General features: G+C 46.2%; 1 non-coding gene across 1 annotated transcript; it reads right to left on the bottom strand.

Annotated features, from left to right (window-relative positions):
- Positions 1–269,060: 269,060 nt before the first annotated feature.
- Positions 269,061–269,132, bottom strand: Trnat-ugu (transfer RNA threonine (anticodon UGU)). Its single transcript has one exon. It is a non-coding gene; the product is annotated as a tRNA-Thr (tRNA).
- Between the last annotated feature and the right edge of the window lie 19,226 nt (positions 269,133–288,358).

A 288,358-nucleotide genomic window follows, 5' to 3' on the forward strand; every position in this document is an offset into this window, starting at 1 on the left:
CTACGATTGCCAATGTTATCCACGCGTTTTTCCAGTCTTTTTATGACCTCTTTTGTCGCCCCGATTTTATTGCCACATCAATCAAGCTTTTGCCCCAAATTAGAGTTTGCTTTCAGCTTTTCGTCGATGTAGGCTAGTCTTGTTTCTTTCATGTCTTTAATCTTTTCCGCTGCGGCTTTACGCTGATCAAAGATTTGTGCCAGATCAATGCCTGGATTAGTCTCGCATCCATGCATAGTAAGAGCAACTTTGTTATGAAGACCATGCAAACACCCGCACACAGAAAAGCCGTGGGTACAGCAGCACCAACAGAAATGGGTTGCTAGATTGGTGGCAAATTCTCTAACGCCGTCTTACCTTTAGAATGAGAGTGAACGGGCTAGTGAGCGACACTGATGGGGGGCAACCGTGCGCACAATTCCGGGAAAGCGTTGCAGTTTATTTGAGTCCCGTACGAGAGCGCAGGTGTCGACGTTGGGTGCCACGGTTTCGTCATCCGAAGGTTCTATTCTGAACCGGTCCGGGTCGTCGAAGGTGCTTGTCTCGAGCAGATGCAGTGGTTGGGTCAGCGCTGGGGATCCTGCGCGCACGCTCTTAGTGGATAGCAGAGGGCTTACGCTAATCTGTCTGATAAAATTGAACAGGTTAGCAACCACCATTGTTCCTATTTAGCAGAGCTCTGTTATTGTAGTTCTTCAATTATTTTTTTGAAATTAGGGCGATTGAGCACATTACGCAGATTGAGCAATTTTAGCATTTTGTTCAGCCGACTTACTCAGCGCGACACTCTCCATACATGCTGTAAACCATTAAACCAGCTCCTTGTTACACTGTCTTTCGGAACAGCAAATTAACACTTTGCTTGGGGAGGGTAATTATGCCCTTGCATTTCTCATATATATCATCTAAGAGTTTTCGGTATGTCCCCTCAATTCCTTGGTGTTTAGGGTGGCAATCACCGCGGCGGTGTAAACCAAATAAAACAATTTTATTGTCTTGGAACGTCACATAAACCGCCCTATTTTCCTGCGCGCATTGTTCTGATACTTTGTTGATGACATAGATTTGATTCATTGTTTATTATCCTGTTGTAAACTCAGCCTGCTCTCTGGGCTGTTGGAAGTCTAGGCTGCCATTTATTTGGGTAATTGTTGGCTTCGTAACCAGCGTGTACACAACATTTAGAATGCTGATGGGGCAGTAGTTATTACAATCTTTGTTATGTCCCGTCTTGTGAAATAAATCTACGCTGCAGTTCTTTTCGCGTTCGTGCAGCCTTGGAATCTTTACATTCTCAAAATGGATTCGTAAGATTTTTCAGTACAATATCTCCACTCTCATGTAGAAGGTCAATAGTTACGCCAACGTCACTGAAAACGTTCGATATTTTCACGGGTTTAGGCGCGTTTTCTACATTTGTTGAGATACTGGGGGAACTAGCAGGCTCTGCAACTAGGCTCAGTAGTTCCCCTCCCCCAACATCTATAACACATAGCATAGTGTAGGATCGTCCCGCTATTTTGATGACTTTGTTCATTTTGGGGGTAAAGTTAACATGTTAATCTTTAGGTGCCTGCGTTCCTTCCCTGCCAATAGCCCGCTTCCTTGTTGTTGTTTTTTGTCTTCATCCTTTTCGCCCCATTTCCTCAATGAGCCCCGTGTTATAAGCACGAATATGATTTGGTTTAGTTTTATTTATCAGTTTTGAGTGATCTGCTGATTAAATTTGATCCACCCTCCGCGACAAGTTTGTTCAGAGGTTTTGCAGTAAGCTCCTTTGTTTGCAGAGCTAGTATTCTTGGATGTATTCAATATGCTGCGTCTCCAAAAGCTTCCGGGGACTCTGCGATTGATGTTGGTAGGTTGTCATTAGGTGTGTCCAAACTAACAGTTAAAAGCAATGTTTTGTTCTGAGGGAACTCTTTTAACTTGTGCGTCATCTCTCCGACTGGTATGGTGCTTACTTTTCTACTTTTTAGGAGTTGCCTTCTTTCCCTTTTCAGATTTGCCATACTTTTCACCTAACCACCCTCTTACCATCGCACCGTATCTTGCATAGAACCCCCACGGCCTGCACAATACCAGGATTCTCCCGGAAATAAATACAATTTTGTCTACAACCCCGTCGGGACATTTCTACGTCTTGTAGCTACCCTCGCGTTAGCGGAATATAGTGTTGGTTATACATAGGGTATTCCTCTGCACAAATCCAACAAGTGTATGTCTAGGACAGATGCGAGTGTGTATTCCAAAATTTTCTACTGATACTTCTTAAATTCTTGTGGCATCTACACTTTCATAACTGCTCCCATAACAATTGTAAACGGCGATATTCCCTTATTATTTGCTCACTCGACGTCTTCGTAGAAGCTCTACGGCCTCGCCCTCGTAGGTAGCTGCCAAGAAAATTTTGACATCCAACTCAGTGCAGAGATACGGCTACAAGAGAAAGCAATGCAGCTTTCTCAGAAACTTCGCAGTTGAAAAAATTCGCCCCCGTCCAAGTTCTGGTCCTGGTTGAGGTGGATGCCAAAGTTTTCTTCACAAAAACTTACTCAACCATTGGGAAATTTTTCTGAATGTGCTCATAGGTAGCTGTTGGTAATACCGTTAAGTGTATAGCTTGGTAAGCTCGATCACAGCGACTCCGACCGTTTCGTTAATAGTGAACAGTTCTGCCACGTTCCATGGTATCTCTTTGCGGACCAAAAATCTCACTCCATGCTCTAGCTTGTCTTGAGTTTCTTGATAGCATAGAATATGCCTCTAATTGGTTACATGAATCTTTGTTTTGTTGTTCTAATCTAACTCACCGAAAGAATATCCCATTTATGTCAGAATGAGCCACTTTAGTAGAGATAAGCTTCCCTTGATAGGTGGAGTTCATGACGAACGTTGACCATTTCAATTTCCAGAGGCGTCCTGTCCGTGTTCAGAGATGCTTACCACAACGTTGCTCGAACAGTTGCCTGACGAGCGCCGTTGTCAGAAATTGTGTAGCTGCTGGACACCGATGCACGAGATTTGGGCTCGGTTCATTGTGAGTGGGCTGGACCAACTAGTACGCGAGGTGGCCAGATTCTTCTCAGGTGGGGGTTTGCGGTTTGTTTCCTAAACAGCCTTTCCACCACGGTTGCCAATGTCTAGTTTAGACTATGATATATCTGTGACTGTGTTCACTTCTGCCGAAGGTAGCCCTCCCTACCTGGAATATTTGACAGAAAAAATAACACGAAAGAAAGAAAAGGGGAAAGCAAGAAAAGAAAAAAAAGGAGAAACAAAGCAGAAAATTTCGCATATGGGTATTTTTAATAAATATAATATTTCTAATACTAATCTAATAATATATAATTTAGAGGACCGGCAAAAAAGCTTCAGACAGTGCATCAAGCTTCTCATACATTAAAATATTATGAATCCATCTATGACAGAAAAGTTTCAATTATTTAGTCACTCTCGTTTTAAAGGTCCTAAGGTGTCTTGAGGAAACAAACCTGAGCGAGTGAGCAAACAATGAGTGGGCAGGGATGTTGTTCAAGCAATAAACAGCCGGAAGTGTAGCGCTTTGATAAAAAAATTCAGAAGATGCTGTGTTCGTTCATTTATGTCAGCTGTAACAAGGCGTACACGAAAAAAAAGAAAAAAAACAGAAGAATTTTTCTTAAAGTGCAAAATACACACAATGTTCGAAAAAAGTGCACAGCCATCCTTGAATTACCCTAAAGTACCACTAGAAAACCAACGTGAGCCATTCCATATGCATTTAACATGACTGCTGTCGTGCTTGTGGAAGTTAGACCTAAATAATCAGCAGTGGCGTTCATTCAGTTCGAGAGATTTCCACCCGCCTTTCCTCGCGGCGCGACACATGTCTGTCTAGCAGAAGAAGGCGAAAGGATGCTACTTCGGTAAACATATCAATCTTTGTTGTCTTGGAAAATATCCGAGCCCGGAATGCGACAGGGTACGCACGTGCGCTCTGGGCACGCGTCAGTGATGACTGGTGGCATGCTGACAAAAGAAAGGCATAAGTATACAGAACCATATCATGGTACAACAGGTATTGTTCAGGTAATATAGCAGATATTACAGCTATATAACAGCAGGTAGATAGCAGGTATAACAGCAGGCATTGCAGCTGCATTACGGATCTGCATTACATATTGCACTAGCCGAGCTTTCGAAAGTGATTAACGGAAGTAAAAATAACGATATTAGTGCATAGAGCATGGCAGTCACAGAGGAGGCGCTACATAGAGGGAGAACCTTCAAAGCAATTAAGTGGGAGCTAGCCATCGGCAAAAACAGAATTTACGCACTGAGAGGCGAGCGGGGTAGCATAACGCAGAACTTGGACGAGGTGTTAAACCTAGCAGAACGACTCTACACCAAGCTGTATATCAATGATGGCAAACAACGGGAAATTTCTGAGGGTACGACCTTAACATGCAATGTCCAAAAAGTAACTAAATAGCGTGTAAGAAAGGATTTGAAAGTCATGAAAAGAGGAAACTTTGCAGTTGATGACGGCATAAAAGTAGATCTCTTGTAGGAGGGAGGAGATATTGCCTTGGAAAAGCTCGCGGTACTACATTCCAAATGCTTGAAGACTCAAAACGTGCTCATAGACTAGAAAAATGCCAACATTATTCTGGTTCTTAAGAAGTCAGATTCCAAGGCCCTGAAGAGTTACAGACTGACCAGCCTACTCTATGTTCTGTACAAGACTTTTACAAAAATTATAGGCGCATAGGTGAAAGTCTGAATTTATTGCTATCCACAGAGCAGGCGAGGTTGAGGAAAGGGTACTAAACCATAAAAAACATTCGTGTTGTCAATCAAGCGACAGAATACCCTAAACCCATATGAACGGCATATACAGACTATGAGAAGCCGTTGGTTTCTGTACTCACCGCAGCCGGGCTAGAAGAACTACAAGACCAGGGAATAGAGGAGACCTGCATAATACTTCTGGAAGACTTTTACACAGACTGGATGGGCAGGAGAACAATATACAAGGAAAGCGATAAATTCCCGATGCGGAAGAGAAGTAAGCCAGGGAAATACCATCTTGCCAAAACTATTCACAGCATGTTTGCATGGGGTGTTTAGAAGGCTTGACTGGGAAAACATTATATTGAAGATAAACTGGGAATAGTTGAGCTATTTTAGGTTTGCAGGAGACATGGTATAACTGAGTGAGACTGCACAATACCTGCAAAGAGTGCTTGAGGAAATAAAATGAGAAAGCATGGCTGTGGGGATGAAAATAAATATGAATCAACCCCTACTAATGAGGAATAAGCACGCAAACAATGTCCTCTTCTGCTTAGGAAACGAAACTCTAGAAGACGTCAATGAATAAATAACCTCGACAGACGGTTAGTGCAGACACCAACAGTGAACGAAAAATCCGGCACCTTATAGGTATGTGTTTGAGAGCACTCGGCAAGTTCTCCCAAACAATCAAGAGTAAGTGACCCCGATCACTCAAAACAAAAATCGACTACCAGTGCATACAGCAGTAATGACGTATGGTGCTGAAACTTCCCGCCTTACTAAACGACTAGAAATGAAACTTAGCTCGGCTTAACGGTCCATGGTACGGATAATGTTACGAGTAACACCAAGGTTCAAGAAACGAGCTACCTGGATGAGAAAAGAAACTAGGGTAGAAGATGACGTAGTTGAATAAATGAAAAAAAAAAGAGGACTTGGGCTGGTCATGTAGAGAGGTCAACTTACAACCGGTGTATAATAAGGGTAACAGAGCGGATGCCAAAAGATGCGTCTAGAAGAAGGGCAAGGCCAGTAATCTATTGGAGGGAAGGAATAAGAAAATTCGTGGATAAACTCTGGACTCGAGCAGCGGACGACAGAAGCAGTTGAAGGTGAATAGGATCGGCCTTCATCCCGTAGTTAACCTGGGTAGGCTGCTGCTGCTGCCTATGATGGTGCTGATATTGCGGCAGTTCGAATAGTTTCCACCAGCCTTTCTGCTAAACAGACCTCTATCTAGCAGAAGGAGGTGAAAGGACGAAACCTTGGTAAACATATCTAATATTAGTTGGCTGGGGATACAGGTGAGCCGGGAATACGACAGAGAACCTGGAAGTGCGTGTAGAATGACTGAAGCTCTACTTGCGGAAGTTAAAAATAAGTATAAAGCAGACAATTACGGCACTTCAGGAGATTTATACCCACCTTTCTTCGCGGCGTGTAACACGTCAGTCCAGCAGAAGAAGACAAAAGAATAAATCCACAGTCAAGATACCCAATTTTTGTTGACTGGCGGAGCAGCCGAGCCCCGCATACGACGGACAACGCACGGACGCCATGGTGACGCAAAAATATTCACTGACAGATCATTACGCGTTGATGATTACTGTTGGCCGGCTTGCAGAAGTAAGAATAAAATCTACACAAATATATTATGGCGGTTCGTGATAACTACACCGAACTTTTGTCGCAGCACGCAGTACGTCTGCCTTGCAGATGAAGGTGAACAGATTAGCCTGGCGTAAACATACCCAACATTTGTTGTTTCGGGAAGGAATGGTGTCAGGAATGGGAGGGGGACGGGTGTGCGCCCTTGGGACGCGTATGTATAAAAACTATAAAACGGAAATGGCGATTCTTTTATTTATTGACAGCAAGGTGTTTTATAAACGCACGAAACACAATTCAAGCAAAAATGTTTGCACTTGTATAATGATAAGTACAGATAAGCACACTGCTTCACAACAAAAGTAATATTTTCTTCAAAATTCATATTTGTATGCTACTTCATATGGGGAGACATGATAATAGTTATTTGAATTGCAGAGAAAAGGGAATTTATTTCTATAGGATAATATAAAGCCTTCTTAATAAAATATAAATGTGCATTTTGAACAAGGGTTCCGTAATAAAACAATTACTAGCGAATAATATTTTAATGGCTGATTCCCTTTTGCTTTTTGACCCTAAACAAAATGTATAGGAACATTGCTTGTGGTAGAACTAAAAACGCAGTCAGGAACTACATGAAGTTTCTGAATTTAATGCTCATTCGTCAATGGCTGAAGGGGAAGCCGACTACGCCGAACAGTTTCAAAAAGGTACACAGGGGAATTCAAAATTCTTGGCACCGTAACGGCGAAATAACTGTAGGCCAGCTGAAGCGTTTTCGAGGGCAAATCAACAACAGTAATACAGTTCAAAATAGAAAAAAATAGTGTTTATATAACGAGATAATCGTCACCTTTGAGAAAGAGCCACAATTACATTGGCTAGAAAGCCAATTCCCGTCTTTGAATAACTGACGGTGTACCCACCATTGAGCTTCTTCATAGTCGGGGGGCAGAGGGGGGATTGGAGATTTCATCATGCCGCTCATGCTTGAAATAGCAGAAGGAAACACAGATCTTTATCATTACATGGCTTCTCCAAAACTCGTTCACCGGCTAATGCGACCATGGCTTGATCAGCTGCTACCCCCCGGTGACAGAGCATCATGCGCTAAAAAAGCGGTGATTTGCCGGGAACATTTTCTTCATGGCTTCGGGCTCCTGATGAAGCGTTGCAAAGCTCTTTTATGAGAGCTGTGATAGCCATGTTTTTCGTGCGACTGTTGTTTGCCTGCCGTTCATTAGGGGTTTGAGTTTGAAGCAATACCAAGTACTCCATACCACTCAGCAGTATCGAATTCAAAATATTCCGTCTGTGATTGCGGCAGTTTAAAATACAACTAAATGATATTCTAGAATTTATATGTTAACAATCGAGTAATTTCGTATTACTGTCGCGTTGTTCAGTGCGTGGACGACGAACTATTGATTTCTAGACACACTGAATGTGCAACAGTTGTGAGGAATTTCTAATACGATTGTGAACAACTAATGGAATGGTTTAAAAAGAAGTTGGTCGAGATCAAAAAAACTAAAGCACAACTCGTATGATTTCACTGTCCTCTGAAACATAACTCACAAGAATTACAAATCTTCCTACAGAGGTAATCTTGTAATAATTGCACTTGTTTTCTGTTTTATGATGTCTCCACTGTTAGGTAGTTGGGAATAGTTTTTGATTCTAATATGTTATGGAACAGCCAGTTGGTCCACATTTGTTCCTATATTCGCAAAAGTGCCTGTTTGTTATTTTCAATTGGCTGAGTATGTCCAGTTTCAGTCCGTAAATCAATCGCGCATGCTCTTGTTTACAGCGTACTACGCTATGGTTGTTACTGCTTTTATTTTCGCTTAAGCTTTTGGCACAACAATGTAGACGGTTAATTGTTACTGGCACTGAAATCGATGTTGTAGGGTACAAATATTGAAGGCAATGTGCATTTTCTCGTGGTCTCAGATAACAAAAATCTTATTTCTGTCTCTAGAAATGGTTGTTGTGAAATACGTTTGGACGAAAGAGTTCTGTATTCCTTACAGTTCTGCGAGGAAACGTGGTCAAGACAGCCGCTTTGCTTGGGTAGTACACGAACTAGGTATCAGAAATGTATTCGCCCTTTTTATATCCCACATATACTGAATCATTTACCCGATAATATTTTCTCCCTCCGTAGCCGAAAATTAGGAAAGGTCTCTTTAAATTTTTAAACGATATTCTCCTCCCTTACAACAGTTTTATGTATTTATTTTTGGTGTGTAATGGCATAGCGATTCGCCTCCGTGCTGCCAACTACCTGGAACTTCCCGTCAATCCTTCTGTTGCTTCGGCAGGCTCGCAAATATACCTTATATATTGGAATAACCATAATAATAATAAAATTAATAAACAACTTTGGCGTGCGACTTCAATTGATTGCTCTAGGGAAGCTGTAGTGCCACTAGTGTATTTTTTGCGTAGTTTGGCCCAATTGCGTCCGAACTCTAAATTATAGTTGATTTTTTGAGGTGCTGCCAGAAGGTAATCGTCCAGCAAACCACTCTTCTTTTTGCCGCGTTGGACCAGCGCCCGTATGACCTTATCCTCAGCCTTGAGTTTCTGTCCTGTCAGTCTACATTGATTGATTTTGCAGTTGGCCTCCTACACCTGGAGCTCCTCATTCTGATACCGGCAATGCTAAAACAACTCCCCGCCAAGATTCTTTTCAACCGATGACATCTACTTGCCCCCCAAGCTGCTAGGTACGTACCTTTGCCGCAGTCCCGTTCTGTCGCCGACGGCGTATACGTGGTTTTGCCGGTTCCAGCTGTTCTTCTGGCTCGTAATATGGTGCTCCCAATAGCCCCTAACAGATATAATTACACCTAACAGATATCTGAGAAAGACGGGTACATGCTGGAGCAGCGAGCAAGGGGAAGCGCGTCGACAGATATTAGACCGCGCATAAGCAATGCGGCTTTATTACAATGAGAAAGCAACTGGCTGCTGACCTGGAATGTTGTAGTCGTCCTTAAAGGAATGCTTTGGCCACATGGGCACTAAGTACATATTTCAGACAGTGGTAAGCCGTAAAAGGTATGTGTGTTGTTGAGCAAACCCGAAGGGTGCCGTCAACAACTCGGCAAAGAAAGTACCGGCTCGGTCTGTTGGAGTTGTCCACACAAACACTGCGCTGTAAAACGACGTCAACGTGAAAAAACCGGTGATGTCAGTGGCATAACAGGTAGAAATGGCCCGAGGGCCATTCAGCAATGATCTAGCACTTACCCAGCACTTCTAAGCTGCGAGGGGCATTATTGGCATGGCATGACAGATATTTTCAACAATATGAGTAAACATAATTATTATAAACCAAGTGGTTCCTAACGGGCGTTTTTTTAGTGCTGAGCGCATGTGTGCAAGACGGTTGAACCTAAATATTTGTATTTTTGTGGCATGCTCAAATAGCAACAAGGTAATAATATTCTTACTGTGTTTTTAGGCTACAAATCTAAGAAAAAGATACTAAATAAAATAGCTGTTTCAAGTAAGGACCTGGCAAAATCATTAAACCGGGATGCAAATAAAGCTGCCCGTCAGGAACAGCTGAGCGCGCTAGGGCACCCAAGGATGCAGCGGCCTACCATCCACCGTTGTAGCATAAGTTGAAAATATTTGTGAAGATGCTCGCAGCTGTAACCCTCCTTTAAAAATGAAGACAGTGTTTATTGTCGTTTACCTTTCTTGAAATCAAGGCAGGTGGACGTCTACAGCCGCATACTGCTGCTCACAGATTCTTGACAAGGCTGTGATCACCACAGCTGGCAGTTGCTTGGGCAGTTCAGGTGACACAAAAGTCCTAGCCTTTTATGCCATTTTAATCAATGTTTTTATTCGCGCCAATCAAAGGTATTGCCATTTCCAAGGAGTAAGGAGGGTTGAAGCACGAACTTCTTCCAGGTTGTGCCACATGTCAGTGCCCCCACCAAACCCAACAGCAAGCGTTGCAGTTCCTGGACCTACAAAGTGAGCACCTTTCTGCTCACTAACAATTCGGCACCATCGAGCCTACTTTTATTTATTGCGGCAAGAGTTTTTTAGTGCAGTGTCACAACAACAACAAACTAAGGAAATCACACCTGGGAGATATGACCAAAAATATTATCTATTGAGATACTCCTGTAGGTTTCTGTTTCTCTGCGGACAAAATCTCGTTCCGCAGACACAAAAGTTGGCCTTTTAAAACGACAAAAAACATAGTACATAGTAATGTGCCGTATCGATTTTTGTGGGTATTGTTCTGCGCACATAAGTGTTCCGACATCCTTGTAAGACAAAAACACTTTTGTTGTCGGTGTGGAGTTGTCACCTATGTGACAGCGTGAGTTTGAAGCATAAACAGCGTATATCTTTTGCATTGTTTCTTCCGTTTGCAGTGAAAAGTACCAGACGCAATGAATGCTTATTCAGCCGCATATGCCGTAAAACAGGCCACACAATCGGAAAAATGCGCAGCTTTAACAAGTTATTAGCAACATCTTCTGGGCGGGCGGCCACATTTTCTGCTAAGAAGCGCAGTAATTAGGATTTCAAAACCAAAATATTTCAACTGCCTAAAGCGCCTTGTTTTGTGTAGATCTCCTTGGCCGTGAGCGAACCATAACTTTATACAGGCAACAGATACAGGCCCTCTCGTCATAAACTACAAGAAGTTGTCGCTAAAGCGACCAGACAGGCACTTGCGCACAGTTTGGCTATGCCAGCAGTTTGGTAAATCTGTTTATATGATAGAAAGATGATCTTTTGCCAAAACCAAGTTCTCAGTGCGCTCCCTCTGTCCTGTCGCTTTAAGTGCGGAACATTTTAGGGGACGCCCATCACGTCTTCGTAGCTCGTTGCGGTCCCGGCGTCACGGACACAAAACAGGGGCTTTGAAGGAAAACCGTTCCTGCTGAACGCGATTGAATCTGGGTTCATTATCGCGTTACAAAGCCAATGTCTATCTCTTTGCGCCAAAGAAATTTTTCAAATAAAAATTCGGTGACTTGGGCATCTTGTTTTCTAAATGTGTACTTAGGATTATGACCAGCTATATTAATCAAACTTCAGCAGCCATACAACGAAGCTGATCGCATCAACATTGCGCAGCTACACACAAAAACCCTGCAGGGTTTCTTTAAGCCTTATTAGTGCTTCAATTCCTATCAGGTTATGTCGAGTCACTGTGCTGACTGCTGATATTTGATTGCTCCCTCAAATATATCAGAAAGCCATGGCAACATCGTGTGCTTAGGCAATACGCCTATCATTTTAAATCGACTTCATACACAAGTTACTCCTTCGTGAAGGCCGCAACGTCTCCATCGAAAAAATGGCGAAAAAGTGCCGCCTCCCGAAGGTATCGAATAAACAAAGCTGGATGTCATCTTCATCGTAGCAGTAAAGCTCAAAGTTTGTTTGTGGTTGGTAATTTAAAAAAATATTATTCCTCAGCTGGCACCACACCTATATCTTTGTTTACCTTCTCTCCTTTTTTGCGGGATATGCACGGGAGCCCACTTTCACTCCACAAGAGCGAGTCACTGCTACTCCCCTTGTGAGAAGTGGCGTGTCAAGCTCGTGTGAAAATTTACACGTCTGTTTGTGGTAGATAGGAAGTACGTGGAAGTACGTGGAAGCAATTTTGTTATGCATCCAGGTGCTTGGAATCCTAATTTCGTCAGTGGGATAGAGTTGCTTGTGAACAGTCCACGTCAATGCTGTCCATCGTTGAAAAACAACAGAAACACGGATTAATCCAGAAGAAGTTGTATTTAACTGTGGGTTACTTTACCGCAAAAAAACATGTGTAGCGTTTTGTCAAAATGAGTGAAAACAACCTCATAAATATTTCAGAAACAAGCAAAACCTTTCCCAGCGTGCCTTCTTGCAACTCTAATCAAGCTAACTTTCTCAAGCTACATTATACAAGATTTGATATAAGCGCTTCGAAAACGTTGCACATAGGCCCTGTCACAAACTTTTGATTGTGACTGCAATTTTGTTCAGCTGAATTTTACTCAATTCCAGAAGAAGCTCTTATATCACAATCTTGAATAGCCGACTCGACTCCTGGTAACTCAACCTATGTATACTTGAGGGACTGCAAGCTCTGTTTGCAAAAACAAGTAACTGGAATTATTATTTTTTGCTTGAAATACTCCTCTTGCTTTACGGCAATGAAGCACGCATACATTCCTTACCGAAGGCACAAATTTTAATTGCTGGTACAGCATCAGTCTACAATGAAACTCCTTGAAGAAGTGGTCAATGGACTGCCAAACGCCCTATGCGAAGAGGTTGCTGCAATTCTGAAGGCCTTACGTCAGGCAGGACGAAAACCTTAGCACTGCTTAGCACTGCTTAGCACTGCCCTTAGCACAGTGCTAATCGTCAGAAGATGCCTTACATGCCTTACATGCTATGTAGGTGTAAGATTATCCAAAAAGATGCAGTTATGCATTCAAACTGCTTTGTTTTTTTTTAAACGTGTGAATGCATGCCGTGATTCTTATGTGCGGCTGAATTAGGCAACACGTACGAGTAATGAACGTTCACTATACTTAAATAAACAAGTGAATATATCTAACCCATTCTTTTCTATATTAGTCCAACACAGTTATAACTTGACAACATAGTTTTTTCTCATCATTCAAAAGAAGCAGAATGTGTCACAAATCACCATTGTGGTCCAGAAAAAACAGAATGAAGGAACTCAAGAGTGAGCGGAAAAAAACATCGGGGTAGCATTGTAAAACTACACCTTGTAACACACGGTTTACCGAACTTACGGAAGTTATTACGGCAAATTGACATGCAATGCGACACGAAAAATGTTTAAAATCCTACGCCAATGTCTGTCCAATCTGCCACTTTTGATGATGCACATTCCTTGATACTACAGAAAATCGGGAGCTAAACGCCCATACCTTAATTATACAGCGTTTCCGTATTTCGCCACAATGCGAAATACAGACTTCGCAAGGGCGGCCAAACCCACTACATAAGTCATACAATTCAACAGCATACATATCAGCGCACACTAAACAACACGAAAACCGGCATCACGCCTATTTTCTAAAACAGCTTTTTTTCTCGAGTCTAGCCAGCTCCAGGTACTCCGCTTCTCAGAGCTCAGCGAGCGTAAAGGCAACAAACGAAAAACGAAAAGAGTTGTTATTGTCGTCGCCCTTCCGATTAGTACATTTTCTGCTGTTTCCCCTCTCACCAAATGAATATTTATAAGTCTAGAACGAAGCCTTACCATAGAAATAAGAGTTGTAGTTTAACTATATGATTTATCTGTAGAAGATGAAGACAGCTGCAGCAATGCCCTTGCACTTCTCTGACAGCCATGGTACGCACGGGCACTACCCCTCAACATTTTTTGGCTCGCAAGAGAGGCAGCTCATCTTGAACAAAATGCGATGCGGTTTTTCGGTCACCCCTGAAGTTTGCACGTAATAACGACGATCTCGGCATGACCACAGCTCCTATTTTTGACCTAGACTAAGATAATCTCGTCAGCCTAAATATTGCACTCTTCCTTGCTACAACAGCGCGAATCAATGCTGGCGTCTATAATCTTACTACGGCATGCAAGCAAAACTGCGGTGGGAGAATTGTTTCGTGACGCCGTTTTGGTTTTTTACTAATGATGCCAGACTACGTCCCAAAACTTGTATTGGCGAGTTGCCTAATCCTTCTGGCTTTCAAATTATTATATTATTTTTTTAAAAACATTTTAACTCACTGTTGTATTATAAACCACTCCTGTTTGGCCGGTCAATGGTCTGCACTATTTCGAAAATTACCAAATATATTAACAAATAAACCTGTTCAGATGAGCCGTCGGTGATTTTTAACACTGCTTTTTATGTTATTGCGATGCCTAAAGTTATTTATATAGTAGGTACTCAATTGTTCTTAAATTTTAACAATTTACATTACCAGCGCACTGTCGCATTTGGATTTTTTCTTTCAATCTCGGTCCCCTCGTGGGAAATATTTTCTATTTTTGTCCCCGTTTGCGGCACGCACACTCCGTCTTTGCCCTTATGTTCCAGGCAACCGCTCCCCGTTGAATTAGACGCCCTGTCTTTACACACCCTGCCTCTCGTACTTTTTGTCCTGACAACTTGATTACTGTAACAAATCACCTGAACTTCCAGGTTACAAGTTACATATAGAGCGCACGGTGCTTTCGGAACACTTTTTCAATCGAACCTCCGCATTCAATCTTTTTTATTGCAATCGGTGTTAGTATCGCACGCAGTCTTAGTTTCTAGATTCCGACGAAGCAACTCCCTTCCCCAATTTAGTTGAGCATTTAACTTTTTGTATCCTGCCTATAGTGTCTGTTAAAGGGAACCTGTTTAGTCTTCAGGTTTGTCTGTTTGGATGATAACACAAAACTTCGTTTGCAGAAGTAGGTAAGGAGAATGTTGTAGTCCAAGATCAGTGACGTAAAGTAGCGAGCAGAGAAATGGCCACCAAACAAGGTTTTGCAATTTAATCCTCAATATACTAACACACTGCCCATGGCCTTAATCAAACCTCGGTCCGTCACTTTAAATCAGAAATTGGCGTTTATCTCATTGCGATATCACCACTGCTACGTCGCAAAGCCTTTCATTTGCTTTCGTTGCAAGGGCGTTGGTACTTTGGCTGAATGTCAATGAACTTTGGCTTCCAATTTCGGCATTTGGCATTTTGAACTTCTGCAGGGTGAACTGTGGACTTTGGTTAACTTACCTTGGAAATGGGAAGCTTTGAATTTTAACCGTCTTTATAATAAGGAAGGAGCTGACGTAAGAAAAGGAAATTGATAGCTTGTGATGACAACCCCCATGGGTGTTTTCTCAGTCTTCGCATTCCATTTAGGGAGGCTACGTAGGTTTTTATGCTGCAGTTACGGTGGCAAAGAGCGCCAAAGCGCTGAATATATGTGAGAGATGAAAACGTAAGCACTAAAATTGGTCAGGGGGAACATAAATAAAGTCAGCCAAGAGAGGGCTTCTGCAGAAAGCCAGGCTGTGGTTTGTCATGGTGTCAAACTTTGTAAAAAACCTCACGTTTGGTATATAGCTAAAGACGCCCTTTACAGTAAACATGGCATCGTCAGAAGGAAAAATCTCTAGTTGTTTTGGCATATGTTGTCTGTAGCATTTAGGCGAAATGTTTGTGTCGTTCATGTTCAATGCACAGGGACGAGGCAATGCACAGGGACGAGGCGCAAACTGGCAAGTGTTTATTTAAAAAGACGAGGGAAACAGGGGACATCTAAATATACACACACGGGCGGCACTTTCCGGTTGGGCCGTAAAACCGATAAAACATAAAGCCGATAAATTCCTAAACAAAAACATGAAGGGGCCGTATTATATATACCCATCCGACAACAATACATGCGAGCATGAGCAGGAAAATGTGGGAGCGACTGCTTGCCGTATGCTATCTTTCTTATCATGGTGCTTCCCTTTGGAAGAATCTTCGCTCCTCAGCAGTAAGCAGCATTGACGGAGTGCTAACGCACCCTTCCTCTTCTGTGAACATGTGAAATGCTTCTATGAACTCACGCGTGATCCTGTCTTTAGCGGGTGCCAGGATATGCGTGTTTTGAAACTGCGGTGTACACTCGCGCGGTTTGCAAGTTTTCAAATACAGTTACAGGTTGCTCGTTGCCTGTGTTTGCTGAGCTGCGTATCGTTGTTCTCTGAGGCGTTCATTGACGCACCTTCCGCTTCGTCGGATATAAGCTTTCCCACACGCCAGAGCGATCTTGTATACTACACGCGTCTTACAATCAACAAATTTCTGCCTGTGCTTCACACCGCATTGTTCTTTGCTTCCCTCTCTCTCCCGTTCACTTTTCCGAACATGCCTTTTTGCTGTGACGGCACAGAGAAAACCATCCTGACATAATTATTTTCTGCAAACTTCTTTACCCTGTACGATATTCTATGCTTATAAGGGATCGCTACTGGAGTCTTTTTCTCGGTTGCATCCCTTTCTTTGTTTCGAGTTCATCGTGTGATAGACTGGATCAGATTTTCACTGACTGATGCCAGCAGGCTTTCTGGGTTTCCCTGATTCCTGAACCTAGAAGTTTGTAAGGACGATTCATTCAGAGAGCGCCACAATGATAACAAAAGTACGTTACGGAAAGCAGTCACCTACACATTTTCCTGTCAGTGTTCGGGTGTATTGTTGTCGGCCGGGTAGATATGTTTATGCACCTACGTGGTTTGGTTTTAGGTTTAACGGTTTTAGGTTTTATCGGTTTTACTGCGCAACCGCAAAGTGCCGCCCATGTGTGTTTATTTAGGTGTTCCCTGCTTCTGTCGTATTTTTAAATAAACAGTTGCAAGTTTGCGCCTAGTTCCTGTGCGTCAGTGTCGGTTCTTATGTATACTTTAAGCGATTGAACATGAAGAACCACCAACTAGCCTCATTCTAGGTCCTTTGGTGTCGTTTTGTGGTGAGTTCCTTCAGGTGAATATGATGTGAACTACAAATAGGCACTTCCCGCATCTCACAATGACCATATTTATAATATTGACTTTATTTTTCCTTAGACCCCAGAGCACAGCATTATAAAAAGCTTGACTAGATCTCGGGCCCTTGATGATTTGATCGCAGCATCGGCCACGGAAAAAGAATCGGCTACATCTCTACTTACAGACGAAAGGAGACCCTTAGTTTCAAATCATAGCAATCCAGAATGAAATACAGTTATACGCAGAGTAGTACAGCATCTGCAAGACATCACTAAGCTCTTTGAGATATACTGATAAACATATTGAAACGACAACAGCTTAAATTAGCAGAGAATAATGTCGGTCATCACATGATACACAAAGCGCACAAAGAGGAAGCATTTACTGTGCAACAAAACTAAGGTTGCATTGTAACGAAACAAAGAGTGTGGATATTGTTGGGTCGCTAAGTTTGTTATTAGGTGTCAAATAAAATAAAGAGTTCCACTGAACTGAATGCAGAGTTATTTAAACCTTTGTAAGATATATAGTTTAGGACGCTGGGCACGTTATTTTGTAATCTTTGTAGTTCGTAGTTTCTACGTGGGGTAAGAATAAAAAAATTTTTTACGTAGCGCAGAGGGTATGTACTTACATATTTTTAGGCGAGCTATTTTGCGACAATGTTGAAATGTTGTGACTGACTTCATTTTTGTAGTATGATGCTAGCCGTATATGGTAAAGATTGGATGCCTTCCACACTTTGACGCATGGAAGAGTTTGAAAGTAGGATATTCCATCGGACGGATGTAAACCACTCTGAGACATTTTTTTGCAGTAGATAAAGTTCTGAATTCTTTTGTAGCTGTACCCCGCACTAGGTGACAGTATCGAAGCTACGACATAAATAATGATTGAAAAGAAGTATTTGATGTTTATAGGAACAATATGGCTCCAACAAGTTAAAATACCCACAGTACCGGCCAGTTTCACACTCACGTAGTCAATATGTTTATCCATTAATATTATGTCTCTAAACCATACACCCATACACGTAAATTAAGTTACAATCTTAATATTGTTGGAGTTTTAAATATTTTTTGAGAAAGCCTTGGGGTACCCTTGGGGCAAAAGAACATACCCTTGATTTTGGCTACATTATTCTGGAGTGCGTTAGCTTTCGCCCGCTATGCAAGGTGCGCAAGCGAGTAATTTTCGTTTTGAATTAGCTCATCTTGGTTTGATCCACTAAAAACTGGTTAGTATAATCTGCATAAACCGAGTAAAAGACGTGTGTGTTATTATTGGTTATGTCATTTATATACACCTTGAATAAAAACGGCCCCAAAGCGCTTCCTTGTGGTACTCCGCTTACAATATGCGATGTTCGTGACAAGTAGCCATTGACGTCAACATATTGTAGTCGATGTGATGGGTACAACCTTATGATTGACAGTATGTTACCTCGCGTACCACATTTTTCAGCTTTATCTTCTAGAATAACATGATTTTGCAGTAAAATGCCTTTTTTGAAATCTATGAAGAGAGCTAGCACTAGGTTTTTGTTTGTGTATTTCCCGAAGAATGAATTTCTTTTGTCCAAGAAGCGCGGTTTCTGTAGAAAAATGCTTCTAAGAACCATGTTGACAGCGGGGAATTGTGGTATGACAGTCAGTGATTCGCACGAGGCGGTTCGGTACCTTTTCCAGACCATTAGACAAAATAGGAAGTAGCGATGTGGGTCTGCAATTGGTGTAGTCATTGTTGTTTCCTTTTTTTTTTGAAACAATCCTACCAAATCGTATTTGAGATCAAAATCTGGCAGATTCAGAACAGTAATGACTTCATGCTCAGTACGGGAGCCAAAAAAGTACTTCATCATCATCATCATCATCATCATCCTAATTTCTACGTGCCACCCACAGCCAATGGCCTTAAGCGGTTGTGCAAAGGATGAAACACAAAATTTGATGCAAACTTGAGTAGTAATCAACACGAATGCAGTCAACCCCCATCCAGTCATGCTGGGAATGGTTGCGTAAAAAAAGGACTGAATGACTACATTCGCTAGAGCGACACCCTCCACCTGAGCCCCCTGCACAAACCGCATATCTGGAGACAGCGTCTGCATAAAGAAGTAGAATTGTGCATAAAGAACTAGAGTCTGAATAAACAACTACAATTTAAAATGTTTGAAAGGTGCTTCTATGAATAGGACTATTACATTCGTTTCACGCAATTATATCTTCATATAACTGACGTTTGGCCACTCCTATGTTATGGTTTATTTTATTGCAGTGCATTTTATAATTGGCTAAAGCTAACAAAAATTTGCCATATATATATTTTTAATATTATTGATCTTGAACAGCGACTTGCAGATCCACGGTTTGCTCATTCTTCTGTGCCTTCATACTTTTTTCAATGAGAAATGGCTTGTTTACCGTATTCCCAATCTGTCTAGAAATATTGCATATGCTACGTTTGCATTATCGTCAGCATAAAGACCATTCCAAGCCTCCCGTAAGATCGCAGTAGAAAACATTTCGAACTTTTGTTGCGTGATTGACTGACAGCAACAATACCGTCGCTCTTAGGACTTGACATGTCTCTGCAGGGACATGTATATATCAAAGTTGTTGCTGGTATGCCAACACACAACTCTTGATTTTATAGCACTTCTATCTGCGTGGGTCATAAACAAATCAAGAAGTGTATTCAATTGTGCAGCGGTCCGGTTGGGCTCGTTTAGTGTATTTAGGCAGCCGTGCAAAGTTTAAAGTAAATCAAAGTTGTGACGGAGCGCACTATTACCTAGCATGTCATTATTAACATCGCCACGACATAACAGTATACTTGTTCTCTGACAAATTGCATGAAATGGTGTACAATACTCAGAAAACCGTTTCGTCGAATTTTGGAAGCGTATAGAAGACAGCAAATACGGGGCGATTTGAAAGCACAGCGAACGCTTCGCGTGACTTGCATACGAGAGTGAACTACGGAAGCAGCACGCATTTAAGAGCAGTGTTCTCAAGCAAAGACACACCACCCCCCTACGAGCTCTGGGGCGATTGACAAAAAACGTATCATGCATAGGAAGACCGAAAATATTCTACGTTGCATACCAAGTCTCAAATACCATGATAACATCAAAATAAAAACCAAAGCTTCCCAAAAGAATCGTAAAATAATCAAACTTGTTGCGAAAGAGCGGCCAATAATGTAAACCATTTTATGGGACAGCTTTGAGTGTAAGAAGACCCAAGGTGCACTTTAAGATTATGTGGAGATATACTGCTTCAGTTGCCCGTGAGCATTATCAGCTGAACCAACAAAAATGCGTCTAGGCAGATGGCCTAGTCACATGTCACGTAAAAAAGCTCTTTCTCATGCTTGATGAGACATGCACACGAGCCTTTCTCCTCACGCACGGACTCCTTACCATTGACATGACATGCAAAGCGATAGTTGCTTGCGGTCTTCGGAAACTTGGCCATTCGCAGCAACTCCCTAACTCCTTGAGTCGGTTTCCACTCAAAAACATCTTTTCACGGGGATTCTTTAGTTAAGACCTATTTTTCAGCCACCTGTTTCTAGTTTCCAGGGGCTCAAATCGGACACGATATGCTGCTTCGTGGTCGCGAGTGGGTGAAAGCCTGTTAAAGGCTTGCAGTTCTGACTCGGTTACTGTTTCAACTTTTATCTTTGGCTACAAGAAGTTTTAAAGGTACAGTCAGCAGGTAGGATCGCGCTACTTGTGAGTGGTCTATCTATAGCTGGTCCAATACCACTTTATTGTGGTTTTTAGGGTCGGTTATGTATCGCCACACCTTTTGGTTTTATAAACACTGTTTGTTTTGTATTTGTTGACTCCAATCTGACTGTCATGTATTACAAAGCTTGAGTTCGGTGTGGCTTGAGTTCGGTGTAAGGGGCAGTTGTTATGTCTACTATAATCAATGCAGAAGCAGCAGCAGATCTTCGATCAGCGGCATCATTGCCAGGAATCCTACGGTGTTCTGAAAACCAGCATATATTTATTCCAAGATTTGAGGCATAAGCGGTGATTATAGACTTTAAAGAAGAAATATGGCTGCCTTAAAAAAGGTTTCCTTGGTCGCAGTGGGTGGAGAACGCATAGGGAATCTGTACACGGTGGGATTTGGCAATTTACGTTGAATGAGGTGATTTGAATAAGGGGATAATATACAAACAATACGTTGAATATTGTTTGTATAGTATTGTTAAAAAATTTATTGTTTTAGTGACACTAAAGTTTGTTTGCTACAGAAGATACAGCGGCAGTAGTCTTCGACGTGTAAGAAAAAAACTGCGCATGCCGTTATTCTGCGCGAATAAGAGGTCCTGTGAAATCCCCCAGCCGGTACCTTTTCTTCGACTTGCGTGAATGACAGGTCGTGTTATTTATGGCGGCGATGGCATGGTGGAATGAATTTATCTATGGGTGTTTTGTGCATGTCCTAAAGGGTGACGTTGAGTTCAGAAGTTTCTTCACTTACTCTAAGAGAAACAGGTGAGAAAAAAAGTTGGCCTGTTTACAGAGTTGAAATTTGGAGGTGTGATTACTGATAAAGTAGAGAAATTGTTGGAGAGAGACCATTCTTTATGCTTACAGAAATTCAGCATTCCCCCGGATGCTCTTGGCACCATATCTCACACTCGACATAGACTTTCGACAGAGCTTGTGTGGAAGGTGCAACATCCAAGGCGTCAGCAGGAATGCAGCACTGGCCGAGTATTTGTAGCCCTGTTTTTCTTGCCGATGAATATACAATACTGCGAAAGTCCTGCCATGGCCTCATGAAGGTTATATATAACAAAACTATGAGTCTACACTGTCGACATGTCGGAAAATAATTTAGTAATGTTCATTGGATTTGCGCATTCTTGTTTAGACAGTTTTAAAGGTAGGGTAAATGTTATTCTAATATTTGGTTGTACGCCTAAACATCTGGGCTCTTTGTTACTGGAATCAACGTGTCGTTTAAAGTAAAATCTGCGTAGAAGGGATACCCCACCTGCGGGTAACAAAACGCAAGTACTTTTTGAGAGTTTAGATTTATTCATCCCATCATTCCAGCAAGGTTTTTTCATCCCGAGCTGAACGTGACATTCGCAGATTGATATACTGGATTATTTAAAAGGGCTTTGAACGCCACCTACACACATAAAAGCGAAACGTGTTGGTAGCTTTGCCGTCAGGATCGAGTTCACCCTAACTATAAATAGTGTGCAGCTCCAAACGCCGCCTTGAGGCCCACCATTTTTCTTAACATTCACGTAGAAAAGATCCCAACCAATTCTATTGCGGTAGGTTCACTCTGCCATGTGACTAGAAAGGGAGTTCAGCATGTTGCCCAAAACACCGAATGACTTGAGGTCACTCTGGAGGTCTCATCGACAGGCTGCTGACTGGGATGTTGCCTTATCAAAGACCAATATACTGCAAAACTCTATATTATTGAACTAATCATTCACGCAGGTATCCAACGCAACGAATTATCTTTTATGGATTCCGCAAAACAGAAACCAGCCAGAAATCCCTCCAGAAGAACTTTGTAGTCGGAGTACACAAGTCTTCAGGTAATCATCCCGTGAAAAAGTTTCGAGAGGCAGCTTCTCAGGGCAGTTGTACAATAACCTGCTGGAGAAGAAGAGCCTTTCCCACCTTCAGTGAAGCCACTACAGACGCCACCCTGGAGTACTCTGGAGTGGACCTCAGAAACTATATCTTGTTGTATAAGTGGACGAGTAATAAGAGGGTATGAGTGTAGGTGTTGCCGCAATGTATATGTGGTGTTGTCGCGTCCGAGAGATGAGAGTTTCCACGTTCTCGGTGCAACCTTCCGCTCCCGAGGAGAACAATGTAACAGAGAGAAAATGTTCAATCTTTATCACGTAAAGGGTTTTTTAAGCCGACACCTTGCGCTCCGTCAAAGTGTTTGAGCAGAGTGCAGAACTCGACACCTCTTTGAAGTTTTCTGCAAGTCTGTTAGCATGGTTGTCGAGTTTACCCTTGTCGTTCTGACCAGGGGTAGCCAATGTGTTGGTTCTACCAAACATTTACGTCTTCGCGTTCATATTTTGCGGGCGTTCACGTATGAGTTTTCTGATGTTATAAAGATTTGCCAACTAAATCGTTTAGTATCAAGATGCAAACGTTTTTCCAAAGCCTTTGTGCTTTTTAGCAATTCGAGGTTGTCAGATGTGCGGCACTGACGTAGCTTACCCTACGCATTGCGTTCGGCCTCTCACGCCCACCTGCAGTCATTGTTCTACTATGGCCTTCTTTGGTTGTGCGGCGTACCAAAGGCGTCTGAAGTATACTGTTTGGCGGCCTCGAGCAAGTGCTCTGTGAACTGTTTTGTTGTCTCTTCAACGTAGAGGTGTCTTATGGATATGAAGGCAAAAAACAGCTCAAAGAAACGGCTCGGAAGACGAGAAAAGACAAACACGGGCGCTGCACACTGGCGCTGAATCGCCCGTGTTTGTCTTTTTCTCGTCTTCTGAGCCGTTTCTTTGAGCTGTTTGAGCTGCAGAAAGTTATTACATAAGTATGAACCAACTAGCCCGTCTTCACACTTCAGTACTTATAGATATGTTGTCTAGTTTGAATGACTCTGAAAATATATTGTATTTGTCGCTTGCTTCATTGAACCTCTTACGAAATATGAACTGCTTGAGCTTTTTTTTATATATATGTTAGGGAGGTAGAGAAATGCTCACTGCCTTATGCCTCTGTCTCATGCTCCAATCGCTAGAAGGGAATAGCACCGCAGATGCACTAGCCAAGTCAAGGTGTGAATAAGTGTTGTGTCCTATATTATGACATGACGGATGTTTATTTTAAAAAGACATGCTTGGCCGGGAAGGACTCCAAAGAAAATTTTGTGCATTATGGTAGCCTTTAGGATGTAGGGTTCTGTAAGCTGACCTCGCAGCGCCTTCAAATTTGAGCTCGAGAGCTGAAAATCAATAGGAATGTGAAGGTAGCGTACGGATATGACCTAGTAAATTATATTGTTCCAAGTTCACAGCCTAAAGAATGTTTTTTGTAATGATGCATTCACAAGCCACAGATTTTCGGACGATGATGGCCACACACACGGAGGCGCGTATGCCGGCATCTCTGTGCTTTCTATATACTATAAATATGTTTGAAAAGTTCGTCTGTGTAGTATTGTCACGAAGACAAGGACGATGCAGTTGTCTTGAATGAGAAACACGTTTATTGGAGCGAACTTGTGCTCCCCTAACAACTCAAACATATACAGAGGCGGCGAAGCAGCGGTCAACAAAGTGACTTGCACAGGCGAGTGTCGTCGAATCGAATGCCCCGGCGTCCGCACTGCAAGCTTTAAGTGCGAATGCACTTTATAAGCGACCCTAAACCTTCCACCGCCGGCGGCGGCGGGGGCGGCGTCCGCACAGCAACGGCGTGGAGCGGAGAGGAGCGTCGGTAGCAACGGCGCGGTGACGTCACTTCACCACGTGACCGCGCTCGCTCCGCCTCCTCGCCGTGGCTGCGCGGGTGCGCGCCGCTCCCCGCACCGCTCCTCGCGCCGTGACGTCATGGTATGACGTCACAGCGCGCCTCCTCTCCCCAGCAGCTGCCGCGCGCCTCTCTCTCCACCGTGACGTCACACTCTCTCCTCTCCCCCTCGCTCGGCTGCAGCTGCCGTGCGCCGCTGTCCCTCTCCCCTTGCGCTCGCCTCCTCTCTCAGCCACCTGGCTCGGCGCGCTCGGCACGGCGTACCCCCCTATATATGCAGCGATAAACTGCCAGACCTCCGTGGGTCGGCTCGCGCGCGCTCATGGGCGAATGCCAACGGATTTTAACTTTACTCCCCCTCATAGCATCACCCCGTGCATTCGCACTTAACCATGTTCACCCTCGGGGAAATGCTTGGGAGTTTTTTTATCTTTCGGCGCGCGTGGTTCTCGAAACGTCGATTCGCATCGAAAACATAGTAGATCCAAGAAGATTTTTCTGGGCTGTTCGCGTTAGATCGGAATGCTCTCCCTATCACAACAGATAACACATGCGGCACAGAAAGAAAGAATGGAACACGCGCTTCCCTCTGCGCAGAGATAACACAGAACGGCGCTGCCGGGCGGTAAAAGCAAAACACAAATAAACAAACCCAATGTATGGTTCGCGGCAATACCCCGCGCCCCCCCCCTCTAAGAGTGCATCGACCCGATGCTAACATAAGCGACAGTCCGAACAAATGAAAATAAAAGTTCGTCATCGTCCGTAGAAAGGTTTTAAGCGAACCACGTGGACGACTTCAGGCCGCGTGCGTTGTCGTGATGTGCTGGAGTCACCATCGGGGATCACTTCGTAGGTAAGTTGGCCAACACGTCGTAGAATCTGGTAGGGTCCGAAATACCGTCGCAGGAGCTTCTCACTGAGTCCGCTTCGTCGGATGGGAGTCCAAACCCACACACGATCCCCTGGTTGGTACTAGGCGTCTCGGCGTCGGAGGTTGTAGCGGCCCGCATCCACCAGCTGCTGGTCCGTTATACGAACTCGAGCGAGCTGGCGGGCCTCCTCCGCACGTTGAAGATATCTGTGGACGTCGGCGTTGAGGTCATCGTCTTCTACGTGCGGAAGCATGGCGTCGAGCATCGTAGTCGGCCTTCTACCGTAGACAAGCTCGAACGGCGTCAGCTGCGTCGTCTCCAGGATAGCCGTGTTGTACGCAAACGTGACATACGGAAGCACGTCGTCCCAAGTCATGTTCAACGTCAACGTACATTGACAGCATATCTACGATTGTCTTGTTCAGACGTTCTGTTAGTCCGTTCGTTTGGGGGTGGTACGCCATCGTTCTTCGGTGATCCGTGTTGCTGTAGCGTAATACTCCTTGCATCAGCTCCGCAGTAAATGCCGTTCCGCGGTCTGTGATTAGGACTTCCGGGGCTGCCGCTCGGAAGAGCGGCGGTCTCTGCGTAGTGCGTCATGTAGTCTGTCGCTACGATAATCCACTTGTTCTGTGATCGTGACGTAGGGAACGGGCCTAAAAGGTCCATTACAATCTGTTAAAATGGTCTCGATGGGACGGCGATCGGTTGCAGAAGTCCGGCGGTTCTTGTCGGCGGCGTTTTTCGTCGCTGGCAGTCACGGCAGCTCCGGACGTAGTGGGTGATGTCGGAGGCAAGGCCGGGCCAGTAGTACCTCGCCTTGATTTTTTCAGTAGTGCGGGCTGTGCCCAGATGTCCGGAAGACGGGTCGTCGTGGCACGCTTCCAAAATTTCGTCACGAAGGACCGCGGGGATGACGAGAAGGTAAGTCGCTCTTGTTCCGGGGCTGAAATTCTTCTTCACAAGGACGGAGTTTCTCAGGCTGAATGCTGGTAAGCTGCGTTTGAAGGTCCTAGGAACGGCAACGTTGCATCCCTCGAGGTACTTGATTATGACGCGTAAGTCGGGGTCGGCACGCTGCTGGGCGGCTAGGTCGCTCTCCGTCACGATCCCGAAGAACGCGCTGTCTTCAGCAGAGTCTTGTGGTGGTGGGTCGACGGGCGCGCGGGACAGGCAGTCGGCGTCGGAGTGTTTCCTTCCGGATTTATAAACGACTGTAACGTCGAACTCCTGCAGGCGCAAGCTCCACCACCCAAGACGGCCAGAGGGGTCCTTCAAATTGGCGAGCCAACACAGCGCATAGTGGTCTGTTACAACCTTGAATGGCCTTCCATACACGTATGGGCGAAATTTTGAAATCGCCCATATAATAGCCAGGCACTCTTTCTCAGAGGCAGAATAGTTTTTCTCCTCCTTCGACAGAACACGGCTGGCATAGGCGATTACCCTTTCGCAGCCGCTTTGCTTTTGGACATGGACGGCACCCAAGCCTATATCACTGGCGTAGGTGCATTTCCGTTTCGGCATTTTTGTCGAAATGAGCGTGCACGGGCGGGCTTTGCAGGCGTTTTTGCAGCTCGCAGAATGATTTTTCTTCGTCGTTTTCCCAGCTGAAAGGGGTGCTATCTTTCGTCAAGCGCGTGAGTGGCTCTGCAATGCGTGCGAAGTTTGCAACGAAGCGCCGGTAGTATGCGCACAGCCCGAGAAATCTTCGCACGCCCTTCTTGTCTTTCGGCCTTGGGAAGTTCGCAATGGCTGAAGTTTTTGCCGGGTCAGGTAGGACTCCCGCGGCGTTGACGACGCGGCCCAAGAACTTGAGTTCCCCGTATTCGAAACGGCACTTTTGAGGCTTCAGCGTCAACCCCGACGTACGAATGGCCTCGAGTACAGACTCCAACCTTTCAAGGTGTTCGTGGAAAGTCCGGGCGAATACCACTACGTCGTCGAGGTATACGAGGCAGGTGTGCCACTTAAGGCCAGCTAGCACAGTGTCCATGACTCTCTGAAACGTCGCTGGTGCTGTGTACAGCCCAAACGACATCACCTTGAACTCGTATAGGCCGTCTGGGGTTATAAATGCAGTCTTCTCTCGGTCTCTCTCGTCCAGTTCAATTTGCCAGTAGCCGGTCTTCAGGTCCATCAATGAGAAGTACTTCGCGTGGCAGAGGTGGTCGAGGGCGTCGTCGATTCGGGGGAGGGGGTACACGTCCTTTTTCGTGATCTTGTTCAGTCGCCGGTAGTCAACGAAAAACCTTATTGTGCCGTCTTTTTTCTTTACGAGTACGACGGGCGCCGCCGAGGGGCTTTTCGATGGGTGTATAATGTCGTCGACTTGAGTCCGGATGGCTTCCCGTTCGTGTGAAGAGACGCGGTACGGTGACTGTCGGGTAGGTGGGGCTCCATCTTCGGTTATTATTCGGTGCTTCGCTAGAGGGGTCTCACGTAGTTTTGCGCTCGACGAAAAACATTCGCTATAGCGACGCAGCAAAGCCTATAATGTTTTCCGTTGTTCTTGCGGTAGCACCGGATTCACGTCGAATGGCTGCGGTAGGGCGGGGCCTCTTGACGACGTGCCTCTTGGCGACGTGTCGGAACAGGGCGGGGTCGGTGAACAGCCGCGGAGTACGTCATAGCTTGGTGCTCGCAGTGTACTTAGGATGATACAGAAGTTCCCAAAGCGTTTTGAACTTCTTCCCGGATCAGGTCAGTTAGGCAAGCGACTTGGTGTTGCGGCGTCGTCGCAAAAAGTTTCCGCAGCTCTTCTCTCACTACTGCGCGGATGGTCTCGCGTAGGCTATCAGCCGGAATCCGCATGTTGTGGACGTAGTTCGCACTGGCCGTGCCAACAAAGTTCCGGTTATACTGCTTAGCACGCATTTCGAGAGCCTTCTCAATCGTAATGGCTTCGGTCACAAATTCAGCGATGGTTCTGGGCGGGTTGCGGACAAGTCCAGCAAACAGCTCCTCCTTCACACCGCGCATCAAGACGCGTAACTTCTTTTCTTCCGTCATTTCGGGGTCCGCGCGGCGAAATAGTTGCTTCATCTCCTCAACGAAGATCACGACACCTTCGTTAGGGTGTTGTGTCCTAGTTTTAAGCAAAAGCGCAGCTCGCTTTTTCCTCACAACGGTAGTGAATGTCTTAAGGAACTCCCTTTTGAAGTGAGTCCAGTCGGTCAAAGAACTCTCATGGTTCTCGAATCAAGTTCGAGCAGCATCTTCTAAGTAAAAGAAGACATGCCGGAAAGTTTCTTCGTCGTCTCACCTGTTGAAGATGCGGACGCGCTCCAGCTTCTCCAACCATTCTTCGGGGTCTTCAGCGGGGGCTCCCCGGAACGATGGCGGTTCCCGGAGCTGCTGCAGGACGATTGGCGACGTTGTTTCTTGCACCATGGTGTATGTTGCAGCGTTCCTTTTCTTGGGCCCTTCTGGCATCAAACCGAACTCCGGTGGTAAATCTTGCAGGCGGAGGCTGGCTCTTGTTGGACTGGCTTGGCGGCTTCCCGAAGTTGTAGTGGGCATGAAGGGTGCGTACCCAGCACCTCCACCAGATGCCACGAAGACAAGGACGATGCAGTTGTCTTGAATGAGAACCACGTTTATTGGAGCGAACTTGTGCTCCCCTAACAACTCAAAAGAATACAGAGGCCGCGAAGCAGCGGTCAACAAAGTGACTTGCACAGGCGAGTGTCGTCGAGTCGAATGAACCGGCGTCCGCACTGCAGGCTTTGTATCTTTCGGTGCACGTTGTTCTCGAAACGTCGGTTCGCATCGAGAACATACTAGATCCAAGAAAATTATTCTGGGCTGTTCACGTTAGATCGGAATGCTCTGCCTATCACAACAGATAACACATGCGGCACAGAAAGAAAGAATAGAACACGCGCTTCCCTTGGCGCAGAGATAACACAGACCGGCGCAGCCGGGCGTTAAAAGCAAAACACAAATAAACAAACCCAATGTATGGTTCGCGGGAATAGTAAGGTGACTTTCCAGCAGACAGGTTACATCTGTTTATTTCAGTGCAGTATGTATCGGACATCACCAAAATTTTAGAGGCATATGCAGTTTTATTGCATGAACTTTTCTCTTACCGGTAATTAGGTAATGAGCAAATGTAATATGTGAAGCTTTGTGAGTCGCCTTCCGGAGCTTGAAGTTTTGCGGGCATGTTTTTACAATCTATATTGTGTTTTTCGCGTTTTTTGTGCTGCAGTGCTTTTTACGTGGTAAAACCTCACCAATTTTTTGTTAACAAGTTACAAATTTTGTACGCTAAGCTCTTAGGTTGCTTCTGTCTGGATCGATTTGTCTTGTTTTTTTTATTCCCTTCGCTGTTTGCTGAACACAGATCCCTTCCACGTAATAATTAAGCAACTCCCTTCCTTAGGGAAAAACCGCGCGAAAAGGACAGACATAGAGAGACATACGACAACCACAGCTCTTTACTATACACTGGCTTTATTTTAAAAGGCGACACAACACAGAAAATTATTTCTAGAAAATATTTATTTTTCAAACAATGTGACAGACGCCATTTTGACCCATGACTCACCAGACGCTAAATTTACTTTTGAGTCTACAATTTCACGTGGTAGCCGCGATTATACTTACTAATAATGAAAGGTTTTTCCAATTCTGGCGAACTATCCCTAAAGGAGCACTGACACCAATTTTCGGCGTTAATATTATTGCAGAGTTCGCTTCCTTCACTCAACAGAATACCCTGGCTGAAATATGAGCGGCCTGCGACGCGAAGAACATAGTTCAATTGGATCGCATTTATCGCGCCGACGGAGCAGCGCGCGGAGCGGCACTCAGCAAATGGACATCAGGGTGACATCACTCCAGGAGAGGAAAAAGAAGGGACGCGACAGCGCGCGTCAAAAACTCCTGATGTTACTTCACGCGCGCGGCCCCACGAGCGGCGAGCGGGCGCAACACACTCTCAAGCGGGCGCCGGTGATGTCCGTAAAAAGCGGTGAGGTCAAACCGGGAGGCTGTCATATGCGCCGTTCGGGATGAAAGCGCGGGAATTTGAAACAAAAGATTTTCAGGCCGTTCAATGTAATTAACTATCGCGCGCTGAAGTATTTGAAGTGCTGTTTTAGGTTCGCCAGACAATTAAGCATCGATAGAAGCAATAAAAGTGTAATATAAAATTTTCGTGTCAGTGCTCCTTTAACACAAACCAATGGCCTGGCAGGAAGCCTTCCGCCTCTTCACCCTCCTGCGCATTTCTTACGTTGTTGGCGTACTCCCGGAGCCTATCTTTGACGTATCTACAAGTTGGTTCAAAGTACACTTTTCGCCAAGTTAAGGGAATTTGGCAGAGTACGCGTCCTGCTGATTTAACAAGAGGTCGCCTTCGCTTTGTGCCGCAGGCACTTTTCTGGGTTGCCTCCGATTCGGTCATTTTGCAGAGCATAGAAAGCCTGTGACCGGAAGAGAAGAGAACATATATGTCATACCTGTGAGCTATTTTTTGAGATTATGTGATATCATGTGTACGTAGGGTATCACAGCTACCTTTTTCCTATGCTTTGCGTATGCAGTACAAGTTTGTGGTTTGGTGCGAATTTTGACAGAAAGGCTCCCTGGGACCTACACCAAGAATACATTGAAGGTGTTCCGCAGTCATCAGTCATTGCAAGTGTGGCATAAACGCATCCGTGACAGAGAGTTGGCAAGATTTTCAAGAGCGTTCTTGAAGCACATATAAGCTACAGATCGTTTAACGAGATACGAGTGCAATGAGGAGAAAGCCAGAAGTAGTTTGCTGGTATTTACGCGCCGTTTTGCCTAGATTATGTACCAAACGCACCGTTGGCCACGGTAATCTACTTCTCTACTTATCAAACCCAGTCTTGTGTTCGTTCGTGCCTCCAGTGTTTCTTGTTCTACCCAGTTTTAATTTGACCAACTCCTATGTGAAATAGTCAATAGTAGTATACTATGCTCTCTACATTTTTTTACTCCAGATGTCTCTCTCCGGAGTACATTTTCTGTGCGGGCACAATTTTTTCCGAACGATGTCTTGCATTCCGCATGCGAACCAAGCACTCTCTCCACATTTACGATCGTTTCTGTGTGTTCTCGCACGCTGCCTCATTTTCGTGCGTTTTTTATTCCTGCTCCACCTTGCGTATTTTTATCGTGGAAAAGAAAAATTTCAACTGTGGTATTTAAACTGCTTTCCGGCCAATACTTGACTGTTCAGCGTATGGTCAACGCTCGTTGCTGCTCATCCAGTCTTGCTGTTCAAATACTTAAGAAGCAACCCTCATTCCCCATGGGGTTCATAGCTCTGTCTTTTTTATCCAGGTTTTTAGGTTCTGTTTTGGTTTCGGTATTATTGTGCTGTCTTGCATATTCTTCTGTGTAATTACGACAAAATTATTGAACACTATGCTCTTTACGCGGTGTTTGTGGTGATTCCTGGCTCATCATCTATTTCATCGACGTCGCCACTTCCGGCGCCACAGTTTTCATTTCAACATACGTAGGAAGCAACATGCATACCTCGGTAATTTCAGCGATCCGCCTTTTCTGTACCCTGCCTGTTGTATTGTTCGCTTTGGTGTTTATATAGCATAAACTCGCATAATATTTTATGTTTAAAAGTCACAAATACATTAAACAATGCTCTTTACACTTCCGCGTCTCTATGTCTGCTCATTACATTTTTTGCAATAGCCACTAGCGACACATGCTGTCTTCTTTTCGGCATGCTTTCAAAGCAACTAAGGGCAACTCAGGCCAGCACTCCGTCTTTTTGTACAGTTATTTTTTTGTATTATTTTTGTGTTTTTATTATTGCACCATCTCGAATATTTTGCACACACAAAGTTACTGTTATTTTATAGTATATTTTCTAGATACCTGTTCTGTCGATCCTCATGTTTTTACATTTATTGCTGTCCCCACTTGAGGCGCGGTAAGTCCCAATCTTCATCCAGGTAAGAATAATTTTTTCTCCGTTGAGTTGGGTGCTCAATATTTTTGTGCTCTGCAGATTGTTTTTATTGTTCTGGCTGCTTTTTTAATATTTTACCAACTGCTCTAATCTTCTTTGTCAACAAGGAATAATTACATTACACTGTCGCAAATTGCAGCGTAGGCACTCTTGATTGTCACATACGTTATAAGCATCTGCCCTCCATTGATGTTACCGCTCATTATATTTGCCTCCGTAAGACCGGTTTTTGTTTGCTACTTTTTTATTTCTAAAAGGCCTATTTTATTCTTCTCAGTTAGCAAGTAACAATTATAGTACAGTATGAACTTGAAACTGTTTTTCTGTCCGTTCTTGACTCTTCAATTACTTTTCTTGCTATCGCATCTTGTGGTGCTTGCAGTATTGCCTTACACATACGTACGCAGGATCTCCACCGTGTTTAGGTCAGCGCATATTATTTTTGCGGCCTGCATACTGTTTTCGCTTTGTTGTGTGCTGCCTTTTTGTTTTGTAACGACCTCTTTATCCGTCTATGTAAACTATACAATAAAGTGCATATGCTTTCGAGACTGGTTTTCCGTCAATACTTCTTTCTTCATTTCATTTATTGCTGTCGCCACTCGCAGCGGTGGAAGTCCTCCTTTCCACATGCGTACCAAGCATTTATCCTCATTTGAGGTGAGCTCCGAGTAGTTTCGTACCCTGCAAAGTGTTTTTGTTTTGTTAGCTGCTGCTTATTTTACTGTACAAACTGCTGTAATCATCTGTGTCAACTAAGAATTATATATCAGTATAAATTTATACATTTTTTCCATCGCTCCTTCTTCATTATTACATTTATTGCTGTCGCCAATTCACCGCTGGCAGACTTGCTTTCCACGTACGTACGGAGCATCTTGCCTCCGTTACGGTAAGCGCTTAGTGTTTTCGTATCCTGCTGGCAAATTGTGTTTTTTGTTTTGCTGCTTTTTTATTTCTGTCCAACTTGTTTATTGTTCTACGCAACAAGTACCAATTATAGTACATTGTGCTATTTACACCTTTTTCTTTAGAACCTCGTCTTTTGTTTGCAATTATGGTAATCGCTCCTTGCGGCGCTGGCAGTCTCACTTCACAGATACGTACTTAAAAAACTCTTCTCCGTTCAGGTTAGACATTTTCCGGCCTATCGCATTTCTTAATTAAATTTATTATTCTCACCACATGCAAAGCTCGCTGCGTTGCTTTCCAAGTATGTACGAAGGATTTCTTCGCCACTGATGAAAGCGCTTCGTAGTTTCGTACCATGCAGATTGCTTCAGTTTTGTTCTGTGCTGCTAATTTGTGCGAACGCGTTTAATCATTAACCTAACACTCATAATTATTGTAAAATATGCTGCGTATAATGTCTTTTGTCGATCCTTGCCTCTTTATTACATTTATGGCGGCGGCCACTGGCGGTGCTGGCAGTATTTCTTTGCACACACGTACAAAGCATCCCTGCGCCGTTGATATCAGCGATCAGTATTTTCTACCCTGCAGGTTGTATTTGTATGGTTGTCTGCTCATTTCGCAATACTGAACCAACCCGCAGAACGGTATTTGTTAACGAGTCACTAATTAAGTACACAATGCTCCCTGCCTAACTTTTCACTACAGTGGATGTCACTTGCAGTATTGCTGTTTACATTTCCGTTCAGGTCAGCGCTCTGGCGTTTCGTACCCAGCGTCTTGTTTCTTCATCTGGACTGTTCTTATATTTTGGTACAGGCTCGCCTAATCTTCCACGTCAGAAAGCCACAATACAGTATGCTGTGCGGTTTACTCTATTTTTTGGGCTATCTCTGTCTCTCAATCTTTTTTTTTTTCCTTCGCTGTTCGCTCGTCACCCAGTTTTGCTTTCCATATACGTACGAAGCAACTCTCATCAACCCGCTGTTGAGGTCACCGCTCTGTCGGTTCTAACCCTGCCTCTCAATTTTTTGTTCTGTGCTGTTTTTTTATTATTGAGCTAATCTTGGATAATCTTCTACATTAGATTGTCACAGTTTTAGAACACAATATGGTCTTTTTAATGTTTTTGTGGAGATCTATTCCTTCTTCCTTCATTTATAACAATCACTTTTTATGGCACAGCCAGCCTTGTTTTTACATAAAATAAAAGCAATCCAAAACTTTGTTTTCTTAAGTGCTGTCCTTCTCAACAAAGCTTCTTATGTTTTGTGTTCTGGGTACTTTTTATTAAAAATAACCACTTATCTTTTCGACAAACAAAGCAAATTAGGGTTCACTCTACCTGTACCTTTTTTTTATAGATCCGTGCCTCGTGATCTTGTGTAGCGCAGCCACTTCTCGCGGCGCATAGAATATCTACTCGCATTTACCAAAAAGAAACTGCAGCCCACAGTTAAGGCCACCGCTCTCTCTGCACCTTGGCAATTCTGTTTTCTAGTTCTGGACTTTTTTATTTTTTGGTGGGCCAAATCCACTACTATATGTCAGGTTACATTTTTATTGCTGTGTGGTCTGCTAATTTTGCTGTAGATCATTGTTATTTTGACCTCAGTTGTAGCTCTCACAGCTACCACAGCACAGTCTGTCGTCCTACATACAAAAAAGCTGCTCCTCCTATTGTTGAGTTCAGTACTAGGTGCTGGAGTAGCCTTCCTGTGGTGTTTTATGGTTCCCACTGTTTTGTTTACCATTTTAACAAATCTCCTCTTCTGAAATATTTGTAAGCCGTATGCATAGGTCACTGTTCTCTTTTGGCTGTTTTTTTGTCGTTTTATATCTCTGCATCCCTTTTAGTGCAGTCGCCACTTACACCGGGTAAAATTTTGCTTGTTTTTTTACATATGAAGCAACCCAGTTTCTTGTGCTGTTTGTTCGACGTAGTTTAGTTTATTTACGGCACCAAGTCATTTATTCTTTTACTAAATAAAGTAAATTAAGTATGTGGCAGGCCCTTTGACTTTCCTGTAGATCCACGTATACTCATCTCCCTGTTTGCCAATACCTTTTAGAACGAACTCAGTCTGTGTTGCCCCCTACATAGAAAGCAACTGCTCCCTTTGTGGCGGTCAGCGCTCTTTCGTTTTGAACGCTGCCTTTGGAATTTTGTTGTTGTTCGCAGTTTTCTTCGTTAATTCTCCCAATCGCCCTATTTTTCATTTTAGAAGCATTTAGTTACGTCCCGCTTGACGAGTTCGGCGAGTTTTCTGTCGATTCTTGCCTCTTTATCTTTATGGCTCTCAGTGGTCCTGGAGCGCGCAGTATGTTTCATGCATTTAAAAAAGCAAACCCTACCTAGGCTAAGATCAGTGCGGACTGTTTCTTTTGTTGGCCGTGTGTTTTCTGTTTTGCGCCTTTTTACCAGCAGTAACTCTTTTAAACTTTTTAACTCAATAACTTTGCAAGGCGCCGTGTGTTTTGACTTTTCTGAAGAGCGATATTTTCTTGTCTCATTTATAGACGCCGCTTTTTGCACCGCACACAATGCTGTCTTCCGAACTAAATACAAAGGCACAACTTCTATCTGCTGTGTGAAATCCATGATATGTCGTAACTGTCCTATTGTGCTTTTCTTCCGTGCTGTTCCATTTATTATTTTACGAACACAACTAATGTTAGCTTTTAAAAATCACAGTTATAGTTACTGACCACGGTTTTATTTTTCTGCGGATCGATGTGCCTCAGGTAGATATTTGCTAACAGTTTGCGGCGCCCACACTCTGTCATCCAACCTAAGAACCTACTCACTCTCGCTTTGATGAAACCACAACTCGCCCTTTCCTTACCATGCCTCTTGGATTTTATTGTTCTCTACTGTTTTAATAAAATGGTCCTGTATCTCTTAATGTTCAATTTTGGTAAGTAAATATATATCTGAGAAGGATCTTTTGACTGCATTTCTGTCAATCCTAGTTTTTTAACTCTGTTATTGCGGACGTCCATGCGCCATGCGGGATGTTGCTGTCCTCATATAAACAAAGTAACACTTTGACGTGTTGAGACCAGCATTTTGTCTTTTGGCACCTTTCCTTTGGTGTTTTTTGTGCAATTTTTCTCATATTTAAATGCCAGCTCGCTACTAATATACTTTAAGAAGTTACGAGTAGACACTATGCTCTTTTTAGTTTTTCTGTAATTCAACATGTCCTCATCTCGTTTATTGCCGTCACCGTTTGCGGAGCAAACAATCTGCATTGCCACATACGTGAGATAATACTACCACCCTAAGCTAAGTTCAGCGTAGTTTTACATTCCGACGGGCTTTAGTGTTTTTGCTTCTGCGTGGTGTTATTGAATTTTGCACCAACTCACATATTATTCTAATTTACCGTGAATTCCTAATTTAGCTGTGTAGTTCCTCATGTCTTTTATTTTTATTCAGTACCTGTCTGCAGTGCACAGAGCCTTGATTTCCACATATAAACAAAACATCGTCCACTTCTGTTGTGTGATTGCTATCTTCTTGTAGAAGTCATTTCGCATAGTTTTGTTCTGTGATGTTTTGATTGTACTAACTCTTCTGCGTTTTTATTTCAACAAGAGAAGGTTGATATTGTGGTCTGCACTTTAATTTTTTTCGGTAGCACTATGGCTCCCCATCACGTTTATTGCGGTCACCATTTGCGCCGCAATAATTAGGTCTTCGTAAATACGCACGAAGTCTTTGTTTTGTGTAGCTTGCTCATTCTGTTTTTTTGTTCTTTTTATTGTTCACTAAAATCGCCATTTTTTTGTTTACGACCAACATTTTTACTGTACTTTGGTATTTTCACATTTTATGTATGCCGATGTCATCTGATCTTGAATATTGCCGTTACAGTTTGCGGCAGACGCACCTTGGCTTCCCACATACATAGGCAAGCTCTTCGCTGTTCACGTTTAGAGCTCTCTATTTCTCGTTGAAAAAGTTTGTGCTTGACTCTTGCCCGCTGTTTTTATTTTTGTACGGTGTACTCCAATATTCGAGTTAAGCCAAATATATTTTCGTTCAGTACGCTCTTCTGACTATTTGTCGGCGGATACATGTCGTATCATCTTATTTACAGCCTTCGCAGCTCATGGCGCACGCTATATTGCTTTCACTGACGTACAAGCACATCCAGCCACCTAATATATCACCGATTTGTTTTTGCATGGTTTTACATAAAACTGTAGCAACTCACCAGCGCTTCCTCTTTAAGAAGTTAGATTTGTAACAGGCTGTGTTTTATTGGATATTTTTCGGTAGATTCATTTCGTCAAATTTCATCTAATTTATCGCCGCTTGTGACTCAGCAGTATTGTTTTCCACATACGTATGAACCAACTCGCTTTTCTCTTTCAGGTCAGAGCTTTTCAACAGTAATCGGCCCAGGACCGTAAGTCACCTGTTGTTATGGAGATGCCAAGCAGGATGGAGATGTCACCAGATATTTCGCCACAAAAATGCATCATTTACTCTGATTTCGTTGATTTTTCTTCTTTCTGATTTCCTAGGTGTTGACGGTCGAGCGCAGGCTAAGATGATGAGGGGCGGTGTAACGTTGATATTACGGCATGCACTACAAGTCGATAAAGCCGCTCACATATTGCCCACATTATTGCGGCACAACCAAGCCCGCCTCTAAATATAAACGCATCATTGCAATGCCCTCTCGGGGTATAAGGCCGGCACGGATCTTGGTCTATCGGCCTGGCGCTCGCAAGCTGTCCTCATCCACATCACTGGCGGAAAGCCAATTCACATTTCTTAGTGGTTCCACAATCTCGCCACAACCGGCCCATCGCGCAATCTTCAATGTACTCGATGTCCCTGTCTCTTCACGCAATGTTTGGAATGTCTACAACGTGAAACTGGCCATGCATCATTTGAACAAATGTTTTTCTTACCAGAATACAAAACACGCTTGAAAACTGTCATTGTGTAATAACAACCGAGTTGGGAAAATTTTCTTTATATTTTTAAACAATTATAACAAACGAATTACCCAAAATAAGAATACCACTAGTGAATAAACATAAACAACCAACAGAGAGAACCTAAAATTTTATACCACAGATAAATAGCAGGAAACGTGGAGCAGTTTTTCAGTATTAACGAGAGCATCGCGGCTGTGGTGATCAAGCTAAACGCATTACTAAGCCCTACGCGTTAATAATCATCTATGATGAAGAAGCCGTAGATATCTTCTATGAGGACGTCGAATCAGCATTGAAGAAGGCAACAGTGCTGTTCACCATTGTGATGGTATACGTAACGTAAGGGTCGTTGGGAAGAAGAAAAGATAAAGGTGAGTGGGAAGCTTCGGGAAACAATCGCAACAGTCGAACACACAACCGTAGATCTTTCGAAAGAGGGAAGAGATATTGTACTGGAAAAACTCGATGTACTCTTTGCGGAATGCTTCAATACTCAAAAGTGTAAATCGCATAAAAAAAGGCCAACAATTTTCTAATTAATGAGAAGGGATATCCTAAGGACCTCAATATTTACAAACCCATCATCCTACTCTCAGTTGTTTAGAAGCTGTTTGTCAAAGTTACATTTACCCACAGAGGTGGTAGCCGGGATTCTCTGCAACACAGTACGCAGGCTGCGTATTGGAAATGTTACTCAAACATTAAACAAATTCATGTCATCTACCAAGTGATAGAAAAATCCGCAGCATGAAATAAACTCTTTTTCGTAGCAGTGATATATGATTAGAAAGTGTTTGATTCCGTGCGTACTGCCGCCGTTTAAGAAGCCTTAAAATAGGAAATGAGCGAAAATACATACCATTTTCAGAAGACTTATAAAATTACTTCAGGCGCACGAATATATTCCACAGGCAAAGAGATAAATATCCGATCCCAAAGAGCGCAAGAAGGGGAGAAACCATCTCTTCAAAACTATTCACAGCCTGTCCGTAGGAGGCATTTAGAAAAAAAATATTATTAGAATAAGCGCCGAACACTTGAGCCATTTGAGAATTGCTGACGACATAGTATTACTGAGTGAGATTGCAGAACACCCGCAAACATTTCTTGAAGAAGTATAATTATAAATCCCAGACGTGAGCCAGATATATTTAGGAATAAATCTAAAGTAATGAGGAATAAGCATTCCAAAAACGTCCTCTTCAGCTTATAAATACAATGCTAGAAGAAGTAAAGAGAATCCAACAACCTTGGAAAGATGATCAGTGCTGGTCACAACCACGAGTGAGAAATCCTGAGCAGAAGAGGTATGGTTTGAGGGCACTCGAGACACGCTCCCAAATATTCAAATGTAAGTCACGTCTGTCCCTCGAACAAAAAATTTAAAGCAAATGCATACTGCCGGTTATGTCATATGAAGCCTAAATTTACCGCCTTACAAAATACCTTAAAAGAAAACTTAGGTTGGCTCAACTGGCCATGGAACGAATAATGTTAGCTGTAACACTCACTAACAAAGGGACCAGAAACACGCAACCTGCATCAGATAATAGACTATAGTGGAATATATCATAGTTCAAATAAACAAAAAGAAGAGGACTTGGGCTGGCCATGTAGTAAGACGACACGACCTTCGGAGACCAGTTGGTGTAACAGAGTAAATACCAAAACGTGGCCCTAGAAGAAGTAGAAGCACACTAACAGGATGGAGTGATGAAATACAGAACTTCGGGGGTTACCTTTGGACTCAAATAGCGCAGCGCAGGAGTGGTTGGAGGTTATTGGGAGATGCATTCGTGCAAGAGCAGAAGCTTGGGCGAGTTGGTTATACCTTGCATTGGCGGGAAGCGAAAATTAACACGAGGACAGAGAGGAGAACCACAACAATGACAAGACAAAGCTCTACTATCAACAGAAATTTTATTTTGAAACGACAGCACTTATGTACAATAACATGGTGTTACTGAAGCACAAGAAACATATTATGGAGCATGCAAGATGGACCTAAAACTATACATTGTCCCTAGAAAACACAATGGAACTTCACGCCATTTCGGCGGGAGCCGATATATAGTGCAATTTTTTTGCTGACACTGAAACAAATAAAACGCTGATGCAGTCGTCACCTAATCTAAGAATTTTCGCGGCTTCGATTATTTCTGGGGTAGTCTGCTCTGTGTGTCGGCCTATTACCTTGCATTCTCCAAACACGAGCTTGCAGCCGCACCGGAGGTAAGGGGAGCCCAGACGGCCACTAGTAGTATTAGATACATTGTTGCTGTGTTCACTTAGCCTTTTATTAGGACATCAGCCTGTTTGACCTACGTACCGCTTGTTGCACGGGTGGAGAGGAAGCGAATACACAACTCCTTTTCGACAAGGCGCAAACATTGTTCTGTGCTATTTATCGCACCTCTTCTTCTGTGAAGGCTAACTGTTGACGTTTCTGCAAAGTCGTGAAAGCTTCTCGTGGACAGAAAAACTACTTTTACTCCAGAATCCTGCGCAATTTTCTTTAGTCTGTGCGAGAGCCCATACATGTATGGAATTACTGTTAACTTACTTTTTTTACTTCTGGATTATCTTTCTTGAGATTCGAGTGAGCCACACTTCATTAGTTCCTTGAACAGCCCCAGGGAAATGAAGGACAAAAGATGCATCGCGCATCCCGCTTCCTTGAGGCGTTGTGTTTGGCTTCGAAAGCTCTCGTGGACTGTATGGTCGCAGGATTTTTCAGGGGCATTGTTGTAGCACGCCTTTATGACAGCTCTCTTTACCAGCTTACAGTGAGCAGAATCAAACAATAATATTTGCTTGCTGCCCTTCGGCTCATTCGTTAAACAGGTGTGCTCTGGGGAACAAGAAAGCTCGATGTCCAGAAACTTAAGTTGGCCTTGAACTGGTGCTTCACTTGTGACACGCAGTGGCGTCATGCACGATGTACACAGGTCAAAAAGCGGCTTGTACCCCTCCCAATGCATCTCGTCAATTCTCGAGAAGCACAAGATAGTCATCTACGTATCGAAAAATTTTTGCCTCATGCCCATCTTGCAATCTCTGATCTAAAATTCTGTTAATATATGCTAGAACTAAGTACTGAGCATTGGCGCAACGCATGATTCGATACACACCCCGGTTTTCTGGAGGTACACTTTATCCACAAAAGAAGCGTAAGCAGAGTTCAGGTACATGCTCAGCAGGTCAAGGAACCCTCGCACACTTAAAGCAGTCATTTTGAAAACGCACTGCACCATACTCATCAAGTACATCGTCAACGCACGCAGCGACCATATCAGGTGGCAAAGAGTAATACAGGTCCTGGACATCGAATTAGCAAGCAACGAAGCCTCGCGAACTGTTGTGTTTCAAAAATTCAATAACGTCACCCGAATTCTTTACAAGAAAAGGTTAAATCAGAGGAAGCTTTGTAGCCCTTTTAGCCGAAACATGGCTACCTTTTTTTCAATGTACCACTTTCTTACACTATGACACGTAGTGGGCAATTAATCTTCTGAGTTTTGGCACTAAAGAATATCAGTATGCACAGGAACACATCCAAGTCAAGACTTTTGCTGAGCTGCTTCAGGTTCAATTCTTTCCACAACTTTTTGCATGCTTTTTAACTTGTTTGACAGGAACATTGTCACAGCCGTCAAAAATAGCCGCCAAGGCAAGTTCGGATTTTGATTTAAACACTGCGTTAGGAAACACCGCAAAACCTCCAACCTTGTCAGAGGTTAGAATCGTGATGTTGTGTTGCTTCAAATAAGTGACAATATTTCTTTCAATAGGAGGTCCTGAACAGCTTTACACCGCAGCAAAATGTCTACTCCTTCCGAAACGCACCTGTCGGGTTCCGAGTTTGGGCAAGCCGCGCGACACATTTCACGAGGCTCAGGAGCTCCGGCGGGGTGCGTCTGGGTTCAGTAGCAAATTTTGTGGCTTTCCCTAGGACTTGACATAAGTTAATCGGCAATGGTACATTGCCAACGTTGTGGACGGTGCCGCTTCGACGGGGAAGTTTCCTCGGAATGGAAGCTCGCCGCTGCGCGAGGGTCTGTAGCCAGAGGGGTTCTGCCGACGATTTCACCAGATCTCGGTACTGGACCCACTCTTTCTTTCGGCGGTGTGGTGGATAACGAGGCTGCACTTGAAGATAGAGGAAGTCACCGTAAAACCGGGCTTGGCTGTGCAGTTCGCTGCTGAGAATCTTGGTGATTCTTTTAACATGGTAGGGCGGGGGTGTGAAGCCACCAAAGAGAAGCAATATTTCCGGTGGAAGATGCAGCATCCACAGGTGAAAAGATAGGCTTCGGGCACGGCATGCCGTGAAGGCGATAAGAGAAATCAGGGCGCATGGTTCCAAGGCCATGCAGTCGAAAGGACCCCTTGTACTAGAAATGAAACTTGCAAGAGCGGAATCTTGGGTGAGTGTGTAATACATTGCATTGGCGGGAAGCGCAAATTAACACGAGGACAGGGAAGAGAACAACAACATACACAAGACGAAGCGCTACTATCAACTGAAATTTTATTTTGCAACGACAGCACTTATATACAAGAACGTGGTGTTACTGAAGCACAATAAACATAACATGAAGCATGAAAGATAGCCTTAAAACTATACATTGTCACTTCAACACACAAAGCCATTTCACGCCAGTTGCTCACGAGCCGATAGATATTGCAATTTGTTTACTAACATTGAAATGAATGTAACGCTGATGCAGTCGTCACCTAATCTAAGAATTTTTGCGGCTTCGATGACTTCTCGGGTAGTCTGATCTCTGTGTCGGCCTATTACCTTGCATTCTTCAAACACCTGCTTGCAGCCACACCGGAGGCAATGCGAGCCAAGATGGCCACTAGCAGTATTACATACGTTGTTGGTGTGTTCACACAGCCTTTCATTAGGTCAACGCCCTGTTTGACCCGCGTACCGCTTTTTGAATACGTGCAGAGGGAGCGAATACACAACTCCTTTTTGACAAGGCACAACAATGCTCTGTGCTGCTTATCGCACATCTTCCCCTGTGAAGGCTCGCTGTTGAGTTTCCTGCAAAATCGTGAAAGCTTGACGGGGCAGAAAAAACTACTGTCACTCCAGAATTGTGCGCAATTTTTTTAGTCTGTGCGAGAGCCCGTGCATGTATCAAAATACTGTTATCACTTTTTATTTCTGGATTATCTTTCTGGAGATTCGAGTTAGGTGCACTTTGCTAGTTCCTTGAGAAGCCCCAGGGAAATGGTGGACAAGATATGCCTCGGGCATCCCGTTTCCTAGAGGCGTTGTTTTTGTCTTCGGAAGCTCTCGTTGACTGTATGGTGGCAGGATTTTCCAAGGGCATTGTTAAAGCAAGCCTTTACGGCAGCTCTCTTTACCGGCTTAGAGAGAGCAGACTCAAACGATAATAAAGGCTTGCTGTTCCTCGCCTCATACGTCAAAAAGGTGTGCTCTGGAGAACAAGAAAGCTCGACGTCCAGGAACCTAAGTTGGCCTTGATCTGGTGCTTCACTTGTGACACGAAGCAGCGTCGTGCACAATGTTAACAGGTCAAACACATCAGCTTGTACCCTTCCCAAAGGATCTTGTCTTGCCTCCAGAAGCACATGGTAGTTATCTACATATCGATACAATTTTGCAACATGCCCGTCTTGCAATTTATGATCTAAAATTCTGTCAATTGTTGCTAGAATATAAGTCACTGAGCTTCGGCGCAATGCATGATCTCATGCACACTCCGGTTTTCTGGCGGTACACTTTATCCTCAAATAAAGCGTAAGTGGGGTTCAGGTACATGCTCAGCAGGTCAAGGAACCCTCGCAGACTTAAGGCAAAGTCATTTTCAAAACGCAATGCACCATGCTCATTAAGTACCTCCTCTACATACGCAGCGACCATATCATGTGGCAAAGAGTAATACAAGTCCTGGACATCGAACGAGCAAGCAAAAAATCCTCGGAAACTGTTGTGTTTCAAAAATTCAATAACGTGACCCGAAATTTTTACAAGAAAAGGGTCTATCACACGGAGCTTTTTTATCCCTTTTTGCCGGAACATGGCTCGGAGAAGCAGATGTGCTGAAGAAGGATAGAATCCGATGTGTTTGACCGGTTTACATCGTGAATGACGCCGCTGCGTGTCACAAGTTAAGCACCAGTTCAAGGCCAACATGCGTTCCTGGACATCAAGCTTTCTTGTTCCCCAGAGCAAACCTTTTGGATGTATGAGCTGAGGGGCAGCAAGCCTTTATTACCGTTTGATTCTGTCCACTCAAAGCTGGAAAAGAGAGCGGTCATAAAGGCTTGCTACAACAATGCTCTTTGAAAATTCTGCCACGATTCAGTCCACGAGAGCTTCAGAAGCCAAACACAACGCCTCAAGGAAGCGGCATAACCGAGACATCTTTTGTCCTGCATTTCCCGGGGGGGTGTTCGAGGAACTAGGAAAGTGTGCCTCACTCAAACCTCAAGAAAGAGGACCCAGGATTAAAAAATTTCAGTTAACGGTAATTCCGTGCATACATGGTCTCTCGCACAGGCAAAAAATTGCACAGGATTCTGGAGTGATAGTAGTTTTTTCTGCCCCGAGAAGCTTCCACGACTTTGCAGAAAAGTCAAAAGTGAGCCTTCACAGGGGAAGAGGTGCGATAAGCAGCACAGAGCAATGTTTGTGGCTTGTCAAAAAGGAGTTGTGTATTCGCTTCCTCGCCATCCATGCAAAAAGCGGTGCGTGGGTCAAACTCGCCGATGCCTTAATGAAAGGCTGCGTGAACGCAGCAACAACGTATCTAATACTGCTAGTGGCCACCTGGGATCGCATTGCCTCCGGTGTGGCTGCAAGCAGGTGTTTCAAAAATGCAAGGTAAAAGGCCGACACAGAGATCAGACTACTCGAGAAGTGATCGAAGCCGTAAAAATTCTTAGATTAGGTGACGACTGGATCAGCGTTCCGTCTGTTTCAATGTCGGCAAACGAACTGCAATATCTATCGGCTCGTGGCGAACTGGCGGGAGTTGGCTTTGTGTTTTCTAGTGACAATTTATAGTTTTAAGGCCATCTTTCATGCTCCATGATATGTTCCTTGTGCTTCAGTAACACAATTTTATTGTACAAAAGTGCTGTCGTTTCAAAATAAAATTTCGGTTGACAGTAGCGCTTTGTCTTGTCTATGTTGTTCTCATCTGTCTTCTCGTGTTACTTTGCGCTTCCCGGAAAATGCAATGAGATGCATTTGTGTTCCACTGGAAGGCACTACTATGCGGCAAAAGGCAACTGAACATAAAATGTTGCAAACCAACATAAATCTTCTATTTGCGGGTTTCAGCTACGTCTTCACATTGTTGGGCAACGTAAAAGAGCAGAGAGTTCAAGCAGTGTTTGATATTTTTGTAATAATGAGTTTAAAGTCTCCGCAGAATTATTTTATGTCCTTCTTGATAGTAGTTTTTTGCCATACGTCTTTGCACTTTTTGTGTATCGGAAACACTTGTCTCTTTTTTTAAAGGCGATATTCTGCGTGAGGTTTACTTCGTATTACTTGTTTTGTAAGTTCATTCTGCTGCAATTGCTTTTGTGTAATATTTTACTGTTTATTTCCAAAGTTGCAACCCGTGTGCCACCATTCCGGACCTGTTTCTGTTTTGCCAATCACCATGCACTGTACCTTTGGTATCGGTTGAAATAAAGTGAATTGATATAAAATAAATGTGAGCGGGGCAATTGAAATTTTTTCGTCTTACGAAACAAGCGTTCGAGGCTTTCGGTTTTGGGGTCGTGATCTGCAATATTTTCCGCCATTGTTTATTGCGGTAGCAGGAGTGTAAAAAACGGTTTTTCCTCTTCAGAATTTCTTGGTGTCTGCTTCATGCAGTACGATACCCAAAAAGAACCTCCAACTTGGAAACTTGAGTCTTCAACAGTAAAATTCCTGGAAACGATTATACGCACTCCAGAGAAAGCGTTGCTAAAATTAGAATGCAATTGTAACGAAGTTTTAATTAATCACTTAGGTTTGTTGACCGAGGAAACGTTTTTCTGCTATTTCGTTCTCTTAAATAAAAGCTTGATTTATAATACCTTTTTCTATTTGAAATGAAAAATGAAACACTTACAATTTCCTTTAAATATTCTGTAGCCCGAGTAAGCGTATTTCTTGACAAAAACCTGTTGCAGATAATATTTGAGCATCTGGCTACTAGAGCACAGCCTTTTGCATTTGAATGTCACCCGAACGGTAGTACCTATGTAAACTCAAAATGTATTTGAATCGGTGAATGCCAGTTGGTCATCGCATTTTGTTCGTGATGTCCCTTTTTTGCCACATATATAGCCACTTGTATTGTGCGCGTTAGAAGTTTATTCTTTAGGTAAATACATTGCCTAAAGAGTGTCATATCTCTATGACTGACCTGGGGCGTACATCTCACATGGAACCATTGCTTTCCTAAAAAATACCACATTTAGTATAGCCTAAAGACTTATGACGCAACTACAATTACAGCAATGTTGTATAAATATCACACCCGGTTAATCCTTTAAACTTTGATGAGTTTGGGCAGGCACTAGATTTGATACCACAACACTTCCAGAACAATATTTCTGTTCAACCCGTGTATACAATAGAAACCAACTTACATAACACTAAAATGTAGAAAAAAATTGCACTCTTTAGCCAAAAACTTGTAAAGGTATTTTTCAACGATCACCCCCTAGCCAAAAACCATCAAAATGTTTCTGGCAGCTTATCATCTATTCAGTTTAATAAGGGCAAAAGAACAGCGGTTCAGAGCAATATTTCTCAATGCACTCAAAACGTGATCAAGTACATTTCAACACAAATCCTTCTATGGATGTTCAAAGCAGGAAAGGGCGAGTAAATAAACGTGTCAGATACCTACACTCAAAATAAATAACACACATTGCAAAGCATCATTCTGAGAAATAACCTAACTACCTGGAAATTTCTGCACTGGGTATTGAAACCACAGCTCGATTGTTATAGATTTTTACTAATATTTTAGGTAGAAGCTGCAAAAAAGCATAAAACATGGATCTCTTAATAAAGACAACAAATATCTAAACTGGCCAGTGTTTACAGCGACAACACGCCGAAGTTGCGTTCTTGATTGTCATCTTTTGAACAAACACTAACTTGTTTGAAATTACATTTCATCACATTGTTTACGTATAAAAATATACAAAGTGTGAGAGCTACCATCGCAGTAACTGTGGCCGTGGTTATAAAGGTATGCTTATAAGGTATGGTCATTTATATGCACTTGAAAATATCAAAACTTGCAAAGCTGTCATAAAATCCTGCAGAACAAATCCTAGAATACATGTGAAGATCATCTGATCAAGGCTTGTCGGGGTGACCATGTATAGTAAACGCCCTTGTTAGTTTTCTTTATGTATGCCTGTCTTTTCACTTATACAAATACAATAAAAAATCGGCAAAATTGGGCCCATCTCCCCGCGAGGGGGACTCGAGTGAATGCGTCGCATAGGGGTGGGTGTATTGCGTGAACGTTTAGTGTTTGGGGAGTTGGTGGTAGTGAATGCGTTGTATCAGCAGTCTCTTGACGTAGTTTGAATGAGTCAAAGATATAAGGCGCGTTCGTACCCTCCCATTGTGTGTGCTTTGTGGCGCAGTGGGTAGAGCACCATGTACATTCCGTTCCGCCCGCAGGGTCGAGGGATCGAAACCAGGCGCCGGATAGTATTTTTTTATATAGTTTAAATGAGTCAAGGATATAAGGCGCGTTCGTAGCCTCCCATTCTGTGTCGGCTTTATGGCGCAGTGGGTAGAGCACCATGTACATTGCGTTCGGCCCCGCAGGGTCGAGGGATCGAAACCAGGCGCCGGATAGTATTTTTTTATATAGTGTAGGGGGAGGGGTGCGGACTACTACTACGGACGTCAATGCGGGTGACATCGTGAGTTACTGAAATGCTCTGCATTTAAAACTGTTGTTCTCGCACTGCAAGAAGCGGGCAACTCGGTTGGAATAAATGGTAGTGACAACGAAAGACACCCAGAAACAAAACCGTACATGCAAATTGGTAGCAGTAATCCACGCCAACACTGTGATTAGTTGTGATTGGCTTCTTAACATTGCCCCTATCAGTGCAACAGCCAGCCCATTTTCCTCTCATGAAGGAATGCAGAGAAAAGTTGTATTTTGCTTTAAAAATTGAACAACACAAGCGCAGCATTCTTAACGCCACAGCCTACTGTTCTCTGGTTATCTTCAAGATCTGATAGACCATCTGATTTTAGGCATAGTAGAGCATTGAAAAATGTGAGTCCCGGAACTAATACTCCTTTCCAGAGTCCTCTCACTACTTCATATTTGTTGAACCCCCACAGAACTCAATGCTTCATTATTGCTGCTTTTCGCTTTTCCGTACCCTAAAATTGCTCCTCGTGAGTTCTTAAGTAGTTATTTCCTTCGTTTATCTACAATACAAAATATTTACATTCCTTCATCCTGGGTAATTCGCCATGCTAGATAGACACTGCATCACTGGTAGTGTCATTGAAAACCATTATTCCTGATTTCGCTGCGCTAAAGTTTAACACGAAGTTGGTGCCTTCTTGACCGCTAATATTTATTAGCCGTTGCATATCGGTCAGGTAATCAGCTAAAAGAACAATGTCGTCTTCGTATGGCATTGCCGGATTACGCTGTTGTACCACTTCGCCGTGCAGCATTTAAGTTCGGTTGAACCCTACTTGACGTTCTGCCAGTTTCTTTTCTAACCCTGCCTTGTAAAGCATAAACAGTATCGCGCTCAAAGGGCACCCCTGTTTCAGTCCCCTATTGGTGTTGAGCTGCTGGGCACATTTCTGTCCTTCCCATGTAAGGAGCACTCTATTATCTTTATAGATTGCTATGAGGAACTGTATTAACTCGTCATTAAATCCCCGGAGCTTCAGCATTCTTCACAGAAGTTCTCTGTTCACGTTGTCTTATCCCCCTTTTATGTCCACCAATGTAATCCGTAATTGTCTATTCTGCGCTTTTGCGATTTCAAGACATTGCGTTATGACGAACAAATTATTATTCTATCGTATGTCTTGTCTAAATCCATTCTGCAATTCTCCAAGGATTTCATTTTCTTCCATTTATACTTGAATTTGTGATTTTAAACTTGTGAATCTATACTTCCACTAACGTTACTGTAAGTGGTCTGTATTAATTATTACTTGCTTTGTTTCATCGGCCTTTATATAATAAATTCAGCACACTTTCTAGCCAGTCCTCTGGTATTTGTTTGGTTAGTGACACCTCATGTATTGCCCTCAAAAACTATGCCTTACTTTTAGGCCCAAGCAGTTTATCAGTAGTATTGTTATTCCGTTCGGGCCGACTGCTCTCTGGTGGAATACCTTTTTCTCTACTTTTTTAAATCAAGGTTGCTCAAACATGCTTCCCTTTCCGCAGTCTTCTGAGGCACTGATGTTATCGGCGCCGGCATCTCTACCTGTATTGCCCTAAACATCTCACTAATCACTGGATGAACATGCCCCAATGCGTTCTCTCTTTCTAACTGTTTCTCCTCCTCATCAATCAAAAATGTTTGATGGATACTGTTTTTTGAGCCAAATACTTTTACATGGTTCCAATACATCTTGAATGCCTTTTGTCCTTCTTCCCTTATTTCTTCCACCCATTTTTCGCTTTTCTGCTTGATCTTGCTTGCACCATTTTCTCGCTTCTCTTTTTTCCCGTTAGATATTTCATTTTTCGTACACCACAGTTGTTTCTGCCTCTCCATGTTCTCTCGACGCGTTTTTTGCCGCACAATAACCTCTTTTATTTTCCCATTTTACCAGCTTATCGGCTTTCTCTTTCCTTTCCATCGCTTTTGTTGCTTTGCTTCAATCATCTTACACTTTATGAACGCAATAATTTCGTCGTAATCCCAATTTTGTCTGGGAATTTATTGATTTCATCTTCCATCCTATCAGCAACGATCTTTAACTGCTCATTGTTGAAATTCATTCCTCCGGTCATAACTATGTCTAAATTTGTCCCGGTTGAGCCTCCAAAGTGCAATTTCAGCAGCTTGTTGTCGCTTCCTAAACTGTCTGTTCCATTTTTATGTGTTCGAGCGTCCCGCATCCTTTCGTGTACTGTCTCGGAGACTATACTGTAGTCTATGCTGGAATGTCTGTTACTTCTTTCCACGTTAATTTTCCGTCCCACTTGTATACCATGTTTACAATTACAAGCCGGTTTTCCTGTTATAGATCTATCACTAGAGAACTGTGATGGTCTGTGTATTCATCCAAACCTTCTATGTGGGCATTCTTATCTCCATCTAAGTATATTTCCCCCGAATCTTTCAACTTGTTTATATCTCTTCTCAAAAAGTTTACAATTTCCTTATTTTCCTCAGTAGAACTACCGTAATTACCCGATTCTAACGCGCACCTTTTTTCCGAAAAAAATAGGCCGAAATATTGCATGCGCGTTAGAATCGGATACGAAACCGAAGCTGCCGAAACAGCGAAAATTTCGTACAACCCATCGCCATCGCTATCTCAAGATGGCGCGAAAGCCTTTAGCAACATGGAGGAAGACTTCCTCCATGTTTAGCAACAATTTTCCGAACGCAGGATTCATAGGCGCCTAGGCTTTTCTATCCGCGTTCACACAAATCGTCAAATCGTTCCACTTGCGCACTTAAAAATAGCAATTGCTGCAGCGGCTCTCACGCGTTCGAAACGAGAGGTCTGCTGAAGCGTGCGGCTCTGGAGAACCTCGCAGGATGGGCGTGCGAGGCGTGGGCCAAGATCCCTTCGACCATGGTTTAACGTTCGTTCAGAAGTGTTTTATCGCGAACGCTCTTGGCGGCACCGAGGACGAGATGTTGTGGTCAGCGGAGAATGACGAGGAGTGAGATGAGTGAGATTACTTCGGGAAATAAATCGCCCGTTTTTCTGGCATTCGTTTGTCTCGGTGCGTGAGTCCTCTCCGCTCCATCGGCGGAGGTGTTCGTCATCTGTTGACAAAACAACACTCGTTTCTAGATTCTCGTCAGCTGCTTTTACTTTCCCCCAACGGCCCTCCGTTCGTCGCGTTATTTTCTTAGCGCTTCCTCCAGTTCTGTAACCAGGTTATCCGCTCCGACGCGATATAGCCCCGACACCACTAAGCATAAACGGCACGTACCTGTCCGTTCGTCGGCCTCGCCGACATCCCGCCAAAGTTTCTCTACTTCTACTTGCCGCGGACAGCTACTACACTGTACTAGCATTCTACGCGTCATCCTGGCTGAAACACCCGACACAATGAGAACGAACCAATCGGGTAAATACTCAGCTTCGGCCATACTCCTCTGTCTCGGCCTTTCCGCTGTCCATCACTGCAGAACGACGCTGTTGTCGGAGCACCAGAAAAACACGTCCACACAGTTTGACTGCGCATGGCTCCCTTTTTGTTGTCCGACTTCCAAGACATCGGCCACCACCAGCGCCGTGATGCGGAGTTTCGGCCTGTTGTTTAGCGTGCCCACCCAAAGCCAACGATCCATTCTCTGAACACGTGCTTTCTACAAGATGGTGTCCTATGCCACCGCAACTTTCCAGCTGGTGGACCTGACCTGCTTGTGGTGGCACCCGCGCAACTTCACCCGTATGTCTTCCACCAACTTCAAGACATTATAAAGGCTTCACATCTTGGTGCCACCCGCACGTATTACAGCGTACACCAAATATTTAACTGGCCAGGGATCTACCCAACTCCCGCGTCGCTATGTCGCTGCATGCACTATTTCCCAACTTTAAAAAAACCCCCATTACTCATGACTCTCCGCACTGATATGAGGATTTTAGTAACTTCTCTTTTCGTCTTTCACCCAATTACGTCACGCCGGCTAGTTGCAACCTTACCACATTCCCAACGAACCGTTTTATCGTGTTGGCTGAGATTTTCCATGCGCCATTCCGTTGTCTTATAAGGAAATTGTTTAATTACCGTAGCCAGAGAGTATTCTACCCGCCACACTATTACTCGTGTGCTCGCCCCGAGGTTTGCTACAGATGTCCTCGATTTCCTCCTTCACGACGTTATCCTACATAACGGTGCTCCACGGCAGTTCTTCACAGACCGTGGCCGGTAGTATTTGTTATTGGTGTTCGAGCACCTTCGTCGCTCTTGTGAAACAAACTACACACCCACGTCCGCAGACCAGTCTTTTCAGCCTCTACCGGTTTGATACTACGGGCTCCGCCGCCTTGCAAACGTAATGTGGGCTCCTTGGTTCTTTTTTGGACCCCTTTTAGCCGCTTTGGACAGTCTGAGAGGCTCACGCCCCTCCCCCCCCCCCCACTGATCCTTACCGCTCAAGCATGCCGTCACCCACGTCAGCTAAGAAACTGTGCCTCTGTTGACTCTGCCATCGTCTGACGACTCAGCACGTCAGGTAGTTCACGTAACCTTCCCTCTGCGCTTACTGTCCCAAGCCTGGCACGCTCTACCACACCATATGGGAGTGCCAATCAGCTCCAGACTTGCCCCCACTTCCCAACCCCCCTTCGAGGAGTGGAGGGCTTCCCTGGCCAGCCAAGATTTGGATATATAGCTAAAGCTGCTGACCCGAGCACTGACCGCCAGCCGAAGTCAAGACGTCCCTGACTAGGGACACCTTCCATTGGGCGAGGCCCACCCATCAGCCTGTTCTGGATAAATAAAAATATTTTAATATTTCTCTCTCTTCACGTAAGCCGCTTTAAGCCGTACCACACACAGGAACCACCTACTGAGGCGTCTTCTCCACACCAGGCACGAAACGGTGCTTTTAATGAGGGGGTTGGGTCACATATTTTGGTCAGCTTTCCTTATAACTGACAGAAAGCATTGCTGCATATCGAGGTGTACAATCTGTTTATGGGCTCCTGTGGAAAGACTCTGGTCAATGCCCAACGGAAACAAGGAAGAGTAGTGAAGTCCGAGTTTCCACTGGACAGGCTGCGGGGCATCAGTTTGCCTGCATGCCAGCAACTACTGAGTCTCCTTTGTAAATACACCTCCTTCCGACTTTCTATTTCTTCAGTTGCATTAAAGATTCCGACACAGCAAGAACAATAACCAAGAAGGTTTACGCACGTACCGTCAATGGAACTTGACTACATTAGAGTATAGTTGCATAATTTTGCTGCTAAAATCTGCTGCCAATGTAACCCTATCCTGATGAAGGCAAGGCCCATTTCCGCTACGTGAGTAAACCTTCTTGGTCATTGTTCCTGCTTTGTACGCAGCCTTTACTTTGAATATTTCTGCCCCCTTTGTGAGTTTTCTCTTTCTCTCTCTCGATCACTATTTATATAAATATATCTAGATATATGTAAATATATATATTGTTACGGAGAGGAATACGTGGAAATGAAGGTGTATTTCACACAGACAGGGAAGCGAGCACCGCGTTGATCTTAGCCGAACCTCTTCTTCTTCCCAGCTGAGTCCTAGCACAATGCCGCAATGCTTGGGGCTATGTACTGACACTTCATTCTTTGGCTACTGACACACTGTAACATAACCCCCGCGGCAAAAAGCGCCGTCTCGGTGCTTCTTAGATCGGTGTTGTGCGAGGGCGATGGTACGGCTTGAGGCGGGAAACGTTGACAATGTCTGTTTTGCCGTTGCCAAGGTGGTAAGTTGCCGAAGGGGCGGTTTGAGAGATTTCGTAGGTGACTGGGGTCACTTGACGGGCCACATGGTAGGGTCCCGTGTAAGGGAACAGCAGTTTTTCAGAGAGCCCCACGCGGCGGGACGGCGACCACAGAAGAACAAGAGACCCAGGTGAGAACTGGAGGTCTCGGTGGCGGGAATCGTATAGCGCCTTTTGGGAAAACTGCGATGAGCAGAGGCGAGAGCGGGCAACTTGTCGAGCGTGGTCGGCACGGTCAACTGCGGCTCGGGCATATTCGGAAGTTGGAACTGAAGGCGGCAAGAGAGTGTCCAGTGGCAAAACAGGCTCGCTACCATAGAGCAGGTAAAAGGGAGAATATCCAGCGGTGCCGTGACGGGACGAATTGTACGCAAATGTAACGTACGGTAACGCCACGTCCCAATCACGATGGTCGTCGGAGACATACATTGAGAGCTTGTCGGTAAGTGTTCTATTGAGTCTCTCAGTGAGACCATTCGTCTGAGGGTGGTAAGAAATCGTCATCTTGTGTTGCTTCAGGAAGCACGAAGAATATCGGCGACAACGCGAGACAAGAAATAGCGGCCCCGATCAGTAAGGAGCTGACGAGGAGCGCCATGACGACGGATGACGTCTTGGAGAAGAAAATTGTCAACGTCAGAGGCACAGCTGGTGGGGACAGCCCGTGTAATTGCGTAACGTGTGGCGTAATCAGTGGGGACCGCGATCCACTTGTTGCCCTAACTGGATACCGGGAAAGGACCAAGGAGATCGACGCCTACACCAAAAAATTGTTCGGTGGGTATGTTCACCGTTTGGAGAAGGCCTGCTGGGGATGTCGTATGCTTTTTACGGCGTTGGCAGAGGTCGCAAGAGGGCACATAACGCCGTACAGAGCGATAAAGGCCTGGCCAGAAGTAGCGACGACGCACACGGTCGTAGGTGCGGGAAACTCCGAGGTGGCCTGCAGTGGGTACGTCATGGAGTTGCTGGAGCACGTCTGAGCTCAGACGTTCAGAAAAGACCGGAAGCAACTCTGGACCCTCGGGGCGGATGTTGTAGCGATAGAGAACCCCATTGCGTAACTTAAAGAGGCGCAGTGAAGGGTCATGGGAGCCAGAGTTGAGACGGTTCATAATTGCGCTTGGAGATATATCGCGGCGCTGCTCGTCCCCAAGGCGTAACAAATCCGTTATTGCGAGCACACTACTTGAGTTTCTCAAAACAGAAAGTTCGGGGTTGTCAACCGGGTAACGGGACAGGCAATCGGCATCTTGATGGAAGCGGCCGGACTGATAAATTTTGGTGTACGAATACTCCTGCAGACGCAGAGCCCAGCGACCTAGGCGTCCTGTAGGATCTTTCAGAGAAGAAAGCCAGCAGAGCGCGTGGTGGTCGGTTATCACTAAAAAGGGGCGTTCATACAGATACGGGCGAAATTTCGCTACAGCCCACACCAGTGCCAAGCACTCCTTCTCCGTGATTGAGTAGTTCTGCTCAGCAGACGTCAGGAGGCGGCTGGCGTATGCAATAACACGGTCTCTACCGTTTTGTCGCTGAGCGGGGATAGCGCCTAAGCCACGTCCGCTAGCGTCAGTCCGGACTTCGGTGGCAGCAGTGGGATCGAAGTGGGCCAGGATAGGTGAAGCGATGAGAGCGGATATCAATTTAGCAAACGCTTCTGCTTGAGATACACCCCAATAGAACTCAGCGTCCTTTTTAAGAAGGTCTGTCAGTGGACGCGCAATGGTATAAAACACCGAAAGTAAGAGCATAAGCCAATAAAACTGCGGACGTCCTTGGATGAGCGAGGCTCGGGGAATTGCTTGACTGCGGGTACTTTGTCAGGGTCGGGTTGAACCCCGTTACTGCCAGCAAGATGGCCAAGGATGGTTATCTGGCGGCGGCCAAAGCGACATTTTTTTTAATTCAGCTGTAGGCCGGCACGTCGAAATATTATGAGGATGTCTCAAAGGTGCTAAAGATGCGTTTCAAAAGAGGGTGAAAACACTATCACATCGTCCAGGTAGCATGAGCATGTTGACCATTTGAAACCGCGAAGAAGAAAGTCCATCATTCGCTCGAACGTTGCGGGAGCATTGCATAGTCCGAACGGCATTACTTTGAACTGGTAAAGGTCATCTGGTGTGACGAAAGCGGTCTTCTCTCGGTCAAACTCATCAACAGCTATCTGCCAGTAGTCAGATCGAAGGTCAATAGAAGAGAAATATTTAGCACCATGTTAAGAGTCGAGAGCATCGTCAATCCTGGGTAGGGGGTAGACGTCTTTTTTTGTAATATGATTAAGATGCCGGTAATCAACGAAGAATCGCCAGGTGCCGTCTTTCGTTTTTACTAGCACCATTGGTGAGGCCCAGGGTATGCACGAAGGCTCGATAATATCCTTGGAGAGGATTTTGTCAACTTCGGCTTGGATGACGTCCCGTTCAGCGCGAGATACCCGATACGGGCGCCTGTGGATGGGGATGGCGTCACCGGTGTCGATTCGATGCGTCGCGAGGGTAGTTTCACCCAGCACTGGATTGTCCAAGTCGAAGATGTCACCATTCGAAGCCAAGAGCTTACGGAGAAGGTGTATTTGATCTGGGGAAAGGTCAGGGGTAATCATGGCGTCGAATTGAGTGGAGGGCGGAGGTGTAGCGCACGAAGTGGGCGACTGGGATATCGGGTCTACGGTAAAAGCAGAAATATGGAAATTGGAGACCGGACAAAGAGTAGCGACAGTCATTCCTTGAGGAAGAACCTGGGTGTAAAATGCGAAGTTCAGGAAAGGCAAGGAGACGTGGTTCTGCTCTATGGAGACAATAGTATGGGGAAGGGCGACATTTCGGGTGAGTAGAACGTCAAGGACAGGCGCAACGACGTAGTCTCCATCGGGTACGGGCATGCTTGAAGAGAGAGGGACTTAAGTAGCGGCTTGAGGCGGCAGGCGAACGTGCTCATCAGAGCGTAAGTGGAGGGAAGTTGGGGCATGGTCGTCGGAGGAAAGTGGGAGCTGAAGTCGAAGCAGCCGCGTCGAACAGTCGATTAGTGCGGAATGGTCTGAGAGGAAATCACGGCCGAGAATGACGTCATGAGGGCATTTGTCCAGAACAAAGAACATAACAGTGATGGGGTGACCAGCTATGCTCAATCGGGCGGTGCACATATTCGCGAAAGCCGAAGTTCCTCCGTCAGCAACGCGAACGTGCGAAAGGGCAGGTGTGAGTACCTTGCGGAGCCGAGAGCGCAGCTGTGCACTCATGACAAGGATGTGAGCACCAGTGTCGATTAGGGCATTAACAGGGACGCCATCAATTTCAACCGCTAGCAACTTGTCTCCAGTCGGCAACGTCAAAAAGGGTTTGCGTGGTCGGTCGTCGATGCAGCGCCACCTCCGGGAGCGGCATCAGCTAGTTTCCCGGAGATGAACGGCGAGAGTGGTGCGGCGAAAGTCGACGAGGTTCCGGAGAGCGAGACGGGCGACGTGCCCAACACGCCGGCACGTGAAACAAATCGGCTTGTCATCCGGAGTTCTCCATTCAGCGGGGTTTCGATAGCGCGTAGGGCCGTACACATTGCGTGGTCCGGGTGGGGCATAACTGCGGCGGAGAGCAGGAGTTACGCCGCATACCTGGCTGGAAGCCCATGTTGGTAATTTCGTCACGAACGACAGCTTGAATGAGCGAAATGGCTGGAACAGGGCTGGTGACGGCATGGGGCATAGTTTCGGCAGGAGCTGTCGCTTCAAGTTCTCGGCGTACTATCTTTTTGTACGTTGTGCTCTAGGGCGTCGCGGTAAGAAGGCGCGGGCGAAAACGACTGAGGGGCTGGTGCGTCGCAAGAAGAAGTAGCAGCGGTGTTGGGCAGCCGTTGGAACTGCTGCGTGATGCGCCGGCTCTTCGCATGCCCGAAGCGCCGGCATTCTTTCAGGATAGCATCGACTGTCGTACAGTCCTTGCATATTAGCAAGTGAAAGGCGTCATCAGCAATTCCTTTGAGCACATGCCCGACCTTGTCCTGCTCGCTCATGCTCGCATCGACCTTACGGCAGAGAGCCAGAACGTCGTGGATGTAGGCGACGTACGGCTCGGGCGACGTTTGGGCACGGGAGGCAAGTTCACTTTTTGCGCGTAGCTGGCGGGCGACAGGGTTGCCGAACTGTTCCAAAAGCGTGGCTTTACAAACGTCCCAGGTGGTGAGCGTGGATTCATTCGTCTCATACCAAGTGAGGGCCGTACCTCTGAAGCAGCAAGGGAGGTTGGCGAGCATGATAGTGGGGTCCCAACGGTTGTGGGGGCTGATCCGCTCGTAGTGCTTGATCCAATCTTCGACGTCGACGTTGTAAGTGCCGGTGAAAAAACCAGGGTCGCGGGGCTGAGTAGCGACGACCAGCGGAGTCGCCGACTCGCTGGGCGGAGCCATGGTGGCAGGGTGAATATGACACCCGGTGCGGACTAACGTGATGAAGCGTCACGAAGCCTCGAGGATTTGAGCGCCAAGACGAGAGGTAAGGGATGGCGGGCAACCTCCACCAAGATGTTACGGAGAGGAATACGTGGAAATGAAGGTGTATTTCACACACACAGGGAAGCGAGCACCGCGTTGATCTTAGCCCAAACCTCTTCTTCCCAGCTGAGTCCTAGCACATGTCCGCAATGCTTGGGGCTATGTACTGGCACTTTGTTCTTTGGCTACTGACACACTGTAACAATATATATATATATATATATATATATATATATATATATATATATATATATATATATATATATATAGCCTTCCATAGAAAACATGTCAGTTTCTAGCATTGCTACGTGGAATGAGGTGCTCTCAAATGCTTCTTTCAACCTGGTTCGCATCATCATTTGGCACTACGAATCCTTGCTCACATGTATTCGTAACAAAGAAAGCCAACTTATTTCAAGTCATGAAATCACTGATTATGAATCTGTAAAGCTGGCCGAATTCGAGCGAAAAAAATTGACCGATATACAGGAGGTAAAACGCAAGAAACTCTTGAGAGACAAAGTAATTGTGCCCTATGCTTGTCCCAAAACGTCTGCCGCCGAAATTCCCCCGCAATTAGGCAATGCTACATCGACCGATGCCTTGCGAGCATCTGGTAATGTAGTAAACCTATCTTCTTACAATCTTTCTCATGACGAGGTTTTATTGTTGTCGCGAGGGCTCAATTTTTGCCCATTGAAGGGTGGTTAGAGCGAATATGAAGTCATGAAGGATTTAGATACTTTTGCCAGAAACCTGCGGTTGCGTGAATTTTTTATTGACAAAAAATCTGACATTTCTACTACTAGCATTCTTCCATCTCACACGCATTAAACCCCACCTACCCAAAGAGATAAATGTCTAGACTTATATATAACCGTTGTGGAGCGAAATGTTCTAGAAATGTATCACAAACAGGCTTCGTTTAACAAGGGAAACTTTTGACCAAATGAAAAAGTGGCTTTTGAGCGCCTTAAATAATGCAATAAAGGCGGTGCAGTTGTGTTACTAAACAAAGTGGATTACGTCTGTGAAGCTTTGAGGCAGCTTGATGACAGCACGTTTTACAGACGACTTGACGGAGACCCAACTGAAAATTTTACATTGGTCATTACAACTGCAATAACTGACCTTATCGACCAACAAAAAATACCAGCTTCTGCTTTGCATGCCCTCATTTCATTGAGCCCTATCGTGGGTCGTTTTTACCTGCTTCCAAAAATTCATAAGGCAGGAAACCCCGGTAGGCCTATTGTTTCCGGCATAGGTACGGTTACTGAACTTATCTCCCAATTTGTAGATTCACTAAATAACCAAATCCCGCCTTGTCTTCCCTCTTATATTAAGGATACAAACCACTTCCTGTCCGATATTGTCCACTTTCCTGTACCCCCTGGTTCGCTTCTGGTTACGTTAGATGTGGCATCTTTATGCACGAACATCCCGCATGCAGGTGGAATCAGCGCAGTACTCCACTCCTATAATGAGTCGGTGTGCGATAAATCAATTGACCGCTCCACTTTCGAGAACAATTTTAAGATTAGTCCTAGAGTTACACAACTTTGAATTTAATGGAGTTTATTACCCCTAAATTAATGGCACCTCGATGGGTACACCCATCGGCCCCACGTACGCAAACATTTTTATGGGCGTACTTGAAAATGAATTTCTGGCAAGCCGTTCCTTACGACCGACCTACTACAAGCGGTACATTTATGATATTTTTATGATTTGGCAGCACGGGGAAGCCCAGCTTTTATCGTTTATTCATGATTTTATTACCGCCCACCCGTCCATTTCTTTTTCGCATACCTACTCGAAACAAACTATCAACTTCCTCGACGTAACATTGACTATTCATGATGGGCAACTAACTACAAAGGTCTACAGAAAGCCAAATGATAAGCAACAATACCTTCATTTCAATAGTTACCATGTGAAGCACTGCAAAACTAGCATACCATAAAGTCAGGCTCTTCGATTTAAAAGAAATTTTTCCGAACGATCAGATTTTAGTGCTAATTGTTCCCAGCTTCGAAGCGCTTTAGTTAAACAGGAATACCCACCTCAGATAATTGACGACGCCATTAGGCGTGCTGACAGCCATGAGCGCTAAGCACTTTTATTGAGCAAAACGAGGCAACCTGTTTATTTCCATACTAACCTAGTCCTTACCTTTTCCGCGCATGCACAGAATGCAAACGAAATTCTAAAAAAGCACCATAACATACTAGTACAGAGAGGGCGATTAAAACCGATATTCCGAGAACCACCACGTGTAACCTACCGAAGATCTCAAAATTTACGTGACCTTCTTACATCATCTAAAAGCAAACCTAACGCGCCTACTGGATGCCGCCCATGCAACAAACCGCTCTGCAAGGTCTGCCGCCAAATGACTACCACAATAAGAGCTAGCAGCACTGCGTCAAATTTCAGCATGAAGATAACTGGGAATTATTCTTGCGACACGAGCAACGTGGTTTACCTCGTTCAGTGCGATATTTGCAATATGCAGTACGTTGGCGAAACCCAAACACCCTTCAGGAAAAGGTTCAACAACCACAAGGCCCAAATATCAACACTCCCTCACATTCCAATGTCAAAGCATGCCAACATCACGGGTCACTCATTTGACCATATAAAAGCCACGATACTCGAGTCTGGCTTTCGAACCCATCATGATAGGGAAGTTCGCGAGTCGTTGCTGATATTTAAGTTCAATACTATTGCACGTGGCCTAAATGAAAGTGCAGGAAAGCTAAGTTGCTTGCATCAGCTACTGCATTCTGTGCTATTGACTGTTCATCATACCCTAATTTTTTCTGCGTATTTGTGCTTGTCATTGCTGGCTTTTTATACTGCATGGGTCAGACCAACCATTCTGTTGTATTTTATCAAACGGAGTGCCGCACAGATTTTTTGTTATGTTACTTGATTTTGATCGTTTCTGCCCTCACGTGTCCTTGCAACAGACGCCTTTTATGATTCGTGACAACGACCGCCACTGTTATTCTGACGAAGGCCGGTCCCTCGGCCGAAACATTATACCATTCATCTTTCGACGTGTGTCTTTCTTTTTCTTGATATTTGCCGGTGTCCAAGAAACATGTATACTTGCATCTATATATATATATATATATATATATATATATATATATATATATATATATATATATATATATATATATATATATATATATATATATATATATATATATATATATATATATATATATTTATATATAGATATATATATATATAGAGAGAGAGAGAGAGAGAGAGAGAAAACTCACAGAGCGTGCAGAAAAAGTATAAGTGAACGAATGTAGCGCAGCAGAAACATAAGGGACGAAAGATTACACACGGACGAGCGCTCACTTCCAACTGATTATTTATTCACAAGACGACAAATATATATGCTTAGCCTAAGCAGAAACACAAAAACACGTATGAAACAAAATCGAAAGAACTAAAAATACTGAGAAAGATAGAGTACACACAACACGCGCCAAACATCTTCACAATCACAGTGGGCTGCCGCGTATGGCATCACATTGCGGAAAATATAATTTACGGTCAGATAACGCAGCCGACGGTTTGCCCACACAGTCTTTTTTTCCCTCGCGATCTGAGCTGCCTCACTGATTAAGCGCGCTTGCTTGTCCTTGATTATCTCAACAGTTGTGGTGCTAGAGAACTGCGCAGTGCTATCCCTGCACGTGCTGACATGCTGTGCCACAAAACCTTCCTTGCCATTGCACACCTTATTGGCATGCTTGCGAAGACGCTCATTGAGACATCTGCCAGTCTGTCCCACGTAGCTCGCACCGCACGCCAAAGGAATTCTATAAACTACATTTTGAACACATTCTACGAACTGTGTGCTGTGTTTGACAGTGCATTGGACCCCACGTGGTTTAACAGGACAAGTGCTGCTGGCCAACTGGGACAACAAATCTGGGCTACTGTGTTCTCCATCACTTTTTGGGGTATTTATATTTACTGGGCTAATTATGTAAATATAAATACCCCAGAAAGTGAAGGAGAACACAGTCGCCCAGATAGCCGAATTGGTAAGGCATTCGAGATCTAATCGAAAGTCGTGGGCTTGGTCCCCACTCTGGGTGCGTGTTTTTCTTCCTTTTTTTCTCACGTAATTAATAAAAAAAATAATAATGTAACGTCACTAACGGTAAAGAATAGTCTATCCATCCCCCTATGCTTTCATTGGCATTGCAGACTGTCGGCATTGCTTTCTGTATTTCCTAATGAGCCCCTCATTTCCAAACCATATTATCGTGCGAAAGCTTAGCGAGGGCCTCGGTTCTGGCAGCCTTGATGCCAAGTTAGCCTTGATGCCAAGGCAGCCTTGATGCCAAGAGGGTCTCCCACCAGTTTCCCCCTTATGACAGGCTGTAGACGTTGGAGTCACGCCCCGGGGGTTGAAAAGAAGGTCCCCTTCTCCCCGTGTAAACTGAGTTGCGCTGGCTACCACCCTCATACGTCTGATACAGTTTTAGTAAATAGAAATACCCCAGAAAGATTGTTGACATCAACACAATCTGCCGACTCCTACGTTGTGTTTATTAGTAAAAAGGCAGCAGATGTGTTTGTTGCGGGGACAAAAACAAAAACTTTCCCTAGTGTTCATTTATTCCACCTAAAACTGCGTTGACTTTGTGGATTAGAAATGATTCAAACACCTCTCTTTTGTGGTGTGTTCTGAACTTCGATTTTAGCACGGCCACCATGAATTTGTCAAAACAGTGACCCAGGCAAATGACGTGTTTTGAGACAGGGAGTTGAGGCAGCCTTTTTGTGTGGGATCTGTGGTTACTAATTCATACTCGAAGTGGTGTTTCCCTCTGACCATGTAATGTATGCTGCATACAGTGCACTGAAGAAGGTACACAACAGTAGCACTGCCACAATCGAAGGTTCCGCATATTTTAAAGGAGAAGCTACTGGCCGTGCTTTTAGCAACAAGAGTTTTTGGCATCATGGGCAAAGCGCACAGTGTTATTTGTTGCATAGTCCAGAGCCTTGAAATTTGGAAGTTTCAGTCTTTCAAGAAGGTAAGATGTCTTTCGGGATTTTTGCTCGTTTAAATACAACGCGGGGCGGTTCTGGGAGGACACGTCACATTCGATCACTTTCCAGAAGGATGTTGTGAGGTTTTCGCAAAATTGTTCTTACGTTTGGTGTGGAGGCTGAATATGCTAGAACCAATTTGGTTCGAGGTTTATCAGTTTGAACATTGCTGCTGCTGTTCGTTAGTTCGCGTCTGTGCAATGTTTTCGATATTTCAATTGAATCGTTTATCTCCGGAAGACGATATTGTTGGCAGCTAAATCTTTGCGTAGTTTGTCACAGTTGGCGATCTTGAGGGACGGAACGTATTCTTTTGAATCGGCTGGCCTGGCTGTTAGGAATTCTGGTTTTGCAAGGGCGAACATGGCTGCTGTGAAAGTTTAGGTATTGGTGTCGGTCAGTGGTTTTTCTGAAAGGTGATGTTGTGAGTTCACAGCCAGATATTTACACGATGACGTCCAAAAAGTTTATGCTACACGCAGAGTACGAGTAAGAAAACCTGATTTCGCTGTGCGAATTGCTGAATGCTTCAATACACGTAAGGAGAGCTTCCTCTCCGTGAGGCCAGATCAAAATATGTCGTCAATGAATCTCTTATAAAGAGCGGTTTTAACGGGTAGTCAGCTAGGAACTCGTTTTCCATATTTCCCACGAAGATGTTGGCATAATAGGGACCAATCTTTCTGCCCATTGATTGGCTATTGGTTTGGCATAATGGTTAATATTGAACTCAAAGTTATTATATTGTAGAAATATATGCAAGAGTTCCCCAAGTGTCTGACTATCGATTGATCAGTAAGCGGCTCCATTTTCTCATAAGCAAGTATTACTGAGTTTATGTCATCTTCGTGAGAGATGTTTTTTTCTAGCGAGGCTACACGCAGGGTGACTAAAAGGCTGTTTTCAGGTATACTAATGTTAATTGTTTGGGAAAGGAAATGGGTGGTGTCTTGAATGTAGGAGGGAAGAGAGCATCGCATATCCCGTATCAGGCCTAACGGAAGTATCGAAAACTATCGTAAGTATCCTATGGGAATCGTCGTATGACTATCGAAAGAACAACTTTGAGTTCTTTCAAAAGGCCTCAATGAATTTCAGCTTTACAGAGACGTAGAAAACTTTGCAAGATATTTAAGACTCAGTGAATATTTCTTGGACAATCCCAGAAACACGCACGTAGAGGCACCACTCCCATCTAGTCATCAATGGACACCTCCGGGGCAAAGCGACTAATGCCTTGATATTTATATTAGGGCAGTTCAACGTGACAATCTGTCCTCATATAAGAATCAGACATCCTACGGCGAAAACCTTTCCCGCGGGGAAGAAAAGGCACTGGCTGCTTTGAGCACCCGTACCGACATATTATTAAAGCCAGCAGACAAGTGGTTATGAACCGATGAGACTACATAGCCGAAGCCCAACGGCAACTGGATAACACTTCTTTTTACAAATTATAGACGAACAACCCAACTCCTCACTTTAAAGATAAGATAAAAAAATCTGGAGCGCCTTGTGAAAGGACAAAAATACCTGATTCGGTGGCGCGGTATCTCTTACCACTAATTACAGTACCTGGTCGGTTCTATGCCCTGGCTAAAATCCAAAAAGAGAACAATCCAGGACGACCGATTGTATGTGGAATAGGCACAGTATCCGAATACATATCAAGTTTTGTGGGCAGCTTGATATGCGAAATACCATGCTCTCTTCCCTTTTACATTAAAGACACAACCCATTTCCTTGATCAAACAATAAACCTCAGTAAACCTGAAAACAGCCTTTTAGTAACCCTGGATGTAGCCTCGCTATAGAAAAACAACCCTCACGAAGATGGCATGAACTCAGTAATACTTGCTTATAAGGAAATGGAGCCGTTAACAGATCAATTGATAGTCAGACGCTAAGGAGAACTACAGCAAATAATTGTCAGAATGAATAACTTTGAGTTCGATAATAACCATTATGTGCAAATCAATGGCACCTGAATGGGCACAAAGATTGGTCCGAATTCTGCCAACATTGTCATGGGAAATTCAGAGAACAAGTTCTTAGGCGACCACCCGTTAAAACCGCTCTTCTATATGAGATTGATTGAATACATTTTGCTGATCTGATCTCAAGAAGTGCAAGCTCTCCTTACGTTTATTGAAGCAATGTCCACAGCGACATCAGGTTCTCTTACTCGTACTCTGCCTGTAGCATATACTTTTTGACGTCACCGTGAAAAAATATCTGGCTGTCCTCTTCCCGCGATAAATAATGCCTTTGCAAAATCGAAAATACTTGAAAGACGTGAAATAATAAACAGCAGCAGCAACGTTCGAACTGGTAAACCTCGAACCAACTTGGTTTTAACATTATCCGCCTCCGCTCCAAACGGAAGAACAATTTGCAAAAACATCACAACATCCTTCTGAAAAGTGATCGAATGTGGAGTGTCCTCCCTGAACCGCCCCACGTTGTATATTGACGAGCAAAATGCTGAAAGACACCTTAACTTCTGCAAAAACTGAAACTTCCCAATCTCGAGGCTCTGGATCATGCAAAAAATCCCGCTGTATGCTTTGCCCAAGGCTGCCAAAAACTCTTGTTGCTAAAAGCCCTGCCACTAGCTTCTCCTTTCAAATGCGCGGAACCTTCGCTTGTGACAGTACTAATGCTGTGTACCTTCTTCAGTGCACTGTATGCATCGCGCAGTACATCGGTCAGATGCAAACGCCACTACGAGTACGAATTGATAACCGCAGATCCCACACCAAAATGCTGCCTCACCTCCCAGTCTCAACACATGTCACTTGCCTGAGTCACTCTTTTACAAATTCACGGTGACCGTGCTACAATCCAAGTTTAGAACACAACACGAAAGAGAGATATTTGGATCATTTCTAATCCACAAATTGAACACAGTTGCAGGCTAAATAAATGAACGAAAGGGCAAGTTTTCATTTTTGTTCCCGTAACGCACACATATGCGGCCTTTTTACTGATACGCACACCGTAGGAGTCGCAAGGTTGTGGTGATTTTAAAATCTGCTCATTGTAATTTTTATAGACATTTTTTATTTTGGAGTTTACAACGTGTGTATGTATAAGCACACAATTATATAAGAATGTACAACCACAGAAATGCTTCTATACGTCATTCTTCTTGAGCCAACTGATAATGTTTTGTACAACCCTGTGTACCACGCATCAAAAAAGCTGTCTTGTCACGGTTTATTTTGCTTTTTTTATTGGCCACTTGGTTTATTTTGTTTTTTTGGGTTACTCGGCCGAGTCATTGGCCATTTTACTTCTTTAAATAGCTACTTGGGGGTTTGTGCGTGTTTATTGCTTGTGTGTGCGTGTGCGTGTCTCTTATCCTTCGTTTTCTCCCTGTTTCTGTTTTTTTTTTTGCAACGGTATTGCTGTTTTATCTGCCCCTGTTGACTTACTATTTTCACTGTCTCTGCATAGAAGGCGATGCATGTCTCTCTACTCAGATATCATCACTCTCACTTCGACTTTCCGACAGCTCAGCCCACTTTTTGCCGGCGGGACTGGGGGCAGCCTGTTTCTTCCCAGGTTTCTCGGACACGTAGACGCAATACGGTTTTGGCGCCGGCGGGAACAAAGCAGGAAGGGTGGGGGGAAGTGGATGGGAGAACCTCTTCTAGGGTCTACAAAAACCCGCTCCCCCGAAAGGGAGTCTTACAAGGGCGCTCGCGTATTACAACCCTTGCAATTTGATTGCCGGCGCCGACCACGGGCGTTTACAACTCGGCTCCCTGTCGACCACGCAATTATGTGTCCGCTATCTCTCCTCGGCATCTGTCTGTCGTTAACTCTCGGTTCTTTATAACTTTTTAGTTTGCCCGTCCTCACTGCTGCTTTTCTCTCTATATTCAGTTCCCTTACTCGTATCTTTCCATCACCCTATCTCACAAATTTATGCTTTTCTAGTTTTTGCTGCCGTATTGCTGGCTTTCTCTCTCACGTTTCAACGCGCTTTGTCTATTCCTCCTCGCTTCCTATCTTAAGCTTATGTCACCGCCTCCGGAACCTCAAGTGCTTAAACTGTATATAAACAATTTCCATTCTGTAAGATATTACTCTTGATAAAGGATGGACTCCGTCCAAAACGTCGATGTAAAGTTATGTTTTAAAAGTAAACTTGTTATGTATTTTATTGCGCCCGATTGCACTATTTGACCTTCACTAGCCTAACCGTTTATGTTATATATATATATATATATATATATATATATATATATATATATATATATATAGGAAATGAGGGGCTCGTTGAAAATAACACAGAAATAAGGGTTGGCAGTCGAGAAAACCTCGGAAAGCAAAGGGGAGGATGTGGTAGATCATTGAAACAGATTAAGAATTTGGAAAGAAAGAAAGAAAGTGAAGAAAAAATGCCCGCCAGGTGGGATCCGAACCCACGACCTCCAGAATACCGGTCTGGTGCGATAACCACTACGCTACCGGCGGGGCGATTTTTCCCATTCACTTTCTTGGGTATTTATGTTAGGTGTGTTTGTTTCCTGTGCTTGGGGGTGGTAGCCAGCGCCATTCGGACTAATCGGGGTGAAGGGGACCTTCTTTTTAACCCCCGGGTCGTGACTCGAGTGTCTACGACATGTCCAGAGTGGTCGACCAGCTTTGAACCCTCTTAAGCTCCCTTTGGCAACAAGACTGCCAGAACAGAGGCCCTCGCTATGCATGTAGCGAATCAGAATAGGAAATGAGGGGCTCGTTGAAAATAACACAGAAATAAGGGTTGGCGCTGACTACCACCGAATGGTGGTAGTCAGCGCCAAATGGCGCTGGCTACCACCCCCAAGCACAGGAAACAAACACACCTAACATAAATACCCCAGAAAGTGAATGGGAAAAATCGCCCCGCCGGTAGCGTAGTGGTTATCGCACCAGACCGGTATTCTGGAGGTCGTGGGTTCGGATCCCACCTGGCGGGCATTTTTTCTGCACTTTCTTTCTTTCTTTCCAAATTCTTAATCTGTTTCAATGATCTACCACATCCTCCCCTTTGCTTTCCGAGGTTTTCTCGACTGCCAACCCTTATTTCTATATATATATATATATATATATATATATATATATATATATATATATATATATATATATATATAATATATTTATATATATATATATATATATGTGTATAAATATATATATATAAATATATATATATATATATAAATATATTTATATATATATATATATATGTGTATAAATATATATATATATATATATATATATATATATATATATATATTTATACATGTTTATATTCAGGCATCATTAAACTTGAAATAAGAAAACAGAACCCAATACAGGAAAACTCCGAACCAGGCAACAACCGCGACTATTGCCAACAGTTAGGCAAAAAGATTTGCGTTATTAAGGGCCTGACGGATGTCATTTATTTGCGGAGCTCGGAGGTCAAATGACGGATTTTGAACGACGCTTATTTGGCGGAGCACCTGTCACAGAATACACGCCCAGCAGAAGTTATAGAGGAAGACCACGAGCCGATGAGATTGACGATTAGGTTTCGAATTGTGACCATTTAGTAATGCAGTCACAGTCAATGTACCCTACGGGGTATAGAGCATGAATAACTGATCTCGGCATTTACCCCTTTCTGGCGCAATAGTCGAGGAAGTGCGGCGAACGAAGAATTTGAGGCGTGACTCATGTACCGTTTGCATGCCACGGGGGCCACGGGCCACCAGTGCGTATTAAGGAGTGTCACAACAGCTCACTGAGGAGGTTGCTTTAGGTACGAAACAAGTACCTGTGAATTATAACAATAAAGTAAATATTTTTAGCATAAGGCTGGACTGCACATGAGTGTCCCAATTAGACCCTCGTCACCAGCCCGGAACCGAACACTATGGTGTGTGATATCATAGCAATTTTTTTCGATCGTTTTGACGGGCTTCCATCTGCAGACAAGCACCACGATGAGTGGGGCGAAGGCGGGAGACGAACTGCTCATCAAGCGGTTGTTAGGCGGGTTGTACACATTTTTAGGTACAGAATGATGATGAGTCGCGGACGTATACGACTAACAATGGTGAATAGCCGGGTCTCTCTTGAAGTGAAGTGTTTTATATGATGTAACAAATGGAAGCAGTGTGTCTTAGTAATATAATAAGTCTGTATATAAAGTGAAGTTATGTCCGGGGAACTTCGATGAAATCATTACCACGGACCCTTTCGTCTGTGATTGGTGCGCAGGTGAAAAACTTCTTCAACTCTGGTACATACATGGGCGATAGCTTCAGAGAACACTAGGGGGCGCTTGACCCAAGAGCATGGCACCCAAAAATAAATCTGCGACCTCTGATGCACCTCCTGAACAAATCTGTGTTGTCTGCGCATAACACGTGAAATTGTCCACGCATATTACAGTCCACCGGTAGCCAGCTGCTTTGCAGGGCAAAGGTTCAAAATGTTTTTTTGCCCAAGGTTCTAAATGACATTGAACGATGATATGGTGGTTGTAACAATCGGCAGGCAGTGACGGGTACATTTTCAGCTGCTGCCACAATGTGCACAAAAACACGTAGCAAGCTACTTAGGTAGAAAGACAATGCCTAAAGAAACGACCGCGGACGCCATCACATGTTTATGAAAGCCTGTGTGACCCACTGTGTCATCGTTGTGAATGGCTTCAATATCTGCCCGCACCTGGTATGCGCCGCAAATAGGAACCTGTTGCTAGCGAAATGCGTGAAGGTTAATTTAATGCAGCAATTTTCTTAAAAGTCGGAGGTTCCAAAGTTCACAGAGATGGACTGTTTTTGGGCTAAGTAGAGCCATAAACAGACCGAATACTGTACGTAAAGACGGGTGTTCTCTTTTAAGATTAGAAAGGTTTGACACGTGATCCGACACGCCGTTGAGAGGTGTGATAGTGAGCCCGTTGTCTGGTTGCACTGATGTTGAATTAATGGTAGGCGGATACCTCACACCACCGGCATAGAAATGCTTCTTCACAGATCGTAAGCTATAGAGAAGTCATATTCCCGATAAAATTGCTCCGCGTAACTTCTCCAGCACTGCAACCAGCATAGGGCATGGTGGGCCGTCACGACCGTGAAGTGCCTGCCTTATAGGTAGGGTTGAAAGTTTTCGACGGCATAATCAACGGAGAAAAACACCTTATTGATGGTACTATAGTTCTACTCAGAGAACTAAGCGAGCGACTGACCATTGAAAACACCCGCTCACGAAGCTCTCAATCCGACTGCAATAAAATAGCAGGCAACCACAAAATACCGGTGCCATAATGTATATCATGCCTCGATTCATCAAAAGGAATAATAAGGTTCACTGCAAACTTCAGCGGTTAAAAAGCCTCTTCGCTGTCGTCTGATCACTCAAAGGAATTTCCCCAGTACTTTGAGTCCCTCTCTATGGATAGCTGTACTTCTCTTAGCGAGGCCTTGTGCCATCACTAAGTGTGTACATTACTCACCAATCGGTTTTCAGATCAGCTTCTTTCCTTCACTCTGTCGCCTTAGGACAATATCCCTTCCATCCCGGACAAAAGGTATTGTTGAAGAAAACTGACGGCTGCAGTTCTCCGGGCAAGAATTGCAGCTCTTGTCAAAATGGCCAATTCATCTCTTACCGGCCAGTGATAAGCTTGGGACTAGGAATTTATTGCCTTATTCGGGCTTATTCATATGGGTTCTGCTATGTCCGTGCTAGGTGAATGCCTGCTCAACTATGTGCGTAAATTCCCATCCAATTTATCTAGCTTTACCCCTAGAGACTGCGATACAGAAAAGTATAAACATCTAGTTGAATGTAGTGCTGGTTGTTTAAAAATATTCACCCGCGTTATCAAATAAACAGTGATCCCTTCTTGCTCGTTTGAGAAACTCTCGGGTTCGACATTCGATATTCGTAATCTAGCCATAGTTATTTTGGCTTGTCCGCAAGAAGAACTTTAACCGTTCTACTGGTCATTGTCGACGGAACTGTTGATCACTTTGATTGTTTACGAAGATCTAGACACTGCTAGGAGCTTGTGCGTCTACATGCCTGTTTCTTACAATGTGGCCACAACAACCACAGATTTGCAATTGGCTATATACACAAAGCCATTCACCAGTGACGATGTTCGACGATGTCGACGATAATCGAAACAGCTTAAAGGCTACCGATGTCTAGTTTTTAACTTGAGGTCGGTTTAGTGGCATGGGCTTACTGCTGGTTGCGATGGTTTATAAACAGTGTTTCTTACAGCTAAGAAAAATAATTTATAATTTTGATGCAATTTCTTTATTGTACAGGGCCAAAAACCTTCCATCAAAAGGTTGTCAAGGATTTACGTGGCAAGTAAACAAACATGTAATTGCTATCTTAACAACACTGGTGCTGTTTGCACATTTAGACACGCACCTTTAAGGCGTAAACGAGTGTTCGCCTACACATTGTCAGCTGCCCTGAAAATTAACACAAAACAAGAGCCACTTTGCTTCTAGCAGGATAATGTTTTTCTTTGTTGTTTCAAAAAACGGTGTTCTCCTTGACTAGAAAAGTCTGCGTTCGGTGGCAGAGGTACGAATACAAGCACTTTGAAAGACCCGTAAAATTTTTAACTTCTCTTCATATACAATTTACACTGTTATATGTTACTACAACTAACATCATTACAGTATACTACTGTAGTATTATACCGTATAACACTATAATACAGTTGCACGATATAATGGTAGTACAGTATAACAGCATCACTAACTTCATATATTAGCTCTACCGTAATAATGTATAGACACATAGTATTGTTTTGTACTGTTGTTTCTGTAAACTTGTGATCGAGGTGTTGTCCACTCCTTACAAAATGTTCCTGCGGGAACCTGTAAGATAACGTGACTAAATAAATTCATAAAGATCGGCGGTTCACACAAAGTTCTGTCATTATCATTAACTCGTTGGCGTAACCCCTCAATAAAACAACAAAGGTCTTTATTATTATGATTCGCATCCTTACAAGACAATTATTGCGCCAATATAGCTGTCCTACATTTACATAAGACCCCATTACAACCAATGAAGGTGGTTTAAGCGCTATTCTTGCTGAACGGAAAGCAGGATTCTGTAAGGAGGTGGTACCTACACCAGCTGTACTGTGATGAAGGCTGAGGGGGCATATTCTATAACAGAGAATGTAAGGTGCTAATTTAGGAAATCAACAATATATACCTCTCCTCTTCAGTCGTGCATTCAACATGGCCACAAACTTCAATGCTATACGCTGGCCGGCTTCACTCAAAGAACCTTCCGACATACTCAAGGTTCGGGATATTTGCTTGCAGGGGTGTACACTTGTGTGGTATATCATTTCGAGGAAGACAACCAGATGCTGACTGTCTGGTTGAATGACCGGTGTTTTTGGATGCTGATGGCCTGTCTAGAACCAGCTGTGCATTCGCTTATCGAAGCACCCTTGCAAAGCCTGCAGAACAGCGTAAAGAACTCAGGATTGCATTTATCTTGCAGTATTTCTAGTGATTTTTGGCTGATTTCTCTTATGAACTGCGCCAGATATTCTACCGTGCTAATTATGACACCATGTTTGATCAGCGGAACTATCAAGTGAGTCCCAGAAGTAGCTAATGGCTATTTGCTGACGTCCATGGCCATTTGCTGACGTACAATTCAGTGACGCAGTTCGTACCCCCATGCTAACATACTGTGCACATTGCCTTGACTGCTCAAACGTAGCAGCGCCTGAGTTTTGGCTACAAAGGGCCCGGGATGTACACAGTTTTAACAAATGAGATTCGCTTGTGCTAAGCTTTCTAGCGTCTCTAGTCTCCCCTCAACATCCAAGAGGTCCTCTGGTCGCTAGCTTGTACAGCCTTTCCGTTGTGTTGCAATTGCCATATGTCATTGACGCACGCATAGCTGCAAGCTATCACTCGATTATCCTTCAGGTTCACTGAAATATAAAGATTGGGAGAAAAGCCGCGCTATTGACTGTACCACCCGCGAAGTCGCAATCTAGCACCTCCAGTTTTTTCTCCTACGTCCCGCTTTATGCAAACTGTTGAGTTATTCTGGACGCATCTTCTGGACAGTTGTTGTGGTAGCGCTGCTCACCAAATCCTGAGTAGTTCACAAATAGGCTAGGTCCTATCAGCCGCAAACAAAAAGGCCGATTGAATAATTCAACCATACAATTGACAAGATGTTTTGATGTGCGGTTTTCCGCACCATTCCTACAAGGGCATGCTCTTGCCCTTCGTCACAACAAGACGTCTTAACAGAAAAACAAGACATTTTCGGCGGTTGTTGAGTAAAGAGTCGTGAATATTAGTGTCCAACTGACACCGCAATTTCTGATTTCCTGGAAGTCTAAATGTGCGTGTCATTACAAGAAACTCCGAAGCGTGCTGATGATTGCTACAGAATCGCATGATAGTTAACGACAGCAGCCCACGTCTGTCAGAAATGCCGCCTCTCTGCGTGTGGCAGCACACCCAGACAGGATCCTGGCACTATTTATGGCTTTCATCTGAGCTTTCATCTTTCATCACTACGTGAGGAATTTCGAAGAAACGTCAAGCTAAGTCCCGGCACGCTACGAGTTACGTTGGGACCTTCACTTGGGGTTTATTTGGTTGAGGCAGTAACGGCTAGTACTTATCTTCTCAACCATGTGCGCAAGACTACGTTCAGTGCCCGTATCGCCCCAATTCGCTCGGGTTGGCTACTTTTATTTGTGCTGGTTAATTTAACCAAGATAGTGACCGTAGGAGGTAACACTAGCCTCACCAAATCGGTGTGGGCACAGCTGAGACCGACGGTGACCAATTGGGAGCCTCAAGCCTTCCTGGTGTATGTTTGGCACGTAGGGCTTTAATGGCAGCCGCGTCGACGGCACTCCTTGATGTGACGTGCCACCTTCATCTCGCACGTAAGCTTCCTCGTCGTGCGGCCTTCATGTCGCACACCCGAGCGTTCTCGTGCTGTTACACAATCACACCTCCAACCATGGTCAATATGCTTTGTCACTAAACCGGATTATTGGGGAACGACTGGTCCATGCTAACGTGATTGTGTACTGGGCATTTATTCTTGGTGTTAATACTATCGGTATTAATAATATTGGTCAGTTTGTTATCAGTAAAGCTCCCTGACATACTGTTCAACAGCTCACCTTCAACAGCTCACCTAGGTTTCACAAAGGACAAAGCCATTCGTGGTTGACCTCCAAACACTCCTGCTGCTTCCCTCCATTCTTTGCCTCTGAACTTCCTTACTTTGCCTCTTCATTTACTCCTTCAGTTATTCTCCTTACAAATATTCCATACTTGTTTCTCGATATCTCCTCTGTAGCCCGGGGGTTCCATCAGGTAAAAGATACCTCACTACATCTCAATTACAAGTACAATTCAGTTTCGTTGTTTCAACTACATTACTCATGTATTACAGTTTATTCCTTCATTCAGGAAACTCGTTTTCGGTGCCTAGGGGGTACTCCTATCATTATTTGGTACAACTTCTGTTCAGCCAATTTAGGTGTGTTTTATTTTTGCATAGTAGGCAGCCGCCTTCGGCTCCATATGTTATCCGCAGCAGTATGCATTCGCAGTATCTTTTTTAGTTATAGAGGTAGCTTAGCGTTCGTTAGATGTGGCGCACTCAATTTTCATTGCACTATTTAAGTGCAGAGAACCGTTGCCTGTTCTTGACGGAAACTCTCTCTCATGATTGGGATAGTTACCACAAGCAATCTCTAGGAGATACCCAACATTTTCTACTTGTTCTAGAATTTCATTTTATATGTTTAAGGGTGTATTCAGCTAAGCTATTTATTGTGGCATAATTTTTATACGTTTTCTTTTTTTGGCACTAGGGCTACGTTTTTAATTGTGGCTTACAAGGAATAATTGGCAGGAGTTCACGATAACAAATTTTCAAGATCATTGTCGCTCGAAACTACGAATGGCTTAAGATTTTTTCATTTATTCGTAATCCTAACTTTTGCAAGTCAGGTTCCTTGCTTTGTTCTGTTCTGAAAAGTTAGGGACATGTTCTGAAAAGTTAGGAAAAACAGTACCTCTTCCTACATTCTTTGTGTTTTACAATTGACATATCCTGTGCGTAACTCTCTTGTGTACTTCGTCTAGAAGACTTACTTAGGTGTTCTCTATTCCCCAGTCTTCCAATACTTATACAACAGCTCTGTGTGCTCCAAGTCAAACGTTTTTCCAAAGTTTACGTCTTTGAAAAGGCTTCAGTGCGCTATGCGATTTTGCTTATACCTATTATAAACTCGGTTGTGATGCAATATTGAGTATCCTTCTGCAAACCCAAGTGAGGGTTGTTGAGAACTAGGCTATCTTTAATTGTGTAAATGTTTACTATGGTGAGAAGATTGTGCAGAGCTAACAGCAGGATAATGTGTCTGAGGTTCTTACGTTGCTTAAAATTTGTTTTCTTGCGAAATAAAATTAGGCTTCGGATTTTGCGGGCTATGAAAACTCTGACGGCTTGCTTGAAATAGTCCTGATTTGTCCAGTGCAAAAGTTCCTATCTTCAAAAATAAACTATGGATATGCAGGCGTGACCGGCTCCTTTTGCTTTCTTAACGCTCTCTTTAATGCTACATGCCCCGTAGCGGGAATTTACCCAGTCGAAGAATTGTTCTGTCCCATTTTTTATCTCGTCTCTGTTACAGTAATGTTTTACTGCTCAAATCTTGTTCCTCGCTCGATAACAGGCCCACTCTAAGTTTACTCTAAAGCCCTCCTGTTTCCGACGTCTCCTAGATCGCTTCTATATTGTGCGCACAAATGTCACTTGATTATTTTGTTGATCACATTTGACGCGATAATATTTGAACTTGATCCACCGTACTCGAAACATTCATATTCTAACATTTCGGAATTATTTTCCTCTCTTCTGATTTAGCTTTCCTGCTTGTTTACAACATGCAGTGTCGTCCGGAGCTGTGCTGATTCTTTATTTTTTGAACCACAAAACAATGCGGAACACTTGGCATCGAATGAATTAAAGAAAAACAAGATCGCGGAACGGATTATGAATGGCAATTAACACACCAGCTGCCTTCACAGAAAAAAGGTGACACACGTCGAATAGCTAAGAACGATTGTACAGTGCTAAAAAGCAGAAGGAATGCAGTGCATAAAGCCCGGTTTGTGCAGAGAAATTGAAGCACGGGGATTCTGACACGGACATAAACAAAGTGGAACAGTAGGCATGGAGAAAACTTAGCTTACCCGTTGGTGCGGCACAGACTTCTTTTGGCAATAAATGGTATTCCAATGGCCGAAAAGGTTAACTGGTAATCCGTAGTGATTCAATGTAACTTGCCCGTTCACCTAGTACCATTCATTACTGCAACACAAAGAAAGTTCGTTTGTCCCAAGGCGGTATAAGAGGAAACGTTACGCGTATTCACCAGTTTAATGATATCAAACAACAGTTCTCCAACGCAGTCGGGTTGTAACTCAAGCGGTGGAGTGGAGTCCGCCATGGATATAGATAGAAGGCAACGGCCAGTACGTGTGAGGAGACAGCAGACTTGGCACAATCACGCAGTTTGAACAGTCAGTTGTGAAGATAATAGTAATGCACAAATGATGACTTTGATGACTACTTGCATGTGAGAAAATATTTTTCCCTAACGAAGGACAATACATAAAGCCTGCATTGAAAAAAAAATACAGCTCACAATAGTTCCCAACTATAAAACCAGATTTTTATCACACCAATATTCCCAATCACACAATATATTGTAATATGCGAACTTTACATCTTGTTTCAAGAAAAATATACCCTTTACACTACCCGAGCCATTTTCAAATGCCTTGCATGAAACAAGGCTCTTCTATGTGGTGTAGCAAGAGCTAAGAATTTATACCTATACAATAGTTTTCAAAAGAAAGAATAGTCAAGTTTTACTGTGATTAGGAAAAATTTAGAATGCTCTTAATAAATTTTCTAGCTTGCATTTGGCTTTGGTGCTTTAGGAAAAACTAAAATCGTTATTGAGATACTTACGAACTGACGCTTCAATGCAAATTAATGTTAATGCAAAACACAATGAATATTGTATGTTTTAGGCAAAATCTAGTCAACATAAATGTATTTTTTCTATCCTGGACTTCTTTATCCAGGTAATAAAACAGTGAACAGAGGAAAGGTATATTTTAGCCCGTGTAAACTATTATGACGAAAGTCGCAACGTGCAAGCTGAAGGGTATTGATTGTGGTTTGGCTGCATTGTCTAAACAGAACAAATTGCTACCATGCAGGTGTATTCCCCGGCAAATTTTGTTTATTACCTTATGTTTTATGTGCACCCGTATTACTTGTTCCTTTCAACAAAAAAATGGCTGCCTTAGTATGCCGTCTTCTGTCCTTGATTGTGGAGTCTATATGCTCCATATTGCAAAAATCCTGTTGCAGGCGTAGAGAGTAATACCCACACCGCAAGGGCCGTATTCGGAAGATAGTGTATATAGGACTGATCTGGATAAATTAGCAATCACATATTTTGAACAAAAATGGAACAGAGTTATGTTTGCGTTGCAATAAAGCTCGATCCTGAAGTGCACAGAGGTTCCACCTCGACGCTTTTTTACTACGGGGTGGATAGCGAAATACATACCCTGATCTTCGGAGCAATAACTCCATTTTACATGACACGGAAATTGTATAAAGTATAGATAATACTTTGCTCTCGGGCTCAGAAAATCTGTAATTAAAAAGAACCTACTGATAAAAGTTCACGTTGAGGCGGCTGATTTAAATACGGTCAGTGGATTACCGTAGTCCGAGAAGCCAATTCCATTTAGGAGGCGCGAAGATTCCAGTATTTGTGGCGTTCAGTGAAGGCCACCGGCAACATACTAAAATTTCTATTCACCCGTTTTGTTATTTCGTCGTGTAGACGGAACCTACTAGACTTCTTATATACTATGGACACAACTGAACTGCCCCCAAGTTCTTGCTAGTGCAGACCATCGCAGTGTCCGTTGTAAGTTATTTCGGGAATGGAAAGCACAAAGACGTATACACTAAAATGTCCCAGATCCCCTCAGAATCAACTATAAGTAAGGCGTCCAGCTCTACATACTTCAAGCAACGATCTGTGGTGCCCAGAAGGTAGTGACTGCCCTTCACTGATTTGTATATGATCACATCATGCAGCACGCCGCGATTTACCCGGGACGGCGACTCCAGAAAGTCTTCATGAGGCCCGTGGTGTCCGTCGTCTTGGCTCCACAGAGTGGCAAACCGGGCATGACTGCGTGTAAATCATGACCTTCTTTCTTATGGAAGGCCATGCAACAACACTACAAAGCTTTTCGAGCGTCATCTGTCCGCAACAATGACCTGTCAAAGTCGTGTCATGGTGGTATGCCGGAAAAGACCCCCCTACTCACCCCTCACCAGCGTCTACGTTTGCTCCAAGGAACAACGCCAAGGAGCTCGAGCCTGCAGGCATCCATTCGCTCTTTTGGATGGTTAATTGTTAGGCTTGCGTTGTGCTTGGTCTCCTAAACAGTCTGAAAATAAACGTGATAATCAAGGTTGTTTCAAAAGCCAACCACATCACCCGTGTACGCTATCACGTTGTTATTGTTGACGCCCCGCAAGATGATATTCATCAATCCTTGGCCGGGGAACATGCTGGGGAATTCGACAAACCTAAAAGCAACCTCACAAATTTTAAAAGGTGTTGCTACAAGTGAAATGTAATTTCTGAATATAATTTTCAGCTACAGAGATCTGTAGAAAAATTCTGCTACATTCGAATATTGCGAATACCTTTACTGAACTTACCTGCTACAAAGCCGCATCGATTGATGAAAAGGGACGAGAGCCTATCGTGATTATGGCGTGTCTGTGGCCTACACACGCGCGGGTTCTACCAGTTTGTTTCAAACAAATTTCAACCTTGCCGTCCAATGTTTCGGCTGACCCTGAGAGCAATTCGGATGGTTTTGCTGCGGAGCTGTTTAGCGATGTCCCAGGGCTATCGTGGCATCGTGGCAGTTTCCGGCTTTCACGTCAAGCGCATACCCTGTACTGGCTATAAAATCACTGACTACTGGGCAAGGAATACTGTGAAGGTTCAAAACTTTGCCTGTGTTTCCAGTCATCAGCGATTACTGAAAGCCTCGCTGATGATATTATCTATGTAACTTGGGATGAAGCAGTTGTGATTCTGTTACTTACGTTCCCGAAAATCATCTCCCTCGCCGATCACTGTGCTCACATAAAATCTCCAAGCAAAAACATCATTGCTCATAATTCAGTTGGGCAGTCGTCCTCTAGCCCACTACCTTTAGAGTATTTAGAGAGGTATTATTCACGCTTGAAGCCTGTTCTCAAAGCGCCAACGCCAAACACTCATCATACGCCCATATTTGTTCACTCGACGCCCCTGGGGTGCTTCCTGCACCAAACCACCGCCTTCCATGCCATTCGAAAAGGTTGCGGGGGCTTAACAGGTCGGGTAAGACTCCGGTGTTAATTTCAAGTTTCCGGCGGGTGATTTAGCGGCTTTTACAGGAGGGGTCTCGGCACCGCGGCATATACAAGTCCGTACATTGGTGCAAAGCGATATGTGGAGAGAGTCGCCGCATTCTCGAGGAGCGTCTCTCGCTAGCTTGCACCACGGCTTGTGCACAGCATGACAATGAGTCGCAAAATGCCAAGCATACCAGTGGAATTTAGTTTCCGGCGTTGCTTTTATTGCGACAGAGCTGGGTGGCGAGCCTCGACGAGCTGGAGTGCTTCGCCTGAAGCACAGCTCCTTGTAGCCTACCGGTACCTCTTTAGTCGGGAAACGCGGACAGGATTTCATGGCCGATGTCTGCCAGGATTGATACACTATGGTTTACAATTTTCTCTCTCCTTGGCGCTACGTGGCTGTGATCTGCCTCACCCAAACCACTCTCCGCGGAGGCACCATGGTGCCGCCACGCTGCCTTGGTCGCTTGGGGCAGAAAACGATTCCTCAGTGGCGCAGCATTTCCGGGCAGGATTGGCTCGAAAATCTTTTCCCTGGTGGCGCCACAGGGCTGGGGGGTTTCTCTTGGGGGGTTTTCGTCTGTGATCCTACGGTTGCCGAAGTGCCCTTCGGCAATTAGAACTTTACCGACCACTGTATTTTGTAGGGTAGCAAGTTTTCAAGCCTCGAGCCAAAGAACGGGTCCTGCTTAGAGTGCTGCGGCTGTGCCAGCCTGGCAAGGTGCATCGACCTCTCAGGTTTGTGAAGTGGAAGGCTTATGCACGCACTGGATGGCTTCAAACAGGTGTTTTAAGAAGAATGATGATGGTGGTTGCATTTTATTGGTGGAAGGCCAACTGGGGCGAAGAGCGCCAAAAAGATGGTTAGCTACCACAGAATTAAAGTCAATACAAAAATTGAATGGCACCAAAGGTAAAAACAAATAAACACAATGAACATGGCTGGTGTAGAGGGCCACCTTGTAATTATGCATGATAGGATATAAGATTCAGAAATTTAACTTCAGATGGATACTTAAAAACACGCTTGAGAGTAAACATTGCTTCATCGCGTAAGAAGTGCAATGGATGTGGCCGGATGTGTTGTCTGTAGATTTCTGGTAAGTGTTTGCTTCGTGTGGTGTTGAGTGCCTTGCTTGTGATTAGTATGTGAACTACGGATAGGCCCTCCCCACACCTGCCGCAAAGGCGTCTCGATGACCCAATGAGCAAGTGTGAATGTGCTATATAGGTGTGGCCTATCTGTAGCCTGGCTAAGGCTACTTCCATGTGTCTGTCCTGTTTGTCTATTATGTATGTACCTAGGTGTGGCTTTATAAGGTAGAATTTGTTCTATGTGTGTCCCATGTTTCCTGCCAAGATTTCTGCAAGGCTGACTGTACCAGTGGCTTCAGGTCGAGGTGGGGAACTCCCGGTACATCGATGCTACTGCGGAGAGCAGCCACAGCGGCACTGTGGTAAGCAATTTCGTTTCCCAGAATGCTACTGTGACCTGGAACACAACAAACAATAACTTTATTTCGAGTTATCAGGAAAGGTTAGAGCTTTGATTAGATGCAGGAGGACAATGTTTTTTGTAGGTAGGAAGCAATGCAAGGCTTTTACCCCACTTAGAGAGTCTGTGAAGATAATAGAGTGTTCTGTTCTGGTTTGTGTAATGTGTTGTACTGCTAATAAGATATTATGTGCTTCTGTCGTAAACATGCCGCTATTTTTGTGTAATGTCTTCGTACTGCTAAAGTTGGGGCCATTTGCAGCTCGTGCGACGGTGTAAGAATACTTTGAAGCAACGGTGTACAAGGCAGTGTGCGGGTATTTGTGTTGTAACTGTAGGAAGTGCTGTAGTATAGGTTCTCTTTGCGCACATTGTTTGTCGATGCGATTAAAATAAATATCACACAAAATTGCTGACCTCTCCCAAGGCGAAACGATGTGAGCAATAGAAGACTTAATGTTCTCCTCAAATGAACTCCCTAGTTCCTCAGCAATGGCTCTCACTCGGATAGAGAAACGAACGGGTATCGACGGCCGTGCCGCGAAGAACGGATCGGATTAGACGCTGTTTATGATAAGCTACATGGGTGATTTTTTACAGAAGTCGCCTTAATAGCATACAGCAAGGAAGTGTAAGAACGCTGGTGTTCAAGGCTCCACTATCACACTCTGTATATAGGCTTTCAATAGGACTCGACCGGAACGCACCAGATGCAACATGGAGCCCCATGTGCAGCACTGGGTCCAACATTTTCCGAGCAGTTTTACAGGCGGTCCCATACAGGACACTCCCATAGTCCGAAGGTGAACCAACAAGGCTGGTAAAAATGCGGAGGAGTATTTGTTTGCCCGCTTCGTAGGAGCAATCCGAGAAGGCCTTCTGGATATTCATGGCTTTCGGGCATTTCTGTTTCAAGTATTTTATATGGGGAATGAATGTCAGTTTTTCATCAAGTACCACGCCTAAAAATTTGTGTTCCTTTTTGAGAGGGATTGAGTCACCTTTAAGCTTAGCATCAGAATCAGCATAGATTCCTCGCGTCATTGAAAACACAACACACAAGTACACAAGTATTTAACATGTTGCCTGACAAACGACAAGTCTTAAGGTCGCTAAGAATTCCATAGCACCCTGGACGATCATACGCTTTTTCAATATCAAAAAATACTGTCATATAATACTGTTTATGAATAAATGCATCTTTGATGTAGGATCCAAGGGCAACGAGTTGATCATTTGTAAATCGACCTGCCCTGAAGCCTGCCTGGCAGCTCTCGAGAAGTCCGTTGTAATCCAAAAAGTACACAAGCCTTCTGTTAATCATCTTCTCGAGGAGCTTGCACAGACAGCTTCTCAGGGCAATAGGGGCATAACTGGCGGGAGAAGATGGGTCCTTCCCCTCCTTCAGAAAAGCAATAACTATAGCCTCCCTCCAAGACCTCGGAATGTGCCCCGAGAGCCACATTTTGTTGTAAAGGTGAAGGAGTGTTACAAGAGTGTCTTTGTGCAGGTGTTAAGAGCAGCCCTTAGTTCATAAAGCGAGAACTCGGAGTTATAAGAAGTGGCTGATGTGTTGTTATCACATAATGGCTTTTTTCCGGCGGTGGTTTTATGTTTCAGAATAGTGTTTGTGTAATGTGCGGAACTGGACTCGTGTTGGAAATGTTGGGCGAGTGTGTTAGCCTAGTCTTCGAGCGTGTCCCCTTTTGGGCTAACCAGGGGCAGGCTGTGTGGCTATTGCTTTTTAAGATTACGTATTCGTGTCCACACTTTGTATGTGTCAGTGTACGAGTTGATGGATATGAGGAAAGCAAGCAAACTCTCCCTCTGTGCCTCACAGCGCACGCGCTTCCCCCCGGCCCTCGCACGTTTTTAAGATATCAAGTTATCTGAAGTGGGGTATCGACGAAAAATACCGCATGCCTTGTTCTGGGCGTCTCGTGCCTCCCTATAGTCCTGGTTCCACCAGGGCAACCTAAGGTTGCGTTGGGGCACTGGAGACCTGGGGAATGGACTTTTCAGCGGTGTCAAGATTGTATAAGGGAAACTGAAAGCGCTAATTAGACGCGGACAAAGAAAGGGGACAACAGGACGAGCGCTCGTCTTTTTGTCCCCTTTCTTTGTCCGTGTCTAATTAGCGCTTTCAAGTTCCACTATGCATCACGAACAGGCCCAAACCATGACCCTTTTGGTCAAGAGTGTGCGCCGTGACCAGTTGGGTTGCCTCCTTTATGTGTACGTGTGTTATGGATGTGTGGTGTAGTTGAGATGTTTCTGTGAACGTGTTTCAATTCGCTCTCACTTCATGGAACTTTTTGTATGAAGGGGAACTGTTTCGGCCTATATGTGACAGTGAGTAAGGGAAGTGGTCACTACCGTACGGGTTAGTGTCCACCTCCCATTCGAGGGATTGAAAGAGAACTGCTGAGCCGATTGCTAAGTCTAGGTGTGAGTAAGAGTTGTGTGCTATGTTAAGGTATGTACGTTGTTTCTTGTTAAATAGGCAGGCTCCTGATGACGTTATGCACCTTTCAATGAGGCGACCCCGCGCACCTGTTCGAGAAGAGCCCCAGAGTAAGTTGTTTGCATTGAGGTCTCCTAATAGTATTTACTATTTGGAGACCTTAGGCTCAGGTAACTGATCTATCAGAGTTTCGAAATCAGAAGTTGTTAGCCGATGATCAGGAGGGATTTATATGAAGCATATTGTTACTAGCCTGTGAAAGATTATCGTTCGGATTGAAACAGCCTCTAGTAAAGGGCTCAGAGTGACTGGATGACATGCGAAGAATTTTCGTGCGTATATAGCCACACCACCAGAAGAAGTTGGGCACCCATCTCTGTCCTTTCTCAAAACCAGATAATTGTTTATGAAGTTGATATGTTACCTGTTTAAATATGTTTCTTGTAAGCACATGGCACTTGTTTTGTTGGAATGCAGTAACTCGCTTATCATCAAGATTTTTATGGGGGGGCCACACAGTTCCATTGTTTGATATTTTGTCTTCCCATTATAGCCACTGAGGAGCACCTGGAGTTGTGTATGAGCGTGTACTTATGTTTTATCTCTCGGGGCTTGTACTCTTGGGAGGGGCTTTTTGGGCCTGTTTGTTGGCTTGGACGTCGAAGGCCGTTTCTTGCGCTGCGATGCAGGCAGATACGGCCCGACGTCCTGTACATCTCATCTCCAGACGTCCTGGGTGTGCGCGACATACTGCTCTCCGGGGACCTGGATGTAGCACATTTTAGGGCGCTTGTCTGTTCAACCACAACTGCCGAGGGCGTCGTGGGCGCCACGGGCAGGACAGGTCGTGGGGCGAGATTTCGAGAGTGTGAGGTTCCCTCCGTGTCCAATTCCACGGGGCTCAAGGGTGTGCTCGAGACCTGTGAGGCAGGAACATGAATGACTATGCTCCCATCACCATGAGTGGCCACCTCAACAACTGCGGGTCCAGCAAGTGGCGTGGTGACCGGCCCGGCTGCCAAAGGCAGCCTCGTGGGGGTGGCGGTGGGAGAAATTCAGCTGAGCTTTATTGCGTTGCCGCCGAAACCAGGCGCCGCTCCGCCCCCCTGCGAGCAGCGTCAGAATACCATCCGGAGCTGAAGAGTGGAAACCTCTTCCGGGCCTCCAGAAAGGTGATGCTTTCATTGACCTTCAATGTGATGATTGGTTTTCTTGTTTGAATGTTTCACACGACGTGAATACGCTGCGTGAGGTCAGTGGCAGGTAGGGCCGGTGAAGGTGCTTGCGTCGCAGTTGTCTGTGAGATGTTCAGGTTGAACACACTTTGCACATTTTGGTCTCCCCCGCAAGAGTTCGTACCTTGCCCATACCGCTGGAATTTGTAGCAGCAGCGTGGATTTCGCATGTGCGGGTGCGTGGGACATCGCAAGTGACCTGCCATGACGGATTCTGGTAGTGGGATCTGTCAAAGCTCGAAATTGCGTGCTTTGTTTTAACCTCTTTTCGCGCTCGTCTTATTGTGATAAGCCGGACTGCTGTGACCCCTTGGTCAAGCAGTCCGTCAAGGATGTCGGTTTCGGTTTTGTTTATTAGATCTAGTTCGGAGATGACACCTTGAGAACAGCTTAAGGTTTTGTGAGGTCTGATGGTAATTTCTAGAACATCGATGTTATTTTATTAACCTGTTTATATTTTTTAGGTTATTGGTTAGTTTATAGGAGCTCATTGGCCTGCTTTTTCTGGCTGAGTTGAATCAGCACATCAAAAGAAGTAAGTTTTTTTGCCTTGTAGTTTTTCCCACTAAGAATTTCAAGAAACTTTGCTACAAGGACGACTGATTTTCTAGTTACAGGGGTTCCTTTGTCAAGAGATTTCATAATGAGGAAGCGAGGAAAGATGTAGTTGCATCGGAGGTCAATGTTCAGAAGAGGTTTCGAAGTTACTTCGGTGCGGGCCCTTTCGAGCACCCGATCATTTGGTTTGGGGGGATTTAGAGAATACCATAAGCTATAGTATAAAAGCAGGAAAAGGGGGTTCTTTCTTCTCAAACCTTACCCTGGTAGCTTTAGAGGTATCGGAGCTCCCTACCTGGTAAACAGACAGGGAGTCCATCCGCCGGAGCTTGACCTGGGCTCCTACGGCTACCGTGTGAGGTTTCTACCCTTCACCTTACTAAACATGGCCACGGTTGGTTCCAGCTTATCTTTGGGGGCTCGGGGTCCGCGGTGTCGCCAACACCGTCACCAAGATTACTCAAGATGCCCTGTGCGGGGTGTTTCGAGAAGGAGACGGCTACTAGCCCGATTCTTCCAACACGGAATCCTCAATTTCCAAAGCCTCTTTTCGAAGGACTTCAAAATTTCAGAACTTCCTGTAGTGCATGTATGGCTGGATTATTGGGAGGCATTAGTGGATAGCCAGGATTTTTTTCAGTTCGAGTACTTGCGGTTCCTCTCACTCGTATAAATCCTGTACAGAGCGCACCTATTCCCAAAAGGTTTCGTTCTCATTTTGAATATCTGCGTGCTATAATTCGTTGATCACGTAGTCAAAACCTGGGGCAGAAACTCCGTCTTGAAGCGACAAGTAAAATCCGGCATGTTTCCAGAAGGTTTCTAATATCATCTCCAGGCTGCTTCTGTGGAGCGCAAAACAGATGCAGGATACTGGACAACAGCACGTCATCCTAAGTTGCCGTGCCTGTCGGTGGCCGGACAATTTGTAAAGGAAGCCAAATACCGTTTTCTTGCCAGCATATCCCGCGTACGTTAAAATTGAAGCGTCGTGACACGGCCAAATAACAGGCACAGCCATTTTTAACTGCAGCGACAAGCTACAGTGGCACTATTTTCTTTGCCGTATGATGCCCGGGTCAACGATTGATCGGTGCTGTTACATTTTGCAGCAACGAGCGCAAGAACCTCCTTTCAAAACTTTCTGTTTGATTCGAGCCCCTCCTCTATTAGTTCAACAATTAGTTGTGTGCCTTCCAAAACCGGTTTCGTTTGCGGAGTGTGCATAAAGTACCGTATTGGTCGAATATGGGTCATCAATGCACTTCGGCCATCATGCCCTGCGAAACAAGTAATTCATCGTATTATCGAACATTAGGTCAGAACCAAAGCTAAAAAGGAGACGAAAAATATGCTCGCATGTGCTTCTTCTCTTTTTGATCTTAATCCCTGTGTTAATGTTCAAAAGTACGATGCATTCCTTAGAATCAAACTCGCTTAACTTAGAGCTTTTGTTTCCCTTCGAACTAGTAATCCCTGTGTCGTTCAGCATGGCAACGATTTTGACTTTACCCTAGAAAACTCATATTACAAGTGTAAAGTAGTGCACGGAATAAAAAAACTGTTCCAACCGTTGTATGTATAAGGGCAGTTAAAGTGGGCGTCAAGCGCAAACAGCAGCGGCAGAACACTAACAGGATTACTTCAGCCGCTTCGACCCAATTGAACATGAACCTCGCCCACCGTTACCATAACGCGTGTGGTTGGTGGTTTTCATGGGGATGATGTGATGCTCCAACAGTGGGAGAGGTACTTTTTAGCGGGCCTCATTCCAGGATAGTGGCTCTGTCTAAGGCTGCCGCTTCAATCATTTAAAACTGCACAAGAAAACACAACGAAGCCCAGATATAGCCGCCTTAAGCGGACGTAAACAATGCAGGGCGATTGAGGGCCGGAAATCGAAGTGTAAACTACGTTGGCCGTCAGTGAAGGAAGCTTGTCAATATGCGAAGGATTGGCGAACCTTACCCTGCTACACAAAGTGACGCCGCCATGTAAGCAACCGAAATCGCAGGTTTATTCCGGGACAAAAATGCAAAAATAGTAAGCGTGAAAAACAGTCTAAACACCAACTGTCACGGCAAGAATGCCACCTCAAATAACCCAACACATCAATTGTGCATAAAAATAACATCGCGCTTCACTCGACGCTCACGGCAACGTTTGATTCTTTGTATGAAGCCTCCCCCGGCGCACCCACCACACGTGCTGGTGAGTTCCGGCTGGCCAAGGGTCGTTGCTCCGGTCGTCTTCTTCTTGCCGGTCTCATCCTGGCAATCAGTTGCCGCGGGCTGCCCCGTATAACTGCCCCCTACCGGGCACATGAGCGGAGCCTCTATACCAGACAAGGCACGCTTGCGAAGAAGGAGGCCTGCGGCCTGGTCAAGCTGCCTTTTTAATAGCTTTCTCCGCGGGCCTTCACTGTCATCTTTACGTTATATACGTGATGCGAATAATTATGCATAAAGCAACGCTTAGCCGCGCACGCCCTGGCCCCTGTCTCGTGGATTTTACGCCAATCCTGGGCCGATATATTACAAACGTGGCGAGCCTGCCAGGATTCCTTAACATCCACTACAAGACGTCAGTGAGCCACAAGTGCGCCTGTAACGTTAGCTGCAACATCATGGATCTCGAAAAGTATAATGGCAATTGGTACTCAGCTGGGACTCTCGGGAGGAGAGCGTAGGGCGTGGATAGAGAGTGAACGTGCTGAGTAAGGCGCTGCTAGATCCGCCAAAAGTGAAGCCAGCCGAGAAACCGCTGAAAGAGGGAAAGAAGCTGCTGAAAGAGCGAAAGATCCTGCAGAAAGAGGGAGGAGCTATTACTCCTACAGGTCCGACTCCAAGAGGGTGGTACCAGCCAACTAAATGTCGCCGCTGGAGGTGACGTTTTGGAACTCCGCCTACAATTAACCCGCGGAAATTGCTTTCCCTTTTTGACGAGAATCGCGATGACTTGCGCGTTTACTTGCAAGGTTTTGAGCGCGTTGTTACCGGACTGCAGTGTCCTCAAGACAAAGGGGCCGTACATGTGAGCATGTGCTTGAGGGGGGAGCCACTTACCATCATAAGGCGTATGACCATCGAAGATTCCTTAGATTACGCTAAGGTCAAAGGGGCGTTGCTACAGCGTGTTCGGTTCACAACCCATGGGTACGAACTAAAGTGCAGAAAAACGAGGGCTGGGGATTGTGAAAGCAGAAAACAACTAGCAGCAAGACTGAATGGTTATTTTGATCATTGGATAGAGATGGCAAATGTGCAAAGAACATTCGAGGCTCTTCGTGATCAAATGATCCCACAACAATTCATGCGCTGCTACCATCCTAAACTGGTAATGTGCATGAAAGAGTGAAAGCGTAAAATGCTGAACGATCCGGTCGAGGCTACAGACCGTTTTCCTGAGGCACAAAAACCTCCGAACCTAGGGAAGATTTCTTAAGAAGCATGTGAAACAGCCAAAAATGCGTCCGGCTGGCAGAAAAAGTGCAACAGAAGTGCTTTTTATGCAATCGCCCGAGACCCCGAGCTAAAGATTGTCGTAATACACTAAGTATCCAGCAATATGCGCTACTTGTGGTCACCTTGGCCATAAAACCGAAAACTGCAGGAACCTTACCAAGCGCAAACAGCAAGTTGCTGCTTGTGCTGTGAGTGGGCCTCAGAGAGCCCCACAAAAATGCACGGAAATTGATGGGCACATCGCCGGGGTCCTAGTGTCAAGCGTCCTCGTGGCTTCACCGAGCCACCATCTGCTTTCGGTGTGAAAGGAATTCCGATAGTTTAAGGCCGTCTAATAGGACAGCATATCACCGTCTTTAGGGACATGGGCAGTAATACCGTCATTGTTCGACGTAACCTGGTTAGAGAATCCCATTTAAAGGGAAAAACCAGCCCGGTAATGCTCAATAAAGGAATATGAAAGGCGAAACACCGTACTTTGCAGGCGAGGTTACCCCGCCGTGCTTGGAACAGAGAATTTACCACCTCGAGCTCGGGAACATTCCTGGTGTTAGGGACCCTCACTTGGCATATCCTGACTGGCAGCTCAGACAGCGATATCCCGAACGCAACCCCTACGACAAATGCCACAGTGATGCACTCAGAAATGTTGGTGTCTGCTGTCGCCAATTCAAGTGCGGCAAAGGCTTCACCGTGAAAAGTACCCAAAAATCAACTGCCAAACATCACAATACAAGAGCTGGTCAAGGAACCACAAGGGGCCCCAACTCTGTGACGTTGTTTCCGGAAGTAAGGAAAGGATTTGTCTTTTACAAAAGGAGAAATATTATTTTGTTTAATCAAATGAGGTCGTGTACCATCATTACAGGCTTTCCATGGGCAGAGGATTTAAACAACCCGCCCCCAAAAAACTGCGGGAGCGAATACTTATAGTGGGCCGTGAGAGCATCATGGCAGAGCACCGAGGTGCACGAAAAACGACCGAGAACGTTCTGCAAAAATTTTACTGGCCTGACCTACACGGAGCGGTACAGCGTTTCATAAAATCTTGTGACTTCTGGCAGAGAAAAACGCTGAAAGAAAAAGGCGGAGATGCCCCTTTAGGGTGAACGCCATTACTCAGAACACCATTTTAGCGGGTTGCTGTCGACACAATCGATCCATTTTCCCCTAAGACCCAGAAAGGAAACGGTTACGTGGTCAGCTTCCCTTCCCGGTACCTGGTCGCCTTAGTTGTCCCTGCGATTGATTCAGCGCACGTCGCCGAGGCCCTGATTGAGACATCTAGCCGTATCGGAATCTCCAAGAAAATCATCACCGATGAAGGGGCATGCGTTACATCCGAACGTATGCGAGAATACAACCGTTTACTCTCAGTCACGCTTCTTCGCACTAGTCCCTATTATGCTATGGCAAACCGGCCAGTAGGAAATTTAAAGGGGCCTTGAAAATCATGATGAAGAGACTGTGCAAGGAGAAGCACCGGTCCTGGGACCGATATCTAGAGCCACGTCATGTCGCTTATAGAGAAGTGCCCCAGGTCAGCCTATGCTTCACCCTCTTTCAACTCATCTACGTACGGCAAGGGGCATATACGAGACCCTTAACCTACTAAAGGAACTCTTGGCAAAATATAACATAGACGGTGAAGTCCGGACTACCTATCAAAAACTCGTACATCTGCGAGACCGACTTGAACAGACGTGCCAAATCGCTCGTGAGCAGCTTGAGAAGGCTTGAAAAACACGAAAGATTTAGTACGAAAGAAAAAGTCGCCCGAGGAATCTTTCCTTTGGAAACAAGGTCTTCATCCTGCATCTAACCAATTCAAACAAACTGCTCATGCAGTGTAAAAGGGTGTTCTGCGTTACCGGAAAGAAGAACGACGTCGACTACGAGATCAGCTGGGGCGGAAAGAGAAAGCTCTTCCACATAAACATGTTAAACCTGTACGAAGAACGGCAGCCCTCACCACCTCCTCAAAAATAAGTTGCCACTTCCATTGATGACACCACAGATACGACAGACGAGCTTGACGGCGAAATAATTATTGACATCCCACGCAATCTTGCACTTCTTGAGCCGCAGTCTTGCCGAGACGTCAAGTATTCACCTGGCCTCAATGCAGAACAAAGGGCTTTAGTGCAAGGCATAATACACCTGTAAAGCATCATTTTCTCGGCCCTTCCGGAAAACAGACCGTTTAGAGTTCCCATTGAACTTAACTTCCGACAAGCCTGTACACATTCCGCAGTATCCGCAACCGCAAGCACTTCATCAGACGATCGAAACTAAGTTGAAGGAATGTTGGAGACGGGCATTATTGAGAAATTCCAGTCTCCCTACAAAGCGCCAATTGTAGCTATAAAACCATCACGACACCACCGGCTCTGGATTGATTATAGAGAACTCACCAATATTCACGTCTATGATTGTGTGCCAATTCGAGCATACGTCTTTCTTGCCCTTGATAAAAAGAAAAAATTCATCTCCAAGTTTGACTTCACGAAAGGCTATTGGCTGTTTCCAACAACTGCTGACAGCCGCGAGAATACCGCACTTTCGTTCTTGTTAGTGCTCTACCATTTCCGGTATATGCCTATTGGTATAAAGACAGCGCCAGCCGTCTGTGCGCGTTTAATAAGAGCTTTGTTAGGCGGGGTAAATAAATTCCACCACTACTTCAATGATGTCATCGTTGCGACGGACACCGGGCAAGAGCAGTTAGACACTCCGTCAAAAGTTTGAGATGATCCACACGGCCAACCTAACAATAAATCCTACCAAATCCAAATTTTTAGAGCGCACCATTTTTTAGAACACCACATTGGAGATTCTATATTAAGCCCCTCCTCAAGACCTTGGAAAAGATCCTATGATCGAAGCGGCCAAGTAAGAATGCGTTACAGCCCTTAATGCGATTAACAGGGCGCTACCGCGAATTCGTCGCCAACTACGCCGCTCTCGCAAAACCATTCACAGACCTCACGAAGAGGGGTTAAAGCAACACTGTATGCTGGGGCGAGGAACACGAAAAAACTTTCATAACCTTGAAAAATATGCTTTCGTCTCCACCAATTTCACAAACTTGTGATCTCACCAAGCCCTTTTTACTGCGCACGTACGCTTCCAGCTCGAGCCTAGGCGCTGTTCTCTTACAGAGTGGCAACGAGGATGTTTTACACCCTATCGCTTAAGCGAGCCGCAACCTGTTGCCGAGACAGACGCGTTACACAACCTTACAGCGCGAGTGTTAGGCGCTAATTTGGGTGGTAAACAAACTTCCTATTTCATATATGGAAAGCATTTTATCATACAGACTGACCACCAGTTAATAAAATACTTTCATTCAGCTAAGCACGTCAACAGTCGTGTATTGCATTGGAGCCTGCTGCTTTATGAATACTCTTTTACCATGGAATACGTCAAGGGAACCTACAATGTAGGGGCTGACTACATAAGTACAGTTTAATCCTCGCCTGTCCCCCTTTTATTTATACATAGTATGTAGTCCTCAGTTTTTTTTATCCCGTAACTGTGGTCCTACATTTGTTTTAGTGTAGTTTTCTGTACCCTGCTTGTGTGCTGTGCGGTAAAGTGTGCCGCTTGGACTGACTGTGCTCATGTGGACGATGCACAAGAATGTTTTCGTAGCTACAATGAACTTCTTCTATCTTCACCTTGCCTTTTTTAACTCTTAGAATAGTTGTTGCCCCCCAACAACTTTCCGAAACCCCGGGTCATTGTGATGAAGTGCGGGTGGACGACAAGGAAGAGGAGACCAACCGCGCAGCAGCAGAGACAGCGTGCAGAAAATCGAATCCGGCCGGAGATCAGTGGCCGCCTGGAACGCGCTGCGCTTGAGAGCGCGGCCCTGTGATCGTGTTAAGGTTAAAAACCTGCGTCGCAACCGCTGCTCGGTCCGGGAGCCTTCCACCGCTGATCACGACAACCCGTGCGCTGGCCGAGCCTGGAGCTGCTCACGCACTCTGCGAGAAGGCGCGGGTCCGTGGTCACATGGAGGTGGAACCCTCGGCTCCAAACACCTGCTACGCCCTCGAGTCGTGACACACGTACCATGTCGACAATGCCAGGCCGAAGTCCCGTCCCTCGATGCGACGTGGCCTTGAGCCGGTCATCGAGCCAGCCTCGCCGTAACGCGTTATATATATATATTTATAGTATATATTGATATATATATGCGTATATATATATATGTGTGTGTATACATATATATATATATATATATATATATATATATATATATATATATATATATATATATATATATATATATATATATATATATATATATATATATATATATATATATATATAACAGAGAAACAAGGGTTGGCAGTCAAGAAAACCTCGGAAAGCAAAGGGGATGTTGTGGTAGGTCATTGAAACAGATAAAGAATTTGGAAAGAAACATGAAAGAAAGTGGAGAAAAAATGCCCGCCAGGTGGGATCCGAACCCACGACCTCCAGAATACCGGTCTGGTGCGATAACCACTACGCTACGCGCGGGGCGATTTTCTCCCCCGCTTTCTGGGGTAATTTTGTCAATGTAATTTATTCCTGTGCTTGGGGGTGGTAGCCAGCGCAACTCTGACTTCTCGGGGTGAAGGGGTGACATTAATACCACCGAAAGCGGGGGAGAAAATCACCCCGCCGGTAGCGTAGTGGTTATCGCACAAGACCGGTAATCTGGAGATCGTGGGTTAGGATCCCACCTGGCGGGCATTTTTTCTCCGCTTTCTTCCTTTTTGTCCAAATTCTTTATCTGTTTCAATGACCTACCACAACCTGTCATTTGCTTTCCGAGGTTTTCTTGACTGCCAACCCTTGTTTCTGTGTTATTTCTACGAGCCCCTCATTTCCTATTCTGATTCGCTACATGCATAGCGAGGGCCTCTGTTCTGGCAGTCTTGGTGCCATAGGGAGCTTAAGAGGGATCAACGCTGGTTGACCACTCTCGAGAAGTCGTAGACACTCGAGTCATGGCGCGGGGAATAAAAAGAAGGTCCCCTTCACCCCGAGAAGTCAGAGTGGCGCTGGCTACCACCCCCAAGAACAGGAAAAAAATACATTGACTTAAATACCCCAGAAAGTGGGGGAGAAAATCGCCCCACCGGTAGCGTAGTGGTTATCGCACCAGACCGGTATTCTGGAGGTCGTTGGTTCGGATCCCACCTGGCGGGCATTTTTCTCCGCCTTCTTTCTTTCTTTTCAAATTCTTTATCGGTTTCAATGGCCTACCACTACTTCCCCTTTGATTGCCGAGGTTTTCTTGACTGCCAACCAATGTTTCTGTGTATTTCTACGGGCACTCATTTTTTATTCTGATTCGCTATATATATGTATGTATGTATGTATATATATATATATATATATATATATATATATATATATATATATATATATATATATATATATATATATATATATATATATATATATATATATATCAAAAAGTAGAGTCCGACGCAGGTCTCAAAAAAACAAAAACAAACATGTGTACTCACGTTTCGACTGGTGGTCCAGTCTTTATCGGAGTAACATTTACAGTACACTGCAGAACCCTTTTATAGGTGCGTGTAGAGAGAGGAGGAAGTTGCGCTACAGTGCGCCCTCTTTAAAAGAAATCATACGTCATCATTCAGCAAAACAAGAAAGAAACGCAAGACATACACATGAGAGGGAATGCACTGCCCTCCCTCTTTTTTGGGAGAAAAGGTGCGCTACAATGCGCCCTGCTTAGACGTATTTATTGGCAAGTGGTACAATAAAGAGAAAAGAAAAATGCAAAGGGACGTCTAGGAAGGAGGTAAATTGGCGCCTCTCCTCATAGGAATTAACAGAAGAAGCGGGGGCGGGGAAGAGAAAGGTGTAAAGGCGGCAGAACGAGATAAGGAAGTGGGGAACGCGCGTCAGCACGTCATCGCTTTTCGTCTTAGGAATGTGTCAACAGAAGAGGAGGAGGGGGAGGAGGGAAGCGGCAGAACGAGATAAGGAACTGGGGAGCACGCGTCAGCACGCCTTCGCTTTTCGTCTTAGGAATGTGTCACGTGAAGCCGGCGCTATGTGGCTAAGCCGGCGCTAAGAGGCTAATTGAGTGAACCTGGAGGGATGAAGCCGGCGCTGGTATGCCTGAAAAGAGGATTGGTCACGCAAGAAGCGAACGGAAGAAAGGCGAGTAATTATTGTGGCAAACATGTCAACGCGCCCACGCCTTCGTTCAGCCCAGAGGATGCGGTTTTGAACTTAAATATGAGATATGATTCGCGAACTTCGCGAGCGTGGTTGCTGTTGAAATTGGATTCAATTATTGTTACCTTCAAATTATTAAATGAATGACCCGGGATTCCGACGTGACGGGACAAAGGAAGGTTAGGAAGAGACTTGGCGTGTGCCCTATGATTGTTGAACCTTAATCTAAAAGCGTTCGCCGTCTGGCCAATATATTGCAGGTGGCAGGTATTGCACTCGAGCAGGTAAACTACGTTGGCGCTGTCACAGTTAAAATTTCCCTTCAGTTTTACAGAGAAGTGCGAGGCGGTGCTAGAGGCGGTTTTTGTTTTCGTCATGTGGGTTCATACCTGACAACGAGGCTTGTTGCAGGGCCCACAACCGGTCACTGGTGAATGGCTGAGCCTCTAAGATGTCAGAATGTCGCGCAGGTTTTTGTTTCGCCTATAGACAACACGTGGTGGTTCGGAAAATATAGATGCTAGTCGAGGACTTTGACTTAATATGTTGGGATGCTTTCGAAGTATGCCAGAAAAATTCGGCACAGATGCGGAGTGAGTGAGAACTAGGTTACTTGAAGGGCGTCGGTCGGCTGGCTTCCTGGAGTTAAGGAGTTCATTGCGGCTCAGCGCTCCTGCTCGGCGAATGGAATCGTCAATTAATTGGAGCGGGTACTTTTGTTTGAGCAGATCGTTTTTCAGTCCCTCACAGTTGGAAAGAAAATCTGTTTCCTTGGAGCATATCCGGCGGAAGCGGTGCGCTTGACTGTAGGGTATGCCCGTTTTCCAGTGCTTAATGTGACTACTTTGAAAATGCAAATATTGATGGGAATCCGTCGGTTTTCGGTAAAGGGTGGTCTCTAATTTGTTCTGCGAGACAGATACCGTCACGTCGAGGAAGTTGATGCTGGTAGCGGAAAACTGGTGTGAGAAAGAAATGTTAGGGTGGACCGCGTTAAACTCGGCTATAAATCTTAGGAGATTGGATTCTCCGTGTGGCCAAATCAGAAAGACATCATCGATGAAGCGCTTGTAAAAAAATGGCTTCAAGTCGACGCTTGCAAGAAACTCCTCTTCGAGGACTGCCATGAAAATATTTGCATAATTTGGCCCTATCCTTGTGCCCATGGATGTACCACTGACTTGAACATAGTGTTTGCCATTGAACTCGAAATTGTTTAGCTCAAGAATCAATCTCAGTAATAAGGCCAATGTGGAATTCTCGACGGGCTTAGGCTCCCGTGATTCACTGTAAGCGTGGATCACCGCTTGTATTCCATCATAGTGGGGAATATTGGTATATAGTGACGTGACGTCCATGGTGACAAGCAGACAGCCACTGGGAATCTCAAGGTCTAATATTTCAGAGAGAAAGTGGTTGGTATCTCGTATGTATGAAGGAAAGTTAGGGGGAATTTTGTTGATTAAGTTGTCGACATAGAGGGAAATATTTTCGGTAACCGTGCCTATGCCAAATACGATTGGGTGACCAGGGACATGTGCCTTGTGAATTTTGGGCAAAAGGTAGAACCTGCCTGCTATTGGGCTGAGTGGTATCAGAGAACGCACCGTCGTTTTGTCTATTTCTTTGGCTTCCAGTAGTGCTTCGAGGTTTTCCTTGACAATTTCTTTATATTCAAAAGTTGGATCAGATTGAAGAATTTTGTAAAAGCATGTGTCGGATAATTGTCGGTCTGCTTCTTTGATGTAATCATCTCGATTCATTATCACTATTGCTCCACCTTTATCAGCGGGCTTGATTACAATTTCGTGGCGACATGCCAACTTCTCAAGTGATTCTTTCTCTTTAATTGAAAGGTTGGGTCTAAAAGGCGTCTGCTTTTTATAGGCTTCAAGCACGTCATGTTGTACTGCTCTAATATATAGATCTAGACCTTTATCGCGCTGAGTCGGTGGCGTCCAGTGCTTGGAGCTGGGTAAAGAGCCGGCATTATCCGTGTTAGGGCGCCCATGAAAGAATTCACGCAATCTCATGGTGCGAGCGAAATTGTCTAAATCTTTAAGAAGCTGGAATTCGCTGAAACCTCCCGTTGCTGGACAAAAACTTAGGCCTTTGGATAGTGTGCGAACTTCGATCTCTGTCAGCACAACACTGGACAAGTTCACTAAATTACTGGTGGGGAAGTCACTCTTCTCGGTCATTTTAGAGGATGATGGCATAGGAGGGGGTAATTCAAATTGCTTCAAAGGAGGGACCACGTCGCGAGACATTTTTTTAGATTTCATCGTGGCTATTGAAGACTTTTTCTTGAGTTCAAAGACAACTAGAGAATCAGATTCATGTTTGGTGAGAAGAGGCACCAAAGTCGATTCTTGCTCATGCACAGATTTAACTTCCGATTTGTAGTGATCTAAAACAATACTGGTTAATTCTAGAGATGCAGAAGTTAGGACATTTTTCCATCTGGCTTGGTTATGAGGGGACAATTCAGACGTAGCGGTTTCTAATTTCAACATGAGACCTTTCGGAACAGCAGATTCATTCAAATAGTTGGTGAGTGAGGTGACGTGCAATTCAAAGCGAATGCGTTTTTCTGCCAATTTTCTAGCATTTTGGAAGTTCCTAGACACGGTTAAAGCAGCAGATTTACCAGTGTCTAAGGTGGGAAGTCAATTTTGGCGGTTGCTTGTTGAGGGTTCAGCATCGCTGCTCCGAAGGTTGTAGCGGCGGGGGCTTGACTGGCGTCTGTGCGGAGCCGACGGCTGGGGTAGACGGCCCACGGCTGGAGCCGATGGCGTGTGTCTCTGTGGAACCGATGGCGTCCTATTATGTCGGGGGTAGTCCTGGGTTGTCTGGCTCCGTGGATCAGCTGAAGCGAAGCTGCACCACGTAGTATCATCGCTGGGTCTTCGAAAACACAGGCGCCGGATATGACTGGCCATGATGGCGTCTCCCTCAAAACTGACGTGAAGGCCGTCGGCAGCTAGTACCCGTGCCGCCGGGAGCCACTCCAAGCCATGGTCCAGGTAGAATGTAGTCCGGGAACGGCGGCAGAAGTTACGGAGCAGTTGATTGAAGCGGCAAGCTTCCTGATTGCAGCGGGTCACCAGGGAACGGTTTCGGCCGCCACGATGGCGATCAGTGCTCCTAGGGAGAATAAGGCTGGCGTACACGCGCGACACTTGGGGCCGCTTCCTGGTGATCGCGTCAAGCAGGGAGCGGTATTCTTCGAACACGGCCGTCGCCTTTTTTGAAGGAAGGTCGTTGGTGCCCACATTTAAAATAACAGTCTTGGCACTGTCTGGGATGGAGTCTAGAAGGTCGTGCACATCGCTGACGCATGCACCACACTGTGTCACGAAGGCAGGGGTTCCTATGCGGTTGGGAACAAAATGCTGGAAGAGGTGCTTCGTTAGCGAGTCGCCGATGATTACTGTTGAAGTCGTGGTCTTGGGGTATCTTGGGACGTCGTCGGTGCTGAAGGGAAATTTTAACTGTGATAGCGCCAACGTAGTTTACCTGCTCGAGTGCAATGCCTGCCACCTGCAATATATTGGCCAGATGGCGAACGCTTTTAGATTAAGGTTCAACAATCATAGGGCACACGCCAAGTCTCTTCCTAACCTTCCTTTGTCCCGTCACGTCGGAATCCCGGGTCATTCATTTATTAATTTGAAGGTAACAATAATTGAATCCAATTTCAACAGCAACCACGCACGCGAAGTTCGCTAATCATATCTCATATTTAAGTTCAAAACCGCATCCTCTGGGCTGAACGAAGGCGTGGGCGCGTTGACATGTTTGCCACAATAATTACTCGCCTTTCTTCCGTTCGCTTCTTGCGTGACCAATCCTCTTTTTAGGCATACCAGCGCCGGCTTCATCCCTCCAGGTTCACTCAATTAGCCTCTTAGCGCCGGCTTAGCCACATAGCGCCGGCTTCACGTGACACATTCCTAAGACGAAAAGCGAAGGCGTACTGACGCGTGCTCCCCAGTTCCTTATCTCGTTCTGCCGCTTTCCCCCCCCCCCCCCCTCCTCTTCTGTTGACACATTCCTAAGACGAAAAGCGATGACGTGCTCACGCGCGTTCCCCACTTCCTTATCTCGTTCAGCCGCCTTTACTCCTTTCTCTTCCCCGCCCCCGCTTCTTCTGTTAATTCCTATGAGGAGAGGCGCCAATTTACCTCCTTCCTAGACGTTCCTTTGCATTTTTCTTTTCTCTTTATTGTACCACTTGCCAATAAATACGTCTAAACAGGGCGCATTGTAGCGCACCTTTTCTCCCAAAAAAGAGGGAGGGCAGTGCATTCCCTCTCATGGGTATGTCTTGCGTTTCTTTCTTTTTTTGCTGAATGATGACGTATGATTTCTTTTAAAGAGGGCGCACTGTAGCGCAACTTCCTCCTCTCTCTACACGCACCTATAAAAGCGTTCTGCAGTGTACTGTAAATGTTACTCCGATGAAGACTGGACCACCAGTCGAAACGTTAGTAAACATGTTTGTTTTTGTTTTTTGAGACTTGCGTCGGACACTACTTTTTGATATTTTTTCTGGACCATTGGAAACTTCTTTTGTTCGACCGTGTATATATATATATATATATATATATATATATATATATATATATATATATATATAACTGGCATGCTGGCGATGGGGCCGAAGGCGTGGTAAACACAAAGTAAGAAACCTCGGTAACAGCAACAGCGGAGGGTTTATTTCGATGTTTCGACTTCGAGACAAGTCTTCTACAGGAATGATGGCTTCGGTCGTTTCGGAAGAGAGCATATATGTCGAAAGTGGAAAGCGGGTTTACAAATGGCCAATGATACCACACACAAACATACGTGAACAATACAAACACGAAGCGGGAATCTTCCTTATTGGAAGAATGAACAAAAATGATCAACGAAGAGAGAGACGCCAAGATAGTCGGAGAGAAAAAAAAAGGCAGAAAGGGAGATGAAAGAGCACTGAACAGGAATTCGAGTGGTGGCGGAAACGCGAAAAGCTCAACAGCGTCCGAAAGTGGGGTTGTAGAACAAAGGAGAGAAGGCAGTATATCTTCCGCCGCTAGCCGTCACCATGCTAACGCCCAGACGCTCCGAGGGATCGCGTTTCCGTTGATTGAAAGCGAGTGTCCCGCCATATGTTCGGAAAGTGCGAACCAGGCATTTAACAGCCCGTTTATGGGCCCTTTCCCGGAGCTGAGACAATTAAAGGACGTTTTGTGGTCGTGCAGAAGGAAACGGTCCGCCACCATTCCACCGTTCCCTCGCCGGACGGACGCATTCCGAGAACGGGGCGCTAGGCCGAGTTTTCAGGTCTTTGTTAAGAGCTGCCACTTTGCAGTTCAGCGACAACCCGTGCGTCGTTGGTGTCTCCCATCCGCTGAGTGGGGGATGGGGGGGGGAACAGTCAAACCAGAACGCAAGCTGCTCAACGGGATGGGGGGGAAAACGGAGAAAATAAACCCCGATGGTTCGGTAGCCGGGATTAGAAGACGACTGTAGGTGCAAGGGAGGGAAAAATAGATTTGCAAGCAGTCAAAAATGTAACCAGTCCGCGGGGGCGAATAGTGATAACAGCGGCAAAGATATGTGCGCTCGAGTAATAACGCAGACGCCAGAATTATATTGCTTATCTTCCGGTTTATGCGTCATATCCAAACGTGTAAATCCCCCAACCAATTTTCGAACACGTGTTTTGGGGAGAAGGTAAACAGAAGTTATTGCTGAAACAGCACCGACACTAAGCAACATTACTTAATTGTAAGATTGTGACGGAGATTTAGAAAAGGTTTCCAAAGTTATAACACAATATTATAAAAGAGAGAATTAAGAAAAAAAAGGATAGGAGTGAACACGAAGAGCGGAAAAAGGAGAGAAGGAATAAAAATGAAAACAAAAACGGAAAGACATCAGCAATGTGGGAAACATCCACTGAACAAACGCTCACGTGCATGTGATTTCGAGTGTCCGGCTCCGCCTACACCCACAGCGCCACTGATACGGTTAGGTAGATGACAATGTCTGAATCGCTGCAAGTGTACCTGGGTCATAATTTATACCTTTTTTGATTGTATTGAATCGGTATATGAGGTATGATTCACGTTGTTCTCTTTCGCGGTTTGACCTGAACCCAGGGGTTTCCCCAGGCACCGAATCAAGGGGGGGGGGGTGTCTCAATGGAAGTTCATGTTACATGAAAGTTCATGTAACGTTACTCTGATGAAGGCAAGTCCCATTGCCGCTACGTAAGTAAACCTTGTTTGTTATTGTTCTTGCTGTGTATCCAACTCTTTACTGATACAATTTTGCGCGCTTTGTGAGTTTATCTTTCTCTAGATTTATACATATAGGGTTAGTCGATACAGAGACACACGAGAAAGACGTAGAAATTAGAAATAATTTATTGCTGACGTTTCAGGAAGAAGACGTCCTTTCTTCAGAGCACAAAAAAGGTTCGTTTCAGACATATATATATATATATATATATATACAGAAAATGTGACAAGGGCGAGGACAAGGTAAGAGAAGGGAGAGTTTGTACAAACGGATCATGGTTGATGGGTAGAAAAAGAATAAACAGAGAGCAGAAAAAATTATAACAAGGATAATAAGAGCACACAGTCGCGCGGTACGCACATCGGAAAGAAAGACAGAAGAACCAAACAGAAAAAGTTAACAAGGTAATTCCCCTGCCCCTGTGACAACAGGGGTGAAAAAGGGGTCTAAACAAGATATGCCCATGCACGTGTTTGACAAGGGCAAAAAAATTAGTCACGCGGAACCAAGAAGGTCGAAAGAAGATATGCCCATGCACACAAAGGGCGAAAATCTGCCCATACACACCCGTCCTAAGAATCAGGGTAAGGTCATTGAAACGTGAGACACCTGGCTTCTGTTGGTGGGAGGCAATGGTGGCTCCTAAAAGCAGTAGGACAGGCAGTTTCGACTGGAAATGAGTGTACTTTGGTATAAAAAGAGCGGCGAAAAAAAGGACAAGGAACAGGCGGATGCACGCGTATGACGTGGCAGCAGGTAGTATGCATCTGGCCGGCGCATGGTACCAGTTCCGGGAATGCCGAGGCGGTCAGAAACAAATATTAAAAACAATAAAAAGAAAGAGGACACGAAAGCAATCACACACGTTCACGTACACAAATTGATAAGAAGGTCAGAATATCAAAGCTAACAATGGTACTCGCAGACTTCTACCCAGATCACAACGTCCAGACTTGTTTGTAAGATTTGGCTTAGTGAAGCGATTGTGCTAAACAACGCGGTGATAGCACGAAACTATACCCATCTACGGGACCTCGCCAACTGATAGGAGTATATTATATAGGGAAAAAAATAAACAGGCTTAACACTAGCCTGAGAAATGCGGCCAATATTTTAATATTAGGAAAGATAAGTTAATTTCCAATAAGTTTCATTGATGCCAAACGACGCTGACTTAAACTAATAGATGAGGTAGAATTCGCGAACCTCGCGATCGTGATGCGTTTTAAAACTAGATTCAAGAATTGTGGCCTTCAGTTGTTCAAAAGAATGACCAGGAGTATTAACATGCTTTGATAGACGCAAAGAAGGGCAGGTTTTTCGATGAGAAGGGTTATTGTTAAACCTCAAACGAAAGGGTGTTTCCGTCAGGCCGGGGTATTTTTTTGCGCAGAGGGTGCATTCCAGCAGGTATACGACGTTGGGGGAATCACAGTTAAAGTTCCCTTTTACATTAACATAATTGTTTGAAGCTGTGCTGGCGGTGCGCTGTGTGGTGGTCATTTGTGGGCATACCTTACACCGTGGTTTGTTACAGGGCATGCAACCAGTAGTCTGTGGTCGGCTGATGCTGTATTTAGTTAGAACGTCGCCCAAATTTTTGCTGCATCTCTAAACAACGCGTGGCGGCTCGGGAAATATTCTCTTTAGGCGTTCACTGTGAGCAACGATATCGTGATGTTTCCTTAATATGGATGCAACTTTCGGAGAAGAGGCCGAATGGGCTAAACGAGGTTTGTTAAGTTGATTAGGTTTTTGAGCTTTTTTCGCGGAGAATGTCGGTGCGGTTCAACTGGTTAGCTGGTGTAATCGCGTCACCGATCGCCTGCTCTGGGTATTTTTGATTCAAGAGCGCGGTTTTACGTTCACTGCAGTGGGAATTGAAATCCGCCTGGCTTGGGCAGATTCTCCTAAAACGGTGAGATTGGCTATAAGGTATTGCATTCTTGCTGTGCCTGACACGGCTGCTTAGGAAGTGCAAATACTGGCACGTGTCCGTAGGTTTCCTATGGAGATTAGTCTGAAGCCTGCACTGAGAAACTGTGAGAGTAGCATTCAGGAAATGTATGCTTTGCGTAGAGTAGGAATGAGAGAGAGGGATAGTAGGATGCGCAAGGAAAGCCTCAATAAACACAAGAAGTTCCATTTCACTGTGCTGCCATATCATGAATATATCACATATATACCTTTTGTAGTACAGTGGCTTCAAATTTTCGGTTTCGAGGAAGTTTGACTCTAGACATCCCATAAAGATATACCCGCAGTTGGGCCCGATTTTGGTGCCCATTGACGTTCCACTGACTTGCACGTAATTGAGAACATCAAACTCAAAATTGTTAAGTTCAAGGATAAGGTGAAGGAAAGTTTCAAGGGTGAGGTAATCGATAGGTTTATCACCCGCCGACCGCTCATACGCACATGATACAGTGGTGATTCCATCGGCATGCGGAATGTTAGTGTATAGTGACACGACATCCTGGGTAACAAGTAAGCAGTTGTTAGGAATTTCTGTCTTCAGAATATTCAAGAAAATCATTTGTATCCTCAATAAAGGATGGAAAGCTTGGGGGATGTCGCGAATTAGAGTCCCCACACAGCGTGAGAGGTTCTCGGTGACACTACCAATGCCAGAAACAATGAGGCGACCTGGGTTGGGTATTTTTATGAATCTTAGGGAGAAGGTAGAATCTACCTGCTACTGGGCTTAGGGGATAAGAGAACGAGTAGTATTTTCAAGTATTTCGTGATTTTGAACAAGCTCATTGAGTTTATCTTTAAGAATTAGCCTATAATCATTAGTGGGATCACTAGGGAGTACTCTCTAGAACGTGGATTCAGATATTTGTCTATGAGCCTCATTGACATAGTCAGCTTTGTCGAGGATCACAATGGCGCTCCCTTAATCGGCCGCTTTTACTACTATTTCGGGGCGACGTGCGAGTTCGCCCAGGGCTTTCTTTTCCTTGCTTGTGATTTTACGGCGAAAAGAGATTTTCTTTTCGTATGCTGCTCGTATATCGCGATGAACGGCTTTTATATACATGTCGAGGCATGTATCGCGCTGCGTGGGAGGCGTCCAGTGCTTATGGCTAGGTAATGCAGTTCGGGCTTCGTCGGTTGGGGGATGGTCATGGATGTAGACTCGCAGTCTCCTATTCCTCGCGAAGTTATCTAAGTCGTTAAAAATTTGAAATTCTTCAAAACCACCAGTTGCCGGGCAAAAATTCAGACCTCCTCACAGGGCGCTCATCTGCTCGGGTGACAGTGTAATACTAGAGAGGTTCATCACATTTCCAGTGACATTTTTGTTAGCGTTGATAGCCCGTGGAGAGCTGACAGAAGGGGGATAAAAATTTGGGTCTGCGTTGCCAGACTGACTAGTACCGTCGCTAATGTGAGTTGGTGAATGGTCAGTATTTGGCGAATTATTCGCGTTAAAGGGGCGATTTTTATGTGCATTCCCAGATAATAGACAATCATTAGTAGAGAAGCTAATTTTATTCTTACGGGTGTAGTCATCGCTCGGAATATTATCTCGCAAAAATTTACGGACTTTTTTTTTGGATATGGCGGATGCCTTTTTGGATTCGTAGCTGCGAAGAAGGCCTGATTCTCTTCCGCTTAGCTCCTTACTAAGAATTTCGTCTTCCTGGCTGAGGGAAGGGAAATAGTCTCGTAGTGATTTAGAATTATCTGCAATAATTGCAAGGATGCGTTGTATAGTACCTGGTGCCACTTCTTCATGTTGGATGGGGAGAGTTCGGCAGTTGCAGTTCTCAGCCTAACCCAGAAACCCATTGGAGCTACCTCGGCAGACAAATACTGTGAAAATGCGGAAACGTGCAATTCGGAACGTAAGCGTTTTTCACTAATCTTTCTTAATTTTATAACTGTTTTCACACTGGGTAGGAGGTTGCATCACCAGGTTTTTTGGAGCGTAGTCACTTTGTCGGCGCAGAAAACACTTTCTTGCGGAGGTTGTAGGGGGCACGTGCTGGCTTTTGGGCGTCAGCAGTGCGGATCTGCTGCTGGCGTTTTCCAGTGGCTCGGTTGTGGTTGAGGCACCGGTGGCCGTTGTAGTTCCCGACGGCGGGCGCGGCGCACTCTCGGGGTTGGGCTGTAGGCGATGCGTCGATGCTCCGAGGCCGTCGTCGCAGGAGCACGTACGGGTTGCAGGCTGCGGCGGGAGTCCAGGGACTGTGAGTGTAGGCCCCTGGTGCTCAGCCGAAGGTCCGTGGCGGCACCGGTCATGGCGGCATGCGGGGCTTGCCGGTTGGCCCGTGTGACCGGGGACGTCGTGGAGGGCGTTGGGCTGTACGGGTGCAGAGGCAGGGGTGGGAAGTCATGGTCGAATGAGGCCACCGCGGGAGCTTCGGTAGCGGTGCATTCGACTTTGCGCCACCCAGGAGGGTTGCAGCGCTTTTGCGTGAAGCAAAGCTGGCGGATGTGGCTAGCAAGCACAGCCACGCCCTCGAAGCTGGGGTGCAGGCCATTAGCAGCAAGGACTCAGCGGGCGGGAAGGTGCCGGAAGCCGTGGTCAATGAAGCGCACACAGCGAGAGTGGCGGCAAAATTCACGCAGAAGAGAGTTACAGCGTCATGCTTTTTCATTGCAGCCAATGGCAAAGCGGGAGATCCGGTAGTCACGGCGGCGGTTAGCAGAGCGCCGAAAAATCAAGCTGGCGTAGATGGTGGAGATGTTATGCCGAGATTGAAGAATAACGTCAGTCAGCGAGCGATAGACACGAAAACCACGTTCAGCAGGATAAGAGGTCAGGTCATTGGTACCGACATGCAGAAAAACTGTGTTAGAGCAAGCAGGTATAGAGTCAATGAGTAAGCGTGCGTCAGAAATGCATGTGGCGGGTTGCGAAATAAAAGCACGGGTTCTAACAAAGAGCGGGTCAAAATGTTCAAAAAAGGCACTTAGTCTGAGAGTCACCGATTACAACACTAGACGGGGAAGTCTGCGGGAACTTCCGGACGACATCTTTCTTCGTTGTCCTGAAGATAGTCTGGAAAGAAAAAACTCACACAGAGCGGGAAAAAATAACGTTAGTAGAGACAGAGATACAGGAGAAAGACGTAGAAATAAAAATGTGTTTACTGAAGTTTCAGGAACAGGACTTCCTTTCTTCAGAGCACAGAATAAGTTCGTTTCAGAGTTATATATATAGAGAAAATGTTGCAAGGGTGAGGGCAAGGTAAGAGAGGGAGAGTTTGACCAATTGGATTATGTTTGATGGGTAGTAAAATAATGAAGAGACAGCGGAAAAAAATTATAAAAAGGATAATAAGAACACGCAGTCACCTGGTATGCACATGGGTAAGAAAGGGAAGAACAAAACAAAAAAAAGTAACAAAGTAGTATGTATATATATATATATATATATATATATATATATATATATATATATATATATATATATATACCGGACGAGGGACTCATTGAGAACACATATCAAGGTTGCAGTCGTCATTGCCAGTGCTATTTGGCTTTTTCCTAGATATTTAATAGTGCCGAATGACGTGTGTTTGTCATGTTTCTTTAATACACTGCAAAATAGGCGAAAATATAAGTCGAGAAAAAGACCGCCATTTTTCCGGGAGCGGGAGTCGAACCCCCCTCTCCGCATAACGCGTGCGGTGCGTTAACCAATTACGCTACCCCGCAGCGGCTGCCCTCTCGACTTTTACCGGGGGGGTTTACATTTACAAGTGCTCTGAGGCCGGTCAACTAGCGCCACCCCTCGACTACCGCGGGAGACGTAGAACGTCTTTTTTCCCAGCGCCCGCCAGGTTAGACGTGGTCGGCGGTCGGGGTTAGCAATTGGCATATCCGAACTGCCGGATCCAGAGTCCTCGTAATGCATGTAGCAGAACAGAAAGATACGGGACGAGGGACTCATTAAGAACACATAACAAGGTTGCAGTCGTCATTGCCAGTGCTATCGGCTGTTTCCTAGATATTTAATAGTGCCGAATGACGTGTGTTAGTCATGTTTCTTTAACTCAGTGCTAAATAGGCGAAAATATAAGTCGAGAAAAAATCCGCCGTTTTTCCGGGAGCGGGAGTCGAGCCCACATCACCGCATAACGCGTGCTGTGCGTTAACCAATTACGCTACCCCGCAGCTGCTCCCCTCTCGACTTTTACCGCGGGGGTTTATAATTACAAGTGCTCTGAGGCAGCTGAACTAGCGCCACCCCTCGACTACCGCGGGAGACGTAGAACGTCTTTTTTCCCAGCGGCCGCCACGTAAGACGTGGTAGCAGGTCGGGGTTAGCAATTGGCATACCCGAACTGCTGGATTCAGAGTCCTCGTAATGCATGTTGCAGAACAGAAAGATACGGGACGAGGGACTCAGTAAGGACACATACCAAGGTTGCAGTCGTCATTGCCAGTGCTATTCGGCTGTTTCCTAGATATTTAATAGTGCCGAATATATATATATATATATATATATATATATATATATATATATATATATATATATATATATATATATATATATATATATATATATATATATATATATATATATATATATATATATATATATATATATATATATATATATATATGTCAGGTTCGGGGACAACAATAATGAATAGAAGAAGAGACTATTGAAACGAGACTACGTTTATGTTCTAGCCAAAACCCCCCAAAATACACACTATGGACAGAGAAACTAAACGGCACTGGGGAACCGAAGTATAGAAGGGCACGGCGATAACGCGGTAAAGAAAACACCAACAAGATCAACAACCGATAAACAGTCAAATTCTGGGAAAGAAGGGCGGGGACACAGTAAGGGTTCACTGCGGCAACGGGGTCGTCCTACCTCTCGTCGCGGTGGAGCAGTCGTGATGTTTCGGTGTTAAAAGGTCGAGGTGGCGTGTGGTGGCCGGGCCGGTAGCGCGCGCACCGAGCTCCCGTTGCACCGTTGTGGCGAACGCAGCTCTCTTGGGGTGTCGCTGTCTCCTACCCACGCACGGCGACACGACTTTCTCGCGGTGGTGAAGTTCTGGAGGTTGCAGTTGAGGGGGACCTCTTGGGGCACGGCACGGGTCTGGTCGCCCGACCGCCGCGCATCCCGGTGTCGCCCCACACACCGGCTCCTTTTCTGTTCTTCCCACCGAGATGGCCTCCTGCCGCCGGCCTCTGTCGCTGGCTTCTTGCGATTGGCTCGCCCGTGAGTGCGTGATAGCTGCCCCCGCAAGACGACGATGATGAAGGTGTATCGGGTTTTGAAACATACCCGCAGATCGTGTCTGGTCTGTCGTAGCTGCCTTTGTTTTCACTTCGTGACAATATCCCCCCCTTAAGATTTTTTTTTACACAAAAAAATGTCCTTTCGCTGTCCTACTACGTCCTGCACACAGGCTCTAGTCCTCACAAACGCACTTGAAATGTCCCCAAGAGAAAACACGAGTTCACCATACAGTGATCAGAGCACATAATGGGTCAGAACACCAACAATATTTAGACACGACATTCAAGTGATATCACTGGCCTGAAATTAATCAAAGAAGCAATAAGGCAGATAATTTGTCCCTTTTCCGACAATGGCTATGGTGCCACCATCTGCCTCTTTGGTACAAGCGTCTGGCCGCGTAGTTAAGGGGCTTTTCCTTTAAATCACATGGTTCTGGCGCATATCCACACTCTCTGCCATATCGTGAGCCTGGCACACGCAGGGAAATACCTCTGGTGGTTGCTTTTAAATTTCCTGAGCAACTGTTGCGTTGTGATGCAGCTCCTCCTACGATCCTATAGCTCTTCCGCTTTTCTTTTGGCTTGCGCTCCTTCGTCCAACTAAAGTGGCGTCTTCTTAGCCTTAGAGGAGGGTGCTTTCTTTTTGACCCAACATGGTCTTCTCGGACGGAAATCTGGGGCTGTGAGAACTTCGGGTCTCTAACAGGACTCTCTTTTGTTACACAGCGGCGCTCTGCAGCTAGGATATTTCCCAAACCCGCTATAACTACATCCTCAACCTCGAACTCAGCAGACGCGCTAACAGGGAAATTTGTTGTCGGCGCCTGCGCTTTCACAGAGGTTGTGGTGTCTCGCTTAGTATGAGGCACCGTTTTTCGTTTTGTGGTTACTTCAGCTTCACATGCCTGGCTGGCTCCTCGTGCCTCTTCAAACAGCGGCAGAGATTTCTCTGCGCTAAATCTGGCGTGTAAGACAGGTTGGGTTTGATCAGGTGCTTCTCGAATAGCTTCTGATTGAGATGCGGCCTCGAGCGTCGCTTCCAGTTCCGCGAGTCGTAACTTTAGAGGCGAAGTTTCTTTTTCAATTTCTTCACGTGCTCGCACGTTCTCATCACGCTCCTTCTCTATTCCGGCACGCGCCTTCTTTATCTCCGCTAACTCTTTCGCCGCCTCGAGCTCTAGAGTCACTTCCTCGCGCCAGAGAGCTTGCTCCTCTAGTACCCACTGCTCAAGCCCATCGCCGCTTAAGCCTAGGCGCACCCCTAGTTCAATTAGCTCTCCTGTGTCCATTTTGGGCTCGGTTTTTTTAGGGGTATGCAACATGAACTAGCCTCGTCCTGTCGAGGACGCCAATTATTGTCAGGTTCGGTGACAACAATAATGAATAGAAGAAGAAACTTTTGAAACGAGACTACGTTTATGTTCTAGCCAAAACCCCCAAAAATACACACTATGGACAGAGAAACTAAACGGCACTGGGGAACCGAAGTATAGAAGGGCACGGCGCTAACGCGGTAAAGAAAACACTAACAAGATCAACAACCGATAAACAGTCAAAGTCTGGGAAAGAACGGCGGGAACACAGTAAGGGTTCACTGCGGCAACGGGGTCGTCCTACCTCTCGTCGCGGTGGCGCAGTCGTGATGCTTCGGTGTTAAAAGGTCGAGAAGGCGTGTGGTGGCCGGGGCGGTAGCGCACGCACCGAGCTCCCGTTGCACCGTTGTGGCGAATCCAGCTCTCTTGGGGTGTCGCTGTCTCCTACCCACGCACGGCGACACGACTTTCTCGCGGTGGTGAAGTTCTGGAGGTTGCAGTTGAGGGGGACCTCTTGGGGCACGGCACGGGTCTGGTGGCCCGACCGCCGAGAATCCCGGTCCCGCCCCACACACCGGCTCCTTTTCTGCTCTTCCCACCGAGATTGCCTCCTGCCGCCGGCCTCTGTCGCTGGCTTCTTGCGATTGGCTCGCCCGTGAGTGCGTGATAGCTGCCCCCGCAAGACGACGATGATGATGGTGTCTCGGGTTGTGAAACATACCCGCAGAGCGTGTCTGGTCTGTCGTAGCTGCCTTTGTTTTCACTTCGTGACAATATATATATATATATATTTATATATATGTATATATATATATATATATATATTTGTACGTATATATATGTAGATATGTAGTCATTCCCGATGCAAGACTGCAAGACATCCGATTTACGCACATCTGCCACTACCCCCTCCGACCCTCCGACTCTCAGGGATCCCAAATTTTTACCAATTGGAAATAACGGAGCGTATTTCGTGACCAATGCAGGTTTAACAAATTTTTGCTGGAAAAGTGCCGCTCCCGAAGTGTTTAGTTTTGATATATTGTAACAAAGCCAAAGATGACACAGTTGAATTGAAGATAAAACAAGTTTATTTGAGATAACTTGCGCCCCCCTAAAAACTAAAAAAATACACAGGCGGCGAAGCAGCAGTAACCAAAGTGACCTGCACTGGCGAGTGTCGGCGAATACCGCGACATCTGCTCTGGAGGCAGTGATCTGTTGGCGCGGCGGTTTCTCGAACCGTCGAATTGTATCAAGAACACTCTAGATAAAAGGTGAATATTCTAGGCAAATGAAGTTAGGGCGAAATATTGTCCGTATCAAATATTCTAACCCATGCGGAAGAAAGAAAGATTTGAACGTGCGCTTCACTCGGGAAACAGATAAACCAGCCCACCTGAGACGGGCTGTGAAAGAAAAATCCTAAACAAATCCACTGCTTGGTTCACGGCAATACCTCCGTCTTTGAGTGCATCGAGCTTAATATAAATAAAATGAGAGTATGAAAAAACGAAAATAACGTAGGTCATCGTGCGTTGTAGGTCTTAGCCGAACGACGTGGACGACTTTGGGCCGCGTGCGTCGTCGTGCCGGTCTGGCAATCGCCATGGGGAATCGCGTCGTAGAAGTTGGCCAACATGTAGAATGCGGTTGGGTCTCAAATACCGTCGCAAAAGCTTCTAAGTCCACGTCGTCGGATGGGAGTCCGACGGTACTCCTGGGCGGTACTCTGAGTCTCAGCGTCGGAGTTTGCAGCGCCAAGCATCTACCAGCTGCTGGTTCATTGTATAAACTCGAGTGAGATGGCGTGCCATCTTCGCATGCTGAAGGTATTCCTTGACCTCGGCGTTGAGCTATTCGTCTTCTTCGTGCAGTAGCATTTTGTCAAACATCGTAGTCGGCCGTCTTTCGTAGGCAAGCGCAAACGGTGTCATCTGCGTACTATCCTGAATAGCCGTGTTGTACGCAAATGGGACCTACGGAAGCACTCATCTCAAGTGTTATGGTTCACGTAGACGTACATAAACAGCCTATCCCTGATCGTCTCGGTTAGTCCGTTCGTTCGGGTGTGGTACATCGTCGTTCTGAGGTATTCTGTTTTGCTGAACCGTAAAATGTCTCGTATAAGCGCCAGTGTTGAGGCTGTTCCGCGGTCCACGATAACGACTTCAGCGGATCTAGGTCGCAGTATAACTTTTTTTTAAAGTCCTTCGCGTCTTCTTGTGCAGTGCTCCTCGGAAGAGCAGCGGTGTCTGCGCAGCAAGTTGAGTAGTGTGTCGCTACGACAATCCACTAGTCCTCGGATCGTGACGGAGGGAACAGGCCCGGAAGGACCATTGCAATCTGTTGGGGGGGGGGGGGGGGGCTCGATGAGACGGCGATGGGCTGCAGAAGTCTGGCGGGTTTCGTCAGCCCCGTTTTTTTTTGTCGCTGGCAGTCACGGCATCTCTGGACCTAGACGTTGAAGTCGGAAGTAAGGTGGAGCAGTAGAAGATCCTATTTATTTTTCGAACAGTTTTAGCTGTACCGAGGTGTCCGGAAGAAATGTGGTTGTGGCTCGCCTCCGAAATGTCGTAATGAAGGTCCACTGCGATGACAAGAAGGTTATGCATTCTCATTCCGGGGCTGAAATCCTTCTTCAGGAGGACCGATGTTTTTCAGGTTGAATGCTGTAAGTTCTCTTTTAACACCCTAGGCACGGCGACGTTGAGAACGTAAAAACACTCAATCATTACGCGCAAGTCAGGGTCGGAATGCTGCTGCGCAGTGAGGTCGCTCTACGTAACAACTACATAGAACGTGCTGTCTTCATCGGAGTCTAGTTGTGATGGGTCGACAGGGGCGTGGGACATGCAGACGACGCCAGAGAGTTTTCTGCGGTATTTAAACACGATTGTAACGTCGAACTCTTTCAATCGCAAGCTCCACCGCCCAGCGCCGCCAGGGAAGTCCTTCAAAGTGCCCAGACCACAAAGCGCATTTAGGTGTGTCACAACATTGAATGGTCTACCTAAACACGTATGGGCTAAATTTTGAAATGGCCTTTATAATTCCGAAGCGCTCTTCCTAAAGGGTTACTGGTATTTCTCATCCTTCGACAAACCACGTTGTCGAAGGGGATTACCTTTTCGCAACAGCCTTGCTTTTGAACGAGGATGGTACTCAATGCTATATTACTGGTCTCCGTGTGCATTTTCGCTTTGCTATTTTTGTCCAAATGAGCAAGCACGGGCGGCTTTTGCAGGCATTGTTGCAGCCCGCAGAATGGTTTTTCTTGGTTCTTTTCTTAACTGAAAGTGGTGCTGTCTCTTGTAAAACCCGTGGGTGGCTCTCGAATGCGTGCTAATGTAGCGACGAAGCACCGGTAGTATGGGTATAGTTCGAGACATTTTTGAACGCCCTTCTTATTTCTTCGAGACATTTTTGCACGCCCTTCTTAGAGGTTTTGGGAAGTTCGCTATGTCTCAATGTTTTGCCGGGTCACTCTGGACTTCTGCGGTGTTGATAATTGACGACATGGCCCAAAAACCCTAGTTCCTGAGTTCCTGATACTCCAAGCGGAACTTTTCAGGCTTTTGAACCCCGATATACAAATTGTCTCGAGTACAGACTACAACCTTGCAAGGTGTCCGTCGAAATTTTGGGCGCATACCACAACGGTGTCCAGGCTAATGAGACAGGTGTACCACTTCAGGATAGCTAGCAGAGAGTCCCATACTCCGAAATGTTTCTGGTGCAGTGTACTGCCCGAAGTAGTAGTAGTAGTAGTAGAAAACTTTATTATAAAGTCAGACTATTTAGCCCTCAGAGGGTGGTGCCCTTAGTCCAGGGCCCCATTTTCTGCTGCGATACGTCTTGCCCGGTCGATCAGTCCGCGCTGGTCGTCCAAGGCTGAGCTGGAAAGAGCGGCTTCCCATCCGGAGGGGGAGGGGTTGGGTATAGGAAAATAGGTCGGGGGTTTGGGGCATTCCCATGTGGAGTGGTACAGGTTCGGGTGTCCTCCGCAGGATGGGCATCTGTCCGGGTACATGGTAGGATAGAATGTGTGCCGGAGCGAGAGGCTAGGAAACGTGTTAGTTTGTAGTTGGCGCCATGCAGCGGCTTCCTCACGGGTGAGTTGCGCGTGTGGCGGAGGAAGTGTCCTACGGGAGAGTTTGTAGTGTTGTAGTATATGTGTGTATGTGAGTGGGATACTTTCTGTCTTGTCTGGTTTGGGTTGGTCTTCCGCTGGCGCCCGGAGGGTGAGGCCTCGGGCTACCGCATGAACGCGTTCATTGCCAGGGAAACACGCATGCCCAGGTGTCCAGATTAGACGGACTGGTGGAATTTGTCGGTTTCGCTGCAGGATGTGATAGGCGGTCGGGGTGATACATCCTTGCGCATAATTTCGGCATGCCTCTTGTGAGTCGGATATAATATTTATTGGTTTACTTGAAGGGCGAGTGCTGATAGCGAGTGCTATTGCAGACTCTTCCGCTTCCTTGCTGTTCCCGGAGCGTATGGTGGCTGACGTTATCGTCTCACCCCTCCAGTCGGCTACCGCTGCCACCTTGGCATTTATGGCTGGATAGTCTGCTGCATCCGTATAGAGGGTGTCGGGGTTACTGCCGTATATGCGATGCAAGGCCTTAGCCCGCGCGGCACGCCGGCCGGCATGATGTTCTGGATGCATATTTCTGGGTATGGGCGATACTGTTATTCTCGCTGTAACTTCCGGGGGTATTTGTTTGAGCTCGCGAGGGGCAAGTTCGGACGTGGAGTACCCTAATTGTCGGAGGACGTGTCTCCCTGTAGGGGTGCGCTTCAATCTTTCTAATTGACTGATTTTTTGTGCTTCGATTGGTGTGGCAGAGGTGGTCGAGGGAGTAATCCATTCGTGGCCAGGGGTACACGTCTTTTTTGGTGATTTTGTTTATTCGCCGGTTGATAATGCCAATGTTATCTGTCGTCTTTTTTCTTTACGAGTACGACCAGCGCAGCCCAGGGCTTTTTGATGGCTGTTTAATGTCGCCACATCGCATGCCTTCCACTTCTGTCCTAATTTGCTTACCACTCGTGTGAGTACACGCGGTACGTATTGGTCGGCTTGGTCGCTCCAAATCTTCGGTTTTTATTTGGTGCTTCTCTAGAGGTGTGTGCTTTAATTTTATTTCGACGGAAAACACTAGCTGTAGTGCAGCAGCAAAGCCAATAAATTTTTTCGTTCTTCTTGTGGTAGCGCCGGATTCACGTTGAAGGGTGGCGGAAGCTTTGAGGCATCTCCGTGTGCGCTTTCCAATTCGGCAACCGCAATCACCTCAATTGCTTTTTGCGTTTCTTCAAAGAACACAATTGCGGCGCCCTTGGTTAAATTCTGGTACTCCTCTGTGAAATTAGTGATAAAAACGTAAGATTGGCGTTGCTTCAAGGGTAACAGGAACACCACTGTCAAGAGGCAAACTTCCGCCGCTACCTACGTTAGCGTCGACGCCTGGAGCAGCATCTTCACAGCTGATGAAGATCATCAAGCATGAACGAGGTGGCCGGGTGACATAATCATCGACGACCCTTACAGAAGCACGGTGTTTCGGGTTCGGTTGCACGCTTATGCAGTGATCGGGGGAAAAAGTTACCGACTTGGTCTGTAGCCCAATAATTGCACCGTTGTTTTTCAAAAAGTCCATTCCAAGAAATACGTCGCGGGAGCACTTAGGCAAAATGACGAACGCCGCAGGGTACCTTATGCCATCTGCCGTAACGTGCGATGTGCACGTTCCTCTTGTCGTTACAACATGGCCACCTGCTGTGCCTATCTCTGGACCGTCCCGTCCGGTCGTAACATCTTCATCTTTGATGCGAATGATGCGTTCACTACTTAGTAGTTGGGTCCCGTATTTATGAGGGCATATACATAAAAGCCATCGATTGGCAACTGGACATCGAACACCGCCTTCCTCGAGTTTCAGGTGCATCGGGGTGTCGTATCTCGGCTTGACCGTGTTGCCGGTCGGGAACTATGCACCGTCGCTGTCATTGTCTTCTCAACGGCTTAATCGGATATGTCGGATACGCGTCGCACCGTATGACTGTCGTCGTGTTCACGAGCAGCCCTCTCAAACATCAAGCTCCTCATGGCAAGCGCAGCTGGATGCTATACGGTATTTATTGGCTCCTTCAGGTCTCCAGTGATGCGTGGCATCTTAATAGTCTTTGACGTCGTTCCTCGTTTTGTACAGCAATGCCACTGAGCACTGGCACTACAATGCCTCTATTAAATATCCGGAATCAGTCTCCCATATTTAAATGGAGTGTCTGTTTCAAGACACTGAATTCAAGACTTTCTGATAGGCAATTTGTAAACAAGCACCATTGTCCAATAATTCTTATATTTAAACCTAATGTACACGCTCGGGGTCGCATTTGTCGCTATTCGCTCTTGGAATCTGTGACTGGCAGAAGCCTATGAAGAGTCCTGTTGCTAATTCACTATGACCTGACATTTGCTGACCAAAGTGTACCCCGGACTCTTCTCATGAGTACTCCATGGTCATGGTGAAACACAATAATGTGAAAATCACAGTCGCCGCAGACTACATACCACCACCACCAACTTTGACTGCAAGAGTCTGCACTCCATATGTGCTAATACGCGTAACCACAAGTCTTACTGGCGACTTGAATACACATTACCCGGCCTATAGCAGCAGAACCACATCAACTCATGGAAGGCACATTCTAAACGTCGCTAGCGACTCCAGATTGCACATCCGAAACACGACAGCGCCACATTCATCTCAGGAAAAACATCAAGTGCTTTGGATGTAACAACAATACCCGCCTCCCTAATGACATCCGCGCCGTGGTTTGCTGATTTGGAAAGCTTTGACATTGACTATTTGCAAACTTAGACAGTTTTCAAGGAAATCGGTAGGAGTCCGCAAAATCTTATGGCGTGCGGCACGATTTCGGGGAAGTTTAGAGATTCCTGGAGGATTGCAGTGATGCTTTTACAAAGCATAAAAGTTTGCTGAAACTATCTCGAACGCGAAGGCTGCACCTGTAAGGCGTTTGCTCCAAAAACGATATAAGCAACCCACAGCAAGTACGAGCAACTTCGAGCACTCCGCAGGTGAGCCCAGTGGGGAGCTAAAAAAATGAATTCTCGAGATAATAATCGAGCAGCTAGACGTGGCAGAGACATGTCCAAAAGAACAACCGCAAGCTCGCGAAACAGCGCTAGAACCAGTTCTCCTCTCGGCTGGATCCACAAAAGCTACTAAATCGTATATGGCTAATCTTTCTCACCTTAGCATGCCCTTTAGGTCTGCTTCACCCATTCTCAACGGCTGCTCTTCAGAAGAACGTTGGTGAAGAGAGTGTTCCTAAAGTATTTTGCAATAACATCAACACTACACCCGCAACGTAGTGATCTCGCAGGTCTCCTTGTTTTGCCACGCCATCACGAATGCTAAGCTGAGAGATAAGCCTTTCACCATTGAATAGCTCTCTAGGGCATTGGACAATCTATGTTTGTCTTCTTCCGCTGTCGCTGATGGCACCACGTATTGGACTTTACGCCACTTGGGAGCGCGAGATCTTCAGCAGCGCCCTTCCTACACCCGGATTCGTTGCAGAGGGGGCGCCTGTAGACGAACTGGAAAATTACCCGGATCGTAAGGGGTCTAAATCCAGGCAAGCTGGCAACAGATATAGATTCGTTTTAAGTTTAAATTCCAGTTTTAAGTTGTATTGGCAAGTGGATGGAGGAGACTGTGTTAGAAAGGCTTGATTGGGCCTATAAAACCGAGGCATTTTCTATCACAGATCCCTGGTTTTAGGAGATGACGAGTCAGTACAGATAACATACTTTCCTTGGTGGCACATATCTCGCGACAAAAAGCAGTTGGTAACATCCCTATAGCTGTGTGTTTTGACATAAAGGCAGCATTTATTAGAGTGGCATGTGAAGCTATCCGAAGAGAGATAACGACCTTAAAGTGGCGAGGACGTATTTTCAAGTGGCTCTGCAATTACCTACAACGTCGGTGCGTATATATGATGACCAGTGATTGCGGAGCGACCGAGCATTCCAGAACCCATGCAGTTCTGCAAGGCGGCGTCTTTTCCGGCTACTTTCAGCGAATGCCTCACCCGCCGCCAAACGGTTCTTCCCCCCGGGTGTAGATATTTCGCTGTACACAGATGACATCTGTATCCGGGTGTCTAGCGAAGACCACCCAAAACATTCGCGCCGCAGTTGGCAGAGCAATCCTCGCGAGGCGAAAGTATCTCGGAAGCTGTGGGTTGATCTTCACCAATCAGAAGTGTGCCGCGATTGCGTTCACACGACGTGAGCTTTCACGATATACGCTCAGTGTAGAAGGTAGCGGATACCCTATGTCACACAACGCAAATTTATTGGGGTCATCCTTGTCTGCTCATTGTCGCGAATATCTTGGTGACTTGATATTTGGCAGTTGAAAGATAGGCTTGGATCTTTCGGGCGCCATTGCTCATGCTGAGTCGACAATCTTTGGGATGCTACGTGTCCTCCATTCTCAGATTCTATCAAGAACTCTTTCCGGGCCTTCTACGCTACAGCAATAGATTCAGTGCTGGCGAGAGTTTTACGCGTGTTTCGGGGTCTTTCCAAATTCACATAGACAATTTCAACTTTTCGGGAGCTCGGTGCCGCTCTGCCTCATAGCTTCAACATCCCGAGTGCCCTCGAACGTCTCTACGCCAGGTCACTCGGTGCCATGCGCGTCATCTGGGAGCCATCACCCCATGGCAAGCTTTAACATCCCGAGTGCCTTCGAACGTCTCTACGCCAGGTCACTCGGTGCTATGCGCGTCATCTGGGAGCCATCACCCCATGGCATGTAAGAGACTTGTTTCCACAAATTTTCCACGACCTGTGAAGCCAGCATTGACACCGTGGATAATCGCAAAATCGAATATAATAACAAACATTCCCGGAATAAGCAAATCGCATCAACTCCTGTACCTACTCTGAGTTTTTCACTCTCAAATACACATTTACACGTACGCAGACCACACGCACGTTTATACAGGCGGCTGAGTGAACGGAGAATCATCCTTCGTTGGCGTATAGATTCATTCAGTGCAGTGCACAAATAAGGAAAAAACTGAGCCACAAGACATCCCGCGCTGCTACCGAGTTAGCATCAGTGCAGTGCACAATAAGGAAAAAACTGAGCCACAAGACATCCCGCACTGCTACCGAGTTAGCAGCTGCACGTGTTCCCCTCATTTTATTGGAGCAAACCATGCCCTTCGATGCGCGATCTTCTCACACTTGTGGTGTGCTCCGCAAGCTTTAGGAAGGCTGTCCAACCACCGCAGGCAGCTTGTTAGCAAAATCACCGAAATACACACAGCGGTAGTGCCCGCGGGCTATCACATCGTGCTTCAATGGCTGTCTGTTTATTCAGAAATAGATGGAAATACTTCACATTCCCAGCTTTCCCGCTCGAAATTCTAACCTCACAGGAACCTAGCAAAATTACTTCAGGAAAGTGATATTTGGCACAAAGCGAGGCCTCAACAGGAAAATAGGAACACTAGAAGAAGTTTTCCGGATTCTGAATAGTTTATGTGTAATTCGCGATCAAATTTCATTCGCCATGCATTTTTATGGGAAAGTTTCTATGGCTCAGGAACCTAGCCGCAAAACGTGCAAGACGTGAAACTGTGCGCAAAGCAAGTTTCCACCCCCAATATTAGCAGCGCGAAGGAACTTTACATTACGCTAAATAACTACAGATTAATCGCTGTTGAATGGACTGCCATGAGCGGGAAAGCTGCACATGTCTGAAGCAGCCGCAAGCGCCTCTCTCTACGCAACATGACATAGGTTACTTTCTCTCGCGAGGATGGTTGTGCCCCTATCTATTAAACTGGATGTAGAAACAAATGTTGAAGTGGCAGGACACTCGCCGGGGGTACACCTTCTGCATAGCAGTGACCCTCCCTGTAAATTTTACTTTCCACTCCACCTAACCAAAGCATATGAAGGCGAACTGCATCGCCTGCGCCTCAACCTGTCTTACACCCGAAGCTTCAAATTCAAAATATGGTGGCCAGATTCACCGCTGTTACCCATGTGCGCTGTGCGTGAGACTACCGAGCCCTTGTGTATGTGTGCGCGATTTGCAGCTGCGCGAGCAATAGCGCGTAGCTGCCTGTCTCATGTACGACGTGGAGCATGGCTTTCCTCGTACCGCTTCCTCGGAGTCTGGGCAAGGAACAATGACATGTTTAGGGACAAAAGTTGGCTGAGTTTTTTCGGGCTTTCAGAGAAGAGAAAATTTTGTAATTCTTGAATTTTGCGCATGGGTACCTCTGTAGGTGTTCGCATTGTCATGCACGTTTTTCAGCTGCGGAATACCTTAGGACTTCACAATCTTCGTCCTCATTCGTGGGCATAGAATTTATAATCGAAAAAAAACAGACAGGCACCGTAAGGATTCGAGCCTGTGACTGGTAGACAAGACAGAGTTATTATCAGTCATCTTACCCACTGGGTTAGGGCCTTGTCTGAAACGTTGCGGAGTAGAGTAGAATCTCCCAAATGACATACCGGTTGCACCCCGAGTGACATCCGCTTCGCGCCCCGATCGTCAGTTGATTTTAGCCGTAAGTTGCAGCTTCATTCGGGTAATAATGAAGGTGCAAATTACGGCTCATATAGAATGACGGTTGGAGCGCAAATAGGGTGTCACTCGGGGCGCAACTTGGATGTCAATTTGAGTCCCCGTACTGTGCTTCTCACCATCATCTACCTAGTTGAGATGCTGCCATTTTTTTGGGCGCTCCGTGATTCCTCGTCAGCATTTGCTCAACTTCTCTTTTACACAAATTATTCGGACTTTTGTTGCTTGCATTTTATTGCTTGTCATTTTTATTTCACTTTTCTTTTCTCTTCCAATTTAGGGTTCCCAATCTCTCTCATTCACCTCACTGTATTGTAATCATCCTCATCTGGCATAAAAAACACTGCCGCTAGTAGACCTCGCCTTCCAGTCGACATTAAAGAGTTCCCTCTGTGTCTCTTTTGCCTGAAGGCACAATAATATAGAAGACGCACAGAAGACACCACAAACGTACAAGTAATTTGTGCCGTAGGAGATTACAAAGCGCACTTAAGCAAATACCGGCCCCTCTTCGGTGGCAAATAAATTGATATCCCCCCGTTGGGCGTTCTTCTTGATGCAACAATTTTTGTAGACTCTCTTCAAATGGCAGGGACCACGACTGTTCTTACGTTTCGCAAGTACGATGCCGCATAATCTTGCTGGGATGCTGCAACACTATACAACCGAAATGGACTAAGCTATGTTACTAAGAAATGTATAACTATATCACTTTCATTGGCTTTTCTCGCCTTTTCTTACTGGACGGTAGAAGAGAGTCAAGGTGAGTGACTCCTCTTGATGATAATGATGATGCTTCTCTCAGGGTAATTGTAACATACCCCACCGAGCGCGACGTGGCTTTCCTTTTAGTTTTGTTGTTTCGCTTCGCCTTGCGGCACCGTACCTCAACTGAAGCATTTATAATGAATAATGATTTTGCAGTACAGCACACGCAGCTCTTGCAACAAACACTCACACCATGCACACACACACGCCATTCAAGGCCAACATTCTGACAGAGAATACATCCTAAGCTTTTCGCAGGCGTTCTATGCGCGACTCACGTAATCTCCATCAACGTTGCCTGCTCCCTACATTTGGTGTAAACGGAAAGAATACGTCTGCAGCGTGAAAGCACGGCGTAGTACTCCAGAGTTATACATTGCAGCCTTGTTCAAGAGCTGCAATGGCTGATGGTTAGTTTTGATGGAGTGTGTCTCTTGCTGCTATAGGTGAAACATTTGCACGGTCCACATTAACGCTACGCATTCTCATTCTATCACCTAGTACATTGTTTGTCTGCTTAGGTAAGTCCTGCTCGCATATAGAACTATATGTCTGCCCTCGTGTCCCTGCGTTACGATTGCCACAAGTGCCGCTGCTGAATGCATCAATGCGCACATCGCATTCCTCCAAAAGTCCAGTGCCTTCAACACCGGATGAGTGGAGAGTTGCAACTTTACCTTCTTGAAGGCACTATTCCACATGGGGCGCTAGCTACTGTGTTTCCAGATTCTTTTGTGTCGGGGGCACTAACTGTTCAGCTAGTACGGCACAATTTCGAATATAGTATTGATAGTAAACTGCGAGTCAGAAAAATGTGGGGACTTGCCCTTAGTTTGTGGTTGTTAGGTCTCCGAGACTTTCTGCATGGGTACACACAGTGGTTTCTGGCTCCGGTGACCACAACTTGTCCAAGTAATGCTGTGCTGCCTCCGATTTGTCTGATTTCACTGTCAGACCCGCTGCTATAAACGGGTGAAAGACGTGGTTCAGCGCGTGTAAATGATCTTCGAAAATATTTGTGGCCACCAACACGTTATAAATCTAATGGTGAACATGGGGATTTTTATGGAGAAAATGCCTCAAGAGCCTCGTCAACACAGCCGATGTGATCTAAGCGGCTTAAATGCGAAGGGCCTAAATCGGAACTGGTAGTGCCCCGAACCTGTTGAAAACGCGGTTTGGTTCTTTCTATGGCTCAGTTAAAAGAAGTTAGCAGTATCTCTTAAGAATGCCAAACTTGGAGAATTACCGTTTCGTCCAGACGTCTGCAAACAAATCGTTCGTTCGGGGTATAGGAGGTGGAGGAGGGGAAACTTTATTCGAGCAGGTGGTCAGAGAAGCGCGGAGACACCGGCCTAAGGCTGGTGCCGCCTTCGGTTGCTCTTTTGACCAGGGCTTCTTCTGTACCCCGGTCGGAGCTACCCAACGCCTCCCTCCACTGCTCGCTGCTGGTGATTAGAGGAAGGAGGTCTTGTGGGCACGGCCATATGGAATGAATTGGTGAGGCGTGCTCCTCGCACAGGGGGCATGCTGAAGAAGGGAATTCTGTCGGAAAGATGTGGTGTAGGCGAGCTCTGTTTGGGAAGGTTTCGTTTGCAAGAGGCGCAAAATACGCCCCTGGCTTATCGTAAGGGATGGATGAGGCTGGGATAATTGTCCACGCGAGAGGCGGTAGTTCTCTAGTATGTCATTAAATGTGATCAGTCGGTCTCTCGTGTCGTGGAGCGCGCCCAGTGGTGAGCAACGATACTCACACCGGCTCGGTGTGCGAGTTGGTGCGTGTGCGGTTTTATTCTCCTCCATGCCAGGATAGACTGGGGTTCATATGAGCTCCCCTGAGTCCCATGGTGGATTTTTCTTGAGAATTTGGAGCGCCATAGAGATACGCCCCAAGCAAAATTTTCAACGGCCGTTTTCGTATCTGTGATTTTAATTACCGAATTTGGCCTATGTGGGAGAGCTAAGGCAACTGCCGCCTCTTGCGCCACAGTAGCAGGGGTGGTTATGTCTTTGAGGGTGTTGAGTGTAACAGTGCTATTTTGACCGGCGATCGCTCTAACGTAAGCCCCATGATGCCTGTACTCTGTTGCGTCAGTGTATACGACTTCTCAAATATTTTTCAGATGCATGGCGAGAGACTGGGCTCTTGCTTTGCATTGTGCTGAATTATGAATTGGTTGCATATGCCAATGTGGAGGCTTTAAGATTATTTGCTGAAGTATATCTGCAGGAACAGGTTGAGACTCCTGAGTCGGCTGCTAGGTTGCAATCTTTTCCCGCGAGAATATCGGCTGTCCCGTTCGAGTTAGCTCTCAGCGTGCTCCCTAAGAGCACATGTAAGCTTCAATGAGCTCTTCAGCACTATTATACACTCCGGGTTTGTTAAGCTTATCGGTGGACGCGTTTGGGGGGAAGTTGAATGACATCTGGGTACGCTTTCCTCATGAGGCCAATTATTTTATCCAGTTCACTTTTGCTGGCTCTAATGTAACCTAAACTGTAGAGAAGTCAGCAAATACAGAAGGCTTGGATAAGCCGAAGTCGGGCACTTTACCCATCCCACGGTTTCGATTTGTGATTCTTTTGAGGAGAGCAATGAGCTGGTCTAAGTGGGAGCTCAGTTCCTTAAGGAGCTCCGAGTTAGACCTATTCTGCTGCGTGATAAGGCAAAGACTAAGTTTTGGGACCCACGGTACTGTGTGACCCTGCACCTGGATGGTGCCTTGGGGTGCCGTAGCCATTCTTTTCAATGGTAGAAGCACCAGAAACTGAGATCTGGTAGGTGAGCACTTAAGGCCAGCCAGGGGTGTTTGTTGCGATAACGCGTCTCCTCCTACTTGAAATGTGCTCTCAATCTGTCCATCGCTTCCCCCAGCTACCCATAGGGTGATATCGTCCGCGTATAAACCACACAGAGATTCGGTATCCGCATTAGTGCATGGGTGATCAGCAGGAGGGTCAAGTAGAAGAGAAGGGGGGAAATGATCGCCCTCTGAGGAGTGTCCCTACTAGCCAAGTCGTACAGTCACCCTCGTTTTGGCCCATTCGGATAGTTGTGTAGCGGTCGGTCAGAAACGCCCCTACATAATTGTAGACCCTGTGACCCGGGTTGATGGAGGTCCATCGTACGCATAGATTGTTGAGTGTCACCTTCGTCCAGGAACACAAACGCTCCAACGATTTGAATTCTGGGCCCCAGGTCACTTGCGTTGTATGAATTCAACATATTCAAAAGAAAGAGTTTTTTGTAGTGCCCTGTATCTAGTAGGTACAGCTGGCGACTTCAGCTGGCGACTTCAGACTTCAGCTGGCGACGCGACGAGCGCACTATTAAACTGCCGCGTTTGTTTATTCTGCGCTCCCTCAGGCTTTTATAGTTGATTTTGCAGTCGCCAATGCCATTCACTCGACCCGAGCATGTATTGATACAATGTTTAACTTCAGTGTTTGTACCTCGTTGACCCCTTTCTACAGCGTCCGCGTTCCGGGGCAGTGTCTGCCAAATATCAGCTAGAATGGTAAGAAGCCCAAACGCAACTGCAGGACTTCACGATAGGCGAATAGCACGGTAGGAAGATACGTATTCAATGATATAGGCTTCTCTTGGCACATCTTTTGCAGCTTCTTCCTTGGTGTTACATTGAGCACTTCACCAACCCGTTGACCATATGATTGCAAGGCGTGGTGGGTAGCTGTTTTTTCGATAGAAGAAGGTTCACTTCTCTATTGAGGTACAATGAAGTTTTCAGACACGGTGACAGAAAATCGCTATTCGGAACCCAATCCCTGAGATTATCTCCAAGAGTCCTTCGGCCACCTATGCCGAGTACACTGCCCATAGCGATATAGTGCGCAGAGTATCGGGTTGCGAACTCGTCCATTGTCAAGATGTATCGCTTGCCAGAAGTAAACCGGGGGCAACAGAGTGCCTGAGATGTATTTCTTTTGAGAAATACAACCCCCGAACTTTAGCATTGCAGCGGAGTTGGCCGATTCTCTGAAAACAATGTTCGAGCGTCGGGTGCTTGTCGTGAGCATTCTTCAGACATCCAATTTTCTTGTCGAGTTTTTTGGCTCTTTATTAGCAGACCGTACACGGCGAAGGGATCAGGGAAATCCGAGATAGGTAGGCCGTTTTGGAGTCATTTGTGCGTCCGCAGTAAGGGTCTCAATCGTCTGGATCGCGGTCTCCCAAGACGTTGCCGCGGATGACGTCATATATAGTAGACTCCACGCATTTGGTAAACCTTCTCCGGGAAAAAAAAGCGAGCAGATGGTAACTAGCGGCTCCGCGAGAGCCAAAAAACTCTCATTCCCCCGAGCAATGGTACTTTGCCGTCGGTTATACGCCAGATAGGTAACGATGTCACTGCGTACAGCGACTGTTACTCTCACAGCCTTTGTGTATGGTTACCTCCTGTCAATTAAGAATTGCCATCACGAGTGGCATGTTGCTGCCCGCACTAACGGGTAAAGTCATTATACTCATGGCGGTGATGAAGTGGCCCTCCGGGGCCACAAGACTGTGGATAGTACCGATGGTGGCTTCTCTGGTTCGTCGCCCTCTATGCCTATACCAGGCACCTGGCCGGGAGACGGAAAATCTGCTTGGGTACGACTTCGTGTCATGTCCACGTGTATGACATTTCTGGCAAAACAAAGTATTGGATTTTATTCGGCTATTCAAGAACCGTGGCCCTTCTCGACAACAGAGGAAGCCCAAGTTTCTTGCAGCACCCAGTTCTTTACGAGTAACGAACTTTGTGTTTTGATGCTGTCGACTCCTTTAGGTCTTTTCGGAACCGGAAGAAGTTAGCCTTGTTCGGATCCTCTATAAACTGATCTGCTACGGTGGCAGTCATAGAAAGCGTTTTCAATCTACTTCGCATTAAAACGGCCACCTTTTTCGGACAGGAGGGTATAAACTTTTCCGTCACAACCAGCACAGCGAGATCCTCAAAGGTATATTGTGTGGCAGAAAGTCAGATCCACCTAAAAGCTCTCTTTCCAGGGGTGGAGCACTTCGTAGCCGTCTCTTCGTTTTTGGGCTTTTATCTGTGAACCGCTCTCGATGGCCTTTTGTGGTTAGGCGACCGACATGAAGCAAACGGAGCTGGACCTGATCATAGTCGAGTGACTCTTGGTGCAAGGGGTGGCCATATACTTTAAAGGCTTCCCCAGTGAACCATTTGCTGAATGTGCAATATATATGTAGATAAAACAAAATACCTCGTATTCAGACCAAAAGGGACACAAATTCCTACAAACCTGATTTAAAACTTTAATAACGTAAGCATCTCACATTCTGAGACAATTTGTTTCCTTGGTGTAACATTTATTAAAAAGCTTTCATAGACACTACAGATACCTTCCTTTATAAAAACCCTTTGTCGAGCTGTATGTGGATTAAACGTCCTGATATTCTACCTGCTACGAGTGTAAACCATCAAGTTTATTCCGCATTTTTTCATTCGCGAATAAAATAGTTCTATTTATTGTGGTCCACCACAATGCAAACAAACCTAAATATCCATACGATACTTCAAAAAGGAGCCATAGGAGCAACGGCAACCTGAAGTATTCTGCAAGCTACGCAGCATACTTTAATAAACATAAAATACTGGCTGTACGGCAAATTTACACCAAAATATTATCTCTAGAAGTACCCCGCCAGTATAATTCTAATTAAACATTGTTTGAGTTGAACTACCATATGCATAGAAGTCCGTATGACGTGAGAACGTGCTTGGTGGAACAATACCGTTCTCGGACAGGCTATGGGGATCAAAGGTTAAAATTGCGGATCCCTGACCTCCCGAATCAGTACCCTGATATTCTGGATGTCATTAAATATCGTAGCTCAAACAAAGTATCTAATGTTATGAACGGTACATTTTTGACACAAATAAAAATTACCGGCTACAGCAGCTGTTAGCGCTCTGAATTTGTCACTTTTTAGTGCCTGAAGTATGTGTGCTTTGAGATTTCTCTGTTTCTTGTTGTGTTGGTTCCGATATCAGATATGTTTTTTTTTGTTCTGGTATGATTATGCCGGTGTGCACCTTTTATTTTGGCGAACGTAAGTAACTCGCTTTCTGTATTTTTTTTTGTTATCTTCTTTCTAATTGTCGTGCCTTGCAATACCCCTACTACTATGATTGTTACGGGTGGCAGGTCACCATCAGACAGTTTTGTTTGCCTTTTGCCATGCCATCCAAAGCAGTTTTAAATTGTCGAACGTAAATGGACACAACAACCTTTGAAGTTCGATTGCTCATTCACTCTACCCGAGGGTGTACTGATACGATGTTTAACTTCAATGTTTGTTTCTACCTCGTACAGACCACTTTCAACAGCGTCAGTGTTCCTAGGCAGTGTATGACAAATATCAGCTGGAATGCTGAGAAGCCCAACCGCGACTGCGGGACTTCACGATAGGCGAATAGCAGGTTAGGAAGATGCGTATTCAATCATATAGGCTTCTCTTGGCACATCTTTTGCAGCCTATTCCTTGGTTTTACATTGATCATTTCACCACCCGTTGACCGTATGAGTGCAAGGCTATGCTGGGTAGCTGTTTTTTCGATAGTAGAAGGTCTACTGCTCTAATGAGGTGCGACGTAATGTTCAGCCACAGTCACAAAAAATCGCTGTTTGGAACCCAATCCTTGAGGACATCCACAAGAGTCCTTCGGCCACCTATGCCGAGTACACTGCCTATAGCGCTATAGTGTCATAGTATTGGGTTGCGAACTCGTCCATTGTCAAGATGTATCGCTTGCCAGAACTGAACCCTAGCTAAAAAGTGCCTGAGATGTCGAACGCGAAGCGTTCAAAAGGTGTATCAGTAATGGCACTTGGCCAAGACAGGCCGGTTATACTCCCTTCGGCATAGCAGGTTGGCATTTTTCGCAGGAACGTCCGTACCACCTTCAACAGCTTCAAAACCACGCCGATAGAAGCGTTACAGAATTCTACCAGTGATTCCCTCACTGCCCAGATGTCTCTATAGCAACCGTTCGTGTACGACAATTAAATTCGTTAACGTTGGGGAGCTGGGTCAACCATTTGTTCACACTCTCTTCGAGGCGCCGACACGGATCATATGTAAAGTATTTCCTTCGATAAAGTCAACCCCCCGAACGTTAGCTTTGCGGAGGAATTCTTTGCCGATTCTCTGAAGACAATAATCGAGCGTCGGGTGCTCTTCTTGAGACTCTTCAGATATCCCACTGCCGCGTCGAGTTTTGTAGCGCTTTGTTAGCAGATCATTGCTCCTGAAGGGATCATGGGGAATCCTAGGTGGGTATACTGTTTTGGAGTCATTTGTGCATCCCGCGTAAGGGTCCCGATCATCTGGATCGCGCGCTCCCAAGACGTCTCAGCGGATGATGTCATATATGGTAGACTCCACGCAATTGGCTAAAACATTTCCGAAGACAGACGGCCAGAGGATGGTAACTAGCGTCTCCGCGAGAGTAAAAGAACTCTCATTCCCCCGAGTAATGGTACTTCGCCCTCAATTATATACCCGGTGGGGAACGACGTCACTGCGTAAAATGCTGCTACTCTCACCGCCTTGATGTATGGTGACTTTCTCTCAATTAGGAATTGCCGTCACCAGTGGCATGTTGCGGCTCGTACTAGCGGTTGAAGTCGTTGTACTCATGGCCCGTATGAAGTAGCCTTCCGGTGCCACAGAATGTGTGTTTAGTACCGACGTTGGCTTCTCTGCTTCGTCGCCCTCTACTCATAAACGAGGCACCTGGCCGGGAGATGGAATTCTGCTTGGACCCGACCTTGTATCATATCCACTGCTATGGAATTTCTGGCAAAACAATGTGTTGAATTTTATTCGGCAATTCAATGGCCGTAGCCCTTCTCGCCAACACAGGACGCGTTTGTTTCGTGCTGCAATACCCATTTCCTTACTTGTAACAAGTTTGTGTTTTGGCGCGGTCGACTCCTTTGGGTCTTCTCGCAACCGGAAAAAGTTAGCCTTGTTCCGATCCTCCATAAACTGATCTGCTGCGGTGGCATCATCGAAAGCGTGTTCAAATTCTTTCGCATAAAAAGCGGCCACTTTCTTCGGACAGGAGGGTTTAAACTGTTCCGTGACAACCAGCACTGCGAGATCCTCAAAGGTCAAAGCACCCTTTCCAGTGGTGGTGTACTGCGTGGCCGTCTCTTCGTTTTTGGGCTCACATCCGTCAAACCATTCTCGGTAGCCTTCAGCGGTCAGGCGAAAGAAATGAAGCAAACAGAGCTGGACCTGACCATAGTCACGTGATTCTTGGGGCGAGGGGTGGCCGTATACCTTAATGGCTTCCTCAGTGAAACATGTGCTGTGCGGAAAGATCCATTGTGATTTCGCCAGCCCGGACGCTGTGGTCTACATTCGAACCGTTTCCCGTTCGCGTCGACGTCATTGTGAGCATCTTCAAAAGAAGGAAGAAATTTGTTTTGCTTAAGCATCGCTGGGTGTCTGCCTGAGCTTGCCCACAGGTATCCCGATTGCCATCTGTGTGGCGAATTCGGAGATGTGAATGGGACTCCTAGATTTCCGCACGTGGTCTCTCTTGTTCGGTTTACTCTCGCTCTTGCTCGACCAATGCTCGCGCTGCCTCGTGATACAAAGCTCTTTTATCCGACAAGTGCTTGTACAGCGCGTGCACCTACTGTTTCAACTTCTTTCGAGTCTATCCCAATCGTTGGCCATTGTTAATATTCTCGCAAGTGTCCAGTGTTGGTTGGCATGAGTGATATAAAACCAACTGGTGTAACCTTGTCGTGGACGTTAATAAATGCAAGGTTCTTCGAAAAAAAACGTTCCAGGGAACTCTGGAATGGCCGGGAACGAAACTTCAAATCACATTGCCTGTGCTGCTACACTCTTGAATACAATTGACATAGCAACAGTGCCATACAGAGACATGAAGCCACACATAAAACATCAACGGCGCAACAAATGCCAAACATACTGGAGTGAGCAAACAGATCACAAGTTAGACGTTATAAAACTACGTTTGGGACCAAACACCACTGACTCACGCAACAGATACACAGTAGTTGCTCTTGCTAGGTTACGAATAGGGCACCCACATTTAACACATTCGTATTTCCTCACGGGGTCTTAAGACCTCTTTGGGGCAAATGCGAAGAGGCCCAATCCGCAGTTCGCAAACTCATTCAATGCAGAGCACTTTGCACAACACGACGCAAACAATTCACACAACTATACACACTACACGTCCCACTACACCCAGCGTTGTTCCTGTCTGACAATCCCATGTGCGTGTTTAAATGTTTAGAAGGTAAATGTTTAGAACTCAGTTCATACCACGCGTGATCACTCCCTGGCCCCATACACCAGCCATGCTCATTGTCATTTTCTCCTGTCACTGCTGTTTTCGCTAAACTATTTCAGTGTGTACGGCTTTACGTTTCATATATAACCGGTGTTTTGCTGCTCTTTGCCCAGGTTGGTATGGCGACAATGATAACTTACCATCATCATCATCATCTCAGAAAAAAGAAATTTTAAAGCGAAAAACATTCTAGCAAAGACCTTGTGTTTACATTCCTGAGCAAGCCAAGACAGACACAGGATACAGAGACGAGAATAACAAAAGGCGATCGCATTATTGATCCGGCCGCGTATAAGACAACATGTCAACTACACATACAAAGTACACGACGTCTAGTTGCACCACCATATGTCCGGTTGAGGAGTGCCTGCATAGGCCGTGGCCAGTAACAGTAGGGCGCTCTTTGTTGGGATTAGCTCAAGCAAAAAGGTCCCGCGTAGTAGTAAGTGTGGTTGGCTCTCGCAGTTTCAGCATACAATATCAACAATTATGCATCGTCGTCCGCTCCCTATGCCTGGATTGATCACCTGCTGCTTGTCGATGTGCACGTTATCGGTGATGGTCGTGGCAACATGGGGTTGTGCGTACGCCCAACGACGGTGTGTCACCGATGCATTCCACCCGCACCAACTGTTTAACTCCTCGTGATAAATTTCATCGTTGTTGCTGGGCGCTGCTTTTTGGACAGTGGTCGTTAGAGTCCAGGGTGGGTGAAGCCGCGCGATGATGATGATGATGCTATTCCAGGCGTAATTGGATCGTACCACTCAGAGCACGTCCAGGCTTTTGTTCACGTTTTTGTCTTTCGCGTCGTCTATAGGCAATAATTTGATATATATATATATATATATATATATATATATATATATATATATATATAGACAGAATTAAGGATTGGCAGTCAAGAAGACCTCGGAAAGCAAAGGAGAGGATGTAGTAGCTCATGATGAAGAATTTGGAAAATAAGAAAGTGGAGAAAAAATGCCCGCCAGGTGGGATCCGAACCCACGACCTCCAGAATACCGGTCTGGGGCGATAAGCAGTGTGCTACCGGTGGGGCTACTTTAGCCTCCACTTTCTCGGGTATTTAGGTTCAGGTGTTTTTGTTTCCTGCGCTTGGGGGTCGTAGCCAGCGCCACTCGGACTACTCGGGGTGAAGGGGACCTTCTTTGTAACCCCCGTGCCGTGACTCGAGCGTCTACGACACGTCGAGAGTGGTCGACCAGCGTTGAAACCTCTTAAGCTCCCTATGGCACCGAGACTGCCAGAAAAGAGGCCCTCGCTATGCATGTAGGTAATCAGAATAGGAATAGAGGGCCTCGTAAAAAATAAGACAGAATTAAGAATTGGCAGTCAAGAAGACCTCGGAAAGCAAAGGGGAGGATGTAATACCTCACGATGAAGAATTTGGAAAATAAGTCAGTGGAGAAAAAATGCCCGCCAGGTGGGATCCGAACCCACGACCTCCAGAATACCGGTCGGGGGCGATAAGCAGTACGCCACCGGCGGGGCTACTTTAGCCTCCACTTTCTGGGGTATTTAGGTTCAGGCGTTTTTGTTTCCTGCGCTTGGGGGTGGTAGCCAGCGCCACTCGGACTACTCGGGGTGAAGGGGACCTTCTTTGTAACCCCCGTGCCGTGACTCGAGCGTCTACGACATGTCGAGAGTGGTCGACCAGCGTTGAAACCTCTTAAGCTCCCTATGGCACCGAGACTGCCAGAAAAGAGGCCCTCGCTATGCATGTAGAGAATCAGAATAGGAATAGAGGGCCTCGTAGAAAATAAGACAGAATTAAGAATTGGCAGTCAAGAAGACCTCGGAAAGCAAAGGGGAGGATGTAATAGCTCACGATGAAGAATTTGGAAAATAAGAAAGTGGAGAAAAAATCCCCGCCAGGTGGGATCCGAACCCACGACCTCCAGAATACCGGTCTGGGGCGATAAGCAGTACGCTACCGGCGGGGCTACTTTAGCCTCCACTTTCTGGGGTGCTTATGTTCAGGTGTTTTTGTTCCCTGCGCTAGGGGGTGGTAGCCAGGGACCTTCTTTGTAACCCCCGTGCCGTGACTCGAGCGTCTACGACATGTCGAGAGTGGTCGACCAGCGTTGAAACCTGTTAAGCTCCCTATGGCACCGAGACTGCCACAAAAGAGGCCCTCGCTATGCATGTAGGGAATCAGAATAGCAAATGAAGGCCTCGTAGAAAATAAGACAGAATTAAGAATTGGCAGTCAAGAAGACCTTGGAAAGCAAAGGGGAGGATAAAGTAGCTCAAGATAAAGAATTTGGAAAATAAGAAAGTTGAGAAAAAACGCCCGCCAGGTGGGATCCGAGCCCACGACCCCCAGAATACCGGTCTGGTGCGATAACCACTACGCAACCACCGGGAGCTAGGATCCACTTTCTGGGGTATTTATGTTCAGGTGTTTTTGTTTCCTGCGCTTGGGCGGGCCGTGACTCAAGCGTCTACCACATGTCGAGAGTGGTCGACCAGCGTTGAGCCCACTTAAGCTGCCTCTGGCACCAAGACTGCCAGAACAGAGGCCCTCGCTATGCATGTAGCGAATCAGAATAGGAAATAAGGGCCTCGTAGAAAATAAGACAGAATTAAGAATTGGCAGTCATGAAGACCTCGGAAAGCAAAGTGGAGGATGGAGTAGCTCAAGATAAAGAATTTGGAAAATAAGAAAGTTGAGAAAAAACGCCCGCCAGGTGGGATCCGAGCCCACGACCTCCAGAATACCGGTCTGGTGCCATAACCACTACGAAACCACCGGGAGCTAGCCTCCACTTTCTGGGGTATTTATGTTCAGGTGTTTTTGTTTCCGGCGCTTGGGGGTGGTAGCTAGCGCCACTCGGACTACTCGGGGTGAAGGGGACCTTCTTTTTAACCCCCGGGCCGTGACTCAAGCGTCTACCACATGTCGAGAGTGGTCGACCAGCGTTGAGCCCTCTTAAGCTGCCTCTGGCACCAAGACTGCCAGAACAGAGGCCCTCGCTATGCATGTAGCGAATCAGAATAGGAAATGAGGGCCTCGTAGAAAATAAGACAGAATTAAGAAGTGGCAGTCATGAAGACCTCGGAAAGCAAAGGGGAGGATGGAGTAGCTCAAGATAAAGAATTTGGAAAATAAGAAAGTGGAGAAAAAATGTTTGTGGGTTCGGATCCCACCTGGCGGGCATTTTATATATATATATATAAATATGTATATATATATATATATATATATATATATATATATATCAAAAAGTCGAGTCCGACGCAAGTCTCAAAAAACAAAAACAAACATGTTTACTAACGTTTCGACTGGTGGTCCAGTCTTCATCGGAGTAACATTTACAGTACACTGCAGAGCGCTTTTATAGGTGCGTTTAGAGAGAGGAGGCAGTTGCGCTACAGTGCGCCCTCTTTGAAAGAAATCATACGTCATCATTCAGCAAAACAAGAAAAAACGCAAGACATACACATGAGAGGCAATGCACTGCCCTCCCTCTTTTTTGGGAGAAAAGGTGCGCTACAATGCGCCCTGTTTAGAAGTAGTTATTGGCAAGTGGTACAACAAAGAGAAACGAAAAATGCAAAGGGACGTCTTGAAAGGAGGTAAATTGGCGCCTCTCCTCATAGGAATTAACAGAAGAAGCGGGGGCGGGGAAGACAAAGGAGTAAAGGCGGCAGAACGAGAGAAGGAAGTAGGGAACGGGCGTCAGCATGTCGTCGCTTTTCGTCTAAGGAATGTGTCAACAGAAGAGGGGGGGGGGAAGCGGCAGAACGAGATAAGGAACTGGGGAGCACCCGTCAGTGCGCCGTTTTTTCCGGAAGCGGAAAAAACAGCGCATTTTTTCTCGACTTGAATTTTCAATTAGTTATTCCTGCATAAAAAAAGGCAATCATACCTCATTCGGCACTGTAAAACACTGTTAAAACGCCAAACAGCACTGGCAATAAGGACTGCAACTTTGATATATATATATATATATAAATATATATATATATATATATATATATATATATATATATATATATATATATATATATATATATATATATATATATATATATATATATATATATATATATATATATATATATATATATATATATATATATATATATATATATAAATATATATATATATATATATATATATATATATATATATATATATATATATATATATATATAAATATATATATATATTTATATAAAAATCAGGTTAGTAGAGACAGAGACAAACGAGAAAGACGTAGAAAATAGAAATAATTTTACTGGTGTTTCAGGGAGAGAACTTCAGAGTACAAAATAAGATCGTTTCAGAGCTATATATATACAGAAATTGTAGCAAAGGCGAGGGCAAGGTAAGAGGAGGGACAGTTTGTACAAATGGATCATGGTTGGTGGGTAGCAAAAGAATGAAGAGAGAGCAGGAAAATAAATTATAAAAAGGATAATAAGAACACACAGTCACGCGGTAGGAACTTGCAAAAAAGAGAGAGAGAAGAAGCAAACGCATATAAAAAAAAATAAATAATAATAAACAAAATCATAATAATAAATAACAAGGTAATTTTTCTCCCCTGTGGCAACGGGGGTGAAAGAGGGGTCAAAACAAGATATGCCCATGCCCGTGTTTGACATTGGCAAAAAGATTAGTCACGTGGAACGAAGACGTTCCAAAGAAGATATGCACACAAAGGGCGAACATCTGCCTATTCACACCCGTTCTAGGAATCCAAGTAAGGTCGTTCAAACAAGAGAAACGTGGCTTCTGTTGGTGGGAGGCAGGGGTCGCGCCCAAAAGCAGCAAGACAGGCAGTTTCGACAGGAAAGAGTGTACATTGGTATACAAAGAGCAAAAAAAATAAAAATAAAAACAAAAAATAAAAGAACCAGGTAATTTTCCACTCCCTCGTGGCAACGGGGGTGAAAGAGGGATCAAAACAAGATATGCCCATGCACGTGTTTGACAAGGCAAAAAGATTAGTCACGCGGAACAAGGAAACGAAGATATGCAAATGCACACAAAGGATGAACATCTGCCCATACACATCCGTTCTAAGAATCCTGGTAAGGTCATTGAAACGTGAGACACATGGCTTCTGTGTGGGGAGGCAAGGGTCATGCCAAAAAGCAGTAGGAAAGGTAGTTTCGACTCGAAATGAGTGTACATTGATAGAAAAAAAAGACAAGGTCAAACCAGTCATTAAAAGAAAGAAAACAGGCAGGTGCACGCGTATGACGCGGCAGCAAGTGGTATTCATCTGCCCGGCGCATGGTGCCAGTTCAGAGAATGCCGAGGCGGTCAGCAAAGAGTATTAGAAAACAACACTGCAAAAAAGAGGACACCAAAACAATCACACACACGCGCGTTCACAAATTATTACAAGGTGAGAATATCAAAGCTAAACATGGTACTGCAGCCTTCTACCCAGAACACAAGGTCTAGACTTGTTCATCAAATTTGGTTCAGTGAAGCCATTGTGCTAAAAAACGTCGTGCTAGCACGAAACTATACCCAACTACGGGAGCTCGCCAACTAATGAGAGAATATTATTGAGGGAAAGAAATGAACAGGCATAACACTAGCCTGAGGAATGCAGCCGAACTTTTAATCGGAGGAAAGACATGTTAATTTCCCATAACTTTCATTTATTCCAAATGACGCTGATTTAAACTTATAGATAAGGTAAGACTCAAGAACCTCGCGGTCGTGATGCGTTTTATAACTAGATTCAAGAATTGTGGCCTTCAGTTGTTCAAAAGAATGACCAGGAGTGCTAACATGCTTTGATAGAGGCAAAGAAGGCCAGGTTTTTGCATGGGAGCGGTGATTGTTAAACCTCAAACGAAAGGGTGTTTCTGTCTGGCCAATGTATTGTTTGCCGCAGAGGGTGCATTCTAGCAGGTATACGACGTTCGCGAAATCACAGTTATATGACAAAAACGTGAACGATCCAATTACGCCTGGAATAGTATCATCATCATCATCGTGTGGCTTCACCCACCGTGGACTCTAACGACCACTGTCCAAAAAGCAGCGCCCAGCAACAACGATAAAATTTATCACGAGGAGTACACAGTTGGTTTTGGGTGGAATGCATCGGTGACACACCGTTGTTGGGCGTACGCACACAACCGTGTTGCAGCGACCATCACCAGATAACGCGCACATCGACAAGCAGCAGGTGATCACGCCAGGCATAGGGAGCGGACGACCATGCATCATTGTTGATATTGTATGCTGAAACTGGGAGAGCCTACCACCCTTACTACTACGCGGGACCTCTTCGCTTGAGCTAACCCCCGAAAGAGCGCCCTACCGCTACTGGGCACGGCCTATGCAGCCACTCCTCAACCGGACAAATGGGGGTGCAACTGGAGGTCGTGTACTTTGTATGTGTAGTTGAATTTTTCTTATACGTTGCCGGATCAATAATGCGATCTTTTGTTATTCTCGTCTCTGTATCCTATGTCTGTCTTGCGTTGCTCAGGAATATAAATGCAAGGTCTTGGCTGGAATGTTTTCGCTTTAAAATTTCTTTTTTCTAAGATGATGTTGATGATGGTAAGTTATCAGAGGCGCCATACCAACCTGGGCAAAGAGCACCAATACAACGGTTATATATGAAATGTAAAGCCGTACACACTGAAATATTTTACAACAAATACAGAACGGACGCCGCTGGTGACACATCCATTCCTGAAAACACCAATTACCGGCGAGGTGTGAAAACCCCGCCGGGGTTTTCACCGGGGTGAAAACCCCGCCGGTAATTGGTGTTTTCACGATGGGATGTGTCACCGGCAGGGTCCGTTCTGTATTTGTTGTTCGTGTACTTTACATTTCGTGTGTCCAGACGTTGCCTGCACCATTCATTTATTCGTGTAATTCGTATGAAGAGTGTTTTTGAACAGCTCCCTACCTTGTCTTTTTTTTCTCTTAATGGATGAAACTTGAATATTGCTGGCCTTTTTAGAAAAGAGTTTGTCATCATGTATAGTGTCACATGTATAATGCCCTCCCTTTCCTGTTCCCTCGCCCCGACCCGCCAATGTTGTTAAAAAGGGTGCACTGCAGCACACCTTCTGCACCTATATAAGCGTACGTGCTCCAACGTTGTATGTTACTCAAGATGAAGACTGGTCCTCCAGTCGAAACGTCAGTAACCCACTGTTTTTGTTTTTAATCGTGCGTCTACCATTTTCTCAACTATATATATATATATATATATATATATATATATATATATATAGATATATTGTGAGCGCTGTCTTCACATTGATTGCTTGAGTGGTCATTCTCCCTATTGTGTCCAAACACACTATGATCAGCATCGTCTCGCCCACGCATCGTTTGGTCTCATCATCGTATCGCTGGGCTCACGCGATCGTAATCATCATCGGAGTTCGCTGGTTCGGCTGGCTGCTGAGTAACGACCGCCGGAATAAACACCGCCCTGCATTAGGCCTGCTTTCCTGCTTTCCTCTCTCAAGTGGTGGAGTTGCTTGTCGGCCCCGTCCTCTGCCGCTCCCAGCTACACCCCTGGAGCTCCATTCGGGTCGACGTCTCCCGCTCCACGAGCCAACGTGCAACGAGAAAGCGCGTCGGAACACAGCGCTCCACCGCCCTCGGCATGGGTGATCACAGGCCACCAGCGCGACCCTCCCTCCTTCGCTGGTCTTCGGGGTGAAGACGTTGAAGATTGGCTCGACCAGTATAATCGAGTCAGCCAATTTAAACGGTGGGATGATGCGTTTAAACTGCGCGATGTTTCATTCCACCTAGACCTGGTCGCAAAGACATGGTACTTCAACAACGAGGCAACCTTCGAGAACTGGACCGATTTTACTCAGCGTTTACGCAAAGCATTCGGCACCCCGTCAGCTCGCGTCGATGGCGCCAAGAAAGATCTGGGTTCTCGCGTCCAACGTCCCGACGAAACATATGCGGCTTACATCGAGGACGTCCTCGCCCTCTGCCGCCGGGTGGACGAAAGCATGCCAGAGGCTGACAAGGTGCGGCACATCTTGAAGGGCATTGCTTCATTTGCCTTTAACGCCCTCGCTATCCAGAATCCCCTGACAGTCAGCGATGTGCGGGAGACCTGCCAACGCCTTCATCAGTTGCCGTCACTTCGCCTTCAGCCTGAGCCGGCTCCTCTGGATGGGAACACAGATTTGCGTACTCTGATACGCGCAATCATTCGCGAGGAGCTAGGCACCCGTACCTCACCGTGTCTCCAACGCGATCACTGCCATCATAGCCCATCTCCGCTGCGGGATTTAGTCAAGGAAGAACTGGCATCCATGACAGCGTACCCACCTACAAATTCGACCCCTCCTGCCCCTTACATGACGACATACGCAGAGGCCGCTTCAAAACACCCCTTGTTCGTGGAATCGCCCCCACTTTCGACTGCTCCCGGACATTTGACGGCCATTGCCCCCTCTCGGGGTGCCCAGGCGTACTACGCGCACGTGCGCCCCGACCGCCAGCTTTTCCCTCGGGACCGCCCGGTTTGCTACTACTGTGGAATTCGGGGCCACATTTCCCGTTTCTGCCGAAGACGCCAGCAGGATGAACGCCGAGGGTACGCTCCTGATTAGCGGGACAACGCCCGCTTTGCTTATGGTACCGGTAGAAGCACATACGTCCCTCCTAATCGCCGTTCTTCCCCGCCTCGCGATTCTCCTGAGTTTTCTCAGCGTAATACGCCAACCCGACGTAGATCGCCTTCGCCCTACCGTCGCTCGCTGTCCCCTGTTCGTCCTGCCCCACTTCCCAATAACGACCCTTCGGAAAACTAGCACCTGCAGTTTTTGGGGGGGAAACTGCATTGCTCGAAGACGCCACAACTCCTCCTGAACGTCCGTGGAACTTATTATTGGTGGAAGTGGAAGGTTTGCGTATTGAGGCACTTGTTGATACGGGGGCTAGTTTGTCAGTTATTAGTGCACAGTTATGTTCACGTCTGAGGAAGGTGAGAACTCCTTACTCCGGGCCATCCTTGTGTGGGGCAAATGGTGATGCAATTCGGCCTTCTGGATATTGTACAGTGCGGATTACCATAGACGGGCTCCTACATTACGTTCAGTGTGCTGTGCTGACTCTGTGTTCCCATGAAATTATTTGGGCTGGGACTTTTTATCAGCATCGTCTGCAGTAATTTCCTGCCGCGAGCCTGCGATTCACCTCACTGAGACAGAAATGGACTGTGTATCCGATCCTTCCGTACCGCGGTTGGTCTCTGCCGAAGATTGTGTCTTGTGTCCCGGCCAAGAAACGGTGTTTTCCGTAACGTGTGACAGTATCGCCGATGGAGATTTGTTTGCCATACGAGCTGGGAACTTCGCTCGCAAAGGAGTTATAATACCGCCTTGTGTCGTTCGCTTTTCACAGGGATCAGCTTTCATCGCCGCACTAAACATTGCCTTAGAGCCAATTCTGCTTCCTAAAGGCACTAAGGTTGCTTCTATTCTAAACGAGGAAGTTGGCCGTCTTGCGCTTTGCCCTATAGCATCACTCCAGCATGCCTGCGGACAAGCGATTACGTCTTCGAGCCTTACATCCACCATCAGCACTGAACTAAGCGAGGAAAATCAAAAATCACTACTCGCCCTCCTTACCAAGCACAAGGCGTTGTTTGATAGCCATTCCCTCACTCTTGGACGAACATCAGCAGCGACTCATCGCATAGATACCGATGGTTCTTGTATCGTCCGCCGTCGTCCCTATCGCGTTTCATCCGCAGAACGCAAAATCATTCAAGAAAATGTGGACGACATGCTTCAGCGGGACATTGTTCGCCCTTCGGGCAGTTCCTCGTCTTCCCCGGTTGTCCTGGTCCGGAAGAAAGATGGCTCAGTGCGCTTTTGCGTGGACTACAGAGCGCTTAACAAAATAACCCGGAAAGACGTCTATCCTATGCCCCGAATTGACGACGCTCTCGACACGTTACACGGCGCAGAATACTTCTGAAGTCTCGATCTTCGGTCAGGGTATTGGCAGATTCCCATGGCCGAAGCCGATAAAGAAAAAACAGCCTTCGCCACACCAGACGGCCTCTACGAATTTCACGTGATGCCGTTTGGACTTTGCAACGCTCCGGCCACCTTTGAGCGTATGATCGATACTGTACTTCGTGGCTTGAAGTGGAAGACTTGCCTATGCTACCTAGATTATATCGTCATTTTTTCGTCCACTTTCGCTTAACACCTTCAACGTGTGGATGAAGTCCTCACCTGCCTTGGCAATGCTGGTTTGCAGCTGAACACCAAGAAATGTCGCTTTGCCAGTACCTCAACCAAAGGCTTGGGCCACGTTAAGCAAGGAAGGTATACGCCCAGATCCAGACAAGATCAATGCGGTCCTCAATTTTTCCCGGCCTCTTCGCCAGAAAGAGCTACGAAGTTTTCTGGGCTTGGCTTCCTATTTCCGTCGCTTCATCCGAAATTTTGCAGCAATAGCCTCGCCCCTTCACAAATTACTTACATCAAGAACTCCATTCATCTGGACCCAAGACTGTGAAAAAGCTTTCCAAACCCTGAAACAAGCTTCAACTTCTGGACCGGTCCTCTGCCACTTCGATGAGTCGGCACCCACTCTTCTTCACACCGATGCAAGTGGTCAGGGTCTTGGTGCTGTCCTGCTTCAGCGTACGGATTCCTCCTCGGCGCGAGTAGTTGCCTATGCAAGCCGCACATTGACTCCCGCTGAAAAGAACTACACCATAACTGAAAAAGAGTGCCTCGCCGTTGTTTGGGCAGTGCAAAAATTTCGTCCTTACTTGTATGGCCGCCATTTCTCAGTGATAACAGACCACCACGCCCTGTGTTGGTTATCCTCCCTCAAGAACCTCTCGGGGCGCCTTGGCCGCTGGGTACTCCGTCTGCAGGAATATGACTTCACTGTGACTTACAAGTCGGGGAGAAAGCACAGTGATGCCGACGCTCTATCCCGTTGCCCACAGCCGACCACCCACTGCCCACAGCCATCATCTCAAAGTAACTCATCGCCTTCAACAACTCCGCTCGCGTTGCCCATGGCCCCTTTGCAAACTGCCAGTCAAGATATGCTACAAAACCTTGTTTCTCTCCAACGAGTCGACCCGTACTGCAGACGATTACTGGATCTTCTCGACGGTTCAACATCCCCACCTAACAGCCGAACGCGCCGCCAACTAAGTAAATTTCGCCTTTCCATTGGTGGAGCCCTTTACCGCCACAATTACCACCCTACCGGAGACAGATGGGTTCCCGTCGTCCCTCGCTGTCTTCGAGCCAGCATCTTGGAAGTTTTCCACGATGACGCCACAGCTGGCCATCTTGCTTTCTACAAGACCTACGAGCGCATCAAAAGCAGATTCTTTTGGCCAGGCCTTTCCTCAAGTGTCGCTAAATATGTTGCGTCCTGCCCTTCGTGCCAGCGTCGTAAACGCTCGACCTCAGCCCCTGCCGGTATTCTACAGCCGCTGCCATGTCCTTCTGCCCCATTCGAAGTTGTGGGCATCGATTTGTATGGACCATTGCCTCTCACTTCGACTGGTCATCGATGGATTGTGACCGCTGTCGATCACTTAACACGGTATGCAGAAACTGCCCCTCTACGTACCGGCTGCGCTTCTGAGGTCGCAGATTTCTTTCTGCAAGCCATCTTCTTACGGCATGGACCACCTCGTACTCTTTTAAGTGATCGTGGCCGAACCTTTCTGTCAGCAGTCCTTGAGGAAGTTCTCCAAGCTGCTGGTACTGCCCACAAAACCACGTCGAGCTATCATCCGCAGACAAATGGGCTAACAGAACGGTTCCACCGTACACTTTCGGATATGATTTCTCTCTATATCAACCCAGACCACAACAACTGTAACGTCATACTTCCCTTTGTAACATACGCTTAAAATACCGCCGTTCAAAGCACCACCGGATTTTCACCGTTCTTCCTCGTCTATGGCCGCCACCCACCGTCAATTCTAGACGCATCTTTCTTTTCCTGTCCCGTGGATACCACAACCAACATCACCGACCAATTTGTTTCTCGACTAGCGCAGTGCCGAAACCTCGCACGATTGAACACCGAGTCTTGCCAAAATGACCGCAAGTCGCGCTATGACGCAGACCGACGGGAAGTTATATTCAACCCTGGGGATGAGGTACTGCTTTCGACGCCGCTCCGTGCCCCAGGACTCTGTGAAAAGTTTATGCCGCGCTTCATTGGTCCGTACACCGCACTACAGAGAACTTCTCCAGTCAACTACGTCGTTGCTCCCACTTGTGGAGTCGCTGACCGACGGTGCTGTGGCATCAAAACTGTCCATGTTTCTCGCCTAAAGCCCTTTCGGCGCAGATCATCCTCCCTTTGACGGCCAGAATGGCCGCTTCAGCCGCCGGGGAAACTAGTGTGAGCGCTGTCTTCACAATGATTGCTTGGGTGGTCATTCGCCCTATTGTGTCCAAACACACTATCATCAGCATCGTCTCGCCCACGCATCGTTTGGTCTCATCATCGTATCGCTGGGCTCACGCGGTCGTAATCATCATCGGAGTTCGCTGGTTCGGCTGACTGCTGAGTAACGACCGCCGGAATAAACACCGCCCTGCATTAGGCCTGCTTTCCTGCTTTCCTCTGTCAATATATATTTATATATATATATATATATATATATATATATATATATATATATATATATATATATAAATATATATATATATATGTATATATATATATATATATATATATATATGTATATATATATAATCAGGGAACAGTAGAACTTCGAAGATGGTAGAGAACACAAGAGAAGAAAAACTTCGAACAAGGTGAAAGCACGATTGTGGCCTACGTTTCAGCAAAGAGAACTTGCTTTCCTCAGGGCAATCTCTCGCCTGGCAGGCACGGTGTATATTGGGGTAGGACCCCAGGTGAAAGGAGAGGGAAAGATGGAAGGGAAATTGAGCAAGCTGATTTGTTTGGGAGCGTGTCGGGGGAGAGATTGAGAGGCCAAGAAGGTTGTCTAGTTTAAGCCGTGAAGTAGGTCACACGGAAGTCAGCTGGCGGTTGATATTCGTGGAATTTTTGGAGAGAGGATGAGAGGGTGTTTATGACCCTCCGCGGGGTTTAGGGAAAGGATCTCAGAACCGCCGGAAGCAGACCAGGCGGTGAGGGTGGGGTCCTTATCAGAAACTATCTGCAAGCCTCAGGTCAAAAGAAAAGATAGAGACGGGGGGAAAACTAACTAGGTCAAGAAAAAAAGGAAAACAAAGGGAGAACAAAATCAGGTGGGGAAACCACATGAACCCACACACAAAAGAAAAAGCAATGACCCGGCAACTGAAATGGCACGTGTCACCCACAGCAACATTCCTGGAACAGGCCTGTCCTGAAACTCAAAAACGAAAAGATAAAGTTAGAGTGACGTACGGGGCACAAGACCACGCGAAGTAAAAAAAAAGAGAGAAATAAACTAAATAAAATTGAATTCCAAAAGCAAAGGTTGGAGGGATGAGGGCGAGTGTTAAGCTAGACGCTAAGAAAAAAAAAAGAAATTAGGTGACCAGGTACACAGCAGAGTGAACGGTCATAGTCTTTGGATGAGGTATATGCACGAAAATGCCTAATGCTGTATTCCCGGTTATTATCGCAAGGATTCCAAGTTGCCCTTAGACGCATTCATTCCAGCAGACGCATTAATCCTCTCTCCAAAAATTCCACGAATATCAACCACCAGCAGACTTCCGTGTGACCTACTTCACGGCTTAAACTAGACAACCTTCTTGGCCTCTCAATCTCCCCCCGACACACCCCCAAACAAATCAGCTTGCTCAATTTCCCTTCCATCTTTCCCTCTCCTTTCACCTGGGGTCCTACCCCTATATAAACCGTGCCTGCCAGGCGAGAGATTGCCCTGAGGAAAGCAAGTTCTCTTCGCTGAAACGTAGGCCACAATCGTGCTTTTACCTTGTTCGAAGTTTTTCTTCTCTTGTGTTCTCTACCATCTTCGAAGTTCTACTACTCCCTGGATTTCGTGTACGAAGATGACGGAGCAAGGTAAGCCCCCTCTCCTTTCCCTGGCACACGTAGCTGTGATCGGTGATAGCCACTTTAAGTACATTCACGACCACTTCCCTTCCGGACAACATTCACCATACATCAGCTTTCAAAGCGGCGCCACTACCCATGACATCAGAAAACTGATTGAAGCCACCCCACGCAACATCACTCACTTCGTTCTTCACTTTGGCACTAACGACTTAAAGAACAACACCGCTGAAAGCACCATCGCGGCCATGAAAACTCTTGTTCACGATGTTCATACCAACAGGCCCAAAGCAAAGATAACCCTGACAACAGTACTTCCCAGGATCGAAAACAAACACAAGCCAGACATACCCCAGACACACAGACTTCTAGCTCACTCACAAAAGTCAGCTAAGCTTAACGACTTCCTCATGTACCTTGGACACAACAGAGGAAACGTTGACATCATCCACCACGCAAAAATTCACCACGACCCCCTAGGACACCTGGCCAAGGACGGACTACACCCTAACTTTCGAGGCGTCCGACTGATTTCCGAAAACATCAAGCACAGGCTGAGGAACACATTTAAGGTGACGCTCCCAACTTCACGTATCAACCTCCCGTCTCCGGCCAGCACAAAGCAACACAACCAACCCAACACCCCCAACGGTAGCGAAATGCCATGTCCACCTAAGAACAGCACATGTGACGCCAGCACACAAACCGTGGATGTGGCCGCAACACCAGCTGTACAGCACGTGAGCGAACAACAACCCGACCCACCAAAGACAACACGCTCATGGTTCACGCAGACCCCAACACGCAGTATAACGCAAACAGGCACCCAAACAGGCATCGATGTGGACCTCACCCTTAGCAGCCCCCCTAAACTACTGACTCCAAGCAAACAAGTGTCACCCCGGAGGTCTGCTCGGAACAAACACAAATGACTACCACCGAGTAGGCCGTATGCTCCAACCCCTAAATCCCGCTCTTTCCTCAAAGCTCGAAAACTAGCCGGCAAACAAACCAACTACAGATTTCATCTAAAAATGTACTCCTCGTATCTCCAAAGCAAAAAGATCCCCAAAGGCCTCCGCCTAAAAGTTAGATGTGCCTTGGTGAGCTCCCTCCTGAACTAGCTGCCAGGTGGCAAGATATTCTGAATAATGCTTCTCTTTCCCTCTTATAAATTCTTAGAGAGCACTGTACTAGCCAACTAAGCCTCTTCAATGACCAGATTGAAGCTCTTCCACTAACCGAGCAGGAGAAACTAGATCTCAATATTTTCATAAATCGTAAGGAAAATGATCTTAGCAATAAGCAAGCGGTTAAGTTTCAGCGTGACCAATTTCCCTCGCAAAATGCAGCATGTACTGTAGGAGATCAGCCTCTCAATAACCGGGACTATGAAGTACCAGGTCATGTAATGTTCCCCCTCGATACAGAGATCGCTTTAATTGAACATCCTCCCCCAGCCAATAGTCCTATAGAAGAAACGAGCTCTCTCGCTACCTGCCCCAGCAACGTTATTGACATTTCCAAAATACTAACGGCCGACGAAAAAGGTATCCTAGAACGAGGTCTAACCTTCTGTCCCACAAATAACAGTGTGAATGAATACGAGTTACACAAAGATCTCACTGAATTTTCTCGGAGAATGAGACTAAGCGAGTTTTTTTCGGAGAAGCAGGACCAACCTGACATTAACGAACGCACCCTCCACCCTCCTAGCACTTGGACTCCAGATGTAGATCAATCTCCAGAATTGGATCTGTACTTAAAATCAGTATCAAGAGAAATATTGGCAACAACTAAGCGATCAAACAATCGCAAGAACCTAACTCCGTCGGAAGAAGTTACCCTGAATTGTCTATCAGCCAGAACCGACATAGTCATAAAGCCAGCCGACAAAGGTGGCAGTGTAGTTGTTTTACCTATGGGAAAATACAAAGATGAAGCTTATAGGCAGCTCAATAACCCTTGCCACTACAAGCCCTTAGATAACGATCCGAGCCAGGAATACAGCCTAAAAATCCTTCAGAGCCTCACAGATCTACGATCTAGAGAATTAATAACGACTACTGACTTGAATTTTATGAAACCGAATAATAAGCATGCAGGACGTTTTTACCTCCTCCCAAAAGTCCATAAAGTCCCCGTAGGATTATTGTTCACTGCCGACATTCCTGGCAGACCCATAGTTTCGAATAACAATACCCCAACCGAAGCACTATCTCTGTTTCTGAATCATCACCTATCCGACATTCCGGCTCTTCTTCCTTCATTCGTTCGGGACACCCCCCACTTCCTCCGCACAATAGAAGAGATAAATATGGGCGGTCGCCTACCCAGTGGAACACTCCTTGTTACTCTTGACGTTGCTGCATTGTATACAAACATTCCGTTCGCCGAAGGAATTGAAGCGATTTCATAATCTCTATCAGTGAACCCGCACCAACATGCACCAGAAGTGTACATAACTTTGTTAAAACTAGTTCTAACTCTCAATTATTTTGAATTTGACTCGTCTTACTTTTTGCAAGTTTTTGGAACTAGCATGGGTACTCCATTCGCACCGACCTATGCCAACATTTTCATGTGGCAACTTGAAGCTACCCTATTAAGCTCTTTTCCGCATAAACCTCAGGTTTACCTCCGCTACATAGACGACATCTTCATGATTTGGGAACACGGTCGCGCGACTCTAGAAACGTTTATATCCCATCTCAATTCTTCGCATCCGACTATTAAATTCTCCTGCCAGTATTCTGAAAAAGAAGTGAACTTCCTAGATACTACCGTCATTCTAAACAACGGTAAACTTAAAACCACGCTTTTTAGAAAGCCAACAGACAGGCAGCAGTACCTAGATTATAAAAGCCATCACCCCAGACACTGCAAACAAGGGATCTTTGTAGGACAAGCCACCAGGCTTAGAAGAGTATGCAGTGATGACAGTGACTACGTAGAGCACCTAGACGAACTCAAGGCCACCCTTATGAACAGGAACCACCCCAAAAGCTCGCTCGATCAGGCGTACCAAAGTGTGTCTAATCTCAAAAGGGATGACGTTCTCAACAAACAGCGGCAAAACGAAAGCGCCAGGCCACCTGCCCTAATAACTAAATTTTCAAACGCCGTCCCAAACGTAAACAATATACTGCGGAAGTACTACCCCATTTTAGCCAGTAACGGCCGACTTAAAAATACTTTCCCGGAAGCACCAAGGGTTACTTACCGGAGAAACAGGAATCTAAAAGATATTTTAGTGCATGCTAAAACAGGGCTTTCAAAGGAACCAGTCATAGCCAGCTGCTCCCGCCCCAGATGCAAGACTTGTAGGCACATGCAAACAGACTGCGTTGTAAAAAGCACAGCCAGTAATTATGTCCACAAGATTAATTCAAGTTTTACGTGCACTTCATCCAACATTGTGTATATGTTGGAATGCTCAATGTGCCACAAACAGTATATAGGCGAAACGAGCCAACCTATCAGCCTACGGCTTAATGGTCACCGGGCAGATACTCTTAGCAAATCCTCCATAGCTGTAGCGCAGCATTTCAACCAACCAGGCCACAATTTTGATGACCTTGTGTTATATATACTTCAGTCAAATTTTAAGTCTTCTAGGGACAGGAAATACCGAGAATCCTACTTAATTCACAAATTCAACTCCATGGAACCTGCTGGAATTAATGCGTCTAAGGGCAAATTGGAATCCTTGCGATATTCACCGGGAATACAGCATTAGGCATTTTCGTGCATATACCTCATCCAAAGACTATGACCGTTCACTCTGCTCTGTACCTGGTCACCTAATTTCTTTTTTTTTATTTCTTAGCGTCTAGCTTAACACTCGCCCTCATCCCTCCAACCTTTGCTTTTGGAATTCAATTTTATTTAGTTTATTTCTCTCTTTTTTTTTACTTCGCGTGGTCTTGTGTCCCCGGACGTCACTCTAACTTTATCTTTTCGTTTTTGAGTTTCAGGACAGGCCTGTTCCAGGAATGTTGCTGTGGGTGACACGTGCCATTTCAGTTGCCGGGTCATTGCTTTTTCTTTTGTGTGTGCGTTCATGTGGTTTCCCCACCTGATTTTGTTCTCCCTTTGTTTTCCTTTTTTCCTTGACCTAGTTAGTTTTCCCCCCCGTCTCTATCTTTTCTTTTGACCTGAGGCTTGCAGATAGTTTCTGATAAGGACCCCACCCTCACCGCCTGGTCTGCTTCCGGCGGTTCTGAGATCCTTTCCCTAAACCCCGCGGAGGGTCATAAACACCCTCTCATCCTCTCTCCAAAAATTCCACGAATATCAACCACCAGCTGACTTCCGTGTGACCTACTTCACGGCTTAAACTAGACAACCTTCTTGGCCTCTCAATCTCTCCCCCGACACACTCCCAAACAAATCAGCTTGCTCAATTTCCCTTCCATCTTTCCCTCTCCTTTCACCTGGGGTCCTACCCCTATATAAACCGTGCCTGCCAGGCGAGAGATTGCCCTGAGGAAAGCAAGTTCTCTTTGCTGAAACGTAGGCCACAATCGTGCTTTTACCTTGTTCGAAGTTTTTCTTCTCTTGTATATATATATATATATAAATATATATATATATATATATATATATATATATATATATATATATATATATATATATATATATATATATATATATATATATATGTATATATATATATATATATATATATATACATATATATATATTTATATATATATATATGTATATATATATATATATATATATATATATATATATATATATACATATTGTGTTGTTTATTCTGAGAGACAAGGAACCGACATGATTAAGCATGGGGGCCGAAGAAGCTCAAGCAGCCGAAAAAGCGATGAGAGCCCGAACTAAACTCGATCGCACTGGGCATGCTGCGCACATGATGCGTGGGGATTGCTCGGAGGGATTGTCCTGGTTCAGCTTGGATTCCGGGCTGAGCTTGAATCCCGTGACCTGGAACTCTCTTCTTCGTTACAATCACCCCACGGTGACAAGGAGACATCTTGGCGACTTCATGGCTCGGTGAGACGATGGGTTCATGGTAGGTTTTCAAGCGGCTGGCAAGGAAAGTCTCCTGGCCACGGCGACGAAGATCGTCAGACGAAGTGAGCGGCTCGACGAAGCAGTTCACAGGTGATGGGAGCTCTATGATGTGATACGGGTCCTGATATTTGTCGAGGAACTTCGAAGGCAGGCCCGGCGTTGTAAGCGGTATCCATTACCAAACAAGGCAGCCAGGAGGAAAGACAGCAGAGATGACCCACCTAGGTCATGTTGGTGCTTTTGGTGACTTTGTTCGCTGACATGACAGAACGAGTTAGGTGGGGACATTTTTCAGCGTGTCGCGCTATCTCGGAGATGGGCTTACTTTCCGAAACATCGTGGCTGTATAGGAGGATGGTGTGCATGGTTCAAGAGAAATAACGTCCTTAAAGAAGGAAAAATGGAGAAATCTCGGGGGCAGATTTCTTTGCGGTGTTATACCCGAAAGTAGCAATCCGAAGCACCACGTCGCAGGTGGAGTGGTCGGAAGCTATGTACACGGTACTCATGTGAGAAAGCGTGTGTGGCAAAACGGTTCGGCGCCGCTTCTGCGCCTGCGCGTCGCGTCGATACCTCAAAACACGGGCGCTGGCGATAAGAACACTCTCGCCCGAAAGAAGCAAGACAACTGTGCGTGTGCCCCGATTCAGGGGCAGTTGTTGTAGAACCTTCAGTGCGGAAACATTAAAGTTTTGTTATCCCACATCTGGTGACCCGGAAAACGAACGTACCGCACTGCCATGGCCGACGAAGAAACCCTTGCTGCCCTTCAACAACAAGTACAACTGCAACAACAACTGCAGGCCCAACAGCAAGTGATCCAGAACCAAGAGCAGCAGCTCCGGGAACAGCGGCAGCGCAATCAAAATGAAGCGCTCTCGTTCAACGACCGTGCACCGGCCCGCTTGGGCCACGCCCCCCAAAACTTCGCTCCAGCGGTCCCTGCCACCTCCGGAGCCTCCATTGCTGCGGCCGCCACCGACACGGACGTCTGTCGCATCGCTGTCAAACTTCCACCGTTTTGGGCAGGGGCGCCTGACGTGTGGTTCGCTAAAGTCGGGGCGCAGTTTTCCACGGCACGCATCACCCAGGACCGGATGCGCTACGACTACGTCGTCGCCCATCTAAACTCTCGCTACGCGACTGAGGTTCGCGATATCCTTGCAAATCCCCCTGCTGATGACCGATACCTACACCTGAAGAGGGAACTGATCCGCCGGCTTTCACCCTTACAAGACGAGAAGGTGCGTCACCTACTCCAGCACGAAGAACTCGGTGACCGCAAGCCATCTCAGCTCCTGCGTTACATGCGTGACCTCTTGGGCAGCACACCGGTCGACGACTCCCTCCTCCGTATCATCTGGCTTCAGCGTCTACCCTAACATGCGCAGGCCATCCTCCAGGTGCAGCCGAGTCTGCCGCTGGACCAGCTCTCTCACATCGCCGACCAAGTCGTCCAGATTTCTTTGCCAGCATCGCCTCTCACCATCAACGCCGTTGACACCCGACAGTCCAGCAGCGAGCTCGCGCGCCGTATCGACGAAATCACCCGTCAGCTGGACTCAATTCAAAGGCGCCTGGATTAAAGCCCGAAGATGCGTCCACAAAAACGCCCGCAAATCCAAGACAACAATATCGCTTCATCGCACAGAAATAGCGACCCCTGCTACTACCATCGCCGCTTCGGGGACAAAACCTGGAAATGTCAACCACCTTGTTCAGCTGGACGTCAGGGAAACTTCAACGGCAGCCCGTAGAGATGGCCGCGAGCTGCCAACCTAAAGGAAGTCGCATATTTGTCACCGACCAAGTCACTAAGCGGCGGTTCCTCGTCGACTGCGGCTCCGACATCTGTTGCTTTCCCCGAACTTTCCTGCATGACAAGCGTCCTTGCACGTCCTTTGAGCTCAGTGCGGCGAACCATTGGATCATCAAGACCTACGTCTCGCTCCGCCTTAACATCAACTTCAAAAACCTGTGTCGGGATTTCCCATGGAATTTTGTCATCGCCGACGTCGCATAGCTGACCATCGGGTCCGACTTCTTGGCGTACTACAATCTCCTACCTGACTGCCCATATGACCGACTTATCGACGCTACAACAGGCCTCTCCACGCCGGGCCAACGTGCGACCACCCAACAGCCTAACGTCAAGGCACTCACCATTGGGAACCAGTCGCCGTACCATGCCATCCTCGCAGAATTTCCCGACCTGACTCGACCTAGCGGGCGTCCGCGAGAGGTGCGCCACTCAATCGTGCACTACATCCGCACTACTTCCGGCCCCCCGGTCTCATACCGTGCCCGTCGCCTAGCCCCGGACCGCCTACGAATAGCACAGGCCGAATTCGAAGCCATGCTCCGCGAAGGTACTGCCCGCCGCTCGGAGGGACCTTACGCCTCACCGCTTCATCTGGTACCAAAGAAGACCAATGGATGGCGCCCCTGCGGAGATCATCGCGCCCTCAACGCCCGTACCGTCCCCGACAGGTACCCCGTCCGTCATATACAACACTTTGCTCACCGCTTACACGGCAGCACTATCTTCTCAGTGGTGGACCTCGTAAAGGCCTACACACAAATTCCTGTCAACCCGCATGACGTCCCAAAGACCGCAGTTATCACGCCCTTCGGCCTATTCCAATTCCCTTTCATGAGTTTTGGTCTCCGCACGCGGGACAAACCTTTCAACGCTTCATCGACGACGTCGTCCGCGGCCTAGATTTCTGTTTCGTCAACCTAAAGATATCTAGATCTCCTCCCGCAACGAAACGGAACATCGCCAACACCTTCGTCAACTTTTCCAGCATCTCGATGAACACGGCTTACTCATAAACGTTCCGAAGAGCACGCTCGGCGACCCCGTCGTCACGTTTCTTGGCCATGAAATCTCTTCAGAAGAAACTAGACCCTTGCCTGACCGCATCCTGGCCCTTCCAAACTACGCGCTGCCTGCCACGGCGGGAGACCTCCGCCGTTTCCTGGGCATGTTCAACTTTTACAGGCACTTCGTGCCTAAAGCGGCCACATATCAGGCCCCTCTTCATGATGCGTTGGCCGGTCAGCGCGGCAACGATCCTGTGACTTGGACCCCAGCCTTAACGCAAGCGTTCGAAGACTGCAAAACTGCCCTCTGCAACGCTACGCTGTTATCCCATCCCAAGCCAGAGGCGCCCCTGGGTCTTTTCACAGATGCCTCTAGCACCGCTGTCGGAGCCTCTCTCATACAGCGCATGGGAAACAACTGGCGCCCCCTGGCGTTCTTCTCGAAGAAACTCTCTTCCCCGAAGCCGCCCTTGGCAGCACTCTGGAGCTTTGTCTGTGCGGCGTCGATGGCTGGACATTACTAGCGTCCTTCCTGCCCTCCCCCTTCCCCTGCGGCTTCGGGCCATCCTTTCTTAATAAAGTTTTCTTCCTTCCTTCCTTCCGAAGCCGCCCCCGCCTTCCGGCAGCATCGTCGGTGCAACCTCGCCCCCTGCGGAGACGACCAGGCCAGCGTACTACAGACAGCTTCTTGCCATTTACGAAGCAGTCCAACACTTTCGCCACATCCTCGAGGAACAGCACTGCACCATATACACCGACCATAAACCTATCACTTACGCCTTCTCCCAACGCCGCGAAAAGCTTCCACCGGTCCAGCAGAACCAACTGTCCTTCATCGCTCAGTTCACCACAGATATCCAACACATCAGCGCAAAGGAAAACGTGGTCGCCGACGCACCTTCCCGCGTCTCGGCTGTCGAGCTACCAACCGTTACGACCGACGCCCTCGCCGAAGCTCAGAAAACGGACACCGAACTCCAGCAGCTCCTTGAGAATGGCTCCTCCCTACAACTTCAAAAAGTTACCATCCCTGGGTCGACGGACGCTCTCTACTGTGACATATTAACAGGACGAGTGAGTCCATACGTCCCTTCCTTGCATCGCCAAAGCATCTTCAACCAGTTACACAACCTCAGTCATCCCGACATCCTAGCTTCTACACGCCTTGTGACTGACTGGTACGCGTGGCCCTCAATGCAACGGGACTGCCGCACCTGGGCACGCACGTGCATTCAATTTCAGCGCGCCAAAATCACCCGGCACGTCACCTCGCCACTCGGAGAATTCCCTCTCCCGCCGGAACGGTTTCAGCACGTCAACATCGACATCATTGGACCCCTCCCACCGGCCGGCCCTTACCGTTATTGCCTCACCATCATTGATCGTTACAATCGCTGGCCCGAGGTGTGGCCGCTCGAAAGGATCACGGCAGAAGACGTCGCATCAGCCTTCTTCTCCGGCTGGATTTCACGCTTCGGCACTCCTCGCAGAGTCACAACCGATGTAGGAAGGCAATTCGAATCACAACTCTTCAGGCTCCTCGGGCTCTCCATCGGGTTCGAACGTTCATGGACAACTAGCTTCCACCCTTGCGCCAACGGTATGATTGAACGGTTTCACCGGCAGGTAAAGGCAGCCATCATGAGTCACCCTCACTCAACCTGGCTTGAAGCTCTCCCCGCCCTCACTCTTGGTCTGCGCGCAACTTTCCAGCCGGACATTAAAGCCACGCCCTAGGAACTTGTATACGGGGAGCCGCTTCGCCTACCTGGAGAACTCCTCTCCGCTCCGACTACTGACGTAACCAGCTCGGACCCTGCAGACTTCGTCGCTCGGCTCCGTCGCACAATGGGCGTGCTGCGCCCGTCACCGGCAGCACGCCACACCAAGCCGACCCCGTTCGTGTTTAAGGACTTGGCAACATGCTCGCATGCCTTCCTCCGCGACGACACTGTACGCGCACCCTTCCCACCGCCTTACTCTTGACCATATAAAGTCATTCGTCGCGACGACAAAACATTCACACTGCAAATCAGTGGAAAGGACGTTCGCGTTTCCATCGACCGCCTAAAGCTATCATACATCCTTTCCCAGGAGACCACCAACTCCAGCACGCCTCCCGTAATTCGCCCACAACAGCCCGCAACGCCTAGGCCCACACCCTACACCACAGCTTTGGACGCCAGGTGCGGGTCCCCAAACCTCTTCAACCCTGACGGGTCCTATCTGCGTGGGGGGGGGTGGTGTGGCGAAACGGTTCGGCGCCGCTTCTGCGCCTGCGCGTCGCGTCGATACCTCTAAACACGGGCGCCGGCGATAAGAACACTCTCGCCCGAAAGAAGCAAGAAAACTGTGTGTGTTCCCCGATTCGGGGGCAGTTGTTGTAGAACCTTCAGTGCGGAAACATTAAAGTTATGTTATCCCACACGTGCGATTGAAGCGTTCCGTTAAACCATTTGCCTGGGGGTGGTAGGCAGTAAATGCCCGGTGCACAATTTTGCATTCACCCAGAAGACCTTCCAGAACCTCGGAGAGAAAGACTCGTTCTTTGTCGCTGAGAAGCTCATTAGGGGAACCATGACGCAAGATGAAGTGATGAAGAAAGTACCGGGCGCCGTCGCGTGCTGTAAGGCTGGGAGCATTGACGTTTCCGCGTAGCGCGTACGAATCCACATGCTCCCAGAAGGCGTGAACGGTAAGGGTGCGTAAAGGTCAATTCGAACCCGGTGAAAGGTTCGCGAAGGTGATGGTAAGGGTGACATTTCTGCTTGAGGCTTCGGATGGGGTGGCTTGCGTCCTTTGCAGGCCTCACAACCATGGATGTACTTGCGCACAAAACTATACTTTCCCCTCCAATAATACCGCTGACGAATCATAGTGTAAGTTTTTAAGACGCCAGCATGTCCGGATTGGAGGTCACTGTGGAAAGCTTAACCTATTTTGGGTCGTAGATGCCATGGTAATACGAGCAGCCATTTCCTCCCATCGGACATATATTCGCGATGGCATAGAAGACCCTCCCGCATAGTGTAGTGCGCTGCTTCTCATCGTAGTTCTCGAGGATGGGTGGCGGCCGTTTGGAAACGCAAGGCGTGTTTCATTGGAAGAGACCAGGGGTCTTGTTACTGCTGAAGGGTCTGGGAAGGAGGTCTGAGTGCAGAGACGATGGACTCCATTGGATCGGGGCACGCCGTCGTAGCCGGCAGAGGCGTGCGAGAGAGGGCATCGGCGTCAGAGTGTTTGCGCCCTGACACGACACGAAAGTCATATTCTTGAATACGAGAAGCTGAACACGCAAACCGTTCTGCACGGCCTTTAACGCACGACAACCAACACAGGGCGTGGTGGTCGGTGACAACGTGGAATGTGGGGTCTATAATTAAGTCTGAAATTTGGTCAAGGCCAAATCAATGGCCAAGCACTCTTTTTTCGTTATGAAATATTTGGCCTCAGCTTTCTTGAGGGTCCTGCTGGCATACACAACGACGTATTCCGGGTAACCAGATTATATCTGTGGGAGAACAGCCCAAAAGCCGACATCACTGGCGTCCGTGTGCACTTCGGTAGGGGCGCCGGGGCCTTAGTGGCGCAAAATAGGTGGTGATATCAACAAGCGCCGTAAAGTTGAAAACGCGTGGGCACAGTCTGGCGCCCATGAAGATATTCCATTGTCGCTTCCCAGTAGTCTGGTTAGGCGCGTATAATGGAAGCAAAATTTCGGACAAACTAGCGGAAATAACAGCAGAGGCTAATGAAGCTGCGTAGGGCCTTGAGTGACGTCGGCTTGGCAAACTCCGCGACTGCATGCAGCTTGTTCGGGTCGGGTAGAACGCCCTCCTTGGACACCACATGGCCTAAGATTGTGAGTTTTCGGTCTCCGAAGCAACACTTTTTCTCGTTTACTTATAGGCTATCGGACGCCAGGCAGGTGAGATTTCGAGATGGATGAGGTGGGTCTCGAAATCCAGAGAAAACACCACAACATTGTCTACACAACAGACACGTGTTTCACTTAAATCCTCTTAAGATAATGTCCATGATCCACACGAATGTTGCGACCGCATTGCAAAGGCCAAACGGTACTACATTAAACTCATATAAGCCGTCGGAAGTAACAAAGGCTGTTTTCGGATGGTCAGATTTCGCCATCGGCTCATTCCAATAGTCGGATCACAAGGCTAATGAAGAGAAACATTCCGCACCATGCAAAAAGCCAAGGGCATCGTCAAAGCGGGGCCATGGGTAGACGTCTTTGCGGGTCACCCTGTTAAGCCTCCGATAGTCAACTTCCAAACGCATGGCTCCGTCTTTTTCAGCGAAGAGCACTACGGACGATTACCAAGGGTTTTGTCCAAGAACAGGGATGAGCAAGGGATGACGAAAGGCTAGGATGACACCTTGCCGAAGCTAGTCTTACACTAGCTCACCAATGACGCGGAGTACATATGATGATACTCGATATGGACGCTGGCGCAAATGTTTCTGTGCGCCAGTGTCCATGTGATGGGCACCAGTTGACGTACAGCCCACGCTAGTTTGGTTCGAGTCAAATTAAGAATGGAAGGTGCTTTGCAGTGCGAGCAAACTGTGCGTTGAATTAAGGTCAAGCTGCCGTCCAATGAAGAAGCAAAAGCGTCGGCTGGTAGCGGATTGGCATGCGACGACGGAGTGGTGAAAGCGTTAATCTCAAGGGCAGAAGAATTTTTGTCATCGTGGAAGTAGGGCATGGAGGCTACAGGTTCAATATTGCCGAGGGATTCGCCGCGCAGCAAACTGAAGGGGCAGGTTTCAGATTCGTAATTAACGTCCGCATGCAGCCAGAGTGTAGCCCGAATGGCAAAATGAAGGGGTAGGTTTTTTTGCCTAGGAATACTTCACGAGTAAAGAGAACCGTGTCGTCCCACGTTCAGTAGCAAGATAGAGTTACAACCACAGAGCTGTACTGTGGGATATGAGCGTCTTCGAAGATGATTTTGTCGAGGGAGTAGGACGGACCGGAAAAATCGCACAAAGTCTCATCATATTGAGCAGATAACTAGACCTCGGCACGGGTAGAATCGATGATCGCGGGACGGCGAAACAGAAAATCCCATGCCAAGATAATGTTATGAGAACACGAGGCCAGGACGACGAGCTCAATGGAGAAATGGCATCTTGAATAACTACGCGAGCTGTACGCGCAGCAAAAGGTTTAACTTGTTCGGCGATTCTGGTACGAAGCGAAAGACCTGTGAGTGGTATAGCAACTTTTTTCAATGAGCGACAGAGTTTTTCACTCATCAAATAAATAGCGGCTCCTGTATCTACGAGGGCGACTGAGCGTATACCGTCAATTCTAACGTCGATGACATTTCTTGGCGGTGGTCGAGGTCTTATCCATTTCGACGGCTGCGCATTTCATGTCTCGCGAAGTCCGCGAGTTAGTTTCTCTCTTGGACATCTTCGGGGTAGCGCCGCATGGGCGACAGCGACCGGTGGCGCGGTGTCTGTGAACGTAGGCTGGCGTGAAAGGCACGGGTGAGCAAAAACTGATGAGGAGTTTGAAAAGATGTGCGTCAAGACGAAGCGGCGGCGCCTCATAAATCGACATAGCATTGGATGCGTATCCAACAGCACGATGTGCGTTGGAACGAGATGGCGGCATACAGCTGCAATAAGGTGCAACATGCCCCGGTATGCGGCAGGGTAAGCAGATAGACCGGTTGTCAGGTGTTCGCCAAGGAGTGGCGGCTGGCGGCATTATCTGAGGAGGTGCCGATAACGTTGGTCCCACAGGACCAATTGAGGAGAACTGGCGTTCCCAGCACGTCACCAAAATGCAGTGGGGTTTATACAGAGAGCCAAGGAATCGAGACAATCGAGCACGGACGCCGAAGAAGCTTGAGCATCCGAAGAAGCAGGGGAAGCCAGACCTTAACTTCATCGCGCTGGCCATGCGGCGCACATGATGCGTCGGGACTGTTTGTGTGGATTGCCGTGGTTCACCTTGGATTCTGGCCTGAGCTTGAATCCTATGACCTAGACCTCTCTTTTTTGTTACAATATATATATTGAAGGGTAAGCATTTATTGTACATTTTGGATGGATACCAGCGTTCTCAAAGGTGTTAAAATATCTACCATGCCTTCCTAAAAAAGTTTACTTCCCTTCCGCTTTGAGAAGAGGGAAGGCGCGCGAAGCTCGATGCAGAACACCAAGTTAAAAAAACACGTTTCTTTTTATTTTGCAATTTAGCATGCTTCCTAAGCAGTTAACTCAATTAAACAGAAAGATCGAGTGTTTCTCTAGCACACACACATGGGCTGTCCGTTCTTATCCAGAGTCATGGCAATCTTAGTGTATGTGTAACACACCAAACCACCGTGCTTAGCCAAAAGGACACTGGAGAGGCACGATTTTCCGCTTGACGCCCAAGTGTATATCTAATGACAGCACAATGGTCACGTTGTAAATTAAGATTTAAAGCCTACAAATTACAGAAGCTCCCTTGGATCGTGACTCCTTTCGTCAGCCTGTCGTTAGCGCTGTTTTTTTTTATTTATAGCTGCACGTGCAGGCCTACCCCCTTTTCCACTCCCCATCCGCGCATGCACCAACCGACCACCGGTGATGCGAGCATGCGTAAAGTGAAAGAGAGTGGCGAAATTGCCGCCCGGAAAGCCCTTGAACATAAAACAAAAATTTGGCTAAGTAGTTGGTTTAATCGGACAAGTGGCTGTTTATCCCGATGGGATCTGCAGCTACTCTGCGCGCTAGAACTTGCCTCGGGAACGGTGGCAGAGGTGGCTTTTCGTTGTCGTCCCGCGTATTCGCGTTTCTTGGGAGTTAGACACTATTTCGATTCACGCCCTTCTTTTTCCGAGCAAAATACATGCGTTCTTATCATAGCGAGCTAAAACCTGGACTCCAGCTTAATTCTATCGGTCATATATTTCCGTTTTGTTCCCTTGTCGTAGGCATCCTACTGTCACCCTAACACTCCGACCAACGCCTAAAACTCTCGACCGAGCATAGCTGACAAGTCACATAACGTCGTGAGACTTTCATGTTTAAGCGTCCCACCAGTACGAATGGAGTGTCACGCAATACCCTTTATAAGAGGAAGAAATATGCGCTCACGTCAGCGTTTCACGCGGACGACTTGAGAAATGTCCGGGCGGCACCCGAGGCGAGTTTTCAGGCGCCGACTGTGTGGTCGAAAAGTTCGGCGGCAGCGTCTACGTCGTTTCTTCCCCAATCCCGCTTCTGCTGATTATGTGCAATAATCTGTTGAAGGTGCTACCGCCATTAGCAGGCATATGCACAACATATAGCAGAAGCATCAGTAGTGGCGAGAAGTATAAAAGTGGCAAAAATGGGTCGGCGTAGGCGAAGAGGAGCATAAAAGCGGTGCCGAAAAAATCGGTTTCACCGGAATAAAAAAATGGGGGGGATAAGACATGCCCTTTCACATTACTAATTGAGAGAAGCACGGATTCTAAAAGTATGTCCAACCTTCTGTTATTGTGTGGTCAATCGATCGTCATACTGTAAGAGTCGGAAATCGCAAACGAAGTAGGAAACGAAATGACAAATATTCGTGCTCTAAACAAAATAATGTACGAATGATTCACGGACTGTCAAGTATGCAGTGTCCGTGAGGACTTAGAACATGTACTGTGTGTGAGTCGCTGTTGTGACACCCCGCGGCTAACCTGGAAAACAACTTTGAGACTGCGTGCTGATGCACCAATAAAGCTTTGTGACGCCATTGATCCATGGCACTCAACTGCCGCGGCAATACGGACTACACAAGATTGGGTGTCATTTCTCGGTGACTCCGGCCTGAACAAAACTCTGTGAATGTTTGCCCTAACTTCTGTTTGTGCGCCATGTGCGTGATCCTGCGTTTGTCCGTTTTTGTGCTTGATTGCTTTTGTAGTGTCTGTATGAGTTTTTGTGTCTTCGTTTCCCTTCACTTTCGCACGTCTCATGTTCATGAGAATGAGAGAGCCAAGCTAGCGGCCAGGCTGACTTCTATAGATTCATTAAAGGCATTCCTTTTGATCCTCCCTATAATGATATAGAACTTTGCACCCCTTTTTTGAGAGAGATGTGTTTATGTCTTATCTAGCACCCCTGCTTTCTCGCAATTTTAAAGCAAATGCTTCTACTAAGCAAAATACTGTTTCACGAACGCGCCCTTCCTCCAAAGATCTCATTACAGATTTTTTTTTTTAATTTATAACTTTTTTGACATTGTGCATCCGTCCACTAAGATAGGTTCCCCGTTAATATATCTTTGGAGGTTTATTGCTGTGAGACTTGAATCAGGATGATTTTTCGGTGAGGATAACGGACTCACTAGTACCATTATGCATGTTCCGGTGATAGGAAATGCACTGGATGCTCAGACCGTCGTGCCGCACACTAAAAACTCACTATTATTGCCCCTTTCCCACATAAACGCAGCAATCTTGCCGCAAGTTTTGTAAACGGCCCACAAAAGGCTTAAACCGCATTCGCGCGATTTGTGTGTGCCACGATGGACGCATCCCAGAAGAGAACTGCGAAAAAAAAAACACGGTAGCTCCCAGGCAAAGTTTCCTTTGTGATAGCACACGAGAATGTGAAGGAATATAAACCTTTCCTTAGCCTTTGTCTACATGTCAGTGTCAACAGTATAGCACCTCCTCACCACGGGGTACTGTAGGTGGCGCCATTCCGGCCTTCTCTAGTAGGTTGGATCCTTCCAGTACTTAGACTACGCATTCGAAAGAAGTAGCTGAGAAAGAAGATAATACAGGAACAGATAATAGGTTGTCTCGGGCGTAAACGATAAAACGGGGAGCGAAACAGGTTGATCTTTGACCTTGAGTGTTGTATGAATAGTAAATACCCTTAGAAATGGGGCCTAGTTGCTAAGACGTGGATAAGTGTATTTCTAAATCATTTCAGAAAAAAGTCCTCCGAATCCTTTCCATATAAGCCCAAGTGGCCCACGGCGTCATTGTTGAGAAGGGCCTCTAATACTTGCGGGTGGTTGGAGCGCAGTATAGTAGGAAGCCCGCTGTCGCCACACGAGTGGTGGTTTCAATTCGGTAGGAGATAGTCTGGAATTTATTTTTGGTTATGTCGTTGACAGGACCGATTGCTCGGAGCTTTATTCAGCTGGCAAGATGGTCGACGTTCGTACGTTAGCAGGTGTCCGCTCTTAGAAGAGTGGGAAGGTTATACTTGCCGTCATCAACTGTTGTGTGCTCCTCAGGTTCGATGGGGTGGGTGGTGTGAGGTGAGAATTTTGTGGTAATCTTTGGCCTTTCATGAAGTCAATGAGGAATACGGCAACAAAAACAAGCTTTTTCCGGACCTGTAAGTTACGATTTGTTCATATTTGTACGGTTGCGAAGAGAGTAGCGTATCGTGTTAGGTATCAGTATCACCAAGCAGCGTAGCAAACGATGGTGAGTAAACACAAGGAAGTGGCGTCTTTAAAGGTAAACTCAAAACATGTGGACATCTCAAACCATAGCCATACACTGCTGAAGATTGATGGCATAGTTTTTTTTCAGCTTCACTTAAGAACTTCTGGCGTGAATAAAAATCCGCTCCCGATTCGACCAACAGCGTGCAATAGAACAGTACCGACTTGTGCACGCTCGTGCCTGCATGGAGAATAATATGTCGGAATCGCTAAAAGGGCTTAGTACATGCACGAAAGTGAGGTGCCGTTGACTGTTCCTCAGCTTTTCCACAGTTAGGCATCCATTCACTGCAGCAACACAGGAGTAGGGTTGGACAAACCGGCCAATGGAGATGGCAGACCAAAACATCCATGCTTTTTTTTAATGCTGAACATGAGATACATAATTATTCAAAGTAAATTTTTCTCTATCTCACAAGTGTGTTTGTGGGCGCCGAAATCGCACGACAAAAAGGCAACTTTGTTTGGCCATGGTAACTACCGTGGAAATGAAAAAACAAAAAAATGGTTCTCGTGGCACGAAAAAAATCACGATACCGCATGTGCGAAAGCTGACGTGTATCCAGTGGTGTCATTTTGACGCAGCCAAACAGTTTGGATTTGGTAAAGAATGCATCAATGTGTAAAATCAGGAAGACGAGTGAAAAACTAGTGTAATCAAGATGATGGTTCAGAGCACGTTTTTTTATCCAAACTTTTATTACCCAGAATCCAAGTCAACTTCTTCCACATCAAAATTCCAAGCCACATTTCAGTAAAGTAAAATCTCGATGATTGAAACTCCAAACAGTCCGCGAGTAAAGTCCAAAGTGTAATAACAACCCACTGCAATAATGCTAACGTTGTATGACAATAAATCAGGCAGGGTCTATCTGACAACGGCGATAGTTTGATGCGAAGCTTCCTTCATAGGTAATATAAGGGTGAAGGTTCAAATTCAAAGCCGCTGCGTGCGAGTGAACGTCAAAGCACACGTCAGAGTAAAAGGTTTCTTGAGTAAAAGTGTAACCTCATAAAAACCCCACTACCAGACAGGCACCTTTAGCTGGTGTGACGAGATGCCAAGTCAATCCCCCGTGCGTGGGTATGTGCCACGATGTCATGCGCGCTGATGATGAGAAGGCAGCGAGAGTGCGAGAAGGGGGACGAAAACGGCGAGATCGGCTCGAGCTCGGGGTCGCGCTTGGAATCGCGAAGAAACCCCTTAACGGCGCCCGTGCTACCGCGCCGGGACGTCGACAGCTTTTGCCGGGGATACGAGGCCATCGCCACAGCGCCGGATACCCGTGTCTGCCACTGCGCCGGGCATCCGCGCCTTGCGCCGGGTCGCCTGGTCGTCGGGCCAACCAGGAGGGGGCCGCAACCTCTTAGGGCAAACCACCCGTTGGATCCACCCCTATTACCTGTTCCTGCTGCCGCTTCTACCGTGCCGGGCGCCACTGGACCTCATCGGACGGTGCGCAGCAACGTGAGCACGTTCGGTTGGCATTAGGCGCTGACGCCACACCCGACTAAGGTTACTGGACTAGCGCGACTAGGACTGACAAGGACTGCTGTCCTCTTTCCTTTTTCTTAGTCTTATTATTTGGTTTTTTTCCTTTCGTTCCGCGCACCGCGTGTCTCACGTTCCGACAATACAACCACTGCATTCTTCGTCCATGCCATGTCTCCGACCCTTATGACTTCTGGCACGTGTCTCAGCTAACCCGAACTTCATCACAACTGGTGTCCGCGACAGGACCTCTCAACAACATCTAGAGAGGCGGACGAGATTTGCGCCAGAGTTGTTTCGGCCGGAGAAGCGACATGGAGGCTGAAAAGCTTGTAGCAAGTGGAAAGGAGCTAGGACTCCGTGACGCCGAGCTGAAAGAGTGGGTGAAAGCGGAACAAGACCGGTTGAGAGACCAAAGGGCAGCAGAACGTGAGGCTGTGAAGGCAGCAGCAGACCTGGAGCGTGCTAGGCACGAGAACCTGCTGCTTAACCTAAGGCTCCAGGAAGGCGCGCGAAATAACCCGCAAGCTGATGGCTCTGTTGCAAGCGCGCCTCAGGCTGAACCAACGATTTCTGCCAGCCCCCACAAGTTCATACCTCCGTTCGACGAGCGTAGAGATGACCTTGATGCGTACCTGCTTAGGTTTGAGAGGGTCGCGCGCGCAAAAATGGCCGAAGGACAAATGCGCCGTAGGACTCAGCACCTGCCTCACCGGTGACGCCCTCTCCGTGATAGGAAGGATGACGCCAGAAGATTCGCTGGACTACCAGAAGGTCAGGCTGGCTCTCCTTCAGTGGTTTCGTTTTACCCCTCAAGGGTATAACGACAAGTTCCGCCTGGCCAAAGCTGAGGACGGAGAAACCGGAACCCAGCTCGTTTCCCGCCTCTCTGGATATTTTGACCGGTGGTTGGAGACGTCTGGGGTGCCGAAGACATACGAGGCAGTACGCGACAAGATGATCGCTGAACAATTTCTACGGTGCTGCTCCTCCCAGCTGGCAATCTTCATCAAGGAGAGGGAATGCAAGTCCACAAAAGAGATCGCCGAAGCATGTGACCGCTTCCTTGAAGCTCAGAGGGTCGCAAACCTGGGCAAGTTCCGGGACGAAAGGAAAGAGCCCCATGTCGACACCCCTACCAAGAGAGGCCCCACATGTTTCATCTGTGGCAAAACCGGACATTGTGCTCCTGACTGCAGGATAGCAGCCCGGGCTGCTCGCTGTGAAAACTGCGGAAAACGGGGGCACAACACGGACAGCTGCTGGTCCAAACCGCCAAATAACAAACAGGTCTCCGCTTGCACTTTTGCAAAACGCCCTTGCGGAGGAGTGAATACGGGCACTGGCGGCAAAGGCAAACGCAAACTGGCCCCCACACATTCAGGGGGTGAAGAATGCGAGCTCCAAAAACGAAGCCTGGCAAGCAACATGCCTGTGGCCACCGGCCAGGTCTACGGGCGTTTGGTTTCTGTTCTACGAGACACCGGCTGCAACACCGTCATCGTGCATCGGGAACTCATTCCAGACAGGTGTCTCACGGGCCAAGCTTCCACGGTTCTGTTTGTGGACAACACCACGCGGTACCTTGAAGAGGAATGCATCTACGTCAATACGCAGTATTTCACAGGACACGTTCTGGCGAAATGCATGGCCGAGCCCCTGTATGACCTGATACTGGGGAACATACCTGGTGTTAGGGATCCCAACAGTCCTAACCCTGCATGGAAGCCACAGCAATCAAGGCATCCAGCAACTACAGCGGTGCTCGGTGGAGAAGCACAAACTTCTTCGGCCGACGAGAGCACCAGCCGTGTCCATCAGAAGGTACAGCGTAACCGGCCGGCAAGTCCCATCATGTTCGCCGGGGTTACCAGAAAAGAGATGCGGCAACAGCAGCAGCTGGACAAGACTCTGACCAACTGCATGAAGATGGCAGCGACAGCGTCGTCTTCCGATAAGGAGAACCCCTTCAAGTTTGTTTGTGAAAAGGGACTGCTGTACCGTCGGTACGGGTTGCCATCTCGCCGCTTCAACCAGCAACTTGTTCCACATCCTTTCAGAGAAGCGGTCATGAGGAAGGGCCATGAAGGAGTCCAAGATCATCACCGATTTTTAAAAACAACTAAAAGAATTCTCCGGGAGTTCTATTGGCCAACCATTTACGCCGACCTCCGAAGATTTCTGAGGACTTGTCAGCCATGCAAGACGGCAAATCCGAAAATCTAGGTGAGCATTGCTCTTTCGAGGAAGATGCCTACAGTTGGCCTGGGCGTAACGGAAAGTCTGCTGTCAAGCAAAACGACAAGCCCGTAGCGCACCGACAGGCCACGCCGAATAGAAGCATCTGTGCTGTGAGGTCAACCTGTTCAACGTTGTTTTGGCGTCTCGGCAGTGTTGTGTTGTCCAGACGATGCTTACTGCCGGTTCATGAAATCTGTTGACTGTGCGAACAGTGTTTCTGTTTTGTTTTCCTGCCCCACCTTTTGCTCACTGGTGTCATTTGAAAGTGTGTGCGGCTCCGCCCCAGCAACTTTCTGAAGCCCGGGGGTAGTGTGACGAGATGCCAAGTCAATCCCCCGTGCGCGGGTATGTGCCACGATGTCATGCGCGCTGACGATGAGAAGGCAGCGAGACTGCGAGAAGGGGGACGAAAACGGCGAGATCGGCTCGAGCTCGGGGTCGCGCTTGGAATCGCGAAGAAACCCATTAACGGCGCCCGTGCTACCGCGCCGGGACGTCGACAGCTCTTGCCGGGGCTACGGGGCCATCGCCACAGCGCCGGATACCCGTGTCTGCCTCTGCGCCGGGTCGCCTGGTCGTCGGGCCAACCAGGAGGGGGCCGCAACCTCTTCGGGCAGACCACCCCTTGGATCCACCCCTATTACCTGTTCCTGCTGCCGCTTCTACCGTGCCGGGCGCCACTGGACCTCTTCGGACGCTGCGCAGCAACGTGAGCACGTTCGGTTGGCATTAGGCGCTGACGCCACACCCGACTAAGGTTACTGGACTAGCGCGACTAGGACTGACAAGGACTGCTGTCCTCTTTCCTTTCTCTTAGTCTTATTATTTGTTTTTTTTTTCCTTTCGTTCCGGGCACCGCGTTTCTCACGTTCCGACAATACAACCACTGCATTCTTCGTCCATGCCATGTCTCCGACCCTTATGACCTCTGGCACTTGTCTCGGCTAACCCGAACTTCATCACACTGGCTTTTGCTGGTTTTCTCGGCTTTTCCAGGTGTTTGGCTGCCTTAGCTCACACGTTCTTTGCCGTCGAAAGCTTCCCTGGACACCTTTCATGACGGGCCAAGATATATCGATGAGCATACATGTTGCTCGAGGCAGGGTGTCCAGTCGTATTATAGTTAAGGACGAATCTTTTCTTGGAGCTCGCAGTGTTCAAGTACCAGGACATCACAGTCTTATGGTCTATGATCTTTCCAAGACACAAAAGTAGGTCGGGCTGGCATCCACAGCAACTGTGCAAGTTGATCGAACAGTGTACCCCAGAGCTTCAACTGGTTGGAGGATTGACTACCTCCCGCATCTGTGCTTCAACCGTCACGGAGGCCCCGAGGCACTCGTTGACAAACAGTGCTTGCCGCCGTGACTTCCAAAAAAGCAAGCAGCACATGCTCTTTTTCTGGTTCGGGGAAAATTCGGTGAGCCGAGAGCGGCTTGGAATTCTTGACAATAGACCGGCACATATGGAGACCAGGCAGCTGACCGCACAAATCAAGAAGCCCGCGAAACCAGAACTAAACTTTCGTAACTGGAAAAGCCGGCTAGTCGATAAAGATTTATAGTTACAGCGTGTAAAGAACCACACACACAGAAAAAGAAAAGACAAGACGAGCTGAATTTCAAACAGTATGTCCTTGAAGGAGGCGAGAAATACTGGGTCAGCGGGAGATCAAAATCTACGGGAGAGACATTACAATAAGAACCAGGTGAAAACGAGGGCAGGCACGCAGTCTCCCGTACCACATTTGTGTAGATACAAAACTACAGCGTCGAGACGAAACTAAGAGGAACGCTTATGCACAAGGTGGCCTTTTTTGTAGTTTTTACACTTCTCCTACATTCCAAGCCCCTTTTTTCACAATGGCTCAGCTGGACTGCGCTATCAACCACATTGTTGAAAGGAATAAACAAAGACCCTCAAGGCCCTCCTTCAGTAAATTGCGGTTTCTTTACGGCCCTCCCGGTTTTCTACGGTAGTTGAACTGCGTTCCGAGACATTTGCGGAATTGTACGTGTTCAGTACACAGGCCTGCTGATCCTGTGTTTTAATGTTGACAGGACCATGCGAAATTGACTCGTGCTTAAGGAGATTTGAGAGTATGCTCTTAACCAGCTTTTTAATCTAAGACAGCAGCACATTGAACTCGAAAACCGATGGCCGACTTTTTCAGCAATTATGGCCTTGGCACATCAGCGCTTTGTCGGGCGGCTTCTCAACGCGGCCAACATATTGTCCCGAGGAGACCATACAGCGGTCAGCCCGAATTCACGTCGTCTAAAACCGTGATGAAAATTCCTCTGACGAAAAGGTAGGCTATAGCTTGTGACAACATTTGAGAGCGCACTGCAGACTCGCGTCTTCGGCCATCTCAGTAATACAGCCTATTATTCGGCAAATGCTATCTGACTTCGCGTTCCCCAAGTTTGCTCTTTGCATTGTTGCAACATAGCAAAGTGGTCTTCGTCCATGGGCGGTCCCAAGTATTAATTCGTGTCCAGGTACGCACGCTCGATTCATTTTCGGCGTAGCCTACTCCCTTTTCCCCCGTTATGTTGGAATCCCCTGCTGTATAAAGCCTTCGTGAGGTTATGAAAATGACACTCTCCGCTTTTTATATTTAACCATCGCTTGCCTTCCCCTTAACCTTGCTGCTGTCGATTTCCGAGCCCTCGCCGTAACAACTACCCAGCCACCAAACGCTCTGCTAACGTTGTGCTATAGATAAACAAAAGACGATCGTGTGGTTGGTGTTTTAGCTAGATCCCTCACTCATACAGGAGCCAATATTTCCGTTATGAGCTCAAACTACTGTATTCGCATTGACAATCGATTGTCAACAATCGCCTTTGCGGTGCTCCCCGTTCGCACTTCTGCAGTTACTCCTCGTTGCGCTGGGCCTGTCAGCGCTTGTCACCTCTGCTCAGCTATTTGTGCCGTTCGAGTAATTCCGGCGTACTGGGGCGTGTGCCGTATTCGACGGGCCATCGTTCGGCGACGGCCATTCTGCAGTTTTTGAAGCAGCACCAGAGCTATTGGCGGCCATCCGCTTTCCTGCATTGCAACAAAAGACTGCTTCTGCTGTTCCAGCCACTTCATGGGGCGGTCAAAAGCGCAACCATATCGACGCCACATCGGGCAATGGCACCGCGGTGGCATTGTGGCACTCACCCTTCGCATTTCTGCAGATGCTGCTCCTCGCTGCCCTGGGCCAGTCACCGCTTGTCACATCTGCCCAGCTGTTGGTGCCGTTCGAGCAAGACTGGCGTCCTTGGGTATGTTCCATCTTTGACGAGCCATCATTCGGCGGTGGCCATTCTGCAGTTTCTCTGGCATCGCTACTTCGGGCCATGGCACCGTGATGACGTTGTGGCACTCACCGTTCGCACTTCTGCACATACTGCTCCTCGCTGCCCTGGGCCAGTCACCGCTTGTCACATCTGCCCAGCTGTTGGTGCCGTTCGAGCAAGACTGGCGTCCTTGGGTGTGTTCCATCTTTGACGAGCCATCGTTCGGCGATGGCCATTCTGCAGTTCCTCTGGCATCGCCACTTCGGCCATGGCACCGCGATGACGTTGCGGCACTCACCGTTCGCACTTCTGCAGATACTGCTCCAGCTGCACTGGGCCAGTCACCGCGTGTCACATCTGCCCAGCTGTTGGTGCCGTTCGAGCAAGACTGGCGTCCTTGGGTGTGTTCCATCTTTGACGATCCATCGTTTGGCGATGGCCATTCTGCAGTTTCTCTGGCATCACCACTTCGGGCCATGGCACCGCGATAACGTTGCGGCACTCACAGTTCGCACTTGTGGAGATACTGTTCCTCGCTGCCCTGGGCCAGTCACCGCTTGCCACATCTGCCCAGCTGTTGGTGCCGTTCGAGCAAGACTGGCGTCCTTGGGTGTGTTCCATCTTTGACGAGCCATCGTTCGGCGATGGCCATTCTGCAGTTTCTCTGGCATCGCCACTTCGGCCATGGCACCGCGATGACGTTGCGGCACTCACCGTTCGCACTTCTGCAGATACTGCTCCTCGCTGCCCTGGGCCAGTCACCGCTTGTCACCTCTGCCCAGCTGTTCGTGCCGTTCGGGCAAGTACGGCGTCCTTGGGTGTGTCCCATCTTTGACGAGCCATCGTTCGGTGATGGCCAATCTGCAGTTTTTCTGTAACCATCAGCGCTTTCGGCGGCCATCCGCTTTCCTGCATTGCAACCAGGAACTGCTTCCGCTGTCAATGCCACTGGAGGGGGTGGTCATAAGCACGACCATTTCGACGCCCCATTGGGCCACGGCATCGCGATGACATTGTGGCACTCACCGTTCGCACTTCTGCAGATACTGCTCCTAGCTGCTTTTGACCAGTCACCGCTTGTCACATCTGCCCAGCTGTTTGTGCCCTTTGAGCAAGTTTGGTGTCCTTGGGTGTGTCTTTTCTTTGACGAGTCATTGTTCGGCGATGGCCATTCTGCAGTTTTTCTGGCATTACCAGCGCTTTCGGCGGCCATCCGCTTTCCTGCATTGCAACAAGGGACTGCTTCCGCTGTCAATGGCACTTGATGGGGTGGTCAAAAGGGCGACCATTTTGACTATGTATCTTCTTGACGAAACAGCGTAAAAAACGGGGACACTAGGAGAAAAAAACGACATTACGACGCTGGATGACGACAGGACGACGACAAAAACGACAGCGTCGTCCTGTCGTTTTTCTCTCCTAGTGTGCCCGTTTTTTACGCTGTTTCGTCAAGATGATACATAACCAGTACCAACTCGCCCAAATGTTGCTCCTTCGACCATTTTGACGCCACTTCGGGCCACGGTACCGCGATGACGTTGCGGCACCCACCGTTCGCACTTCTGCAGATACTGCTCCTGGCTGCCCTTGGCCAGCCACCGCTTGTCACATCTGCCCAGCTGTTCGTGCCGTTCGAGCAAGTCCGGCATACCTGCTCGAACTGTTAGATTCTTCGGTTAGAGTCTTCCAACGGTTAGAGGTTAGAGTCTTTTATTTCTGCACAATTCCCCGCAAACTATGATGCGAACGTGTCTGAAATGCAAAGCCGAATTCTCGACCTGCAGTGCAAAATACAGTGGTCTGGTTCTTCGCAGGCCACCACTAGCCATAGCAATATTTCAATTATCTAAGACAATTTCGATGATCTCGAAAATCGGTCGCGAAGGTTAAATGTTTTATTTTATGGTATCGTTACGCTGATCCAACGGAATCGTAGGAAGCCGTTCAAAATATTGCAACTAATTTTTGTCAGAAAAAGTTCGAGCTTACTGTCACTTCCATCGCCCGTGCACATCGCTAATAGCAGTTTTTGGCCGTATAAAATTCCGCCTAATATTTCTAACTTCTTCAATAATACAATTGCCATAATAGCTTGAGGGAGAAAGCGGAAAAATGCGTCATTCGTCCTGTTACGTGACTTTCCTAACCAGCTCGGGAAAAGCGGCGAACCTTACCGCAGTTTTCGAAAATAATAAAAAGGAAAGTGACAGTGCGATTCTCCTTTTTGACAGCCTTTACACCAATGATGACGTTTATATGCGGGAAACCATTATTAATCAAGCCGCACCCATTACTAATTGTGCAGCGGTATGTGACCTCTCCGCATTACCAAAGGTACCCTCCTCCGCTATGAAATGACTGCAGCCAGACCCTACCCCCCGCTCAACAAATAACCATTTTTAACATCGCAACAAAGCAGTTCTGGTGGTGTTCGTTTTTTTGTACACGCACAATAGAAGCGTTCAGTCCAAAATCATTGCGTTGCATTCTCTCGTTGATTCTTGCACACCCACAATCGTCGCAATAACTGAAACGTAGCTACAGTATTACGTTCCTGACAGCAGTATTTTTCTCATGTGCGCACTTTACAAATTTGTTCTTCATGACAGAATTGATTGAAGGCAGGTGGCGTTCTTCTGGCGATAATATATTATTCGTTTGCAGTAACTCTTCTTGTTAGTTCCTTCCTGGACTTGTATGGGCTTCTGTGAAGTTTGCTGGCCGCGTCATTCCTATATGTGTTTCTTACCGCCCCCATGATGCAAACACTGACTTTTCTAGTGAATTTACCTGTGTCTTGATGCTACTGTGTTCTCATTTTCCTTATCCTCTCTTAATTATATTTGACGACTTTATTTTTCCTCACATTTGCTGGTCAGCTCAATCTGTTAGGGATGGTGAAAGTGAAGCTCTTATTTTGTTCAGTCTTCTCTCGACTTTTCCCTAGTTCATCTAACTACTGAACCCACACGGTGGTCAGTCACATCTGCTAACAATCTGGACCTAATATTTTCCAACAACCTTAACATATTTTCTTAAATTACTCATATTGAAGGCCTGGCTGGCCCCGACGTCTCTATTGGAAGGTTCCGCATTTTTCCTAACAATCGCAAAACTACAACAAGCAAATACATTTTTATAATAAAGATGATTACAATAGCAGTAAAAATGAACTCCTTTCATTCACAAATAAATTTTGGATGGGTATTTATCCTGGTCAGTTGAAGAAAATTGGCTGATATTTAAAAATTAACTTTGCATTTTAATCAGCAGGTCATTCCCCTTATCACCCTCAAAACTGTAAACACCGCTCATTGGTATAACCAACGGCTTCTCACGCCTCAATAACAAAAAAAAAGACTTTACCGCCACGCCAATAAAACAAACCACATTCAGTTTCCCGGTCACGCTATGAAACTTGTGATAAGAAATATCATTCACTGCTCACATCAACTCGACGTCATTTCTTGAACATGATTCATCATAAATGCTCTTAAATAACTCTCGGTATTTTTGGCGTGCCATTAATCCTGTTGATCATCCTGATATCGTCATCGCCGATAGTAATAACGACTTCATTGCCATGTCTCAGTACGCACAGCTTTTAAACGATGCATTCATATCAGTATTCATGTGTGAAGACGTCACATCATGTCCTAAAGCTAACATCGTCCCTGCTATGTGTATGCCAGAAATAGTAATCAGAGATGTGAGTATATTCTCCTTACTAAATAAACTCAAAATATTTACTGCTTCTGATAATGTTGGCATAATAATAAAATACCAAAAATACATCAGCTAGCATTTGCCCCATACTTTCCGCCCTTTTCCACAATTCTTATAGTTAGGTTTCATCCCACATGACAGGTGAATCGCAAAAGAAATTCCCATCTTCAAGTCTGGTGAACGCTCATCGCCAATAAACAATCGTCCCATGTCGTTATCTAGTATCATTTGTAAGCTTCAAGAACACATAATACACAACCAAGTATTTAACTAACTGGAAGGTCATAACATTATACTTAAATGCTAGCGCGGTTTTTGCCGAGGATACTAATGTGACACGCAGTTCGCCGGCTTCAAACATGACATACTTTTAGCTCTTGGCGGTAGATGCAAGGTTGATGATATTTTCCTCGACTTTTCTAAGGCTTTTGACCGTGTCCCTCGTTCACGGCGTCTAACCAATCTGTGTAGGCTTAACATTCAACCTAATATTTTGGAATGGGTAAAAGATTTGCTTTCTTCTCAAACACAGTTCATTTCCGCTTACAATTGTAACTCTTCCTTCAGACCAGTAACTTCCAGAGTCCCACAGGGTAGCGTACTACGTCCACTACTGTTTCTAATGTGCATAATGACTTTTCATACTGTGTCCAACCCTGAATAAAAATTATTGCTGGCGACTTTGTCCTTCACCAAATAATTTCCTCTGACAATGACCTGAAACCTTTGCAAACTGATCTATACGCTATTAGTGCACGGTGCTCATCCTGACTGAGTAAACTCAAATACTCTAATATAAGGTCTATGCTTTTACTAAACACATTCCGCGGATTCCTACCTCCTATTTGTAAATATTACTACTGCTGGCCTCGACTTCACTTATAAAGATTTTATAATTTTTTTGCAGCCTGACCTGTCATGGCACTACCACATGAAACTTAACCTGGCGGCTGCTATCCGTTCTTTCGGATTTCTCAAGCGCAACATTAAACAGAATCCTCCTCACATACGCAAACGTGCCTTTACTACACTAATGCGTCTGAAATTATAATATGCATCAACAATTTGCCATCTCGAGCATGCTTATACCATAAACGACAATGAATCACTGCAAAATTGTGCCGGTCGGTTTATATTTACATATTATACACGTCATTCTAGCGTCGCAGCACTGAATCGCCGGCCGTGCAGAGCTACCCCAAATATTCCATCGCACAAACGTTCACTCATATCATTTTGTATTACGTTTATAGCCACGTGTCACCTTACGGTGATTTCGTCTGGCCACCTGCTAATATTTTCAACGCCACGATCACCCCTATTAAGATAAACGCGTAAACTGTAAGTCATTTGCTTTTGCCCGGTCATTCATTCCATATTCCACAATCGCTCGGAATAATTTACCCTCCAATATTGCCTCAGAAAAAGATGTCATGAAATTTTAATCAGTTATTCAAAGTACTGACGTCATCAAACTTTTACTCTTTTAATTCATTTTCTCCTTTTTTCCTGAACGTGCAGCGCCAATATGTGTTATTTTTTACCTAGATTCAGCTTGCTTCTGGTGTGATGAGTGAGTGTGTGTTTTTATTTGCTTTTGAGTGTCTGCTATATTTGTTTTCTTTTCTTACTAAGTGTATTCAATATTTTTCTTTGCATTTTCATAGGTTGTTCACTGTTTACGTGTCTGTATTCGAACGATTTGCTGCCTATTCTTCGCTCGATTTTTGCTGTCATTACCAATTACTTTTTATACTACATACTTCAACCTTATTCTGTATTTGATTTGAAATTTTATTCATTTTGTTTTGTTTTCGTTTTTCACGTTCACTGTTTGTACTTTTGCTCATGTACCACGCCTACGTAATAGGCTCTCACGCGGGGCTTCGGGGGTTTTATCAATAAATAAATAAATAAAAAAGTATTATCATACACGCCATGCTAGGTTTCGTCGAGGTCTCCAAAAATCGGCCGTCCGCTGTCAGCGGAATGTGTACCGCTCGTGTTCGTGCTACATGCCACGCAACTGGATTTGTCCTTGCTGTAACCGACATGGCCTGTCGGCCTAAACGTTGGTCATGATTTCCGGCACGGCTATTCTGCTTTTAGTCACTGCTTCGTGGTTTGCTCCTCCCCCCCCCCCGCCTTCACCTGCGTTTGCCTACTCCGGGTATGGAAATAACCGTTTAGTTGCTTTCAGTGCTGCCTAACTGCGAAGAACCTATATGGCACATTTTCTCCACCTAATATTTTGTACGTTTAGAGCATCAGGCAGCAACCAACATTCATATGCTGCTACAACCACCGGTTTTGGATGGTTAGTAGGTACACCCGAATTTATGGGAGTATTTCTGTAATTCAACATTATCTTACATCATGCTCGTTTGAGAGTTAGTGAAAGCAAAATGTGGATTGCTTCCCTTCACTTTTGTGCGTACGCTCAAAATCAACAGAAATGCATCTAGCTGGCTACACGGCACGCGTTTTTAACCACCAATGTGTATTTTTCATCATGTAACTGCACACAAAATTCTGCGATTCAATTTAATTTAATTGTGTCCGTCTGTTTTCTCGAAAATTATTGCTGAAAATCTTCTTGCACACGTGCCGCCGTTTGAGTCCGTGTTTTCGCAACCTATGGACAAATTTTCGATGATTTCAGTCAGCGTCCTTTGCGCAGACTACTTCTGTTCAATATAATAAAAACACCAGTGATTCCAGGACTGTCCAAAGCCGCCCATGCTGTGTATCTCATTCTGAACACCTCTAGGCTTATAAGGTGGAAAGAGCTCTCCGAAATGACGTCATCAGCCATTCATTGGACATTATGAGGCTTGGCCAGTCGGTTTAGTTAAAAAAGAAGAATGGGAACTGGTGCTTTCGCGGTGGTACCAAATATTTATGTATATCGCCCTCGGGTCAGCTTATTCGGCAATTTGATTTGAAAAGAACAACAAAAAACGGGGTTCGTTACGCCCGACGGCCTGTACTTATTTTCAATATTGCCGCTCGGCCGAAGTTATGCGCCCGCTACTGATTGGGAGACAATAGAATCGGTACTCTACGGCTTCAAGAGGTCGACCGGAATATGCAGCCTTGATGATGTAATTTTTTTTCCCTTCATATGACACCTACTTCAAATGAATTTCGGCAGTGTGGGAAGTACTTCGAAACACAGGCCCTTAGATAAACTCACGAAAATGTCACTTTAACTGCCGCCAGAACTAGATTGGTTGGAAAACGTGTCGACGCTAAGTTTTTTACCCTGACTACCATAACCTCCGAGCTTTGCCGAGATTTCCCACACACAATCTCTGAATAATATGCGGAGGTTTGTGTGTCTTGGTTCTTACTTGCGTTGATTTATCGGGAATTTTTCGGACGTTTCGCGTCCCGTGACTGAACCTAAAAAGAGCATCAGCGACACGCTCATCACTAAAACAGACGAAGACTAATCAACTATTATTACCGTGCTCAGTTCGGCACCAGGCTTTAGCCTTTTTGATCCATCAAACTCAATAAAGTCCAAACGTACACAAGCGGCAAGCGTATAAGGCTGTGCTTGGCACAACAGCAAGCCGAACGCAACCGAATCATGGTCATGCGAGATTTATCTTCTCACCAGCCCAACCAAAATAGTTCATTGCGTAGAGAGAACATTTTTCTCTTACTTGTGCTGTCACTAACTAGCGCTGATACCGTTATGTTAGGCAAGTTGTTTTGTAACCATCCATTATACCCTCAGATGGCTTTCTTCTTTGAAATACCGTATGGGCAGGCTGGGTAGAAATGATTTCCCACAGTACAGAACCACCCACCAAGCCAATCCTCTCCTTGCTTCCATCGTGGAAATAACCAATGCCCCGGCTTTCTAAGGATTGTCTGAGCCGTCTCCTACGTATTCATTGTTGCGGATGCTCTGGCACATTGTTTTGCGCCATCTGCGACGAATCTGCAACACTCGACACTTTTTAGATGTTTATGCCTTTCGCGAGGGCACTCTCTAAAGTTGCAACTTCGGTACCGACGTTTCACATTATTTTGAGCTATAACTGAAAACCAGTGTTCGAATATCGTACTGCAGATTGATTATGTTCAAACAAATATATCTCCTGTAACAACAGGCTAACTCGAGCGTGTGTTCCCTTCCCTTTTTAGCCCGGGTTATACCGATCGCTGGTACCATACGCGGCCGTCTCAATCGGTGCCAGCGAAGCAAAACCCTGACCATGCTGTCCACGGGTAGGCTTGAACTGGTTGGCATTGAACTGGGGTTATTTTTTGCATAGGTTGGTATTTGCTGGGACTTTTTTGGGGCGAAGGGTTTTAGGGCTTGGACTGTTGGCGTTTCCTGTCGTCGTCGCCGTCGTAGTTGTCATTTGTCTTGTGTAGTCACGGTACTAAAACACCCCGAAACTTGGTCACACCTTGCGCATGCATGTAACCGGAGCTAAAAAAACACCGGGTCGAGTGCGTATGCCTCGGGCCAGAGAGCTCGTGCTTCTGAGACGAGAGACTTTCACACCGAAGCTGTATACCTCTACAAACCATATGTTTCATCCCCTTTTGCAAGAATACGCTGCATGCTTCGCAGCTCCCAAGGTTTCACTTTAGTGGATGTGGCCCGGGATTTGTTCTCTGAAGGGAGCATGAAAAGAGGTCCCGCCTTCATTTATTGAGAGGGCCGAGAGGCTAGCAGAAGGCGAACTGCGGCGGAGACGGGCGAGCCATGGTGCTGGTGCTGATACAGTGGCAGAGTAGAGCTCGGGGCTGTCGGCTCGCTGTCTGGGTTCCAAACTGCCAGCCGCGTGACTCTTGCCTCGTGGCTTGCGGCTCGGGACAGGATCTGCAGGCACGCGGTTCACTCCTCCGGCGGGGCGAGCTCCCTCGGCTGCCGCGGATGAGCTGCTACATCTCTATGCAAGTCTGGAAACAACTAGGTGGGAGTCGCGACGGACATTGGCACTGCTTTCCCAGTCACCTTGTCCTGCCTACCTGTTGTGTGACTGATATTACCGACGTTCTTCAAACAGACGTACTTTGTCTTATTTAGCTCCCCCTAGTTTTCTCATAGATCCATGCAGATACTATGAAGTCGAAGTTGCTGTCGGCATTTCAGTAACCTGCTAAACTAAGCTCAAATTTGTCACAGCATATCATTTTCAAATAAACGAACTGACTGTGACAGCCAACCGGACCCTTTTGCAGATGTTTGTTGTCTATGTTTCACTGGCACGCTGTAGCCACGTCATAGCCTTTCCCTACGTTATACACACCTACAGGGTATCGTACGTTATACAATTGAACGTTTCACTTCTGTATTGTTTTAAGGCAGTGAGCGTATTTTGCACTGAACGCCTCCTTGCAACCTTCGGTCAATATATCAATCTAATACACTCACGATGCGACTGTTGTAAAAGAAGAACTAAAAATCTTTGCACGTTCGAGACGTAACCTCCACTACGGAAAAATAATCATTCGTTAAAACCGCCAAACGCACTACGTTAACTAGGCACTCAAAATGTTCGATGGCGCCATCTGTCTATCTAGTAAACCAATACGCATTGCACTGCTGTTTGTCTTCGCAATAGACAGTTGGAGTTGACGCCGCGTCATTAGGAGCCCACCATGGCACACCTTGTCTGACATTACACCATTTCACTTTTATAGCAAGTTACCACAAGCCTGAAACAAGATGTTTGGATGATGTGAATTACGTACAGATAACTATACCTGCGGTTGAATTCCAAAGTACCCAACAATCTGAACATCTTCGTTCGACAAACCTATGAAACACATCTTGATATGCCATCAACCAGGATAGCCGAGAAACTCATCCCGTGAAATTCGTGACCGACACATCCTTGCTCGAAAAACCTGTCAAACGTGTTTTGACCTCCTATCCAGCACATGCAATGAAATTTCCAACCCCCGAAATATCAGGAGAGCACCCTTCTCCACGCCGTGTTCCCAGAGCAATGTACAACTAAACGCTTCCCACGATAATAAAATCTTGTTCAGTAATCTGTCGTGGTCCTCTTCCCTTTTCCTAACATTACACCAGAACAGACGGTGGTTCTGCGGAGCAGATCAGCCATACCCGACTAGAATGTGCTTCTGAAAATGGCTTATCTACCTAGCCAGAATAGCGGTATCCCGAAATTACGACGCATGCCACCGTAAAGGCACCCTGAAATCGCGCTTTCTTTGGTTAAAAGTATTATTTTTAAATATTTTTAATATTTAAAAGAGGGACAAGGCCCTTAAAAAAGGCACTTACGACTTTGTTCTGAAAGTTTAGGTAGAGACAATTACAGCTGTCTTTTCTATCAGTGCCAACAAATTGATATGCAAAGCACATCTGAATTTAAAATGCGTATGCGAAAAACCTCTTAGAGCAAGTAAGATATAACATACACGGCGTTCATTCTACGCGAGCATTGCAGACAGTTGAAGAAATGTATTCATGAAGTAGTTCTAACCCACACCAGTAAAGTCAACATTGTTAAATATTGTAATAAAAGTAAAATACTGCTAATAAAAACCAATATTTCAAGAGACCTTACTCCCCTTGTGCAGCGCATAAATCTAAACCTAGTTTCAACGAACTTGACAACTTGACTCGCCGGCCGCTGCCTAGCTAAGAGCTCAGAAGGGAACGCGGTTTAACGGCCATGTTTGGCGTTATTACACATCGCTCTTGCTGTAACTCAGGGACACCCCTCTAGCTTTTGTACAGGGATAAGGGTGCGCCCAAATTCACGTAGACAGTTGTCACTTGACCTGTTGCCGAATATTCAATTAAGGGAAACCACCTTCGGGTGAAAAGCCTTTGCGATGGCGAGCAACCACGCGGCATCGAATACACTTACCTCCGTATTGTGGGGGTGAAAACGGAGGCTACCGAAACCCGGCCTTTCCTGCGGTGGAGCGGGACAAAGAGATTTCACGGTATAGCCGCCCCTTCCATGGTTTCGGAAGACGATAATTACTCTGTGGTTTCCGCCTCGCGCAGTATACGCGGAACTTGATGGGGCCGTCTGATTTGCAAAAGGGTATATTCCAGCGGCATTTTTCCAGCCAGAGAAGCCCTCTCGGGAAAGCGCAGCACCGAATTAACAACCTCCACAGCGTAGTGTCAGCAGTTCTGTGCCTTTAGACTGAGCGGCGGGGATCTATCCTTTCACACGCGAAGGGGGGCGCCTCGCCACTGACGTGATAAGTGGACCTTACAACACCCTCTTTTAAGACGATTACTCGACCTCTTCGTTTAGTCAATACAAAAAAATTGAAGGGCCACTCGGTTCATCTACCCTTCAAAAATAGCAACAAAAGAAACAGCTGGGAGGAGCTAGAAATAACACAATTGAGCCCCCTACCACTTCTGCACGTGCTCTAATATTCCACCTATAACCCAGTCCTTAAAAAAAAGAATGGCAGAATTTAGCAAACTGACAAAACACAAAAATGCTTACAACACTGAATGCGAGTGAGAAGAAAATTGGGTAGTGTCTCCGGGGCGCTTAACCGCCCCCAACAACATGACAACTCACCGTATAACACTGATGCTCGCAATAACTGCAAACACACACAATCATTGCGGCACTCAACAACAGGAAATTGAGAACCGCGACCGGACAAAAACACGGGCAAATTTTCATCCAACCACAGAGAACGTCATAAAACTCCACATTGTCCCTATGTGCACGAGCGCAAATGTTCTCCCGGACTGCGTAGAACTAAAACGTTGGATCGAGCAACCAGGGCATCGCATCGCACACAAACACCACACACACCCACGCTCCCTTCACCGTAAAAAAGAACATGTGAACGGGAACGTTCGCGTCCGCCGTCGTGGTGTTAGGGCAGGGAGGCAGCTTAACACAAACCTATCCTAGCTATATTACAAAAACCCGGCAGTGCATTCGCATATTTCTAGCCCCCTCTGCAGATGACACCGATCTTGTATCCCTTCAATGCCAGCGCACATCTCAAAACTTTGGCCTCATGCGGACTACACGGCTTCATGGAGACGGAGTGGTATCGCAAAATGGGACTTCGATTTCTATCCCATAGGCCAAGTGACCATGGCTCCCAAAGCCCAAATGCAAGAAAATGCTTCGTGCTGGTAGCGTGAGCGAAGTTTGGTGTTGGAGCTAAATGGCGGGCCGAGAGCGCGGGGACCATCTAGTGATCATTTTTATCTTTACATACTGGATGCAGTGCAGCAACAGCCTCACAAGCGCCTGTTATTAGCCAAAACCGCTCGTACCCAGTATGGTCATTTAGTGCTGGAGTCTTACAAATACACTTTTTCTGCTGACCTAACATGCGCTCATCCTGACGTAACTCAAAACTCAGGTCTGTCACACCCTGCCTGTTCTCGGAACTTAGTGCGTCAACCCTTTCCGAGCGGCTCCCGACCAAACATTGGTAATGACCCCAGCAGACACTAAAACTACGAAGCTCGACCTCAGACACTGGTTTTGCGATATTGCTGATTGCATGTCCCTCCCTTGTTTCCGCATTTACAGCCTCCTCATACGGTTTTTTTCTTACCCTCAAAACCTCTTCGGAAGCTTTTATTCTTTGTTTCGCAGTCTCAACGCATGCCTTTTGTTTCTCTCCATCAGCTTCCTTCGGTACACTATCACTTTAAAGATCACCTTACCAACACCTTTCCTCCTTATCTTTCCCACTCTCTTCAAACGCTCTGAGCTCATTTTAGTCCGCCGTCTCGCGTCCTCTCTCACTTTCTCTTTTATTGTTTGCATGTTCTGCCCAGTGAACCTTCTTAGCTCTTTATTCACCCCTAATTCCTTCTTTTGCTCAGCCTCATCCTCAATAACGTATCTTTTCTCCTCCGTCTAGTGGACGGCCGTCTTTTCTGCTCCGTCTCCTTGGCGACGGCCGTCTCCTCCGGTGCACATATTGAAATGGGGGTTTTTCCTGTGCTAGCAAGTTCGGCATATGTTAGCTCAGCCGCTGATGCGAATGTAACTAGCGGCACTACACTTGTAGCAACAGGAGTACCCAGTGATTCTGCGGTTTTACCGGAAGCGGATAACTAATCGCTCCTAACTCATCCTTGCGTTTCCATGCAAATGATCCCAGCTGAATAGCAGGCCTCGTGTGCGGACTCACAGACGCCTACTTTGTCGACCTGAAGTTCCACTTCAAAACACTTCCTGGTACCATTCAAAGTGGCTGTCAGATTAGAGATGGCTGGTTCCAGGCTAGACTTCCGCCCGCTAGTGCCCCACCCCAACAGCTTTCGCACGCTGCGCTCAAGCTCCAAATCCAGTCTGTGCAAACTCTCGCGGTCTTCGAGCTTATCTTTGCCCATTGCGATCCGCTCTTCCGATTCGAGCTTCTGTTTTTGCAGCTGAAATTCAGGTTCACTTCGTCTTAGCATTATCAGTTGAGATTCCACATGGGGTTACCACTCCTGTTGCTGTACGTTCTTAAAGTGGCGCTTTCTATGTCTGGCCATCTCCGACTCCTTCAGCCATGTCTACCAACATGCTCATCGTGCCTACCATGCACCGTACGACTCAGCCTACACAGCCACAATGAAGCGCAAGAAATCCGACGCACCCGCACATTCAGTGCCTGGCTGCCGCGTCATTGACTCTATGCCGGAAGTTCCCGTGCGCTGGCTTGGTTCGACCGCACCGCACCGCGCGAAGCCCGGGTGGTTTCGATGAAGGCGGGATCCCGTCCGGTTGCTGTATTTGGCGGTTGCCAGGGGATTTCTTCTGAAAAATCCTGTCGAGTGCGCCCGTAAAGATTGATGATGTTCGTTTTCCCGAAGTCCGGTGGCGATCAGGAACGCAATCGCCCAGGCTCTGGTTTATTTGGCTGGAAGCTCGCAGGGCGATGGTGTTGAAGTTCTCTGAGAGGTTCGCCGAATTGAGGAGCTCCACGTGTTTGTATTTGACGAAGGGAAAAATTGTATAAAACTGTTTACAATAGAGTAACTGGGTACATGAGCAGCACAACAGAACTACTTCAAACTTCAGTTAGACGCTATAGCTCCAGTTGCACACAAGTCACTCAACAGCCTCTAATCTGTCTAACTATCATATGCTCGGAGCGTAGACAAACCGCTCGAAAAACGAAGGCGGGGCTTTGTTCCCACCGCATGACCCGTCTAGTTGCCCGGTACACCGCTGTACCGTAAACTTCCGACGCGATACTGAAGTCTACCTCTTGCTTAGGAGGCTCACAAATCCAAACTTAGCTTAAGCGGCCGAGACACGTTGTCTCCCCGGGAGCTATCTAGCTGAGAGCTAACACAAGAACGCTGGTTACGGCCGAGTTGGGCCTTACAACACCTCGGCATTACTCTCTGTCGGGTCGCCACTCAGGCCTTTGTAGACGCGAAAGGGAGGGCTCTCATTCACGAAGACAGCTGTCACTCAGACATTTACTGAATATTCATATAAGCGTCATTACCTTCGGCTCACAATCCATTGCATGGGCGAGCACGCACGCGGCGGCGAGCACACATGCCTCCTAAAGGTGGGCATGTATGGCGGCGGATACCAAAAAGCGGCCATTCGTGCGGTGGCGCGCGCCAAAGCGATAACGCGAAAAGCCGCCGCTGCTGTTGGGTCGGAAGACGATAATTAACCCTTCGTTGTTCGCCACATGTTCAATCTTCAGAACTTGCGGGGTCATCTGCTTTCGCAAAGGGGACTATTCCCGCGCCATTCCTCCACCAAGAAAAGCCGTCTACGGAACGGCGCCACAGGTAAAGACGGCCAAAGCGTTGTGTCAGCAGTGCTGTGCCGCTAGACCGAGTTGTGGGGATCTATCTTTTCAAACGCAAGGCCCAGGCGCCTGACCACTGACTTTATGACTGGACCTTACATGCAAAATATATCTCCTGCTCTCGGCCTACCGGATACCACGAACACCGATCTGCTGCTACAACTAGGAATCCACAATACGCTCGAAGAAATAGCAGAAGCACAGAGAGTGTCTCAACTCGAGCGGCTATCAGCAACAAAGACAGGTCACAAAATCCTCAAAAAACTGCATATCAGATAGTACCGGCAGCAAGGAAACAAGAGCACGCTCAGCAACGAAGTTCGCCAAGCCCTACGCATAGACCCAATACCTAGGAACGTTCACCCAGAATACAACAAAGGCAGGCGCCAAGCCCGAGCCAAGGCCCTCAAGGACAAACTCAGCGAGGACCCCGGCGCTCGCTTCGTCGACGCTGCAGAATACGCGGGCGGAAGCCGCTACACCGTTGCGGTAGTTGACGCTGCAGGCACTACAAGATCCGCTGCAAGCATAACTTGCGTCAAGTCCGAGGAGGCCAAGGAGGTGGCCATAGCCCTGGCGCTTGCCGACCAAGGCTGCACTACAGTCCTCAGCGACTCACGCCAAGCAGTACGGAATTATGCCAAAGGGGAGATCTGACCCAAAGCGGCCCGCATCCTGGAGCGAGCCGATCTTCATAACTGGAAACACATCACTTGGTTTCCAGCACACGAAGGCAAGGTCTCAGAGACAAACGAAAACAGAAACGAGTCGGCCCACGTCGCAGCGCGCGCTCTATCTCTCCGCGCTGGCAACGAACAGGCCACACAACTCTGGTTCAGCACTAAGGACAGACTCGTCAACTACCAAGAGATCACCAAAGCGTATCGCTTGGCTCGCAGGACTCTCCCTCCACCCAGCTACAATCTGGACAGAGCCCAGGCTGTCATCTTCAGACAACTGCAGATCGGAAACCTCCTAACGCCGCTACTTCTGCACAGACAATACCCCGATGCCTACCCAGACAGCAAGTGCAGGGTCTGCCGAAGGGAGACGGCTACTCTAACGCACATGCTGTCGAATTGCAACGAACACCCCGAAGAAGCAAAGTCAGAAACCCTTCTGCCGCGACTAGCAGCGGCGCTGACATCCTACGACCAAGGAGAACAACTCTGGGCCGTCCAGCAAGCCCAAGAGGCGACAACGGGGCAGGCTTCCGACACCCCGCATGTTAGGAGAAGAAACCTAGCCAAGACGTCTCCCCGACGGTGAGCTAAGCCCGGTCGACTAGCGTGCGTGCCCGCGAGTTTTGCAGGCACATAATAAAGTTTATTCCACTCCACTCCACTCCACTCCTGCGTATGCTGCAGGAAACAGCAGAACTTGAATTTTGAACCTCATGGCGGTATCTTGAAGAAACAATTCGATGTTTCTTCTCTTTGTTCAAATGCTTATTTCGGTGACGTGCACAGCTTTGGGATTACCCGCAAACTATGCGCAGTGAGTTCGAGACCAACAATCGAAGAACGCCACTCTCGCTCCAGAGTGGGTGTGCACGAAGTAGGTAGACGTACTAGGCTGGACCAACCACTAGACATTCCGCCTAGCACTGCCAGTAACTGTTTATTCCCATTCACTGGCGTAGGTTATACTTGCTTGCCCGAAATTAATCAGTCAGTTGTCCAGGCATTCGGCATTCACAAACGCGTAAAGTCAACGACGACGCGGGCGCCGTCCAGCGCAGCGATGGGATGCGGGATTGCCGGGTTCGATCTTAGGCAACACTAACGGTAAACGGGGACTTGTTGTCGGAAATATATTCACTTCCCTTCAAATGTGCTTTTGGAACTTTTGGTCCAACTCGAGAACACCAGAAAAACAAAGTAATATCCCCTGCAGTAAACGCATGACCGTGTAGCGATCGATGGCTAGAGATAACCACGTTGGCTTCGTGCTGCTCTTGCGCTGCACGTCCGACGTATCTTCCACAAATTTCGCGGTATATTCGACGTGTGTTTAAAAAATCTTGCAGGTACTTACGACGTATCTTCAAGAAAACGTGCGGGTCCTATCTTTACGAAATTTAGCGGGTACATTCTGATTAGTTGTAGACACAGAGTTTAGAAAAGGCGTAGGACTGTGAGAACTACTTGCTGTAGCAAACCCAAGATTGTGGTGAAGAATACACAGCTCCCAATATTATGTACGTATATTAAAATTATAGGTGAAATGGCTGCGATGAACACACCACTACACGCCTATTATCTTTCAGTTGTGATAATTACAACAATCGGGAAACTGCAAAAGTAAGTAAATTCTCTTCTGCTCACAAGACATGTCCGACAATAAAGGAGTATGGCTAGAAGTAAGCAGACCTCGTTCTTGTTTGCTTATAGCTATTCAGGAGCAATATTGTTACGTGGAATACAATCGAACGAAAGTAACCATAAAAGACCTAACATTCCACAAACACAGTGTTCAAGGCGCCCTTGCGACAGAATGTTGTAGGCAACGCGCCCCTCACAGCTTCATCATGGTCGCTTGGATTCCACACGTTTTACATGTCCGTGCCTTGTTTTTCTTCTAACGGCGTGATACAGGCCCCTCTCGTCGACGAACGTGCCGGTTCATCGACGGTAGCTGGGCGAGTGCGGCGGAAATCAAACGTACAGACAGAAAAAAACCGTGGACACGTGATTGCCGCCATGAATGACAATAATGAGAATGTTCAACAGTGTCCCTAGAAGGAGTGTCGTCCAATGGGGGCCGCACAACTTTGAGCGCTGCTCGTGGCCGCACTGGGGCTTTCTACGCGACTCACGCAGTCTCTATGACTGCGCCGTGGCCGAGAGGGTGCGATGCAGGAGAGCGTGTCTTGTTGGAGATCAACCCATACATTCCACCCCAGTTGTTGCTTGTTGGCAGAGGATCAGCTGTGAACCATGAAAGATGTATTGCTGTACAAGTCAGCCATAAGACGGAGTTGGAGGGTCCACCCAAGACTTTGTCTTTGTAACTTGTTTTCTGCACATCCCATTCTCCTTTGTCTGTTTTGCCGTCTTGTGGTAACTTGACTAACTTGACAATTAGTTGTAAAAGATGATTACTGGTGTTAATGGCCAACCCATGAAGATTGCGCCATATTTCATGATTTCTTACTGGCTGAAGTCCAGCTATGAGAAGCAGAGCCAAAGGTGCTATGTATTGAAAAAGGGCTGTATTTAAATCCCACACGCTATCTTAAAATAAGAGGGACATGAATTAAAAGTTTGTTATAAGGACTGCGTCCTCATTCCGGGTAAGACTTTGGGGGTACGTAATCAGGTGTGAAACCATATCTCTGTCAAAAGCATTATTGCACGCCCAGCGAAAAACACACCACGTCTTACAAAAAGGCCGATGGGTGTAGTGGTTTATGTTGACGGTGACGCTTCGCGTAATCCTGTGTAAAGTTCCTTGCGTTAACAGTGGGTTTAAAGAGCGCATATACCCTCACATTCTACACAGCGATCGTGAAGAATCAGACAAAAGGTGTGAGATGGTGAATGAATGTGGCATATCCGTAACGTTACCAAAGCTTCTTCAATGAAGCTGTTATGTGGACAGCAGTGTAGCGTCCAAATTGTAGTTGTTTTAGGTGTAGCTTGTTGTTGAAGTAGTTTTAAGAGTATTATCCTATCCGCCATAATCCGAATAAGAAAGCACCTAGACTGTAATAATTGGCACATTGCTTTACTCGGTCTGTTCACTCTAGTCAACTCACCATATTCCCAAAGTTGAGGATCTTTATTCACGTCAGTCTTGTCATGTTTAGCGAATTATTGGCTTGGTGGTAGGGTTGACGCGTGGGTAGGCTTGACCCATTGTTGTCTTGCGTAGTCCCATCGTTCCGGGGATCTGGTGATGGCCAATACTGAGCACACAGTAAACAAAAATTTGATGAATATGCAGAAATGATGGTGTTAAGAACCATGTCGATAAGCGGATGTAGATGACTTTTGGAATGGCAATTTCCGCATCATTCGGGAAGAATATATATAAATAATGAAGCTTGGGATGTTAAGTTTAAAGGTGCGCTTTTTAGCGAGTTATTGGTCGATTACTCTGCTGTGAACATATGGGTAATTTTTCAATATGGTTCCAACAGCATAAAATATACGCCCGTGCAAAGGACAGGGCGCGTTGCTTGTAGTGTAGGTAGCATGACTGTAATTTTCTACATATTGTATTTCTTCAGCAGAGATAAAAAATATGTCAGGATTAAGCTTAGCACACTAGGGTTTTCGTCGATATGGGTGAAAAATACCTAACAAGATACAGATAAAGGTGGTACCGTGCCAATAAAATCAGTAAAAAAATCTATTTTTTAACACTGACACGTCTTCTAAAGCTGCTTTGTCTCTCACTCTCTGTGAAACGGAAACAGAGATGAATAAAATGTTTCAAAATATTCAAGACGCAGATATGTCGATTGATTCATAATAGGCTGAAAGGCTACCCAATGTTATATTTTAAATCATCTTGCAGTTTTACGCAAATTCACTCATGCGAATCGCACAATGTTTCGCCTTCGAAATACTGGCTTTGGACTTGGTTCGTAGGAAAAGCCACTCAGGCAAGGGGAAATTGCAACTAGAGTACAATGTGGAGAATCTATAATGCTCTTTTTTTGATAAACATTACATGACACCTCCTTGCTCCGAACTACACCCTGCCAAGTCATGGTGAATCCGCAGGAGGTGGTATTTGTCATCATTTTGAAATTGGTGGGTGAACATCTTGGGAATACTTATTATTTTTTGGCATTGATGGTTGAGTTTTTTTATGAGAGGAATGAATGTGAGTTCCCACGAGACATCGCAAATATCGCAAATATTCTACTCAGAACAGAGCGCCTAGGTTAAATGTGATAGTCTACTCAGATCTGTTGCAGGACGAATGCCTCTAGCACTGATCTCCAACCGCTCCTGTCCTGTTCTGCTCAAACCCACAGTTTACCCCCGAAGTTACGCATTTAACCGCTTCGGTCGTTTTATTCGTCTTACCATTCTTCTAGACCCAACTCTTCGTATCCACTCTCTTACCCTAATTGTCCAACGGTTCTCGCTTCGTATCAGTACGTGCCCAGCCCAAGTCCAATTATTTTTTTCATTCGAACTATATTACCCTCTACTCTACTTTGTTTTCTGACCCAGGTAGCTCGTTTTTCCCCCGTGAATGCCTTTGATAAATTTATTTTTTCTATAGCCCGTTTATCAGACCTAAGTTAGCTTTCTACTTGTTTAGTGAGTCGACAAGTTTCAGCTCCATAAATCATCACTGGCAGTTGGCGCAGGTTGTAGATTTCTTTCGAGTCACCGAGGTAGCTTACTTTTCATTATTTGAGAGTGCTTGTTGAGTGCTCCGTGACCCGTATCCATTCTTTGCAGGATTACCCTCTTGTGGTTTACTCTCGTTATTTACAACAAAATTACCCATTCACTAATCATCTCAGCAAGGCAGTATTATTATTTCATTGCGTCTAGCCTTTCGTTTTGTTTTCTGAAAAGGGCACGTTTGGCGCACCTATTCCTCATTTATTGGATTAATTATTACTTATTTTCAACCCCATGGCCGTGCTTTGTCACCGTAGTTCTTCATGCATTTGTTTTTTGAGGTGTTCTGCAGTCTCACTCACTAATATTATGTGGTCTACAAACCTCAAATGAATTAAGTATTCTCCGTTTATCGCTAATCCAATGGTTGCCACTCAACCTTGATAATTTTTCTCTGCGTTCACTCCATGAGTTGTTTAGGAGAGATCATCGCTCCCTGTCGCACTCCCGTTCAGCTTGAAAATTTATCGCTTTGCTTGCACAGTTACCTATCTGTGCATTTCTAATACATGTCTTTTACAATGTTTATGTAGGTTTCCTGTATTTCCTGGGGTTTTAGTTCTTTTTCAACGGCCGCTGTACGGAATCAAAGGCTTTCTCAATATGTATCAAGCCACGTAAAGTGGTTTATTGCACTTTAAAGATGTTACTATCTCTTGATTGTCGACACTGATGTGATCAATGGTTAAGAAACATTTCCTAACTCTAGCTTCCACTCTGGACGGGAGAGAAAATGGCTGTTTCCTATGCGGCGAATTACAGCTTGAAATAACAGCTTGTAAATAACTAAGAGTATGCTGATGTTTCCGGAACCCTTGACGTCTGTTGTGTCTCCCTAATTAAAAATCAGATACATGTTTGAAATTGTTGATTCTTCAATCATTGCGAAAATGGTACTGAAAGCTTTTATAGTTTAATATATTCTAGCGGAAGCTGCTCAGCACGGCCGCATTTCTTTCTCTCCCGTCTGCAGCCGGCCTGTCGACAGCGCGTCTTTGTGCAAGACTGGTATTCGTGACGCCGGTGCCGGCTTCCTACCCTCTTCGGGGAACAACTTGTTGTCCAGCCGAATCCCAGGATTAGCCCTTGCGGCATGGCAGTATGCTCGGTCAGGGGGCCCTTTTCCTTTCTTTTAGAAGAACGTGGGGGTTCCCCCTCTTTCCTTTGTCGGGGGGGGGGGGGTTCAGGGCAGTCGCATCTTTGGAAAATAAACTGTGTGTCTTGAAACTCAAAACCAGCTTCACGACTGCTTTCTCGCTTGCTTTGGCAGCCAACATTATCGGCTGCTACAAAATTGGTGACCCGAAAAACGCTTCAACGAACACGCCGCGGTGAGCTCCGACGACACCACTGCTGCCTCAACGCCTCCAGTCATCGCAACAGAACTGAAGCTATAAAATGTTTGGCCTAAAATTCCAAGAGTTTGGTTCACCGGAGTGGAGGCCCGTTTCAGATCCGGCAAATAACCTCGCAGTCCACGAAGTACCTTCACGTCATCACAGCCCTGCCCCCAGAAATCGCCGACGCTGTCGACATTTTGGTTTCACCCCCCACACAAGGGGAATACAACACCCTCAAAAAGTTGGTTCTCGACCACCTAGAGGCGACTGAAGAAAGCAGACATCAGCAGCTGTTGTGCAGTGAAGAGCTGGACGACCAATGACCTTCCCAACTGCTGCTCGGGATGCGGCAACTACTTGCTGTGCACGCGCGTCAGGACGGCCAGCTCCAACTTCGTGAACATTTTCGGCCCCGGCTGCCTGAATCGGTTCGCGTGATTCTCGCGGGTTCAAATGAGACGTCTCTTGATCCACTAGCGGCACTTGCCGATTGCATCACGGAATACTCAACTCTAACCTTCGCGTCCATAGCTGCTCCAAGAACACACGAGCAACCAGATCGACTGTCGCGCCTTGAAGAGAAAGTGGAACAACTTACCGAGCCCATGCAGCAACTCCTGCTATCTGGCGCTCCCCAACAGGATGAACAAAGACGCGACCGATCGCCTTCACGACAGCTAAGCTCTTCCGAGAGAAGCCAGTCACGAGATAGACAGGACGGAGTTTGCTGGTACCAGCGTCGTTTCGGCACAGGTGCTAGCCGCTACACTAAACCTTGCTCGTTTCCGGTAAAGTTCCGGCCAGTCGTTAACGGCGGCTTACGCCATCAGCCGTCCAATCAGTCGCCTGTTCAGCGTAGTCGACCGGGTGAGCAACTCGCGTTTGCTAGTCAAACAGGAGCCGAAATCTCTATTGTCCCGGTATCCCCAGAGGATCTCGACCTAGAAAGAACAAATCATCGCTGCAGGCAGTGAACAACACTGCCATCACTACGTACGTTTTTCGCTCGCTGACAATAGACGTCGGGCTCAGGCGCCTGTTTTGCTGGGTCTTCGTCATGACGGACCTTAATTTCGCCATACTCGGAGCAGACTTTCTCAGCCACTTCCACCTGGATGTGAGCGTACGTGACCGTTGCCTCAAGGACAACAATACATCCCTCAAAGTACGTGGTTTGGAGTCAAACATCTGCTCATCTGGCATCTACGCCTTCCAGCCAGTATCAGCCTACCACCACGTCCTTGCCGAATTCCCAGGTCTCACCGAGCCCCACAACACGGAACGGCCGGTAAACCATAACGTGACTCACCAAATCGTCACTACCGGCCCGCCATTCACTGCCCGGCCACGACGGCTGTCCAGCAACAGGCTTCAAGCTGCACGCAGTGAGCTCGAGCATATGCTGCCGCTGGGAATTGTTCGACCTTCGCCTAGCAACTATTAATCGCCGCTACACATGGTGCCTAAAAAAGACGGGGATGACTGGCACTCGTGCGTTGATTACAGAGCCTTGAGCGCATCGATAACGCCGGGACAGTATGGTCTGCCACACATTAACGATTTTAGTGCAGGGCTGCCAGGTACGAAAATATACAGCAAGATCGATCTAGTAGCGGCATACCAGCAAATCCCCGTCGAACAGGAGGACATGCCAAAAACAGCCATAAAAACTCCGTTTGGCCTGTTTTAGTTTGTCAGCATGCCATACAGCTTGAAAAATGCCACACACACCTTTCAAAGGTTCATGGATGAGGTCACCCGGGGTCTTCGTTTCGTCTTTGTCTACCTGGATGACATTTTGGTGGCCAGCAGAACGCCTGCGGAGCACGCAGAGCACCTGCAGCAGCTCTTTCAGCGTCTGGATGAGCACGGTCTGGTGATCTCAAAAGTGCGTGCTTGGTGTCGAGTCGGTCAACTTTCTCGGCCACCACATTACTGCTGAAGGAATTATGCCATTGGAATCGAGGGTGGAATTCGTCAAGAAGTTTCAAGCTCCAACATCTTTCCAGAAGCTGAGATAGTTCCTCGGGCTCTTAAACTTCCACGGGTGGTTCATTCTGACTTGTGCTCGAGTACTCCAGCCATTGACCGACCTGCTGCGCCGATAAGACCAAAAGGCGCCAGAATTTTGTTGGTCGGACAAACACCACAACGCTTTCCAGAAAGCTAAGGTTGAGCTTAGCTTTCTGGAAAGCGTTCTGGTGACCATTGCCGGCAATGCAGTCCCTCACCAGAACAGGATTGGCCACCCTGCTTTAGTAACGGCCACAACCTCTCATGAATACGCCAGTTAACCCACTGCCCTCAGTCCCCAGCGGCTGCGAAGCAACTGACCACGGCGGCGGTCACACCTGTGATGCAGCAGAGGGTGCTATGAATCCCTGGATCCGGACAGGCCGCCAATGGAATGTGAACCTGGCAACGTTTGACGCGCGAACCATATCTAGCGAACGGAGTCTCCAGGTGTTGTTCGAGGAATTCTAGGGCATCAAATGGATTTAATAGGGCTTAGCAAGGTGAAGAGGGCAAGCGAAGCCTTTATGGTGCTGAAAAATGGACAAGTCTTATGTTACCGGGGTCTAGAGGACAGAAGAGAACTGGGTGGTGGATTTCTAGTTAATAAAAGCGTAGCTGGCAACATAGAAGAACACTATAGAATTAACAAAAGGGCAGCAGGTCTGTAATTAGGCTCAATAAGAGGTACAAGCTCAAACTGCTGCAGGGCTACGCGCCCACATCCAGACACGACGACAAAGCAGTGGAACGCTTCTATGAAGATGTGGAATCAGCAATGGCTAAAGCAAAAACACAATATACCGTAGTTATGGGGGACGTCAATGATAAAGTAGGCAAGAATCAGGCTGGAGACATGGCAGTGGGGAACTATAGTCTGGGCTGTAGAAATAGTAGGGGGGACCTACTAGTTGAGTTTGCAGAACGGAATAACCTACGCATAATGAATACCTTCTTTTGTAAACAGGAGAATCGGAAGTGGACCTAGAGGAGCCCGAATGGGGAGCATAAACATGAAATAGACTTCATATTGTGTGATAACCCTGGCGTCGTGCAGGATGTGGAAGTACTCGGAAGGGTAAGGTGTAGTGACCACCGTATGGTAAGATCTCGAATTAGGCTAGATTTCGGGAGGAACCGCAACAAGCTAGTACGAAAGAAGCCATTAAATGAGGTAACAGTAAGACGCAATGTAGAAGAATTCAGGATCGCGCTGCAGAACCGATATTCAGCTCCTAACGAGGAAGCTGAACTTACTACACAGGAACCAACCGACAACCTTACACGTATTATCACGGAGTGTGCAGTAGAAGTCGGGGGCAATATGGCTAGACAGGATACTGGCAAACTCTCACAGGAGACTAAAGATCTAATTAGGAAACTGCAAACCATGCCCATCTCCACCGCAGCTGAAAGAATAGAACTAGCGGAGCTTTCGAAGGTAATCAATAAGCGTAAGACAGCTGACATACGGAAGTATAATATGGAGGGGATCGAATGCGCTGTAAACAACGGAGGTAGCCTGAAAGCTATGAAGAGGGTCTTGGCGTGGGGAAAAACTTAGATGTACGCACTTAAAGATAAGCAATGAATTGTCACCACAAATAGGGATAAAATAGTCACAGCGGCCGAGGAGTTCTACAGGGATCTGTACAGTGGCCGGGGCATCCAGGATAATGCCGAACGAAACTGTAGTTCAGAGGAGCTAGACATCCCACCAGTAACGACCGAAGAAGTAAGGAGGGTTTTGAAAGAAATGAAAGGGGGCAAAGCACCTGGTGAGGATCAGATAACAGGAGACCTCTTGAAGGATGGCCGAGAAATTGTACTTAAAAAACTGGCGAACATGTATACGCAATGCCTAATGACCGCAATGGTACTGGAATATGGGAAGAACGCGAACATCATCCTAATATATAAGAAAGGCGACATGAAGCACTTGAAAAATTACAGGCCGATCAGCTTACTGTCAGTCGTCTACAAGGTACTTACCAAGGTATCGCTAACAGAATTTCTGCAACATTAAATTTCAATCAATCTAACGAACAAGCAGGGTTTCGTAACGATTATTCAACAGTGAACCATATTCACACGATCATTCTGGTGATAGAGAAGTGCGCTGAGTATATTGAACCCCTATATATAGCCTTCATAGATTATGAGAAAGCATTTGATTCGGTCGAAACCCTAGCAGTCATTCAGGCAATACGGAAACAGGGGGTAGATGAGCATTATGTAAGAATACTAGAGGATATCTACAATAGGTCTACAGCTGCGAGCATCCTCCATAAGGAGAGCCGTAAAATACCTATAAGGAAGGGTGTAAGACAAGGAGACACAATCTTTCCAAAGTTATTCACACCATGTTTAGAAGAAATACTGAGAACGTTGGATTGGGAAGAGGTGGGAGTAAGGGTTAATGGAGAATACTTCAGTAACCTCAGATTTGCTGATGACATTGCCTTACTAAGTAACTTGGGGGACGAATTGCAAGCATGCTTTCCGCACTGGATGAACAGAGCAGAACCGTGGGCTGAAAATAATATGCAGAAAAATAAAATAATGATCAATAACCTCGGGACAGCACAGCGGTTTCAGATAGGTGGCGAGGCAGTGGAAGTGGTAAGCGAATATATCTGCTTAGGCCAAGTCGTGACCCCAGATCCCAACCATGAGGCAGAGATAATTAGAAGGATCAGAAATGGCTGGGTTGCATATGCCAGGCATTCTGAGATAATAAATAGCAGCCTACCAATGTCGCTGAAGCAGAAAGTGTATGACAGCTGCATCTTACCGGTGCTCAGATACGGGGCAGAAACTTGAAGGCTCACTAAGAGGGCTCAACTGAAATTGAGAACGACTCAGCGGGCAACGGAGTGTAAAATGATAGGTGTAACATTAAGGGACATGAAGAGAGTGGAGTGGGTCAGGGAACAAACGTGTTAAGGACATATTAGTAAAGATTAGGAAGAAGAAATGGACGTGGGCAGGGCATGTAATGCGAAGCATGATAACCGCTGGTCATCAAGGGTAACCGAGTGGATCCCAAGAGAACGCAAGTGGGGCAGGGGGTTGCAGAAACTTAGATGGACAGATGAGATTAAGAAGTTTCCGGGAATAAATTGGTCACAGTTGGCACAGGACCGAAGTAATTGGAGAATAATGGCAGATGCATTTGCCCTGCAGTGGGCGTCGATAGCCTGATGATGATAATAATGATGATGATGAAGGACGAGCTGGCCGCGGCTACCCTTCTCATTCATCCACTGCCTGAAGATCCTACGCGCCTTATGGTAGACGCCTCCTCCACATCGGTCGAAGCAATGCTGCAGCAACAGGAGGGTGCACAGTGGAAGCCACTGGGCTTCTTTTCGAAACGTCTGAAGCCAGCAGAAATACGGTACAGTACTTTTGGAAAGTAGATGCTCGCAATATATTGTTCCATTAAGCATTTTCACTACTTCCTTATAGTCGTGAGTTTTACATCTTGACAAACCACAAGCCCCTCACCTATGTATTAAAAAACAACGGTTCCTCCTAATCAGAACGGGAAATTTGTGAGCTCTCATTCATCTGTGAGCTTTCTACAGACATCCGCCACATTCCCGCGGTCGGAAACGAAGCAGCCGACAGCTCGTCTCGCGTCAACGCTTCCGTCACAAAAGTCCTGGACTTCAAGGTGGTGGCCGCGGCTCAGAGGGAGAATACTGAGTTCACAATACAGAAAGAGGGGTGATCTTCACTCGTGCTCTCGGAGGTTGCACTTCCATACGTCCAGGGCACGATAACCTGCGATACTTCCAAGGCAACCCCACGACCTTTCGGCCAACTGAAGATTCGCCCAGCGGTATTTAACACTTTCCACTCCATCAGCCACCCTGTTGCCCGCGCCACCCAGCAGCTGATTATAGAACGCCTCGTTTGGCCCCGAGTCAACACGGAGGTGCGACGTTGGGCTCGGTAATGTGAAACGTGTCAGCAGGAGAAGGTGGCTCACCACACTCCTGCTGCACTACAGGAATTTCGGACTCCAGAGTCGCGGTTTGACCCCGTGCACCTCGACCTGGAGGAACCGCTACAACCCTGCCAAGACTTCAAGTACCTGCTCACATGCATCGACAGGTACAGCCGGTGGCCCGAGCTATACAAATTGCGGACATATATGAGATGAGACCGTCGCGCAGGCCTTTATTCAAAAATGGGTGTCCCGCTTTGGCTGCCCAACCCACATAACAACTGACCAGGGACGACAATTCCCGAGCATCCCTTTTTCAGCACTTTAAACCCTCCTCGGCACGAGGCTGCAGCATACAACCTCCTACCACCCCGCCAGCAACAGAATGGGTGGGCGCTTGCACAGGCAACTCAAAGCTGCACTTGCCGTGAAACTCGATCGCCAGCACTGGGTGGAGAAGCTCCCGCTCGTTCTTCTTGGCCTACGCTCAACGGTGAAGGAAGACATCGGCTTCAGCGCCGCGGAAATGGTGTACGGGTCAACAGTGGGCCTCCTGGGAGAATTTTTCTCCGAACAGACACCTTCCGCCTCAGCCGCCTCCGAACACATCGAGTAGCTGCGTGCATGGCTTGCGCAACTCAGGCCAACAGCACCTCGAATGGCCCGCGACAGGAAGGTTTTCACTTTTCCCAACATGGACACAGCTACACATGTGTTCGCGCGACACGATGCAACGAAGCCACCACTCACTCCGCTGTACGCTGGCCTGTTCAAAGATTTCGAACGTTCATGGTGAAAAACAGCGCATCCAAGACGAACACAGAGAAGGAAAAACACAAACACGGCACTGCCACCGGGACGTAATATCAAAATCATCACTATCGACGTGCGGGGCAAACGAGAAGTCGTCGCCTTTAACCGCACCAAATCTGCTCATATTGAGGTATCCGTTCATGCAGCTTCTCACGTACGACATTTAACCATTCAGCCAGTAACTGCTGCCTTTCTTTAAAAGCTCTGCAATCCAGAGGGGTGCCGCTGTAGCGGAAGCTGCTTACCCCGCCCCATTCCGGTTTCTCCTGTCTGCAGCCGGCCTGTCGACAGCCCGCCTTTGTGAAAGACTTGTATTCGCGCCGCAGGCCCCTGCTCCCTACCCTCTTCGGGGAAGAACGTCTTGTTCGGCCGATTCCTGGAATTAGCCATGACAGAATTTCAGTCTGCTCGCTCAGGGGGCCCATTTTCCTATCTCTTTTAAAAGAATGTGCAGGTTCTTCTTCTTTCCCTCGTCGGAAGGAACTCTCGGCACTCGCATCTTTGGAAAATAAACGGTGTGTCTTGAAACTCCAAACTGGATCCACGTGTGCTTTCTCGTTTCTTCGGCAGCCGACATTCCCGGCTGCTACAACCTCCTCGCTCCATTGGGTGATCGACGTATAAGCCGTAGTCCGCTTACCCTCTTCATATTTTTATGATTTTCCGCCCTTCTAACACTTCTCTTTTTTATTAGAGGGGCATCACAAGCTGAGTTTGTACTCTCAGCGGATTCCCCTGAGTTATTTTCTTGATGTTCTTTCCCCGGGGCTTCTCCTCCAAGCCCCAGTAGCGCTGAGGATCTGACCCCTTGTATCCTCAACCGACAAACTCAGCTTCCAATACAAAAACTGTACATTTATTTACAGCCCGGCGGGCGGCTAAGAGAACTGCTTGGGCGGAGCCCGAAGACGACGGGCTGAGCTCTCCTGCACCCAGACCGCGTCTCTCCGTCTTCATTGTCCATTCCTCCTGCCGCTGAGGGCCGGGGAAGAAGGAAAAGCCATTCGTCTTCGTTGGTGGCTATCCCATGTAGTTCCGGTTAGGCTTTGTCAGAATGCGCGGCGTTTGAAAGCGCCGTGCAACACGTGCTTTCTGTTTCTGCACTGCTCGCCCCGGGGCCCGCGCCAGTTCGCGCGTCGACGCGCCTGACACCTCAACCACCACTGTGAAACATAACTTCAGGAATGTTTCACACCCGAAACACACACCACACACACTTTTGCACGTACACCATCGTTTCTTCAGATGGCAACACAACAATAGCATGGCCAGTGCCCTTTCACCCTGGCTGCAGGTCACCATGACAAACTAGCCACAGCACTGTAGTTCACTCAGAGCGAACGGCTTTTAGAAGGCGGTACGCACCGGCTGTCGTTGTCCGAAAACACTCTTGCAATGCGGCACACCCCTCAGACAACACTATCAGGGCCCCTCTCCTCCTGGCTTTCTCGCTAGGGAAGGGACCGCTGCTGGCTCGTCAGCAGTCATTGTCACCACGCTGCACTGAGGTGAAGCTGACTGATGCTTTCGCGTCTTTATAGGCGAACCCTCTGGTTCGGCCGCTTCTCCGCTCGGATCGCCGTTCTCCACCGTGAACCGTTGGTCAGCGTAAGCAGCAGAGGGCTGGTTAGCGGCCACCACTCCTACAGATCTACCTGCAACTTCCTTGGGTGGCATTACATGCGCGGCCGTACTCTTATTTGCAATTTCCTCTCTCAGTTCGCTGGAGATCCCCATGGCAACCACATTTTCGTGACTCCACATTTGGGGATCTCCAGAAACACACGATGCAGTGTGTCCGAGAACAACTGCATCCGATTCCTCGCGCGATTCCCGGGCTGCTGCATCCTGCCAAGCTCTTGGCCGCTCGGCCATGCTCCCGGAATGTTCTGCGTCTCTACACGCTGCTACGATGGGCTCACGCTCACCTGAAGCCAGCCCCAGCCCCTTGAGAGCGGCCGATCTGAGAACTGCGCAGTTCCTCCGCTCCTTTCTGTGTGAACCCTCGCGTTTGGCCGCCACTGAATCACCACGTGCGCGTAAAGCGCCGTTCTCTACCACACACCCTTGTGTGGCGCAGTGATTAGTGATGGGCCCATCGGTCACATGAATGCGAACATGCGACGAAGCTGAGGCTGTTTCTTTTGCTATCAGCTTTTCCCCGGGCATGCGCGCACTCTCATTCACCCTCGACTGCCTGTCATTTCCCAATAAAACCTAGCGCGTAATAGCCTCATTCAACTCCATCTTCATTTCGCTTAAGTTTTCTACACTGGATGCTTCACTATCCTGTTCCCCAGTTGCAGGAAATCTGAACGCCCACGAAGGAACGTGCGCCACTATCCTGTCTTCTCCTTTCCCGCGAGATTCTGATCGTGCCGAAGTCCGCGAAACTGGAGTTTTACGCACGCCCATTGAATGGGTTCCACCCAGCACATGTTTCGGCGTGCGGGCGCACCCCGTCCACTCTCTTCATCAGTGCCGAACATTACTCGTTGAACAATTGGTGAGGCAGAAATATTGTTAGCTCTCTCCAAACGTTCACTCTTGGAATGTTCCGGCGCTAACGCTGCCTCACCGATTCTCAATTTTGCCCGTGTTAGCGCCTTCTGCTCAGCGAATGACATGGCTGGCCTAATCCTGACGCTTGCTGCTTCGTCAGCCCTCACACTTGCCTCCATCTCACTTTGCATAGCTAACCGCCCCCCATTATCCAAGGCTGCTCATGAAGCACCCCCTACATGTCATGGTAAGCCACGCACCCATGATCAAGTGAGGCACTGACATGCATAGTTCGGTGCTTGTGGTGATGGGCTGGATCCGTCGAGGTGGCGATTCGTATCCACGCGGAGCCGGCCGTGTTCTCATTCTCGGGGCTTGAGGGGTGATCCGGCTCCTTCCACAGAGGTGTCCTCACGCTGCAGTAGAAGTCACCGCCTTCTAATGTTGCCAGCACTCTCCTTGCTTAAGCAATTCCCGTTCAGCAGGCTGCTGCTGCATCCGCAGACCGCTCGTCAATCTTTGTTTCTGCCGCTCAGCAGGCTGCAGAGATTGCCCCGCTGTCCGTTGAGCGTTGAGTCCGCTGAGCGCCGGTCGAGCCGCTTCTCCACCTGGCTGGCGAACTCGCTGCTACCGCCGATCTCGTTCAGCAGACCGCGATTCCTCCGCGAGCTCCGTCCTTCGAGGGGCCTGTCTCGCCTGCCGGCTGGATGAGTCGTCGCTGTTGAAGATCCTGTCGACTGCGCCAGTTATCTTCTCCATATTCTTTTCCGCGGGGCTTCTCCTCCAAGCCGGAGAAGCGCTGAGGATCTGACCCCGGGTATCCTCAACCGACAAAGTCAGCTTCCGATACAAAAACTGTACATTTATTTACAGCTCGGCGCGCGGCTAAGACACAATGCTCGGGCGGAGCGCGAAGACGACGGGCGGAGCTCTCCTGCGCCCAGATCGCGTCTCCCCGTCCTCATTTTCCATTGCTCCTGCCGCTGAGGGCCGGGCAAGAAGGAAAAGCCAGTCGTCTTCGTCGGTGGCCGTCCCATGTGGTGCCGGTTAGGACATCTGATGCGAGCAGGCACGGCCTTTGTCAGAACGCGCGGCGTTCGAAAACGCCGCGCAACACGTGCTTTCCGTTTCCGCGCTGCTCGCCCCAGGGCACGCGCCAACTCGTGCGTCGACGCGCCCGACACACGGGCTTAAACTCACTGGTATACTGTTAGGTGTAGGATCGTTCTGCTACCTCTATTATCTCATCCAAGTTGTATGTAATGTTACCGTTCTCGTTTCTGCGTGCCTATGTCGTGCCTTTACCGGTGGCTAGCATTATCTTAGTTGGTTTGTGCTTTCCCAATTTGCAATGTTTCCTCGATCCCTGCCATGTTATATACACGAATATCGTTTCCTTTACTTCTGTTATTAAGTTGTTATTGTTCTGGCAGTTCAATTCCATCCGCCGTAGTTGAAATTTGGTTTTTTTACGTTTTGCCATTAGTTGCTTCGTTTTCTTGTTTTTAAGTTTGTTACTAACATGTTGACTCTCCTGCAACAGGTTTTGCTGATTCACTGAGTGCCGGTGTAAAGTTGTCAAGTAGCGTTGTCAAGTAGCGTGTTTACACTATCCTCGTTCTGCTCGTTCAGAAGCGAGAATTTGTTTTCAAGATCTAATTTGTTTTCAAGACCTGCGATGAGACTCTGACTTACAGTAGGCGGGTTTCTTAGTTTTCAAGAGTGTCCTTCTTTCTTTTTTGGAGAATCACCGTCCGCTTTCATGTAATCATCATATTACTTCTGCTCCGAATTGTAGTAACCTCGTTTACGTCTTGCACGAAATGTGGCTTGTAACATAAGATACGATCAATTTTGTTTTTGCTTGTACCAAGCAGACTTTTCCTGTTAATTCCCTATTCTTTCATTCGTAGAAGTATGTGTTCATCAACCTAAGGTTTTTCGTTTTTAAAATCCCTCCTGTATATCTTCTGGATGGTTGCAATTGTGTTTTTCTGAAGCTCCCCACTTATCCTTTCTCACATTTGCTTCCTAGCGACCTTTGAGTAAAGGCGCACATTATAATCGTGAACTGTGTTGTTGCTTTCTTTATTGCTCATTCGATGCCTCATAGATGCTTTGTACGGCTTCTTCATCATAGGTTGAATGATGGCGTATGCGCCTGTGCAATCTTTAACCTATATCGCCGGTATAGCTTCATATATCACAAAAGCCAACAAACTCTCGTTAGCGTGAAAAACGGCTCCATGTTTCTAATATTTTCTCTCTGAAATAAAAATCTGAGCCCCCGTTCTTTCATCTCATCGGACCCACTGTAGCATAAAGTATGCCCCATTGTGTGCTCCATGGCGCCTTCTCTGGTAGTTCTAACTTTGCTTACCCCTATATAATCAAACGTACACTCCCACAGCTCCTATAGTTGTACAGCTAAACATCCCCGACTAAACAAGGTGCGTGTTTTGAACGCTGCCAGGCCGTAGTTCAAATGCAGCACATCCAGACCCAGACATTCTTACCACCCTCAGCTGTATCGCTGTTCCGACTGCCACCGTGAGCAAGCTCGCTATAGCTGCTAGTGACTGAGGACCAATACTGTGTTGCTTCATCATGGCAGGTGCGGTCAGCTTTACACCAAGGCGGCATGATTCTTCTATTTTGTGAGAGAGCTGTTTATGTCCCATGCGTTTTCAGGTTGAACCTTTGTAGTGTAGCCCCAAAATATCCGGGATTACAGTTACTCGGAGCACCCAGCACTCCATAGCTAACTTTGTACAGCACAGAGGCACACAAAAAAAGGACAGAAAGCAAAAGAACTTACCCGCGGACGATATTGCCAGGCACACCTTCAGTGGTATTGAGCCAGCCTTTGCTATTAATGCTTTTTATACGCGCGGTTTGGAGGAAAAAGCAGGCAACCCGGCTAACTGATTATATTCACTGAAGGCTGGTATTTGTAAAGGTAAGTAACGGCCATGGGCAAGCGTAAAGCTATGAATAACTTGCTAGTTGGCACATTAGCTGGCCAAAAAGGCTGCTGAAGTTGTATTCAAATCCTTCCTCGTTTTTTAGTTCCATTTCCAACCAAAAAATCGTTGATTGTGTGCTCCGCCAACCATGTTGATCTTTTTTGCATGGATGCGACACAGTTAGGCAACCCTGGGCTCTTTTGTCTCAGCAAAAAGTAGCGCATCTGAAGGGTGGCAAATACTCTATTTTCATTTTTCTACTTAAGAACCGAATACATTACCAGGTAGCCCTTACTCGGTCGGTCCCAGCTAGTGACTGGACTTTTCTGTGTGCTGGAAAATTGTGGAGGCATTGAAATTTCGGCAATGCTATGTTTCAACCCTAGACCATCGTCCTATTCCTAGCCTTGTACAGGCAGGCCGTTTTGAACGGCGACTTGAACTTACAAAGAGTTTGCTCCCCTTGGTAACTTACTGTCCGATGCTGCGGAAGGTCTTTTTTAGATTGGCCAACAATCTTTGACCTGTGCCTAGCGAATAATTTGTTTTTCCAATGTATACCCGCTGACTGAGTTGATTGGGATTTGGGTTAATGCGGGTTTTTAATATCGCGTTTCGACCAGCGCTTCTACATATGGCCTTCACTTGTTTCCAAGTGCATATACCATGCATGACAACGGTTTCTTTTTGTTAGATGCTTGTTAGAGGCCCTTTGGTTGGATTGCTTGCCTTTTCTGTAATTTGGCACAGACGGCCCCGCCATACGAGGCTGCGGTTACTGTTTCGTTTATATATATGTTTTTGTGCTGTAACTTTAACAAAAATGCGCCTAACAGCTGAGTTAACCTGTCAAACTATCGGAAAGCAACGCGATAACTCGGTTATAGAATCTAAGGATGTCACTCTGTAGCCGAATTCTGCAAGGTTTGTTTTACTTGCCTTGCAACAATAGTTACAGCGCGACTGCACTCGCGCCAAAAAAGTCAGGGGTAATATGTTCGGTAAACAGTTTCCTGCTAGGAGGTACAAATTTTGTACAAAGGTGCTCTACAACTTTATGAAAGAGCGGTGTGAGAGGATTAAATCTAACATGGAAGATTTTCTGACAAAAATTTGAAAATTCGAGCAGCTCTGTCTAAACATGTTTGCCATATTTGAAAGCTTCTCGAAGTCATGCAAACTATGTTGGTTCAATTTGAGCTTTTGGCTGTAACCTTACAAAAAATGCGCCCCGTGAGCTTATTGACCGAGTTCGACTATCGGTGCGGCAGCGTTATAACGCGGTGTGACCTTTTGGGGGTCATGGTGTTGTGCAAGTTTGCTACTTGTGTGTTACTTCCATTGACACGAGGTGTGACAATGCAGCCATTGGCACGAGAAAAAAAGAAAATGAAATTATATGTGTAAACTTACCAGTGCTTCATGTACCCTTTATGGACCAAGATTTTATTATTCTTTATAAAAGAATGGTATGTTCTCTGGAACTCATAAAGTTCAAATCAACGCTACACCTTAAAACTCCAGCTTCTCTTCTACAGCATTTTTCACGATTATTGTAGCAATATAGGGTCTGACGGTATCCTGCGACCTTCATTATTACAGTAAACCAATTATTTCCGGAATAAATCTACGTTTCTTTTATCCTCGTACAAACGAGTTCACACCACCATGCTCGACATCAGTTTCAGAAATCGACGTCTTACGCGATTTGAAAGGTGTTTGCGCGTCATCTACCTTCACAAAATAGGGGAGTTTCGGGGGCTGTCCCTTGGCCTGTGAGTTCATTGTAACAATAAACATTGTAAATATTTAAACTTCACGTTGCGAACCGCCTATTTTGACACGTGAACATTTGAGAGTGCACAATCAATGCACATAAGGAAGCACTGTTTGACATGCAATTTGCAGGACTTAGGCGTGTTGCTCAAAAAACTAAATGGCGGTCGCTAAAGACGTCATACCGTCTAGTTGTGGTATAGTCTTGCTGGATTTGAGAGAACACCGTTTTTTAAAACTAATTATGGGCGAATACATCCGTGTTGGTAGGGACAAGCGTTGGTAGCCCAAATAAAACCTTAACTTGAAGCCTGCCTGCCAGCACTATACAAAAGCATAGTACTAAAACTTTACTGTTAAGGGAGTTATGGGCGCAGGTTAGTAAAAAAGTTGGTTACTGGATGAAAGTACGCACAACATTACTACAAATTTGTTGAACGGAGCGAACAGGTGGATTCTCGAGCACCTTTCTTCACTCTCTAAACGCTTCGAGAAATCCCCCTAGTTTGTTATTACAGGGAGAGCAGGAGCGGCTTCGTCAATGCCGAGGAAGCTAGAGGAAGCCTTTAGTGGTTCCGATTCGACCAAATCCGTGCCTCCCTCAAGGCAGGGTTCATGATAGTCCGAAAACATATGCAACAAGTTACGTCACAAAAATGTTTGTTTCGAGGTTATGACGGAGTGATTTGAACCTCGGAGTAAATTTCGGTGACAAATACGGACAGGCTTCTGGCGACGTGTCCAACTCTCTGCGTCCAATCATAGTGCGCCTTTCACAATCGCTCTCCGTTTTTGTTCTTGCTGGCTTCATCGCCGCGCTGCTCTTACATTGGCAAAACGTACTCTTGCACTAACTTGGACTTTGTTGCCTGGTTCTGGAAGTATGTTAGATTAGGAGTGTATACAGAAAATAAATAGATGGGAGGGAATTTATTCTTAAATTTTAAGCAGGGATAGTTGCAAAAGCCGCTTCACCTAGGTTTTATGTCCCCTTTATTGGTTGTGGCTGCAAAACTTTCGCGGCACAGTGACTGGTTACCGTTTTGTTGCTCTACCCTTTCTGAATGGCGTTCATGCCACTAAATAGTGCGCAGTGATTCAGTGCAATTTTTAAAGTTCTGTAACTCGTGTGGCCCAAGAATTTCTTGTTGTCATGGGCCAGCAATCAGGACTTAAGAATGTATGAAAAATGAAGTGGGGATGATTGCTAATATCTTTTCTTTGCATAGTTAGTAGTCTTCCCTGAACCATACACCGGGTGAAGAAGTCAGACACGTATAGAATATAGCCATTTCTCAGTCACTCGCATTGCTGTGTGGTCTATAGAGATGTGGCTATAGGACACGATAGTAGTAGGCATAAGTTCCATCTCGTCCACAGGACACGTTGTCAGTATGTTGCCTTCACAAAAAGTTTGAAATGCCTGCAAATATCTCGTAACGGCTGGTTATACGTTACAATCCAAAAAAAAACGTTTGTTCTGTTTGCCAATCGTACGTGCGACATCCTTCGGACCGGAAATCCGACGAGTGTATGCTACGGAAACTTTAGTCGCCACTTCCCCTGCACAATACAAAACCTATGCCACACTGAAATATGTTATACAGGATGCCATAAATGATCACACACGTTCCGGCTTTGTCTTGTTGAGCAGACACTTCCATCTTATATTCTTGCAGTAGTCTTCCTAATTTTGCATGGTCATGATTTCGTGGGTATCACACCTCAATTACGTAAACACCTTTGAAGCATCCTAGTAATATCACCAATATAAACTGGGCAGTGATCAACAGAAAAATCACCTTTTGTGAGACCTGCATTATTCCACTGAAACGGCGAGAAGGCTGGAAAGTTTTGGACAAACAGGCACCTGATCCGTTAAAAGTGAAAAGCTAAAGTTTTTGACCCAGATGATAATTCCGAAATTTTATTTTAATTGCCCAGTGCCCAGCCACTAATTCACAATCGTGACTTTGTAGCTTCTGTTCAGGCTTCATAAGAGAATTGTTTGTGCAATCGCGCACGACTTCATTGCCGCCTCTATTTTTTTCTAAACACTGCTTCAAGATACGCTACTGATGCACCCATAGCACTACTTCTGTGCATAGTGTTATTAAAATGACCGAGTGTTGTGCTGTTTTCAGAGCAGAAAACATTATATAAGATGATTACGGCACTCAGCTGTCCATTTGGTGTCGGAAATTTATACCAGGACTTGACGTGATGCACAGATCTTCAAAAATTCAGGAAAACAGCGTTTGTAAAATGTACAGTTTAGACAACGGACGATAGCTAATTTGGTGATGTCTGAGCAGGGACATGAAGGATTGCTTGCATACTTAAGGGGTCAGGTTTGATCCCTTTTTGAGAACAATAATTTGCGACGTTGTTTGAAGTAACAGCTAACTTGCCCTTTTAATTGAATACTTCTGCCCTACTTGTTCTATGAGGGCCAAAGTTACATTGAAATGATCCAGAATCGAGTCCGAATAAAATGAAGCCTTAGATATGTGTATAACCAGAATATCTAGAGTATGTACATTGTAGTTGTGGTCATTCTTCTTGGATAATGATCATTGAAGCCAAAAAATTACAAAAAAGGTAGGTATCATCTCTATAGTAAAAAAGGCCGGAGGACGTAGCCGCTGCAGTGGCCCTGACCATTACCCATACCTGATTTTCGAGCACAGAACGTGTCTGTCAGCATTCTCATTCTCCAGAAAGGGGAAAGGCAGAATATTATGCTAGTTCGTTGGTTGTTAAAGCGTTTATTAAACTTTAAGGAACGGGGTAGAAAGCTGTGGTTAGCCTCCAAAGTCTAGAAGGCCTCTTTTGTGTACAGACAAAATGTTTTTGCACTTCATATAGATGAGTGTCAGGTAGATTCAGCAGTCCAAAAGGGATTGGTGTACTCTTCAAACACTTCACGCTGACTTGAGAGGCAATACAAATTATCCTTGTCTTTCTATTCCTTCACTTTATTTGCAAACAGGTGCACCATAAACCAGGGTGTCAAACCAAGACGGTTCACCAATGTCCAAAAAATGTTGGCTTTTTCCGAAGGACCCTGTCGTCTGTTTCAAGAGGGCATGATTGACTCGGGGGCTCATTTTGTCGCCCTGCTTTATGGGAAGAGCTAGAGATCCCACTGGCCAGAATCAGGGAGGATGATTTTCTTGGAAGGCAATGTTGCTCTCTCAATTTATAAAAACAATCGTGCGTGGCTTCGCATCCGCGCGGTTGGCGATCATGCGGCTGGTTATCAAGCTTGAACTAATTTATAAATATAATCTCCTCGAAAAATGCCAAATCTTTTGGCTCTCGCGCGAAACGTTCAAGTTGTTTTTTAGCAATGGGCTTTACTGCGTCTTATTAGCAGTATTTAGCTGCTCTGTCATACAGTGTTCAGTGAAGGGTTCAACCCGACTTTTTAAACCGAAAGACTAGCTAGCGGAGTGCAATGATTTTTTACAGCGCAGCTTATTGGGAAGCCGTCTGCACTTCAGATACAGCTGCTTAGGCAAATTTGCTATACAATGGGTCATCTGCATCGGGCTGATGTGTTAGCTGAAATTTATCGGTCTTCGTGTGAGGAGCATCAAAGCGACACAAGAAATATGCAAGAATACCAGGGTTGGTAATACGAGCTGTATGCAGCAGCGTATGATGGTTTGTGGGTTTGCATCATGGATTTCAAGTTACCGACGGTGCTTTACACTGACGTCAGCTATTACAATACAGATGCAGTTGTCTGTGATGATGTCTAGAAGAGCCCTCATTATCGCAACTGCCCCTTTACACAAGCTGATACTTTTGCAACTGTTATATAGAGACGATCAGTTCTGACAGAAGTTACTGACTCCCCTCCTGTGAGGAAAAGGTATTTTGTTGTCCGGGGTAAAATATCTTATTACACAGGCAATTTCGCCAATAACATCATTTTTAGCAAAGCGCCTTCTTCGAATGGAGCGGTTTGTCCATTTCTCCGATTGCTGGTACATTGTTGGAACCACGGAACACCAAACCTAGCTTCCATCAAGTTAGTCATGGATGTAATTGTCAAACGTTTTGGGCTTTATGTCTCACCTACACGCAATATTTCCAAATCACTTCGCTGCTAATTGGCCAGACCTTTGCATTTACCTCATTCCTTGCGGTGCCCAAGGGTATGGGCAAAGAATTCCAATGATTCCAACGGCTTCCGAAGGCTAAAAACGCCGCCTTGCGGACAACCGACGCCATACGTCGTATATAGAGGGAAATTTTTATGGATTTATTTATCTTCCATATACATGTCCCGGGTGGATTAAGTATCGAGAGAAAAATTTGAATTCGCGATGTCTTTCAGTTTTGCGAAAATGGCAACCAATTCACGGGGATCTCCGCAATTTCGTACAGCTGTGGCAGGCACTTCGGCAGCTGCAGCTGCTGAGTTTTCTTACTCCAGAAGTATTGGTCATTACAGCCACTTCGGCTTTTCAGGTTTTAGTTCTGATGAAGACGGTCTCATTCAACACCATCTGACTTCGAGAAGTGCTGGGGGTAAGGTTGTTTTTAAATGCGGAGCATTTCTTAGGCTCGCCTTGTCCTACGTCGTTGATGGCGGCGCTGTCCACAGGCTCACTGCGCATGCGCAACTCTTCTCCTTACACCCACAGCTCCGCGATACTACACTATAAAAAAAGAAATAGTTAGCGGCACCCCGTTTTGATCCCATGACTCTCTGGACGCAACGGGAGGTACGCGGTGCTCTTCCCACTACGCTACAAATCCGGGACAAGAGCAAGTGCTACGAACGCGCCTTATGTCCTTGACTCATTCAAAATACGTCAAGAAGCTACTGATACAACGAAGGCACGCGAAGCTGAACGTCAACGGAAACGACGAAATAAAAACTTTAGAGGGGGATGCTGAATTTCCCGTGGAAAAGTTGTGGCGGGAACCGCCACGCGTTTTCCAGCTGAACCAGCCCCGTCCACAGTGCCTCTGATGCTGATTGTGGCAGGATGCTCCTAGGGATTGGCCAACCAAAGAATCCATCACGAGATAGGTTCGCGTTCAACCACCGTCGTCATCTTCCCGTAGGGGAGCCGCCGAAGAAGAAGAAGGAGGAAAAGACAAAGCTGCGAAGAGGAGGGCGTGTACATTGCTCTCAGCCGGTGCACCAATGTCAACAACCTTTACCTCACCAAAGCTGACGGAGACTACCGATTCTACCACAGAGACAACATCGAAAAGAACATAATGAACGAGTTTCGGCGCCTCGAGAACCACAGCCTACTCACCGTAACACAACAGCACTTCCCTGCCTTTGCCACCGGTGCGGACCCGAACGCGGAATTCCCTCTGGCGGTAGTAAAAACCAGATCACTCAACATAACGGCAACACAATGGAACCACACGGAACCGCCACGATGCTTCGCATCCTCATCAGGGTTCCCCACGGGAAGATGGTGTAATTTTTTTTACTTCCCCTGTATTTATAAACAGTAAGTGCTTGTTTTCTCAAAACAGCCGCTTTACTTTCACGTGTAGGGTCTACTCAATGTGCGACGGAGATATTTTGATAAATGCACCGCGCCAATTTATCATATAAGCGCTGACAAATGGGAAGGGAGCATTTTAAGGCATATTTTGTTGTGCCCATAGTGCCTATTTTGAGCATATGAGCTCTTTCGTGCCTATTCTAACTATATGAGTTTTTTCGTGCCTAAATATGTCTTTTTTGTGTTATATATCCCTGTTTTTGATTGTATGAGTCGATGTCCTGCAAGCAATGTTCTCCCTTCAGAAGCCAGCAACGGCGCGTTTGTTTTATGCCGTGTGCGAGAAAAATCCGCGCGTCGTGCCAAACACGCCAAGAAGCCCGAACCGTGCCCAAGCCGCCACCACCTGGAACTCGCTATATTTGCCGAGCCGCCAGATACCCGTGCGCCGCGACACAGCAGCCAAGCTCACCCACGTCACCCCGGTACACCCGAACTCTTTCGTCCTATAAAATAGTGTACGAATCTTCGTTCGTGTCGCAACATCTGCGGCACATGAGATAGAGATTCATATCCACTGATCTCCCACGACTCTATATCATGCGCAGCCACCGATTGTCAGTCAATGGTACGACGTTTGTGGTAGTGGCCGAACAATCTCCACCGCACATATTATCGCGACCCTGAAGTTCTATTCACTCTTATCTTATGCGTTTTGATAGAATTTGACAGATACCAGTCCGGAAAAGTGGGCAGAGAGTGAAGAAACGATTACAAAGTTTGTTAGCGAAAACTTAGACATACACGTCGGTGAGATCCAGCGAGCACTGAGAATAGGTGAATGGAAAGAAGGAACTGTCCGCCCTGCAGTTGTCAAATTTCTCAACTTTAAAGACAAACATAACATCCTTAAGAATGCATGGAAGCTGAAAGACGTATTGTCGCCACGTGTATGCATGGAGGAAGACTTTTCTACACGAATGCAATTAATCAGAAAAAAGCTCAGAGACTTTGCCCACACAACAAAGCAACCAGGTGAAAAATACAAGGTAGTTTCTGATAAACTTCTCCTGAATGGCCTACTTTACCACATCGACCCTGTAACTAACAATGTCGTGCCCTTGCCGAGGCGCGGAACCCCTGCTACTGAAAAGGGTGAGACACTTTTAGAGGAGTCAAACGGCACGGCTGCTAAAGAAAAGTGACTGAAAAATTTTTTGTCTTCAAAGCTGTCAATCCTCCTGGAAAATTTTCGCTGCCTGTTTAATAAACAGGACCTCCTATGCTCGTTCACTGAATCATGTTCGGCGGATATTGTGCTTGGAACTGAAACATGGCTTTCCTCTGATGTTAGTCATTGCGAGTTGTGATTGGCTAAACACTTTTCTGTGTTTAGGAAAGATAGAACAGTGTCTCGCGGTGGTGGTGTTATTGCGGCCGTTAAAAAAACGTTTCAAGCCCATTTAGTCGATACAAGTTCATGCTTAGAGATCCTATGGGTGATAGTACACATATCTGCCTATCTGCGTTGTGCTGTCTGGGAATGCTACCCTCCGCTAGATTCTTCCCCCGAATTTATTGAGCCCCTAAATGAATTGCTGTGCTTTATACAAAACAAATACCTAAACTTCCCAATATTTCTTGCTGGAGACTTCAATTACCCAGGGATTGATTGGCTGTCAGGCATACCTCATGGCAGCCCAAAAAGGCATGAATGTCGAGAATTTCTAAATGTGTTGTCTGCCTTTAGTTGGAGTCAAATGGTCAGATTGCCTACACGTGTCGATAGAATTTTAGATCTTGTGCTGACCCCAGAACCAGGCATTATTGTCGTACATGTTTTAGATAACATCAGCGATCACAACGTAGTGCATTGTGAGATAACAATAGAAAGCTAACCAAAACCGAGGTAACCAAAACCGAGAATAAAAGGAAAACAATTTTTGATTACAGCCGCGCGAACCGCGCCATGATAAAAACCGAATTATCATTTTCCCATAAGTTCTTCACTTCGTTTGCTTTCAGAAATGTAAATTAAAGTGGAAATTGTTCGCTATAAGCTTCTGGAACTGAAAGCAAAATACGTTCCAAGAATCAGTATCACGTCATCTTCGCAAAACGCGTGGTTTACGACTGGCGTTAAACGCTGCATCAATACGAAAAAGCGACTTTATTCCAAGGCCAGACGATCTGATTCAGCCGATGACTGGAAGCTCTACAAAGAACACTCTAAACAGTGCAAAGCAGAAGTCAAGGCAGCCAAGGAAAAATTTTTCAACAACGATATAACAAAGCTACTGCAGACCAACACGAGAAAATTTTGGAAAGTGATAAATCCAAAGTACTCATCATCATCGTTCATACCATTGTCTAAAAATGGTACAGACATTTCCTCATCAGAGGCTGCAAAGGAATTCAGTTATGTGTTTTGTTCTGTGGTTACAAATGAAAGCCCATTACCAGCCACTCGTAGCCCTTTGATGCCCAGAACTTTATTTTTCAATTTACGAAGCCAGAATGTTTAGTATAGATTGAATACACACAAATAAGCATGAAACAGGGGAACGAAAAAAATAGCTTTATTTAATCATGTGTAATGAATTGTTGCTCCTGGGCAATATCCGGCATTTGAGGGAAAATTTTGTGTGAAGGAGTGGAAGCAGTTCCGGGTTGGCTGAAGGCACAAGTGCATTTGGCATTTCTCGCAGTAGAGAAATGTGTAGCCTGCTTTGCAGAACTTGCACCTGGTTTTTTGTCGCCGTACTGAAGCCAGTAGTGTGTGCGTCGTACCGGACATATACAACAGGCCGTGTAGTGAGAGGCCGCATGAGTTTTTGTGCAGGATCTTGATGACTTCGCGCTGCAGTGGTGGAATTTCTTTTCTGTGGTTTCGCGTTTACTAGGGCCAGAGCTTGCGCAATTTGTGCACGAAAGGTTAGAAGAGGCAATTTCTTCTCGATGCCCAGTTGCAAGCAGCGCCGGTTATACAGCAGCAATCCATTCGCGATGGAGACATTGATGAACCAAAACAATATGCGCATGTACCATTTTTGCGACATGTGGTCAGTGCTTTACAGCTCAATAAGCATATCAGCGCGGTCTACGCCGCCCATAAAAGTGTTATATTCTTTTACAGCGAATGGCCGAAAAACGTCAATGGTTCTTTGCTCTTTAGTGCTCCACCGCTTGCAGGTGTCCGTCGGCTGAACTCCAGCATAGCTTGATACTAGGACGACGCAACTGTTGTCGTACCACTTGATCACTTCAATCCCTGATTTTTCGTCCGTCCGGAAATATACTGAGCCTCTACCCTGAATTTTCAAAGTTGCTTCGGTGGCGAGAGGACTTTTCTCGGTCCGGTCAACTTTTACCGTCCATACGGAGTGAAACCATGTGGCCTTCAACTCGTCCACAAGTCGTAGGCTGGTGAACCAATTGTCAAAATATAACTTGTGGTTGACGTGCGGCTGCAAGTACAGTACGAGGTCAATGACGACATTAACTGGTTAACGTTAACTGGTTGAACCTGACCACGAGCTCATAGGGCAACTTCTGCAATAGCGCAGGCTTCAAAACATAATGCCGTACGACTCAATGGGTACTCTGAGGTTCGTAAGTGATCTAACATGAGTGTGTACACGTTCATGGAGCGTCTGAAGGTCGTTCAAGTCTTCGCAGTATGTCACTTTCGGGAGGTTTAGCAGTTTGCTCATGTGGTCGTAATCATCAGGGTTTTGTCTCCAAAACGTTGCTGTAGCAGTTCGATGGCTAAAGAGTAGCTGTCGTTAGTTGTAGGTAATCCGCTGATTGCGCCCTGTGCTTTCCCTTTCAGATAACTGCGCAGGTACTTGAATTTCTGAACGTATGTTAGGCACAGGTTCCTATGTATCGTTGACTCGTATGGGTCCCAAAATGCAGGCCACCGTATGAATTCTCCGTGGAAAGGTTGGATCTCAAGTTTTGGGTAATTTAACTTGAACTCGTCCTTGAGGTGACGGTGCGGCCTGTACCACATCTCTAGTCGTTAAAGTACATGCGGCTGGAAGATGTCTTTCAGCGCGGAAGGTCCTACGTGCGATGCAATCCCGGTAATTTTCTACAGCTCTCAGTTCATCATCTAGTTCTTCATCGGGAACGAGGTGCTCTATCTCTTTGTTTATTTTGGTTAGGGCAGCCTCCTTCCGCTTAAGCATATTAAGCTGTTCAGGCAGCTCACCGATCGGTAGTGGGGTCACCTCCATCATGGCCTTCATCTGGCTGATGATCTTTGTAGTGGAGGCGCGGACCACACCGCGTTTCCTTTTCAGATGGTCCATGATGGGGCTCGGTAGGCAGAGATGCCGTTCTGGTTGGAGGTGATGCGATGCGTCGTTCTTGGCCGGTGCGTCCTGTTCATTGGGCTTGCTTCATCCGTAGGGTCTTCAACAGTGTGATCCTTCAATCCTAGTCACGGCACCAAATTGTTCAAAACCAGGAAGCAAACGAGGGTAAGAGAACGCCGCTTTATTGACGACGTTCGAGCGGCTAGCGTTATTCGCTTGATGAAGAAGATTGTTGTTGTTGTTGGGCCTTTATGTATGGCACATACCCAATCAGGGGATCGGCCAATCAACAGAGGATGGTTAAAATGAATGGAATTCTTTTCTAATCACGCGACGTTTAGGAAAGATATTTTACACCGGTTTGAAAAAGTCTTGAAAAAAAAGGAAAAAAACAAAAAAAAATTCTGAAAAATCAAAGCGAGGGTGACCAATCGCAATCATAAAGAGAATCGTTTTGAATTTTCAATGTAGCGCAGGAGGGCAGAGCATACATCCCGGCGGCAGAACCCTGTTTCGGATGCCCCGAACGATAGAATAGCCGGCACTGTTAGGGATATCCCCAAACTGTTAAGCGGCACCTCCAGGGATTGACGTCTGTGTCCGGAAAAACGTCGGCATGTCAAAAGGTAGTGATCGACAGACTCGTCTTCATTGCAATAGCTGCACAGAGCTGTTGGCGCCAGACGAGACCTGTGCAAATACCTATTTAACTTGGGTACTCGACAACGTAAGGCTGTAATAATCACCTCTAAGTTGCGTGAAGGGCACCATTAGTTTCCATGAAAATTTAAGATGATTAAAATCCCTTAATGATAATAAAACCGATTCTTGCTGTACTTGGAGTTTCAGCATCCTACGGTACCTAGCTGCTGTTAATAAAGGTGTCGGCTCTACGACGTCTACTACAGGCCCAGAAAGTGCTACCCTTGCTAGAGAATCGGCAGTCTCGTTGAATGTGATCCCTGCATGACCAGGAACCCAAAGAAGGTGAATTTCAGTGAAATGAGGTGGCAGGAGTGACCGAAACGTCCGCAGAGGGGGAGTGTCTTTAGGGGAAGAAAGGGCTAGGCATACAGAAAAAGAATGGGAAATTATCATTGGAGATGTAATTGACACATCCAGCTTTCGTAGCGCCAGGACAATTGCCAGGAATTCCGCAAAGAATATGGGGATAAAATCACGCAGACGAACCGAAAAGGTCCAGTAAAGGGAAAGGGAAAATATTCCGATACCGGATTTTTCTTCTCGCTGATCCCCAGCCTGGCTGCTCGTGCGGTGGCTGCTCGTCTTCGCTTCGGTGTCGTCGTCTTCTAACCAACCAGATCACATTTCGTAACATGTGTATAATCGCACTGACCACGAACGTAAAGTTGTTCCCATATTCGCAAGCAGCGGAAATTGGCCGCGTATCTGCACCTATCGTTGAAATGTCGACAAAAGACGGTAGTCTTTTTGGACATTTGCAAAGGAAATTCCTTCTTTTCTTTCCCGCTCACCTCTCATGTTGTTCCTGTACCGTCGCGATCATGTCAAGGTAAACACACTAATAGTTTGCGCAAGGGGATTTGAATTTACCGCATTTCACTGCTAAGGCCGGGTTCCTGGATGCCAGCGCTGCAGTACGGTGGAGATGCGCGTGAATGGAGGCGGCCTGCTACAAGGGTTATAGAACAGCGTCGCAATGCTCCACGTGCATTCCAAGCAGAACGTGTAACTTTGCTAGTGGAACCTTTCGTTGCTGTTGCCGCGTGATTTTTTATATGCCGCCAGGAGGCGGCGGTTTTCGGCACAAGATGTAGAATAATATTTTCTATCGAAAAACCAAGCATCTATGAATTTTTTTATAAGGGACACTGTAAATATCCCTTGTGTACTAATTTTCTGTCTTACATTTGCGTAAGGTCTTGTACTTGTTCAACCAATTTGAAAAGTATAAACACATTAACCGGGCTCAGGCGTTTACATTTGGGTGTGAGTATGTAAGAGTTTTGCGCAATAATATTTTACTTTGGCCGGCTGGCTGAATGGAGTCACGGACAGGCACACAGACAGACATACAGACAGACCAAAATTTCTAGGTTTAGGTAGCCCAAGAAAGACTATCGTCTTTAAAAGTATCCAAATTCCCGTTTTGTGTTATCGGTAAACAAGTGGAACGAGCTACTCAATGAGATCATAATAAGAAATGACCTGTCTGCATTTCAATCTGCCCTGCACACAATTGATGTTTAAAATTTCAACTGATAGTTCTTGTGAATTCAGTGCTATAGCTTGTCTGCCATGGCAACGTTAAAGTACATGTGCATGCGTGCTTCTTGGAATCAAATAGTACTGCAAATGTGAAAAATGCCGTGTATTATCTCCCGGTGGTTTTTCTTTTTTTCCCAAAATGTATTTTTGTCTAAATGTGTCTGATGGCTGTGTGCGGTCTTTTTTACACGTATCGACATATACCTTGTACAAATGGTATCCCCCCTTAGTAATGCCTCTCGGGGTCTTCAGGGTACTCAAATAAATAAATACATGCCAAATAAAAAAAACGCTTGATTATCTTCAATGCACACTTCCCAGCACTTCCTTCAATTTACGTGTCTAAAAGAGATGTTTGAAAAAAGACGAGGCCACCTATAAACAAATTATGAACATTTTTTTTCTTTTTGTAGCGTCCCGAGTACCTAAATGAGACCGCCCCATGTGAAAAAAAGTCAAACTTGACGTGGCAACCCGGGAATACGGTTTTTCATCACCCCAAAAATGTGGAACAGCTTAGCTGCTCGAGCTTTTTCTACACATCAATAACCTCCAAGCAGTGCTCTAGGTCACAAACAGCGGCGTCATCATTTCTGAGTTGTTATATAAAAATACTGCTCTTGTGCGTCTAGCATCTGGCACGGAAAATTTGGTTATGTGCATAATTTTATTTGTGGGTAGTATAATCTGTCGAGACTGGGGTGAAATTTGCCCTTGCTTCTGATCATTAGGGAGATGAATGGTCTTTATTAATATACAGGCTTTAACGCGGAGTACGATCGAGACAATAAACATCAGTATACAAACGCAACTAATAGAGAATTTGGTTTGCTACTGCTTACGGCTGCTGTCTTGGTTTGGTTGCCCGGTTCTCTGTGTGCAGTTTTAAAATGACCACTCCATGGTACGCGCCCTTTTCTAAATATTTCGGACGGCCCTGTTGATAAGGCTTTTAAAGCTGTAGCTTAACATGGCTCTACCGCATTTCCAGGATTTTTGTGTTGTACTTTTTTTCAGCTCTAACTGATCGTTCTTTGGCTGGTCTGAAGTCTGAGCTAAGGTTAAACTTGCCAGCTCCTCAAATGGCTGGCTTCAGTTTGAAAGGGTCTCTGATAATTTACTTGATTTTGGAACATATTCTAGTCACACTGAACAATTGCATAGGCCACTAAACTAACAATGCTTACAGTTAGATATCAATAATTCGTTGTTGTTTTTTGGAGTTTGGAGAAAAAGACCCCCAAAGTCTCTCGAAGCGCAAGCTGTGTTGGTTATCCACCACAAACCGCTCGATTGGGTGTTAGGGTGATTGGTACAGATGGTTCGGTATGCTTCCGTCTCAAAAGTTCAGGTTATTGCTCGTTTGTGTACCACTGCACCGTAGTAGTTTACGATATTTAAAACAGTGTGCCACTTCTTCTAAGATGACATACCTGTATGTCTTTTACTGGCCTGAATGTATGTATGGCTAATGGCACGCTGCGGTTTTGTTGAGTCTTTTGTTGCCAAAGCAACACTTTTCTTTGTTAGCATGAAGAGAAAAGTGGCTAGGTTAACACTCAGCTTGGCTCTCTTGCATACGCTATTCTCCTCAAATCCGAATAAAAGTCCCGCAAAGCAGAAAAAACACAAGTAGATCAAACATATTCGAGGCTAACTGGCACACGAATCCCTCAGGAGCATGAAAACGGGAAGAAAAAGTACATTACCCAGCAAGAAAATATCATTACAAGGACAAACCATTTGTAGGAAAGGTAAAGAATCGCCCGAAAAATTATTTTTTCCCAAAATTCATTTCAAATACGCAGATCCACTGTGAGAAATACTTCGAGGTTATTGTTTTCTTTTCTAAGGCATCAAAGGTTTAGTTACTCTAACTTATACATCCGATGCATTTTAATTAAACCATGATTACAAATACACAAAGTGTGAGAATTATTGACTAAAAAAATGTTTAATTGATGAAATACACTACCAAAACTAGATACGGGGTAAGCTACATTCCTTAAACAGCATCAATGGTATAACAAAAAAATCTAGACATTTTAATCACCCATCCTACGCATTGTGCTGTTATGACACACAATATAACATTCATACAGCTTAGATGGCTATCAGCTGGTATTCACGCATGGACATAAAATTTTACTACCAGAAGACTGAAGTTGACTTTATTTGCCAATATATGCATAACATAAACTCTTACACTGTAGGAATGATGTAAATCCGAACAGATTCATTTAGCAAGGTAATTATCTCGCAACAAAATTCACACCCTGCTAACGCATGCGGCGGGGATCGCCAGACAGTCCTGTGAGTCTCCGGCCAAGACTCGACATGAAGAGCCGAGCAAGTTTATGCTGCACTCCACGCGGTAAAGTCACTAGAACTACAAATCTGTGAGGAAGGAGCACCAGTTTACTTTTCTGTGACCCCACTAAATTTTATAGGACTCTTTTTGAGAGATAGTGCACAGTTTCTATCAGTTTAAGAGTCCAGAGGCAGCGCGTACAATTCTATAAAACGTGCAAAACTGCAAAGGGGTTTGCAAAACGTGCAAACCCCTCAGACCATGTGCAAAACTGAGTGCCTGCTCAAAGAGAGTCGAAAAATTTATTTAAATTTTCAGCACTAGACGGTTACTACTGAAGTGAAATTTTAAGCCCATTCAGAACGAGTCTGGCTGCCTCCATTGTAGTAGATATCTCGGTGTAAATGCATCACTAATAAAATCTACAAAATTGGACAAAACGCGTTAAATATCAAGGCGAAAATTGGCACGGAAAAGCACCCTACAGATGAATGAATCAAAAAATATATTTTTCACGCATGCTTCACTTGCTTTGTACAGTTTAAACGAGTATCCATATTAATGTAGTAAATAACTTGAAATTGCCGGGTTTAAGAATTAAGAAACCACGTTTGTGTCATGAAGTGCGCAATGTCGCAGGAAGGGTGTTCGTGACTAGCCCAAGAGGAGAAAGCTGGTATTTTCAGCTCCCTTTCAACCCTACTTTTGTATCCTAAATGTGGCCATTGCCCTGAATGACAAGAGGCAAGAAAGGTCTTTTTTGCGACGATACACTCACCCCAAGAATTTTCTGAAAAAGTATGATCATTTTCTTGTACTGTCTTCTTTGAGGCCTAAGATGCGCCGTAAGCAACCCAAGTTACATTACCCCCTTTCTTATAGGCCGAAGCAGGCACAATGATTGTGTCTATAGCACATGAGAAGTAATACCCTTGATAAGTTTGATCAAAATAGGAAGCAGAATATTTCGTATCATATTTGTCAGTTGATGGCGGTTCAATTAGCAAGAACACCTGCATTCTACTCATGCGTTCCAAAAGCAATCGATGGGCTTTTTTCAATTACACTTATGCGTTGTGTTTTTATTCTGTAGGCTCCTCAAAGTCCGTCCCTCACATTGTGTGTTACAGGTTCTTCAGCAAACCGAAACAAAAGCCAAACTTTTTTACCACACTTAACAATCCGTGCCCCCAATCTCCGGTGCGCAACACATTCTTACCATTATAGAAACGTTATTATGAACTAGTTTAAAAAGGGCCATGCCACAAATGTTCCGCTTTTATTGCAGATTGGTTCTTCTGAGTCGTCCGAATGTGCTAACTTGGCGGCAGCGGCACAGGCAGCCACATCACACTGGCCTTGGTCCCACTTTTCACTTCGCCACTGCAGATTGACCACCGATCGCACAGTGCTTCTATCAATGCCGGAACGCCTGGATTGACCTGAGAATAATGATAAGGCGACTGGATAACGTGAGCTTGTTGGGGTGACACCAGGAGAAGCACCATCTCTACAGCTGCTATAAAGGACCTGCGCCTGAACCAGCGTACACAGGCGGCAGCGGCATCACCCTGGCCTTGGTCTCACTTTTCACTTCACCACTGCAGGTTTGTGAACGCTGAATGCTTGCCTGCTATTTGTTTTCTCCCGCTGCCGCAACTGCAGCTACCTGTACACCGACTACCCTGATTGTCGGCGAACTGTGTTGTTTTTAAGTACTGCCATTACTTATGATTCCGAGTATCTGGCTTGTCAGGCCGAATTAAGTGAAGATGATCAGCTAATAATCTGCACAACTTGCAATAAGTACTTTTATAAATCGTGTTGTTGGGAGTGCGTTGCGCACTTCGTTCGAAAAAGGACGCTTGGCGCAAAGCACGGAAATATCCGTCTTGCCGAGTGCCCGCAGACGGCATGGCGCCTTAACAAGTCACGCCGACTCAGGAAAAGGTGTTCTCAAAATTCTCGCTGAAATGAACTCAAACCTAGAAATGCTTGTGCCGCTGTTGACTACAGTCGGCGGCATTGAACACTCAATTGATCTGCTTTCAAAAAAGTGCGATGACGTCATTGCTCAGCCTAATAAGCAAGACGCAGAACTAAAGGCTGTGACAAAACGCCTTGTCGCTGTTGAAAAAGCCGACATATCTGACGCCGTGGCACGGCTACAATCTCAAGTTACCGACCTTGCATGGCACAGTCGCAAACAGAACCTAGAAATCTGCGGCATTCAGGAAACTGAAAACGCGAATTTGTTTTCGAAAGTATATGAGGTTGCGACAAAGCTAAGTGTCCCCACAGTACAGTCTAACGAAGTGGTATCTATGCATCGACTTCTAGCCAATCCTGGAAAAGGGCGAGGTACAATTGTACGTTTTGTAACACAAGAAACCCGCGACAAGTGGCTAGAAAACCAAAATAAACCAAAACCCCAGGATCGAAAATGTACATCACTGAGAACTTAACCCGATACAGCCGATTGCTCTTGCCAGTTGCTAAGAACTGGGCAAACGCCAATGATTACCAGTTCGCGTGGCATAATGCTGGTCGAGTGTTGATCAGATACGGGAATGAGGAACCGAAGCACGTTAATACATGCGAAGATGACTTGTTGGCCTTCACATCCTCATAATGTCAGATAACCAATTTGTTCTGTTTATTTTTTGTCGCAATTGATGTCATCAGAAATGATACAATTCATGATGTAAAAAAGACCAAAATACTGTCCGATGATTTATTTCGTTGTTTACTTTTGAATGTGACGTCGGCTATTAATAATGTCGCAGATTTAGAACACCCCCTTTCCCAGATCTGTAACATCGAAGTAGTTATGCTTACTGAAACGTGGTTTCAGAACGCAGAAGACGCCCTCCAACTAGAAAATACAAACACATATTTTTTGAACAGAGTATCCGGTCGCATTGGCGGAGTTTGCGTGGTGGTCAAAAAATATAAGGCATTAGATCTAGTGCAGAAATTTTGCGTAGTGACTCCTGATTACGAAATACTGTGCGGAGTATTCAAACCATACTCGCACTATGTTACCGTCCTCCCAATGGACACATTGGTAATTTCCTGTCTTTTCTAGACGGATTTTTTTATTTTATTATCGCAAACAAATAAAATGTCATTCTAGGAGGTAACTTCAATGTCAACCTTCATGGTGAGAGCAGCACGGGTATCGATTTTCTTAACATTATTGCAACCGGCGGATGTGCTAACGCGATCAACAAGACGACGAGAAAAAAAACCTGCACGCAGTCTCTAATTGACATGTTCATTACAAATTTTGCCCGCGACCGGTTTATGGCTTCAGTCATTGCGTACGACGTTATTCATCACTTTCCAATTCTTTTGTTTTCCTAAAAGAAAAATACAAACTTTACAGGTTAATCCTTCTTTCTTCAGGTGTATAACCGATAATACCCTTGCTGCTTTTAGGTTGGCCATAGCTAATGTTGACTGGTCTGATGTGACAGACATGGCGTACAATCAAGTTTTTGAAAGGTTTATAAGTATTTATAACACGCACTTCCACTTAAGAAACACACCTTGGCTAAGAAGGCTCGTAAGGAGTTGGTTGCGCCAAGACTACGGCGGAAAATACAAATTAAAGATGGGATTTATCAGTTGTTCCTTCAATCACGTGATTCCAAATTATTCGCAAAATTCAAAGCCTACAGAAATAAACTCAACAAAGAGTTACGACAAGCATGAGATTCGGGCTACTATAACATGTTCCAAGCATGTCACAGCAACTCAGAAAAAAACTATGCGAAAATTTACCAACTTTGTTATCCACCCCGACCGTTGTTCTGCTCCTGATGAGATAAATATTCATTGCCGAAGTATTTTAGGTACGGAAGTGTGTAATGCCATAACGAGTATTTCATAGACAGAGAAGCGCTATGTGTAGAGAAGTGCACACCCAATCACCGAAAACACATGTGTTTTTCCTTTTTCTAATCCGCATTTCATGTTGATGGCTCCAGTTACGTGTCCCGAGGTTGTTTCCGTTTTTATAACGATGAAAAACAGCAGCTCCAGTGACACGGATGGCTTACAGATAAGGCCGGTAAAATACGTGATTGATATTGTAGATCCCGTAGTCACATGCATCTTTAATTTTTGCTTTGAATCGGGCGTATTTGCTTTTCGAATTCAGAAAGCTAAAGCTACAGTTTTGTTTAGGAAAAGAGACCTGAAATGCCCGTCAAATTAAAGGCCAGTGACGGTCCTCCCGGTATGTTCAAAGGTTCTTGAAAAGGTAATACAAATTCGAATGAATTCTTTCTATGAGAAACATAACATAATTCCAAGCGCCCAATTAGGTTTCGCTAAACACAAATCTACAGAGGTAGCTCTTCTAAACTTAAAATAGTAGATTTTGCGATGTTTTGAAGAAAAAAAGGTGCATTGGGTGTTTTCATTGACTTTTCGCAGGCCTTTGATACCATTAACCGTAGTCGATTTCTATTTAACCCTTAAATGCCCATAAGGTTTCTATTGAAGATAAGAGTGAATTCTTCCAGAAACACTATTTGTTATGCTGTGAACACAACTACAACCGAGAAAACCCCTGCAGTTGCAAGGAACAAAAATACTGCTATGGGAATATTTTTACCTGTGGGCGTTCAAGGGTGTCCTACTTTATAGGAAACTTCGCGAAGCCAGAGCCGTGCAGAGGCGAACCTTGTATGTTGTGCAAGTTATCTTGGACCGATTGTGGGCTTTTGCCCTTGAACGATATCTGAACGGCACGTAGGGCACGTAGAATAAAGGCTTGGATCTTTTTATCTCCTGCATTGTGCCAGCCCTTCATCTTTTCTTGCTTCGGAAACAGGTTACCTTGCTTGCTCTACAAGACTTTTCACTCTGTCACAAAACAATGCTTCAAAGAGTCAAAAATCAAGGGTGTACGTGTAATACGCGGGTCACCAAATTTTCATCGGCTCTTGGTTATTTTTACATTCTGATAAAACAGTCCGATTTCCAAAATAAAAAAAAACAGTAAATGAAAACAAAAAAGAAACTTTTCAACAGGGAAAAAACTGTTATAACAAGGAGATAATTTTTTTCGAACGTTTTCTACGTGAATAGAAGCGATGCTGCTTCGATTTGAACTGGAGCTTTGTGAAGCATCAGGTATTCAACTCGTTTGCGCAAATATGCCGGTGAGAGTGTTATTATGAAGAAAATAACAATTATTCTTCTTAGATTTAATAAAACAATTTTCTTTATTGTAAAGCACGTATCAATAAAAATCACATTCATGGCACTGGTAATAAATGTCCCACCAGCCATCCGGCATTCCACATAGTACCACAAGTATTCTATACCTCTGTTACGATTTAGTTTAGATATAAAAAATAATTCTGAAAATTTTCTGGCACATATTGTTTCCAAGCTCTAACCCCGGTATTATTCTTTTACCGGACACTTGTGACTTCTTTGCTTAGCGTGGTGGTGCGCAGCCAAAACGATTAGGTTCTTACCTTACATTGACAGGAAAACCTTACTTGTGTCCTTGATATTAATTATTCTGGTGATACAAAACTGCCTAGAATTTTTGCTACCACAGCTGATATCCTGCTTTCAAAAATAGGTTTCAGTCCGTTCGACATGGGATCACGTTTGTATCAATGAAAATACTCAAATGTGTTTGGTATTTCATCTATCGTTCCTTGTCAACTTTGTTCTTCCCAGACCTTGTATCTTGGCAAAATAACAAAACAATGGTGAATAGCAGACATAACTTCTTTGTTTACCTTGCAATCCCTTACAACCAGTGATTCTTAGACCATTATCAATACAAAGCAGTATTTTAAAGTTTGTAAACATACACACACCTTCTGAACGTGCAGAAAAACACTCCTTTCAATGCCAATTGTGTAGTCTGGCATCTCTCCGACACATACATTGAATGCTTCAGTATAAAACTGGCCGGTAACTTGTGTGAGTCCAACTATGTAAGAAAAGTCACAAAACATGGCGAAACTGCCATGGGGCAGTAAGACCAATAAAATGTTTTCAATGTGATAAAAATTATGCAGTTGGAGCCTTTCTTCATCACCCAAAGTGAGAAAGGCACAGGATGGTTTGGATGTTTTAAAATAGATGTGATGTTCATGTATATATATTTTATATTTAAAACGGTAGTGAGTCGTTTGTGAACTTTTAAAGAATACTACGAGTCAGCGTTAATGAGCTGGTACGCTAGGCAACATTTGTAATACATGATCTACCAAAATTTCACTGGGCTGATGCGGAAAGCACTATACGCAAGCCGCAGCCCCAAGATGTGACCAAGCGGACCACTTGTAAGTCTTTTAAAAGGTACATATACAAACCTCCCTTAGCCTAATCTGCAGTATACCAAACTGGAGGAAAACACCAGGAGAAGTTGTTCACCGGTACAATGGATTTATGCGACAGAAGGTTATATATTTTTAAATGTTTCAGCAATTTAGGTTGTTTTATGAGCCGAATAAACAGAAATGTTTTGTCAGCAACCACGCACAAAGAAATGTCTTCCCTCAAGAATAACATCAAAACAGCAGTCAGTTTGATTGGTTTATCTAGTCACATCCCACGTTTTTTGGAGGACAAAAAAAGAGGTGCTTTCAATGGGTTGAACTCATCGTGTAAGATGTACTAATAAGTGAGGACACAGCTTGCAAAACAAACTTGCACTGGTCGTGTCATAAAGTTGTACTGGTCTCTCTAACTGATGCCGCTGAGACCGTAGTCTGCAGCGCCTTCCAGTGGCAGAGAAAACAGACCGTCCAAGCACCGGGATCTTTCCGGCTCTTTGTGGCGCCTTTTTGGCTGCTTCTGTAACTAGTGAATAGCTCGATGTCTGCTCGCACCGGTCAGGCCGGATCTGCCGGTCACTGGTGCCGACGATATTTTAAAGAATGCAGCCCGAAATCCTTTGCGCTCACCCCCGTGTTTAAGCATGTTATGGCAATATGTTTTGAGTTGGGAACAATCCAAGGAAGGTATAATACACGAAAGCAAAAGGAATGTGGGCCACGTCAGCCATTGAGCACTCAAACATGTGAGAATGTACGCTTGGCAACAGGAAAATTGCCTGCAAATGATTTATTGAGCATGTACTGCCACGGCTGGCACGAAACGGTGACCTTATTTAACAATCCGTGTTATCCTAAATAAATGAATGCATGTCCAGCAGCAATCCCCTGCAGAAAATGGTGGTACCTGCAGGTAGAATTTTTCTGAGAGTGTAGTAGCGCGAAAGGATGCTTTTCTGAGCTCGGAGGGGAAGTACTACTCAATGTCGAAGAGGTGCTCGCTCGGAAACGATAAACGACGGAGTGTCATATATTTTATCGTTGACTTCAGCCCTCTCCCTGCTGCTCATTACAAGCAGTGACAAAATGAGAGTTCTATGGAACAATGCCCCAGCATACAAGGAAAGTATCCCAGTCTCTGAAATGGATTAAACTAGCCGAGAGTAAGCTGATGTTTCTTTCCAGTAAATGCCATTGCACAATTTGCTCAAGTTAACGCACGAAGTCGCGGAGACAAATTGGTATAGTCAAAGTCACTGCCTGTGCCAAATTATCAGAGGAGCGGCTCGCACATCTAAATCTACTTAGGACGTCTGATCTCTCGCAGTTGATTTAAGAATGCAATCAATTACGCGCTAACATCGCGTTTCGTGAGGTGACACAGTGATCTCACACAAACAACGTTGTTGCACACGCATACAGCTTGGGCATGTGAACCGCCTGGCGTAGGACACTCGTTGGTCAAACCACTTGAAGCCGAGAGCGCTGCGAAGCGTAGTTAGGGGTGTTGATACCAGATGTAATTTCAATCATAAGTCTATGCTTTGCGCCATGGCACCGCTAACTTCATTTGTCTCATTTTAAGGCTACAGCACCTAACCGAAAAGTGTATCTTACGCCATGGTTGAACTTAAAAGTTCTTTTATCTGATAAGCCAGCAAGTTTTTAAACTTAGTAGACTTGGCGCTTGCCAATTCACTACTTACATAATTAAAATATATTTGAACCAAGGCTACTACCTATAGGAAAAATGCTTGGTGCCAAAGTATTTGGGAGCGAGTTCTCTCTAAATGTAAGCAATGGACAGTTTAAATCATTTCCTATAAGCAAGCCATTTTTCTCCGCATTGACCTGAGCATTTACGAGCGCCAAATGTGCTGTTACGCAATACTCATTATGCGCGAAGCCCTCCTTGGTGCACGACTCAAGGGTTACAGGTTGATGGTTTACGGATCGCACCGCCCTGAATCCAGCCTAGCATTTCTGGTGAATAATATTGCTCTCTAAGAAGTACATGATTAATCTATTGGTTGTGTTCTCAAGAACCTTGCAATGGTAGTTTTTCCGGGCGATGAGAAGATAATTTTCAGGGGAGGACAGGTCGTCCTAGACACAACTAGTTGGAAAAGCAACAAGTATGGCCTCCGTCCAGGTATTCAAATTCTGCCCGCAAAGCCATATCGTGACAAAGACCAGAACGTCGCAAGTTACTTCTAAAAACATAGATAACTGAAGATAACCTGGGCTCAGCAAAGATTTTAAAGAATACACAAGCGCCGAAGGGTACGTCATTGAACTGACGTGTGATTTAGAACGTTTTCAAAGAGAATTTGGAAGGTATACGAACTTACGTGAGATATTTTATTGTAATTTTGTTATTACTGCCGCCGGTGTGCCCATTCGCGCCCGCAATGAATAGAAGGTTCTCGAACGCACGGTGATAGCTTACTTATATTCCGGCTATGGCTGCAACATTACCAAAAGCGTCGAGCGAGCGGGTATAACTTGTCAAACTATCTGAATAGCAACACTTTAACGCAAGCCTTAGCATTAGGGAGCCACGCTGTCACAGAAGTTTGACTCGTTCTGCCTGCGTGTGCCTCAAAGGCGCGCTACTCGGCCCCGACGGAAAAGAAACACGTTTTTACCTTTAAAACAATTCCGACTACGAGGAATAAATTTGGTAGACATGTGCTTTAGAACGTTTCAAAAAGATTTGGAAGCTATAAGAACGTACGAGGCATATTTCCTTGTGATTTTGTGAATACTCCCGTGGTGTGCCCGTACGCGTCGGCAGTGAATGGAAGGTTCTCGAACGTACAGTGATGGCTTGTTATTATTCCGGCTTTGGTTGCGACATTACCCAAAAGCATCTAGCGAGTTGATTTTACGTGTCCAATCATCTGAACAGCAATCCTTTACGCAAGCTTGACCCTTAAGGAGTCACCCTGTCGGTGAAGGTTGACTCGTCTTGCCTGCGGGTGCCACAAAAGCGCCCTCGTTCTAGGCCCGGAAGGACAAGCAAAACGTTTATACCTTCAAACCTACTGCGGCTACGAGGATGAAATTTTGCACACATGTGCTTTAGAACGTTTTAAAATAGGATTTGGAAAGCATAAGGAGTTTTGTAGTATATTTTCTGAAGATTTTGTGAAAATACCCGCAGGAGTGGCGGTACGCGTCCGCACTGAATGGAAGGTGCTCGAACGTACGATGGTGGCTTGTTTATATTCCGGCCTTGGCTGTGACATTAGCAAAAAGCGTCTAGTGAGCGGATATAACTTGTCAAACATCTAAACAGCAACCCTTAAACGCCAGCCAGACCGTAAAGGAGTCACGTTGTCGCGGAAGTTTGATTCGTTTTGCCTGGGTGTGGCAAAATTGCATGCTCCTTCTCGGTTCGACGAAAAAGAAAAACGTTTATACCTTTAAAACTATTGCGTCTACGAGGATGAAATTTAACACACATATTCTTTAGAACGTTTTCAAAGAGGATTTGAAAGGCATAAGAACGTACGTGGCATATTTCGCTAAAATTTTGCGAATACTCCCGCAGGTGTGCCCGTACGTGTCCGCACTGAATGGAAGGTTCTCGAACGTACAGTGAAGGCTTCTTTATATTCTGACTTTGGTTGCCACATTACCAAAACGTTGCTAGCGAGTTGATTTTACGTGTTCAACTATCTGAACAGCATCACTTTAACGCGAGCCTGACCCTTAAGGATCACCCTGTCGCAGAATTTTGATTTGTTTTGCCTGCGTGTGCCACAAAAAGCGAGCTACTTCTCTGCCCCGACGGAGAAGAAAAACGTTTATACCTTTAAAAGTATTGCGGCTACTGAAATGAAATTCGGCAAACATGTGCTTTAGAACGTTTTCAAAAATGATTTGGAAGGCATAAGGATTTACGTAGTATATTTCCAGGAGATATTGTGAAAATTCCCGCAGGTGTTCCCATACGCGTCAGCACTGAATGAAAGGTTCTCAAACGTACGGTGGTGGCTTGTTTATATTCCGATTTTGGCTGCGGCATTACCAAAAAGTGTCTAGCTAGCAGATTTACTTGTCAAACCTTCTGAACAGCAGCGCTTTAACGCGAGATTCACCCCTAAGGTGTCACGTTGTAGCGGAAGTTTGATTCCTTTTGCCTGCGAGTGCCTCAAATGCGCAGTCCCTCTCGGCCCCGATGGAAAAGAAAAACGTTTACACATTTAAATATTTTGCGGCTAAGAGACTGAAATTGGGTACACATGTGCTTTAAAACGTTTTCAAAGCGGATTTGGAAGGTGTAAAGACATAGGTACTATATTTCCTTGCGATTTTGTGAATATTCCCACAGGTGTGCCCGTACGCGTCCGTTCCTAATGGAAGGTTCTCGAACGTACGGTGATGGCGTGTTTATATTCCGGCTTTGGCTGCGACATTACCAAAAAGCGTCTAGCTAGCGGATTTACCTTGTCAATCCATCTGACCTGCCACACTTTGACGCGAGCGTGACCACTAAGGAGTCCCGTTGTCAGAGAAATTTGATCCGTTTTGCATGCGTGTGCCTCAATTGCGCGCTCCTTCTCGGAAAGAACGAAAAAAAAAACGTCTAAAGCTTTAAAACTATTGCGGCCACGAGGGTGAACTTTGGTACACATGTGCTTAAGGAAAGAGGATTTGGAAGGTATAAGCACTTACGTACTATATTTCGTGGATATTTGTGAATATTCCCACAGATGTGCTCGTAGGCGTCCGCACTGAATGGAAGTTTCTCGAACGTACGGTGATGGCTTGTTTATATTCCGGCTTTGGCTGCCACAATAACAAAAGGCGCCAAGCTAGCTTATTTAACTTGTCAAACCATCTGAACAGCAACGCTTTAACGCGGTGCTGACCCTTAAGGAGCCACGTTGTCGTGGAGGTTAGAATCGTTTTGCCTTCTTGTGCCTAAAATTCGCGCTCCTCCGCGGCCCCGACAGGAAAGAAAAACGTTTATACTTTTAAAACTATTGCGGCTACAGGGATGAAATTATGCACACGTGCATTAGCACGTTTTCAAAGATGATTTCGAAGGTATAAGGACCTATGTAGTATAATATCTGAAGATTTTGTGAATAATCCCGCAGGTGTACCCGCACGCGTCCGCACTGAATGGAATGTTCTCGAACGTACAGTGTTGGCTTGTTTATATTTCGGCTTTGGCTGCCACTTTACCAAAAAGTGTCTAGCGAGTCAATTTTACGTGTCCAACAATGAACAGCAACACTTAACGCGAGCCTGACCCTTAAGGAGTCCCCCTGTCGCAGAAGTTTGATTCGTTTTGCCTCCGCGTGCCTCAAAGTGCGCTCCTTCTCAGCCCCGATGGAAAAGAAAAACGATTATAACTTAAAACCATTGTGGCTACGAGGATGAAATTCGGCACACATGTGCTTTAAAACGTTTTCAAAGATAATTTGGAAGGCATAGAATGTAAGTGGCAAATGTCCTTTTGATTTTGTGAATACTCGAGCAGGTGCGCCCGCACGGGTCCTCACTGAAGGGAAGGTTCTCGAAAGTACAGTGATGGCGTGTTTATATTCTGGCTTTGGTTGCCACATTACCAAAAAGCGTCTAGCGAGTTGATTTTACGTGTGCAACCATCTTAACAGCAACACTTTAACGCGAGCCTGACACTTAAGGAGTCACCCTGTCGCAACAGTTTGATTCATTTTGCCTGCGTGTGCCACAAAAGCGCGCTCCTTCTAGGCCTCGACAGAAAAGAAAAACGTTTATACCTTTAATACTATTGCGGGTTCGAGGATGAAATTCGGCACACCTGTGGTTTAGAGCGTTTTAAAAGAGGATTTGGAAAGTTAAAGGATTTGCACAGTATATTTCTCGGGGATTTTGTGAATATTCCCACAAATGTGCCCTTACGAGTCCGCACTGAATGGAAGGTACTCGAACGTACGATGATGGCTTGGTAATATTCCGGCTTTGGCTGGACATTACCAAAAAGCGTCCAGTTTCGTATTTAACTTGAGAAACCATATCAACAGCCACACTTTAAAGCGAGCCTGACCTCAAAGAAGTGACTTCGTCGCGGAAGTTTGATTCGTCTTGCCTCCGTGTGCCTCAAAAGCGCGCTCCTTCTCGGCCCTGCCGGAAAAGAAAAACGATTATACCTTAAAACTATTGCGCCTACAAGATGAAATTCGGCACACGTGTGCTTTAAAACCTTCTCAAAGAGGACTTGGAAGGTATAAGGACTTGTGCAGTATATTTCATTGTGATTTTGTGAATATTCCCACTAGTGTGCCCATACGCGTTCGCACTGAATGGAAGGTTCTCGAACCTACGGTGAAGCCTGTTTATCTTCCGGCTTTGGCTGCGACATTACCAAAAAGCGTCCTGCGAGCGAATGTAACTTGTGAAACCATATGAACGGCAACACTTTACAGCGAGCCTGACCTCAAAGGATTCACTTTGTCGCGGAAGTTTGATTCGTTTTGCCTCCGTGTGCCTCAAAAGCGCGCGCCTTCTCGGCCCCGCCGGAAAAGAAAAAGATTATACCTTAAAACTATTGCGGCTACGAGGATAAAATTCGGTACACGTGTGCTTTAGAACCTTCTCAAAGAGGACTTGGAAGGTATAAGGACTTGTGCAGTATATTTCCTCGCGATTTTGTGAATATTCCCGCAGGTGTGCCCGTACGCGTCCGCACTGAATTGAAGGTTCTCGAACGTACGGTGATGGCTTGTTTATATTCTGGCTTTGGCTGCGACATTACTAAAAATTGTCCTGCGAGCGTATTTAACTTGTCAATCCATCTCAACAGCAACACTTTAACGTAAGCCTGACCCTTAAGGAGTCATGTTGTCGCGGAAGTTTTATTCGTTTTGCCTGCGTGTGCCTAAAATTCGCGCTCCGCCCCGGCCCCGACTGGAAAGAAAAACGTTGATACCTTTAATACTATTGCGGCTACAGGGATGAAATTCGGCACATGTGCTCGTGAACGTTTTCAAAGAGGATTTCGAAGGTATAAGGACTTATGTAGTATAATATCTGGAGATTTTGTGAATAATCCAACAGGTGTACCCGGACGCGTCCGCACTGATTGGAGGGTTCTTGAACGTACAGTGTTGGCTTGTTTATATTCTGGTTTGGCTGCCACTTTACCAAAAAGTGTCTAGCGAGTCAATTTCACGTGTCCAACCATGAACAGCAACACTTTAACGCGAGCCTGACGCTTAAGGAGTCACCCTGTCGCAGAAGTTTGATTCATTTTGCCTGGGTATGCCACAAAAGCGCGCTGCTTCTAGGCCTCGACAGAAAAGAAAAACGTTTATACCTTTAAAACTATTGCGGGTTCGAGGATGAAATTCGGCACACCTGTGGTTTAGAGCGTTTTCAAAGAGGATTTGAAAAGTTAAAGGACTTGCGCAGTATATTTCCCAGGGATTTTGTGAATATTCCCACAAATGTGCCCTTACGAGTCCGCACTGAATGGAAGGTTCTCGAACGTACGATGATGGCTTGTTAATATTCCGGCTTGGCTGCGACATTACCAAAAAGCGTCCAGCGAGCGTATTTAACTTGTGAAATCATATGAATAGCAACACTTTAAAGCGAGCCTGACCTCAAAGGATTCACTTTGTCGCGGAAGTTTGATTCGTTTTGCCTCCGTGTGCCTCAAAAGCGCGCTCCTTCTCGGCCCCGCCGGAAAAGAAAAATGATTATACCTTAAAACTTTAGCGGCTACGAGGATGAAATTCGGTACACGTGTGCTTTAGAACCTTCTCAAAGAGGACTTGGAAGGTATAAGGACTTGTGCAGTATATTTCCTCGCGATTTTGTGAATATTCCCGCAGGTGTGCCCGTACGCGTCCGCACTGAATGGAAGGTTCTCTAACGTACGGTGATGGCTTGTTTATATTCTGGCTTAGGCTGCGACATTACCAAAAACCGCCCTGCGAGCGTATTTAAATTGTCAAACCATCTCTACAGCAACACTTTAACGTGAGCCTGACCCTTAAGGAGTCACGTTGTCGCGGAAGTTTCATTCATTTTGCCTCCGTGTGCTTTAAATGTCCTTCTCGGCCCCATCAGAAAAGAAAAACGATTATACCTTAAAAATATTGCGGCTACAAGGATGAAATTTGCTACACTTGTTCGTTAGAACCTTTCAAAGAGGATTTCGAAGGTATAAGGACTTGCGCAGTATATGTCCTCGTGATTTTGTGAATATTCCTGCAGGTGTGCCCGTACGCGTCCGCACTGAATGGAAGGTTCTCGAACGTACGGTGATGGCTTGTTCATATTCCGGCTTTGGCTGCGACATTACCAAAAAGCGTCTAGCTAGCGGATTTAACTTGTCAATCCATCTGACCTGCAACACTTTAACGCGCGCGAGACCCTAGACAGTCACGTTGTCACAGACGTTTGAATAGCTTTGTCTGCGTTTGCTTTAATTGCGCGGTCCATCTCGGCCGTGATGGAAAAGAAAAATGTTTAAACCTTTAAATATATTGCGGGTACCAGCATGAAATGCGGCACACATGTGCTTTAGAACGTTTTCACAAAGGATTCGGAAGGTATAAGGAATTACGTAGTATATTTTCTGGGGATTTTGTGAATATTCCCGCAGGTTTTCCCATACGCGTCAACACTGAATAGAAGGTTCTCCAACGTACGGTGATGGCTTGTTTATATTCCGGATTTGGCTGCGACATTAACAAAAAGCGTCTAGCTAGCTGATTTACCTTGTCAAACCATCTCAACAGAAACACTTTAACGCGAGCCTGACCCTTAGGAGTCACGTTGTCGCGAAAGTTTGATTCGTTTTGCCTCCTTGTGCCACAATTGGGCGCTCCTCGGCCCCGATGGAAAAGAAAAACGTGTATAACTTGAAAACTATTGCAGCTACCAAGATGAAATTTGGTAAACATGTGATTTCAAACATTTCAAAGACGATTTGGAAGGTTTAAGGACTTATGTAGTATATTTCCTGGATATTTTGTGAATATTCCCACAGGTTTGCCCGTATGCTTCAACACTGAATTGAATATTCTCGAATGTACGGTGATGGCTGGATTTCATTACGGCTTTGGCTGCGACATTACCAAAAAGCATCTAGAGAGCGAATTTAACCCACGAAACCATCTGAACAGCAACAGCCTAACGTTAGCCTGACTCCTAAGGTGTCACGCTGTCGCGGAAGTTTTACGCGTTTAGCCTACGTGTGCCTCAAATGCACGCTTCTTCTCGGTCGTGATGGAAAAGAAAAACGTTTATGCCTTTAAAACCATTGCGGCTACGAGGATAAAATTTGGTAAACATGTGCTTCAGAACGTTTTCAAAGACGATTTAGAAGGCATAAGGACTTACGTAGTAAATGTCCTGGAGATTTTGTAAATAATCTCGCAGGTGTGTCGTTGACATCCGCACTAATTGGAAGGTTCTCGAACGTACCGTGATGGCTTGTGTATATTCTGGCTTTGGTTGCCACATTACCAAAAAGCGTCCAGCGAGTTGATGTTACGTGTCCAATCATCTGAACAGCAAAACATTAACGCGAGCTTGACCTCTAAGGAGTCCCCCTGTCGCAGAAGATTGATTCGTTTTGCCTCCGCGCGCCTCAAAGCGCGCTCCTTCTCGGCCCCGACGGAAAAGATAAACGATTATACCTTAAAACTATTGCGGCTACGAGGATGAAATTCGGCACACTTGAGCTTTAGAACGTTTTCAAAGAGGATTTTGAAAGTTTAAGAACTTGCGCTATGTATTTTCCCGTGATATTGTGAATATTCTCAAGGTGTGCCCGTACGCGTCCGCACTGAATTGATGGTTCTCGAACATACGGTGATGGCTTTTTTATATTCCGGCTTTGGCTGCGACATTAAAAAAAGCGTCCAGCGAGCGTATTTCACTTGTGAGACCAAATGAACAGCAACATTTTAACGCGAGCCTGACCTGAAAGGAGTCACATTGTCGCGAAAGTTTGATTCGTTTTGCCTCTGTGTGCCTCAAATGCGCGCTCCTTCTCGGCCCTACCAGAAACAAAAAACGAATATACCTTAAAACTATTGTGGCTACGAGGATGAAATTCGGTACACATGTGCTTTAGAACCTTTTCAAAGAGTTCTTGGAAGGTATAAGGACTTGTGCAGTATATTTCCTCGTGATTTTGTGAATATTCCTGCAGGTGTGCCCGTACGAGTCCGCACTGAATGGAAGGTTCTCGAACGTACGGTGATGGCTTGTTTATATTGTGGCTTTCGCTGCGACATTACCAAAAAGCGTCTAGCTAGCGGATTTAACTTGTGAATTCATCTGACCTGCAACACTTTAACGCGAGCCTGACCCTTAAGGAGTCTCTCTGTCGCAGAAGTTTGATTCGTTTTGCCTCCGCGTGCCTCAAAGCGCGCTCCTTCAAGCCTCGACAGAAAAGAAAAACGATTATAACACAAACCATTGCGGCTACGAGGATGAAATTCGGCACACATGTGCTTTAGAACGTCTTCAAAGATGATTTGGAACGCATAAGAATGTATGTGGCAAATTTCTTTGTGATTTTATGAATACTCCCGCAGGTGCGCCCCTACGCGTCCGCTCTGAATGGAATGTTCTCGAACGTACATTGATGGCGTGTTTATATTTTGGCTTTGGTTGCCACATTACCAAAAAGCGTCTAGCGAATTGATTTTACGTGTGCAACCATCTGAACAGCAACACTTTAATGCGAGCCTGACACTTAAGGAGTCACCCTGTGGCAGAAGTTTCATTCATTTTGCCTGCGTATGCCACAGAAGCGAACTCCTTCTAGGCCTCGACAGAAAAGAAAAACGTTTATACCTTTAAAACTATTCCGGGTTCGAGGATGAAATTCGGTACACGTGTGCTTTAGAACCTTCTGAAAGAGGACTTGGAAGGTATAAGGACTTGTGCAGTATATTTCCTCGTGATTTTGTGAATATTCCCGGTGGTGTGCCCGTACGCGTTGGCACTGAATGGAAGGTTCTCGAACGTACGGTGATGGCTTGTTTATATTCTGGCTTTGGCTGCAACATTGCCAAAAAGACTCTAGCTACCGGATTTACCTTTTCAATCCATCTGACCTGCAACACTTTAAGGCGAGCGTGACCCCAAAGCAGTCACGTTGTCACGGACGTTTGAATCGTTTTGCCTGCGTGTGCCTCAATTGCGCGCTCTTTCTCGGCTACGGAAGAAAGGTAGAACGTTTATACCTTTAAAACTATTATGGCTACGAGGATGAAATACGGCACAAATGTATTTTAGAACGTTTTCAAAGAGGATGTAGAAGGTATAAGGACTTGCGCAGTATATTTACTGGTGATTTAGTGAATATTCCCACAGGTTTGACATGTCCATCCCCACTGAATGGAAGGTTCTCGAACGTATGGTGATGGCTTGTTTACGTTGCGGCTTTGGCTACGACATTACCAAAAGGCGTCCAGCGAGCGTATTTACTTTGTGAAACCATTTGAACAGCAACACTTTAACGCGAGCCTGACCTCTAAGGAGTCACGTTGTCGCGGAATTTTGATTCGTTTTGCCTCTGTGTGCTTCACATGCGCGGTCCATCTCGGCCCCGACAGAAAAGAAAAAACGATTAAACCTTAAAAATATTGTGGCTACGAGCATGAAATTTGGCACACATGTTCTTTATAACCTGTTCAAAGAAAATGTCGAAGTTATATGGACTTGCGCAGTATATGTCCTCGTGATTTTGTGAATATTTTTGCAGATTTGCCCCTACGCGTCAACACTGAATAGAAAGTTCTCGAACGTACGGTGATGGCTTGTTTATATTCCGGATTTGGCTGCTACATTACCAAAAAGCGTCTAGCTAGCTGATTTACCTTGTCAAACCATCTCAACAGCTACACTTTAACGCGAGCCTGACCCTTAATAGTCACGTTGTCGCGGAAGTTTGATTCGTTTTGACTTCTTGTGCCTGAATTGCGCGCTCCTCGGTCTCGATGGAAAAGAAAAACGTGTATACCTTGAAAACTTTTGCAGCTACCAAGACAAAATTTGGTACACATGTGCTTTAAAACATTTCAAAGAGGATTTGGAAGGTATAAAGACTTACGTAGTGTATTTCCTAGAGATTTTGTGAATATTACCGCAGGTGTGCCAGTACGCGTCCGCACTGAATGGAAGGTTCTCGAACGTACGGTGATGGCTGGTTTATATTACGGCTTTGGCTGCGACATTAGGAAAAAGCGTCTAGAGAGCGAATTTACCCCACGAAACCATCTGAACAGCAACAGCTTAATGTGAGCCTGACTCCTAAGGTGCCACGCTGTCGCGGAAGTTTTACTCGTTTAGCCTACGTGTGCCTCAAATGCACGCTCCTTCTCGGTCGTGATGGAAAAGAAAAACGTTTATACCTTAAAATTATTGCAGCTACGATGATGAAATTTGGCACACATGTGCTTCAGAACGTTTTCAAAGACGATTTGGAAGGTATAAGGACTTGCGTAGTAAATTTCCTGGAGATTTTGTAAATATTCTCGCAGGTGTGTCGTAGGCATCCGCACTAAACGGAAGGTTCTCGAACGTACAGTGATGGCTTGTGTATATTCTGGCTTTGGTTGCGACATACCAAAAAGCGTTCAGCAAGTTTATTTAAATTGTGAAGCCATATCAACAACAACACTTCAACGCGAGCCTGACCCCTAAGGAGTCACGTTGTTGCGGCAGTTTGATTCGTTTTGCTTCTGTGCTCCTCAAATGGGCGCGTCTTCTCGGTCCCGACGGAAAAGAAAAACAATTACACCTTAAAACTATTGCGGCTACGAGAATGAAATTCGGTACACATCGGCTTTAGAAACTTTTCAAAGAGGAATTGGTAGGTATAAGGACTTGCGCAGTGTTTTCCTCGTGATTTTCTGAATATTCTCTCAAGTTTACCCATGCGCGTTCGCACTGAATGGAAGGTTCTCGAACGTACGGTGAAGCTTGTTTATATTCCGGCTTTGGCTGCGACATTACCAAAAAGCGTCTAGCTAACGGATTTACCTTGTCAATCCATCTGACCTGCACCACTTTGACGCGAGCGTGACCACTAAGGAGTCTCGTTGTCAGAGAAATTTGATTCGTTTTGCATGCGTGTGCCTCAATTGCGCGCTGCTTCTCGGCCATGATTGATTGATTCAAGCCTTTATTGGAGGAAAGGGGAGGCCCGGAGGCCGTGCGTGGGGGAATGGGAAGTGAAGGGAAGGGGATAGCAAAAGGTCTTCGTCGCACAATTGAACGTCCCTTCTTTGAGCACTCATTTTGCATCCATGATATTAAGGCTTTTTGCAGGATGGGTAGTCACCCCCAGGCTACACTAATCTCGCAAGGCCATGACGAAAAAAAAACGTCTATAGCTTTAAAACTATCGGCTACGAGGGTGAAATTTGGTACACATGTGCTTAAGAACTTTTTCAAAGAGGATTTGGAAGGTATAAGGACTTACGTACTATATTTTGTGGATATTTGTGAATATTCCCGCAGATGTGGTAGTACGCGTCCGCACTGAATGGAAGGTTCTCGAACGTACAGTGATGGCTTGTTTATATTCCGGCTTTGGCTGCGACAATAACAAAAGGCGTCTAGCTAGCGTATTTAACTTGTCAAACCATCTGAACAGCAACGCTTTAACGCGGTGCTGACCCTTAAGGAGCTACATTGTCGTGGAAGTTTGATTCGTTTTGCCTGCGTGAGCCTAAAATTCGCGCTCCTCCACGGCCCCGACAGGAAAGAAAACCGTTTATACCTATAAAAATATTGCGGCTACAGGGATGAAATTCGGCACATGTGGTCTTAAACGTTTTCAAAGAGGATTCGGAGGGTATAAGGACTTATGTAGTATAATATCTGGAGATTTTGGGAATAATCCCACAGGTGTACCCGCACGCGTCCGCACTGAATGGAAGGTTCTTGAACGTACAGTGCTGGCTTGTTTATATTCCGGCTTTTGCTGCGACATTACCAAAAAACGTCTAGCTAGCGGATTTAACTTGTCAATCCATCTGACCTGCAACACTTTAACGCGAGCCTGACCCTTAAGGAGTCCACCTGTTGCAGAAGTTTGACTCGTTTTGCCTGCGTGTGCCACAAAAGCGCGCTCCTTCTCTGCCCTTACAGAAAAAAAAACGATTATACTTTTAAAACTATTGCAAGTTCGAGGATGAAATTCGGCAAACATGTACTTTAGAACGTTTTCAAAGAGGATTTGGAGAGATTAGGGACTTTCGCAGTATACTTCCCCGTGATTTTGTGAATATTCCCAAGGTATGCCCGTACGCGTCCGCACTGCATGGAGGGTTTTCGAACGTACGCTGATGGCTTGTTTATATTCCGGCTTTGGCTGCGACAATACCAAAAAGCATCCAGCGAGCGTATTTAACTGGTGAAACCATATGAACAGCAACACTTTAACGCGAGCCTGACCTCACAGGAGTCACGTTGTCGCGGAAGTTTGATTCGTTTCCTCCGTGTGCCTCAAATGCGCGCTCCTTCTCGGCCCGCCGGAAAAGAAAAAAACGAATATACCTTAAAACTATTGCGGCTACGAGAATGAAATTCGGTACACATGTACTTTAGAACGTTTTCAAAGAGGATTTGGAAGGTCTAAGGACCTACGTAGTACATTTCCTGTACATTTCCTTCAACGCAGCTGCGCCGCCTTCCCCGGATTCACAAGTGGTACAACAGCCATTACGTGCGACGGTGGAGGCACGCGAGGCCAGCTTCACGGAATGCTCGCCTGATGGTATTGAAGTCAGTATCGTATCTTCGAAACAACCTACACGTGCGTGGTCGCAAGGGCAAGGCGATGCAGCAGATATGGACCGCGTGACTGATGTCATCGCCATCTGTCGGCATTGGGAGACATCATCAGACGAGTGGCTACTTGAGCGCTTGCTGCGTGACGGCCATTTGGGTGCCGGTGCCGACATGGGAACCAGGCGCTTAATGCTCCTATTTCTTCAGGTTGGTGTTTTCTATCGATACAAAAGAACTAGAGTAATCCCAAAGTCGGTACCGGAGCCCACTGGACCACTTAGGAGATTTTTTGCTTTTTGTGGGTTGGAGTTATCTTGTGTGTTGAGCGTATTGAAATCACGGTTATTACTGGCCGGCGATGTTGAGGAAAACCCCGGCCCGCTGTCAAAAGAATTGGAACAGGAACTCATGAAAACGCTTCGCGACTTGCCGAAGATGTTAGAAAGTCAAGACATGTTAACAAAAGACTTCGATGCGCTAAAAGCACAGAATGAAATGCTAATCAAGAAAATCGCAGAGCTTGAAACGAAAATTGATAAACTCGTAGGATCACCACCTTCAGCGCCACATGTTGAAAGTGAAGAAATACGTACGCAAAGTGACCAACTTGCAGATGCGATGCGAAAGGTTTTCAGAACACAGGATGACATTGAAAATCGCTCCCGCAGGAATAATCTTCTGTTTTTTGGTGTGGAAGGAGAGGAAAAAGAGACATGGGATGAATCAGAGGCCAAGGTTATTTAGCTTTGCGCTGAAAAATTGCAGGTTACAGTGACGCCGTCATCAATAGAAAGGGCTCACAGAATGGGCAAGCCTAAAGATGATAATCCCAGACCAATAATTGTGAAGTTCGCTCTTTTTAAGGACAAGCAACGAGTGCTCTCTGCAGCGTCAAAATTAAAAGGTACTAAAATTTCAATAGGTGAAGATTATTCTAGAAACATCCGACAAGAAAGAGAAAAGCTCATCGCTTTTGCACGGGAACGCGGTGCCAAAATTAAACTTAGGTACAATAAGCTCACGCTGTATGGCAAGACCTACTCGTACGATAGCACCAGTGATTCGGTTCGGGAATGCGCTCAATAGCAGCCAACACATACGACGTCTGACAGAAATAATGCTTCTTTCGACAACCTGTCTTTTCTTCTTGTGAACTGCCGCAGCTTGAAAAACAAAACCAGTGAATTTCAAAGCCTGGTCAGCATCACGCAACCGGATATTATTATTGGAATAGAATCCTGGCTAGATGGTGAAATTTTAAATAATGAAGTGTTTCCTTCGGGGTATACCAGCTACCGGAAAGATCGCAATACGCGAGGTGGTGGCGTGTTTATTCTAGTACGCGATACTGTACAGAGTATTCCGGTCCGTGGTGATGACGCTTCTTCCGAATCTGTGTGGTGTAGAGTAGTATTTCCGCATGGACGGAATATTCTCGTCGGTTCTTTTTATCGACCCCCTGGTTGTGTCAGCACAGCCCCCCTTCTTAGTTTATCGAGATCTCTTTCTGTACTTTCGTCAGATATTGTTCTTCTTGGTGGTGATTTTAATATGCCTGACGTTACCTGGAATGATACACTTCCAGTTGAAAATAGTCGAAGCGCAATTCACGCTGCATGTTTTGAAATTATTCGTGCATATGGGCTTTTCCAGTCGGTAAATTTTCCTACTAGGATTACAGCCTCGAGAAGTAGTGTACTGGATCTGGTATTCAGCAACCAAAATGATTTTGTTCAGTCGGTTATACCATTACCAGGAATTAGTGATCATGAAGTTGTAAGTGGTACATTAAAGTGCAAGCGGGTCAAAAATAGTAGACCATGTCCACGAAAAATTTATTTATATGACAAGGGCAATTACGATTCCTTGAGCGCAGAATTGCGTTCTTTCTTGCCGTCCTTTGTGGACTACAGCCAATACCTAGACATAGAGAATTTATGGACCATATTTAAGGATGAAATAATTTCATTAACAAACAAGTTTGTCCCATCAAAAAGACAGAAAAAGCGCATCGACAAACCTTGGATGACAAAAGAGTTACGTACGTCCATAAAAAGAAAGGCTAGAATGTACAAGACATTTAAACGAACAAAAAGCCCCAGCCTATACGCTAAACTAAAGGAATTTAGTATGCAGCTGAAAAACGACCTGAAGCTTTCAAAACGCCGATATTTATCATCTCTAGCTGATAGAATTAAGAAAAACCCCAAAGAAGTAGGGCGTTATATCAAAAATAACAAGAAAGACCCTGTTGGCATTCCTGCTATCACGGATAACGGCAAATTACTGGAAGATAATTGCACTAAAGCCGAGTGCTTTAACGCATATTTTTATTCAATGTTTTCAGCTCGAAATCCCACTTTTGTGTCTCATTCGCTTCCACAATTGCCAGATATGAATGACATTGCTATTACTGAGCAGGGTGTGACGTCATTACTCCGTAATCTTAATCCATACTCTGCGTATGGCCCTGATGGTATCTCAAACCACATTTTAAAGCGCTGCGCAGCCGCAGTAGCTCCTTTCTTAGTTTTAATTTTCAATGTGTCACTCCAAACTGAAATGCTACCTCGTGATTGGAAGAGCGCAAATGTCACACCCATGCACAAAGCTGGGGACCGGAATCAAGTATGCAATTATAGACCAGTATTTTTAACGTCAGTCTGCTGTTAGACACTTGAGCATATTTTGTACTCGTCTATCATAAAACATCTTGAGGGAAATCATTTTTTTTCGCTAGCTCAGCATGGCTTTCGCTCTGGTTTATCGTGTGTCACACAATTAACTGAGTTCATTCATGATGTTGCCTTCTCTTTCGACCAGGGCCTGCAAGTAGACGCAGTATTTTTAGATTTTAAAAAGGCGTTTGACGTAGTGCCACACAACCTCTTGTTGCATAAGTTATCACTTTTAGGAATCCCTAGTCGCCTTCTTGGTTGGTTAAAACAGTACCTTATTGCACGGGAACAACGGGTAGTCATAAGTGGCACTTCATCATCACCAGTTGAAGTTCTGTCTGGCGTGCCCCAGGGATCAGTTCTTGGCCCGCTGTTGTTTTTGGTTTTTGTGAATGATCTACCCAATAGTATCCGGTCAAATATCAGATTGTACGCCGATGATTGCGTCTTGTACTACCCTGTCAAGAGTGTCAGTGATTCACATGTATTACAATCAGATTTATTCAAAGTATCAGAATGGTGTGCGCAATGGCAGATGAATTTAAACATAGCTAAATGCTACCATGTAACATTTACTAATAAGAAAAAACCACTGCAGTGTAGTTATCTTTTAAATAATAATGTATTACAAAGTGTAAAACAAATGAAATATCTAGGTGTAACATTGAACTCTAAATTAGATTGGACAGACCATATTCATGCAACAGCTGCAAAAGCTTCTCGGCTCTTGTACTTTTTTCAGAGAAATTTCAAACATTCCCCTCAATCACTAAAAGAAACACTTTATTTACCAACATTACGCCTATTTTGGAATACCCGTGCACAGTGTGGGACCCATTAACGGAAGTGTTGAAAGAACAGCTGGAAAGGGTACCGAAGCGTGCAGCCAGATTTGTTACAGGGAACTTCAACTTCAATGTAAGAAGCTCTGTCATCCCAGATAACTTAGGGTGGCAAACATTATGCTCGCGTAGAAAAATTTGTAGATTAAAGCTTCTCCATAACATTAAGATAGGGTCAACTGGAATTAACAAAAACACTTACCTAAAAACGCCGAATTACGTGTCCGCACGAACAGACAATTTAGAAAAAATTAAACCGTTACAGTGCCGCATCAATGTATTTAAGTATTCCTTCTTTCCCAATACAATTAACGATTGGAACGTGCTCCCGAATGAAATTGTGCGCTCACCAAATGTTTTGACTGCTCTTGAAAGTGTTTCCTGAATGCTAACATTTGATTTACTGCTTTTGACCGTATATTGTTGCTTTGTTCTGAATTATGTTCTGTTGCTATGTTCTGCTGCGTTCTGATTACAGAGACAAACCTGTTCTTCCATTATATAGCTTGAATTTCTATGATTACTTGTTGTTTTTGTGATTAATAATTAACCCCCCTACAAAAATGCCCAACGGGCGCTGTAGGTATTTGGAATAAATAAATAAAAAAAAGATGTTGTAAATATTCCCACAGGTTTGCCCGTACGCGTCAACACTGAAAAGAAGGTTCTCGTCACGTTGTCACGGACGTTTGAATCGTTTTGCCTGCGTGTGCTCAATTGTGTGCTCTTTCTTGGCCCCGGCAGAAAAGAAGAACGTTTATACCTCTAAAACTATTGTGGCTACGAGGATCAAATACGGCACACATGTGCTTAAGAACGTTTTCAGAGAGTATTTAGAATGTATAAGGACTTGCGCAGTATATATACTTGTGATTTAGTGAATATTCCCATAGGTGTGGCATATCCGTCCGCACTGAATGGACAGTTCTCGAACGTATGGTGATGGCTTGTTTACGTTGCGGCTTTGGCTACGACATTAACAAAAGGCGTCCAGCGAGCGTATTTACCTTGTGAAACCATATGAACAGCAACACTTTAACGCGAGCCAGACCCCTAAGGAGTCACGTTGTCGCGGAAGTTTGATTCGTTTTGCCTCCGTGTGCTTCACATGCGCGGTCCATCTCCGCCCCGACAGAAAAGAAAAAAACAATTCAACCTTAAAAATACTACGGCTACGAGCGTGAAATTTGGTACACTTGTTCGTTAGAACCTTTCAAAGAGGATTTCGAAGGTATAAGGACTTGCGCAGTATATGTCCTCGTGATTTTGTGAATATTCCTGCAGGTGTGCCCGTACGCGTCCGCACTGAATGGAAGGTTCTCGAACGTACGGTGATGGCTTGTTTATATTCCGGCTTTGGCTGCGACATTACCAAAAAGCGTCTAGCTAGCGGATTTAACTTGTCAATCCATCTGACCTGCAACACTTTAACGCGCGCGTGACCCTAGACAGTCACGTTGTCACGGACGTTTGAGTAGCTTTGCCTGCGTTTGCCTTAATTGCGCGGTCCATCTCGGCCGTGATGGAAAAGAAAAATGTTTAAACCTTTAAATATATTGCGGGTACCAGCATGAAATGCGGCACACATGTGCTTTAGAACGTTTTCAAAAAGGACTCGGAAGGTATAAGGATTACGTAGTATATTTTCTCGAGATTTTGTGAATATTCCCGCAGGTTTGCCCGTACGCGTCAACACTGAATAGAAGGTTCTCCAACGTACGGTGATGGCTTGTTTATATTCCGGATTTGGCTGCGACATTAACAAAAAGCGTCTAGCTAGCTGATTTACCTTGTCAAACCCTCTCAACAGAAACACTTTAACGCGAGCCTGACCCTTAGGAGTCACGTTGTCGCGGAAGTTTGATTCGTTTTGCCTTCTTGTGCCTCAATTGGGCGCTCCTCGACCCCGATGGAAAAGAAAAACGTGTATACCTTGAAAACTATTGCAGCTACCAAGATGAAATTTGGTACATATGTGATTTCAAACATTTCAAAGACGATTTGGAAGGTATAAGGACTTATGTAGTATATTTCCTGGATATTTTGTGAATATTCCCGCAGGTTTGCCCGTACGCTTCAACACTGAATAGAAGGTTCTCGAATGTACGGTGATGGCTTGATTTCATTACGGCTTTGGCTGCGACATTACCAAAAAGCATCTAGAGAGCGAATTTAACCCACGAAACCATCTGAACAGCAACAGCCTAACGTGAGCCTGACTCCTAAGGTGTCACGCTGTCGCGGAAGTTTTACGCGTTTAGCCTACGTATGCCTCAAATGCACGCTTCTTCTAGGTCGTGATGGAAAAGAAAAACGTTTATACCTTTAAAACTATTGCGGCTACCAGGATAAAATTTGGTACACTTGTGCTTCAGAACGTTTTCAAAGACGATTTAGAAGGTATAAGGACTTACGTCGTAAATTTCCTGGAGATTTTGTAAATAATCTCGCAGGTGTGTCGTTGACATCCGCACTAATTGGAAGGTTCTCGAACGTACAGTGATGGCTTGTGTATATTCTGGCTTTGGTTGCCACATTACCAAAAAGCGTCCAGCGAGTTGATGTTACGTGTCCAATCATCTGAACAGCAAAACATTAACGCGAGCCTGACCTCTAAGGAGTCCCCCTGTCGCAGAAGATTGATTCGTTTTGCCTCCGCGTGGCTCAAAGCGCGCTCCTTCTCGGCCCCGACGGAAAAGATAAACGATAATACCTTAAAACTATTGCGGCTACGAGGATGAAATTCGGCACACTTGTGCTTTAGAACGTTTTCAAAGAGGAATCGGAAAGTTTAAGAACTTGCGCTATGTATTTTCCCGTGATTTTGTGAATATTCTCAAGGTGTGCCCGTACGCGTCCGCACTGAATTGATGGTTCTCAAACATACGGTGATGGCTTTTTTATATACCGGCTTTGGCTGCGACATTAACAAAAAGCGTCCAGCGAGCGTATTTAACTTGTGAGACCAAATGAACAGCAACAATTTAACGCGAGCCTGACCTGAAAGGAGTCACATTGTCGCGAAAGTTTGATTCGTTTTGCCTCTGTGTGCCTCAAATGCGCGCTCCTTCTCGGCCCTACCGGAAACAAAAAACGAATATACCTTAAAACTATTGTGGCTACGAGGATGAAATTCGGTACACATGTGCTTTAGAACCTTTTCAAAGAGTTCTTGGAAGGTATAAAGACTTGTGCAGTATATTTCCTCGTGAGTTTGTGAATATTCCTGCAGGTGTGCCCGTACGAGTCCGCACTGAATGGAAGGCTCTCGAACGTACGGTGATGGCTTGTTTATATTGTGGCTTTCGCTGCGACATTAACAAAAAGCGTCTAGCTAGCGGATTTAACTTGTCAATTCATCTGACCTGCAACACTTTAACGCGAGCCTGACCCTTAATGAGTCCCTCTGTCGCAGAAGTTTCATTCGTTTTGCCTCCGCGTGCCTCAAAGCGCGCTCCTCCTAGGCCTCGACAGAAAAGAAAAACGATTATAACACAAAGCATTGCGGCTACGAGGATGAAATTCGGCACACATGTGCTTTAGAACGTCTTCAAAGACGATTTGGAACGCATAAGAATGTATGTGGCTAATTTCTTTGTGATTTTATGAATACTCCCGCAGGTGCGCCCCTACGCGTCCACTCTGAATGGAAGGTTCTCGAACGTACATTGATGGCGTGTTTATATTTTGGCTTTGGTTGCCACATTACCAAAAAGCGTCTAGCGAGTTGATTTTACGTGTGCAACCATCTGAACAGCAACACTTTAATGCGAGCCTGACACTTAAGGAGTCACCCTGTCGCAGAAGTTTCATTCATTTTGCCTGCGTATGCCACAGACGCGAACTCCTTCTAGGCCTCGACAGAAAAGAACAACGTTTATACCTTTAAAACTATTGCGGGTTCGAGGATGAAATTCGGTACACGTGTGCTTTAGAACCTTCTGAAAGAGGACTTGGAAGGTATAAGGACTTGTGCAGTATATTTCCTCGTGATTTTGTGAATATTCCCGGTGGTGTGCCCGTACGCGTTGGCACTGAATGGAAGGTTCTCGAACGTACGGTGATGGCTTGTTTATATTCTGGCTTTGGCTGCAACATTGCCAAAAAGCCTCTAGCTACCGGATTTACCTTTTCAATCCATCTGACCTGCAACACTTTAAGGCGAGCGTGACCCCAAAGCAGTCACGTTGTCACGGACGTTTCAATCGTTTTGCCTGCGTGTGCCTCAATTGCGCGCTCTTTCTCGGCTACGGAAGAAAAGTAGAACATTTATACCTTTAAAACTATTATGGCTACGAGGATGAAATACGGCACAAATGTGCTTTAGAACGTTTTCAAAGAGGATGTAGAAGGTATAAGGACTTGCGCAGTATATTTACTGGTGATTTAGTGAATATTCCCACAGGTTTGACATGTCCGTCCGCACTGAATGGAAGGTTCTCGATCGTATGGTGATGGCTTGTTTACGTTGCGGCTTTGGCTACGACATTACCAAAAGGCGTCCAGCGAGCGTATTTACTTTGTGAAACCATATGAACAGCAACACTTTAACGTGAGCCTGACCCTTAAGGAGTCCCCCTGTCGCTGAAGATTGATTCGTTTTGCCTCCGCCTGATTCAAAGCCCGTTCCTTCTCGGCCCCGACGGAAAAGATAAACGATTATACCTTAAAACTATTGCGGCTACGAGGATGAAATTCGGCACACATGTGCTTTAGAACGTTTTCAAAGAGGATTTGGAAAGTTTAAGGACTTGCGCAGTATATTTCTCCGTGATTTTGTGAATATTCCCAAGGTGTGCCCGTACGCGTCCGCACTAAATTGAAGGTTCTCGAACAAATGGTGATGGCTTTTTTATATTCAGGCTTTGGCTGCGACATAAACAAAAAGCGTCCAGCGAGCGTATTTAACTTCTGAGACCATATCAACAGCAACAATTTATCGCGAGCCTGACCTGACAGGAGTCACATTGTCGCGAAAGTTTGATTCGTTTTGCCTCCGTGTGCTCCAAATGCGCGCTCCTTGTCGGCCCTGCCGGAAACAAAAAACGAATATAAATTAAAACTATTGTGGCTACGAGGATGAAATTCGGTACACACGTGCTTTAGAACCTTTTCAAAGAGTTCTTGGAAGGTATAAGGACTTGTGCAGTATATTTCCTCGTGATTTTGTGAATATTCCTGCAGGTGTGCCCTTACGCATCCGCACTGAATGGAAGGTTCTCGAACGTATGGCGATGGCTTGTTTATATTGTGGCTTTGGCTGCGACATTAACAAAAAGCGCCTAGCTAGCGGATTTACCTTGTCAATTCTTCTGACCTGCCACACTTTAATCGAGCCTGACCCTTAAGGAGTCCCCCTGTCGCAGAAGTTTGATTCGTTTTGCCTCTGCGTGCCTCAAAACGCGCTCCTTCTCGACCCCGACGGAAAAAAAAACGATTATAACTTAAAACCATTGCGGCTACGAGGATGAAATTCGGCACACATGTGCTTTAGAATGTTTTCAAAGATGATTTGGAAGGCATAAGAATGTATGTGGCAATTTTCTTGTGATTTTGTGAATACTCCCGCAGGTGCGCCCGTACGCGTCCGCAATGAATGGAAGGTTCTCAAACTACAGTGATGGCGTGTTTATATTCCGTATTTGGCGGCGACATTACTAAAAAGCGTCTAGCTAGCTGCTTTACCTTGTCAAACTATCTGATCTGCAACACTTTAACGCGAGCGTGACCCCTAAGCAGTCACGTTTTCATGGACGTTTGAATCGTTTTGCCTGCGTGTGCCTCAATTGCGCGCACCTTCTCGGCCGCGACAGAAAAGAACGTTTATACCTTTAAAACTATTGTGGCTACGATTACGAAATACGGCACACATGTGCTTTAGAACGTTTCCAAAGAGGATTTAGAAGGTATAAGCACTTGCGCAGTATATCTACTTGTGATTAAGTGAATATTCCCACAGGAGTAACATATCCGTACGCACTGAATGGAAGGTTCTCGAACGTACGGTGATGGCTTGTTTACATCGCGGCTTTGGCTACGACATTACCAAAAGGCGTCCAGCGAGCGTATTTACTTGTGAAACCATATAAACAGCAACACTTTAACGCGAGCCTGACCCCTAAGGAGTCACGTTGTCGCGGAAGTTTGATTCGTTTCGCCTCCGTGTTCTTGAAATGCGCGGTCATTATCGGACCCGACATAAAAGAAAAACGTTTATACCTTAAATATTTTGCGGCTACGAGGATGAAATACGGCTCACATGTGCTTTAGAACGTTTTCAAAGAGGATTTGGAAGGTATAAAGGACTTGCGTAGTATATTTCCTGGAGATTTGGTGAATATTCCCGCAGGTTTGCCCGTACGCGTCAACACTGAATAGAAGGTTCTCGAACGTACGGTGATGGCTTGTTTATATCCGGATTTGGCTGCGACATTAACAAAAAGCGCCTAGCTAGCTGATTTACCTTGTCAAACCATCTCGACAGCAACACTTTGACGCTACCCTGACCCTTAAGAAGTCACGTTGTCACGAAAGTTTGATTCGTTTTGTCTGCGTGTGCCTCAAAAGCGCGCTCCTTCTCGGTCCTGATTGAAACGAAACGTTTATACCTTTAAAACTATTGCGGCTACGCGGCTAGAACTTTATACACATGTGCTTTAGAACGTTTTCAAAGACGATTTGGAAGGTATAAGGACTTACGTAATATATTTCCAGGAGAGTTTGTGAATATTGCAGCAGGTGCGCCCGTACGCGGCCGCACTGAATGGAAGGTTCTCGTGCGTACGGTGATGGCTGGTTTGTATTACGGCTTTGGCTGCGACATTACCAAAAAGCGTGTAGAGAGCGAATTTAACCTACCCAACCATCTGAACAGCAACAGCTTAAGGTGAGCCTGACTCCTAAGGTGTCACGCTGTCGCGGAAGTTTTACTCTTTAAGCCTACGTGTGCCTCAAATGCACGCTCCTTCTCGGTCGTGATGGAAAAAAAAAACGTTTATACCTTTAAAACTGTGGCGGTTACGAGGATGATATTTGGTACACATGTGCTTCAGAACGTTTTCAAAGACGATTTGGAAGGTACAAGGACTTCCGTAGTATATTTCCAGGAGATTTCGTAAATATTCTCGCAGGTGTGCCCGTAGGCATCCGCACTGAAAGGAAGGTACTGTAACGTACGTTGATGGCTTGTTAATATTCCGCTTTGGCTGCGACATTACCAAAAAGCGTGTAGCGAGCGGATTTACCTTGTCAAACCATCTGAACAGCAACACTTTAACGCGAGCCTGACCCTTAGGGAGTCACGCTGTAGCAGAAGTTTGATTCGATTAGCCTGCGTGTGCCTCAAATGCGCGCTCCTTCTCATCCCCGACGGAAAAGAAAAATGTGTTTATCTGTAAACCTATTGCGGCTAGAAGGATGACATTCGGTACACATGTCCTTTAGGACGTTTTCAAAGAGGATATGGATGGTATAAGGACTTACGTAGTATATTTCCTGGAGATTTTGTGAATATTTTCGCAGGTGTGCCCGTATACGTCCGCACTGAATGGAAGGTTCTCGAATGTACGGTGGCGGCTTGTTTATAATCTGGCTTTGGCTGCGACATTACCAGGAAGCATCTAGCGAGTGGACTTGAGTTGTCAAACAATCTGAACAGCAACGCTTTAACACAAGCCTGACCCCTAAGGAGTCACGTTGTCGCGGAATTGGGATTTGTTTTGCCTGCGTATGCCTCAAATGCGCGCTCATTATAGGACCCGACGCAAAGAAAAACGTTTATACCTTTAAATCTATGGCCGCTGCGAAGACGAAATTTGGTACACATGTGCTTTAGTACGTTTTCAAAGAAGATTTGGACGATATAAAAACTTACCTGGCATATTTCTTGGAGCTGTTGTGGATATTTCTGCAGGTGTGCCCGTACGCGTCCACACTGAATGAATGGTTCTCGAACGTACGGTGATGGCTTGTTTATATTCCGGCTTTGGCCGCGACATTGCCAAAAAGGGTCTAGCTAGCGGATTTAACTTGTGAAACTATCTGAACAGCAACGCTTTAACGCGAGCATAGCCCTTGAGGAGTCACCTTGTCGCGGATGTTTGATTCGTTTTTCCTGCGTGTGCCTCAAATGCGTGCTGCTTCTCTGCACCGGCTCAGAGCAACTACATGCCCTCGTCTTCGATGCTTTGTCTTCAGCGTCTACTTCTTCATAAGCGGTTTCCCTACGGGAAGATGAAGATGATGGTTGAACGCGAAGCTATCTCGTGATGGATTCTTTGGTTGGCCAGTCCCTAGGGGCGTCCTGCCACAACCATCATCAGAGGCGCTGTGGGCGGGGCGCGGACGCGGGATATCCCTACGAGCAAGAGAAGCTAACATCCTCCTCTAAAGTTTTCAGTTGGTCATTTCAATTGATGTTCAGCTTCGCGTGCCTTCGTTGTATTTGGTAGCTTGTTGACGTAGTTTGAATGAGTCAAGGACATAAGGAGCGTTCGTAACACTTGCTACTGTCTCGGCTTTGTAGCGCAGTGGGAAGAGCGCCTCGTACCTCCCGTTGCGGTCATAGACTCGTGGGATTGAAACCGGGCGCCGCTAACTATTTCTTTTTTTATAGTGTAGGGGGAGAGGTGCGGACAACGGATGGACGCTTATGAACGGATGGACGAGTTATGAAATAGCCCATTCACATTATGGCGGCTGAAGCGATTTGTATCACTTGTCACGATGCACATCAACGTCTACACACTTACCTTTTACGAACTAAATATATAGATTCATCCCTCCTTCTATATTTGTTTAACCGTGCCGACATTTTTGTGTATTTGTTGTTTTTACATGTCCAGTTTACATGTGGCGTCGTGGTAGAAAATATAAACATAATGTTTTCATACAAGACTTGGGGTAATTATAGCCTGAAAAACGGGCTCTTGTTTACAGAAACGTGTTAAAAAATATTGATACAAATTAGATTTCTACAGAACGCCAGATAGCAAAGAGACTTTTAAAATAGTTTACCTTGAATAACCTCACTTTTTGGCCTGCTTCAAATCGACCTATCATTAGACAACTGCTGCTTCAATCATGCCTATCCGTGTTATATGGGAGGAGGAATATGGAGGTCATGCCGCAGATGCCCAGCGTAATATAGGGCCCTTTTTAGAATCTTTGTCAACCTTTTGTAATTTTCCGCAATTTGGCGCTTTCATGAATGAAGAGTCCGAAGAAAAGTTTTTCTGCTGAGGTTACACTCACCGTGCGATTAATCTGAAACAAAGTGTGATTGCCTCTTTTTAGCGCTTTTTTACTCCTAAGATATGCCCTTGCAAAAAATGTGCATCAACGTGAGCAGCAATATTTGCCTAAGCAGGTCGAAATTTTTTCTGAAGGGCATATAGGAAGTACAATCCGGAATGAGCTTTGGGTAAAATAAAAAAAAAACAATTAGTGTTCCTTGGGAGACTTACCTTCTGAATTCTTTTACGGCGGAAAAACGGTATATTGGCTTCCTAATCACTCTTATTCGTGTTTTTCGCGTTAAGATGGCCGTTACCTGCTAGTCTTTGGCGGAGTCGGTTAAACGTCCTTGAGGACAACAAAAGCAATGACACTCTTGTTTACCCGATGTACATGATGTGCCCCATCCTTAGACGCTCTACACAGTACCAATACGACCTGAAGTTTATTCTTTACAATTTTAATAAATATTATTCTACAAAAGTGGTGCTCTTATTGCTGATTCATTGATGTGAACCATCTGCAAGTGCGCTAACTAAAACTCTCCAGAACAAAATTATCACTTATAGTTTTCATTCTTATCAGGAACTCTGAGTTTAACATTATTTTTTGTACAAGCGCATTTTAAATAAACAAAAGTGGATTCTTGCTCTCAAGAAAGAAATATATTTCTGCATAAAATTGAAAAAAGTTAATTTGTTGTAGTCATTATAGTCGTCAATTAAGTGCGGCTTATCTTGTGTATTGTCTTCCAGACATAACTATGTGGCTCACAAGCGGATTCATAAACGTGCTGAGTGCACTCACTACCTTTTTTTCGTATTCAGAGGGTGACTTTACTATGCGGCGTTACTTTCTGCCGTAAGTTGCTACATCTTCTGAGGTAGCTGATTATTCGGAAGCAGAATCGTTTAATGAGCGTTGCCTTGAATTAATTCTGGCTGAGACATTTACTCGACTCACAAATCTTGTCTGCTAATTTCCCAAATGTTAACACGCTACTGAAATATTGAATAATATAACTTACCTTATTTTGCCCTATTCAAACCGTATGGGTGCCCTAAATATGTCGACTGCACCATAAATCCGTCCGACTCATCCAAAAAAATGGAGTTTCTAAATAATAAAACACGTGCTCCAAGAGTCGCAAACTGGTGGTTATAACCGACAGTTAGTCTTTCTTCAGAATGTTTTCTAGAATATTTGTTACGATGCATCGATTCGAACTAGACATTTTTTTTAAAACGCGAGTTTTTGTTATGGTAAACAAAACATATCCGCGTTACCGATACTGTGCACCAACACTGCCTCTGGTTTTATGATTATCTTGGTCGACAATAGAAAAATGCACGTATCTCCTCGAGAGAAGATTAGATGAACAATCAGGTTCGTTTTTCTGGTACCAGGTGCCTCGTCTTACCTACATATAACAGGTATTCTTTTTTATCCAATTTTTCATGTTTGATGATTAACGTTTCTCTCAATCTGTTCTGGCTCATACAAAGAGCCAGATTGATACCTTTTTTAGTCTTTGACTCAACACTGTCCACGTAATTATCTCATGAGTGGTTGTGGGCAGTCCTAAACAATCGTGTTCGTTCGTTTTAGAATAGAGCCAATTACCTGTGCCCTCCCGTTTGTAACGTCCATCATACCTAATGCCTCAAATGGTTTATAGCAAGGTTGCTGTGATCCCATTTAAATAACGCTAGATTTGTGCTACACCTTCTCACCTCTTTCTCTAAATGATATACTCCGCAGAACTTTTTGCTCTCCCTATGGCTTCTTCCCAACCGTTTCTTTCACAGTACCCGTCCCCTGGTTTAATCTCTCGGTATTTATGAAAACCAAAAGTAAATCCCAAATTTTTACCACATATTCCTTACCACCAGGTGGCTACAGAGCAAACGGTATTTCAGAGAGAGAGAGAGAGAAAGTAAAGGAAAGGCAGGAATGTTAACCAGGCTATGGCCTAGTATGCTATCATGCACGGGGGAAAGGGTAACAATGAGGAAAAAGAGGAAAACAGAAAAAGAAGGGGAAAGGTACGGACAGAGCGTGGAGTGGTGTGCCCAGCGGTAGGACACTAAAGACATTGTCTAAAGTTCAGACCGTTCGTAGAGTGTAGTCTTGCGCTACAGTCTCTTGTGCAATTCCGTCGTTTTGAGGAAACACAGGAGCGCTTTTGTCGCCTTGTCTGCAGACGACGGAGAAGGCCAGTGGCCCAGGATTGTCTCCTCAGAGAACGGGCGCCGAGAGTCTAACTTTCGTAGAGTCGCAGAGAGCTGGCCGCGTTCGGTAGAAAACCCTAGACAATCGCAGAGGACATGTCGTATGGTCTCTGGTGTTCCACAGACTTCGCACGCCTCACTGGCTGCCATTCCAATCAAATAGGAGTAAGCATATGTGAATGCGACTCCAAGCCAGAGGCGACAAAGAATGGTTGCATCAGATCGTGGGAGGCCTAATGAAGGGGGCGCTGAAGATGGGGGTCCAGGGCATGGATACGAGCACTCGTGAACTCTTGTGTGCTCCATTTGGATAGCGTGGTCTCGCGAGCAAGTTTTCGGAGAGTCCTAGCGGCGTCCGTCCTGGATAACGGAATAGATATGGTCTCCGTTTTTTGGTGTGCCAAGCGTGCGGCAGCGTCCTCACTTTCGTTTCCGACAATGCCGCAATGACTGGGAAGCCACTGAAAGGCAATGTCATGACCCGCTTGGGTGGCACGGTCGTAAAATAGTCTTATATCGGCCAGCAGCTGTTCATGAGGTCCACGGCACAGGGCTGACTGGAGCTATTGAAGCGCAGGTTTTGAGTCGCAGAAGATCGCCCATCTTCGGCATGAAGTTTGTTCAACGTCATGAAGGGCACAACGGATGGCAGCAAGTTCTGCAGCCGTAGAAGTGGTGAGATGGGCTATTTTAAATCCTGTGGACATGGACATTCGTGGTATAATGACGGCGCCGGCAGAACTAGATGTTGTTGCGGAGCCATCGGTGTAAATATAGGTGCAGTCACTGTATCTCCCGTGTAAATAAATGAGACTTAGCTGTTGTACTGCCAGCGTTGGAAGATCTTGCTTCTTTGTTAAGCCTCCCACTTTGGTGTACGACGCAGCCTCGAGCAGGCCTCACTATCTCAGGCTTAAGGGTATTTCAAGCACCTGAAAATACCTTACATCACACGTGATCAACAACTAGGAAAACCTAATGTTTCTCTTTTACCTCGGCTTTAAACAGAGGTACCCTTGTCACCCTCAACTTTCTCCAATCATTGATGGCATTTATTTTCTTTTTCGCTGGCGGCAACATTCAAATTACCTCATCATTTCCAGCTTACAAAAACAGAAATGTTTAAGCGTTCAGTTTCGCCCTCGAGCGTTGCCAGAAAACAATAATAAAAAAATGCCAGCGCTCGTCGGTGTGCGCCTCGTGAGGATAACGGACATCGGGCAGCTGGAGTTTTCAGGGGACTTTGCGCAACGTTCGTGCCTTCATGTCTCAAGGGCTGCTCTTTTCGCCCGTTCACGTGCTTGCGTAAATTGAGGGGAACGGCCACCGAGTTTGCACTACAAACGCCGAGCTCACAAACATCAATGCAGCCGGTTCTAGCGCATGCTAACCTGGTCCACTTTGGAGGGATGGTCCGATCAGTAGAGCATAATTCATGTTTGTTTAAAACTAAATTTGCCGAGCTCATAAATAAATCTGTACCCGTCATAACGATTTCTTGTACTAACACCCTTACTGGGTTTATTATTCAGCTTCGTGGACTTATTAATAAAAAGAAGCGCCTTTACAGATAGGCAAATAGGCGTAAATACCAAGCTTCCTCGAAACAATACAATTTATGTGACAGTCGAGGCAAATCTCGGCTAAAATCGACCCGCCTTAACTTTATCGCCCGCAATCTGCCTTCAATGTTAACTAACTATCGAAAAATGTTCTCGCGCACAATAAACACTTCTAATAATCCCGACATCACCCTTTCCAAAGCTGCAGGCGACGCAATTCCAGAGGTCCAGTGCCGCAGGTGCTGAATAACACCTTTTTTTAGTGTTTATTCAAGATCCTTATGGTTACCTCCTCTCAATTAAGAATTGCCATCACGAGTGGCATGTTGCTGCCCGTACTAACGGGTAAAGTCATTATACTCATGGCGGTGATGAAGTGGGCCTCGGGGGCCACAAGACTGTGGATAGTACCGATGGTGGCTTCTCTGGTTCGTCGCCCACTACGCCTATACCAGGCACCTGGCCGGGAGACGGAAAATCTGCTTGGGCATGACTTCGTGTCATGTCCACTTGTATGGTATTTCTGGCAAAACAAATTATTGAATTTTATTCGGCTATTCAAGAACCGTGGCCCTTCTCGCCAACAGAGCAAGCGCTAGTTTCTTGCAGCAGCACACTATTCCTTACGAGTAACGAACTTTGTGTTTTGATGCTGTCGACTCCTTTGGGTCTTTTCGGAACCGGAAAAAGTTAGCCTTGTTCGGATCCTCTATAAACTGATCTGCTACGGTGGCCGTCAGAGAAAGCGTTTTCAATCTACTTCGCATAAAAAACGGCCACCTTTTTCGGACAGGAGGGTATAAACTTTTCCGTCACAACCAGCACAGCGAGATCCTCAAAGGTATATTGTGTGGCAGAAAGTCAGATCAAGTCAGATTAACCTAAAAGCTCTCTTTCCAGGGGTGGAGCACTTCGTGGCCGTCTCTTCGTTTTTGGGCTTTTATCTGTGAAACCGCTCTCGATGGCCTTCTGTGGTTAGGCGACAGACATGAAGCAAACGGAGCTGGACCTGATCATAGTCGAGTGACTCTTGGTGCAAGGGGTGGCCATGTACTTTAAAGGCTTCCCCAGTGAAACATTTGCTGAATGTGCAATATATATGTAGATAAAACAAAATACCTCGTATTCAGACTAAAAGTGACACAAATTCCTTCAAACCTGATTTAAAGCTTTATTAACATAAGCATCTCACAGTCTGAGACAATTTGTTTCCTTGGAGTAAAATTTAATAAAAACCTTTCATAGACATCACAAATACCTTCCCCTAAAAAAACCCCTTTGTCGAGCTGTATGTGGATTAAACCTCCTGATATTCTACCTGCTACGAGTGTAAACCATCAAGTTTATTCCGCACTTTTTCATTCGCGAATAAAATAGTTCCATTTATTGTGGTCCACCACAATGCAAACAAACCTAAATATCCATACGATACTTCAAAAAGGAGCTATAGGAGCAATTGCAACCTGAAGTATTCTGCAAGCTACGCAGCATACTTTATTAACATAAAATACTAGCAGTACGGCAAATTTACACCAAAATATTATCTCTAGAAGTACCCCGCCAGTATAATTTTAATTAAACATTGTTTGAGTTGAACCACCATATGCATAGAAGTCCGGATGACGTGAGAACGTGCTTGGTGGAAGAATACCGTTCTCGGAAAGGCTATGCGGATCAAAGGTTAAAATTGCGGATCCCTGACCTCCCGAATCAGTACCCTTATATTCTGGATGTCATTAAATATCGTAGCCCAAACAAAGTATCTAATGTTATGAACGGTACATTTTTGACACAAATAAAAATTACCGGCGACAGCAGCTGTTAGCGCTCTAAATTTGTCACTTTTTAGTGCCTGAAGTATGTGTGCTTTGAGATTTCTCTGTTTCTGGTTGTGTTGGTTCTGATATCAGATATGTTTTCATTTTTTTGTTCTGGTATGATTATGCCGGTGTGCACCTTTTATTTTGGCGAACCTATGTAACTCGCTTTTTGTATTTTTTTTTGTTTTTTTTGTTATCTTCTCTCTAATTGTTGTGCCTTGCGATACCCCTGCTACTGTGATTGTTACGGGTGGCAGGTCACCATCAGACAGTTTTGTTTGCCTTTTGCCATGCCATCCAAAGCAGTTTTAAATTGTCTAAAGTAAATGGACACAACAACAACCTTTGAAGTTCGATTGCTCATTCACTCTACCCGAGGATGTACTGATACAATGTTTAACTTCAATGTTTGTTTCAACCTCGTACAGACCACTTTCAACAGCGTCAGTGTTCCTAGGCATTGTATGACAAATATCAGCTGGAATGCTGAAAAGCCCAACCGCGACTGCGGGACTTCACGATAGGCGAATAGCAGTTTAGGAAGATGCGTATTCAATCATATAGGCTTCTCTTGGCACATCTTTTGCAGCCTATTCCTTGGTTTTACATTTATCATTTTACCACCCGTCGACCGTATGAGTACAAGGCTATGCTGGGTAGTTCTTTTTTGATAGTAGAAGGTCTACTGCTCTAATCAAGCGCGACGTAATGTTCAGCCACAGTCACAGAAATTCGCTGTTTGGAACCCAATCATTGAGGACATCCACAAGAGTCCTTCGGCAACCTATGCCGAGTACACTGCCTATAGCGCTATAGTGTCAGAGTATTGGGTTGCGAACTCGTCCATTGTCAAGATGTATCGCTTGCCAGAACTGAACCCTAGCTCAAAAAGTGCCTGAGATGTCGAACGCGAAGCGTTCAAAAGGTGTGTCACTAATGGCACTTGGCCAAGACAGCCCGGTTATCCTCCCTTCGGCATAGCAGGTTGGCATTTTTCGCAGGAACGTCCGTACCACCTTCAACAGCTTCAAAACCGCGCCGATAGAAGCGTTACAGAATTCTACCAGTCATTCCCTCAATGCCCAGATGTCTCTATAGCAACCGTTCGTGTACGACAATTAAATTCGTTAACGTTGGGGAGCTGGGTCAACCATTTGTTCACACTCTCTTCGAGGCAGCGACACAGATCATCAGTAATGTATTTCCTTCGATAAAGTCAACCCCCCGAACGTTAGCTTTGCGGAGGAATTCTTTGCCGATTCTCTAATGACAATAATCGAGCGTCGGGTGCTCTTCTTGAGCATCTTCAGATATCCCACTCCCGCGTCGAGTTTTGAAGCGCTTTGTTAGCAGATCATTGCTCCTGAAGGGATCATGTGGAAGCCTAGGTGGGTAGACCGTTTTGGAGTCATTTGTGCATCCTGCGTAAGGGTCCCGATCATCTGGATCGCGCGCTCCCAAGACGTTTAAGCGGATGATGTCATATATGGTAGACTCCACGCAATTGGCTAAAACTTTTCCGAAGACAGACGGCCAGAGGATGGTAACTAGCGTCTCCGCGAGAGTAAAAGAACTCTCATTCCCCCGAGTAATGGTACTTCGTCCTCAGTTATACGCCCGGTGGGGAACGACGTCACTGCGTACAACTGGTGCTACTCTCACCGCCTTGATGTATGGTGACTTTCTCTCAATTAGGAATTGCCGTCACCAGTGGCATGTTGCGGCTCGTACTAGCGGGTAAAGTCGTTGTACTCATGGCCCGTATGAAATAGCCCTCCGGTGCCACAGAATGTGTGTTTAGTACCGACGTTGGCTTCTCTGCTTCGTCGCCATCTACTCCTAAACCAGGCACCTGGCCGGGAGATGGAACTCTGCTTGGACCCGACCTCGTATCATATCCACTTCTATGGAATTTCTGGCAAAACAATGTATTGAATTTTATTCGGTAATTGAATGGCAGTGGCCCGTCTCGCCAACACAGGAAGCGTTTGTTTCCTGCTGCAATACCCAATTCCTTACTTGTAACGAGTTTGTGTTTTGGTTGTCGACTCCTTTGGGTCTTCTCGCAACCGGAAAAAGTAAGCCGTGTTCCGATCCTCCATAAAATGATCTGCTGCGGTGGCATCATAGAAAGCGTGTTCAATTTCTTTCGCGTAAAAAGCGGCCACTTTCTTCGCACAGGAGGGTTTAAACTCTTCCGTGACAACCAGCACTGCGAGATCTTCAAAGGTAGTTTTTGCGGCAGAAAAATCAGATCCACCTTCAAAGCACTTACTGCTTACTGCTTGGCTTACTGCTTGGCCGTCTCTTCGTTTTTGGGCTCACATCCGTCAAACCATTCTAGGTAGGCTTCAGCGGTTAGGCGAAAGAAATGAAGCAAACAGAGCTGGACCTGACCATAGTCACGTGATTCTTGGGGCGAGGGGTGGCCGTATACCTTAAAGGCTTCCTCAGTGAAACATGTGCTGTGCGGAAAGATACATTGTGATTTCACCATCCCTGACGCTCTGGTCTACATTCGAACCGTTTCCCGTTCGCATCGACGTCATTGTGAGCATCTTCAAAAGAAGGAAGAAATTTGTTTTGCCTAAGCATTGCTGGGTGTCTGCCTGAGCTTGCCCACAGCTATCCCGATTGCCATCTGTGTGGCACCCTTCCCCTACAGCTGCCTAGCGCCGCTTGGCGAATTCGGAGATGTGAATGGGACTCCTAGATTTCCGCACGTGGTCTCTCTTTTTCGGTTTATTCTCGCTCTTGCTCGACCTACGCTCGTTCTGCCTCGTGATACAAAGCTCTTTTATCACACAAGTTCTTGTACAGCGCGTGCACCCACTGTTTTAACTTCTTGCGAGTTTATCCCAATCGTTGGCTATTGTTAATAATCTCGCAGGTGTCCAGTGTTGGTTGGCATGAGTGATTTAGAAACAACTGGGGAAACCTGTCGTGGACGTAATAATTGTAAGGTTCTTCGAAAAAAAAGGTTCCAGGGCACTCTGGAATGGCCGGGAACGAAACCGCAGATCATATTGCCTGTGCTGCTACACTCTTGAATACAATTGACATAGCAACAGTGCCATAGAGAGACATGAAGCCACACATAAGACATCAACGCCGCAACAAATGCCAAACATACTGGAGTGAGCAAACAGATCACAAGTTAGACGTTATAAAACTACGTTTGGGACCATACACCACTACTCACGCAACAGATTCACAGTAGTTGCTCTTGCTAGGTTACGCATAGGGCACCCACATGTAACACATTCGTATTTCCTCACGGGGTCTTAAGACCTCTTTGGGGCAGGTGTGAAGAGTCCCAATCCGCAGTTCACAAACTCATTCAATGCAGAGCACTTCGCACAACACGACGCAAACAATACACACAACTATACAGACTACACGTCCACTACACCCAGCGTTGTTCCTGTCTGACAATCCTATGTGCGTTTTTAAATGTTTAGAAGGTAAATTTTTAGAACTCAGTTCATACCACGCGTGATCACTCCCTGGCCTCATACACCAGCCATGCTCATTGTCATTTTCTCCTGTTACTGCTGTTTTCGCTAAACTATTTCAGTGTGTACGGCTTTACGTTTCATATATAACCGTTGTTTTGCTGCTCTTTGCCCAGGTTGGTATGGCGCCTGTGATAACTTACCATCATCATCATCCTCTTAGAAAAACAATTTTAAGCGAAAAACATTCTAGCCAAGACCTTGCGTTTACAATCCTGAGCAACCCAAGACAGACACAGGATACAGAGACGAGAATAACAAAAGGCGATCGCATTATTCATCCAGCCACGTATAAGACAAAATTTCAACTACACATACAAAGAACACGACGTCCAGTTGCACCACCACTTGTCCGGTTGAGGAGTGGCTGCATAGGCCGTGCCCAGTAACGGTAGGGCGCTCTTTGTGGGGGTTAGCTCAAGCAAAGAGGTCCCGCGTAGTAGTAATTGTGGTAGGCTCTCGGAGTTTCAGCATACAATATCAACAATTATGCATGGTCGTGCGCTCCCTATGCCTGGCTTGATCACCTGCTGCTTGTCGTTGGGCGCGTTATCTGGTGATGGTCTTTGCAACATGGTTGTGTGCGTACGCCCAACGACGGTGTGTCACCGATGCATTCCACCCACCCCAACTGTTTTAATCCTCGTGATAAATTTCATCGTTGTTGCTGGGCGGTGCTTTTTGGACAGTTGTCGTGAGAGTCCAAGGTGGGTGAAGCCGCACGATGATGATGATAACGCTATTCCAGGCGTAATTGGATCGTACCACTCAGAGCGCGTCCAGGCTTTGGTTCACGTTTTTGTCTTTCGCGTCGTCTATGGGCAATAGTTTATATATATATATATATATATATATATATATATAAATATATATATATATATATATATATATATATATATATTTAAGACAGAATTAAGGATTGGCAGTCAAGAAGACCTCGGAAAGCAAAGAGGAGGATGTAGTAGCTGAATATGAAGAATTTGGAAAATAGGAAAGTGGAGAAAAAATGCCCGCCAGGTGGGATCCGAACCCACGACCTCCAGAATACCGGTCTGGGGCGATAAGCAGTACGCTACCGGTGGGGCTACTTTAGCCTCCACTTTCTGGGTATTTATGTTCAGGTGTTTTTGTTTCCAGCGCTTGGGGGTGGTAGGCAGCGCCACTCGGACTACTCGGGGTGAAGGGGACCTTCTTTGTAACCCCCGTGCCGTGACTCGAGCGTCTACGATATGTCGAGAGTGGTCGACCAGCGTTGAACCCTCTTAAGCTCCCTATGGCACCAAGACTGCCAGAACAGAGGCGCTCGCTATGCATGTAGGGAATCAGAATAGGAAATGAGGGCCTTGTTGAAAATAAGACACGATTAAGAATTGGCAGTCAAGAAGACCTCAGAAAGCCAAGGGGGGGATAAAGTAGCTCAAGATAAAGAATTTGGAAAATAACAAAGTTGAGAAAAAAAGCCCGCCAGGTGGGATCCGAGCCCACGACCTCCATAATACCGGTCCGGTGCGATAACCACTACGCAACCGCCGGGGCTACTTTAGCTTCCACTTTCTGGGGTATTTATGTTCAGGTGTTTTTGTTTCCTGCGCTTGGGGGTGGTAGCCAGCGCCACTCGGACTACTCGGGGTGAAGGGGGCCTTCTTTTTAACCCCCGGGCCGTGACTCGAGCGTCTATGACATGTGGAGAGTGGTCGACAAGCGTTGAGCCCTCTTAAGCTCCCTATGGCACCAATACTGCCAGAACAGAGGCCCTGGCTATGCATTAAGCGAATCAGAATAGGAAATGAGGGCCTCGTAGAAAATAAGACAGAATTAAGAATTGGCAGTCAAAAAGACCTCGGAAAGCAAAGGGGAGGATGTAGTAGCTCAAGATAAAGAATTTGGAAAATAAGAAAGTGGAGAAAAAATGTTCGTGGGTACGGATCCCACCTGGGGGGCATTTTTTCTCCACTTTCTTATTTTCCAAATTCTTCATCTTGAGCTACTACATCCTTCCCTTTGCTTTCCGAGGTCTTCTTGACGGCCAATCCCTAATTCTGTCTTATATATAAATATATATATATATGTATATGTGTATATATATATATATATATATATATATATATATATATATATATATATATATATATATATATATATATATATATATATACGGAAAGATAGGTCGGCAGTCTACAATGCCAAAGGAGGCATAGGGGTGTGGTTAGGCTCTTTTCTTTTTCACTACGGTTAATTAAGTAAACATTTTTTTGTTAATATACAGAAGAAAGAAAGAAAGAAAAACACGCGCCCAGAGTGGGGACCGAACCCACGCCTTTCGATTACATGTCGAATGCCTTACCAATTCGGCTATCTGGGCGACTGTGTTCTCCTTCACTTTCTGGGCTATTTATATTTACTAGAAGTGTATGTGACGCTTGAGGGTGGTAGCCAGCGCCACTCTGACTACACGGGGAGAAGGGGCCCTTCTTTTCAACCCCCAGGGGGTGACTCGAGCGTCTACAGCCTGTCATGAGCGGGTAACTGGCGGGAAGCCCTCTTATGCTACCTAGGCATCAAGGCTGCCAGAACCGAGACCCTCGCTAGGCTTTCGCAGAATGATATAGTAAGGAAATGAGGGGCTCGTTGAGGAAATACAGAAAGATAGGGCAGCAGTCTACAACGCCAAAGGAGGCATAGGGGTGTGGTTAGGCTCTTTTCTTTTTCACTACGGGTAATGAAGTAAACATTTTTTTTAATATACAGAAGAAAGAAAGAAAGAAAAACACGCGCCCAGAGTGGGGACCGAACCCACGCCTTTCGATTACATGTCGAATGCCTTACCAATTCGGCTATCTGGGCGACTGTGTTCTCCTTCACTTTCTGGGCTATTTATATTTACTAGAAGTGTATGTGACGCTTGAGGGTGGTAGCCAGCGCCACTCTGACTACACGGGGAGAAAGGGCCCTTCTTTTCAACCGCCGGGGCGTGACTCGAGCGTCTACAGCCTGTCATGAGCGGGTAACTGGCGGGAAGCCCTCTTATGCTACCTAGGCATCAAGGCTGCCAGAACCGAGACCCTCGCTAGGCTTTCGCAGAATGATATAGTAAGGAAATGAGGGGCTCGTTGAGGAAATACAGAAAGATAGGGCAGCAGTCTACAACGCCAAAGGAGGTATATGGGTGTGGTTAGGCTCTTTTCTTTTTCACTACGGTTAATGAAGTAAACATTTTTTTAATATACAGAAGAAAGAAAGAAAGAAAAACACGCGCCCAGAGTGGGGACCGAACCCACGCCTTTCGATTACATGTCGAATGCCTTACCAGTTCGGCTATCTGGGCGACTGTGTTCTCCTTCACTTTCTGGGCTATTTATATTTACTAGAAGTGTATCTGACGCTTGAGGGTGGTAGCCAGCGCCACTCTGACTACACGGGGAGAAGGGGCCCTTCTTTTCAACCCCCGGGGCGTGACTCGAGCGTCTACAGCCTGTCATGAGCGGGTAACTGGCGGGAAGCCCTCTTATGCTACCTAGGCATTAAGGCTGCCAGAACCGAGACCCTCGCTAAGCTATCGCAGAATGATATAGTAAGGAAATGAGGGGCTCATTGAGGAAATACAGAAAGATAGGGCAGCAGTCTACAACGCCAAAGCAGGCATAGTGGTGTAGTTAGGCTCTTTTCTTTTTCACTACGGTTAATGAAGTAAACATTTTTTTAATATACAGAAGAAAGAAAGAAAGAAAGAAAAACACATGCCCAGACTGGGGACCGAAACCACGCCTTTCGATTACATGTCGAATGCCTTACCAATTCGGCTATCTGGGCGACTGTGTTCTCCTTCACTTTCTGGGCTATTTATATTTACTAGAAGTGTATGTGACGCTTGAGGGTGGTAGCCAGCGCCACTCTGACTACACGGGGAGAAGGGGCCCTTCTTTTCAACCCCCGGGGCGTGACTCGAGTGTCTACAGCCTGTCATGAGCGGGTAACTGGCGGGAAGCCCTCTTATGCTACCTAGGCATCAAGGCTGCCAGAACCGAGACCCTCGCTAGGCTTTCGCAGAATGATATAGTAAGGAAATGAGGGGCTCGTTGAGGAAATACAGAAAGATAGGGCAGCAGTCTACAACGCCAAAGGAGGCATAGGGGTGTGGTTAGGCTCTTTTCTTTTTTACTACGGTTAATGAAGTAAACATTTTTTTAATATACAGAAGAAAGAAAGAAAGAAAAACACGCGCCTATAGTGGGGACGGAACCCACGCCTTTCGATTACATGTCGAATGCCTTACCAATACGGCTATCTGGGCGACTGTGTTCTCCTTCACTTTCTGGGCTATTTACATTTACTAGAAGTATATCTGACGCTTGAGGGTGGTAGCAAGCGCCACTCTTACTACACGGGGAGAAGGGGACCTTCTTTTCAACCCCCGGGGCGTGACTCGAGCGTCTACAGCATGTCAAGAGTGGGTAACTGGCGGGAAGCTCTCTTATGCTACCTAGGCATCAAGGCTGCCAGAACCGAGACCCTCGCTAGGCAATCGCAGAAAGATATAGTAAGGAAATGAGGGGCTCGTTGAGGAAATACAGAAAGATAGGGCAGCAGTCTACAACGCCAAAGGAGGCATAGGGGTGTGGTTAGGCTCTTTTCTTTTTCACTACGGTTATTGAGGTAAACATTTTTTTTAATATACAGAAGAAAAAAAGAAAGAAAAACACGCGCCCAGAGTGGGGACCGAACCCACGCCTTTCGATTACATGTCGAATGCCTTACCAATTCGGCTATCTGGGCGACTGTGTTCTCCTTCACTTTCTGGGCTATTTATATTTACTAGAAGTGTATCTGACGCTTGAGGGTGGTAGCCAGCGCCACTCTGTCTACACGGGGAGAAGGGGACCTTCTTTTCAACCCCCGGGGCGTGACTCGAGCGTCTACAGCCTGTCATGAGCGGGTAACTGGCGGGAAGCCCTCTTATGCTACCTAGGCATCAAGACTGCCAGAACCGAGACCCTCGCTAGGCTTTCGCAGAATGATATAGTAAGGAAATGAGGGGCTCGTTGAGGAAATACAGAAAGATAGGGCAGCAGTCTACAACGCCAAAAGAGGCATAGGGGTGTGGTTAGGCTCTTTTCTTTTTCACTACGGTTATTGAGGTAAACATTTTTTTTAATATACAGAAGAAAGAAAGAAAGAAAAACACGCGCCCAGAGTGGGGACCGAACCCACGCCTTTCGATTACATGTCGAATGCCTTACCAATTCGGATATCTGGGCGACTGGGTTCTCCTTCACTTTCTGGGCTATTTATATTTACTAGAAGTGTATCTGACGCTTGAGGGTGGTAGCCAGCGCCACTCTGACTACACGTGGAGAAGGGGACCTTCTTTTCAACCCCCGGGGCGTGACTCGAGCGTCTACAGCCTGTCATGAGCGGGTAACTGGCGGGAAGCCCTCTTATGCTACCTAGGCATCAAGGCTGCCAGAACCGAGACCCTCGCTAAGCTTTCGCAGTATGATATAGTAAGGAAATGAGGGGCTCGTTGAGGAAATACAGAAAGATAGGGCAGCAGTCTACAACGCCAAAGGAGGCATAGGGGTGTGGTTAGGCTCTTTTCTTTTTCACTACGGTTAATGAAGTAAACATTTTTTTTTAATATACAGAAAAAAGAAAGAAAGAAAAACACGCGCCCATAGTGGGTACCGAACCCACGCCTTTCGATTACATGTCGAATGCCTTACCAATTCGGCTATCTGGGCGACTGTGTTCTCCTTCACTTTCTGGGCTATTTATATTTACTAGAAGTATATCTGACGCTTGAGGGTGGTAGCAAGCGCCACTCTTACTACACGGGGAGAAGGGGACCTTCTTTTCAATCCCCGGGGCGTGACTCGAGCGTCTACAGCATGTCATGAGCGGGTAACTGGCGGGAAGCCCTCTTATGCTACCTAGGCATCAAGGCTGCCAGAACCGAGACCCTCGCTAGGCTTTCGCAGAATGATATAGTAAGAAAATGAGGGGCTCGTTGAGGAAATACAGAAAGATAGGGCAGCAGTCTACAACGCCAAAGGAGGCATATGGGTGTGGTTAGGCTCTTTTCTTTTTCACTACGGGTAATGAAGTAAACATTTTTTTAATATACAGAAGAAAGAAAGAAAGAAAAACACGCGCCCAGAGTGGGGACCGAACCCACGCCTTTCGATTACATGTCGAATGCCTTACCAATTCGGCTATCTGGGCGACTGTGTTCTCCTTCACTTTCTGGGCTATTTATATTTACTAGAAGTGTATCTGACGCTTGAGGGTGGTAGCCAGCGCCACTCTGACTACACGGGGAGAAGGGGCCCTTCTTTTCAACCCCCGGGGCGTGACTCGAGCGTCTACAGCCTGTCATGAGCGGGTAACTGGCGGGAAGCCCTCTTATGCTACCTAGGCATCAAGGCTGCCAGAACCGAGACCCTCGCTAGGCTTTCGCAGAATGATATAGTAAGAAAATGAGGGGCTCGTTGAGGAAATACAGAAAGATAGGGCAGCAGTGTACAACGCCAAAGGAGGCATAGGGGTGTGGTTAGGCTCTTTTCTTTTTCACTACGGTTAATGAAGTAAACATTTTTTTTAATATACAGAAGAAAGAAAGAAAGAAAAACACGCGCCCATAGTGGGGACCGAACCCACGCCTTTCGATTACATGTCGAATGCCTTACCAATACGGCTATCTGGGCGACTGTGTTCTCCTTCACTTTCTGGGCTCTTTATATTTACTAGAAGTATATCTGACGCTTGAGGGTGGTAGCAAGCGCCACTCTTACTACACGGGGAGAAGGGGACCTTCTTTTCAACCCCCGGGGCGTGACTCGAGCGTCTACAGCATATCATGAGTGGGTAACTGGCGGGAAGCCCTCTTATGCTACCTAGGCATCAAGGCTGCCAGAACCGAGACCCTCGCTAGGCTTTCGCAGAATGATATAGTAAGAAAATGAGGGGCTCGTTGAGGAAATACAGAAAGATAGGGCAGCAGTCTACAACGCCAAAGGAGGCATAGTGGTGCGGTTAGGCTCTTTTCTTTTTCACTACGGTTAATGAAGTAAACATTTTTTTAATATACAGAAGAAAGAAAGAAAGAAAGAAAAACACATGCCCAGAGTGGGGACCGAACCCACGCCTTTCGATTACATGTCGAATGCCTTACCAATTCGGCTATCTGGGCAACTGTGTTCTCCTTCAATTTCTGGGCTTCTTATATTTACTAGAAGTGTATCTGACGCTTGAGGGTGGTAGCCAGCGCCACTCTGACTACACGGGGAGAAGGGGACCTTCTTTTCAACCCCCGGGGCGTGACTCGAGTGTCTTTAGCCTGTCATGAGCGGGTAACTGGCGGGAAGCCATCTTATGCTACCTAGGCATCAAGGCTGCCAGAACCGAGACCCTCGCTAGGCTTTCGCAGAATGATATAGTATATTAAAAAAATGTTTACTTCATTAACCATAGTGAAAAAGAAAAGAGCCTAACCACACCCCTATGCCTCCTTTGGCGTTGTAGACTGCTGCCCTATCTTTCTGTATTTCCTCAACGAGCCTCTCATTTCCTTACTATATCATTCTGCGAAAGCCTAGCGAGGGTCTCGGTTCTGGCAGCCTTGATGCCAAGGTAGCATAAGAGGGCTTCCCGCCAGTTACCCGCTCATGACAGGCTGTAGACGCTCGAGTCACGCCCCGGGGGTTGAAAAGAAGATCCCCTTCTCCCCGTGTAGTCAGAGTGGCGCTGGCTACCACCCTCAAGCGTCAGTTACACTTCTAGTAAATATAAAAAGCCCAGAAAGTGAAGGAGAACACAGTGGCCCAGATAGCCGAATGGGTAAGGCATTCGACATGTAATCGAAAGGCGTGGGTTCGGTCCCCACTCTGGTCGCGTGTTTTTCTTTCTTCCTTTCTTCTGTATATTAAAAAAATGTTTACTTCATTAACAGTAGTGAAAAAGAAAAGAGCCTAACCACACCCCTATGCCTCCTTTGGCGTTGTTTACTGCTGCCCTATCTTTCTGTATATATATATATATATATATATATATATATATATATATATATATATATGTATGGATATCCCACCCGGCGGGCATTTTTTCACCACTTTCTTTTCGACTCAAAAAATTCATCTCTTTCTATGACCCACCAAAACCTCCCCTTTGCTTTCCGAGGTTTTCTTGACTGCCAACCCTTATTTTCTGTCTTATTTCACGGAGCCCCTCATTTCCCATTTTATAATTCGATATATATATATATATATATATATATATATATATATATATATATATATTTATATATATATATAATGATTGCCCATAGACGACGCGAAAGACAAAAACGTGAACAAAGGCATGGACGCGCTCTGAGTGGTACGATCCAATTACGCCTGGAATAGTATCATCATCATCATCATCGTGTGGCTTCACCCACCATGGACTCTAACGACCACTGTCGAAAAAGCAGTGCCCAGCAACAACGATGAAATTTATCACGAGGAGTAAAACAGTTGGTGCGGGTGGAATGCATCGGTGACACACCGTCGTTGGGCGTACGCACACAACCATGTTGCAACGACTATAACCAGATAACGCGCACATCGACAAGCAGCAGGTGATCAAGCCAGGCATAGGGAGTGGACGACCATGCATCATTGTTGATATTGTTTGCTGAAACTCCGAGAGCCTACCACAATTACTACTACGCGGGACCTCTTTGCTTGAGCTAACCCCCACAAAGAGCGCCCTACCGTTACTGGGCACGGCCTATGCAGCCACTCCTCAACCGGACAAGTGGTGGTGCAACTGGACGTCGCGTACTTTGTATGTGTAGTTGAAATTTTGTCTTATACGTGGCTGGATGAATAATGCGATCGCCTTTTGTTATTCTCGTCTCTGTATCCTGTGTCTGTCTTGGGTTGCTCAGGATTGTAAACGCAAGGTCTTGGCTAGAATGTTTTTCGCTTTAAAATTTCTTTTTTCTAAGATGATATTGTTTATGGCAAGTTATCAGAGGCGCCATACCAACCTGGGCAAAGAGCAGCAAAACAACGGTTATATATGAAACGTAAAGCCGTACACACTGAAATAGTTTACAACAAATACAGAACGGACGCCGCCGGTGACACATCCATTTCTGAAAACACCAATTACCGGCGGGGTGTGAAAACCCCGCCGGGGTTTTCACCGGGGTGAAAACACCGCCGGTAATGGGTGTTTTCAGGATGGGATGTGTCACCGGCGGGGTCCGTTCTGTATTTGTTGTTCGTGTACTTTACATTTCGTGTGTCGAGACATTGCCTGCACCATTCATTTAATCGTGTAATTCGTATGAAAAGTGTTTTTGAAGAGCTCCCTACCTTGTCTTTTTTTTTCTCCTAATGGATGAAGTTGAATATTGCTGGCCTTTTTAGAAAAGAGTTTGTCATCATGTATAGTGCCACATGTATATGCCCTCCCTTTCCTGTTCCCTCGCCCCAACCCGCCAATGTTGTTCAAAAGCGTGCACTGCAGCACACCTTCTGCACCTATATAAGCGTGCGTGCTCCAACGTTGTATGTTACTCAAGATGAAGACTGGTCCTCCAGTCGAAACGTCAGTAAACCACTGTTTTTGTTTTTAATCGTGCGTCTACCATTTGCTCAACTATATATATATATATGTATCTTATATATATATATATATATATATATATATAAATATATATATATAGTCTGAAAGGATAAAAACTCACACAGAACGCGAAAAATAAGGTTAGTAGAGACATACAAACGAGAAAGACGTAGAAAAAAGAAATAAGTTTACTGACGTTTCAGGGAGAGGTCTCAGAAGAAAGGGAGTCCTCTCCCTGAAACGTCAGTAAACTTATTTCTTTTTTCTACTTCTTTCTCGTTTGTCTCTGTCTCTAGTAACCATATATAAATATATATATATATATATATATATTTATATATATATATATGTATGTATGTATGTATGTATGTATGTATATATATATATATTGTTTTGTTTATTCTGAGAGCCAAGGAACCGACATGATTAAGCACGTAGGCCGAAGAAGCTCAAGCAGCCGAAAAAGCGATGAGAGCTCGAACTGAACTCGATCGCACTGGGCATGCTGCGCACATGATGCGCGGGGATTGCTCGGAGGGGTTGTCCTGGTTCAGCTTGGATTCCGGGCTGAGCTTGAATCCCATGACCTGGAACTCTCTTCTTTGTTACAATCACCCCACGGTGACAAGGAGCCATCTTGGCGACTTCATGGCTTGGTGAGGCGATGGGTTCATGGCAGGTTTTCAAGCGGCTGGAATGTACAGTCTTTTGGCCTTGACGACGAAGATCGTCAGACGAAGTGAGCTGCTCGACGAAGCAGTTCACAGGTGATGGGCGCTCTATGATGCGATACGGGTCATGATATTTGTCGAAGAACTTCGAAGGCAGGCCAGGCGTTGTAAGCGATATCCATTACCAAACAAGGCAGCCAGGGGGAAAGACGGCGGAGATGACCCACCTAGGTCATGTTGGTGCTTTTGGTGACTTTGTTCACTGACATGACAGAACGAGCTAAGTAGGGACATTTTTCAGCGTGTCGTGCTATTTTGGAGACCGGTTACTTTCCGAAACATCGGGGCTGTATAGGAGGATGGTGTGCATGGTTCAAGAGGAATAACGTCCTAAAAGAAGGATAAATGGGGAAACTTTGGGGGCAAATTTCTTTGCGGTATTATACGCGAAAATAGCGATCCAAAGCAGTACGTCGCAGGTAGAGTGGTCGGAAGCTATGTACATGGTACGCATGTGAGAAAGCGTGTGTGGTGAAACGGTTCGGCACCGCTTCTGCGCCTGCGCGTCGCGTCGATACCTCTAAACACGGGCGCCGGCGATAAGAACACTCTTGCCCGAAAGAAGCAAGAAAACTGTGCGTGTGCCCCGATTCGGGAGCAGTTGTTGTAGAACCTTCAGTGCGGAAACATTAAAGTTATGTTATCCCACATCTGGTGACCCGGAAAACGAACGTACCGCACCGGCATGGCCGACGAAGAAACCCTTGCTGCCCTTCAACAACAAGTACAACAACTGCAACAACAACTGCAGGCCCAACAGCAAGTGATCCAGAACCAAGAGCAGCAGCTCCGGGAACAGCAGAAGCGCAATCAAAATGAAGCGCTCTCGTTCAACGACCATGCAACGCCCCGCTTGGGCCACGCCCCCCAAAACTTCGCTCCAGCGGTCCCTGCCACCTCGGGCGCCTCCATTGCTGCGGCCACCACCGACACGGACATCTGTCGCGTCGCCGTCAAACTTCCACCGTTTTGGGCAAAGGCGCCTGACGTGTGGTTTGCTCAAGTCGAGGCGCAGTTTTTCACTGCACGCATCACCCAGGACCGGACGCGCTACGACTACGTCGTCGCCCATCTAAACTCTCGCTACGCGACTGAGGTTCGCGATATCCTTGCAAATCCCCCGGCTGATGACCGATACCTACACCTGAAAGGGAACTGATCCGCCGGCTTTCACCCTCACAAGACGAGAAGGTGCGTCACCTACTTCCAGCACGCAGAACTCGGTGACCGCAAGCCATCGCAGCTCCTGCGTTACATGCGTGACCTCTTGGGCAGCACACCAGTCGACGGCTCCCTCCTCCGTATCATCTGGCTTCAGCGTCTACCCTCACATGCGCAGGCCATCCTCCAGGTGCAGCCGAATCTGCCGCTGGACCAGCTCTCTCACATTTCCGTCCAAGTCATCGAGATTTCTTTGCCAGCATGGCCTCTGACCAACAACGCCGTTGACACCCGACAGTCCAGCAGCGAGCTCGCGCGCCGTATCGACGAAATAACCCGTCAGCTGGACTCAATTAAAAGGCGCCTGGATCAAAGCCCGAAGCTGCGTCCACAAAAACGCCCGCAAAGCCAAGACAACAATGTCGCTTCATCGCACAGAAATAGCGGCCCCTGCTACTACCATCGCCGCTTCGGGGACAAAGCCCAGAAATGTCAACCACCTTGTTCAGCTGGACGTGAGGGAAACTTCAACGGCAGCCCGTAGAGACGGCCGCGAGCTGCCAACTTAGAGGTCGTCGCATATTTGTCACCGACCAAGTCACTAAGCGGCGGTTCCTCGTCGACTGCGGCTTCGACATCTGTTGCTTTCCCCTAACCTTCTTGCATGACAAGCGTCCTTGCACGTCCTTTGAGCTCAGTGCGGCGAACCATTCGAGCATCAAGACCTACGGCTCGCTCCGCCTTAACATCAACTTCAAAAACCTGTGTCAGGATTTCCCATGGAATTTTGTCATCGCCGACGTCGCAGAGCCGATCATCGTGTCCAACGTCTTGGCGTACTACAATCTTCTACCTGACTGCCGATATGACCGACTTATCGACGCTACAACAGGCCTCTCCACGCTGGGCCAACGTACGACTACCCAACAGCCTTACGTCAAGGCACTCACCATTGGAACCAGTCGCCGTACCATGCCATCCTCGCAGAATTTCCCGACCTGACTCGACCTAGCGGGCGTCCGCGAGAGGTGCGCCACTCAACCGTGCGCTACATCCGCACTACTTCCGGCCCCCCGGTCTCATGCCGCGCCCGTCGCCTAGCCCCGGACCGCCTACGAATCGCACAGGCCGAATTCGAAGCGATGCTCCGCGAAGGTACTGCCCGCCGCTCGGAGGGACCTTACGCCTCACCGCTTCATCTGGTACCAAAGAAGACCAATGGATGGCGCCCCTGCGGAGATCATCGCGCCCTCAACGCCCGTACCGTCCCCGACAGGTACCCCGTCCGTCATATACAAGACTTTGCTCACCGCTTACATGGCAGCACTATCTTCTCAGTGGTGGACCTCGTAAAGGCCTACACACAAATTCCTGTCAACCCAGATGACATCCCAAAGACCGCAATTATCACGCCCTTCGGCCTATTCCAATTCCCTTTCATGAGTTTTGGTCTCCGCACGCGGGACAAACCTTTCAACGCTTCATCGACGACGTCGTCCGCGGCCTAGATTTCTGTTTCGTCAACCTAAAGATATCTAGATCTCCTCCCGCAACGAAACGGAACATCGCCAACACCTTCGTCAACTTTTCCAGCATCTCGATGAACACGGCTTACTCATAAACGTTCCGAAGAGCACGCTCGGCGACCCCGTCGTCACGTTTCTTGGCCATGAAATCTCTTCAGAAGGCACTAGACTCTTGCCTGACCGCATCCTGGCCCTTCAAAACTACGCGCTGCCTGCCACGGCGGAAGACCTCCTACGTTTCCTGGGCATGTTCAACTTTTACAGGCACTTTGTGCCTAAAGCGGCCACATATCAGGCCCCTCTCCATGATGCGTTTTCCGGTCAACGCGGCAACCATCCTGTCACTTAGACCCCAGCCTTAACGCAAGCGTTCGAAGACTGCCAAACTTCCCTCTGCAACGCTACGCTGTTATCCCATCCCAAGCCAGAGGTGCCGCTGGGTCTTTTCACAGATGCCTCTAGCACCGCCGTCGAAGCCTCTCTCATGCAGCGCGTGGGAAACACCTGGCGCCCCTTGGCATTCTTCTCGAAGAAACTCTCTTCCCCGAAGCCGCCCCCGCCTTCCGGCAGCATCGTCGATGCAACCTCGCCCCCTGCGGAGACGACCTGGCCAGCCTACTACAGAGAGCTTCTTGCCATCTACGAAGCAGTCCAACACTTTCGCCACATCCTCGAGGCACAGCACTGCATCATATACACCGACCATAAACCTATCACTAGGCCTTCTCCCAACGCCGCCAAAAGCTTCCACCGGTCCAGCAGAACCAACTGTCCTTCATCGCTCAGTTCACCACAGATATCCAACACATCAGCGGAAAGCAAAACGTGGTCGCCGACGCACTTTCCCGCGTCTCGGCTGTCGAGCTACCAACCGTTACGACCGGCGCCCTCACCGAAGCTCAGAAAACGGACACCGAACTCAAGCACCTCCTCGAGAATGGCTCCTCCCTTCAACTTCAAAAAGTTACCATCCCTGGGTCGACGGATGCTCTCTACTTTGACATATCAACAGAACGAGTGAGAGCATACGTCCCTTCCTTGCATCGCCAAAGCATCTTCATCCAGTTACACAACCTCAGTCATCCCGGCATCCGAGCTTCTACACGCCTTGTGACCGACCGGTACGCGTGGCCCTGAATGCAACGGGACTGCCGCACCTGGGCAGGCACGTGCATTCAATGTCAGCGCGCCAAAATCACCTGGCACGTCACCTCGCCACTCGGAGAATTCCCCCTCCCGCCGGAACGGTTTCAGCATGTCCACATCGACATCATTGGACCCCTCCCAGCGACTGGCCCTTACCGTTATTGCCTCACCGCCATTGATCGTTACACTCGTTGGCCCAAGGTGTGGCCGCTCGAAAGGATCACCGCAGAAGACGTCGCATCAGCCTTCTTCTCCGGCTGGATTTCACGCTTCGGCACTCCTCGCAGAGTCACAACCGATGTAGGAAGGCAATTCGAATCACAACTCTTGAGGCTCCTCGGGCTCTCCACCGGGTTCGAACGTTCATGGACAACTAGCTACCACGCTTGCGCCAACGGTATGATTGAACGGTTTCACCAGCAGTTCAAGGCAGCCATCATGAGTCACCCTCACTCAACCTGGCTCGAAGCTCTCCCCACCCTCGCTGTTGGTCTGCGCGCCACTTTCCAGCCGGACATTGAAGCCACGCCCGAGGAACTTGTCTACGGGGAGCCGCTTCGCCTACCTGAAGAACTCCTCTCCGCTCCGACTACTGACGTAACCAGCTCGGACCCTGCAGACTTCGTCGCTCGGCTCCGTCGCACAATGGGCGTGCTGCGCCCGTCACCAGCAGCACGCCACACCAAGCCGACCCCGTTCTTGTTTAAGGACTTGGCAACATGCTCGCATGCCTTCCTCCGCGACGACACTGTACGCGCACCCTTCCAACCCCCTTACTATGGACCATATAAAGTCCTTCGTCGCGACGACAAAACATTCACCCTGCAAATCAGTGGAAAGGATGTTCGCGTTTCCATCGACCGCCTAAAGCTATCATACATCCTTTCCCAGGAGACCACCAACTCCAGCACGCCTCCTGTAATTCGCCCACAACAGCCCGCAACGCCTAGGCCCACACCCTACACCACCCACTTTGGACGCCAGGTGCGGGTCCCCAAACCTCTTCAACCCTGACGGCTCCCATCTGCGTGGGGGGGTGGTGTGGCGAAACGGTCCGGCGCCGCTTCTGCGCCAGCGCGTCGCGTCGATACCTCTAAACACGGGCGCCGGCGATAAGAACACTCTCGCCCGAAAGAGGCAAGAAAACTGTGTGTGTGCCCCAATTCGGGGGCAGTTGTTGTAGAACCTTCAGTGCGGAAACATTAAAGTTATGTTATCCCACACGTGCGATTGAAGCGTTCCGTTAAACCATTTGCCGTCGGGTGGTAGGCGGTAAACGCCCAGTGCACAATTTTGCATTCACCCAGAAGACCTTCCAGAACCTCGGAGAGAAAGACTTCTTCTTTGTCGCTGAGAAGCTCATTAGGGGAACCATGACGCAAGATGAAGTGATGAAGAAAGTACAGGCGCCGTCGCGTGCTGTAAGGCTGGGAGCATTGACGTTTCCGCGTAGCGCGTACGAATCCACATTCTCCCAGATGGCGTGAACAGTAAGGGTGCGTAAAGGTCAATTGGAACCCGGTGAAAGGTGCGCAAAGGGGATGGTAAGGGTGACATTCCTGCTTGAGGCTTCGGATGGGGTGGCTTTCGTCCTTGGCAGGCCTCACAACCACGGATGCACTTGCGCACAAAACTATACTTTACTCTCCAATAATACCGCTGACGAATCATAGTGTAAGTTTTTAAGACGCCAGCTTGTCCAGATTGGAGGTCACTGTGGAAAGCTGAACATGTTTCGGGTCGTAGATGCCGTGGTATTACGAGCAGCCATTTCCTCCCTTCGGACATATATTCGCGATGGCATAGAAGACCCTCCCGCACAGTGAAGTGCGCTGCTTCTCATCGTAGTTCTCGAGGATGGGTGGTGGCCGTTTGGAAACGTAAGGCGTGTTTCATTGGAAGAGTGCAGGTGTCTTGTTACTGCTGAAGGGTCTGGAAAGGAGGTCTGAGTGCAGAGACGATGGACTCCATTGGATCGGGGCACGCCGTCGTAGCCGGCAGAGGCGTGCGAGAGAGGGCATCGGCGTCAGAGTGTTTGCGCCCTGATCTGTACACGACACGAAAGTCATATCCTCGAATACGAGAAGCCGAACGCGCAAACTGTTCTGCACGGTCTTTAACGGACGACAACCAACACAGGGCGTGGTGGTCGGTGACAACGTCGAATGTGCGGTCTATAAATAGGTCCGAAATTTGGTCAAGGCCAAAACAATGGGCAAGCACTCTTTTTTTGTTATGAAATATTTGGCCTCAGCTTTCTTGAGGGTCCTGCTGGCATACGCAACGACGTATTCCGGGTAACGAGATTATATCTGTGCGAGAACAGCCCAATGGCCGACATCACTGGCGTCTGTGTGCACTTCGGTAGGGGCGCCGGGGTCTTAGTGGCGCAAAATAGGTGGTGATATCAACAAGCGCCGCAAAGTTGAAAACGGGTGGGCACAGTCTGGCTCCCATGAAGATATTCCATTGTCGCTACCCAGTAGTTTGGTTAGGCGCGTATAACGGAAGCAAAATTTCGGACAAACTAGCGGAAATAACAGCAGAGGCTAATGAAGCTGCGTAGGGCCTGGAGTGACGTCGGCTTGGCAAACTCCGCGACTGCATGCAGCTTGTTCGGGTCGGGTAGAACGCCCTCCTTGGACACCACATGGCCTAAGATTGTGAGTTTTCAGTCTCCGAAGCAACACTTTTTCTCGTTTATTTTTACGCTATCGGACGTGAGGCAGGTGAGATTTTGAGCCGGATGAGGTGAGTCTCGAAATCCAGAGAAAACACCACAACATTGTCTACGCAACAGACACGTGTTTAGCTTAAATCCTCTTAAGATAATGTCCATGATCCACACGAATGTTGCGACCGCATTGCAAAGGCCACACGGTACTACATTAAACTCATATAAGCCGTCGGGAGCAACAAAGGCTGTTTTCGGATGGTCAGATTTCGCCATTGGCACATTCCAATAGTCGTATCACAAGGCTAATGAAGAGAAACATTCCGCACAGTGCAAAAAGCCAACGGCATCGTCAATGCGGGGCAATGGGTAGACGTCTTTGCGGGTCACCCTGTTAAGCCTCCGATAGTCAACTTCCAAGCGCATGGCTCCGTCTTTTTCAGCGAAGAGCACTACGGGCGATTACCAAGGGCTTTGACCAAGAACACGGATGACCAAGGGATGACGAAAGGCTAGGATGACAACTTGCCGAAGCATGTCTTACACTAGCTCACCAATGACGCGGAGTACATATGATGATACTCGATATGGACGCTGGCGCAAATGTTGTTGTGCGCCAGTGTCCATGTGATGGGCACCAGTTGACGTACAGCCCAAGCTAGGTTGGTTCGAGTCAAATTAAGAATGGAAGGCGTTTTGCAGTGCGAGCAAACTGTGCGTTGAATTAAGGTCAAGCTGCCATCCAATGAAGAAGCGAAAGCGTCGGCCGGTAGCGGATTGGCATGCGAAGACGGAGTGGTGAGAGCGTTGATCTCAAGGGCAGATGAATTTTTGTCATCGTCGAAGTAGAGCATGGAGGCTACAGGTTCAACATTGCCGAGTTATTCGCCGCGCAGCAAACTGAAGGGGCTGGTTTCAGATTCGTAATCAACGTCCGCATGCAGCCAGAGTGTAGCCCAAATGGCAAAATGAAGGGGTAGGTTTTTTTTTGATCAGGAATAGTTCACGAGTAAAGAGAACCGTGTCATCCCACGTACAGTAGCAAGACAGAGGTACAATAACAGAGCTGTACTGTGGGATATGAGCGTCTTCGAAGATGATTTTGTCGAGGGAGTAGGACGGACCGGAAAAATCGCACAAAGTCTCATCACACTGAGCAGATAACTAGACATCGGCACGGGTAGAATCGCTGATCGCGTGACGGCGAGACAGGAAATCCCAAGCCAAGATAATGTTATGAGAACACGAGGGCAGGACGACGAGCTCCATGGAGAAATGGCATCTTGAATAACTACGCGAGCTGTACGCGTAGCAAAAGGTTTAACTTGTTCGGCGATTCTGGTACGAAGCGAAAGACCTGTGAGTGGTATAGCAACTTTTTTCAATGAGCGACAGAGTTTTTCACTCGTCAAATAAATAGCGGCTCCTGTATCTACGAGGGCGACTGTGCGTATACCATCAATTTTTACGTCGATGACATTTCTTGGCGGTGGTCCACGTCTTGTCCATTTCGACGGCTGCGCATTTCATGTCACGCGAAGTCGCGAGTTAGTTTCTCTCTTGGACATCTTCGGGGTAGCGCCGCATGGGCGACAGCGACCGGTGGCGCGGTGCCTGTGAACGTTGGCTGGCGTGAAAGGCACGGGTGAGCGAAAACTGATCAGGAGTTTGAAAAGATGTGCGTGAAGACGAAGCGGCGGCGCCTGATAGATCGACATAGCATTGGATGCGTATCCAGCAGCACGATGTGCGTTGGAACGAGATGGCGGCATACAGCTGCAATAACGTGCAACATGCCCCGGTATGCGGCAGGGTAAGCAGATAGACCGGTTGTCAGGTGTTCGCCAAGGAGTGGCGGCTGGCGGCATTATCTGAGGAGGTGCCGATAACGTTGGTCCCACAGGACCAATTGAGGAGAACTGGCGTTCCCAGCACGTCACCAAAATGCAGTGGGGTTTATACAGAGAGCCAAGGAATCGAGAGAATCGAGCACGGACGCCGAAGAAGCTTGAGCATCCGAAGAAGCAGGGGAAGCCAGACCTTAACTTCATCACGCTGGCCATGCGGCGCACATGATGCGTCGGGACTGTTTGTGTGGATTGCCGTGGTTCAGCTTGGATTCTGGCATGAGCTTGAATCCTATGACCTAGACCTCTCTTTTTTGTTACAATATATATATTGGATAACCTTGAAGGGTAAGCATTGATTGTACATTTTGGATGGATACCAGCGTTCTCAAAGGTGTTAAAATATCTACCATGCCTTCCTAAAAAAGTTTACTTCCCTTCCGCTTTGAGAAGAGGGAAGGCGCGCGAAGCTCGATGCAGAACACCAAGTTAAAAAAACACGTTTCTTTTTATTTTGCAATTTAGCATGCTTCCTAAGCAGTTAACTCAATTAAACAGAAAGATCGAGTGTTTCTCTAGCACACACACATGGGCTGTCCGTTCTTATCCAGAGTCATGGCAATCTTAGTGTATGTGTAACACACCAAACCACCGTGCTTAGCCAAAAGGACACTGGAGAGGCACGATTTTCCGCTTGACGCCCAAGTGTATATCTAATGACAGCACAATGGTCACGTTGTAAATTAAGATTTAAAGCCTACAAATTACAGAAGCTCCCTTGGATCGTGACTCCTTTCGTGAGCCTGTCGTTAGCGCTGTTTTTTTTATTTATAGCTGCACGTGCAGGCCTACCCCCTTTTCCACTCCCCATCCGCGCATGCACCAACCGACCACCGGTGATGCGAGCATGCGTAAAGTGAAAGAGAGTGGCGAAATTGCCGCCCGGAAAGCCCTTGAACATAAAACAAAAATTTGGCTAAGTAGTTGGTTTAATCGGACAAGTGGCTGTTTATCCCGATGGGATCTGCAGCTACTCTGCGCGCTAGAACTTGCCTCGGGAACGGTGGCAGAGGTGGCTTTTCGTTGTCGTCCCGCGTATTCGCGTTTCTTGGGAGTTAGACACTATTTCGATTCACGCCATTCTTTTTCCGAGCAAAATACATGCGTTCTTATCATAGCGAGCTAAAACCTCAAGGACTCCAGCTTAATTCTATCGGTCATATATTTCCGTTTTGTTCCCTTGTCGTAGGCATCCTACTGTCACCCTAACACTCCGACCAACGCCTAAAACTCTCGACCGAGCATAGCTGACAAGTCACATAACGTCGTGAGACTTTCATGTTTAAGCGTCCCACCAGTACGAATGGAGTGTCACGCAATACCCTTTATAAGAGGAAGAAATATGCGCTCACGTCAGCGTTTCACGCGGACGACTTGAGAAATGTACGGGCGGCACCCGAGGCGAGTTTTCAGGCGCCGACTGTGTGGTCGAAACGTTCGGCGGCAGCGTCTACGTCGTTTCTTCCCCAATCCCGCTTCTACTGATTATGTGCAATCATCTGTTGAAGGTGCTACCGCCATTAGCAAGCATATGCACAAGATTTGGCAGAAGCATCAGTAGTGACGAGAAGTATAAAAGTGGCGAAAATGGGTCGGTGTAGGCGAAGAGGAGCATAAAAGCGGTGACGAGAAAATCGGTTTCACTGAAATAAATTGGGAGGGGGGAAGGTAACACATGCCCTTTCGCATTATTATTTGAGAGAAGCACGGATTCTAAAAGTATGTCCAACCTTCTGGTATTGGGTGGCCAATCGATCGTCAGACTGTAAAAGTCGGAAATCGCAAACCAAGTAGGAAACGAAATGACAATTATTCGTGCTCTAAGTAAACTCATGTACGAATGATTCACGGACTGTCAAGTATGCAGTGTCCGTGAGGACTGAGAACGTGTACTGTGTGTGTGTCGCCGTTGTGACACCCCGCGGCTAAACTGGAAGACAACTTTGAGACTGCGCGCTGATGCACCAATAAGGCTTTGTGACGCCATTGATCCATGGCACTGAACTGCCGCGGCAATACGGACTACACAAGATTGGGTGTAATTTCTCCGTGACTCCGGCCTGAACAAAACTCTGTGAATGTTTGCCCTAACTTCTGTTTGTGCGCCATGTGCGTGGTCCTGAGTTTTTCAGTTTTTGTGCTTGATTGCTTTTGTAGTGTCTGTATGAGTTTTTGTGTCTTCGTTTCCCTTCACTTTCACACGTCTCATGTTCATGTGGACGAGAGAGCCAAGCTAGCTGCCAGGCTGACTTCTATACATTCATTATAGGCATTCCTTTTGATCCTCCCTCTAATGATATAGACCTTTGCACCCCTTTTTTGAGAGAGATGTGTTTATGTCTTATCTAGCACCCCTGCTTTCTCGCAATTTTAAAGCAAATGCTTCTACTAAGCAAAACACTGTTTCACGAACGCGCCCTTCCTCCAAAGATCTCATTACAGATTTGTTTTTTTCAAATTTATAACTTTTTTGACGTTGTGCATCCGTCCACTAAAATAGGTTCCCCGTTAATATATCTTTGGAGGTTTATTGCTGGGAGTCTTGAATCAGGATGGTTTTTCGGTGAGGATAACGGACTCGCTAGTACCAATATGCCTGTTCCGGTGATAGGAAATGCACTGGATGCTCAGACCGTCATGTCGCGCCCTAAAAACTTACTATTATGGCCCCTTTCCCACATAAACGCAGCAATCTGGCCGCAGGTTTCGTAAACGGCCCACAAAAGGCTTAAACCGCATTCGCGCGATTTGTGTGTGCCACGTTGGACGCATCCCACAAGAGAACTGCGAAAAAAAACACGGTTGCTCCCAGGCAAAGTTTCCTTTGTGATAGCACACGAGAATGTGAAGGAATATAAACCTTTCCTTAGCCTTTGTCTACATGTCAGTGTCAACGATATAGCCCCTCCTCCCCACGGCGGAATCGACAGTACTGTAGGTGGCGCCATTCCGGCCTTCTCTAGTAGGTTGGATCCTTCCAGTACTTAGACTACGCAGTCGAAAGAAGTAGCTGAGAAAGAAGATAATACAGGAACAGATAATAGGTTGTCTCGGGCGTAAACGATAAAATGTGGAGCGAAAGAGGTTGATCTTTGAACTTGAGTGTTGTATGAATAGTAAATACCCGTAGAAATGTGGCCTAGTTGCTAAGACGTGGATAAGTGTATTTCTAAATCATTTCAGAAAACGTCCTCCGAATCCTTTCCATATAAGCCCAAGTGGCCCACGGCGTCATTGTTGAGAAGGGCCTCTAATACTTGCGGGTGGTTAGAGCGCAGTATAGTAGAAGCCCTCTGTCGCCAGACGAGTGGTGGTTTCAGTTCGGTAGGAGATAGTTTGGAATTTATTTTTGGTTAAGTCATTGACAGGACCGATTGCTCGGAGCTTTATTCAGTTGGCAAGACGGTCGACGTTCGTACGCCAGCAGGTGTCCGCTCTTAGAAGAGTGGGAAAGTTAAACATGCCGTCATCAACTGTTGTGTGCTCCTCAGGTTCGATGGGGTGGGTGGTGTCAGGTAAGAATTTTGTGCTAATCTTTGGCCATTCATGAAGTCAATGATGAATGCGGCAACAAAAACAAGCTTTTTCCGGACCTGTAAGTTACGATGCATTCATATTTGTACGGTTGCAAAGAGAGTAGCGTATCGTGTTAGGTATCAGTATCTCCAAGCAGCGTAACAAACGATGGTGAGTCAACACAAGGAAGTGGCGTCTTTAGAGGTAAACTCAAAACATGTGGACATCTCAAACCATAGCCATACATTGCTAAAGATTGATGGCGTAGTTTTTTTTTCAGCTTCACTTAAGTACTTCTGGCGTGAATAAAAATCCGCTCCCGATTCGACCAACAGCCTGCAATAGAACAGTACCGACTTTGTGCACGCTCGTGTCTGTATGGAAAATAATATGTCGGAATCGCTAAAAGGGCTGAGTACATGCACGAAAGTGTGGTGCCATTGAACTGTTCCTCAGCTTCTCCACAGTTATGCATTCATTCAGTGCAGCAACACAGGAGTAGGGTTGGACAAACCGGCCAAGGGAGATGGCAGACCAAAACATCAATGCTGTTTTTTTAATGCTTAGCCTGAGATACATAATTATTCAAAGCAAATTTTTCTCTATCTCACTGGTGTGTTTGTGAGCGCCGAAATCGCACGACAAAAAGGCAGCTTTGTTTGGCCATGGTAACTACCGTGGAAACGAAAAAACAAAAAAATGGTTCTCGTGGCATGAAAAAAATTACGATACCTCATGTGAGAAAGCTGACGTGTATCCAGTGGCATCATTCTGACACAGCCAAACAGTTTGGATTTGGTAAAGAATGCATCAATGTGTAAAATCACGAAGACGAGTGAAAAACTAGTGTAATCAAGATGATGGTTCAGAGCACGTATTTTTATCCAAACTTTTATTACCCAGAATCCAAGTCAACTTCTTCCACATCAAAATTCCAAGCCACGTTTGAGTAAAGTAGAATCTCAATGATTGAAACTCCAAACAGTCCGCGAGTAAAGTCCACAGTGTAATGACAACCCACTGCAATAAAGCTAACGTTGTATGACAATAAATCAGGCACGGTCTATCTGACAACGGCGATAGTTTGAGGGGAAGCTTCCTTCATAGGTAATATAATGGTGAAGGTTCAAAATCAAAGCCGCTGCATGCGAGTGAACGTCAAAGCACACGTCAGAGTAAAAGGTTTCTTGAGTAAAAGTGTAACCTTATAAAAACCCCACTACCAAACAGGCACCTTTAGCTGGCTTTTGCTGGTTTTCTCGGTTTTTCCAGGTGTTTTGCTGCCTTAGCACACACGTTCTTTGCCGTCGAAAGCTTCCCTGGACACCTTTCATGACGGGCCAAGATATATCGATGAGCATACATGTTGCTCGAGGCAGGGTGTCCAGCCGTATTATAGTTAAGGACGAATCTTTTCTTGGAGCTAGCAGTGTTCAAGTACCAGGACTTCACAGTCTCTAGGTCTATGATCTTTAAAAGACAAAAAAGTAGGTCGGGCTGGCATCCACAGCAACTGTGCAAGTTGATCGAACAGCGTACCCCAGAGCTTCAACTGGTTGGAGGATTGACTACCTCCCGCATCTGTGCTACAACCGTCACGGAGGCCCCGAGGCACTCGTTGACAAACAGTGCTTGCCGCCATGACTCCCAACCAAGCAAGCAGCACATGCTCGTTTCCTGGTTCGGGGAAAATTCGCTTAGCCGAGAGCGGCTTGGAATTCTAGAGAACAGACCGGCGCATATGGAGACCAGGCGGCTGACCGCACGAATCAAGATGCCCGTGAAACCAGAACTAAACTTTCGTAACTGGAAAAGCCGGCTAGTCGATAAACATTTATAGTTACACCGTGTAAAGAACCACACACAGAGAAAAGGAAAACACAAGACGAGCTGAATTTCAAACAGTATGTCTTTGAAGGAGGCGAGAAATACTGGGTCAGCGGAAGATCAAAATCTACGGGAGAGACATTACAATAAGAACCAGGTGAAAACGAGGGCAGGCACGCAGTCTCCCAAACCACATTCGTGTAGATACAAAACTACGGCGTCGAGACGAAACCAAGAGGAACGCTTATGCACAAGGTGGCCAATTTTGTAGTTTTTACACTTCTACATTCCAAGCCCCTTTTTTCACAATGGCTCAGCAGGACTGCGCTATCAACCACATTGTTGAAAGGAATAAACAAAGACCCTCAAGGCCCTCCTTCAGTAAATTACTGTTTGTTTACGGCCCTCCCGGTTTTCTACGGTAGTTGAACTGCGTTCCGAGACATTTGCGGAATTGTACGTGTTCAGTACACAGGCCTGTTGATGCGGTGTTTTAATGTTGATAGAACCATGAGAAATTGATTCGTGCTTAAGGAGATTTTAGAGCATGCTCTTAACCTGCTTTTTAATCTAAGACAGCACCACATTGAACTCCAAAAACAATGGCCGACTTTTTCAGCAATTACGGCCTTGGAACATCAGCGCTTTGTCAGGGCGGATTCTAAATGCGGCCAACATATTGTCCCGAGGAGACCATACAGCGGTGAGCCCGAATTCACATCGTCTAAAATCGTGATGAAAATTCTTCTGACGAAAACGTAGGCTATAGCTTGTGACAACATTTGAGAGCGCACTGCAGACTCGCGTCTTCGGCCATCTCAGTAATACAGCCTGTTATTCGGCAAAAGCTATCTGACCTCGCGTTCCCCAAGTTTGCTCTTTGCATTGTTCCAGCATCACAAAGTGGTCTTCGTCCATGGGCGGTCCCAAGTATTAATTCGTGTCCAGGTACGCACGCTCGATTCATTTTCGGCGTAGCCTACTCCCTTTCCCCCCGTTATGTTGGAATCCCCTGCTGTATAAAGCCTTCGTGAGGTTATGAAAATGACACTCTCCGCTTTTTATATTTAACCATCGCTTGCCTTCCCCTTAACCTCGCTTGTGTCGATTTCCGTGCCCTCGCCGTAACAACTACCAAGCCACTAAACGCTCTGTTAACGTTGTGCTATAGATAAACACAAGACGATCGTGTGGTTGGTGTTTTAGCTAGTTCCCTCACTCATACAGGAGCCAACATTTCCGTTATGAGCTCAAACTACTGTTGTCGCATTGACAATCGATTGTCAACAATCGGCTTTGCGGTGCTCCCCGTTCGCACTTCTGCAGTTGTTACTCCTCGTTGCGCTAGGCCCGTCAGCGCTTGTCACCTCTGCTCAGCTATTCATGCCGTTCGAGTAATTCCGGCGTACTGGGGCCTGTGCCGTATTCGACGGGCCATCGTTCGGCGACGGCCATTCTGCAGTTTTCGAAGCAGCACCAGATCTTTCGGCGGCCATCATCCGCTTTCCTGCATTGCAACAAGGGACTGCTTCTGCTGTTGCAGCCACTTCATGGGGCGGTCAAAAGCGCAACCATATCGACGCCACATCGGGCAATGCACCCCGATGACATTGTGGCACTAACCCTTCGCATTGCTGCAGATACTGCTCTTCGCTTCCCTGGGCAACTCACCGCTTGTCACATCTGCCCAGCTGTTGGTGCCGTTCGAGCAAGTCCGGCGTCCTTGGGAGTGTCCCATCCTTGACGAGCCATCGTTCGGCGATGGCCATTCTTCAGTTTCTCTGGCATCGCCACTTCGGTCCAAGGCACCGCGATGACGTTGCGGCACTCACCGTTCGCACTTCTGCAGATACTGGTCCTTGCTGCCCTGGGCAAGTCACCGCTTGTCACCTCTGCCCAGCTGTTCGTGCCGTTCGAGCGAGTCCGGCGTCCTTGGGTGTGTCCCATCTTTGACGAGCCATCGTTCGGTGATGGCCAATCTGCAGTTTTTCTGCAATCAGCAGCGCTTTCGGCGGTCATCCGCTTTCCTGCATTGCAACAAGGAACTGCTTCCGCTTTCAATGCCACTGGACGGGGTGGTCATAAGCACGACCATTTCGACGCCACATGGGGCCACGGCATCGCGATGACATTGTGGCACTCACTGTTCGCACTTCTGCAGATACTGCTCCTCGCTGCCTTTGGCCAGTCACCGCTTGTCACATCTGCCCAGCTGTTCGTGCCATTTGAGCAAGTTCGGCGTCCTTGGGTGTGTCTTATCTTTGACGAGCCATCGTTCGGCGATGGCAATTCTGCAGTTTTTCTGGCATTACCAG

The sequence above is a fragment of the Haemaphysalis longicornis genome, unplaced genomic scaffold (genome assembly GCF_048455015.1).
Source record: "Haemaphysalis longicornis isolate Haplotype H1 unplaced genomic scaffold, Haemaphysalis longicornis Haplotype H1 scaffold_11, whole genome shotgun sequence".
Lineage (NCBI taxonomy): Eukaryota > Metazoa > Arthropoda > Arachnida > Ixodida > Ixodidae > Haemaphysalis > Haemaphysalis longicornis.